At 35.7% G+C, this 279,819-nt stretch overlaps 15 protein-coding genes, 1 long non-coding RNA gene and 3 pseudogenes across 20 annotated transcripts; 15 read left to right on the top strand and 4 right to left on the bottom strand.

Annotated features, from left to right (window-relative positions):
* The first annotated feature begins 18,161 nt into the window (after positions 1-18,161).
* LOC132307570 (9-cis-epoxycarotenoid dioxygenase NCED1, chloroplastic) lies at positions 18,162-20,560 on the top strand. Its single transcript, XM_059805369.1, has one exon. The coding sequence runs from the start codon at positions 18,334-18,336 to the stop codon at positions 20,182-20,184; it is 1,851 nt and encodes a 616-aa protein (XP_059661352.1). The 5' UTR covers positions 18,162-18,333; the 3' UTR covers positions 20,185-20,560.
* A 15,249-nt stretch (positions 20,561-35,809) lies between these two features.
* Positions 35,810-36,766, bottom strand: LOC132309692 (uncharacterized). Its single transcript, XM_059807978.1, has 2 exons — positions 36,384-36,766; positions 35,810-36,260 (listed from the first exon to the last, which is right to left on the bottom strand). The coding sequence occupies exons 1-2, from the start codon at positions 36,764-36,766 to the stop codon at positions 35,810-35,812; spliced, it is 834 nt and encodes a 277-aa protein (XP_059663961.1).
* A 9,142-nt stretch (positions 36,767-45,908) lies between these two features.
* LOC132307569 (bystin) lies at positions 45,909-59,503 on the bottom strand. Its single transcript, XM_059805368.1, has 12 exons — positions 59,308-59,503; positions 59,029-59,229; positions 55,740-55,866; positions 55,211-55,262; positions 54,784-55,111; positions 54,485-54,564; positions 50,599-50,646; positions 49,855-50,001; positions 47,948-48,020; positions 47,780-47,855; positions 46,351-46,465; positions 45,909-46,190 (listed from the first exon to the last, which is right to left on the bottom strand). Exons 1-11 carry the CDS (start codon positions 59,419-59,421, stop codon positions 46,386-46,388), a joined length of 1,326 nt encoding a protein of 441 aa, XP_059661351.1. The 5' UTR covers positions 59,422-59,503; the 3' UTR covers positions 45,909-46,190; positions 46,351-46,385.
* Positions 59,504-61,716: 2,213 nt separating this feature from the next.
* Positions 61,717-158,298, bottom strand: LOC132307567 (glycolate oxidase 1). 3 transcript variants are annotated; one of them, XM_059805364.1, is made up of 12 exons: positions 67,723-67,870; positions 66,682-66,854; positions 66,429-66,553; positions 65,418-65,464; positions 64,221-64,298; positions 63,971-64,095; positions 63,750-63,816; positions 63,597-63,659; positions 63,045-63,114; positions 62,857-62,957; positions 62,628-62,732; positions 61,717-62,151 (listed from the first exon to the last, which is right to left on the bottom strand). In XM_059805364.1, the coding sequence occupies exons 2-12, from the start codon at positions 66,816-66,818 to the stop codon at positions 61,960-61,962; spliced, it is 1,110 nt and encodes a 369-aa protein (XP_059661347.1). In that variant the 5' UTR covers positions 66,819-66,854; positions 67,723-67,870; the 3' UTR covers positions 61,717-61,959. The 3 variants fall into 3 exon arrangements, with proteins under 3 accessions (XP_059661347.1, XP_059661348.1, XP_059661349.1); XM_059805365.1 differs by lacking the exon at positions 67,723-67,870 and adding an exon at positions 67,629-67,653; XM_059805366.1 differs by lacking the exons at positions 66,682-66,854; positions 67,723-67,870 and adding an exon at positions 158,293-158,298.
* On the top strand, positions 102,126-109,315 carry LOC132307566 (probable sugar phosphate/phosphate translocator At3g14410). Of its 3 annotated transcripts, none has more exons than XM_059805361.1 (9): positions 102,126-102,234; positions 102,313-102,440; positions 105,995-106,102; positions 106,193-106,227; positions 106,575-106,687; positions 107,237-107,498; positions 107,613-107,881; positions 108,685-108,844; positions 109,055-109,315. In XM_059805361.1, the coding sequence occupies exons 2-8, from the start codon at positions 102,339-102,341 to the stop codon at positions 108,807-108,809; spliced, it is 1,014 nt and encodes a 337-aa protein (XP_059661344.1). In that variant the 5' UTR covers positions 102,126-102,234; positions 102,313-102,338; the 3' UTR covers positions 108,810-108,844; positions 109,055-109,315. The 3 variants fall into 3 exon arrangements, with proteins under 3 accessions (XP_059661344.1, XP_059661345.1, XP_059661346.1); XM_059805363.1 differs by lacking the exon at positions 102,126-102,234 and adding an exon at positions 105,644-105,775 and having other exon boundaries at positions 102,298-102,440; XM_059805362.1 differs by lacking the exons at positions 102,126-102,234; positions 105,995-106,102 and having other exon boundaries at positions 102,249-102,440.
* On the top strand, positions 110,567-125,468 carry LOC132307565 (ubiquitin carboxyl-terminal hydrolase 25). The gene is made up of 9 exons (XM_059805359.1): positions 110,567-111,143; positions 111,250-111,742; positions 111,833-111,908; positions 112,010-112,102; positions 115,425-115,511; positions 115,606-116,522; positions 118,704-118,835; positions 124,690-124,825; positions 124,993-125,468. Exons 1-8 carry the CDS (start codon positions 110,972-110,974, stop codon positions 124,808-124,810), a joined length of 2,091 nt encoding a protein of 696 aa, XP_059661342.1. The 5' UTR covers positions 110,567-110,971; the 3' UTR covers positions 124,811-124,825; positions 124,993-125,468.
* Positions 137,555-138,866, top strand: LOC132307564 (xyloglucan endotransglucosylase protein 7-like). Its single transcript, XM_059805358.1, has 3 exons — positions 137,555-137,922; positions 138,076-138,269; positions 138,361-138,866. Exons 1-3 carry the CDS (start codon positions 137,641-137,643, stop codon positions 138,752-138,754), a joined length of 870 nt encoding a protein of 289 aa, XP_059661341.1. The 5' UTR covers positions 137,555-137,640; the 3' UTR covers positions 138,755-138,866.
* Positions 158,299-160,871: 2,573 nt separating the features above from the next.
* Positions 160,872-162,297, top strand: LOC132307568 (xyloglucan endotransglucosylase protein 7-like). The gene is made up of 3 exons (XM_059805367.1): positions 160,872-161,271; positions 161,421-161,614; positions 161,712-162,297. The coding sequence occupies exons 1-3, from the start codon at positions 160,963-160,965 to the stop codon at positions 162,103-162,105; spliced, it is 897 nt and encodes a 298-aa protein (XP_059661350.1). The 5' UTR covers positions 160,872-160,962; the 3' UTR covers positions 162,106-162,297.
* Positions 162,298-170,767: 8,470 nt separating this feature from the next.
* LOC132307561 (probable glutathione S-transferase parA) lies at positions 170,768-179,770 on the top strand (annotated as a pseudogene).
* Positions 179,771-187,281: 7,511 nt separating this feature from the next.
* Positions 187,282-188,253, top strand: LOC132307563 (probable glutathione S-transferase). Its single transcript, XM_059805357.1, has 2 exons — positions 187,282-187,657; positions 187,827-188,253. Exons 1-2 carry the CDS (start codon positions 187,343-187,345, stop codon positions 188,169-188,171), a joined length of 660 nt encoding a protein of 219 aa, XP_059661340.1. The 5' UTR covers positions 187,282-187,342; the 3' UTR covers positions 188,172-188,253.
* Positions 188,254-201,507: 13,254 nt separating this feature from the next.
* Positions 201,508-202,593, top strand: LOC132307559 (probable glutathione S-transferase parA). Its single transcript, XM_059805355.1, has 2 exons — positions 201,508-201,961; positions 202,074-202,593. The coding sequence occupies exons 1-2, from the start codon at positions 201,641-201,643 to the stop codon at positions 202,416-202,418; spliced, it is 666 nt and encodes a 221-aa protein (XP_059661338.1). The 5' UTR covers positions 201,508-201,640; the 3' UTR covers positions 202,419-202,593.
* Positions 202,594-211,245: 8,652 nt separating this feature from the next.
* On the bottom strand, positions 211,246-212,902 carry LOC132310341 (uncharacterized). The gene is made up of 2 exons (XR_009482592.1): positions 212,504-212,902; positions 211,246-211,548 (listed from the first exon to the last, which is right to left on the bottom strand). It is a non-coding gene; the product is annotated as an uncharacterized LOC132310341 (long non-coding RNA).
* Positions 212,903-215,635: 2,733 nt separating this feature from the next.
* LOC132307558 (xyloglucan endotransglucosylase protein 7-like) lies at positions 215,636-217,125 on the top strand. The gene is made up of 3 exons (XM_059805354.1): positions 215,636-215,999; positions 216,122-216,315; positions 216,410-217,125. Exons 1-3 carry the CDS (start codon positions 215,691-215,693, stop codon positions 216,801-216,803), a joined length of 897 nt encoding a protein of 298 aa, XP_059661337.1. The 5' UTR covers positions 215,636-215,690; the 3' UTR covers positions 216,804-217,125.
* Positions 217,126-218,519: 1,394 nt separating this feature from the next.
* On the top strand, positions 218,520-219,451 carry LOC132307560 (probable glutathione S-transferase parA). Its single transcript, XM_059805356.1, has 2 exons — positions 218,520-218,959; positions 219,071-219,451. Exons 1-2 carry the CDS (start codon positions 218,639-218,641, stop codon positions 219,413-219,415), a joined length of 666 nt encoding a protein of 221 aa, XP_059661339.1. The 5' UTR covers positions 218,520-218,638; the 3' UTR covers positions 219,416-219,451.
* A 5,665-nt stretch (positions 219,452-225,116) lies between these two features.
* Positions 225,117-226,573, top strand: LOC132307555 (xyloglucan endotransglucosylase protein 7-like). The gene is made up of 3 exons (XM_059805351.1): positions 225,117-225,482; positions 225,605-225,798; positions 225,898-226,573. Exons 1-3 carry the CDS (start codon positions 225,174-225,176, stop codon positions 226,301-226,303), a joined length of 909 nt encoding a protein of 302 aa, XP_059661334.1. The 5' UTR covers positions 225,117-225,173; the 3' UTR covers positions 226,304-226,573.
* A 1,461-nt stretch (positions 226,574-228,034) lies between these two features.
* LOC132307556 (probable glutathione S-transferase parA) lies at positions 228,035-228,811 on the top strand. The gene is made up of 2 exons (XM_059805352.1): positions 228,035-228,355; positions 228,467-228,811. Exons 1-2 carry the CDS (start codon positions 228,035-228,037, stop codon positions 228,809-228,811), a joined length of 666 nt encoding a protein of 221 aa, XP_059661335.1.
* A 15,875-nt stretch (positions 228,812-244,686) lies between these two features.
* On the top strand, positions 244,687-251,741 carry LOC132307557 (probable glutathione S-transferase). Its single transcript, XM_059805353.1, has 3 exons — positions 244,687-244,962; positions 251,192-251,233; positions 251,397-251,741. Exons 1-3 carry the CDS (start codon positions 244,687-244,689, stop codon positions 251,739-251,741), a joined length of 663 nt encoding a protein of 220 aa, XP_059661336.1.
* A 7,458-nt stretch (positions 251,742-259,199) lies between these two features.
* LOC132307554 (probable glutathione S-transferase) lies at positions 259,200-272,598 on the top strand (annotated as a pseudogene).
* Positions 272,599-273,929: 1,331 nt separating this feature from the next.
* On the top strand, positions 273,930-279,317 carry LOC132307553 (probable glutathione S-transferase parC; annotated as a pseudogene).
* Positions 279,318-279,819: the final 502 nt, after the last annotated feature.

Raw genomic sequence — 279,819 nt, 5'->3', positions numbered from 1 at the left:
TTGGAAATTAATTCCCGAAATCTGCCTGGCGGATGAGCTTTAGTAAAAATGTCAGCGGTCTGATCAGCGGAAGTTACAGAATGAAGACGTACAGTATCCCGAGCAACATGTTGACGCACAATATGGCAATCAATTTCAATATGTTTGGTGCGTTCATGGAAGACATCATTATGAGCAATGTAAATAGCACTCCGATTATCACAATAGAGAACTGTGCCAGTAGAGTGAGAAATACCCATATCTGTTAAGAGCCATCGAAGCCAAATAAGTTCTTGTCTGGAATCAGCAAGGGCAAGATATTCGCCCTCTGTACTGGACCTGGAGACAACAGATTGCTTTTTGCTACGCCAAGAAATGAGAGAGTTCCCAAGAAAGAAGCAATAGCCAGTAGTGGAACGTCAGTCAGTTGGATCACCTGCCCAATCAACATTAGAGTAGGCACGTAACTCAAGTGAAGAGTGAGAAGAAAAGTGAAGACCCTGAAACATAGTCCCTTTAATGTATCGAATGATGCGTAGTACAGCAGTATAGTGGGTAGATCGAGGTGCAGATAAGAACTGGCTGACAAGATGCATGGCATAAGCGATGTCAGGTCGAGTAACAGTAAAATATACCAAACTGCCAACCAACTGTCGATATAATGTAGCACTACTGAGGAGTGTACCATCTAGAGGAGTGAGCTTGACATTGGTTTCAATGGGAGTGGGAGCGGTCTTGCAATCTGTGAGTCTAGCACGAGCAATAATGTCAGAGCAATACTTGGCTTGGGAGAGATAATAACCATCTGAATTAGAGAGCATCTCCAAGCCTAGGAAATAACTGAGGCGCCCAAGATCCTTCATATCAAAGTGATGACTAAGGAAATTTTTTAGTGCAGAGATACCTGCAAGATCATTTCCAGTGATTATCATATCATCAACATAAAGTAAAAGAAGAGTAATTCCAGAGTTAGTCTTGAGGATAAAAAGACTAGAATCATATGAGCTTGAAGTAAAACCAAAATCTCCAATAGTGGAACTAAATTTTGCAAACCAAGCCCTTGGAGCTTGTTTAAGACCATATAGAGCGCGACGAAGTTTACAAACTTGGTGTGGAGAATGATCATATCCTGGAGGAGGTTTCATATATACTTCTTCAATAAGATCACCATTGAGAAAGGCATTTTTCACATCCATTTGAAACAATGTCCACTTGCGGGCTGCTGCAACAGCCAGTAGGCTACAAACTGAAGTAAGGCGAGCAACAGGGGCAAATGTTTCCTCATAGTCAATGCCATATTCTTGGTTGAAACCCTTTGTAACTAGACGACCTTTGTATCGTTCGACTGAACCATCAGAACGAGTTTTTATTTTGTAAACCCATTTACAGCCAACAACAGTTTTATCAGAAGGAAGAGCAACCATGTCCCATGTATAAGCTTGTGCGAGAGCCTGTAATTCTTCTGCCATAGCTTGCTGCCAAAGGGGGCTAAAACTAGCCTCACGGTATGATTGAGGCTCATGATGAGACATGATAGTGGAGAAACACTGAAAATCACGTAAATGACTAGGAGGTTTTCTCACCCGATCAGATTGTCGGGAAGGTTTAATAGTGGTGATGATATTTGATGGAAAAGAGCCAATGGTAGGATCATCAGAAAATATAGATTCATCAGGTAAGGCCATTTGTAGGAGCTCAGATAAAGCCATTGGATCTGGAGTAATGCTTGGGATCTCAGATGAAACAGATTCATCAGGTAAGGGCATTTGTGGGATCTCGGATGGTGATGGTGTGTCTGGAGTAGTGTTTGAATTCTCAGATGAAGATATTAAATTTGTGTCATCTGGGAAGAGTGCGACGGAAGAATCGGTAAAGAAGAAAGGAATAGAAGATAAAGATAGATGGAATTTAGCTAGAGAAAAGAATATTTTGTGTTCCCAAAAGATGACATGACGAGAAATACGAAGACCTTTGGAAATGGGATCCCAACATCTATATCCTTTGTGTTTAATTCCATAACCTAGAAAACAGCACAGTCGAGCACGAGGTTCTAATTTGGTACGTTCATGAGGCTGAAGTAAGACAAAACAAGCACATCCAAAAACCTTGAGAAGATTATAAGCCGGAATTATGCCATATAAACGTTCATAGGGAGATTGATTGCCAATAATAAGCATTGGAACACGGTTGATCGTGTAAACAGCAGTGAGAGCTGCTTCCCCCCAAAAATGCTCAGGACAAGAACTAGATATTAGGAGAGAACGGACAGTGTCTAAGATATGTCGATGCTTACGTTCAACCGGCCCATTTTGTTGAGCTGTGCCAGGACAAGAGGAATGAGAGATTGTGCCATGTTGTCGAAGAAATTTTAGAAAATTTGTTTCATTGTACTCCATAGCATTATCAGCGCAGAAGATTTTAATGGATCGTGAAAATTGGGTTTTGACCATATTTGCAAAATCATAATAAAGTAATTTTAGCTGCTTCATTATTAGGGTTTAGTTTTCTTTTAGGTTTTACGTTGAGCTGACTTGTAGTTGGTTTAGGATTTAATTTAGGGTTTCAAATAAAACCTATAAATACATAAGTATATGTCTGCCAAGGGTTTTGTTAATCCTTTTCACATAGCCGAGAAATACAGAGAGTTGTGAAATTTTGAGAAAACAGCTAGTGAAAACTTGAGAGCTTACAGAGAAGTTCAAGGAGGAAGGAACGGGGTTGCTTCTGGGTTAGCCAAGAGTAACAGAGTTATGGAACAAAGTTGGAAATTCAGAGATGACAGTTAGAGATTTAAAACCAAAGTCTCGAAGGCAAGTTTCTGTTCTTGCTCTTTCCCTTTAATTCGTGTTCTGTGCATGCCTAGCTAAACTCCAGGGATTTAAATACATGCTAAAACTGATTTAATCATGCATGCTTAACTGGATTAAAATAGAGGGTATATGTCAGTTTCTTATTTTGAATGGTTGTGGAAGTTTTGATGCATGATTGTTGTTTAAGATAAATCTTTGCATGTTAAAATACTTCAAATAATTTAGTATGGACGTATGGGACGTAGGTTGAAGCTTAGAGGCCTTAACAATGGAGTTCTGGGGCTTATAGGGGCTGAACGGATAAAGAAGACGGCTTCAGCATCAACTTAGCCGACTCAGTTGGGAACTGAGCCGACTAAGTTGGTAACTTAGCCGACTCAGTTGGAAACTGAGCCGACTAAGTTAGCAACTTAGCCGACTAAGTTAGGAACTTAGCCTGCTCAGTTGGCAATTGAGCCGACTAAGTTGGGCCGCGACCTGGAACTTAGTTTTAATTGCCCATAATTGTTTTGGAACCTATTTTAAGTAATCTAAATGGGTTAAATGGACTTTAGGTGGTTCTAAAATGCATAATACACTTCTTATGCTTAGGAAATTTGGAATACAGATATGTAAATAAATTTTTATAAATTATTTAAAGGATGAATCAGTATAAAAGCATACAACTTAGCATACTGATAATGGATGGAAAGAACCAAATTGCTTAGCTTAATTTTGGGGCAACATAATGGATTATAATAAGATTATAAATCTTATATTGGATGCATGATAGATCATTTTATGTTTAAGGTTTGAACTATGCATGCTCTGGATGTTAATTGTTGGAATATCAAATTCTCTAGTGCAATTACAGGAATTAATGCTGGGATTTATATTGTTGAAATTTTAAATACTTTCCTGCAATGATATGGATAATGGTTTGGATTATAAATTACTAGCTTATTATTATGCTTTGTAATTTACATGGATATGGAGGATTGTATGCACCGGTATGGGACGGTGACATACTAGGGACGGTTTAGCTCAAAACGCTTAAACCTACCCTAATGGATTAAATGATGGATTGAAAAATATTGAATCCATATTGTGATTGAGTCAGATCAACTGCGACTAAGTTGAATGGCTTCCTGGATTAATGGATGGTAGTTAAGTCATATCAACTGAATAAGTTGAGTGACGAACTAGTTTGTATATTGTATGTCATCTCAATAAGTATTTGAATAACATACACTGGTTTTGGACGGACTTTATATATATGTTTATGGTACCACGAGATGAACTTGAGTCTCAGACTCGTTGGTTAGGGTGAGTATATGCAGTGGATGCGTAGCTGGTTAAAGTAGGTTAAGGTGTACCCTGTTAGGTCTAGGTGCTCATGCCCACCTTTGGGTGCGTTTTCGCATGTTGCCTTCTATTCAGGTTGAGACCCCTACTGTAGTCCAGTGAATGTCCCTTAGTGTGGATATATATATGTATGGACTAGATAAATATTGTTGAGCTATCTAAGATGTATCTGCGTATCGGATTTTTGCTTGGATTGTAGTAGAATAGGACTTACATGTGGGACTAACCCACTCTTTATTTTTCAGGTGTCCGTCAGTTCCAGGGTTAGAGCTTGGACGTGCAGAGCAGATACAGATATTCATTCCTCCGACTACATAGGAATATTTTCTATGTTTAGCTTTAGATTCTATTTCAGATATTTTAGTTTCTATTGGGTTTTAATAAGGGGTCCACTGGATGGATTCCAGAGTTGTAAACTTATGGAGTTTTGGATTAACGGATTTAAATAATTATGTTTCGAGGATTTTTATTCTAGTTTCTTTCAGCTTATTATTTTTATTTCTTTAATTTAATTTGTATTCCGTATTCGTTAACATATTAATTGTTTGATATTCCCTCGGGTTTGGGCCTGGACCTGATCAACCCCTGTCTCGGATCCGAGGGGTATCACATATAGCCAGGTAAATCATGAGTAATCATCAATGAAGATAACAAAGTATTGGGATCCCCCCATTGTATTGTGAGGAGAAGGTCCCCATATATCAGAGTATACTAGATCAAAATGAGCATAGGAAATAGACGTGCTTTTATTGAAAGGTAAAGCAGGTTGTTTAGCAAGTTGATAAGGTAAACAAGTTACATCATCATTTTTAACTGAACCTAATTGACCAGTTGACGCTAAGAAGCGTAAACGCCCAATAGAAACATGACCTAATCGGGAATGCTAGAGGCTAAATGAAGAAGTAGATGTTGCTGAGGCAACAGTGGAAATTGTAGAGAGTCGATGAGAAGAAATGCAGAGATGGATGAGCTCAAATAAACGTCCCACTTTACGGCCTATCCCAAAGGTCTGCCCCATCTGTGGATCCTGTACATGACAACCGGAAGAAGAAAATATGACATTAAGTCCAAGTTCACATATCTGACCAACAGAGATAAGATTAATTATGAGTTTTGGTATATGAAAGGTATTTGAGAGTGAGACATTGGGGGTAGAAATTTGAGAGTGAGACATTGGGGGTAGAAATTTAACCAATGTGATTGACATGTAAGTGAGATCCATCAGCTGTATGAATTGTAGTTGTATTGGTGGCAGGATGATTGAAAGAAAACATTGTAGAATCAGAGGTCATGTGATTACAACAGCCAGAATAAAAAAAACCAAGAATTACCCGAGGGAACAGACAGAGCAGTGGAAGGAAGAATACCATTTTTAGAGAGAATTTGCTTAAGGAGAGCTTCGATATCATTGGTGGACATTGTTTGTGACTGTAGGAGCTGGAGGACAGGATCACTCAGCAGTGACAGCAGTGATGGATGAAGATGGATGACTGTGGCTGGATGAAGAACCTTTAAAAAAATTGGTGCGAGATTGCCAATTCTTAGGACAATCATTATGGTAGTGACCTGGGCTTTTCTTGTGACAAAACTTGTATATTCTGGTAGGACAGGTTAATAAAGCATGATCAGTTTTGTGACAGTAGTTACACTCCTTTGGAGAGGAGAAAGATGAAGTCGGTTTCTTTCTGGGATAATGAGTAGCAAGTACTGCATCTGGAGCCTGAGGTTGAAATGTACTTAGACGAGTTTCCTCTAAAAGAAGCTCGGTTATAGCATCTTCTAGGGTAGGCAAAGGATGTCGATGAAGAAGAGAGGCTCGGACTGGTTCAAATGAGGGTTGAAGAGCCATAAGAAACATGATGACACGTTGCTGATCTCGATATTTAGTAAACTTTGTAGTATCAAAAACACACGACCAAGTAGGTTCAGAAAGAGATAGTTGATCCCAAATAGCATGTATTTCAGAGACAAAGTTACCGATAGATTGACCAGGCTGTTGAGTTTTACTGTGAAGATTGGTCAGAAGTTGATATTGATGAGCGAGATCAGTAGTAGTGTAACGATTCTTCAAAAAATCCCAGATGGATTTTGCAGAATTAAATCGGCCAAATTCGATACTGATGGATGAGATACAAGTGTTGCGAAATCAAGTAATAATTTGATAATTTTTGCTATCCCATTCTTCAAGACGATCACCATATTTTTCTGTTATTTCTGTGTCGAGTTGCACTGATTCGATGACATCACCTGTAATAATCCGTCATAATTTCTTACCTCTAAGAAAACTGGACATAGCTTGAGATCAAAAGATATAATTTGAGCAGCCTGCCAAAATAGTCCCAATAGGATTGGAATTTTCGGATCTGTCCATGACTGATAGATATGTGAGAGGTGATTAGTGGGCCCAATCTTGTCACAATAGTAAGCCCCAAATGGTTTTTTTTTTTTAAATACTGCTACCCAAACAAATGTCCACAAATAAGATGCTAGCCAAATAAATGTCCACAAATAAGAGAGATAAGATTGGAGAGAGCACCACCGTCAGTTGGCAAATAAGGCAGCGGTGTGATGACAGCGAGTATGGAGATGAGAGCGACGTGATGGCAACTGGCTGTTGGTGGCGGCTGGTTCGACTGTGGATTTCCAGCGGCGGCAGAGAGCAGAGAAATCGTCGGTGATGATGTTGGTGCTGCGGCGAGGCTGACTGCTTAAACGCCTAAGAGGGAGCAGCAGTGTGAGGCGCGGCGGCTTGTTGCAGGGGGTGTGAGGACTGGATTTGTTGAGGAAGGAGGTGGCGCGTGGAACAGCGGCTGAAGCTTGCGAACGGCGAAACCGAACTGGAACAGTAGGCGATGTAAACTGAAAAAGATGGGATTTGATATAGATAATGGGTTTTGAACTTTTGATTCTTACAGATTTTGTAGTTTGCAGAGAGAGAGATGAAGGCTCTGACTCAAATCAGATGAGTCGTAATGGTGGAATAAAAAAAAAATTGAGATGGTGCAGATGAGGATCAGAGGCATGTGTCACGGGCTTAGAGTTTTAGCACCACCCTAGCTGCTCCCGTGCGGCACCAAGACGTTGCTTCCACTCTCGCAAGTACTTGGTCAGCCTAACTCCCGTGCACACCTTAGCCAACACACTCCCCTCGTGCGCTTACTAGTGTTGTAGTTACCCTCGCCCTCTCCTCACTTGGCTTGCACACTCACACACACTAAGGCACTTAAGTTGGCAAGGAAAGAACACTTCTATTACTTCAAAGAATGCTTTGTACAAGGCTAGCACTCAAGCTCTCTACAAGGCTCTCAAGACTCACTCTAGGACTTGTTGGTTACAAATGAAGTCCTACTCCTATTTATAGGCATCCCCATCCCTAATGGATGGCTAGGATGCATTCTAACCAACGGTGGAGATCGATTCTCTAGAATCTTCTCCTACCTTCTTCACACTTCCATACTTATTTACACATATCTAGAATCTTCCACACAACTCCAGACAACTCCAGAAGACTCTAGAAACTCCACTCGCCATGCAATTGCCATGCAGTGTCCTCCTCAGCGTCTGCGTGTAGCCTGCGTGGCATTACCTCCATAAGCGGGGCGTAACATTCTCCCCCACCCATTTCCGTGACGCCCTCGTCACGGTTCCTTCAGCTGACTCAGCCTCTCATAGGTCATCAGCACTTGCACATATGTCCTTGGCCCAAACGTGCTTGCGCCCTTTGGGAGATGTGAGGTCCTCACGAGCTCCATCGTGTTAACTGCCACCTCTGGACTCTCCTTCCTGCCCACGAGCGGCACTATGCATGCGCTCGCCTCCAAGTCTCATCAACGCACCAAGGCATGGTAGTGGCGCGGCATTGTTCCTGTCCATGAACTCCAGCCCCAGCACCATGTCGTGGTCGTCCATCTCCGCAACCTAGAAGTCGGCCTTGCCCTTCCATTCTTGCATGCATAGTTCCACCTCCTTGCACACTCTACCCACACGTGCCTCCTCGAAGTTGACGGCCTTGATCCAGCCCTCCGTCTTGCGCATCTCCAAGCCAAGTCGCTGCACCTCCTTCGGGGTAATGAAGTTGTGTGTGGCGCCAGCGTCCACCAACGCTTGCACGGCTTTGCCACCAACCTGCGCATCCACATAGCGCACCCCAGCTACCTTCTTTGCATTGCCCTTCTTCTTGGTGTCATGTGCCATGCTACTCAGCATTTGCATAGCCCCCATACACCTGTCTTCGCCGCTGCCCGCATCGTCCATCTTGCCCTTGCCCTTATCCTTCATAAGGGCACTCATGGTCTTCTTGTTGGGGCAGTGTCGCAATATGTGCGGCCCTTCGCACAAGTAGCACTTCGGCGGCTCCCTCTTGCCCTTGTCGCGGCGCTCCCCTTTACCACTAGCCTTGGACCTCTCTCCATGGTCCTTGCCCTTATCATGGCGTAGGCGTCTCTCCTCATCGCTGTGCTCATCACTGGACTTGGGCGAGCCCCTTTTCTTGGAGCACCGGTCTCCCCCACCTTTGCCATGGTCCCTCTTGGGAGACGTGGCCCTCTTGTCATCGCGCCTAAAGTCTTCAAGGTGCTCCGCTATAGTCATTGTGGATGCCAAGTCTCTAGGCTCCCTCCTCCTCAGCTCCGTGGCCACCCAAAACTGCAGCCCATCTATGAACAAGCACACGCGTTGCTGCTCCGGCATCTCTAGGATCTCTAGCAACAAGTTGGAGTACTCTTTCACATACTCCCTTATGTTGCCCTTCTGCTTCAGGCGCTTTAGGTTGATCATGGCGAGGTCATCAACGCACTCAGGGTAGAACTGCCTCTTGAGCTGCCTCTTAAACTCCTCCCATGTGTCAACCGCTCTTGCGCCTCTACCGGTGAAGCGCCGCCTCCACCATAGAGCGGCAGTGTCCGTGAGGTACATAGTGTTTGTCTGCACCTTCTCCTCATCATCCTCGATCTCCATACACTCGAAGTACCACTCCATGTGCCAAAAGAAGTTGTCAATCTGGCGCTTATTTCTTGCCCCATCATACAACTTGGGCTCCGGCGCCTTCTTCTTCCTTGTCTTCACCACGACCTCGCGCGCCTAGGAGAACTCCTTCTTGCACTCAACAATCTCCACGCGCAAGTCGTCTACCCGATCATGCAAGTCCCTTTCCTTCTCTCGCGCCTTGTTGGCGATGCCATCAATCAGCTCGTAAAGCTCCACCATCCTTCTCTCGAACTTGTTAAACTTGGTCTCCGTGTAGACCAAGTGTGTGGCAAGTTTCTCCTCCAAGCTCTGCTCCAAGACGTGGACTTAGTGGTCTCCTCCGCTAGCCATGTCTACTCCAACAAAGCTCACTTGACGAACATGCTCTGTACCAACTGTCACGGGCTTCGAGTTTTAGCACCACCCTAACTGCTCCCGTGCGGCACCAAGACGTTGCTTCCACTCTCGCAAGTACTTGGTCAGCCTAACTCCCGTGCACACCTTAGCCAACACACTCCCCTCGTGCGCTTACTAGTGTTGTAGTTGCCCTCGCCCTCTCCTCACTTGGCTTGCACATTCACACACACTAAGGCACTTAAGTTGGCAAGGAAAGAACACTTCTATTACTTCAAAGAATGCTTTGTACAAGGCTAGCACTCAAGCTCTCTACAAGGCTCTCAAGACTCACTCTAGGACTTGTTGGTTACAAATGAAGTCCTACTCCTATTTATAGGCATCCCCATCCCTAATGGATGGCTAGGATGCATTCTAACCAACGGTGGAGATCGATTCTCTAGAATCTTCTCCTACCTTCTTCACACTTCCATACTTATTTACACATATCTAGAATCTTCCACACAACTCCAGACAACTCCAGAAGACTCTAGAAACTCCACTCGCCATGCAATTGCCATGCAGCGTCCTCCTCAGCGTCTGCGTGTAGCCTGCGTGGCATAACCTCCATAAGTGGGGCGTGACACATGGCTCTGAAACCATGTTGAATATAAGAGAGTGACAGAGATATATGTTGATTATGTTCTGTATAATCAAGTGTAAATAAATTATGTCCAAGGAGAGGTATAAATAGGTGAGAGATCACCAACGGTTATACAATGATCATGGCAACAATCTATACAATGGCTATAATATAATTATGTTAACAGGATCAAATCCAAGAAAATATCAGAGAACTAAACAGAAGAGAAACACAGTTATATTCTTGAAATCCCCAGAGTAGTTTTGCCTAAGTCTTCAAACTGATCCCGGGTTAACACTGTAATAGGAATTTTATCCGCGAAAATCAAGGATCCAACATAATTTAGGGGCTGTAACAATATTTTTAAGAAGCCAGAAACCCAAGACCTCTCCAGTAACAATTTTCCCTACTTTTAATCAGTTTTTCTGTTTTTTTGGAAAAATAATAATAATAATAATAAACAATGGAACCAAATCGGACCGGACCGATCTTCACAGTTCGGTTTCATGTCTCAACGATTCCGGTTTCGATTTTAATTCCAATTTTTAAGAACCTTTAAGAACAATTTCGATTTCAATTCCGATTCCAATTCCAATTCCGTCAGGAACTAGACCATGTGCATCCCAAAGAGTATTACTCTTACTAATGTATAAGAGTTGACAATAAAAAAAATTTGATTGTTTTCTTTTATGTTTAAAAGATAAAATTTAAGGACTTTTGTCGGCATTTAAAAATAATAAAATTTTTCTTAAGGGTTTGTTTCAAGAATCACACTACCACGAAAAAATTTAACACATCTAAAAACACATTATGTGAAAATAAAAAAATTGATACAATGTTGGAAAGTCGAACGCATCCTACCATATTTATGTGTCTGACTTTTTAAACTTGTATAAATGTAGCTAGTACTTTTGACATTGTATCATTTTCTTTATTTTCACATAAATAAAGTTATTTTTTCTATTTAATAATTAATTATCACATCAGCGTAAAAAAACCAATTGTTAAGTTTATTGTCTTCCAACATCTAAGATTATTTGTGACAAAAGTTCTTTTTTTCTAACATTAATTTGACAAATAATTCATATACCCGGTAATTCCACTGTAGAGTCACTAACAGGATCATACCCTCGATTTGTTGACAAAATCTGAATTTTTTTGACCATTGTCTTTAGTTTTACTATAACAGAGAGATAAATTAATTTTGCAATGACTCCTTGAAATAAAACTCCCATTAATTTACATTTATGTTAATGCTAAGCTTGGGTGCTGGGCTTCTGTTTCAGGCTAGTGACTGAGAGAGAACGTGTTTGACAAACGAGGTTCTAGGCCTAGTCTAATGGACTTACTAAAGCCCAAATACATGACTGACAGTATCTTCGTATTAAAACTCAACATTGGGCTTAAAATAGCGTTAACTTATACTGGTTGAGCCTTTAGTATTAGTTGACAAAAAAGTTTCATGACTCTCGTTTGGTCTATTTTTTTGGGTTGGGCCTTGATGCTCGCTCTGTTTCCGTTCTTCGTGTTGGATTCGGCCATTAAATGGCCCATTCCCATCATAGATATACTTGCTTCACCTTCAGAGAGAGAGAGAGAGAGAGAGAGAGAGAGAGAGAGAGCACCATTAACCATATCCATCCATGAATATTTCATATTGAGAGAGATCGATGAACAACTTTCTCCAGGTTAACAACTTGAAGTTTTACTAACAACCGAAGTCGCATAGAGCGAGAGTCGGAGCAAGGGGAAAATGAAAGTTATAAAATCTAAGTCATACAGAGTGAAAATGAGAGAGAAAATGTACCGATAATCTGAGAGTAAAAGCGCACATAGAGGTGAGAATGACACCATATTAGGAAGTGTTCAATATTTCACCTCTCAAAAAAAAAAAAAATTTAAATTAAATAAATAAATAGTATTCATTATTTCTCATCCATGCTTGATAACTTGAGCTTTTTCCATTAACCGTGTAACAATAAATCATTGCTAATTATAACCTAAATGTTGATATAACGAAGAACCAATGTCCTCATAACAATAATAACTTAAATATTTACCACGAATCATGTAATGAACCTATTGATCTCCATTGTCAATGATTTCAATGTATCAGTTTCATAAATCGTTTTTGAATTTATTACTCATCTAAAATAGGCATCAGAATTAGATTGGATCGTTGAATGAATTTTTTTGACTGGTCACTAAAACTTAAATTATTTTTTTTGATTGGTCACCAAACCCCACCTGATGAATCATTGGCATGAATGTAACCAGAAAGTTCCTCCATGGTGGGTTGGTTGGTTCTTAGCAAATTCCCAAAACCCTAAAAATATCATGCACAAGGGAGTGTGACATTGACAGGGACACCACTCACAGACATGTTGTGATGGTATATGGTTGGTAGGGGCTTTTTACACATCACAAGTCACAATATTATTGGTATAATTTGTCACCCCAAAAACAAAGTGATAGTGTGGTCGGTTTATATGTTTCGCTTTTGACCCTTGATTAAGGCGGGTGTCGGTTTCTTGGCGTATGGTGTACCTACACGTGGCTTTTTAGTCTAAGCAAGTCTTCCTAAACGCGTTGATTGATCAACGGTCGCTTTTAGCTACTTTGCATACGTGGCAACATTTTTGAGGGCCGATTCTTTTGAGACGGTTTATAGCAGTTGAACCGTTAACGTAAAAAACAACACTTTGAAAATATCTGAATGTCTTTTGACTCTCTTCCACTCAATCAGTCACAATCTTCACGTTTTAGATCCGTAAACAAGGAGCCATTTTTGCATGCTTTGATTGGAGCCTTTTTTTCTTTTTATCTAAATAATGTAGAACACAGGATAATTATATCTTAATCACTTTTTTTGGTATACGTACAAACATGTTTATATATATATATATATATAGTCCGCAAAAGAGGTTAGTTAAGGTACCTTAATTAAGGATATATATAGATAAAGTCACCAACATTAAATTAATATTAGTAGACCATCTGCATCATAGACGATTTCTAACATCTTATACCCAATGGATTGCTAACACGTATTTAATGTGAACCAACCCTTTTGGAAGGGGACAACTACTTAATTATCCACACGCATTTCCTAATTGATACCAAAATTTATAATTGAAGGCTTAACATTAATTTATATATTATAATTAATATCGATTTTACTTGGAATGATCAAACTCATTAACCTATCGTTTTCATAAAACATGTAGTGTTTTAGGAACTAAAATAATTTAAAACAAAATTTTTTACTATTGTCTCAACACTGAGTACAAAATTTGCTTAAATTGTATGATATTGAATAAGAATATATTTTTAAATTGTAAAAAAAATTTCAACACGTAACAAAATAAAATAAAATAAAATACAATAAGAAGAAAAAGGAGAGAAAAAGTAGGTGTGAATGTAGATGGAGGTAGACTCATGCCTCATCTCATGTCAAATTTGAATGATTAATGAATGCTATGGGGTAGGGCACCATGGACGAGCTGCTGCCCTTGTCATTCTCTTTTTAAATCATAAATAATGGCATGTTCAAGTGTTTTGTCCCATTCAATTCCAAAAATAAGAAAAGTGCGTTTAATTAGTTTGTCTAGATTAAGGATGTGACCAATGTCACTCCACAATGAAGTACAGGTGTCACAAGCAGCTCCAACCAAGTGTCCTTTCCTGATTAAAGTGGCATCAGCGCGATATTTTCTACACCAATTATTAAAGTTTCCAATAATGTTGTGAAATTGATCTATAATTATTAAATTAGACCAAAGCTTTAGTGACAAATAAGCTCTTTGGGAAATTTTATAGTTTTTCATTTTCTTATCCCGGAAAATATTCATGCTTTATTTTTGTATTTTTATATTATGGAGGTCTCTCAGGGACTTGAGCTTCTCAGGTTAGATATTCAAATAATTAAAAAAAGCTTTTAATAAAAGACGACTTTAATAAAGAAACAAAGAAACAACAGGCTTTTTGAATTGCCTGTATAAGATTAAAAATGTATTTGGGTGGGTAAAATTTATCAAAATTATTATACGCACTCTATAATTATTTCAAAATGATCCCTACTAGTTAATAGTCACGTTCCTTTTATAGTATATTCGCATTCCACTATACTCAACTTTTAAATGAATAAGTTTTAGGATGATTTTATATTTATTTATTAAAAAATTGCATTTTGCATTTTTCAAATAGAGGAGTGTAAATGTAATCCTCCCTTCTTTAATCTTCAAAATAGCCAAGCAAGGCCACAGGGCTATGAGCAAGTGGCAACACTACTCGGTCAACTGAACAGTTGAAGCCCAACATGTGTGGGTTTAGAAAATGATGTGGGCCCCCAGACAAGAAACTGACATGAAGAAGACCCCTCATCTTGGCCCACCGGGCCCGACCAACTCTTAATTCACCATGAACAATTGAACATTTCTTCCCTTCATTCTCCTATCTGATCCCCATTCCCCAATAATGTGGAGAGTCACATGGCTGTGAAGATTTAAACCAAATATATATATATATCAATTTCACATGCACGCATGTATTACTGGACCAATTATTCTCTTTCTCTTCATACATACTGTTGTGAGGATATAAAAATAATATATATACACATGCATTACTTAGAAAATTTGTAATTGAATGTTGCATTTGGAGCACAATTACAGCGCCTTAAAATTGAAATCAGAAAAAAAAAATTAGTTAAAATTTTAAACTAAAAGTTCAATTATAAATTCATTACGTCCAAACATACCATTGTATTATGAATTCTGTACTTAATTTTGATTTTGTATTCATTCAACTGTTTTCAGATTCTTGTAACGAGGCCAGAGACCCCACTTTTTGTTCAAATATCCAATCACCTCATATTTGTTGATCTTATTTATGCCTCCATGTGCCTTGCTACATAATTTTTACAAATTAATGGGCCATGATAAAGCCATATCAACACACACACTCTCTCCTACACATGTATGTGTAATGTGTGTGTATCGATACATATATTCTGTCAATGTATCTATCCATCTATCCGTTTATCTCTTCCCTAGGAGCCTACCCTACTTTGTCATGAGATTGACCCTTTACAAACACTACTCTAAGAATGGGCACCCATTAATTGTTTTCTCGAATCTTCCATCTTTTCTATATATATATATATACACACACACACAACACTATTACAGTATTACTGTTACAAATTAATACAGTTAGATTTTCGGTTGCTGTGTCTTGCAGTTGGTAGTTTTTTCAGGTAAGTTGGTTGGCAAAGGGAATCTTTGATTTTTTGTTGGAAATATGCTTTCATGACCAAGGGAGACATCGAAATTCCATACCATCTACTCATCTAGCTTAAGCATGAACTGATTAAATCTTAATTAATAATATAAGTCTTTTTATTTGATATCGATTGCTTAAAAAGTGCATTTTACTAAAAACCTCAGCGTTTCCACCACCATCCTTAATTTATGATTTTACCATACACATGATAATGGACACTTAATTAATTAACACGGGATCTACTAGTGCGATAATTTGCATTAATCTTCTATTCATGTTGAGATTCATACTAAAAAAGGATACTAAATATGTTTTTAACACATTACAATATCGGAATTTTCATCTAAAAATGAAAAAAAAATTATATTACAAATTATAAAATTATCAATTAAACTATCAATAAATAATAAATATGTAAAACTAGCAGAAGTCTCTTTTTTGGCTCATTCTTGAATTAGCTCATATGTTCAGCTGCTTTATCATTATTCTTACTTATAGTGCAGCTTCCGAACGGAAAAGTCGAAGCTACTTTTCCATTCGATTCATTGAAGTTGCTCCTCTATTTAATATACTGAAGTGGCTTCAATGCGTCGAATGAAAAAGCGACTTCCAATACAAATGGTAGAACAGATTTCATAGTCCAATATTTCAACTTCCTTGCAAGTCTATAATAAAACTGAAATTTTGATCACTAAAAGATTACATAATAATACCTAGTAGAGATCAGGTCACCGAGTGCATCCTCATCATGAAGGGACACGTAGGCAGGTCAAGAATGTTCTATTTTTTAAAAAAAAGATGTGATCTGAGAGGTATATGTGCAAAAAGATCATATCTATAAGTTATAATTCTATTTTTTTATTAACGAACAAAAAAAATAATAATAATATTCCACCTTTATTTGTAGATTAGAGTCATCCATGACACTAGGGGGACTAAAACCCAATTCTAAAACATTTAACTAATAGTCTAATAGCATAAAAAAATATGAAAAGTGGATATGGTAGTTAGCATTTGATTTGCAGTTAAAGAAACTCATTAACAGTAAACAAGTGCTGCTGGTCCTTGCCGCGGAAAACAGAGAATCTCTACCTACCATTGATCGATATGAAATGAAATAATAACAATAATGATATTAAGAATAATAAAAGTGATTATTATTTTCTTGGAGAGAGAGAAAATCGTTTTTATATGTTTATAGTTTTATTAATATGTGTGTGTGTTTATATAAGAAATGATAATGATCACATAAACAGATGATTGATGCAGATAATTAGGGCAGTAACCATCACTTGCCCCCTATTATGGAGTAAGCGATTTATTTATGGATTTCTGCAATATATAGTTTCTTAACATGATCACATGCATATGCTAATCTACTACCAGCCAAAACAGCATACGTTCATTCCTTAATTCAATATATGTCGTCTTACTTTGCCCATTTTTGTTCGAACATTAATCTCTGGGTAGAAGTACAACTCACCATTCTAATTTAGTTTTTTTTTTTTTTTTTTTCCCTTCATTTCATTTTGACTGTTATTTTTGTTGAAGCCAAAGTTCACTGAATAACGATAAACATGTTAAATCCACAAAATATGGAAAAACAGAACTCTGCTACGTTATTAATCAATGTGACAATTTTGTTCTATGCAGTACACGTATATATACAAATCAATCAAAACATGTAAAACCCTAACAACATGAGCAATGTTTCAAGATTCAAATTTCTCTAAAATTTAGGAAAAATCAGAGTAATTTGAATCCATTTAAACTTCTAATAGAAATCTCAAAATAATCAAACTTGAAAAAATTCAATTCCAAGGTCCTAAACAATGGAATTCGGTTAAAGAACAACTTTACATAAGCAGCGAAGCTCTTGAGTTGTGCTGTTTTGAGTGTCTCCAATCCGATGGGAGTCTTTTCGAGCCAAACACAAACTTATCAAAACTAATCTGAAAAATCATGTCATTTTCTCAATTTGACCTTCTAACCGTCCAAACGAGTCCTATAAACTGCAGTTTTTCATTGTCAAAATGCTCAAAGAAGATATATATATTGATATATGTATATATTTCTTCATGTACTGGTACAAGTCCACGTTTATATTTAGGTCGCAAGCGTGTGGGGGCCTTTGGTGTGACTTAGATTTTAGGTTAAGCAAGGGGACTAAACTAATACCACGTGTAATGTGTCTAGAGGGGAGAAGGCGGGATAAAAAGACGTCTAAAATGAACCAATAAGGTAATGACAACAAACCCCCAAATCCCCAAAAGTTTGTGCGTAATGGCCCAATAACAACACCAGCATTTTCCTTTTTAATAAAATAAAATGTTAATGTCATATTCAACGAGCCAAACTTAAACGCACGTGTCTCTCCAAAAATAGTAACCTAGAATTTTTTTACAAAATCAACACAATTATATAGACGTGTAATACCAAACTCACCCAACTAAAACCTTTGTAATACAGTTTTCATGTAATGGGCCAATAACAATTAACAACACTAGCATTCTCCTTCTTCAATTTAAATAAATAGTATCAAGACCCAATAACATGTTAATGTCATCCAAAAATTGTTACATATATAAATAAAATAATATACTATATCAAATCAATACATATATTGTATTTTTATATTATATTGGTTAGGGAGGGGGGTGAGGTGGTTGTCGTGTCAAAGTTTGAAGCGGCTATGCCCCATTGGTGTTGTTCAATTCCCTTCGGTCCCCTTTCTATGCATCTAACACGTGGTATTCTCATACATGTCTGAGGTGGCATAGCCCACTTCTCACTCTATATAAACCTCGCCCTCACCTCACTCGTCACTCATTGCACACACTTTCTCTCTCTATCATTCACCACTTTCTCTCTCTAGACCCCCTTAGACCCCTTAACCCTTTGTTCGAAGAAACATACATAATTACTACGTACCCATTAAGAGAGAGTCTAGTCAACCAAAATAGAGACTGCAAAGACATGTCTTCTGCTACAAGTACAAATACATGGGTTAAGCCCAAATTCCTCTCTTCATCAAGAGAGTTGAAATTGGGGTCTAACAACCCAATCTCTATCTCTTTAAACAAACCTAATAAACCTCACACCATAAATTGCTCTCTCCAAACTCCTTCCCTCCACTTTCCCAAACAGTCTTCAAAATATCAAACACCTGGTACTAGTGTTGTCACTGACACTACAACTATATGCCCAAAAGATCAAAACTCGTCCTCTACTTCACCTTCATTTTCGGTAGAGAGAGCCATTGCTAAGTCCACTCCACAGTGGAATTTTCTACAGAAAGCTGCAGCCATGGCCCTGGATGCCGTGGAGAGCGCCATGGTAGCACGCGAGCGCCACCATCCTCTGCCAAAAACAGCCGATCCCGGAGTTCAAATTGCAGGTAATTTTGCTCCCGTCACTGAACAGCCCGTCCAGCACTCACTTCCGCTTACCGGAAAAATACCCGAAAGTGTTAAAGGCGTCTACGTCCGAAACGGGGCTAATCCGCTATTTGAACCGGTCGCCGGCCACCACTTCTTTGACGGCGATGGTATGGTCCACGCCGTCAAATTCGAAAACGGCTCGGCTAGCTACGCTTGCCGGTTCACCGAGACGCAGAGACTCGTCCAGGAACGAGCTCTAGGCCGCCCAATTTTCCCCAAAGCCATTGGAGAGCTCCACGGCCACTCCGGCATAGCTCGGCTTATGCTCTTCTATGCTAGGGGATTGTTCGGCCTCGTCGATCACCACCACGGCACCGGCGTTGCCAACGCGGGCCTAGTTTACTTCAACGGCCGCCTCCTCGCCATGTCGGAGGACGACTTACCGTACCAAGTCCGAGTCACCCCCTCCGGCGACCTCGAAACAGTGGGCAGATACAACTTCGATGATCAGCTCAATTCCACCATGATCGCTCACCCCAAGCTCGACCCAGTTTCCGGCGAGCTCTTCGCTCTCAGCTACGACGTCATCCAAAAGCCATACCTCAAGTACTTCAAGTTTTCCAAGTCCGGTGACAAGTCACCGGACATCGAAATACCCCTGGAACAGCCAACTATGACGCATGATTTCGCAATAACAGAGAAATTCGTAGTAATCCCAGATCAGCAGGTGGTGTTCAAGCTGCCGGAAATGGTCCGCGGTGGCTCTCCGGTGGTGTATGACAAGAACAAGATGTCCCGATTCGGAGTTCTTGACAAGAATGCTAGTGATGCTAGTGAAATCAAATGGATCGAATCGCCTGATTGCTTTTGCTTCCATCTCTGGAATGCTTGGGAGGAGCCAGAGACCGACGAGGTCGTCGTGATCGGGTCGTGTATGACTCCGCCGGACTCCATTTTCAACGAATGCGATGAGGGGTTGCAGAGCATTTTGTCCGAAATTAGACTCAATTTGAAGACCGGTAAGTCCACACGCCGACCAATTATAACCAATTCGGATGATCAAATTAACTTAGAAGCAGGAATGGTGAATCGGAACAAGCTTGGCAGGAAAACCCAGTTCGCTTACCTCGCCATTGCCGAGCCTTGGCCTAAAGTTTCTGGCTTTGCAAAAGTCGACCTCTTCACCGGAGAAGTAAAGAAGTACATTTACGGCGAACAGAGGCACGGTGGTGAGCCTCTGTTTCTTCCTACAGGCTCCAACTCGGAAGCTGAAGATGACGGATTTGTCATTGCTTTCGTGCACGACGAGAAGACATGGAAATCGGAGCTCCACATTCTAAACGCCATGACTATGCAGTTAGAAGCTTCGATTCAGCTTCCGTCTAGAGTTCCATATGGTTTTCATGGCACATTCATAACAGAGAGAGATTTAGCAAAACAGGCCTAATTCAATCGTCTTGTTAGTCGATTGTTTTCGGATAATTAAGTCGGAGATTTGCCAGTGGGATTGTTTCAGTTCGTCCCCGGAAGTCTCCTATATGCTTACAGTAGAACCCCATTTGTTGGGTATGTGATTTTCCTTCCTTTTTTTTTTTTTTTTTTTTTGGTTGATTGTCTGTGAGAGGTTTTGAAGGACCAAGCTTGTAGCTTTTGGGTGTAGGTTAGAATTGGAGCTCAGCTGGTTCTTGCTTATTCTTTCACTTATAGTGTGCATAAGAGAGGAGGTATATAGATACAGAAGAATAATGTAACGGGTACGTTACCATGTACAATATATGTTTTCATGTTAATAATCTCTGTATCACTCTGTTTCTTGTGAATAATTGTATATATTTACTATATTCTTCCATTTTTTTTTTGTACTCCAAAAATATTTTGTTGCAGATTGTAAGATAAAATATATCTTCAAAGCATATATATATATATTTGATTGACAGTCTAGCTAAAATTGTTACTTGAAAATGTCTAAGATACCCTGTCTCTAATACTAAGTTACACAATACTTTTAAAGTGGTGTTGCTTTTGTATTCCGTGTGGAAATCGGTGCTCTAAGAATAAATTTTTCTATATTTGAGAACTTATTTTTTTCAATTAATGAATTCAATAACGATTTCTTATTCATTAAATTGTGAAATTGTGAAAAACTACATGTGAAACTTATTATTGATAACAATAACCAAATGTACTTTATAGTAAATTAAATAAAAAGTTAGAAATATAAAAAATAAAATTGTTAAAAAACAATAACATATATTGCTCATTTTTTTTTTTTGTTATTAAGTCTAAAAATATTAGATGTGTGTACATTGTATAGATACATATATATGTGTGTGTGTGTGTGTGTGTGTGTATGTATATATTTACAAACAAAATATATAGATACTTTTAGTTGTACTTTTATTAATTAATTATTTTATAATTCTTTAAAATAATCATTTCATGTATGAAAATTTAAACAATCTCTTTTTAAGAATTTAGAATAAATATAGGAATTTTCAGGTCTCATTTCTTAAAAAATATATATATGATATAATTTTGTATTTTAATTGATATTAATATTATATATTGGTTAGTATAAAAGAAATAAGATTATTTACACTTAAAAAATGTTTTTTTTTTAATTTTATACACAAATAAATACAAGTGTACAAAGCGCTTTGGAGGTGCTCCCGTTCTGACAAAATTTTAGATTTTGTTGCTTTTGCGCTCCTAATCCATATTCGCTCTCGCTTTGTGTGACTTAAAGTAGAACCTTGTCCCAACTAGGGATGACAATTTGTCCCGCGAGGGCGGGTACCCGACCCACCCCACCCATTTATGTCTATTTTGGGGAACCGTTTAAGTTATTTGGACAGAGATGGAGTTTAGAAGTAAAAACCTACGCAAGTGCTAGACAAGAGCGGGGGAGGTCACCCCACCCAGTGGGCTTAGATTACTAAATTATCCTTATTTTTATTAGTATTTATAGTTAGCCCTAGAAACCCCCAAATCAAATTCACTCGCTAAATTATCCTTTTGCCATTATAGAATGTTTGTAAATTGATTTTCCTTTTTTATGATTTTTTTTTAATAGTTATATAATTATATTTGAGGGGCAAAAAAAAAAATTAAAAATAAGGAGAAGTTTTGGGAGTAAACGGAGCGGGGGCGGATGCCCACATGGTGAAAAAGTAAAACGAGACAGAGATGGGTGGGAAGGTACACCATTTAAGTAGTTTTAGGCGAGAATGGGGTGGGGACTTTTAAACGGTGACGTGGGCGAGGGAGGGCACACTAGCCCAAAACCACCCCGTTACCATCCCTAGTCAACCCAACCAGGCTTGCAAGATTTGGTAATTTTGTTAATTTTTATAATTTTTTAAAAATTAATTTCTATTTTTATGATTATTGAAAAATGTTAAATAACTCAAGAATAATGGACCATCAGATAAGTCAACATTTAATATATTTTTACTTTAAATTTAAGAATAATTAAAGGACTAGAGAAGAAATTAAACTGCATAGTGCAGAGGAGTCAGGGAAATGATATTTTTGATGACCTTAATACTCCAGCTTAAAACTGACCTAGGTAAAAATATGACGTATTTTTATAAAATTTCAACTTAAATAAACATTATTACTATTCATGTTTGTTTTCATGAAATACATCAATTTTCCTTTCTTTATCTAGTTTTTTTTTTTTTTTTTGGTAAAAGGGTTTTTTTTTTGGTAAAAAGGTAAGCTTTATAAAATAAAAGAATTATGTACAACATGTCTACTCAGTTTTTTATAACTCTTTTCCTTACCTTTTCAGTTTTCCACAAACGTATTATTTTCTTTTTCGTTTTCATAGTGTCTTTCATGGTACTCAAATGGAAGAATTTGATTGGTACAAAATCTAGAGCAAAAACTGCAATATTTTTCAATTTTTCAATGCATTGTAATTTTTCTTTAAATTCCTCTCTTTGTTTTTGTTTCTGGAGTCACGTAGATCATTAGTTTTGATCATTTATATTAATAAACAAATATCTATCTAATCTTAAGAATCAATGCGTTAGGGATTCAAATTCGATGTGATATATATATATATATATATATATATATATATATATATAATTTAATATACATGGTGATTGAAACTTTTATAGTCAACAAAGATACTAAAAAATAAACTACAACTTTTTAAATAATTAATTACCTTATATTTTAAAATAGATTCCATTATATATTTGACAAATAGATAACCACGAAAACTTGATAAAGTGATAGGTTTTTATTTATCGGCTAAATAGCACTACTTAGGGTAAAATCACAGAGATAACGACTACAAAAACACGGATTATAAGCCATAAGCTCTTCAAAATGGGTAGAAGCTAAGTCACATAAAGTGGGAGTGAGGGTGAGAGCGAATTCGAGAGCGGGAGCGTGAGAATTGCAAAATTAGGTTATAAATAGTAAAAATTTGAGCCAAAATATGCACAAAGTATAAAAATAAAAATTCGTTCGGAACATGAAAGCGATATTCATCGAAAAAAAATTGTGTAATTTAGGTAGAAGTACTTAGTATCAATCAACACACACCGGTTTGAGTTCCCTGCTAATGGGGTAAAGTGATGGTGTAACCTATAATTAGTAGCCTCACAATTGATGGGTTGGTCGGCCATTTCAATCACAGCCTCACAGGTGTTCCATCAATTGGCAACTCCCCTATTCAATTACTTGCAAGTTATTATGAGTGAGATATTTCTGATTTATGCTAAAAGAGTGATTTGACTCATTAACATTGCTCGTGTCAAGTTGAATAAGACATTTCTAACTTCTCCAAACTTTCACATCATATTTATCGAGATCTTTTGTTTAATCTTATTTGAAGAGAGAAAGAAGAACCCTCTAGCTAGCTAGCATTAGGGGTGCAATTTGGCGGGTCAACTCAAAGCTAGCTCAAGTCCAATTTGAATTTTTACGAATTTGGATATCTACTTTTCCGATTATGGTTGAATTTGACTTAAAAAATATCAATTCGAGCTTAATTAAATTTAAAATTGAAATAAGGTGTCGGTAATCCGAACTCAATTCGAATCAATTTTTAATATTAATTTGATATATATATATATATATATATATTAATTATATTATCATTCAAATTATGATCACTTTTTGTTTTAACGAACTTCGTTTGAATTTTAATTTATTGCATATTACTAGCCAACATTTCCTCACAAGAAAATGACCCTTTTTTATAATCTAACTTTTTTGGGGTGTAGTTTTTATTTTTATTTTTATCATAGTGGTAGAGAATGAAATACACCCTTCTATGGTATTAAAAAAAATATTAAATTAGAAATATTAAAAAAATAGAACATTGGATTTTAAATTAAAACAAGTATTTTGGACAGCAAAAAATGGAAAGGTATACATTTTTTGTAGGATAATTATTTTGCTAATTTTTTTAAAAATGTGTGCTTAAGAGTATTCTAATATGAAACGAGCTCAAGATCACATTAATTAAATATTTAATATGGAGATTGGCCATATGTACAACTCGAATTAACCTGACTTTCAAACCCTAAATTCGAGTTTAATAATTCAAGGATGAGTTGATTTCCAGTTGAATAGTTAAAATTTAAGGTCGAATTAGGGTTAAAACGTTTTATATTTCAAGTTGGATTTGAGTTGTACCTCTAACTTGCCTGAGTTACAATCCTATCTAGCAAGAGAATAGTTGAACTATGAGCTCTAAGGAAGCACGGATACGGAATGCAAAAATGATATGATACGACAAATTTTAAAATAAGATACAGGTACAACGAGATACGTCAAAAGATAATAATTATAAATACATTTTTTTAATACAAAAAAAAAATACATTTTTTAAATACAAAAAATACATTTTTTTAATCAATTTCATGTAATAGAATAAATTTAAATGTAATCATTAATATAACATAAGAGTTCATTTCACGGTACATAAAAACAAGCATATCTATATTTAGTTATCACTTACGAAATTTTGAACTTTTCTTAGCAATTTTATTAATGTAATTATTATTGAAAAAATTACATTTTAATATTCAAAACTTATTAAAAATATGTTATGAATTATCCGAAAAGTATTGAGTACATAGTCGAAATATTTGAGAAGTATCAGATACGTGTTAAAAATTTAAAAATATATTTTAAAATTATTGATATGCTTACGAAGTATCATACACATATTTGTAAATATAAAAAAATATTAACATCGGATACTTATTCAATACGTATACATTGCTCTAGTAAATCGTAAAAGTCTCCGTACTTTTTAGACTCTCAGTTAAACTCTAATTAAATTCAGAAGCACATAAAATAAAATTAAAAAAAATTAAAAAAAAAACTGATTTTAGTGGTGCCGGGACTATAGGCTGCCCTTAATTTGAGGAGGGAAAAGATTGTTACAGGGACGGCTATGGGAGAACTTGAAGGCACATACTGACAATACCACAAAAAGTCACCACTTGGATTTGTCTTAGGTTTTTCTTAAAAAATAGTAGTATTCTAATGTTTAACCATAGCTTGTCCACTTGTCCACTTGTCCCAACACCATTCGTAAATGCATAGCCATTTGACACCAGTATACACTTAACCAGTCAGTTTTCAAGCATGATAGACGGTTGGACACCAAGCATGATAGACGGTTGGACACCAAATGAAAATGAAATTTTGATTGATGATCAAAGTTGATATTTGGTTACCATTCAGAAATAAAAAAGTTGATATTTGGTTTAGTGCTCTACAAGCAAATTTCAGGTGAAAAAGAAAATATATATATGTTCCAAATTAATTAAAATTAAAGTGATCTCAAAAATTATTTTTATTTAAATTCGTTTGTAAAAAATTACTTTCAGTCAATCAAATAGTTTTTTAAACTAATTAAAAAAAAAAAATCAGATAATGTAAAACTGAAACAGGATGAAATTATTGTTATATTTCTTGGCTATTAAGAGCTTGTGCAATCACATCATGCCTAGACAGAATTTATCACATTGCACAAATGAGTTGAAGATGCAAGAATTCGTTTCTTCTTTCTCTCTCTAGAATTCTTACCCTTCAATAGAATCCAAAAAATTCTCCTCCCTTATCCACCTGTAATGGTCTATTTATAGACCATTACAATTATTATTGTTAACTGATTACATTGGGCCTATATTCAAAAGTTTTCTTCCTTCTGGGTCTGATCTTCCTCGGTGGATCCTCCAGGTTCGGCCCATTCCGAGGTGCTTTGGCATGGGCCATACTTCAATTGTTCGACCCGATCCCGTTCCAGCGAACTATATCCGGCCGATGCCACTTGCTGCATCCTCAACTGTCCCCATAATTACCCCTTATTGATTAGGGAGTAATTATTAGAAGCTGCTAATCATGACCTGACGGCTCGAGAAGATCGCGTGGGAGAATGGACGGTTAGATTTAGGGGTCGGCGTTTCGAGATTCAAAAAACTCATCGCTTTCCTGACTCCTCGGCCCTTGGGCTCACCTTGTCTTTATAAGCTTCATAGATGTTCCATCGATCCTCTTTACCGTCTCCATCTCACTTTCTGTTGTTTGAATTCTCTCCGGCGATCTCTTACAAAAGATCCTCCTTCCAGTGGCCTTGCAGTACTTTTTGCCGTTCTCACTCTCTGAGGTTAGTTTCATTTGCATTTTTCTTTTGGAAGACTTCTTTCTCCTCCTCGAAATCTTCATTTATTCTCACCATGACAGTAGATCTAGACATTCTTCGCATGAAACTTCACCTCCCTGACGATGTAGAAATTAGAAATTGCCCCCGAGAGGTGAAATTAGAACCGGTGCTGGCCTTCTTCCCGGCGAGGTCCTGTTTTCACTCCTCCATCTTAATCTCCTTAGGTTTCCTTTGCATCCCTTCTTTTGCTATGTTTTCAACAAGCTAAATCTTTCCCCTTTGCAAATAAACCCAAATTTCCTTAAGATTTTGTCTGTTATGCTACTCCTGATTCGTGACAGAGGTCTGGATCTGGACCTCGTAGATCTTTTCCTCTGTTACAAGGTTAGCAAGATTAGAACTGATGAACCATTTTACCACTTTTTCCCCATTGAGAAGAGGTCCATCTGCACGGATAAAATCAAATCCGAGAAGGGTTGGAGGAAAAATATAATTGGGGTTAGGGGAGCCTAGTTCTCTCCAGCTGCGGAGGATTTCCCTATCCCGAGCACTTTTGGAGAGTGCTCTGTCTCTTTTTATAAGAAATATAAAAATCATAAAAGTGACTGTCCTTGCGAGATTTGCATTCCTCATTTTTGTACTTTCTTGTTCCATTCCTTAGGCATTCCTTATGATGATTTGAGCTACGGTGTGTGCAAGGATAGGGATAACTACCTGAAGCAGTACGTTCTGACCAACGTTCCCTCCTGCTCGGACCTCCTCACCTCAGACAATCTCTTCGATATCTCAGTCCTCGGCAAAACAATGAGCCAACTCCAGATCCCTTCCTTCGGCAGGAAGAAAACTGCCCCAGGCCTGTTATCACCCCTGCATCAAATTCTTCACCAGCTTCAGCATCTTCCTCTGCTACCCTTTCTGATACCATTCCTTCCACCGATCCATCCGTGACGGCTGCTGACCCGGTCGCTAACACAGCGACCGTCAGTCCGAGCGTTACCCCTTCTGTCAGCAATCCTCCTGGTTCTACTAGTGCTTCCGCACGGGAAAAGGCAAGAGGAAAAAGGCACCAACCTGATAGTGCCCTCAGCGTCGACGATGTTCCTTTGTCTCAGAGGGTTAGGCCCTCTGGGCCTAATGTGATATCCCTAGCGAGACCTCCTCAGACTAGGCCCCCTACCCCTTCTGGGCATGCCTCCGCTTCAAGAACGGCGCCATGGAACCCTCGCTTCATTCGAACAGACGGATCGTCTGTTAAACCGACCAAGACCATGTTCAAGGATGGTCAGACCGCAATGGCTTACTACAGGAGCATGTGGACTCCCAAGGACATTGAGGTAGCCAAAGGTCTGTCTTAGATGGAAGTGTTCAGCCGATTTCCCTTATCCGCCATGGAGGTAACTTCTGTCCCTTAGTCAATAAGTCTTTACACAGTCTTTACACTTATTTTCTTCTAACCATCTGCTCGGCTTAACCAGTTGTCCTGTATATCTCTACAGACCCTGTACGGGATGATGGCTATGCAGAAACAAGTTGAGCTTGTGAATGCCAAGGTCCGTGCGCTTTCTGACAGCCTTAATGCAGCGAACAAGGAGAACGATGATTTGGCTGCTCAGAAGACCGGGTTAATGGTTCAGCTTGGTAAGATTAAAAAGGAGAGGGATTCGCTGAAGAAGGAGACTGACTGTGATACCCCCGGATTTCCGGATGCGGGTTGGCCAAGCCCACGCCCGATAACCCAAGGATATCAAATCAATTAGCAATTTAACGAACACAGAATACAATATAGGAAACAGGAATAAATAAAATTTTGCTGAAAAGAACTAAAATGAAAATCCTTTAATGGAAAAAAAAACCTCCGAATAAACTTTATATGCAAGAACTAGTTTGAATACACCAACTTCTCCTTTACTTCTAATACAACTCGGGAATCCATCTCGTGGACCCCTACTAAAAATATTCCAATACTGAACATGAACAACTGCAAAGACAACCAACGATCATAATGAGAAAAAAATACTCCTACGTCGTCGGTGGAGTGAATAACTGTATCTGCTCAGCACGATCAAGCTCTAAGCCTGGAACTGATGAACAGCTGTAAAAATAAGAGTGGGTCAGGCCCACATGCAAGTTCTATCATAACTGCAATCCAGACAGTGACCCGATACGCAGATACACCCTAGACATCTCAGCAATAGCTATCTAGTCCATACATATATAAATATCCACACTAAGGGACATTCACTGGACTATGTAGGGGTCTCAACCTGAATAGAAGGCAACATGCAAAAACGCACCCAAAGGTGGGCATGAGTACCTAGACCTAACAGGGTACACCTCAACCTATTATAGCCAGTTATGCATCCACTGCATATATGCACCCTAACCAACGAGTCTGAGACTCAAGCTCAATTCGTGGTACCATAAACATATATATAAAGTCCGTCCAAATCCAGGGTATGCAGTTCAACTATTTATTAAACTGACATACAATAAACCAACTAGTTAGTCACTCAACTTATTCAGTTGATATGACTTAACTACCATCCGTTAATCCAAGAAGTCATCCAACTTGGTTACAGCTAATCTGACTTAGTCACAATTAGGATTCGATATCTTTCAATCCATTCCATTAATCCATCAGGTTAGGTTTATGCGTTTTGAGCTAAACCGTCCCTAATATGTCACCATCCCATACCGGTACATACAATCCTCCATATCCATGTAAATTACAACATATATAACAGTTCAATAATTTACAGACCCAAAAACCACCATCCAAATAATTGCAGAAAAATATTTAAAGCTTCAGTAATTTAAATCCAAGTATTTAACCATATAGTTGCAGGAGACGATTTAATAAATCAACAACTAACATCCAGAGCATGCATAGACCAAATTTAATATGTCAGGGACTCCATCATGCATGTGAATAGGTTAAATAATCCTATTATTATCCAATAAATTGCTAAAACAATTTCAGAAGATTGTTTAATATTTCAGCAATTTAAATTCAAGCATTAACCATATAGTTGCAGGAAACGATTTAATAATTCAGCAACTAGCCTCCTAAGCATGCATAGATCAAAATTAATAATTAAATGACCTTATCATGCACTTGAATGCATTCTAAAATAAGTTTTATAAACACATTATATTCCATCAAATTGCTGAAATTTAATTCAACAATTAATTTATCTTCCATTTGTTAGCAACATAGGGAGTGTCTTAATTTTTACACTGTTTGTCCCGACAATTTAGAATTAAACCCTAATCAATTTAAGGTCCTAATAACACCCAAATTCAGCCTTCTAAACTCTCTGTGGAACCCCAGACCCAACAGATTTAAAACCCATGCTCCAATAGTAAGCACAGTACGTAGAAAATTAAGAAAAAATTAAAACAAATCGTAAAATAAAAAGGGAGCCTACTCCAAATTTTGGAGCAGGCTCTTTTTCAGCCTATAGCCGGCTCTAGGACTCCTTAGAGCAGGCTCTACTTGTTGTGGGAGCCGGCTCCCACTTCTATGGAGCCGGCTCTCACCTCCTTTGAGAGCCTTCAATCCCCGGTGCTTCATTTCAATCTGTTTGTTCAGTCTCTGGACCATCCCTACCACTCTGTTGATTTCTAAAACTCATCTTAAGAATCTTATAACACCCTAGTAACACTCCCATGATTCGTTTACAAAAGTTGAAATCAAATTAAAACTAAATTTGTTACCGAAACGAAACATGCTTTAGGAATAAAACTGAAACTATTTTGCAATATCAATTCCATTCCAATCCCCTCTGTTCCTCTTCACTACTGAACTTAGGAGTCTTATCTAATCCCAGTAGCATCCCAATCATTCGTTTACAGTTGTTGAAAGAAAATACAGTAACTAAAATTCCAATAGAATTTACATGCTTTAAGAAAACAAAACAAAACAGACTTGCACGAATTGTAACAGATTTAATTTCAACAACGAACAGCCATCAATATAGCATATATTAACCATGTAAATTCTAGTTCCTGATTTATTAAACCCTAGAGACTATCTAGGTGCACAGAACACAAGCCAAAGGGAAGGAGGAAGAAAAGAACTTGCCTTTCGGTTTCGGTTTGAAACCTTTCAACGTCGTCTTCTTCCTAGACTTTCCGACGATCGTGATCGCCGTCAAGGATTCCTCTGCTCCAGTTCTAACTCTCAAACAGCCCTCAAGCTTCCTCCTTAGTCTGGTTTACAATCTTTGGCTCAAACCCTACCTTCCTCCCCTTCAGTTTTTCCCTTAAACTCTCTGTTTCACTCTCTGTATTTTCACTATTCGTGAATAAGGTTTGTGCTTACAACCCTAAGCAGACCCTTATTATTTTATTTATAGGCTTAGGAAAAGATATTAACCCTAATTCTACTTTAATCGTAGAGACGGAAATCAACAATTCCTTACATCTCTAAAGCGGCTTAATTAAACAAGGCGGCTTTATTCAAACGTGACAGTAAAGAGACAAAACCCTAATAATTTAACCTATTTAATTAAATAAAATAAAAAAAACAATTAACCAATTAATTAAAACCACAATTAAATTACATAAAATAATTAACCAACAAAACAATTCAAAAACAACCTAAATGACAATTAAATTAATTAAAGACTAAACAATTAAATCAAATAAAGAACGAACAAATAATTTAATCAATTAAACCTAAACACATAAAACACTTAAAATAAATAGTAAAATCTCAATTATATCCTTTTTAATTTTAGGGGTATTACACTGACTCTCTTCAGGATGAGAGGAATGCATTGCAGCTCGAAAAGAGTGTCTGGCATACCGAACGGGAATCCCTTAAGGCTGAAAAGGAAGAACTGTTACGCCTTCTGAGTGATGAGCAATCCGCTCGGATGGCCTTTGAGAAAAGGGCCTTGGACGAGCGCAACACTTTACTCGATACCATCAGTAGGGTAAACGGTGGTATGCTAGCTCTGCATGCTCGTTTTTCTAGAGTTGGAGCCCTCAGATATGCTCAGGGGTTTCGAGAGGGTTATGCCGATCGTTTTCCGGATGAGGGTCAGACCGGTTCTACCCCTGATAATGTTGACAAAGAACTGGATATTGACCCTCCTGGTGTTTATGCCGATCCAGACTCCACCGCTGCTGAGGGCATATTTGATGAATGCCAAGAGATTGCCTCTTCTCGGATCACTCCTACTCCTTATGCTGCTCTGACTTTGGACATTCTTCCTCTGTCCACCGTGACTCCATCTGTTATTACTGCTGAAGATAACCCTCAGCAGAATGATTCTTCCCACGCTATAGAGGGTAGGACTCAACAGAACGATTCTGTCATTCACCTCGACTCTCCACCTCGTGAGGATGGTGATACCAACAATAATGAGGAGACAGTCCAGCACCATCAAGAGGCTGACGAGGCAAACGCCTCTTAGTTAGAACTCTTTTTTTTTTTTTTTAATGTACTGAATTTTGTATATTCGCCATCTTTACACCTCATCTTTTTTGTAACTCTTTGAACTTTATTAATGAGATGGCCGACTTCTGATCAAGCTCTTTATGTAAACTTTTTTTTTTTTTTTTTTGGCAAGTGTTTGGCGTTCGGCTCATAGTGCCAGCTGCCACTTACTTTGCTCAGGCGCCTGGCGCTCAGCTAGAATGCCACTTGCCATTTGGCCCTCTTTTTTTTTTTTTTGGCAAGTGTTTGGCGTTCGGCTCATAGCGCCAGCTGCCATTTACTTTGCTCAGGCGCCTGGCGCTCGGCTAGAATGCCACTTGCCACTTGGCCCTCTTTTTTTTTTTTGGCAAGTGTTTGGCGTTCGGCTCATAGTGCCAGCTGCCACTTACTTTGCTCAACCTTTTAAAGAGGAATATAATCTTTATAAATCTCAGAAACTTGTACATTCGACTGTGTTCAATTGAAAATGAACAAAATTAAGTATTGAATCTCAACTTTTTATTGATAATACCTCTTCAGAGAAGTAGCATTCCAAGGCTTGTTAACCAGCCTTCCGGCCATGGTTTCTAAGGTATATGCCCCCTTTCCTATAGCTTCTACAATTCTGTATGGGCCTTCCCATGGTGGCATCATCTTTTTGACTATCCCCACCTTCTTTTTCAGAACCAGATCACCTGGTCTAAAGTCTCTGTGCTTTACTTTCGAACAGTCGGCACTAAGTGCTCGACTGGTATAACTGCCTCGGTACCATACGCCATGGTGAATGGGCTGTCTCCGGTCGGTCGTCTTGGGGTCGTTCTGTAGGCCCATAGGACGTTCAGTAGTTCATCTAACCACCTTCCTTTCTTTTCTTCTAGCTTCTTCTTGATACAAGTAAAGATTGTTCTATTTGTAATTTCCGCCTGTCCATTGGCCTGTGGGTGACTCGCTGCCACCAGCTTTTGATTAATTCCATATTCCTCCAACAGCTCTCTTACTTGCTTACTGTCAAGGTTGGTCCCATTATCCATGACGATTGACCTCGGAACACCAAATCGGCAAATAATATTACTCCAAATGAATCGTCTTACATGAGTTTGAGTAACGCTCGGATATGGCTCTGCTTCCACCTACTTAGTAAAGTAATCTGTAGCCAGCAGCACATACTTGTTCTGAGCTCTGGCAGTTGGTAGAGGACCAACTACATCCATCCCCAACTGTGCGAAAGGCCATGGTGTGGCCATTACGTGCAAGTCTTCAGGTGGTTGGTGAATCAGTGGTCCGAACCTTTGGCACTTATCGCACCTTCTGGACAATTCTTCCGAGTCTCGCGACATGTTCGGCCAGAAGTACCCTTGCGCCATTGTTTTGTGCGCTAAAGATCTCCCCCCTGAGTGGTTTCCACATACACCTTCGTGAATAGCTTGTAGTATTTGCCGAGCCTCTGTGGGGGTAACACATTTTAAGTACGGTCCGGAAAAAGATCTTCTGTACAACTGGTTATGCACTACGGCGTACTTCGCAGCATTCACTTTGATTTTCCTAGCCTCATCTCTTTGCTCAGGCAGAGTACCATCTCGGATGTAAGTTATGATCGGATCAATCCAGCTTGGCTCATATGGAATAACATTCACTTGCCAAGCATCCGAGCCTAAAGGTTCTTCGAAAATGGATGGCTGGTTTAATATTCCCATTGGAATCACCCTTGCCAATGTTTCTCCAGAACCCGAGGCACTACATGCTAGCCGGTCGGCATCTTCGTTATACTCCCTTGGAATTTGAATGAATTTAATTTTTTTTAAAGTTTTTGGCCTCCCGCATAACAGCAGAACGATATGTTTCCATCGTTTCATCCTTGGTTTCATACTCACCCCTCACCTGCCGAACAATTAACTGTGAGTCACTAAAAACATTCAAATTCCTGACCTTAAGCTCCTTGGCAAGCTTAATTCCTGCCAGCAACGCTTCATACTTTGCCTCATTGTTCGTGACTCCGAATTCAAGCCGAAGCGCTTGGCTTAAGGCTGTACTTTCTGGCGTCTGCAGTTTGATCCCAATGCCTGCACCCATCTGATTTGAGGATCGATCAACGAAGAGTTTCCATTAATTAGCAACCACAAAGATCTTCCTCCACGTCCTCTGAATCACATTCTAGTAAAAAATCTGCCACCACTTGCCCTTTGACTGCTGTTCTAGGTTCGTATGTGATATCAAATGAGATTAACTCTATGGCCCACTTCGTCATTCTTCCTGAGAGATCTGGTTTGTGCAGGATTATTCTGATAGGGAAAGTGGTGAGAACGATGATAGGATGAGATTCAAAATAATGCTTGAGCTTTCTTTTCGCATGCACTAGCGAGAGTATCACCCTCTCTGCCTTTGAATAACGTCTTTCGGCCTCTGTAATTGTCTTGCTAACATAGAACACTGGATATTGCTTCCCTTCTGCGTAGCGGATCAGAACGCCACTTGTCGCGATGCTGGATACTCCGAGATATAAAATTAGCTTTTCGCCCGATTCTGGAGCTGACAGTACCGGAAGGTTCTGCATATACTTTTTCAGAGCAGTTAATGCCAAGCGCTGTTCATCCCCCCAAACCTGCCTGCCGTGGCTTCGTATTGTGTCAAAAAATGGTTTGCATCGATCTGACAATTTGGAAATGAACCGGCTCAGTGCAGCAATCCGTCCCGTAAGTGTTTGCACTTCTTTGACTGTCGTCGGCTCGGCATTCTTAGTCAGAGCATCGGCTTGGGCAGGGCTTGCCTCGATGCCTCTAAGATTAACCACGTGCCCTAGGAATTGGCCTGAACTTACACCGAATGAGCACTTGGTCGGATTGAGCTTCATTCCATATCGCCTCAACACATCAAACACGTCTCGCAGATGCTTCACATGATCAGCTTTCTTCTTACTTTTTACCACCATGTCATCAATGTAAGATTCACTGTCTTCCCTATTTGTTCCTTAAAAATTTTGCTAATAAGTCTTTGGTAAGTTTCCTCGGCGTTCTTCAGTCCGAATGGCATAACTTTGTAGCAATACGTCCCGCGTTCGGTAACGAAAAAAGTTTTTTCTTCATCAGCGGGGTCCATAGGGATCTGATTATAACCTGAATAAACATCTAAAAAGGTCAAGCGTTCATATCCAGTAGTTGCATCCACCATATGATCAATCTTTGGCAGCGGGAAGCTATCCTTCAGACAGGCTTTGTTTAAATTGGTGAAATTAATGCATACGTGCCATTTCCCATTTTTCTTCTGCACAACGACCACATTCGATAACCAGTCAGGGTAGTACACTTCTCTTACAAACCCCGCATCAAGCAACTTGTCAACTTCCTCGGTAATAATTCGGTTGCGCTCGGGGGTAAACCGTCGCTGCTTCTGCTTTACAAGTTTTACATTGGGGTTAACGTTCAACGAGTGACAAGATACAGAAGGATCGATCCCTGGCATGTCTAGGTGACTCCATGCAAACACATCTGCGTTTTGAGACAAAAAATCAACTAATTCCTGCTTTTCCTCCTCAACGAGTCGTTCCCCCACTCTGGTTGTCCGTTCCGGTCGGAACTGATCGATATGCACATCAAACAGGGGTTCCTCAGTCAAGCCTACTGGCTACTCCTCTCCACTCTGCTTGGAGGGAGGCTCCTGTAATTGCTATCTCGGACTTGCTGAACGAATGGGAGCTTTCCCCTTTCCGGCATGTTTCAGTGTTACAGAATAACATTCTTTAGCTGCAACCTGGTCTCCATGAATGTCAATCACTTTGGTTCCGTCTGGCCTCAGGCATCTCATTACCTGATGCAGAGTGGAATGAACACCTTGAACTCTGTGGATCCACCCTCTGCCCATCAAAAGATTGTAAGAGGGATGAATTTCAACAACCACAAAGGTTTCCATCAATACCCTCTCGGCAGCATGTACCGCTACCTCCACCGTACCGACGAACTCCACTCGCTTTCCATCAAACCCTAGTAGTGGATTCCTGGTGGATTTCAGCCAATCCTATTTGATCTCGAGCCGATCGAATGTATCCCTTGGCATGATGTTCGCACTACTTCCAGGGTCAATTAGAACTCTGCGCACCAAGCATTTGGCCACTGTCAAACTTACGACCAGCGGGTCCTCATGAGGGATCTGAACACGCAACAAGTCTGTTACGTCAAACTTTATCTGCGTTGATGCGCTCTGTTGGTGCAGAGTGTTTACACTGCCTATCCTTCTCTTCATCCGTGCCTGGTGAAGGCGTGTTCGAAGCAGTTCATCTGACTCCTCGGCAGGTTCTGGCCGACCGTGAATTGCATTGATTACTCGAACTGGTTGCGTGTTGTGAGAATTCGACTTCTGATTCTTCTTCACGTGCTCCATTGGTCGGTTCTGTTCCACCGCTGGTCCTTGAATATAACTTGCGAACTCCCCTCTGGCTATCAACACCTCTACCTGTCTCCTTAGGTTCCTGCATTCGTTAGTCTGGTGACCAAAATCAGAATGAAATGCATAGTGCTTAGACTGATCCCTCTGTTCGAAAGGTTGTCTGATTGGTAAAGGAGGTCGGAACTTATCTTTATTTTCTTGGTACAGTCTTGCTAGGGTAACTTTCAATGGAGTAACCAGCTCTTCCTCTCTGGGCCTCTTCTCAGATTTCCACGAGGAGCGTTGTGGCTGAACCTGTTTTTGCCTGATCTTTGCTTTGGTCTTTTCTTCCGTGGATATGACGGATGTCTTCCGAGCGTTTGCCCCCTTTTCTTCTTCCAAGCACACAAATCCATCGGCTCTTTCGTTAAGTTCATCCATAGTCTTCGGCGTGTTCACCACCAAGCTTGTGTGGAATGGGGTGCCACGGTTCATGGCCAGTATGAATGCTTGAACTGCCGTTGAAGGGTGGCATTCAATAACCATGCTCTTGGTAAGGTTAAACCTGGTTAGGAAAGCCTGGAGACGCTCATCGGCATGTTGCTTCATTGTGAATAAGCTCGAAATATCTTTCGCTGGACGCTTGTTTCCATAGTATTGGCTTATGAACCGATCACACAAGCTTCAGAAACTATCCACTGAACCCCTCGGCAGGTTCTTGAACCAATTCAGAGCTAGTCCGGCCAGACTCGTAGGAAAGCACTTGCACATCAAAGAGTCATTCTCAGTGTTTAGAGCCATTTTCAACTGGATGTGATACACGTGATTGATCGGATCGGTCGTTCCGTCGAACAGAATGAAAACGGGTACGAAAAATTTCCTCGGACTCGGAGCATTCAGAATCTCATCGGTGAACGGTGAATCAACTGTTCGAGCTGCTGAACAGAGTGCTTCATTTTCCCTCTAGAACCCTGCGGTTGCTCTCTGGTCTACTGATCTCCTCTCTGAGCTATGATAGTCGAACGTCGTCATGGAAGGCCGATAGGTCGGATCGAATGACCTGTCCTTAACAAAGTCTTTGCGCCATGGAGGCATAGCTTTGTGACGATTCAACTCTGTTGCTTCACCTCGGCTGAGCGTTTCTCGATGTGGATCAAAAGTCATTGCTTCGTTTCGCCTGATTTGCTCACACTGTGGATCCATGTAAGTTGATCCTTCATGATCATCAATACGACGAAGATTTGGCGACGAACCGTCTCGCCGGATTTCCTCGTGATGAGGATCTACTAGATTGTTTCCGACCTCCTCACCGTGATGTGCTGCATCGGTACGTGCACCTTCTTCTCCTACCGGGAGTGGTCGTGGAATTACTGGAGCTTCTTGACGCTGCATTTCAGTCCTTAGATCCGCATTTTCCCTCCGGAAAGCTTCGACCATGTTCATCAACTCATCAAGTTTCACTTGCTGGACGTTCTCAACCGTATTGGAGTTGTCACCCCCTATCATGATTCCGGATTGAAGCAAAGGCATGAATTACGAACTTCGAAACAGATCTAAGCGTCACCAATGCAAACTCCGTTAGATCTGGGCTTAACTTCACCGAATCGTGATCACTGTTTGCTAGATTTGAACTTTTCTAGCTTTGAACTCACCGGATCTGACTGCAATTGAGCAAATCACAATTGCGTCATTCCGAAGCAAATGCCTTAGAATCCACAATAAGCAAGAATTCTCTCTGAACAAACTACAATCTCACTGATCTGGATTCAACTTCCAGAAATCACACTGTGTACTCACAAACTTGATTGAACTAATATGGTACTGATCGGGCTCGAATTGATCTTCTTCTCCGTTTCCCACAGACGGCGCCAATTGAAGATGCAAGAATTCGTTTCTTCTTTCTCTCTCTAGAATTCTTACCCTTCAATAGAATCCAAAAAATTCTCCTCCCTTATCCACCTGTAATAGTCTATTTATAGACCATTACAATTATTATTGTTAACTGATTACATTGGGCCTATATTCAAAAGTTTTCTTCCTTCTGGGTCTGATCTTCCACGGTGGATCCTCCAGGTTCGGCCCATTCCGAGGTGCTTTGTCATGGGCCATACTTCAATTATTCGACCCGATCCCGTTCCAGCGAACTATATCCGGCCCATGCCACTTGCTGCATCCTCATGAGTCCACCGACCAATTGCACCCTTCCGTCTCTCTCTCTACCTATATTCATACACATTTCTTTCATTTTATCAATTTTTTTTTTTTTTTTGTTAGGTACTTTGTCAATTGTTAGAAAATCTCATACTGATTAGTGGCTACGAGGAATGAGGGATTGTTCACGACTTTATAATTTGGTGCTTAGGTTCTCTTCTTTCCAAATTCAATTAAAAAATGCTATTAGGAGTCTAAATAATTTAATAAATATTTGTTTTATTAGTCCATAACCATGCATTAGGACTATCAATAAGGTATTAATTTGTTCACCCAAAAAAAAAAAAAAGTATTAATTCTATATGTCAATTAATTAAAATTTAAAGTTTCGTTTGGTTGGAGGGTTGGAAAAATGGATGAAATGGAGAGGGGTACTAGGGATGGATGAGGCATCTTAGAAAAGGGAATGTGTCTGCTTTAATTTTTGTTTGGTTGAATGAAATGGATAGTGAAAAAGATGGATGGGGTATTGGGGTGACACATTTTTTTTTTTTTTTTTTTTTTTTTGGTTGGAATGAAAGAAAAATAGTTTTTTTTTATTCATTTTACCAATATACCTTCATTATATATATATATATATATCCATCACAATTTTTTTTTTTAAAGATTAAAAGTTAAAAATTATATATTTGTTGGTGGTTACTCCTTCTCTCTTTCCTCTCTTCCACCCAATTTTGAGCAAATATAAAAACATAAAGTAACGAGGGATGCTTCATCTCTCCTTACTTTTTCCGTCTCTTTCCTTCTCTCCAACTAAATACAAAAACGTTCGTCTATCCTCTCTTTTATTCATCCCTGATCAATCCTTCCCTCCAACCAAAGTACAAAGTACAAAGCACAAAAGATTAGGTAGAACATATCTCCAATTAGGACACTAAGGGGAAGAAAAAATTATATCGACTTCGTTTGTTTGAATGTAAAATATTTTTCAAAAAATATTTTTTTATTTTCGGATATTTGGTTGTCATAAAATATTTACGAAAAAAAATATTAAAATTTAACAAAAATAACTTATCCATCAATTTGCGGCAAATTATTTTACATGTTCCGCCTGGTGGACTCGACCTCAATCTTAATGTAAACCTTTGTCAAACACCGAAAAAATAAAAATAAAAAAATATTTTAACTAAAAAAATATAATTTTTCTAAAATATATTTTACTTCAAAATAAACATAGCCTAATATAATATAAAGAACATCAGCTTGCACTCCATGTTGTGTATAAGACGTGTATTTCTTACATTGATGGAGGAATTGTTTAATTCATCCCAATGAAGGAAAAGAAGCAACAACGTTAACCCCAGAGAGTCACTCTCCCTCTTTAAAAGTTAAAAGAGGTGTTAGGGTAGGTTTCTACGGAAATGAGTTTGACAGCCATATTCATGATAGTCCTGAACCAACTGCACAGCTACCTTCGAAATCAAATTTTGACAGCCATATTATTCAAATATTTTAACCAAACAAAAAATTATTTTCTTACCCACAAAAAAAATAATATATATATATATATTATTTTTCGAAGGTTTTGTACTTTTTGAAATAGTTCGTGTTTAACTTTTATTTAATTATTATTTTTTTTTAAATGTCTTTCAAAAAAAGATAATTTTACGATTTATACCTTCTTAAAAAACAGATAAATATTCTATTTTTAGAAAAGCTATAACTATTCTAGAAGTTGATTTTTCACGTTATAAATACAATAGGTGAAACCATGTTAAAAACAGATCCCTTCTCTGTCTAGTTCACCCTTTTACAAAGAATAAATATTTCACTACTCATTTTGTTTCTTACTCTTTTCATTCTTTGTTATTAGCATTTTTACCCAAACGAAAACCTAGCTTATATTGTGCATAATTATATATCAAGTTCGGAATAAATTAAACTCCACAAAAATTGCAAAACAACGTGTTGTGAAGTTATCAATATTCGTACAGAATGGTTTAAAGTACAAGAAAATTGGAGAATAAACGAAGAAAATAAAACCAACATTCAACGGAATGTTGATATTATCTTTATCTAAAACCCTGAAGCCTTATGATACTCGTAACTATTTGGTTGGCAGATGTTAGTCGTACAGTTTCGCAAATGTTTTTTATCATTCTAAGTGGAAGATCCTCGAATACAGTTAAGAATACAGTTAAGAATTGTTTAAACTGTGCGTTATACGAACGCATGGTTGATGTATTTATCATGATAGTACGGGTTGACGGCGGATTGAAACCAAAACCAAAAACTAACGATACCCGTGGCTATTTGGTACAGCGATATCGTACCGAATTATTTTAACTAAGAAAAAATTGCAAAACAATAGAAGAAAATGAAACCAAATGCAGATATTCACTTTGTGAAACCTTCAAGAAAATTTCTGAAAACCCTAAAACCTTCCCAAAAATTACAAGACAACTTTAAAAAAATTAAACCAATAACCAACTAAATGGCACGTTCGCTCCCTAAACTAACTTTTTGTGTGTAATGGATCAGCATACTGCAAACTTCAAACAAAACAATCTAATCCAACAACCAACCGAATCTTTGATATTATATTTCTATAAAACCCTAAAACGTTATGATACTCGTACCTATTTCGTTAGCAGATATTGGTTATTCCTGAGCGTTTGGTTTGCTTTAAACAAAATAACTAATCCAACAACTAATCGGATGTTTAATACTACATTTCATTAAAAACTAATCCTAAAATGCTATTATACTCGTACTTTTTGGTTTAATATCAACAGTACAATGGTTTAAATTAAAAACTATTGAACCAACGGCATATTATCGGTTTCTTTCTTTAAACCCTAAAACCCCATGATACTCGTCATTATTTGATTAGACACATTCATCATCATTTGGTTCGTAAGTGTTCGTGATTCCTGATTGAATATCTGAATATAAGCAATTTCTTACTTGTGATGGTTCCAATCACGACGTGTGATTCAGAGGTGTGGATATGATCTCTCTAAAGCCCTAAACCGTATGATAGTCGTGGCTATTTGCTCGACTAAATTTTACGTCATTCGTGACCATTTGGTTCGCAGGTGTTCGTCATTCTTGACTACATGCCTGAATTTGGGAACTTCTGAGGTCTGATTGTTCCGGCCATGACGTGAATTTCATAACTAAAAGAAGAAAAATAGAAACAGAGAAGACTACATGCATTACTTGTCTAAAACCTATGGAGCATGACAAATCAAAGGACGTATACATCACATATAAAGTATTATATTCTGTCATCTAATTCAAAGAACCACACTTCAAACATTTAGAACACATAACAACAACGCTCCGCCTACCATTTACAGCCTATACAATCAATAAGAGCATGTAAAGAAACAAGCAAATACACATGAAACAAGGTACACCACTAGCTTGAAGTGGAAAATGCTTCCAAAATTAGGTACTCGTGCATTACATGACATTCAATTTTCTATTTTTATACTGAATACTCCTCGTCTTCAGTGTGAATTCTAGGATTTAATTTCTCGTGGTTGTGCTAAGTTTGAAATTTACATACCCTTTTTTGCAATGTAATTAGAACCACACATCAGTATGCACACAGCTGCCAACTGCTAGTGCGCACACACACAGGCAAGCAGATGATTACATAGGAGAAAGAGAGAGGGAGAGAGGGAGAGAGACAGAGGATGATTAAAAATGGGAAGGTTTATAAATGTAACAAGCACAATAATTACAAGTTATCACACACTATGAACCAACAATTTCACACAAAAACCATGATATTGCTCTTTCTGCTTCTTGCAAAATTGTCTAAAAACAGGATCAAGTGAGAAAATTCAATATCATACTACGTCAAATTCAAAAAAAAAAAAACATCAAACTCTTTAATAGCTTACTGAGAAGTTTCTACAATTAGCATTAAATTTTATGTTGGACTCTTCATTGTTCTGTTCACTAAAATGTGCTGCAATTATTGGTATTTGGTCCTTATAATAAAGTACTTGGAGACTCATGGCACAAAAAATGCATCACCACAGAGAGAAAAAAAAATTCAAGCAACACACATAACATACAAATATATATATACACATATAATATATAAAAGGTCTAAAACATCGCCAGGATTTCAGCTAGAAAAAGTAAAGGCCAGAGTCCGAATCTGAGAACATGAAAAAAAAAAAAAAGAAATGGGGGACTGGACACATGAAGTATGCGCCTATGGTGAATATATATTTTATATACATATAGAATATAAGCAACTCTCAATTCCGAGAGATGTTTCAACCACACAATCAACCTGCCAACTCTTAGGTCTAGAACACTCCCAGATTTCAGCTGTAAAATATAGCAGAATGCCCTAAACAAACAAAGGGTTGACACCAGCTTGGCCTTTCAAGCTCTTGCAGGCCAAGACCAATTATCACATATGCAAAGATATGCTGACATATTCTAATACAAAACGATTATATATGTTGATTCAATACTGTCAGTTCTTTTTCTTTCATTACTTTGCAAACAAAGCAAGATGGTAGATTAAAGTTAGAATTAAAACATGTTCAACCTGTTTAAAACTTAATCAACGTATTCGAGGGGATTGAGTCAGTTGGCAATATAATGGGAACATGGACCAGAGAGGCAGAAGGAAACAGAAATAGCTTAATCAGATTGAAGTATTGAATGGGTTAAAGAATCAACTTTCTGAGAATGGCACCAAATAAAAGAAATTGGTTTTCTAGCTCTCAGACTCATACCCACAATTTCAGATTCTCTAAACGGCCCACAAGACGCCTTTAGTTTTGCAATCAAACTCTTTTAACTCGCAAAATTCTGAAAGAAAGGACACAATGAAATTGGACTGAACCTGCAAGGTTGAAATCAAGCTGCTTTCATATGAAACAACTTTAAAACCCTAATTTCTCGCAACTGCTGGAGAAAGAGAATAATTCAACAAACGTGTCAAGAGGAGAGAGAGAGGTCCCAATAGAGCAACAGTGACATAGATTGAACAAATTGGGAGGGACAGTTTAGGTCACTTTCACAAGAATTGCTATGCGTGTCACCCTCCTATTGATTAATTCAAATATTCCACACCCTACCAATATACAACTGACATCATTGCATGCCTCACCCACTTGACTGCCAACTTCCACAATCCAAATTGGACAAATTTGGACAAATAATTGAAAGAGAATGATGAACTCAAACATGTATATACTTCCATCCGCCGTTCTGGTTAGACATGTTTGTGTTAGTGTATGTGTGTATCTAAACGATCAATTAATCCTTTGATAAGCCTAATTAGGTTATATAATCCTTCAACGTGGCGTATCAATGACCATAAGTATGTGTCGTGTATATTGTAATGAGTGTCAAAAAGGAAGAACAATGAAAAGTATATGTTATAATGAAGATAGTGGGACTTTTACCCACAAAAAAATGGAAAAAGAAAAGCAATTCTAACTTTGCAACCTAACATAGCACATACCATATCTAGAAGTATCGTTGCCAACCTTGCAAAATCAGATCACATTGAATTGTAAGTGTATTTCCACATGGAGAGATTTGATATCCAAACAAGAATTTTCCGCCTGAGAGGAAGTGGAGTGATTATGGAAAGGAATGCTTGTTTTACCTACTTCTTTGGCATGGAAGGGGGTTTTACAATTTTCATTTTTTTATTAATATTTAAGAGTTGACATTCTTATAATATATCTCCATAATTTTATTATACATGCAAGAAAATTATACATATATATATATAGATATATACATGAGTGGGGATTACTGATCAGCTTGTACTGGTGTTCAAGATGGTGGTACAACAAATATTATTAATGGGCAGATGACAAACAAAACTATATAGAAGAAGAAAACTTGCACATGTGAAAATTAATGATCAACCAGACAATCAATTACTTTCTTTTCTTTTTCGGCAATCAAAAAAGAGTAGAGAGAAATAAAATTCAATAGACAAATTGGTTTCAGTGTGAAATACAAACTATGTATGAAGAAGCACTGTATATGAAACACTGCCAGTGTTAAATCTTTTGAGCATATATTATTTTATTTTTTTTCGATAATCATATTGTCCGGGGCTTTGCGCCCACTAATTTATGAGACCATGCAGGGCGGCTCCCCTTTGTGGACGTGACCCCTAAATAATTGTTTGCACTTAAAAGGAATGATCCTATTAGACAGTAGAGCATATTTTGTAGTAGAGCTCCCAAAAAAATTGTTATTAATGGTTATTAAGTGTTTTGACAATCAAAGTATTTTTTAGTCCGTTTGGTAATAATACTTTTTAAAGCATTTCTCTTACTAATTTTGCAAGAATGTTCTTTAATAGAATGTTACCATATTTGGTAATTACAACTTTATAAAAGAAGGGGTAAAATTATTTTTTAACAAAAATTAAAAGGATAAAATTTTATAAGAAAAAACAGTTACATAAAATATAGAACCACTAAAAACCTTCCCTCTTTTTTCTTTTTCTTTTTCTTTTTTTTTTATTATATATATATAACATTGGCAAGACACACAACTCACACACACTTTTTGCCGAAATCCCGGCTGAAACCATTCCAATCCCCTTTGAGAATGGGAATTAAGGTTACGCCATTAGGTCTACAAATTTTAATTTCATTCAAAATTTCTAGTGAACTAAAATTAGTAATTATTAAAAGTGTTTTTAAAGGTTACCAAACCTAAAACTAATCTTTTAAAATAAAAGTGCTTTTAAAAAGAGTTGTAAGTCGGGTATTGCATCTCTTATGGTACAAATTTCAAGTGTAGCAAGCATCTCTATAAAATACTTGAGCCCAATCTCCTTTTCCTTATGTGCCCGAGTTCGAATTTTATTGTTTGGTAAATTAAGGGAAAAGAAAAAGAAAAAGAAAAAGAAAAGGAGGACAATGTAAGAGTGGGCTAGTCCAGCACTACCATGTAAAAAACATTTAAAAATTAAGCTGGCACTCCACCCTCCTATTTTCAATAAAAACTCGCCAATCTTTAATTATAGGTTTTTCTGTATGCTCGTACTTGATATAGGAGATTTCCAATGTAGTATCAAATTGCAATACAAGAGTGTGTTGTTATGTTATCTTCCACTATGACTTTTTTTTTGCATAGGGGTTCCTGTCATTCTCTCTGACGAGCTACCTTCCACTCTCAGGTTTCTATTCCTTCTCCCCTCTATTTATTCCAGCCTTTGTTCCCCTGTTTAGCACTGGGTGAACACACAACTTCGTTTCAGGGAAAATACGAAAAGAATCTGTATACACAAAAACAATCATTTCAAAATGAGATGATCCGAAAAATTTATTTTAAGCCAAGACATAATCAACCAAAAAAGAAAATCAGCCCACCTATCCTGTCACCTTCCTTCCCCGCAATCCTTTCTCCTTAATAGAGGCGTCAAATCTCAGACCATAATTTTGTCCGGTTTGGAGGAAATAAAATTCTGAAGAAAATGGTGTTACTTTGATATGGCTCTCGTTTTCAAACTAAAAAATAAGTTGCTCCCATCAAGCTACTTGAGCCATGTTAGGAACTCAACTCCATGGCAAGTTTAGGGCACCCAATAAAATAGAATATCATTTGTCAAATATTGGATTATATAAAATAAAAAAGAATGTCATTTGTCAAAAATTGAAAGCTTCTCAGAAACACTATTCCATAACAAGAAATAAGAAGCCAACCAAATGCAATAAACCGGCAAGGTATAATCTATAACGATCAACTGTAGTAGAAACCAACATCTGACTCGAACCAGATCTGCTTGCTCACAATTCCTTCAACTAAAAGCATCCCCATAAGTGCATTTCTAAAGAGTGCAGGTTCCTTCCCCGGAAAACCATGGAAATACCTGTAAATGAAACTTAAACCTTTTAGTGATACATATACAGCACAAATAGCATCATGAAAGTAATACAGTGTCATGGCTGGAATTTTCTTTCTTTATTTTTTTATGTTTTTATTTTAATTAAGAGATAGATATAGAGCTACAATTGTAAAGAAAATTTTACCTGTAAGATCAAGAGTAACTGCTGTAAATGAACATTCAGTCCTCTTCCATCGGCACGTCCGGTATATCAAACCAATCTTCTTTACTAGTTTTATTAATCACATAAATAGGAGATGGTGATACAGCGTCAAGGAAACAAAAATATATGAAGTTTAAAGAAAATGATAATGCCTGAATTTTTTTACTACTTTTTTTTCCTGGTTAAAGACTGAATTCATAGAAATTAATTAACTATAAATATCCGAACTCCTAATAACTAAAGAAAAGCTTTGACTATATGATTTCATGCACAGATATATAAAACATCTGGAAAATAACTAACTGGTGATTCAAATATCAAACACGAACTTGTGGTACTGCGGTACATTGAAAATTTTTTAGGGAAAAATAATCAGGCTTAGTCAATCAAATGTACAAGGGATCTTGACTACCAAAAACAATTTTCTTGCATTCGTCAAAATATTGTGAGTTTATGATGACATGGACACCATGAAAAGACAAATTAGGCACCGCAGATTAAACCACAAGTAACCATAATTTTTTTGTGCACAACCCACGTGGTCTTAACACGAGAACGGTAAACACAACTCCTCCACAATAAAGGGGCATCTATCAAATCCACTGTCAATAATTAATAGGATTCAACAAACCACATTCAACCTTGCAACACTCTTCATCGCCGCCTTTTCTACCAGATTCTAGTCATGCTCTAAGACTAAGTCGTTTAGAACCGGATATGAAATAATATGACACCTTGCAAACTAAATACTATAGTTCCGTAAGCCACATATAAAAGGGTTTTAAATGTAAAAAAAGAAAAGAAAAAGGAAGCATTTATTGATGGAAAATTCTGAAAATTGAAAGCAAAATTGATTTCATCTGTCACAATGCAGAGAAATAAGACACATTGTGTATATAAATATATATATATATATATGCGCAATAGAGGACATACATGAAAGACTTGGATCAAAATAATAGTAGTAATCAGTTATCAAGTAATACATATCATGTTAGCTATATTATACAACACATGATGCCACTATTTAAATTAAGACAAGATAAATGATTTTCTCATGTATTTTAGATGTCAATTTCTCCATGACCAATCAGAACCTGACATAGTTAACTTTAAATAAATCTTACAAAACTAGGATGCACCATAAGTTGAAAAGTGGAACTTCAAACTTGGAAGTATGCCAACACAAAACACACTATAATATATTGCCACAACCTTTTTTGCAGATTTTTATTTTTCCTGTTTCTAATTTTATTTAGCAAATTTAAGTACAAGCTGAGTATAGGAATGGTACACATTTGACAATTATGTGTGTATATATATAACCCAAGAAAACAAGAAACATCAAAATTAGAAATATAGGACCAATATATCTATATATATATGAAATTTCCATAAAAGCGAAGGATATATATTGACATAAGATCGTCCTCCTTCTCACCACGATTGCGGCTACTATTTAGCTCCCTGCATATTTCAGGTGTAACCTGCATTTGAAGAGGGACAAATCGGTTGGGTATTGCCACAAAATATTGTCAAAAGGAATTAGCACAGTATGAGAAATGAGTCGATCCCATACTAATTTATGCCTTTGTGTATCAACTAGAGTGTTGAGGTTAATTTTATCCTCCTTCGTCAATTCGTTTTTGTACCTGAAGAAAAAGAAAATCAAATTATGTCCTATGAGGGAAAAAGCAACTATAAATTAATTTAATGCAGTGAATGATATTAAAAATGCCATTTCAACGCTAAGAATGTTCGAAAAACATGTAGACAGAAATAAGGAACTCAACGATGCAAATTCCACGGGATATGTATCAATCTATGCATATCCTTTTTCACTGAAAATTAGCCAGTATATTGCTTATCAGTTCTACCATGTACAGGACAAAAGTCAACATCATATAAATCTGTACACTCGTATATGTAGCTTTCCGACCATACTGTTTGTAATCAATTGATGACAATTTGATATCATACATGTTTTTTGGCGTGTCCAACACGTATCAAGGCGTGTCCGTGCTTCCTAGCTTGATTGTAAGGCCAACTTCATAACTAAATATTCATTAATGCCTGTTTTCTCTCTTCACCATTTTGCTTCATGGACTGCTTTCAATTGTCAGGCAGGATGAGTAACTCCTTGAGAAAACTAGTAAGAGGATGGGTTAACAGTGGATACCATAAACTTGCTGGTTTATGTAAACAAATGGTCTTTTGCCATGGTCGGAGATTAGGGTTGGAATCCCTGACAATTGCAAGTGAAAACCTAATAGTTCTCTGTGGCTTGGGTTTTAACCATTTTAGAAATCATGATCGCTTTCATATAGCTGGAGACCAAGCCTTTCTGTGTAGCACTATGATTGTCTTTGCAGAGTAGGTATGCTTATATTATTAGATGACCATGACATATGTTTTATTCTTCCACTCTAATACCAGAGAGAGAAGGTTCCACACGAGCCCCCAGTTGCGTGGCGCGGTGACAGGACAACAAGGAGTTTGAGACTACTGAGGCATGTAGTTGACCCTTCCATCGTTGGGGAATGAAAGCAAGGGCCTAAGGACAACAAATTATTGTGGCAAAGGAAACTGAGACCTTAAAAGGCATGAGTACCCCTTGAAGGACCCCAAATCACAAATCAAGACTGGTAGGCAGTGGACCCTTTCTCATTAGGGAAGGAATGTGGGGCCCTAAGCACAGCAGATTCCATGTACTCTTAGTGGCAAAGGAAATTGAAACCTTAAGAACATTGTGCATCCTTGAAGGACCCCAATATAAAAAATTGGGAGGCAAGTTCCCTTCGGACTCCTCTGACCACAAGTTGCATACTTGGTCAAGCGCCACTTAGCCTAGTGCTCATGAGTCATGACATGCAATGGAACCTCACACTGTGGGACTCCATCTTGCCAGGGGGCAAAACAGATCATAGGAGTGTTTGAATTTCCCTGGATCCTGACTTTGTACGGAGGACAAGGCAAGGCTATAGTATAGTCCGCATTCATACCTACAACTGCACAACTTGCCTGGAGTAGGAAAGTACAGTTTGTACTAATTTACCATCTATCCGATGGGAATTACATGCTCTTAACCCGTCAGAAAAGATTACATTTGAACACACCAGCACCCAAAAAATGACTATAACGACAACATGATATTAAAACAACAGATGGAAAGCTTTCTTCTGTCATTTTTCCAAAACTTTTCTTTTTCTGGAAAATAACATCATTTTGGAGCCAACACATAGTAGGGAAAAGACTTAGTTGAGTTCAAGAAAATTTGCGCATCATCTGTACAAATGACTTCTGTAAAATTTGTGCTTGTACGACAGGATGACACGGGAGAAAGCAATGATGAAACAAGGGCAGCCAGTCTCCTTATTAGTGGAAAGCCATTAAGTTCACTTCCATGATGAATCTTTCTAAGATACCAATGCTCCTCTACTCTCCATCGTGTAAGGTAAGTAGCCAAGAGAAAAAACAAATACTAACCTTTGCACAAATGCAAGAAGCGATTGATGCCAGATTACTGGCATTGTCCTTGAATCCTCGAGGAATTTCATAAAATGAGCAACCATTGCATCAAGTACACGATATGGCAAGGCATATTTCTTCTCAATCAAAAGCTTTATAAAAAAACTGCATCAAATTGCCAATGCAAAATTGTCAACAATTTTTCATGACATTCTGTAAAACAAGGAAGTGTGATAACAAAACCTTCCAAGAGCATAAAATGATTTCATAATACATATATATAAATGTATATGTATTCGAGTATAAATGTATTATGTGTATATCCATATACTATTTAATTTATTATTTTATTTCATATCGAATATACATATATATGTATATATATATATATACACATAAGGTACACAGCATGGATAAGAAAATGGGAACTCCTAACCCCAAATAAAATTTACTAAGCCAACCCCTTTTGTTTTATTATTAGTAATGGCAAAATAGCACAAGTGTATCTCCATATGTGTGAAGGGTTCTCCTAGCACAGATATCAGATATCAGGAAGAGAGATCAAGAGTCCTATAAGAGTATCACCATATTGCAACAATTAGAACATCCCCTTTGTAAAGCCAAACCACTTCAGTAGTTGATTAAGTGTTAATAAAATGGCATTTTAAGAACCAATTGATTAGTTAAACCCGCACAAAAAAAAACTTTTATCCATGAAAAAACAAAAAAAAAAAGCCACAAACATTGGGATACATTATGTACCTTGTTGTGCCACAATACTCCATCTCAGCAAGCTTCAATAATGCAACACTGGAAGTCCATTGAGAAGATCATGTTAGATTATCAATAAAACTTCAAGGTGAAGATGAAAAAATTAAATTAAGAAAAATAGAAGTCTCACTTCAAAGCAACATATATAAAACAAAGAAACAATAAAAAAATTTATAAAGAGCAGTTAAAAGTAAAACTCACAACTATGTAATGCTTTGCATTTTCTGTCTATTTTATTGTCCAGAGGAGCATGTGTTTGACAAAATTTGAAAGAAGACCACAATAATTGTTCTACATCCTAGGGACCTCCCTCATAATTCAGAAACTTCATAATCAAATTACTGCAACAAATAATTTTTGGGTAGAACTCATAATTAATACTCCTTTTGTCCCGAAATGTGTCCCTTCTCGGGACTCCTGACTTTTTACAAATTTCGAAATGACTCCTTTCGAAATTTGGAGATTTAGATTGCTAGCTTCAAAAAAATTCTTGAAATAGAAGGATAATTTTGGAAACTTAAAATGTTTGTATATTTACTTTAAAAGAGTCATAGAACACCACGTTAGCAAGTAGCAAAAGATGTAGAATGTAGGGGCTAGATGGCGTCCCACTCTCATACACACATATATTATCAGCTAGAGTTTTGTGAATTTATTTATATTCATCAAAATTGATAGATTTTAGTTCGCAAATATTAACAAGCTAACACAGTGGTTGACATAGTTAACTATTGCACCTTCACTAACTGCACATCACGTTCAAGCTATCATAGAACTAGGATGTGCATTGTGTGTGGATATGTTTTTGTATAGTTGTTATAGACCAACCAAATAAGACGGGAATCAATTCGGCAGCTCCCCAAATTTCACTATAATTGGAGTATTTTTCCTGTAATTTGGGGGAATTGCACCAACTTCTTGCTATTATTTTATAGCAGTCACTAGCTGGATTACATTATGTGTTTACATGTTAAACCCATCCAGAGCTTCAAATCCTAGTTAGCAAGGACACAGCTAACCACTGAACTTTTTTTAACAATAAACTAATGCATAACAAAAAACTCTTAAAACAAGTTTGAAAATGCAGCTCTAATGTGATAGACAGACAGAGAATGAGCTATAAAAACCACAGAATAATGTTGAGAAGTATGGAGTTTTCTAAATTCAAAATTATAAACTGTGACTAAATTGCCCCAAATCAGCATGACATAATTAAGTCTATGAATATGACCGATTCCAAAACAGTAGATCAAGCTTTACACGAGCTCTCATCAAAGACATTTGGGTATTACAACAAAGCTTTAAATGACACATTATTCATGATTTCCCCGACCCCTCAATATGTGAGAATGCCTAAAGGCGAAAAATCTAAGGCCCCACCGAGGTTTAAAAGTTTGTTGGTCAAAGAAATTCATGCCATTAATTGTGCTATAATATGACTGAACATTCTTACCCATATGTACAACATTTTATAGGGCAATTGCTAACCCCTCCTTTCCTTCAATTAATCATACAGATTAGTAAAGTAGAAATGTCCAGCCAAGAGAGAGCTTATGACTATATTGATCGTTTTCACCCTTTAGCGATTGAAATCTGACACACTAGGTACCATACAGAAGCCAGAAGTTATTACCATCCTACCAGTGTTCAACTTTAAAATGTATATACTTGGATCTAAGACAAAGTTAGCAATATAGTAAACCAGATCACATAACCTTGAAACACAATCACTTACCTTGGTATGCTTCAACTGAATTCTATATACACAAAACTATAATATACAAACACAAAGAAAATTATATGTTTATAAGCATCCATGACCTCATGCTTAAACAAATAATACAGAGAAATTGCATACAAGAACATATAGGTGTTCCCAAGGTGCCACTAGCAAAAGCTTATATCTGCCCTCCTTATTTTCCTCCGATATAATCTTTAACCCACACTTGGGTATGTGAGGTCAATAGGACTTCGATTCACAAATTCCATAAAAACTGGAGTTTGTAATTTTGAGTTCCAACTTTGTTTATATTTTAAAAGTTAGGTAAGTTGAGTTACCTCAGTCCAAGGGCAATTCAGAGAATTCAAGATTCAACAAGGGTAAAAAGGTAAATTCAACTGTCAATATTGTGCACTCACCAATTTAGGGTTCATATGCATTCATTCGCATTATTAAACAAATTAAGTTTTAAAATTGCATATTTTGATCCATAAAAACGTGTTTTGGAATACATGACACTGTTTTTGGAAAGTCAAATCTGGAAGTTCGATCAATTGAAGGATCAACCGATGCTCACTGACCTAGTGTTGATCGACTAACACTTGGCTTGATCATTCGAGAGTCGCAAAAAAATAGTTTTAAAATCTGATTTGAACCATCTTAAGCCCAAACTATTTCAGCCTTCGTGGACTATAAATAAGATCTTGTGCTTTCAGAAAACTTACGCAAGCCTATAGAAACCATAAAGAGCAAAAATTGAGTATCATATTTTAACGAGGCATATAGTGCTTCCTAGCAATTCAATTGCTAGACTTTTTCATTCATTCATAATCCATGTACATAGGTCAGCGTTCTTGAGTGTTAAAATGCACAGTCCCAGAGCTTCAAGGATTTCAACGCCGCATCAAGTTACACACAAACAGCCAACCTAAACGACTAGCCAAAGAAATTAAAAAAAAAAATGTTTGTAGAGACATGGATCACGCAAGGAGCGGATCTGCTGATGGAGCTGACTGTGTGCTTGAAGAATTTGTGAGTGAGTTTGGCAGATCAGTTCGTGTCAGGAGGTAAGTAGAGGTTTTCTAAAATTTGGAAAATAGGTAACCTAGTTATAAAATTTCTTTCTCGTTAGTGGATTTGATCTGCCTGGACTAAGCCTCATACTCTCATGGTTTTTCCTGTTGGAGTTTTGCACGTAAAAATCGTATATTCAAGTGTGGTTTCATGGTTTATTTATTTTTGCTCTCTATCCTTAACTAATTCATATTGTTGCGTTGTAAATATAATTGTTGGGTTAACCCCCCCCCCCCCCCCCCCCCCCCCCAACAAAAGCATCAAGTTGTTGTAATAAGCAAACTTCATTAAAGTGCACTAAAAGGAGAACGCGCACCCAAAAACAACTATATAATAAAAAACCTCTCTCTAAAACTCTCAAGTTGTCCAAAAATCCACCAACCCTACCACAGATATACACATTTGCCTGAAACCCAAAAAAATAAGGGAGCTCATAATGTGGTGCTTCAACACCCAAACGACCTTCTCTTTCTCTCAAACCACAGGCCCCAACCAAATCAACAAGAGCTTGCCCCCCACGCATCTCAAGCATGCCTCTCCACTGTACATCCCTTCCAAGACTCAGAGTTCCACAGTGTAACCCGGCATAACCCAATGAACTCCAAATACAGCACGAACATAGCCCCAGTGTCCTTAACAACAGGGAAATGCAAGAGAAGATGGTTCACAGAATCCTCATCCCTCTTACACATACAACACCAAACATGCTTTGACAATCATTCCATCCCATCAAGTTACAATCCTAGATTTCTCACCCTCCTATTTATTTCATAAGCTATTTACAGTTTACAGATTTACCATATTTCCTATTCCGCAATCTTTGATTATAAGTATTTTTCATTTCTAGAGGTACAGTGTTAACTGCCTCTTAAAGGATTTCTTGCTATCTAATATGTGAGCAAAACCTTCATTGATATCGTCTTCTCCACATAAGAGTCCACTTTGGGGTTTAGACAACGTGAATTTTTTTATTCAAAATGCTACCTTACCCTCCTCCTTCCTCAACTCCACACACTCTACCTATTATTTGAAAATCACACATAAAATCACAAAATAACACACACCAAAATACTGCCAACATACCTTGAATGAAGCGGAGGAATAGAAACCTTTTGAATAATGCTCCCTATAATAACAGCTTCCCGCAGATTGCAAGTCCCTGACTGTGCATTAAAAAAAGGTGATGACAATTATTAAATATTCATATGCTAGTTTTTTTTTTTTTTATAAAAAAAGTATATTTATAAATTATTTCAACAGTAACCTGAAAATAATGGAATCAAGAATAATATAAAAATTACAATGTAATCAAAGTAATATAATATTTCCGTTAATTTAGTGGATATAGTGGTTCATCTTTAACATCATGAAAGATTTTATACCTCACACAATGGAAACAATATTCCCTTGTTGAAGGCAGCCGGTTTGTACAGAGACTTTTTCAAAGATTGATACAAGGCAAAATGCAGTCTCTTATTTTTCAGAATATCTTCTCTGACCCGTGGGAGTAGAACAAGCTTGTAAAAGCGTTCGGCTTTCTTCACACCTAAATTGGAAGCAAAGATTCTTGTGGCTTGGTACATTGCATTAGGCGACCATTTCTCAGGTTCAGTCAAGTAAAGAACTTCCTCCCAAAGTTGCAGTGAAGGTATGTGTTTGAAAGCTTTCGGCATTTTGCCAGAAGTGTATCGGTTGAGAAGCCTACCAACTCTGCAAGTCAAATTTATTGCCAACTTTTAAGTCTTTATAATCCTAATCACATACATAATCCCAAAGTCTGCAATCATGAGCATGAGATAGCTAAGATACCCCTTGTATAGATCAATAACGGAGTCATCCAATTTAGGCAAGGGTCGCATTTCTATCAAAAACAGAATCAAGCCAAATTAATCAATAACAGAAAAAAATAAAAAAATAAAAATATAGTACCTCAGGCACACAACAAAAAAGTCAAGATCATGCTGAATTGCTAAGTCACGATTTAGAGAGAGAAAAAGGAAACTAGACCTCAAGAAAGATTTTTTTCTTCAAATTTCAACCATCTTGAGCCATGACAGATATTTAGTAGCGAAGTTTCGGTAAACTAATCTTCTATTTTTAGCCCAAGTTGATAAAAGTTCATATCAAATAACAGTAGTATTTAAAAATAAAAAATAAAACAAATGGAGTATAAATTCACAGTAGATTTTTTTTTTTTTTTTTCCCTAGTTAACTCACAGTAGATTCCTTTAAAAAAAAATTATACTCTAGCATACAGAGTAGCAGTCCAAGAGACATATTGATTCATACCAACAATTTAAACTGGCAAACTCTACAGAAGGGAAGAAGTAAACAAAACCTGAAGAAACTTGTGCATCTTTTTCTTTAATTTTGTCAACAATGAGGTCTGCCAATGTGCGCTGTTGACTAGCATCCTTTGACATGAAAGCCTCAAGTAACTTCTCCTCCTCCTCATTGCTCTCATCCTGTAATATTAGGAAAAGGATCAATAAGACTAGTTCTCATTGTTTAGGAAATACCAGGAGTGAGGAGCTTCAGATTTGAATGTTATAATTAATTTCGTGCAAATCAAAATACATAAAACAGAATCTTAAGTTTATTTTCCTCCTTTTTTCTCTGCTTTTCCAGAAATCAAAAGGTGAGTGAAGAGAAATATATGAAGCATCATTAATCCACTGGTTGGGCATTCTGTCTCAAGCTTGATCATATCAAGCAGAGACGAAGACAAATTGATCTCGTAACACTATGTGCACATAAGTTCAACAAAAGTCTCTGCAGAAGGCCTTTGCCAAGAGGCTGTGCTAATCTAAGGAGGCGGATCAATGATTTCAAAGCATTTGCATCCCAAAGTGGCTCCCCTTCTATTTCCTTCAATTTCAAGCTCTCTGCAAGAGCAGAAAATGCCCTTCTGCATCCAATATAATTTTTATAAAAAAAAAAATTGGGAATCAAACGCACCACGGAACCACCAAATTGGCTTTGAAAATACTTGGCTGGGGCAGATAAAGTGATTTGGGGACCAAGTAGGGATGGAAATTTTTCAGTTCATGGTGCCTGCATAGTTGCAAGGGAGAAATTGATCCACAGGAGGCTGCCAATTACTAATAGAGGAGATTGGAGTGGGCAAATAAATCTGACTGGGCATTGGAGACACCTCTAGAAGCTTCCAGTTAAAGGTAAATTAAAGGCTTCCTTTGGAAATGTTTCCACTTTCCACAGTTGCTTGCCAGTTCATAAATCAACTGGAAGTGAAGAAATTAGGGGTGGATGATGTTTGTAGTTGTGTGGACTTGGCTCATAACTAGGGATGGCAATGGGGCGGTTTTACCCTCCCCCGCCCCCGTTTAACTTTTTTACCCCCGTGGGCACCCGCCCCGCCCCATTTAGTTCCAGAATTTCTCCTAGTTTTTAATTTGTTTTCCTTAAATACAATTATATAACTATTCAAAAAATTCATAAAAAAATGGGCAATCAATAATTTAACATAAAATTCAAGGGTATAAATGTTCTTAGTTTGTAGGGCTCTGCTGCTCTCTAGAACGGCTGAGAAAGTGAATGAATGTGACCTAGGGTTTCTAGAGTTAACTATATATACTAATAAAATAAGAGTAATTTAGTAATTTACCTACCTAAACGGGGTGGGGTGACCCCCCCCAACTCTCGCCCCGAACCCGCGCGGGTTTTCATTAATGAAAATCATTCCTGCCTAAATAAGCTAAACCGTCTCCCAAAATTGCTGTAAACCCGTTCCCGCGGGGCAAATTGCCATCCCTAATCAGAGCATATTGGACATTTGCTTTTGAGGTGTCCTTTTGCAATTGGAGATTAAGCCCTTCGAGAGAGGAAATTCCAAATGATATAAACATACCATGGCTCTCTTGGTGAATTTCTCAGTGCTTGGTTGACGTTAATGGTGATTAGTTACATGGTATGGCAGCATCTACTTGTTGGCAACTGTGGACGGATAGAAATTATCCTTGGTGAAAATTAGATTTTAGCAACCAAAATTAAAAAGAAAAAAATAGATTTAAAATGACCTTAAACTAAGAAAAAGATAAATAGTAATCAAGCTTAGAAATTAATTGTCAATTAGTGAACATTTAGAATTTAATGTCCTAAATACCCTTTTTTTAAGAAGCCTATTAACTCAAGTTCGCATATAGCCTAACATTCATATATATATATGCATATATATATATATATAGACACACACACACACACACACATTGAACAACAATGATACACGTTGAATAACCTAATTTATCCAAGTTAATATTTCCTAAGACTTGTAGCCTAACATTTCCTAAACTTTGATTACAAGTACTTTGTTGCAAAAGGTAAATTAATTGATAAAGATCCAAGAAACAAATAAGATGGCTACCAAGCAATATGAATATTGAAAAATGTTTGAATCAAAACTATCTTTCTCGTATGTCTTCACTAGATTTCAAAGGAAAAAAGTAAATAAATTTATAAAGACTGATAAGTAAATGAACGGTATTACTGATATGTGTGTGTGTGTGTGTTTACATAAATACTGACAAAAACAAAAACAAAGATATATACACTGAGTTGGTACTGATATCAAATATCAATTTCATCCCATCACATTGTCTTCGCTGCCCATTCGTTGTTATTGCCCTTTCACTACCCTATTTCTTCCTATGGTTTTGATTTAAAAATTACTTTCATTAAATAAGTGTTTTTGACTAAATTACCCTCGATTGGTCACTAATTAGCAATTAACTTTTTAATTTTGGTGGCTATTTGTCTTTTTTTTAGTTTAAGGTCACTGTAAAGTAAAGTTTTAAATTTTGGTCAGTAAGATCTAATTTCCCCTTATCCTTATTTTAATAATAAAGGATGGTTGCTAGAAGGATTGTGGAGGTGGCTGTTGCAAACTTCAATGAATTTTATGAAGCTATTGTGGGTTGTGAGGATGAGTACAAAACTGTTTCTGGGTCTAGAGTTGCTGTGAATGGGTGGACTCTGCAGAGACTCAAGGTGAGTGTGAACGCTGGGTTTAATGAACAAAATGCTGAAAGTGAAGGAGGCATTGCTGAGGGAAATTCCAATAGTAAAATTGTTAAGGCTGGTATTTGTTATTTTAATAATATAAATGAGACTTTTTTCTAGCGGAGGCTCTTAAGCTAAGAAGTGCCATCAACATGGCTAGAGATTGGGGTTTAGCGCGGCTTGATATAAGGGATATTTTTCTATAACTTATGAAACTGAGTCACTCTTGTTCTATCGATGCTGCAATTTTTCAAGATACCAAGTCCTGATTGAATAGTTCAACTAGGATAATGTTCTGAGTGGTTCCTATATGCTCTAATGGAGTGGCAGATTCATTGAAAGAAACATGTATGCATTGCGTAGGAACTAGGAAGTTGTTTTGTTTTGGGATGAATTCCCCGGTGGTTGCTTGAGAAGGATCTATCTTATTATACTGATGTGGGTCTATCAATCCATTGCAATTTTGCTACAAAGCAAATTACGTAACACGGAATCTATTTTTTTTTTTTCCTTTTCACCACTTTCCCAGAAACCAAGCAGATATTGAAGAGAATTAAATGGAGCTAAAGGCGAAATTTCTTTTTTTAAGAAAAATGATAAATCAAAGTGACCTCATAACCACCGTATTGGCTTTGAGTCTCTGAAAATCCATCAAACTCATCCACATCCTCTTCTTCGTATGCGGCCAGAGCGGGCGGCTCCTCGTCGAACACCAGTTTGTTAGGGTTTTGCTCCTCCGCCTCCTCTTGGACCTCCTTTTGCTGAATCAAAGCTTCCTTCAATATCTTGGAACTCATACCAGTTGATATAAGCTGCAAAACACAGAGAGAAGGTAAGTAAAGAGAGAAGGTAAGTAGGGAAAGATGAGAGAGAAAGTAGATAGACGATACCTTCTCTTCTTTCTGGTGTTGCTTGGAAGGTTTGTTTCGTCTCTTGGAGACCGATGCGGATTCTTCGGCCATAAAAGGCTCTGGATTTTGTTGTCTGCTTCGTTTCTTCGCCATTGATAGTCTGCTGTTCTTGTGGTTTCAGTGCGGCACTTTGTCGAGGGAAAAAACTTTCTTCTCAGTTACCCTCTTCGACCCTGCTATTTTGCTAGTATTAGTACCAATAGTGAAAAGACTTAAATACCCTTCTAAATGTTTGTAATTTACAAAACAACACGATACCGTAATTAAAGATTTTAAGTTTAATTTTTATTACCTTAATTAAAGATTTTAAGGTTTTTTTATTATTATTATTATTTTTTTTTTTCCCTTCTCCACTTGCACCAATCCCGCTATTCGACTTCTTGTATGGAAAGTATTGGACAGGAAGAAGGGTGAGTGTTCTAACCCTACGAGGGCATTGTGAGTTGTGACTTGTGAGTGTGTGCTTTCATTGTACCTTTTTAAAATTAAAAAAATAAAAATAAAAATAAAAATAAAAAACTGTAATATTATGTTAAACATTACAATAAATAAACAGTTAAGAATTTTAAATTTTTTATTTTGCTCCTGTAATACTATTTTATTTTATTTTTTATTAATATATCCAAATGACTTTCCATTGAAATTATTAGCAAAAGGTTTGTAATTTTTCAAAGTGGTACAACCGTACAAGTAAGAGGGGATAGTCCAAATAGTTATAAAACATAATAAATCAGTATAAAAAATTTAATGTAATTTATCCAATTGACATAAACAGACACAGGCTACAAACAAAATTAGATAATGTACGCTTTCGAACAAGGGACACACAGAGCCTTTGATTTACCAATTGGATTTAGGATGAAATAATCAATTGTCCGAAATAAGTATAGAATGAGATTTAATGTTTTTAGTATCATTAACACGTGTTGTCTTTAATTATTCTCTTTTTTACAATAATTGAAAATTGAAAATTATTCCAAAACCAAATAATAAGGATTTGTTTGGTTTACAACTATGAAAATAGTATTTTATTTTCTTAGAACGAACAATAGAAAACTATACAAAAATTATGCTTGCTTCAATTTTTTGAAATTGTTTTTAAAAATCAGCTATAAAAAAACTTGTTTTTATAAAATTGTCTTTTATAGTTATCTAAAAACAGTTTTTTGTTTTCTGAATTCTCAAAAACTGCTTTTAGAGTTGCAAACCAATTGAAGTCCTAATATTTTTAGATTTCTAAATTTGCTGGTAGAGTTGAAGTTTGTAAACATGACTGGTGTTTAGATTGTCAAATATATCCCCTCCTAACATTTGGATTTGGTTGGTTCCTAGTTAGGCACACTATCGGTTGGGCTTCGATTCATGTATCATTTGTAACTTGTGGACGGGTATACGTGGGCGGGTGCGAAGCATTGACAAGCTACAAGTGTATAATCCTATATCGTCTGCATAATATGAAGTGCTTACATGCGTTAGTACTATTTTCAAATGGTATGAGATATTTGTTTAGTAAAGTTCAAGTACAAGCCTCAAATACTAGTCTTCATCACATATCCTAAAGAGGGGTTAGATATTCGGTGTCATCCGAGCCGAACGTGCACAACACGCGCCGACACGTGTACGGCTCGAATGAGCCCAGTGGCCGGACGCACCCAATGCCTTCTCCAAAAGAGGGGTGCACCATGCACATTAACCATCTACAGCCAGAAGGAACCAAGTCCTTCAGGAACATGGGAATTGAATATCAATGGAATAAATTGCTCTACATAACTGTTCTCTAAGTGTCAACTCATAATGGGTATTGGCAAAAGTGTTGATCCAACTTTCCATTCCCTCACTCTCTTGCAGTGGCTTAAAATCATGAGTTTTAACCCAGCGGACATCAAAGAAGAACTCTCTTAGTCAGCTAGGGCCCTCCTTATCAACGCCTTAGTAGATAAACCAGCAGGGCTAGAATTTCTACCTTTTTGTGGTAGTAATAGCCAACATCTCTCCTCTCAACTCTAAATCACAGGTAAACAAACAGAACATTACAAATGAGATCACAAACCTCATCAGGCACAATTTTAAGTGCTGGTTTGAGTTCCTGTCCTCGTGTTTACAATGTCTTAAAGAGCCCTAAGGCTACCTACTATTTGCAGTTAAAGATCGATTACATATCTATGTTCTTGGAGGAATTAGTTCATTGCTGGGAAGAGGGAAGGAATGAGCCTTCCTTCCCACAAGATCCAAAAACAGACTGGGAACTGACAGCATGCATGTATCGTCTAACAGTTGGTATCTCTTCTAGCAAAACTTCAAGACAAGCATTTAATCATCGACATTTCAAAACATTGCCATTGCAGATCCCTAATAGACGAAACATCATTTTAGGAAGATCTGGCGGACTAAATAAATGATAACATGTTTATAAAAAGAATATACATTGAAGAAGGCGGCAGTGGCCATTTATGAAAAATATATCCATCCATCACCATTTTAGAAGGTTAACGTTTTTAGAATATATGTAGACTCAATGAAACAGAACTGAGATACTTCAAAGGAAATGCAGGCTCTTGAACACACATAGTAACCATTTTAGCATTACTCTGCCATAACAAATGCAGTTGTTCCCATTTTAACCGCATTCTTTTACAACCTGGGTATTGGGCGATGGCGAGGAAGGTCCCACTCTGTCATAATGTGGTCGCGGGTTATTTCTTTGAGTGAAGTGCAACCACTTAATGCCATAGTTAGCTCAAACTCATCGCGCAGCATCTGGAGAACTTTTCTGACTCCAGCTTCTCCTTCAGCAGCCAGTGAGAACACCACAGGTCGTCCAATCTAAAATTGAGAAGATGATTAATTGAGAGTATACTTTTTACAATAGAAATTGAAATCACAATAAGTATGGAACAGAATCATAGTGTCATCCAAGTAGTTCAAAGCGATGGGAAGAATATATACAGCATGAATGACCAGCCTAATTCTAGACAAATATGATTTTCCCACAGAAATTAGCCTCTGGCTGTCGTAATTGAAATCAGTTATCTATTAAGAAGAAGAGAATTATGCGGTAGTACTTCAATTCACATTTTAAGGTATCCACATACTTCTCCTCACTGAACTGAAACTACTTAGGGAAAGCAATAAAGTTCTCAATTCAGTAAGTTTAACATGGTACAAAGTTTTAGTTGCACGACTGACTTAAAAAGATGAACTTAATAGGATACCAGCTAAATCATGTTTTCCTGATTGGCGTATGACAGCCACCACCCAAAGGAACGAGAAAATAAAGGGATCTTTGTTACTTTACTTACAAATATGCCAGAGGCTCCAATGGCCAATGCTTTGAAGACATCAGTTCCACGCCTCACCCCTCCATCCAAGAAGACAGGCACACGACCTTGTGCAGCTTTCACAACCTGAGATTAACTCAACAGAAACCATGATATCATAATAGTATAAGTTTTCACATAACTGCAAGTTCAATATAAATATCAGGTGAAAGAGATGCACTAAAAAACAGGTATGAACAAGTTTGGATACCTCTTCTAGAGCCATGATAGTGGCAGGAACATAATCCAGTTGCCGAGCACCATGATTGGATACGATAATACCAGCTGCTCCAGCTTGTATAGCTATCCTTGCTGCATTGTCAGCAGAGAAGAATCGATACTCTGATTCATGAGCAAAAATGACGGTGAGCAAATAACCTTAAGTTCTAGCGTTCTTACTGTCCTCAGCCGTGAGTACTCCTTTCACCAGGATAGGCAATTTGGTGATTGTCTGAAGCCACTTCACATCCTGTTCATATCCGGAGAGAGATTATTCAAATGCAGTCATTCCTATGCAATCTTTACATATCAAGTGATCATGTTTTTCCGTTGTTCTTGCTGAACCTCCTCCAACCAAAATCCATTTCTCTTGTCAAATTATCAAATATGCAGCAGATTTCAGCTGTTGAAACCCCCTTTTTTTTTTTTTCTTTTTTTTTTTCCAGTTCATAAATTTACTAAAATTCATATGCATTTTACTCCCTCGTATTTTTTGCGGAATTCCATTTCTCAGTTATTTATTTATTTATTTAAATACAAAAAATAAAATGAAAAGAAAAAAAAGCAAAAGGTTTCCGAGCTCTTTCTGAACTATCGGAAATGATGAAATTGATCCTTCTAAAGAGTCCAAGTATGAGTGTGTGTGTGTGTATGCAATAAGCCAACGGATTTCAGAAGTATGATCATAACCTTAAAGCAATGCCACTTTGACCACAAGCCCAACTAACATACCTTCCAGCTCAGAGAACGATCAATTTGACCAGCAACATATGAAGCGAGTCCAGAGTCACTGCTCTGCATTTCCCCGGAAAACAAATCAAGAATAACATGAGGAAAATCTCATCATTTATGATAACCAGTGAGATAGTTATATCTTTCACTCACTTCATCCATCTTGCCAAGGTCCAATCCCTCAAAGTTCTTCAATGTCAAGAACGGTGGCAGAGTAAATCTGTAACAGAAGCAATCAAAAGTGTTTTTGGACATTAAAGTAACCTTAAGTTTTGACTCCTTAAAGCTGAACTGACTAAGTTGAGCTAAATACTGCTCAACCTAGTAGTTTAAACCTGTCATTCCTGTAACAATGTTTCAACTGAAAAGCGCACCTGTTCTTGATGTCAGCTTCCCTACGACCCAGCCTTGGGGTATCAACTGTAAGGGCTATAGCCTTGAAGCCAGCCCTCTCAGCTCTTCTCACAAGCTGAGCAACTACCTTCCTGTCCTTGTACACCTGAGAATCAAAAGCAACGGACTTATCCCCCATACAGAGCATAAATAATTATATTTACACGTCAGGACCAGATAAATAACAAATATGATAAAGAAAATAAAGTGAAGACGTTATTTCAAGCTTACATAAAGCTGGAAAAAGCGAATTCCAGGTCCTGTTGAAGCAACCTCTTCAACACTAGAAGTGGCCCACGATGATAATGTCTGGAACAACGAAAAATGATGCATAAATGAAGTGGAACGTACGCTATTTAGATCCTAGAAGCCACGAAGCATGATAAACTCCCATAAATGTAGTTCTCATAGATTTAAATTCTGAATGAAGATCAGTACTTGTAATGGTTAGTCCATGTGAAAATTGGAAACAATTATAGATTCCTCGTGTGCAATATAAACAGATTAATTGTCATCTGACATACTGCTACCACCTAAGTATTGCAATAATATACATAGTAAATACCAAAAACCTTGGTTATAAATGTCAAATATAGCTCAAAAGGTTTTCAAAAATCATCTGTAACATCCACTGAGAGTTCTAAAATATCACCGGCTCCTCTTAAGGTTAGACCTCTCTATATGACTTCAGGTCGTCTCAGAACTAGAACACACACACATACAAATTAGTGTTACCTAGAGTGCTATTTGTGTGGTAAACACTACACAGAACTAGAGTTGGTACGCAGTATGCTGCATACCATAGGATGTGATCTGACAAGAGTGAGTTTATATGACCAATGGGTCAGTGGCCTAACGGTATTAGTCTCTTTCCCCCCAAATAGAGGTCAGGGTTCAAGTCTCAAAAAGAGACAAGTGTGTGTGAGTACCAATTAGGAAAAAAAAAAAAAAAAAAAGAGTGAGTTTATATGGTTTAAAGCTATTGTAAGGATATCATGCCACCTATTTTTCAAAAATGTTGGCCCTCCAGTGTATTATGGTCATTGCCCCTATATATGACAGAATTACATATCCTTAATAGTATTCAGTTCCTTATTCTTGATATTGCCTTCCAGTAGTGAAAAAAATAACAAAGGAAATATAAACAACATTTAGGTCAGAAAATTTACTGTTCCAGAATGAAAGTGTACCACATTTAGGATCATGTGCCCAGGAATGAAGCTTAGTGGGGGTATTAGTGCATTATGATAAAATTTCTTCATATAACTAAACCTTAAAGTATACGAGTCTCTCTGTCCAGGTGTTCAGATCATTGTCTCATTAAATCAGATAGCAAAAAGTTATGTGAGCAGGTGAAGTTCATGGTGTTTGAAATCTGTAGTGTTGCTTGAGGAATAATTGGAAAATTAAAAATGTGAGAATCCAAACCATAATTGTTCCAGCTGCTGATGCGGCTCTTGCTGTTGCATACTCTCCTGCATGAGAATGAAGCCATGTCATCAGATTGGAAACCGTGTTCTTTTATTGACCATATTTTCATAATGAAGCAGATTGGTATTACCACCTCAGTAAAATCCTTTTATAAGTAGACTACTAAATTTGGAATAAAGCCCCTGTATCAGTTTGACTAGATCAAAACTCAACTAAAGTTAGATCCTATTGCTCCATTTGCAGGAAAACAATATACTTTCTTTCCCTATATATTCTCAAAAACCAAATGGAGTATAACAAAAATCAATTAGATGGTCAATACACATATAAAGGAAGTGCTTGAGACCTAGGCAACATTCAGAAAATGGGGACTTATTAAAATATGCATTTCAGTTGTCATTTCAGGCTTTCAGCAACGCCTTCCCATAACTAGGGAGTGAGAGAGCATTGATCTTAGATTTATTGTTCATGAATTTAATAAAGGTGGCTACTTGAGAACAAGCTAAAGATAAATGGAGATAAAAATAATATCAGTAAGCATGGCTGGATTCCAAGTCAAATAAATTAAAGTATTGAACCAAATATAATTAACTGAAGCTCCCAGAAAGGTTAAGTTTATAGACTGAAGACCGAAAAAATTTACATTCAATTCCCTTCTGTAACTCACCATAAGTTCTCAATTGTCATCTACTTAAGACTCAACCAAGTCAAGACATAGGAATCATTTTCAAAGGATTAATAATAATTAGGTATTTCATCAACCTTTAGAATAAAGTCCCTGCTCTAGAACTCACTACAAGTTCTCAAATTAATGAAATTATGAATAAGATTGAACTTTCAAGTTGATATTCATAAACTTGATAAATTTAGGACTTCAAAAGCATGGATGAAATTGAGTGCATATTGACATAACAACATACTTATAAAATAAAAAAGCAAACTAAGTTTTCAAATTATAGTCTGCTTCAATAATAAAAATGAATACGCTCAAGGCACATAGCTGCTTACCTTCAGGATGAGCCATTTTCTGCATGGCTGTTGGGGCAATCATAATGGGCATTGATATCTTGAAGCCCAAGACAGTGGTGGTCATGTCTATCTTGCTTACATCAATAAGGATACGGGGTCGAAACCTGCATTTCATTGAAACGATTTTTTGAGAGGACAACAACTTGTACCAGAAAACAAAACCATTTATGAAAACATGGGAAAATCGTTAAGTCGTGATTGTGGCAATTGCTAATCAAGGTATGAAGCTCACAGTATTTTTGAGAAAGCAAATCTGTTCTCATGCAGAGTCCATTGGTCCTCAGCACCTGATGCATAATAATCAAACACCATCTTCGGCAACTTTTGCTTGGCAATGGCCTCATACTCGCTGACATTGGTTATCTCCATATTTGTGGTTATTTGCTTGTGTTCGTCTCAGAAAGTCTTAAGATATCATGAGAATTACAGAAATCAGAATACTATATACTCATTCCACAAGAAATTGACTAAAACTTTCTAGTTTAAATCCTTCTGTGAACCAAGATAAATAAATTATATATTGTAATAAGATCTTAAATTCTGTGGAGATTAATTAGATAAGAAGGCAGGTGAATTATTAACATATAGTAGAATAACTTGAAAACAACTGAAGGTTAGATACACATAATAACTACAAGATGAGAAAAGGAAAAATTCATCACCAAGAGAAGAAAGAAATAAATAGGAATTTAAGAAAAGAAAAAAGAACGATAAGATGCACATGAGATGTTGAGAAGTTTAAAAAAAAAAATGTTAACTGTTGTATCAGATTCTACAAGACTGGTATAAAAGTAATTCCATTCCAAATCCACAAAAACCTTAATGGTATGTTTGGTTGTATGGAATTGGTGCTTTGGAATTGGAGACAAAATAACCGAACATGGCATAAAAGAAAAGAACAAGCATATACACATATTCATACTAGGAAAGACATATATACATAACACTACCAAATCTTGAAGAACTATACTGCCAAGCAAAAAAAAAAAAGGCAACAGGATTAACTACATATCTGCAATGAAATAGTGTCAACACTTGTTAACACCTTGTGTGTTTTGTGCATATGTGTATTTGCACAATCAATGAAATTGAGTGTGAAAAGAAGTGGAAAAAAAACAAAAAAAAAAACTGAACAGCATTTCCAATAACATAAATAAGTTGAACCCATAAGAATCACACCTCCTGTATATTAAATTCAGCTTAATGAGATAAATAAACTGAACTGAAATTCAAATAACATAAACAGTATGAGAATGAAAGGAGAGAAATAGACCTTGGGTTCCAAGACTATGAAGGAGAGTGCATGCAGAGAGGAACCAGAGGAGGAGGAGTTGTAGATAAACTTGATGAGTGAAATAAATAATTGGCTGAAAAAAAGTCACATCTTATAGAAAGCGAGTGATGACGACAAGAGGTGGGATGAAGACAAGGACGGTTGGGGTCATGGAGAGAGACGCACCATTTTGAGGATGAGCATTTGGAGGTGAAAATTCGAAACCACATCCGATCAGGGGCAAGTGGGTGGCTCTCCTCCACATGCATCTTGTGTGTTTCAGACTATTCCTTCCTTATCATCCCCATCCTAATTTTCAAAATTATATTGTATATGTACAGTATATATGTATAATAATATTAATATACATACATATATATATGTATAGGCTTCCTCTAATGTCGCTATCTTTTTCTCTAGGTGTCTGTACCTCTCTTCTAAAAAATTCCAGTTTTTACGTCTGGATAATACGGTATAGACTACGAGAGTGGTGTTGAAGGGAGAGAGACTATTGAGTTTTTTAGAAATTGAGAACAGGCAAGAGCTGGCTAGTGAAACTGGGCAATTGACAGGGAGTCCTTAACCTAGGGTAGTGAATTTTAATCTTATTAAGCCAAATCGAAATGCTAACGACCTACTCGGCAACCAGGAGTATTTTTTATTTATTTATTACTATTATTATTTTGGCAATTGGGTAAAAAACAAAGGTTTATCAACAAATTTAGTTACCAACCAACGAACTGGGGCTCAACGGTATGTGTGAGTGATGTAAATTTTGTTACCAAATATATTTTTATTTTAGAATAAATCAAATTACTTTAAAATACGGTTTCTGTGTTCGGTAGTGTTTTATTAAAATTGACATGTTTAACTTAAATGAATTGTGTTTATTTTTTAAATGAGTCTAATAATATAAAATTTGTAATTAAATGTCACTTATCATCGTTACATTACGTGTTAATTCATTTATTAAACAAGTACGGTGTCATGTAATTCGTTTAATAATTAGACAGTGTAATTAGACAGTGTTCATAATACAAATAATGATAACATGAGAGCAAATGCACCATATCATAAGATCCACACGTGATAGAAAAATTATTGCCACACCTATTTAAACTATTGTTCCGAGAATGCAAATGAACTGAGTTCATGCTTAATAGCTCTGGCCAGACGGAACTTAGCAATGCTACTATGAGTTCAAAGTTTTCCAATTTTTAAATATTTTGTTACTTTAAATAAAGTATGGGTATAAATAATTATTGATATGATACATTTTATTAAAATTTAGGATTAATTTCACTCACACTCTCTCAGGTTTGGCCAAATATCACACTCAAGTATCTTTCTAAAATTATTATCACTCACGTTACAAACGTTTGTTCCGTCTTTCACTCACACCTCAACTGTTATGTTCTGAACTCTAACACTATGTAATATGATTTAAATACCTTTGACTTGGTCAAGGGTGCTCTCTAACCAAAAGAATTAAATAAAAAGACTATAATACCCCTAAATACACTACAAATTTACAATTAATATATATATACCCGGTCGCCTCTCCTCCCTCCCTCGGGGGAGAAATCATCTCTAGTGCCTATTCCCGCCAGTTTGGATGTGTGGCCCAAATTGGGCCATGTCAATTAAAAAAAACACAGTAATAGTATATATATATATATATTTCATGTATTTTCTGAAATACTTCGTAATTATCCGAATAAAGAATTTTACCAAATATCCTTATTTTATATTTCAAAAAGTCTAAAATTCCCTTATCATTTTTCTTTCCAAATTTTTTAGATCGTGAAAGTGGAAGTGGGGAAAGCAGGTGAAAAATCTGAACACGGAAGTGGGGAAGGCAGGAGAATCAGAAGGGAAAATGTGATACCCCTCAATTCTAGAGCCACGGGGTGATCAAGTCCGAGCACAAAATACAAGGGATATCAAACAATTAATATTTAAACAAGCATTTGAATACAAAAAGAATAATAAAGAATAAATAAATAATAAGCTGAAGGAAACTAAATAATAAATCTCTATTTTAAAATTCTCAAATAAATAATAATTAAAAATTCAATAATAAAATTCTCCAATCTTCGGATACTAGTAATTAATTAAACTACAACTCGGGAATCCATCATGTGGACCCCTAATAATATCCTAACTGAAATAACTGAACCGAAATAAAAATAATAAGTAACTAATGAAGACGAGTCCTACGTAGAGTCGGAAGAGTGAATGACTGTCTCTACTCGGCACGAACAATCTCTAAGACTGGAACTGACGAACACCTGAAAAATAATGGTGGGTTAGGCCCACAAACAAGTTCTAATCTACTACATCCCAAACAGAAACCCGATACACGTAGACATCCTAATTAATTCAACAATAACTAAATAGTCCATATGTAGATATATACACACTAAAGGAACCTCACTAGACTATAGAGTTGTCTCAACCTGAATAGTAGGCAACATGCAAAACGCACACATAGTGGGCATGAGTACCTAGACCTACCAGGGTACACAACTACGCTATATCTAGCTACACATCCCTGGCGATATACGCACCCTAACCATTGATCCTGAGACTCAAGCTCATATCATGGTGTATAATTATATATTTAAAATCCGTCCTATCCAACCATCAAAAATAAACTATCCAATTATTATTTTAATAATATGTCATCCAACTATTCCGTTGACCTGACACGAATAAGTAGGACTTAACACTATGGTTAATCCGTTCCCTTATTAAAAATAGGTAGGACTTAACTTTTAAGTTAATCCGTCCCTAACATGCCCCCTTCCCATAATGGTGCATTAATCCACATCATAACCAATGAAAAGTTTCAAATCCAAGGATAATGTCAATAATGTTTACATATAACAATCCAAATAAATATGATATAAATCATATACACATCCTTTGCATTTACTTGAGCAAAAATATAAATTCCAAATAGTATGCATTTAATTTACATCACAAGAAATTAGCATGCATCTCAACTAAATTGTACATATCCATATTCTGATTAAATTAATTTAAATCTAACAATTGATTAAAATAATTTACTCCAAGAATATTTAATTAATTTATCTCTTTTATAATTAATTAAATTCCATACTTAGCATGTAAACTTAAATCATGCATTCCAATTTTTAATAAATTTATTAAATAAATATTTAATACTAATCCATCAATCAAAAATAATAATATCAGTTTAATATCACAATATTAATTAGTCTAACTTTTAAAATATTTAGCGCATAATTAACATTTTTTTTTACATACCAAATTCCTTCCTAATAATTTGAAATAATAACAAATTACTTTAAGTTGACTTTTCATTATGGCTTACGTAGGAATTGAATTTCAATTGCAAACTCAATGTAACAAATTGAAGATTCCTAATGCTATTCTTCCTCGTTCGGCGTGCATGGAAAGAAAACAAAATCTCATTACCATTTAAATCACATTCTGGATTTTCTTTATTAAATCAATTATCAATAGTTTCCTCATTCGGCGCGCACAAATTTATAAAGAATGCCTTATGACTTTACCCACATATGCATAAACTGATTGATTCATGCTAACATAAATAACATAAATTAAGTTAAAATCAAGACCACCAACAGCGTAGGCAGAAGAAAACAAATAATTAAAATTCATTATTGAAATATGAACTGAAATTCCTAAATCAATTCATATAATTAGATTCCAATTAATTTATTAAAAAAAAAAAAACCTAGAATTAATCTAGCATGCATAGAGTATGAATCAAAGGAGAAGAGAAGAATTAGAACTTGCCTTTAGGGATTTGATAAAAACCCTAGCCTCCTTCTTCCTTTTTCTCTTCCTTCCTCTTCCTTCTTTCTCTCTCTAAAATATAGTACGTGATATATTTTCTAACTTCTTGCACAACTCTATAGTTATATATTTATAGGCAACTAAAATAACCATAATCATTTTCCCATTCCAAGACAAACTAAAATGAAATAAAAATAAAATAAAATAAAATTTAAATACTAAAAAGGTAACTAAATATATGTTACGTATAATCTATGTGTACCCCTTTTTATATATAATATATAAATATATATCAGATTATTATTAAAGGGACTTTCCTTACATATATATATATATATTTATTTATTTATTTATTAAATATACATATACATGGGTAATCATCCGTACCCATTAAACCCCTTATCCAAGTAGTCCATGGAGCCCAATTGATTGGTCAATTACTACTATCCATATCCAATTCCTTAAAAATATAAAAATAAAATAAAAATAAAAATAAAACAATTAAATCACATTCAATTCAATTTAAACAAATAATTAAATGAATTAAACAAGTAAACAATTAGCCAAGAAAACAACTAAATAATTAAATGCAATTAAACCTATTAAAATAATACCGAGACTATCCTTTTTAAATTAGGGGTATTACATTCTTCCCCCCTAATAAAAGGAACTCTGTCCTCGGAATTCGCCCTTACCTTCTTCCACTATATCTGGAAACTGTGAGCGAATAACATCCTCTTGTTCCCAAGTAGACTCAGCTTCATTATGGTGATTCCACTGGACACGTACTAACGATATGACTTTATTACGAAGAACATGATCTTGACGGTCAATAATGCGACACGGTGGCTCCACATATGTTGCATTCGGCTGTAACTCAATCTCTCCCACATCGATATGCTGATACCGATCTTCATCTCGCATAAATTTTCGCAACATGGAAACATGAAACACATTGTGCACTCGATCCAAATGATCTGGAAGTACCAACCGATAAGCTACAGCTCCAACGCGATCGGTAATCATAAATGGACCCACAAACTGTGGTGATAACTTCCCTTTCTTCCCAAAGCGCATTACACCTTTCATAGGAGACACTTTGAGTAGAACCTGATCCCCAACCTAAAACTTGGCATACAACTGGTGCTCACGAAGCGTCTGTAAAACTATTCGAAGATGTCTAGCATGATCGTCCTCTGACCTCGAGTAAATCAAAATGTCATCTATGAAGACAATGACAAATTGATCCAAGTAAGCCTTGAAGACTCTATTCATTAAATCCATGAAAACCGCTGGTGCATTAGTTAACCCGAACGGCATCACCCGAAACTCATAAGATCCATATCTAGTGAGAAACGCTGTCATTGGAACATCCTGCTCCCGAACCCGAAGTTGATGATATCCAGACCGCAGATCAATTTTAGAGAAATAAGTAGCTCCCTTCAACTGATCAAACAAGTCATCAATCCTGGGCAAAGGAAACTTGTTAGGAATAGTAATCTTGTTCAACTTCCTATAATCTATACACAAGCGGAGCGAACCATCATTCTTCTTCACAAATAAAACCAGTGCTCCCCAGGGTGAAGTACTCCTGCAAATGAAACCCTGGCTGAGTAGCTGCTGAATTTAATCCCTCAGCTCGCGCATCTCCACTGGTGCCATCCTATACGGTGGCCTAGCAATAGGCGTAGTGCCTGGAGCTAAGTCTATCACAAAGTCGATCTCGCGACTAGGCGGCAACCCTGAAATCTCCTGAAATACATCTGGGTAATCCTGTACAATTGGTATGTTATCCAATAATACAGTAGTCCCCTCCTCCGCTTCCTCCTTCACATGAAACAAATAGGTGCTAGTGACCCCCCTAGAACGCGGTATAGCGATGACGTACACGTCCTAACCAAGTATGGTGAAAACTACGGACCTATCATAACAATCAACTTGGGCATGGTAATGCGATATTTTATCCATCCCAAGTATCACATCATAAGTGTGCATGTCCAGGACCAAAAAATTGGCTAGAAATCTGAGTCTACCAATATCTAGTGTAATACCCCTAATTTCAAAAGGATAGTCCTGGTATTTAATTTCTCAATCTATGTTTTAATTGACTTATTTTTGAATTATTTGACGTACTTGACTTATTGGTATTATTTGAATTAATTCTTTGGGTTACTTGTTTTCTTTGATTTATTAAATTGTTGAATTCTCAGATTTTTTTTAGCTTACATTAAGTACTATATCTTTGTGACTGATTTTATTATCTGTTTAATTGTTAATATTGCTTAAATTGTTTATTTAATTTTTTTATGTTTTTTAATTGATTTATTTGTAATTGGTTTAATTATTTTAGAGGCAACTTAACTGTTTTTAATTATTAGGGTTTTTGTTAATTTCATCATGTTTTATTCTGAGCCGACCTGTGGGTGGTTTAGGATTAAGGTTAGGGTTTCAACTTAAGCCTATAAATACATATGTTTACGTCTGCTAAGGGTTTTTGTAAACCATATTCACCATAGTCACGTATACAGTGTTACAGAGGGTTGTGAGGGCAGAGAAACAGAGAGTGAGTAAGTTACAGAGAGGGCTTAGGAAGGCAGAGCAAGGAAAACTAAAACTCAGAGACGTGGATTCAGTGTTTCAACTTTGAAACTTAAGGCAAGTCTTGTTCTTCTCTATCTCTTTAATCTGTGTTCTTTGCGTGTTTAGGAAGACTCCAGGAATTAAAATAAGGCTTAATTATAACCTTTATGCATGTTTAATTAATGTTCCAATTCATGGAATAAACCTGTTCTTGGTTGTTTTAACAAGATAGAAAAAAAACTGAAACTTTGTAACTTTGCTCCATTAAGTAACAGTTTGTTTTCCGATTCAAGTTTTGATTAAATATCATTGTATATCCTTGTTTTATAATCAATCTGGAATGGGAATAGACCTTAAAAACATGTAATAAAATACCACAGAGGACCGGTACTCACAGAAATCAGAGAAGACGATGAAACGAATGAAGCTGCTAAGGGGAAAAGGGAGCAGGCTCCCAAAACTCCTTAGAGGTGGCTCCTAGAAGGTAGAGCCGGCTCTAGGATATGTGGAGCCGGCTCTGAAGAAAAGAAGAGCAGGCTCTTTTAATTTCTAGAGCCTGCTCTCTCTTAAAAGGTCCAAAAGCTGTGTTTTGGGGTTCGTTTGGCTGAAATTGAATTTTCTGGAACGGTTTTGAAGCTACTGAATGTTGTAAATATGCGTTTGAGACTTATAATAATGTTAAGAAGCAAGTTCACATTCAGTTATTGAGGATAAGAATTAAGTTAAGATCAAATAGAGGGCTCGTAGGTGAATGGTTAAATGTTTACATTACACTGCTTACTGTTTTGGCAATTGGTTTTATTGCATGATCTTAAATTATGAATCATATTGGTAGCTGTGTTAAGAGCATATGACTGTTAAATATATATGTTCTTAGCTCGAATTAACTGATGTTTACAAACTAACATACCAGCATCAGTTATGGTATTATATGGAGAAATAAATTGTATAATCTTGATTTGTCAATTTAAAGGTTTGGAACTGTGATTCTAAAATTGTTATTGGAGGCACAATTTAGTTGTACACATGTTAAACTGTAATTATGCAAATTTTGGAGTGTGGTTGATTAGTATCTGATACTGTTCTCACCAACTGTGTTATCTGGAGGAGCTAAATGTACAGTCTTCTCATTTATAACAAGAACTATAACGGGATATCTAAATGTTATATTGGATGCATATATTGGTTGCGTACGTGCTAAACTATATTTATGTTTATTCTGGGATGTGGTTAATAAGTAATTATACTGTGTTATTAGTTACGGGAACTGGAGGATGGTATGCGCCGGTATGGGACGGTGTCATACTAGGTACAGATTAGTTCAGACACTAAGCCCTACTTAAGGTATGGATTAATCATAAAGATTAAGTCCATCACCAACATATGTCATATCAATTGTGAATTGAATGATCCACTATGGTTTCAGGATGGATTTGTTGTACATATATCAGACCACTACACCGATGGATGGTATACTGTATTAGGAGGAGTACGAACTTTATATATATATTATATGATGCCGTGGTATGAGCTTGAGTCTCATGACCATGGTTAGGGCGCGTATATCGCCTAGGATGGATAACTGGACATAGGTGTTGTTCCCTGGTAGGTCTGGGTACTCATGGCCACCTTAGGGTACGTATTTGCATGTTGCCTTCTATTCAGGCTGAGACAAACCTACTGGACTAGCGAGCGTCTTATAGTGTGTACTATATACTTATATGGACTACTCTAGATATTGTTGAGTCTTCCTAGGATGTATCTGCGTATCGGATTACTGTTTGGATTGTAGTAGATCAGGACTTGCATGTGGGCCTGACCCACTTCTTTATTTTTCAGGTGTTCGTCAGTTCTAGGGTTAGAGCTTGGACGTGCAGAGCAGATACAGTTATTCATTTCTCCGATTATGTAGGAACTTTTTCTATGTTAGCTTTGGATGTTATTTTTATTATTTCAGTATCTTTTTGGAGAATTTCATTAAGGGGTCCAATGGATGGATTCCCGAGTTGTAAACTTATGTAGTTTTGGATTATTTTGGGTTTCAATATTTATATTTTAAGGATTTTCAGTTAGCACTCTTCCAGCTTATTATTTTTATTTCTTATTTTATCTTGTATTCTGTGTTCGGTTACATATTAATTGTTTGATATCCCTCGGGTTTGGGCCTGGGCCTGATCAACCCGTGTCTAGAATCGAGGGGTATCACATCTAGTGTCACAGGCCCATCACTCTCATGAAGAATGGTTGTATTGCCTAACGGTGTAGAAATTCCATGTGGTCTACTGCATACCCGAGTCATCATCCCAGACAAAGCAACAAATGACCTAGTTACAAATGAGTGTGTAGCCCCCGTATCAAATAAAACACGTCCAAGTAAACCATGAATATGAAACTCACCCTCAACAGCCTGAGGTGCCCGAACATCCTGTGGCATGGGGTTGTACACCCTGCCATAGTGCAACTGCTGCGGTGCCTGTCCTTGAGGCTGCGGTGGCGCTTGTAGAGCCGGATATGTCTGTCCCTGAATCCGTGGAACCTGTGGAGCTGGTAAAGGCACTGGTGCCCTCTGCCCCTGCTGCACATGTTGTCCCTGTCTCTGTCCCTGTCTTACTGTAGGACACTGCCATCAGCCCCAACATAGTAGAATGGAACCTCTCCGGAAGCTATCTCTGCGACCTTGTCGACACACTGCTGATCGGTGAGTTGTGCTTGTAAAACCTTGCGAATGATGGAAGGTGTAACCACCATGCAAGCCATAAAAGCATCCGATAACTCATCCACACTCTTTAAAGCATTCCACTCAGTAGTGAATAGAGCAGAAAGACTACCAACAGGTCGGCGACTGAGTGCATCCGCCACTACATTCGCTTTCCCTGGATGGTACTGTATAGAAAAATGATAGTCTTTTACAAACTCCAACCACCTGCGCTGTCTCATATTTAGCTCCTGCTGAGTGAACAAGTACTGCAGACTCTTGTGATCACTGAATAATCTGAAGGACTCACCCAACAGATAATGCCTCCAAATACGCAAGGCAAAGACCACTGCTGCCAACTCCAAATCATGTGTTGGATAATTAAGCTCATGAGGCTTAAGTTTCTGAGATCCATAAGAAATCAGTCGCTCCTCCTGCATCAATACACATCCAAGACCCTGCAATGAAGCATCCGTGTAAACAAGATACTCTATCCCGCTCTGCGGAGTAGCCAGAACCGGTGCAGAAGTCAGTTTCCTTTTCAACTCATCAAAAGCTTGCTGACAGTGTTCATCCCACACGAACTGTACACCCTTCTTGGTCAGATGAGTGAGTGGTCCTGCTATCTTGGAGAACCCCTGGATGAATCTCCTGTAATATCCTGCCAGACCGAGAAAACTCCGAATCTCAGTAGGTGATGTAGGCTGTCCCCACTTAACCACCGCTGAAACCTTGGCCGGATCCACTGCTATCCCCTTTTCTGACACCACGTGACCCAGAAATTTCACCTCCCGCTGCCAAAATTCACACTTCTCGAACTTGGCATATAACTGGTGCTCACGAAGCGTCTGCAAGATTATGCGAAGATGTCTAGCATGATCGTCCTCCAACCGAGAATAGATCAAGATGTCATCAATAAAGACAATAACAAACTGATCCAAATAAGCCCGGAAGACTCTATTCATTAAGTCCATGAATACTGCAGGTGCATTAGTCGTCCCAAACGGCATAACTTGAAACTCATAAGAACCATATCGCGTGAGAAATGCTGTCTTAGGAACATCCTGCTCCCTGACCCTAAGCTGATGATACCCAGAACGCAGATCAATCTTGGAGAAATATGTGGCTCCCCTTAACTGATCAAACAAGTTATCAATCCTGGGCAAAGGATACTTATTACGAATCGTAACCTTGTTCAACTACCTGTAATCTATACACAGACGAAGCGAACCATCATTCTTCTTTACAAACAGAACCGGTGCTCCCCAAGGTGATGTACTCCTACGAATAAAACCCTGGCTGAGTAACTGCTGAATCTGATCCCTCAGCTCTCTCATCTCTACCGGTGCCATCCTATAGGGTGCCCTAGCAATAGGCGCAGTGCCTGGAGCTAAGTCTATCACAAAATCGATCTCGCATCTCCTGAAATACATCCGGGAAATCCTGTACAATCGGTATGTTATCCAATGATACAGTAATCCCCTCCTCATTTTCCTCCTCCACATGGAACAAATAGGTGCTACCGCCCCCTTTAGAACGTCGCATTGCTACTACATACATATCCTGACCAGGTATGGTAAAAAATAATAGATCTATCAAAACAAACAACTTGGGCATGGTAGTGAGACAACCAATCCATCCCAAGTATCACATCATAAGTGTGCATGTCCAGGACCAATAGATTAGCTAGAAATCTGAGTCTGCCAATATCTAGTGTCACAGGCCCATCACTCTCATGTATAATAGCTGTATCACCCAATGGTGTAGAAATACCCTGAGGTCTAGTGCATACCCTCGTCCTCATCCCAGACAAAGCAACAAAAGTCCTAGCTACAAATGAGTGTGTAGCACCTGTATCAAATAAAACACGTCCATGCAAACCATGAATAAGAAACTTACCCTCAATAGTCTGAGGTGCCCCGAACATCCTGTGGCATGGGGTTATACACCCTGCCATAGTGCAACTGCTGTGGGGTCTGTCCCTGAGTCTGCGGCGGTGTCGGTAAAGCCAGATGTGTCTGTCCCTGAATCCGTGGAACCTGTGGAGCTGGTAGAGGCATTGGCGCCCTCTGTCCCTGCTGCACATACTGTCTCTGTCCCTGTCCTTGTCCTGCTTTAGGACACTGCCTGGTGGTATGACCATACTCTCCACAAGTGTAACAACTACCCTGGAAAGTACCAAATGGCCTCCTCTGTCGATTAGCCTGTGGCTGACCCTGTCCTGCCTGTGGTCCCCTATTCTGTTGCCTCTGAATAGGTGCCCCATTCCGGTGAGCATCTGAACCACCTTTGTGCTTCTTCCAAGGCTGTTGTCCTTGGAACTTGCCTTTGTCATTCTGCCGGTGACCATTGCCATTCCCCTTTTCAGCTGACTGATTAGTAGAGTCTTTATCTCCCCGCTTCTCACCACGAGCCTGTCTGATGTCCACAGTCAACTGATACTGTTGTAGAGTGGCGTCTACCACCTGAGCATAGGTAGTATAGGCTGGACTACCTGTAATAGCTCTCTTAATAGACCACATCAGTCCCTTGACAAAACTGTTGCGCTTCTTCTCCTCTGTATCCACCTCCTCCGGTGCAAAGAGAGACAAGCGTGTGAACTGCTGCTCATACTCCGCCACTGTCATGTTTTCCTGCTGCAGACTTAGAAACTCGGTCTTCATAGCTGCCCTGACTGCATAGGAAAAATATTTCTCATCAAAGCGAGCACTAAACTCATCATAAGACAATGTCATCCTCTCCTCTGAGGTAGTAACTGACTCCCACCACTGTAGTGCATCCCCAACTAGCTTGAAAATAGCAAACATCTGCTTCTAAACCTCCGTGCACTGAACCAAACGAAGATGACACTCAATGTCCTGTTTCCACTGGTGAGCTGCTCTCGCATCGGTTGAGCCTGAGAACACAGGTGGACTCCCCTTTGTGAAAGAGCTCCTAGCCTTTCCCCAAGAATCCGTCTGAACCACTGGTGCTGGTACAGGTGCCGGCTGTACCTGAGGCTGATTCCGAAGTGCAGCTGTTACCCCAGCCTCTATAGCCCGAGCAACGAGGTCATTGAGGTAAGGAGGAATCTCTGGATCTCTGACCTGGTCCAGAGTCTGTTGAACATTCTCCTGTTCCTCCTGAAACTGATCCATGTCATCTTGAAACCCAAGCCTTTGCTGCTCTTCTTCCATTTACTGACGCCGTAGGAGATATTGTTGCCTACGTGCCGTTCTCCTTTCCTTCCTAGTTCCTTGCATGTTCTGTCCATTTCTAGCGTTAACCATCTGTTAACACGAAAAGACAGACGTCAGTACCCTTTCTATACGAACCATAAGGAATACAATGAATCATAACTTAAGCTCTATTCAAGGGAAAACGCTACGTGGAAGACTTAATACGAAACATCCTAGAGACACTTGAACCTGGAGTGCTCTGATACCAACTGAGATACCCCTCGGATCCGAGACACGGGTTGATCAGGCCCAGGCCCAAACCCGAGGGAAAATCAAACAATTAATATTTTATAATGAACACGGAATACAAAATAAATTAAGAAATGAAATTAAAGCTGGAAGGAACTAAAAATAGAATCCGCAAAATATTATAATTATTAAAATCCATCAAACCCAAACTCCAAAACTCCATCAGTTTACAACTTGGGAATCCATCTCTAGTGGACCCCTATTAAACATCCAAACGGAAGATAGAACAACTGTAATAAACGTCCAGAAATAAAACTATAGAGAGAGCCCTACATCGTCGGAAGAGTGAATAGAGACCTCTGCTCAGCACGAACACGTCTAAGCCTGGAATTGTCGTGTACCTGAAAAATAGAAGTGGGTCAGGCCCACGCGCAAGTTCTATACTACTACAATCCAAACAGAGGCCTGATACGCATATACATCCTAAACAATTCAACAATAGCTAATAGTCCGTAAAAATATATATAGTCACACTAAAGGACTCTCATTGGACTACAGGCCGGTCTCAACCTGAATAGAGGTAACGTGCTAAAACACACACGAAGTGGGCATATGTACCTATACCTAAACAGGGTACACCTCCAACCATCGTAGCCAGCTACACATCCCGATGCATATACGCTCCCTAGCCATCGGTCCTGAGGCTCAAGCTCATACCGAGGCACCATAACAGTACATATATAAAATCCATCCAAAATCCCTGGTATTGCCGCTCAACAAGTAGTTGCCATGACAATACAAATCCACGGGACTTAACTTTTAGTTAATCCCATCCTTATTCCAAGTAGGTGGGTAATGGTATTGTTTTAAAAACCAAACCCATCCTTAGTATGCCACTGTCCCATACCGGTGCCTACTTCCAATCCTCCAGTAGTCAATAATACCAATAAATCAAGTATATATCAACTAAATTCCAACATCCAACATTCAATGTTAGCAGTGATAAAATAAGCATTGATAAACAGGGTCACAACAACAACATATACATGCCCAATTTAAGCTGTTCCCTTTAGTCTGATATAAAGACAGAATTAATTAAAACTTCCATTTAACACCTTACAAATGACATACAGATATGTAGGGTATGTATCACAAAATCCTAACCTCCACAGTTGATACTAACTGTGATAATGTAAGCATCAAAACAATATTCACAGTATGTATGTAGACATGCTCAAATTATAGTGTTCCACAAAACCGATCTAGTGTTAAACTCAAATCCTCCTAGTATTTAAGTTCCAACAGTTGCTATTACAGAAGTTAAGATAGTTATCATCTAAACCCATCCTTCTAATAATTTATACTAGCAGTGGTAAGGAAAAACGTGAACCACAGAACCACAATGCATCCACAAACATGCTTAGTCTAGGTTGAACAAGCATACAACACTATTGTAACTACCAGTTTCATAGCAAAACAGATAACATTTTAGTTTGGTTTAATATTCATTAATCCTGAAATCATTTAAGAGTGCTAAGAGTATGAAGCCTAAGGGAAAGAGTAAGGATAGAATCTTGCCTCAGAAACTTTTGTTCAAAGTTTCAACGTCGTCTTTTTAAAAAATCCCAGCGAGTTCCAAAACCCGGTTACTGTTCACGGGTACGAAACACTATTCCCGAACTCAAAATCTGATCTCCACCGTTCAGATTGTGCGACACTGAGTCATGAACCTATCCTCCAAATTTCAGCTCGATCGAACTACGGACGAAGCAGAATCGGATGTTTGATGAAATCTGGGCAGAATGGAAAAAAAAACCTGTGCGACCCCGTTACTGTTCACGAGTACGAATCACTGTTCCCGAGGTCAAACTCTGATCTCCACCGTTCAGATTGTCCGTCACTGAGTAGTGAACCTTTCTTCCAAAATTCAGCTCGATCGGACCACGGACGAAGCGGGATCGGAGCTTTGATCAAACCTTGGCAGAATGTGAAAAACTGCGTTTTTCCTTCTCCACTTCCACAAAACGTGTGCTTTGTTTTAAAAAAACCCTACACAGACGTCTACCTTATACTTATAGAGTTTTCCTAAACCCTAGGTTCATTTAAGTCCAACTCACAATCCTAACCGGCCCATCCAATTAACGTAGAAACCTACGACGGCTATAATATAAAATCCTAATTTATACTGTAATTAAAACCCTAGTTAGATGTATTTACCTAATTACCTTTTTCACCATTAAATACTTAACAAATAATCTAATTGAACAAAATAATAATTAGTAAACCCAATTAAACCAAATAAGACACACATAAAATAAGACACACATAGAATAATTAAACCAATTACACTTAAACCATTAATGCCAATTAAATAATTAAAACACTAACAAGTAATTCCAATCAAATAACTAAACCAATTACACTTAAACCATTAATGCCAATTAAATAATTAAAGCACTAACAAGTAATTCCAATCAAATAACTAAAAATAAATATCATTTAAATAAATTAAATCACCACAAAAGAAAACAATTAAACACCTAATAAAAAAATAATGACACATAATCAAATAAAATGCACTTAAATAATAAATTAAATACCATTAAATACCAGGAATATCCTTTTTAAAATTAAAGGTATTACAAATGGCTTCCTGAAGTAATGGATGGTAGTTAGGTCATATCAACTGAATAAGTTGAGTGACTAACTAGTTTGTATATTGTATGTCATCTCAATAAGTATTTGAATGACATACCCTGGTTTTGGACGGACTTTATATATATGTTTATGGTACCACGAGATGAGCTTGAGTCTCAGACTCGTTGGTTAGGGTGCGTATATGCAGTGGATGTGTAACTGGTTAAAGTAGGTTGAGGTGTACCCTGTTAGGTCTAGGTACTCATACCCACCTTTGGGTGCGTTTTCGCATGTTGCCTTTTATTCAGGTTGAGACCCCTACTGTAGTCTAGTGAATGTCCCTTAGTATGGATATATGTGATACCCCTCGGATCCGAGACACGGGTTGATCAGGCCCGGGCCCAAACCCGAGGGAATATCAAACAATTAAAGTATTTTAAAACGAACACAGATGACAAAGAGAACAATAAAGATAGAATAAAACTAAAAGAAACATTAATTATAAAATCCTCCATGGACAACTGAAAAATGAAACTCCAATCCTCCAAAACTTCAAGGTTACAACTTGGGAATCCACTGATGGACCCCTAACCAAAAGTTCAACTGAAACTGAAAACTGAAAATTGATAATGCTAGAAACATCGAGAGAAGTCCTACGTATTCAGATGAAAGTGAGACTGTCCTTGACAAGCACGATCAAGTTCTAAGGCTGGAACAGTCCTGTACCTGAAAAGAATAATAAAGGAGTGGGCCAGACCCACGAGCAAGTTCCAATCTAACTGCAATCCATACAGTGACCCGATACGCAGATACACCGTAGACACCTCACAATATCTATCTAGTCCATACGTATAAATATATATCCACACTAAGGGACATTCACTAGTCTATAATAGGGGTCTCAACCTGAATAGAAGGCAACATGCGAATACGCACCCAAAGGTGGGCATGAGTACCTAGACCTAACAGGGTACACCTCAACCTATTATAACCAGCTACGCATCCACTGCATATACGCACCCTAACCAACGAGTCTGAGACTCAAGCTCAACTCGTGGTACCATAACCATATATATAAAGTCCGTCCAAATCCAGGGTATGCAGTTCAACTATTTATTAAATTGTCATACAATAAACCAACTAGTTAGTCATTCAACTTATTCAGTTGATATGACTTAACTACCATCCGTTAATCCAGGAAGTCATCCAACTTGTTTACAGCTGATCTGACTTAGTCACAATTAGGATTCGATATCTTTCAATCCATTCCATTAATCCATTAGGTTAGGTTTATGCGTTTTGAGCTAAACCGTCCCCAGTATGTCACCGTCCCATACCGGTACATACCATCCTCCATATCCATGTAAATTACAACATATATAACAGTTCAATAATTTACAGACCAAAAACTACCATCCAAACAATTGCAGAAAACTATTTAAAACTTCAGCAATTTAAATCCAAGCATTTAACCATATAGTTGCAGGAGACGATTTAACAAATCAACAACTAACATCCAGAGCATGCATAGACCAAATTTAATATGTCAGGGACTCCATCATACATGTGAATAGGTTAAATAATCCTATTATTAACCAATAAATTGCTAAAACAATTCAGAAGATTGTTTAAATATTTCAGCAGTTTAAATCCAAGCATTAACCATATAGTTGCAGTAAACAAATTAATAATTCAGCAACTAGCCTCCTAAGCATGCATAGATCAAAATTAATAATTAAATGACCTTATCATGCACTTGAATGCATTCTAAAACAAGTTTTATAAACACATTATGTTCCATCAAATTGCTGAATTTTAATTCAACAATTAATTCAACTTCCATTTGTTAAGTGCCTTAATTTTTACACTGTTTGTCCCGACAACTTAGAATTAAACTTTACTCAATTTAGGGTCTTAATGACACTCAAAATTCATTCCTTGATCCCTCTGTAAAGTTCCAAATTCATTCAAACAGTCTCCATGCTCCAACAGTGAACATAGTATGTAAAAAACTAAAAAAAATCGTAAAAGAAATTAAAATAACAAGGGAGCCTGCTCCAGAATTTGGAGCAGGCTCTTTTCCAGCCTAGAGCCGGCTCTAGGACTTCCTAAAGCCGGCTCCACTTTGTTGTGGGAGCTGGCTCCCACTTTCATGGAGCCGGTTCTCACCTCCTCTGAGAGCCTTGTCTCCGTTGCTTCGTTTCAGTCCGTCCGTTCCTTCTTTGATCAAATCCAACCACTCTGTTGTTCTCTAAAACTAATCTTAGGACTCGTAATTTAGTCTAGAAGCATTCCCCAAGATTGTTTACAATAGTTTTACAAACAATTACAGAGTTTAATCAAGCCATTTAAACTAGCATAGTTGAAGAACAATACTGAAACTAAATTGCGACATCAGTTTTATCCCAACCCCTCTGTTCTTCCTCCAATTTTAAATTTGAAGTCTTAAATTACATCTAGTATCCAATCAGACCTCGGTTGATTTCAGTAAGATTCCAAATAAAAATTAAACCAGTAAGACGTTACGCCAAAACAGAGTCAAGAAAACATACGTGCTATAACTGTTTTGTAAATAAATTTCACAGATAAAACGATCAAGTAAAACATATATAAAACATGCATGGTTCAGTTTAAGGCCAATGAATCTCCTAGAGATGTCCAGGTGCACAGAACACAAGCCAAATGGAAAGAGAAAGAGAAGAATTTGCCTGTGATTTCAATTGTGAAATCCCTGTGTCGTCTCTAAGTTTTCCTGCAATTCTGAACGCCGCCAAGCTTCCTATAACTCTGTCTCTAATCCTTACTCAACCTCCTTGGTCCTCTCTGTACAAATCCTCTTAAGCCTCACTCTGATTTCCCACAACTGCTCTCTGTTTCTCTCTCTCTGTATCTCACGGTCTCTGTTGTTTTTACAGAAATTACGTTTAATTATTCTCAAACCCTAAACCACCGTGACACACATACTTATAGGCTTAGTGATTAAACCCTAATCCATGTAACCTTAAAGCCAGAGCCCATCTCGGCCCAGGTAAACAATTACATCAAAACAAGAAATAAAAATAATGAATCCAAATAATCATGCAAAAATACAATAAAAATAATAAATAAATGCCGAGACTATCCTTTGAAAATTAGGGGTATTACAATATATATATGTATGGACTAGATAGATATTGTTGAGCTATCTAGGATGTATCTGCGTATCAGATTATTGTTTGGATCGTAGTAGGATAGGACTTGCATGCGGGCCTAACCCATTCTTTATTTTTCAGGTGTTCGTCAGTTCCAGGGTTAGAGCCTGGACGTGGAGAGCAGATACAGATATTCATTCCTCCGACTACGTAGGAGTCTTTTTTATGTTTAGCTTTAGATTCTATTTCAGATATTGTAATTTCTATTGGGTTTTAATAAGGGGTCCACTGGATGGATTCCCGAGTTGTAAACTTATAGAGTTTTGGATTAACGAATTTAAATAATTATATTTTGAGGATTTTTATTCTAGTTTCTTTCAGCTTATTATTTTTATTTCTTATTACATTATTTGTATACCGTGTTCGTTTTAACATATTAATTGTTTGATATTCCCTCGGGTTTGGGCCTGGGCCTGATCAACCCGTGTCTCGGATCCGAAGGGTATCACAATTGGTATCAGAGTACTCCAGGTTCAAGTGTCTCTAGGATATTTCGTATTAAGACTTCCGCGTAGCGTTTTCTCTTGATTAGAGCTTAAGTTTAGGATTCGTTGTATTCCTTTACGGTCCTAGTAAATCGTACTGATGTCTGATTTTCTGTGTTAACAGCATGGTTAACGCAAGAACCAGACGGAACAATTACTGACGAAGGGAAGAGGCGCGTAGGCAGCAAGATCTCTTACGGCGTCAGCAAATGGAGGATGAGCAGCAAATGCCTAGGTTTCAAGATGATGATAGCCAGTTTCAGGAAGAGCAAGAGGAAGTTCCGCAGACTCCAGATCAGGGCAGGAATCCAGGGTATTTTCCTCAGTTAGTTTACATCATTGCTCAGGCTATAGTTGCAGGTGTAGCAACTGCATTTCAGAATCAGTCACACATGCAGCAGACACTCGAAGTAAAACCAGTGGTGCAGAATGCGGTTCAAGTTCATCCAATCAGTGTCCTGGGTTAGCTCAGCGACAACAGAATGGGGGACCACCAAGACGAGATCAGTCACAGGCTAATCAGCGGAGAAGGTCGTTCAGTACTTTTAAGGGTACTTGCTATGCTTGTGGAGAGTACGGCTACACTACTAGACAGTGCCCTAAACGAGGAGATGTCAGGCCATCCAAGTAGGAAGGTACCGGATCACAAGGAGGAAGACTAGTTTAAGAGTAATAATTATTGCTAGTAATAGGGGAGATTTTAATAATGTGGCACTGATGTGATCCCGTATATTGGTATTTTATTAAAGGATATTTTACAATTATTTTTCCTTTGGAGGTTTTTGATCCAAAGACGTTCTTAATAAAGTGAACTAACGGTTTTGGCTATTTTATTGTGTTTTGTGATGGCATTTTTGTAATTTATACACATATGGTTTTATTAAGCTGTATTAGAATGTGTATGTTGGGCTCATAAATGTCTATCACAGTGGAGTGATTGGTCTTACTCAGGTAAACAGATATTTGCTTGTGGTATATTATGTTGAGATAGGATGGTTACCAAGGAATTTGTGTGATAACTTTTGTAAATCAATATGGTAGGTTTGGTTTGGAATGAGGACGTCCCAGGATAGAATGCTAATCTAAAAATGGGACGATTGTTGAGCTTTTCATTTTACATTATGTGTTTTGCTCTACGGAGTATTCAGAAATAGGGGATTTTCATGGATTGGGTGGTGACACACGTATGCAATAGACCTCAGGCTGTTTTTACACCGTTAGGCAATACTGTCATTTTGTTTTCATGAGAGTGATGGGTCTGTGACACTAGATGTTGGTAGACTCAGATTTCTAGCCAATCTTCTAGTCCCGGACATGCACACTTATGACGTGATACTAGGGATGGATTGGTTATCACTGTCGTGCTCAAGTTATTTATTTTGGATGGTCTATTGTGTTTACCATACCTGGTCAGGACATGTACGTCGTCGCTATGCCGCGTTCTAGCGGTGACACTAGCGCCTATTTGTTTCATATGGAGGAGGAAACGGAGGAGGGGACTACTATATCATTGGATAACATACCAATTGTACAGGATTTCTATGATACCCCCGGATTTCCAAACACGGGTTGGCCAGGCCCATGCCCGATTACCCGAGGATATCAAACCAATTAGTAATAAACGAATACAGAATACAATTAAGGAAACAGGAATAAATAAAAATTTGCTGAAAAGAAACTAAGATGATAATCCAAATATTGAAACCTCAGAATAAAATTAAATTAATAAAGAATTATTCTGATACATCCAAATTCTCCATTTCTAATACAACTCGGGAATCCATTTAGTGGACCCCTAATAAAATCATCACTGAGAAATGAACCACCGGAAAAGAATCCAATGCTAAACCATACAGGAACCTCCTACGTCGTCGGAAGAATGAAAAGTCGTCTCTGCTCAGTATGAACAAGCTCTAAGACCTGGAACCATCCGTTACCTGAAAAATAATAGTGGGTCAGGCCCACGAACAAGTTCTAACCTAACTACAATCCAAACAGAGACCCGATACGCAGATACATCCTAGATGTCTCAACCATAGCAATCTAGTCCGTAATAGATAAATATATATCCACACTACAGGACTCTCACTAAACTATGCTAAGGGTCTCAACCTGAATAGAAGGCAACATGCAATACGCACCTGAGTGGGCATGACTACCTAAGCCTAACAGGGTATACCTCAACCAACATAGCTAGCTACGCATCCTACTGCATATACGCACCTTAACCGTCGACTATGAGACTCAAGCTCAAATCGCGGTACCATAACTTATATATATAAATTCCCATCCAAACCAATGTAGTGCCGCTCAACTGATTCATTGCCATGACACGACATAAAATTAGGATTTAAATGTTTTAATTAAATCCCTAATCTAATTATATATATAAGTTCTTTCCAAATACAATGTTATGCCGGTCAATAGTTCATTGCTCAAGACACAACATATAATCAGGATTTAAACGTTTTAGTTAAAACCCTATCCATCCTAATACAGAAATATAAACAACCATCTAGTATGTCGTTCAACTATATTAGTTGACAGGATATGAAACCATGTAGGATTTAACTATTTTAGTTAATCCATTCCGTATGTATGAATGGGTAGGAATTAGCGTTGTGATCTAATCCATCCCTCCGTATGACATCGTCCCATACCGGTGCATACATGCAAATGATCAGTTAATGATGCAACATTATAAGCAGTTCATCAAATAAAGTCCATAGTATCCATATGATTGATAAACACAAAATTTAAACAAGTCATCAACTAAAAATCCAGATTCCATCCATGTAATTAAACAAGACAAAGTTTACTAATTCGTCAAGTTAAAATCCAGAATCCGTCCATGTAATTAATGAGACAAAGTTTAATGTTTCATCAAGTTAAAATCCAGAATCCATCCATGTAATTAACGAGACAAAGTTTAATGTTTCATCAAGTTAAAATCCAGAATCCATCCACGTCATTGATACTTTAATTTATCTAACTTAAAGTTCAACTAACCCCTAATACAGTCCAGCAGTTGATAACATTATCAATAGTAAAGTATCAATTTATAAATTCGAGAATGATATAATTTAAACTAAAAAACCAACCACGCATATTACATTTAATTATATTTGCATACAATCATATCAATCCTTTAACTTGCTAGACTCACAACAAGCAGTTAAATATTCCCTATCCGGTTACAGTATGCGATTAAATAACTAACAATCCAGGGACTGATATATTACAAATCCGATACCTAACAGAGCATATTATACTAAATTACATTTAAAGTATAATCATACCAACCCGTAATACTTGCTTAAACAGCAACCTACAGTTAAATCCTTCATTTCCATGGGCAACATACAACTAAGCGATTTAAATTTCATGAAGTCAATTTAGCTTAATTGCATAGACTAACCATCTTGGGACTTACACATGTTATTTAAAATTATATAGAAGCCCAATTACAATTCCAGATTTGTCTCACAGCCCCTGAAAATTCGAAAAAACCTCAGAATTGCACCTACAGGTGCAATTTTTGCCTGGAGCCTAGGGCCGGCTCTCCTTGCCCTAGAGTCGGCTCTCTTCTTTGGAGAGCCGGCTCTCACTCCTTTAAGAGCCGTCTGCACTTCTACAACTTATACGGCCTTCTGCCTTGTCTCCGGCCGCTTCCACCTCTTTTGATCTTCTTCTATACTGAGCTTAGGAGTCCTAGAAACACCCAGTAGCTTTCTAGGGGTTTGGTTATACCAGTTGGACTCAATTACAGAGGTTAAAAGTACTACCGATTTAACTTGCTTAATGAACAACTTGAAACTTAGTTATACACAAACCATTACAGAACGTATTAAGCACCTTACAGATCATCAATAAAGCATGAAATAAACATGTAAAGTTCAGTTAATAATCAGTTTAACCCTAGAGACTATCTAGGTGCACAGAACACAGGCCAAAGGAAAAGAGGAAGGAAAGAACTTGCCTTTGCAGTTTGGGATTCATAAACTCTGTTGCCGTCTTTCTAGGTTTTTCCGGCAACCATGACCATCGTCTAGAACTCCTTTGCTCGGGTTCTGATCTAAGAACAACTCTCTACCCTCCTCCTTAGTCCAGTTCACTCCGTTGGCCAAAACCTTAATAGGAACCCCTCTGTTTCTTCCTCACAATATCTCTCTGTAACTCTCTGTTTTCTCTATATTACTGTACACGAGTAGGGTTCTAAAACCACCTTCTGAAGACTTATAATTATATATTTATAGACACATATAAACCCTAAGTCTACATGTAATTAGAGCTAAAAACCCAACTAAAACCCTAGCCGGCCAAATACGTGACCCATAAAAACTAAAAAACCCTAATTTAAATATTACAATTAGAAATACTAATATAATCCAATTTACTCCATGTCTTCCATTTAAAATAACTAATGCGAATAAAACAATCAAAACAAATAACTCCAATAAAGAAGAATAAAAATACAATAAATCAAATAATGAAATTAAATAAGAAAATCAACTAATTAAAACAAATAATCTAATTTAAACAAAATTATTAACACACATGTAATTCAATTCAACACAAATCATGAAATCATCCAATCACATAGTCACGTAAGCACCTAAAAACAATACAATAAATAATAAAATTTCAATTTTGTCCTTTTTAAATTTAGGGGTATTACAATTTTCCGGATGTATTTTAGGAGATTCCAGGGTTGCCACTTAGTCACGAGATTGATTTTGTGATAGACTTAGCTCCAGGCACTACGCCTATTGCTAGGGCACCTTATAGGATGCCACCGATGGAGATGCGCAAGCTGAGGGATCAGATTCAGTAGCTACTCAGCCAGGGTTTCATTCGCAGGAGTACTTCACCCTGGGGAGCACCAGTGTTATTTATAAAGATGAAGGATGGTTCGCTCCGTTTGTGTATAGATTACAGGGAGTTGAACAAGGTTACGATTCGTAACAAGTATCCTTTGCCCAGGATTGATGATTTGTTTAATCAGTTAAGAGGAGCCACATACTTCTCCAAGATTGATCTGTGTTCTGGGTATCATCAGCTGAGGGTTAGGGAGCAGGATGTTCCTAAGACAGCATTTCTCACGAGATATGGTTCTTATGAGTTTCGTGTTATACCGTTTGGGACGACTAACGCACCAGCAGTGTTCATGGACTTAATGAACAGAGTCTTCCGGGCTTATGAGTTTCATGGACTATATTGCCCGTTCTAATAGTGCACTTAATATCTCAAAAAGAGAAATCTCTATAAACATGTCCTTAATTAATGTAGGACTCATAAGTTAACACCTTTTAAACAACGATGCACGAATGAAAACTCTTAAAAGATCGTCCACTCAAATCCCTAAGCAAAGCCATACTAATAGGCAATTTCGAAAGCTTTATTTAATACTCTCAACCAATCCTGGCTAAAACTAGCATTTATGCCCCATATGGAAATAAAAATCTCATCACAACGTCAGTACTCCCATACTCCATGGCATGAAATGACCCTTTTATATCCACTTTAATATATGAAGTGGTTACATTAACTCCATGATTTTTTATTTATTTTCTTGTCCTCCTGAATAATCGAGAACTGAGAATTAAGCTCATCAGTCAAGACTACTTTCCATAAAATTATCACGAAGACCTATTAGTCATTCCTTATAAGCCATACCATGTCGGATTATACTAAGTAAAACAATTCCTTCAAAAGTCAACTATTTATTTCCAAGGTGACCCTTAGTTTCCTTGTGATCAATTACTGGTGTATCAGCATTCCACTATACCTCAACCAGATAACTTATCAACAGACAAACCATTTTGTATAATGTTGACGTTCGAGATTATCTGAAACTACATTCATCCTCCCTGAACAATACTGAGTGTGGAAGTAATAACTTCCCACAATTTAGTTATCTACTATATCTCGCACCAGTGTTTACTATATGAATGTAAACTATCCACAATTTAATTCCCAAAACCAATAATGATTAAAAGTATTTAAATCACACAACTAGGCTTTGACAAATCATCCATGTCATCACCAGTATTATTTTATTAATATGAATAAAATAATACACTAACCTGTAAGTATTAGACTATTCTAATTTAAGAACATCTAACCCTAATCTAATCTATACATGCAATAACCATAGATGATATACTTTAATCATCTAACACATAGCAATAATTACACTTTGGCAAATCAACCATGCCATTATAAATATATTTATTTATATACTGGCAATTCAACCATGCCTCCTTAAAGTATATTTATTTATACCTTTGGCAATTCAATCATGCCTCCTTTAAGTATATTTATTTATACATTTGGCAATTCAACAATGCCTCTACAAATACATATATTTATACTAATAACCTAGTAACTCATCCATGCTTCCTATGTATGCATTTTTATTCATACAAATCCCTAGGTAATATAATTACGCCTATGGTAACTCATCCATGTACAAATTGTAAGCTCAACAATAACCAATTTATACATAGATATCTCATGCAAATTATAAGCACATACCTAACTTAATAACCAGTTTATCCAGATATATTAAATAAGAATAATAATCTTAATTAACATACATATATATATACACGTATATTATGTAATATATACGTGTACAATCCTTCCCTAATAACCCCCGATTATTCAAATACCATATACATACATACATACATATATATGTATATATCCTTCCTTCCATACTAATCAAAACTAAAACAAAAATCCATGTGTACACATATATGTAAATATATATATATATTTATACACATATATACACATTCATCCATAATAATATAATAGATTATTATATTTACTCAACAAAAATGCTACTAATCCTCGTAGTAACACTCTATGGTTCTCAGAATACCAAGAATACCTCTTTTAGTGGTTATTCTCAACCCTAACAGGCTTAAAACCAATTCTAAAAATTCACCGGACCCTACAGGACCTTTCCGGGACTCCAAACACCCCCCACGCGCCCCCACGCGCAGCCAAACGCGTCTAAAGCTTTTGCACGCGCCTCCACAAGCAGCCACATAGCTTCACGCGCGTACACGCGCTCTCACGCGCTTCCCACGCGCTTGATTACTACTCTGGATGACGTCGCGTTCTCTGGTTAGTCGGTACTCCATGTTTTGTTGAGTTGCGCCACACCGGATCATTTATTTGTTGACTAAACCTTATCTATGGTCCATAGGCGTGCACGTACCATGTCTCCATGCGCCGCGATGCACTGGAACAATCCAGCATCCACCCACTTCATCCAACAGTCCAGATCTGCGGTGTACCCTTTCCCCATGCGCCGTACCACACTGAAACTTTCGCTGGTCATCAGGACCATCCCATGGTCCTAATTTGAGGCGCACCATAGTGTAGTGCACCTGGCCGCACCGAATCGAAACTGTTTTATTGCGCCGCAGCCTCCAATTCGTCGTACACAGTGTGTATATATTATATTTATACATATAAATAATTGTATATAATTCTAAAAATATCAGAAAAATATAAACCAAATCCAAAAAAAAATACATAAAAATTCCAAGAAATTCTAGAAAAATTCCAGAAATCATTATTAACCCTCTTGTCACATATCAAACCTATAACTTAATTTTTAAATATATGCAACACCTATATACATATTTAAAATCCGATAAACCCACAAATCAAAAATAATAATTTATATTTTTAATTATTTCGATCTAACATGACTTAATTAATGATTTTAATCTAAAACTCTAGCACCCAAGGTGATAAATTTATGGGTCCTAAGAGGAGAGTTAGAAAAGAACTTGCCTGAAAATTTCGAAACGAAATCGAAGCTGTAATCTTTGATTGTCTCATCCAATTCCGGCATCCTCTTTCTCAGATTCGGCCTACTCCTTGTCCGTTTTCTCTTCTTCTTCTCTCTCTGTCTCTCTTAATTTTTCTAATGTGTAAACTTTTTAACCCTAATCCTTATGTGTATATTTATACCCATTAAACCCTAAATCCTATTCCTAGTAGGACTACCAAAATAAAATAATAAACTAATACTATTTAAATAACATAATATATATAAACATATATTATATTAGTTATATATATATATATATATCTCCCATAATTAACCATCGGTTAATTAAATCATAAATCATATATATATATCCATAAACATATATCTTTCCGTAACACCTATTATTTAATTATTATTTTTATATATAATTAAATAAACAAAAATGATCATTTAAATAATCCAATAACCATGGGCCTTTATTAATTAACCCATCAAGGCTTCATCCAAGTCCAAGACCATGTCCTTTGGTCCAATCTCCCTTAAGCCCAGTCCAAATAATTTAAATAAATAAAATAATTAAATAAACACTTAGATTAAAACAACTAATTACATAACCCATATAAACAAACAAGAATATACAACTAAGTCACATCATAATTACACGCTAATAATTCAATCAATAATTAAGTACACACACCACAATCATCATAACAATAATTCACGAAATATAAATAAAACAATTAATCTAAGCATCCAATAAAACAAATCAATTAAAATTAAAATAAACACAATTAATTCAAATTAAATCATTTAAAACAAAATAAAAGTAATTAATTTCAATTAATAAATCCTTTAAAATATCGGGGTATTACATATGCTGATCGTCGTACTCGGGCATTGGAGTTTAGGGTTGGAGATCAGGTTCTACTCAAAGTGTCACCTATGAAAGGTGTCATGCGCTTTGGGAAGAAAGAGAAGTTGTCACCGCGGTTTGTCGGTCCATTCATGATTACGGATCGAGTTGGAGCTGTGGCTTATCGGTTGGCACTTCCGGATAACTTGGATCGTGTTCACAACGTGTTTCATGTTTTATGTTGCGAAATTTTTTACGAGATGAGGATCGGTATCAGCATATCGATGTTTGGGAGATTGAGTTGCAGTCGGATGCAACTTATTTGGAGCCACCATGTCGTATTGTCGACCGTCGGGATCAAATCCTTCGTAACAAGGTTATCCCTTTAGTTTGTGTGCAGTGGAGTCATCACAATGAGGCTAAATCCACTTGGGAACGGGAGGATGTCATTCGCTCGCAGTTTCCTGAAATATTGGAAGAAGGTAAGAGCGAATTTTGAGGACGGAATTCCTTTTGTTAGGGGGGAAGAATGTAATACCCCTAATTTTGAAAGGTTATTCGTGGTATTTAATTGATATTTAATTTATTATTTAATTGCATTTTATTTGATTATGTGTCATTTTATTGGATTATTTGATTATGTGTCATTTTATTGGATTATTTGTTTCATTTAATTATACTGTGGTGATTATTGAATTAGTTATATAATTTGACTGTATTATATTATTTGTGTAATTTGACTTATTTAAATTAAATTAATTGCTTAATAATGTGTAACTTGTATTAATTAACTATTTTAATTACTTTGATTATTTAATTGTTTCATTTAGTTAATTCTCTGTTCATTTATTTTCTTTATCGTAACTTAGGGTTGTAGGATGTAACGTGGCTGACTTGTAGTTGGAATTGGATTAGGGGTTAAGGTCTAAGCCTATAAATATGCATATTACGGTGGTTTAGGGTTTTAGAAAAAAATAAACAAAATTTTGTAAAATAGAGACCGTGAGATACGGAGGGAAACAGAGAGAGATAGGAGAGGAAGGCTAAGTTGGATCAAAGAGGAAGGAACGTGGTTTTGTGGAATAGCAGTGAGGAGTTAGATAGACAATTCAGAGAACGGTGGTTTAGAGTTTCAAACTGAAACTCAAAGGCAAGTCTCTATTCTATTCTTTCCTTTTAATCTGTGTTCTGTGCATGCCTAGCTAGACTCCAGGGGATTAATACATGCTAAAATTGATTAGTCATGCATGCTTAACCGGATTAAAACAGAGAGTATATGTTTTTAGTTTCAATTTCTTATTTTGAATGATTCTGAAATTCTTGATGCATAATTTATGTTTAAGTTTAAATCTTTGCATGTAAAAACATCTAAAATAACTTAGTATGGACGTATGGGGCTTAGGTTGAAGCTTAGAGGCCTTAACAATGGAGTTTTAGGGTTTACAGAGGCTGAGCAGACGGAGAACAGATGGAGAAGACGATGTCAGCACAAACTCAGCCGACTGAGTTGGCAGTTCAGCCGGCTCAGTTGGACCGCGACCTGAATCCTCGTTTTAATTGCCCATAATTGTTTTGGAACCTATTTTATGTAAGCTAAATGGGTTAAATGGACTTTGGATGGTTCTAAAATGCATAATACACTTCTTATGCTTAGGAAATTTGACAATACGGATATGTAAATAATTTTTATAAATTATTTAAAGAATGAATCAGTATAAAAACATACAACTTAGCATACTGATAATGGATGGAAAGAACCAAATTGCTTAGTTAAATTTTGGGTAACATAATGGATTATAATAAGATTATAAATCTTATATTGGATGCATGATAAATCATTTTATGTTTAAGGTTTAAACTGTGCATGCTCTGGATGTTAATTGTTGGAATATCAAATTCTCTAGTGCAATTTCATGAATTAATGCTGGGATTTATATTGCTGAAATTTTAAATACTTTTCTGCAATGATATGGATAATGGTTTGGATTGTAAATTACTAGCTTATTATTATGTTTTATAATTTACATGGATATGGAGGATTGTATGCACCGGTATGGGACGGTGACATACTAGGGATGGTTTAGCTCAAAACGTTTAAACCTACCCTAATGGATTAAATGATGGATTGAAAAATATTGAATCCAAATTGTGATTGAGTTAGATTAACTGCGACTAAGTTGAATGGCTTTCTGAAGTAATGGATGATAGTTAGGTCATATCAACTGAATAAGTTGAGTGACTAACTAGTTTGTATATTGTATGTCATCTTAATAAGTATTTGAATGACATACCCTGGTTTTGGACGGACTTTATATATATGTTTATGGTACCACGAAATGAGCTTAAGTCTCAGACTCGTTGGTTAAGGTGCGTATATGCAGTGGATGCGTAACTGGTTAAAGTAGGTTGAGGTGTACCCTGTTAGGTCTAGGTACTCATGCCCACCTTTGGGTGCGTTTTCGCATATTGCCTTTTATTCAGGTTGAGACCCCTACTGTAATCTAGTGAATGTCCCTTAGTGTGGATATATATATATGTATGGACTAGATAGATATTGTTGAGCTATCTAGGATGTATCTGCGTATCGGATTACTGTTTGGATCGTAGTAGGATAGAACTTGCATGTGGGCTTGACCCACTCTTTATTTTTCAGGTGTCTGTCAGTTCCAGGGTTAGAGCTTGGACGTGCAGAGCAGATACAGATATTCATTCCTCCGACTACGTAGGAAACTTTTCTATGTTTAGCTTTAGATTCTATTTCAAATATTGTAGTTTCTATTGGGTTTTAATAAGGGGTCCACTGGATGGATTCTCGAGTTGTAAACTTATGGAGTTTTGGATTAACGGATTTAAATAATTATGTTTTGAGGATTTTTATTCTAGTTTCTTTCAGCTTATTATTTTTATTTCTTATTACATTATTTTGTATTCCGTATTCGTTTTAACATATTAATTGTTTGATATTCCCTCGGATTTGGGCCTGGGCCTGATCAACCCGTGTCTCGGATCCGAGGGGTATCACAAAATCTGCCAAGGGGTCTGGTTCCCGAGGAAATCGAATCATAAGAATACGGTTAGAAACATAGATATGAAGTTTCCTATATCTACGTCTACTAAGTAGCTTGAACATATCACCTATATCTATTCAAATGGAGAAACATACTGAAACAAGTTCTTCTTCTACCCATTCATTGAGGTATGTAGCGATGCGAGACTAAAGAAAGAGGAAGAATCGAGGAATAACCCAATTTAAATAGAACGAGATATATATATATATATATATATATATATATATATATATATATATATATATACCCCAATTAATGGATATATTATTAACTCAATTTTAACAAATTAGATTCCAATAACGATGATTAAAAGGATGATGAAAAAATATAACCTAACCCATTCATCATCAACACATCAAAATCGTAAATTATAGGAAGGTTTGGAGGGAATTTGACCTTTGACTCCTTATTTTCCAGGAGATTAATCCTCGCTGTTTTGGTAAGTAACATTAATTTCATTCTACCTTCCAGTAGTTTTATTTGTTCTCAGATTGTTTCATGAATAAACAATAAATAAGTAAATAAAATTATGGCAAAGAAAGCTTGTTCCCTAGATTAGATAACCTTTTTAATTATCTTCTTTTATCTACAATATGTAGTGAAAGATCTCAAATGTTATACAATATTAGGAGTGGTGTATTAATTAGGGGTAGAACGACAAATTTAAGTAATCTGATATTTTAGAATAAATATGATTAAAAAATTAGGGGTAAAATTGTCTTTTTGTTTCTTTTTAACGGATTCTGTGACGGAAAAGTAAAAATGGACTTAAGTGATAGTAATTTTCGAAGGATGTTTGAGTGTGATATTTGGCTAAACCTGAGAGAGTGTCAGTGAAATTAACCCTAAAATTAATTGTTTTGACCTCCCTTGAAGTTTGAGTGTATGTTCAACAATCCCTTCTCTATCAAAACTTGTAAAAAAATTCATAAAATAACAAAGTTACACTTACACTCATTTTTTAAATTTATTTACAATATTTTTTTAGTAGGGTAATGGTATTGGAGAGGAGAGAGAAGTAACAAGAGAGATAAAATGGAATAATTGTTTTTTTTTTTTTTTAAATTTATAATATATTTTTATAATACAAAATATAATATATTTTTATAATACAAAATATATTATATATAAGGGTATAATTGATTTTTTATAATCTTAAGGGAGGTCAAAGTAATAAACTTCAAATGCTCCACCCATGTGAGATTTGCCTAAACCTCAAGAGAGGTAAGTGTAATTTACTATTTTTTTTTTTTTAACCAACGGGGATATTATTTTTTTGTATAGATTTTACTTGGAGCTGTAGTTCAAGCGAGTTGGAGCTACAATTCGGGTAAACTCAACGTATAAAATTTTAACCCTAATAATCTTAACTATTCAACCCAATTTCAATTCATCTTTGAATTTTTAAAATAGATTTTTTGAAAGTTTAAAGTGATCTTTAGTTAGTTTCATATTAAATTACTCATCTGCACAATTTTTTTAAAAAACTTAATGCAAATATCTAAACAAATTATACACAAATTCTTAAAAAATTATTAATTCAAAGTGTTAACATACAATAAATTAAGATTTAAATGCTAACAAAAATTAAGACTTAACAAATGAAGTTGAAGAGAAAAAGTTTATTAGTATAATTTAATATCATATCATATTTTAAAAATAATATATATATTTATATAAATAATATTAGAATTTGGATTCGAGTTGTGCTTAGGTGGGTGACACTTTGATCCAATCCAACTCTAATTAAGTTTGGATTGAGAATTTTCAACTCAAACACAATTTTTATTATAAAAATAATTGTTCAAGCTCGTGAAAAATTAGACATGTCTCAAGTTGATCTGCCCAAATTGCACTCTTTTAATGTATTAATTGCTTTTTGAGCTGTTGATTTAGGTGGAAGTTATGAATATCTCTGTCATTCTGTGTTTTACCGGTAGGATTACAGATATGAGAATGGTTAGCTACACTGGCAAAAAGATACGACTCTCATGTAAGCTAACATTCTATGTTTTACCAAGAATGTGGCGTGGGATTATAAAAATGTGAATGGTTAGCTGCATTGGTGCATATCAGTTGAGCCACACCACATGATCAAGTGAGTTGAGATGTAACAACTAATTTCTTTTAGGGTGCATTCGGTTGCATAGAATTAAAGTTTTAAAATTGAAATTGATAAAATTTGAAAAAAATAACTAAGAAATATACACCAAATTTTTTTCAAATTTTACAAATTTTAATTCAAAAACTTCAATTCTATGTAGCCGAACACACTCTTAATAGAATTGAACCTACCTACTCTTCAATAATCTATATAAGAAGATTTTAAATTAAGGGTGTACATTATTTTATTTATAGTGCGACGCCCATATTGTATTGCAATAATGTTTATAATTGTTCACATGATCTTATCACAATTTACATGATCGTATCACAATGTGAATGATTGTGACGGTACAGTCCTACATAGCACCATGTTGTTACAACATTGGATTCAGGCTAACCTAAATCAAAATAATCAATTGGATTAGGTCAACGATTTGCTGGTGGACGTTTGAACAGTACGAGGTTTGGATCCGCCCCCTACCCAGTATCCATCCATGTCCAACCCGGGAAGGAGATTGACAATCGGATTCGGAGGACACTGCTCACATAAGCAACCTACCAAATAAACGAATTGACTCGTTTATAGGCGCAAATCCCCTGTTGTGCAGTTTTCATGCTGTCTCCTGCAGTGAGCATCGAGTGGTCTTGGTTTGGCCACGTTTTATTCCACTCAATAGACACTAAGACTGTGTTTGACAATTACACCACTATTTATAAGTAATATCACAGAAGTCTAAAAGTAATATCACATGAGTCTAAAAAGTAACATCACCATTTGTAATTACACCATTATTTATAAGTAACATTTCACTACCATTTATAAGTAACATCACAGAAATCTAAAAGTAATATCACATGAGTCTAAAAAGTAACATCACCATTTGTAAGAGGGTAACATCACTACTTAAAAAGTAAAGGGTTGTTGACCGTCATATACCTCATAATCCCTTTCAAATTCATCTTTAAATTAACATGTGACTATTTTTTTGGATGTTCTATTTTTATGATAAAATTAAACTTAAAAAATATATAAATAATATGTAGAATTGAGTTTGATTTATGTGTGACTATTAGTTTTTCAGCACTATGTGAATACTTTTTTTTGATGGTAAAAGTGGTGAGTGTGACAATTAATATTAAATTTTACCAAAATTTTTCTTTTGATGGTGAAGGTGGTGTGTGTGATAATTAATATTAAATTTTGCTAAATAATTTTCAAAGATATGTTAAATAATTTAAAACTAAGTGCATGTTTTTTTTTTTAATATTTTGAAGAAAAAAAAAAAAAAAAAGATGTGTGGCTTTTCGTTATTTTTGGAAATAACGAGTATTTTGTTTGTTGTCTAAAGTTAATCAAATTGATTTTAATTTTGGTTTAAATTCTTTAAATTAACATGTTAAAGTGTTTTAAAAATACTTTAATTTCAAAAAACAACATAAATGATATGTTGAATTGACTTACGTTTGTATGTGACATTACTTAATCTGCATCATATGCATACCTTATTTTGAGGGTGAAGATACTCATAAATGGTAGTGAAATGTTACTTATAAATAATGGTGAAATGTTACTTATAAATGGTGGTGAATTGAATTACGTTTGTATGTAACATTATTTAATCTGTATTGTGTGAATACCTTATTTTGAGAATAAAAATACTGATATATGGTGGTAAAATGATGTAATTGTCGAACACAGCCCTAGTATATATGAAGTGGAATAAAATGTGGCCAAATCAAAATCACTTAACACTTACCGCAGGAGACATCATGGAAATCGCACACTCACCGCAGGAGACATCATGGAAATCGCACAGCAGATGATTTGTTTACGGGATTGCGCCAATTGTAGTGCGAATTGAAAGCAACGAGCCCCACTGCTCACGTAAGTATCTTTTGCCTTTTCTTTCAACGCTTCCACACTCCAAGGTCCCACCTTTTAACCCCCGAGGGCTCGATTCAGCGATTGAGTTGTAGTGTGTTCCGGCAATGGCGGATCGGATCAGAAAACTCGTCAGAGAAGATGTCTTAACCTACTCTTACATTCTCCTCTACATCGGCCTCTCCAGCGGTCAGATCTTCTTCAACAAGGTCCAATTCCTTTCCCCTCGCTCTATATATATGCCTGACATTTCCATCTAATACTTTCGTTTTTGATCGGTAAATTCGTATCACATTCTTTATTCTCTGATTGAATCGTGCTTAGTTGACAATGCAATTGAACTATTTTGCTTAGTTGAGAGCTTGAAGTTAGTTTTTCATTTGACTAGATGGGATTGAGGAATAATGGATGGTCTTTACACCTGTGTTCAGTATTTTGGAAACTGCATACACATATAATGGATGCCACTTAATTGCAGCGAATTATTACTGCTGATTAGAGTACTTTAGATTTGTGAAGAGGAAAGTGACATTCTTTATTACTGAACTGCATGACTCCTCATTCTCAATGTGGCTTGATCAGGCAATTTTGGAATTCTTGGATTAATGATGGTGACTAATTTTACCCGTCTTACGTTTAACACAACTGGTCCATGGATAGAAAATGGAGGAAGGTTGTTTTAGGTACTAGACAATACAAAAGCGTGTCTAATCTTTTTGAGCATAGATACTGAGAATATTTGAGTTTCCACATTGAGGGTAATACTAGGCAAAGAGATAGACAAAAGTTAACATTGGTAGAGTTAGTAAAGAAGGAAGTGATAGCATGTGCTTTGACAGAGCGGAATAGAAACATAGGGTTCATGTGGTCGACCCCAAGTAGTTGGGGAAAAAGCTTGTTGATGTTGTATACTGAAAATGTTTGAGTAAATACCAAAGCCTGTGGTTTAACAGAGTAGAATGACAGGATAGGATTTATATTTCTGTTTCCAAATAGTCGGGACACAGTTTTGCTGAGTTGAGTTGGGTTAATGGTGGTGACTTTGGGCTTTTTTGTTTTAGTTATCTGAAAACAACTTTTGAGGACTATAAAAAGAAAAAGAAAAAACAAATTTTAAAGAACTAAAAAATAGTATGATCTGAAATTAGTCTTATTTTCTTAACTCAATTTTCAAAGAACAAATTCAAAAAACTGACATTCAAAAAGATTTTCAAATTGTTTGTTTGTTTGTTGTTGTTGTTGTTGTTTTTTTTTTTTTTCCCCATTCTATGAAAATTGAAAACTATACTAAAAACTGAACCAAACAGGCCCTTTGATTTTAAATTAAGGGGAGATACATGGTTTAGAGTTCTGATGCTTGAGCCATCAAAAACTAGTTATGATGCATAGCATTTATTTTGTGTAGCTGATTATGATCCGCAGCATTGGTTTCTTGTAGAGATGATGTGTCTCTCTGTGTATCTTTTTCATATATATAACATGATAAACATGGTTCTTGGCAACAAATATAAGTATTAAGCAATCCATACATACAATTTGTGTGCATACATTCTTTCACATAAGTAATGGTCTTTTTGTCTAAAGGTGCCAAAGAGAGTGTAACATGCTGTGTATATTCATAATGCTCAAACTGGAACACAAGTAATCTTTAGACTCTGGTTAGTGAATTTAGTGAAGAGTTACTCAAAATAACTACTTCCATTATTCATGATTAATATTACAAAAATACAGGGAGATAAATGGTGTTGTAGTAAGTAAGATTGGAGTAGGGTGGACACAATGATGGCAAACTAGTTGTAAGAAAGAATTTATAAGACGGTCATCAGGTCACCTATATTGTATGGAGCTAAATGTTGAAAAAGAAACAAAAACAATGCATTCATGAAGTGGAAATGAGCATGCTACGATGGATGATAGGAATGATTAGAAGAGTAGATATAAGATTAATAATGAATGAGTGTGGAAAAATCGAGAAAAAGTGCCTATTAACTATAAAATTAGAGAAAGTAGACTTAAATGGTATGGTCATCTACACCGTAATCCAAAGATGTATTGTTTAGAAGAGGAAGAGTTGCTTGCCGTCTTGCCTAGAAGGTAAGTGAAAAATAGGCCGACCAAAACTTAAATGGGATGAAATAATATAAAATAATTTAAAAAACCTAAATATTAGAGGAGCTATGGTGCATAATAGGAGAGAATGTAAAACGATAAATCATGTGGCCGACACCCCATCGATATGAGGTAAAGGCAATAATGATGATGATTATGATGCAGAATTGTGTTTTTGACGGACTAAAAGTGCCACTGTGCCAGTAGATTTTGTGAATTGACTTTAGTAGTTTATGTCCATTACATTGTAGACCTTTACAACAGTTCAGGCAATGGACCTTCACAGGGTTGAGCTGTTATAATTGATTGTTGAGATAAATTTTGCATATGCTTTGTCACGTGGCCTTGGTTTTCATTTTCATAATAAATTTCCCTCCCGTAAATTATAGATCCTTATTTCCTGATAAAAAGAAAAGAAAAGATGGATCAACTGCTTCAAACTGTGTAGGTCCTTAATTGTTATGAAAAAATTGATGGGTTGTTCATATATATATATATATATTTCTTACACTTATGCTGAAGGTCACACAAAAAATATTCTTTAAGGGTAATTTTACTGATTTGAAGATGGTAGTTCAAAGAGACCAATATCAGAAAGTAACAAATTGAAAATATGCTGATGGTTAGTGGAGAATCTCAACTTAGCCTGTCAAAAGTTACTTTTGGGATGTCTTCCAGCATAAAGAAGAAGAAAAAGTTTGTGAGATGACATTTCATGAAACACATGCCTCATGCCTAAAGAGTTCCCCATGACAATAAGGTTCTCAACACCAAATCGAGTGGCTGTGTTATCAATTTTATTTTATTTTTTCCAAAATTTATTCTTATTTATATTGTTCAAGCTAACACTCCATCTAGTAAATATAAACAGGCCATTTCTAAAAAGAAAATAATCAAACATTAGAAATCAGCTTTAGTGGATGGTTGAAGTAGTCATTGACTTGGAATCTTTTCTGTCCTTTCTGTTTTTCCCACCCATAACCTTTTGGTAGCCATGTCAGTGGAATACTTGTCCATTATTTGTTTGGTGAGTGAAATTAAAATTTATCCAAAATAAAGTTTGTCAATGGTTTCACTGTTAGAAGGAATATTCTTACTTCAGCACTTTATTGCTTCTTTCAAAAATGTCAGTGGTTTTGCTGTTTGAAGAAATATTCTTACTTCATCACTTTATTGCTTGTTTCAAATGATCAAATTTTATAAGATGATCATTTCTAATATTGAGTTGGTCTGTGTACCTTAATGTTCCTTGTGTTTGGGTTTCTGTGTGAATGGTGTGAATGTTTCTCCTTATGTTTTACAGTTCTAAACATGGAAGTAGAAGGCGAAGTTTTATTCCTTAGGTTTGTGCCTTGTGCTTTCAGAGGTCTCACTCTTGACAGCATCTATAGCTTTATTGCCTAAAAAATATGGAGCAGAAGTTGTGTAATCCAAGGTTGTATGAATTCCCCATCTTATCTGTACTTGGGATGGATGTTGTTCTACATCAGCCTTAAGAGTATTATTGGCTTTAAGTTTAATCATCTTATCACTATTGTTTGTTCTCAATGCAGTTGTTTGATATATCTAAAACAAGATGCTTCAGTAACGGTTGTTTCACATGACTAACCAAAGTTTATTTATTTCCCATCTCCTCTAAAATTGTGAAATGCAGTGGGTTTTGTCATCAAAGCAAATAAACTTCCCATATCCTCTTGGATTGACTTTACTTCACATGGTCTTCTCTTCTGTGTTGTGTTTTATACTCACCAAAGTTTTCAAGGTATTAGTTTACTAAATTATGGTGGGCTTTGTTGTCCAAATATGTGGCTCACTTCTGCAATTTGTAACCTTAGTTTTTATTTCCTCACAGATTATGAAAGTTGAGGATGGGATGACTGCAGAAATGTATGTACTAGTTGCCTTCCAATTTGGTGTTTCAACTTGCCTGATTATTTCATGCCAATGTTTTAAATTCTGTCATGGTAACTTAATACAATGGGTTCCTTTGTTGCCTTAGAAACATGAAAGATTGAATAGTAGCTCAGTAAGAAAAATGAATTTTATATTAAGTGCCTTCTGTCTTAATCCCATATAGATAGAGGTATTGTTATTTCAAATATTAACACAATTTTCTTCTTGGTTTTCTTTTGGGAGGAGCGGAGTAGGGGATTCATAAATTTCTGACCTTTTCTTTTCCATGTGCTTTGAGTTGCTATCCATAAAGAAATGTAACTCCATTTTTGAACTTTCAGATATGCTTCATCAGTTGTTCCAATTGGTTTAACGTTCGCAATGACCCTTTGGTTGGGAAACACTGCTTACCTCTATATATCTGTTGCGTTTGCACAAATGTTGAAAGCGATAAGTAAGTATTTGTTATTCTTCTCATTAATCCCTATTATTAGCTTCATAACACACCCTTCATAGGAATGATCTGGCCTTTACATATGAAGAGAAGTAGATCTACAAAAATATATCCTTTTGAGGCTCCGTTTGTTTTGATGTAAAATAATTTTTTATTTTTTAGTGTTTGGTTGTCAAATATTTAAGTAAAATATTTTATTAAAACCTAACAAAAATAACTTACACATCAACTTTCGGCAAGTTATTTTACACGGCCAGCCTGATAGACTCGGCCTTGACCTTTGCCAAACACCGAAAAATAAAAATATATTTTTTGTTTTTTTAAGGAAGATATTTTACGTCAAAATTTCGAAACAAATGGAGCTTGAGCATATCCACATTCGAACTAATCTCAGAATGCTTATATGTTGTCCAGTGTCCACTCCGGAGGACTATCTTATTCTTTGGGTGTAAAGAGATCATGTTGTTTAACAACTTCTGATTTAAATATTATATCTTATCCTTAGAACAGCTAGTGATATAACTTCTGGTTTTTGACTGAGATATGCAGTGCCTGTAGCTGTTTTTATTCTTGGAGTAGCAGCTGGACTTGAATTGATGAGCTGCAGAATGCTTCTCATAATGTCAGTAATAAGTATCGGTGTCCTAGTGGCTTCGTATGGGGAAATAAATATTAGCTGGATTGGTGTGGTGTATCAAATGGGAGGTGTTGTTGGAGAAGCTTTGAGGCTTATATTTATGGAGATTCTGCTTAAAAGGAAGGGTCTTAAGCTAAACCCTATATCTATGATGTACTATGTTAGTCCATGCAGGCATGTATTGTAATTGGCCTCTAAAGCTTAAAAACCATCATTATTTCTTTATACCATTCTACTTTGCATACAAAATTTCTGTCCATGTGAGGAGAATTTTGGCTCACTTTGCAGTGCTCTTTGCCTGTTCATTCCGTGGATTTTTTTGGAGAAACCAAAGATGGATGCTGGCGGGAAATGGAACTTTCAACCTCTTGTTTTAACACTCAACTCGCTCTGTACATTCGCACTCAATCTATCAGTTTTCCTTGTGATCAGACATACAAGTGCTCTAACAATTCGTGTTGCTGGAGTCGTCAAGGATTGGGTGGTTGTCTTGCTATCAGCCCTTCTGTTTGCTGATACAAAGCTGACAGTTATAAATCTGTTTGGTTACGCCATTGGTAATATATCAATGAAAGTTATGGTTTAATTACTTCAATTATTTGAATAATAATCTGGCATATTTCCTTGTATTGTGTGTGCTCTTTACTATTCTCAATTTGTTCCTGTACGAGCCAAACTCGTTACTTTCATATTGAAACTGCACTTCAACACTACAAAAACTGCCTCTATATAGGCGGTTCTCCTTTGCATTACCATTATATTCTTAGGTGTTTCCACATTTATATTTTTGGTCTGGGCTGTGGACACAACTGGTTACTCTACTGCCAGCAGGCGCGGATCTATTGTGTGCCCGGTGGGGGCAATTGCCCCCACTGAATTTTTATTTTATTTTTTATTTTTAGTATTATACCCTAATATTTTTAGAATTTTGATATTTATATCTATAAAATTATACTAATACCCCTCCTGAAATTAGTAAAAAATTTCACATTGCCCCCCCTAACTTATGTTTCTGGATCTGTCCCTGACTGCCAGCCTGCCAGACTATGGAAAATATACCAGTTTTCCATTTTTTCTGTTGACAGACTTTATTATATGTGGCATATATTTCTTTCTTCAGCTTCTTTCTCAGTAAACTAATCTTTCTTCCTTTTTTCATTTTGGATGTTTATAAAACTCATCATCTGGATAATAATCCAATGGTACTTGAGCAGTTAATTTGGTGTGTTGATCTCTCCTAATTTCAGATTCAATTTACTATAATAATTTGTCTCTTTTTTTTTGTTTACTTTTGGCTGGATAGAAGATATGTGATTATACAAAAGCAATGAAACCTAAGTTAATTTTATCTTTTATGCAGCCATTGCAGGTGTAGCTGCATATAATAATCACAAGTTGAAAAAGGAAGCTTCTCGAGGCACCTCTGATGAGTCTCAACAAGCTGAATCTATACCTTTAGCTTCATCCTCAGCTTCTAATAAGTAGAAAAATGGAAACCGATGTCAGGAGTTACTCTTGAGGTATGTAAATATACCATATACTTTCAAAACAATAGTGAGGTTTGATTATTCCCTCTAAACGAAGGGATTATGCGAATTAGTGGCACTGTTATTTTTGTTTTTAAAGAAGTCATTACATATTCATTGAAAAAGAAGAAGCCATTACAAATGCAGTTACTTTCATTTAGACAATTTGTATGATCTGCTGTTTAAGTCTATCTATTTTTGCAGCTGCCTCTACATTGATGGATTTTGTGGCGATAGGGGCCAAAAACAACATATGCGGTTGTAAGTTATGTGTAGATTTTAGAATCTCATACATTTGTTTTAGCATGACAAGGTTGGACATTTGTTGAAATCCATTCGTTGTTGGGAACTTGGGGTACCCCTAAATTGAGGGTGTTTTTGTATGTTAAAGCAATTACTGGAATCAACTCATAGTTACAGTTCAATACACTTTTATATACAAGTTGGGAATTTTTGGCATTGGAAGTCCAAATACATTTGATGATCTTGATGAAGTTTTTGTTACAAAACATTAGATGACCTGTTCCTGCATACTGGATTAGATTCCTAGCCCATATAATCATAGGAACTGATCTGTTATCTTTCAGTGAGAGGCATGGAAGATTTGGACTAATGGGGTTCGTGAAGATGCTCGAGTTTTAGTGAGAGAGGCATGTAGAGGAAAAATGAGCGCTTTGTACATGATACATAGCATTTTAATTTTGTGCTAGCTTGCTGATCATTTGTTCACTGTACTTGCGCGCAATTCGCAAATTAACTAAATCTTGTTTGCAAATTACCGATGCCGTTGAATCGACTTGGAGATAATATCTTGCAGGTATTGTGTTGATTTTCTTTGAGTTTTTGAATCGTATTTGAAGTAAACGGCTGTTCATATCCACTAGTCCTATGTATGTGTATATATATAATATATATTTACATATATATAACCTATCCAAAGGTTGGTGTATTGGTTGACTGACCATTGACCAAAGATGAATAAAGGTCGAGGACCATGGATGATGATTAGATGTTGTCAAGTTGAAGCTCATTTAATGTAGTAGGAATTATTTGAATATTTAGTACAAAAGGTCCACTCAATGGTTGTGTTAATAATTTAATATGTAAGAGGGATAAACTATCAACTAAAAGGTGCGAGGCAATCTAAACTCGACAATTGGAGGCAGTGAATCAAGGCCAACGCAAAAAAAAAAAAAAAAAAAAAAAATTGTTTTTCTCCATGGGCAATGAGAAACACATATAATCCTAAAGGTGTCACAGTATATTCTGAAATGTTTGAAGAAAAATCATGAACACATATTGGACAGACTAATAATCAATAGTTCTACTTCGCCAAATAATTAGTTTTATGTAAATCATTGAATAATATGACTGAATATTTGTCAAAGGACAGAGTGCCATGTGCCATGTAAACTAATCACGTGAGGTGGTGAGAGCTGTATATATATATATATCTATATATATATTTTTTTCAAAGTGAGAGTTATATGACTTATGAGGCTTTGTAGGCGAAAATTGAACAGTACCATTTGGATCAGAATAGTATATAGTAATAAATAATAGGGTTATACTATAAAAAAAAAAAAAAAAAAGGGATTCCGAATGGTTTCAATTTGAAAGCCCACTTTGTAATAACCCAAGGCAAGGCCCAATAGTAACGTTATAATAAGTCTTAAAAGGCTGCCCATTTTGGTGACCTAAATAATAAGGTCACTATTGCCCTACGGCAGGGAAGAGAGACCGTGGGGGGAGAGCACCCTTGGAAATGAAAAGGGGGATTTAGGGGTCGGTGAAGGAGACTGATACGATGTCTGTCTCTGCCCCTTGTTTTTCCATTGTAATAATACTACAATCATAAATCCCAAATCCACGGTGTCATCAACGCCATATCCAATTCCCAAATCCCAGCTAGATAACATCCCCACCCGCCGACTTAAACAACTAAACCCTCATTTTCCTTCACCCACAGCAACATTCAGACAAACTATACATACATACATATATATATATATCTGTAGAGAGAGAAAATTTCTGTAGAGAGAGAAAGAGGAAGAGGATGCGATCCTCGTGGTGGTGGGGGTTGTCATCCAATGCGGCGGAATCAGCCCAGAAAGGTCGTTAATGGCCTTGCAAATGACTTGGCAGCCGAGTCTCCTCCACAAACGCAAGAATGGTCCTCCCTTAGGGTTGAAGAACCTCGGCAACACTTGCTATCTCAACAGCGTCCTTCAGTGCTTAACCTACACCCCTCCCCTCGCCAATTTCTGCCTCAAGAATCAACACTCCTCCTTCTGTAAACACTTTCTCTCTCTATATTCAATTTTCTACTAGAATCATACATATATGATTTTTGCAATTTCTATTGATAATTAGACTGATTTGATTGTTGTATTGTGCAGGCGATTCGGTAACCGAATCAGACCGAAAGCGAGATTGTCCTTTTTGTATATTAGAGAAGAGAATTGCACGCTCTTTAACCATTGATGTATCCTTAGACACACCTTCTAAGATCAATAGTTGTCTCAGAATTTTTGCCGAGCACTTCCGCTTTGGCCGGCAAGAGGACGCACACGAGTTTCTTCGGTATGTTATTGATGCTTGCCACAACACCTGTCTTCGCCTCAAGAAGTTGCAGCAGCAGCGCCGGAAGGTCGCCAATGGCAGCGGTGGTGGTGGTGAGGGTCTCAGTGGCAGTACGGTGGTCAAGGAGATCTTCGGTGGTGCTCTGCAGAGCCAGGTGAAGTGTCTTTCGTGTGGTTCGGAGTCGAATAAGGTCGATGAGATCATGGATATAAGCCTTGATGTTGTGCATAGCAGTTCTCTGAAAGAGTCTTTGCACAAGTTTTTCCAACCTGAGGTTTTGGATGGCAACAATAAATACAAGTGTGAAAAGTAAGTTATACAATTGATTTTTGAACTTTTTTTTTTTTTTTTTTTTTAACACAGAAATATTCCTTGAGTTGGAAACTTATGCTTGTTTAGTTGTAAGAAATTGGTGACAGCAAGGAAGCAAATGTCTATACTTCAAGCACCTAATGTCCTTGTAATCCAGCTAAAGGTTGGTTTTTGTTATTCTAATTTTACTGCTATCATTTTTTCATTGTTGTTTTGTTGTTATTGCTTTTGGCTGATGGCCTTCTGATTGTTTTGGTTGCATAGAGGTTTGATGGCATATATGGTGGAAAGATTGATAAGGCCATTGCATTTGAGGAAGTTTTGGTGCTTTCAAGCTACATTTGCAAAGCGAGCCAGGTGCGTAAAGCCGTTCATGCATGGGAATTTAGCTGTATAGCCTTGTAGGTTCACTTTTCAGTCTAGATCTCCTTTCCTTTGCATGGTTTATTTTATATTGAACACTGAAGTTGTATGACTAGATGTAGTTATAGTTTCATAAAGATGATGCCAAATGACAGCATATTTTATATATGCAAAGTAGAGTATGTGTAAATGCAGTGTAACTAGCAAATAAATTCAGCATATAGCATTAAGTCTTTGGGGTCTATAACTTCTATTTAAAAGCTGAATAAAAACTTCATCTCTCAGAGTTGTCTTTAATATAGGAAAGGAGGTTAAAGGCAACATCTCATAAATTACAATTGTCTTTTACATAGTAGTTGTCTTTATTGTTAACTGGTGCCGCATGTGCAAGAGAGATGAAGAGTCCATAGATCACCTTTTGCTGCATTGCCCAGTGGCCTGGGACAGTTGGAGCATGCTTTTGGGGTTGTTCTAGGTCCAGTGGGCTATGACTCGGTCCTCTAGAGGCATGATAGAGGTTTGGAGAGGTTTTACAATGGGCCTCCAAGCTGGTCGACTTTTTGTGGGTGGCACCCTTGTATGTAGGGTGATGCTTGTGGAGCAAACGGAATAGGAGATCTTTCAATGGCGAGGAGATTCCTATTGCGGTGCTGAGATTCTCTATTATTAGTTTTTTTTTTTTGGTTGGGTTCTTGGGAGAAATTGTAAATCCATGGGGGAGATAGTAGATTTTTTTGGACATATTCAGAGGTTAGGGGCCCCTTTTAGTTGTGTAGCTTTTGCAGGATGCGTTACCCGTTTGAAAGCTTTCTGATATAACCTTATTAAAAAGGAAAAAAGGTGCTTTGGAAGGGTTCTCGTGTTCCTGCTCCAGCTAAGCACCATAATGTTCCGTCAAAAAAATTTCAGGCTTCTCGTGTTCCAGCTCCAGCTAAGCACCATAATGGTCTTCAATTTTGTCAGCATAACAAGCTTTGGTGTATAAAGAACCGAGAGGCTTTTTCTTTTACAATAGCCGCTTCTTGCCTTCTAGTAGGAATGCCCCCTAAAATGATTATCTTGATCGTTTCTTTGCCAGTCAGGTGTAGAATGAATAAGAAAAATTCATCAATGATGGGTATTGCTGGCAGCTCGGGCATTTTTATTGCATCTCCCTGTTTCTTGTCCCAATTCTGATATATAATACCTTATTGCTGCATCTTCCTGTCTGAGCTTACATCCTTAGCCACATGCCTGTCGACATTTAATGATGCACGGTTGCAAGTTTTTTCTTAGTCTCACAAGACTCAAAAATAGTTCCAACAGTTCTTCATGGTAGTGGTAGTGCAATATCTAATCTCTTAGATATATATTTTTTAAATTCTAAGATCAGGAGTAATCCCTCTCTCTTATCTAGTGTCCAAGTGTAGGGTCCTCTAGTTATTGGCTCGCCTTTGGAGACATTTTAAGCATAGAGCATGGCATCTCAATTGCTTAAAGATGTATGTTCTTGCATAACCATTTAGTCACATTGAATTTTGAGGCTAAAGCGCCGAGAGCATCTGGATGCCTTATGCTGGACTTGGAGCATGCTCGGTGTTTAATTACTTGACTCCACCCAAAAATTTTGTTGCAATGGCCTGATAACAGGCAATATTAGGTTCTATCACATTGTACTATCCAATTGTTTGGTTCACCCCATTCACCACTACATTAGAGTCAACCCTGATGTGTAGAAGTCTGATCTTGTTCGGAAGACAGGCTAACAACCCAAAAATTAAGGCTTAATATTCTGCCTTTTTGTTAAACCATTTTCAATTCAAACCTATAGGACAGTTTATTTTTAATACCAGCCTCGACAGAAATTAATGGTATACCTGCAACTCATCCTTCTACAATGGAGTACCCCTTGGAGCTTTGTATTGACTATCCACGCTTATCTATTTGTGCATCTCGTCTTCTTCTCCTGGATATTCTTTGTCAACCTGCTCATATTCTCCGTTTGAGAACTATGCAAAAAGATCAGCTATAGCTTGATTCTGGCATTTGGTAGTATATGAGTTATCTAAAATTCTTCTAAGATAGCTCATAGCAGCCATTAAGCCATTTTTTGGTAGGCCTGGAGACCAAATAATGTATGAAAATGCATTTGGTGACTACTTTGGTGGAGTTACTGGAGTGTGATGGCAGATAATGGCGGAACTTTTGGACAATGATTTCCAAAGCAAGACCATGCTTCTTAAGGGGGTGGAATAACTTCAGTGCCCCAGACTACTCGATTGATATGGTAAATAGGTCGCACACATTGTTGACCTCACAAAATGCCTTAAGTTACTTCTCCTCCCGGGCGAAGGGTTCCTTGTGCTTTAGTAGCGGTACTAATGGCTGGTTATCTCCATTAGGGCTGGAATTTACCTTCATTAGTAAAACTTTTCTCCCATAAAACTTTTCAAATGCTTCTGTGACTTGGGTGGCTATATGTCTGTGAGAGCTTTGGTTTTATATTGGATTGATGTTGATGCCATGTACAAGATCCACAAATCCAAAAATTTTTCCTGAATGCACATTTAAATGAATTCATCTTTAGTGATATATATATATATATATTTCTGCACTGGTCAAAGAATGTCCTCATTTTTTGTGTTCCTTCTCTTAGTAGCCCTCGGAACCATGCTTTACGTTTTTACCTTTTGTATCTTCTCGTGGCACTTATGATGACTTAAGGCTTTACTTCAGCAGTTCCTTGGCAGTATCGTTTGCGTCTGTGTTTTATAGCAATTTATTTATTTATTTTTTTGCCAGAAGCCCCTTAATTATTTAAGTTCATTTCCATTGGTCTCACTCATCACCGACCTCTCGTAGGCCACACTGTCCTTATTTCCTCAGTGCAGGCCCCGTCAAGGAAGGAAGGAAAAAAAGGGGGTTGGGGGGTTCTGTGTAACATCTTTTTTTGTCACTACAAGTCGAGGTGCTACACGTGCAATTTTGATAATTAATCCTTGTCAACATGTGTTTTTTGTTTATGTCAATGTGTCATGGTTTTAACCAGCTTCCACAGGTAGCTAACTGTTATGATAATCATGAACATGATGGAGCCTCCTTTTTATTACTTTTCTGTATCTGCATCCATAGCTTTTATGCTTTCTCATTTAGTATGGAGCTGTCCTGTATTTGACCGAGTGAAACCTCTCATATGACTTTTAACTAAGTCTAATTTATATGGTTTGCTTGTGGAAATGCTTCATGGTTGCTGTGCTACTTTTTTCCTTTATAAATGAGTCACTGTGTACTTCTGGTTCTGTTGTTGAATACAATTGATTTTTTGGTCACACTGCAGGATCCACATCCAGAGTATAACCTTTTTGGGACAATTGTGCATTCAGGCTACTCACCGGATTCTGGACACTATTATGCATACATAAAGGTCTCTCTATATATACTACTTGGTAAAGTTGATTTAATTTTTGACAGCAGCTTCATTCATTATTTTCTGATTTGTGTTTTCTACATTTGTACAGGATGCGATGTCCCGTTGGTATTGCTGCAATGATTCTTGTGTTTCACTTTCAACCATACAGGATGTTTTGTCAGAGAAGGTTTATATCCTTTTCTTCTCTCGTACTAAACAGAGGCCAACAGCAACCAGCACAGTGTTGGCTTCCAATGGAGTGAAATACCAAGAACGCAATGGCTCTGATACAGCTAAAATCCAGAAGGCTGCCAATCCGAGTAAAGCAATGCATTTGAAGATAATTGCTGATAATTCTTCTGAAAATGATAGTTTTATCAAATCTAAGGTTGGTAAAGTGCCCTCTAATCAGCAGAAGAAGTTAAGTAGCTTGGGAAACTCTGGTACCATAAAATTTCCTGCAACTATAAATGTAAAAGTTAATAAAATTCAGCCCAACGAGAAGAATGGGGATGTTAAAGCTTCAATTTGTACAGAGGAGAAGATTGAGAAGAAAATGCCATCATTAATAAACGGTAATGGTGTGAGCAAAAATAAAACAGTTGATGCCGTTGATGGTGAGAGCAGCCAAGCATTTCCTCTGGCAAAGGAGAAAGCTTCAATTTGTACAGAGGAGAAGATGGAGAAGAAAATGCCATCATTAATAAATGGTAATGGTGTGAGCAAAAATAAAACAATTGATGCAGTTGATGGTGAGAGCAGCCAAGCATTTCCTCTGGCAAATGGGAATGGTAAAATCCAGAGTATCCGTTTTAATTCTGTGAGGGCAGATTTGTGCAACGGTAATCATGCAAGAAACAGTTTGACAACAGAAAAGGGTCCCAGTTACCATGATTTACAGAATGGTGGTGTTAAATGTCCTGCTGATATCTCAGGCTCCAAGAGAAAATTACAGGATGAGAACCCATGCATTTTGCTTGCCAATGATGCTCATTCTCAGGCAAAACTCGAAGAATTAAAAGAAGTGTATGTTCCTTCATATTTCTGGTGCTTCTAATTGAATTCTTAATATAACTTCTGCAGAGTGATATAATTGAGAACTGGTGAAGTTACACCTAGTCTGTATTTAGTTCATGTTTGTGTTGTGCATATGAAGCTGATACTTTTGTTCCCAATTGAGAGTCATTAAACATGACCTTCTTGGAGTGTTACATCGTTTTGTTTTTATAGATGTCATTGAAGCTCTCCATAGGATGATGTGGTTTTATTATCCCCTTAGGCTTTAAAGTTGAAGCTTTAATGTGCCTTCTTAATCAGCATGATACATAGACCTCTCATGACCACTTTTATTATTTTTTTCCCCCTCCTATACGTCCGAGCAAAGAAGAATATAATTGGCATTTTTTTTTGTAGAAACATGTTTTGCTTGCTTTGATATAAAAAGGGCTAGATAAGCCTTTCCGTATGCCGAGGTAAGACTGTGTACATCTCTGCCCAGACCCTGCAATGGCGGGAGCATCGTGCACTTGGCTAGCCCTTGCTTTGATATCATTTAGTAAAATTATCTTAAAATGTAATCCTGTTCGTTAAGGTTAACCTTGTTTTGTTGTTTAAAATTACTTGTAGTCGATGTTAAAAGAAAAAAAATCCTTAACCATATCTCTTTTAATATGTAATTCTTAACCTTGTTTCTCCTTCTTTGTGCCACTTCTATTTTTCCATGCTTTGATATCCTATAATCTTGGTTGTTAATGTTACCTTATTTTGTTGGTTAGTGATGATTTTCTAAAGGATGTCTAACTGGTTTATGCTAATATAATTAATTTACTTTAAATATATATGTGCATATTTATAGGTTTAATACTTATAGTTTAGTATGTATAAATATGCTGGATTACAGTCTAAAGAACATGCATGCTTGCCTCTATGCCTTAAGGACTAGTATGTATAAATATGCTGGATTACAGTCTAAAGAACATGCATGCTTGCCTCTTTGCCTTAAGCACTAAATCCTGCTCTCAAGAGGGTAATTATTTTTGTTTTTGCATTTGAAGACACTAATTGAACCACAGTTGTCAATGGCTTGCCTAGGCTTCCGAAAAAAGCCCCAGGCTTGGTCAAGGCTCGAAGCTTTTGAGCTTCCTACAGTCAAGTTCTCTTCAGTCAGTTCCTCATAAAACCCTAGTGCACTTCTTAGTAGGCTTTAGGCTAAAAAAACACATCTTTGCTTTGTAATAGTTCAAGCAGATCTTTTTCTTTTCTTTTTAGTAATAATCTTTAGCTGACAGGTTCTAAATCATTTCATACTACTAATCTTTACATACTAATAGTTAATTTTTGAAATTCACGTGCTTATGGTTGTCTACTTGCATTAAATATGTTGAATGCTTTTTTAGTAGATATGATAATATATTATGTTTAAAATGTAAATGATTTGTAGTATTTTTTTGTTTGCACAGCAGCACACTTGAAATAGTATTTGATTTAGTTGAAGTACATGCCGTTGAGAAGATATATGCTGACCGATTTAGTTCTCTTGGTTGATATACTAAAAAAAATATTTTTTAAATTTTTGATTAAGTTTGTGTTACATATTTTGAATTCAGATGTATGTTTGTTTAATGCATGTACTACTTGAAACGTTATATGTATATTTGATTTGGTAAGCCACTAAATTGGTATGTCAAAAAATACCCTCATTTTTGATCTTCACTTGTTTGTGTTGCATATTTTTATTTTTTTCTATGATAACTATATTTAGTATGCATTTCTATGTTACACGATTTAGCTTTACTTGGGCCTGCACATGATGTTGCCTGGCGCTTAGGCTCTGGGAGACCTGGTGTCTTTGTGCACCTTGAATGTTTATTAACTGCGGACTAAACAAAGGCTGAATATGTGAAATTGGCTTTCATTTAAGTTCACCAGATTGCTTGACTTGCAACCTTTGATGAATGATCCATAGTTTGCACCTCTGATTAAAATTCCATAGCAATGTCATTTGTATATCCAATGGTTATTTCTTCCTTATTATTCACTAAGATGTCCTTTTTCCTTTTATTTTATTTTATTTTCATGCTCAACAATATCATCCCAGCTTTTCTTTGGTGAATTTTTTACAAGTTAATCATTATTTATTCTGATATTTTTAAGGATTACCTACCTCCCATATAGGTTTTAATGTATTTCACTTTTGGTATGTTTCAGTCTCAGGACAGAAGCTTCTTTAGTTCTGCGGTCATGTGGTTGGTCAGATAAAGTTTCTCGTTACATGCATTCTAGAAAGAATGTTTATGCAGAAGAAGCAGGCAATGCAGCATCAGATGGCAATGAATCTAAGTAAGTCTTCTTGAGCTTTTACGATTTTGTTTAGTGTATTGTTATTTTGAATTTGTTGGTGATTAAAATTCAAATTCTATGTATCTCCCTGCAAAAAAGTTTTTGCATGTGTGTTTGCCTAAGATTCTGCTTGGTATTGAATTTTGATACGGATCTAGCAAATTAAATGAATTTTCTGTAATTAGGAAAGTGGCATTGACCTGCTGTAATTTTAAACAATAGTTTTGATTGAAATTGTTGAAATTCATAGAAATTGATTGAAACTTATCATAATCCATTGAAATTATGAATTTTTTTCTATGTTGTGTATATTATTATATTTTTCAAACCTTGAGTTTGAAGTTTGGCTATGAAGTATAAGGATATTGTATGATATAGTCTCATCAGAAAGGAAAAAAAGGGTAGAATCAGTTTGATGTGAATGATCAACATATGGGTTGCCTATGTGATGTAGGATAATTGAGAGAATGTGAGAGAGAAAGAAGAGAGAGAGAGAAGCATGAGGATGAAGAAGTCATTGTTATCTCAATATTCAATAATCAATCATAAATAGGAATCAAGGATAACCCTAATCAAATCCTACTACCATAAAACAGTCCCTAAAATACCAAGTTACTAAAACATCCCTAAAATCAAAACATACTAATATAATATTATTATTAAATGAAAATCAACCCTAATTATCTATCCTTGCTACTCTCCAATAGTAGAGGTGATGCAGATGCACTTCAAGCTTTCAGACCATGTCCGATTCTCCCATCAATCCCTCCTGGTTGAGAAGAACTCTCCTCCGGAGAGTAAATGCTTATGTACAGCTCCAAAAAATAGGAGTCAACATAATAAAGTTCTCCAGCTATGCTTCATATAAAATTTGAAGTTGCATAACCTTTCCATTGAACAGGGTAATACTGGATAGTGGATATCTCCAATACGAGAAGCATAACTCCGACAATAAAAAATATCCTCAATTTAATCCAAATAATGCGGCTAAAAATAGGGAAGAACTAATGCTGGTGCCAAGGAAAATATAACTCCATTTGTAGGAACACATCCCAGTAAAATAGGAAGCTCAAAGGTGCAGTTGGGGCACAACGGAAGTGAAACAAGAAGCACAATCACAGAATAAAACACAACACAAAGATATACGGGGTTTACCCTAACTCTGGGCTATGCCCACGGATGAAGAGTTATTCATTATATTGATGTAGAGATATTACTATAGTAGAGAATTACCAACACCGTAACATGTACACATACTCATGCTCCAGGGTATAGAGGAAGATACCCGAGCCTTATACCGTGTACCACTCCCCGAGACTCACTCTCGCCATCAGTGTTCACTTTACCGAACCCTTGACTCTCTACCCTTCAACCCTCATGAGGCTGCCCTCCACTCTAGGGCTACATGCCTCTATCTTCTCTTTTCTCTCCTCTTCTTCGACCTCTCTTTTCTTTCTCTCTTTTTTCTTCTCCTCCACAATTCCTAGATACTGGATTTTTTTTTTTCACAACAAAATTATTTTTGTGTCTCCTTTTCCTTTTTCATCTTGTTTCCATGAACTTTTTCTCTTCTATGGATTCCTACTTTTATTTTTAACTAAGCCCTAATTTTTTATTTTTATTTTTTGTTTTTCCAAACTCTCATCCTCTTTGTTTCTTTGTTTTTTTCCTCTTTTCTTTACCCTCTTTCTAGCATTCTTTCTTTTTCCCAGCAAAATACATTTTTTTTTTCGATAAAAAATAATATTACTCTTAATTTCTTAAAGTATAGCATCATATATATATATATATATTTATATAACTATATATATAAAATATATTTATTATTTGCCGTGCCCCTATCTGTTCGTGTCCTATTTTTTTTAGAATTTGCCATGTTGCCGTATCCGTGTCGTGTTGTATCTGTGTCCCGTATCCGTTTCCGTGCTTCTTAGCTCAATATTCCATAATCAATCATAAAAGGTGCCTTAAGAATGTTATCGACCCACATATAAATAGGCATCAAGGAGAACCTAATCAAATCCTGCTACCATAAAAAAACCCCCCCTAAAATACTAAGTTACTAAAACATCCTAAAATCAAAACATAGTAATATGGTAATAAAATTGAATGAAAATCAACCCTGATTATATATCTTTGCCACATCTCCAGTCGCAGAGGCGACACATGCATTTCAAGCTTTTAGGCCATGTCTGATTCTCCATTAATATTAGACTGATTTATTAATCTCATATAATTACTTTTTTGTAATATAATTTTTATGTACTTGGTAGGTAAGATTTTCAAAATTTTCAATTAAATAGTTAAGTTTGAGAATAAAAGGTTATTTATTTATTAATTATATTTAAATTTGATTCACATTCAATTCAACCTATATGTCAATTGGTAAATAATATAATTGAATTCTGAATGAACACTAAAACATTTTACATTCAGAATTCCGTATAAATAAAAGAATTTTTGTTCATGTTTATCCATCTCCTCGGCACATCATCAGAAAGATCAGTTCTTAATTCTCGCTGGGTTCCAGTTTCCACAGAATTTGTTTGGTTGGCCTCATTGATGTTTTCTTGTTTAATTTGATCAGAAATATTATTTCTTATCCCATCCTCTAAAGAGTAAAAATGGAGGGATCTACGTAATCAATTAAAGTGATTTTCTTCAATTATGTATCATTTTTCATCTCCCCCCCCCCCCCCCCCCATACTATCCTTTTTTTTTTTTTGGGTGACTGTATCTGTATTTGGTTGTTAAGAAGTTTGGTTAATGTCCTATAATGTTCAGTGTTTTCTCATTGCCTTTATTGTGATTCTGCATTGTTGTTTGTCTAGCTGATTTCATTTGCCTATGCCCTATAGTATACATGATCATTTTTATTGCTTTATTTATTTTTTCTTTGGGGGAGGGGGGAAGGTGTTTCTTAAATGTTATTTCTTTTGCTGTCTGTCATTTTCACATGCCAGCAACTTTATCCAAAAGCTTAATTTTTTTATTTATTTTTCAAACACTTCCATGTTCTGGCCAATTGAGACTGCTTTCATAATGAAACATCAAACCATAATGACTGATTTGTAACTTAAGGAGTGGCCACCACGAGGCATGTTTTGCAATTATCTTTTTGTCCCATACGTGTTGAAGAATTACTTATATATAAGGGTGATTGTGAGCAAAAATGGAATGATGAGAGGGGGTTGTGCTCTTTTGAGGTGAGACTTCCAAGCAGGTTGGGGCCTGGAAATTTAATTGGAAGGGGTGGGATGAAGTCTCCAAAGTGGCACCTTTTTGCATGGACATCCATCTTAGGGAAGATTTTGACTCAAGATAACCCAAGGAGAAGGAGATAGATTGTGGCTAACTGGTGCTTTATGTGCAAGAATGATGAGGAAAAGGTTGGTCACTTTCTTTTGCATTGCCTAGTGGCACTGGATTGTTGGAATTTGATGCTGGGTTTGTTCGGATTTCAGTGGGTGCCGAGGTCTTCCAGATGTATGATTGAGGCTTGGAAAGGTTGTACGGTGGGGGTTTCAAGTCCGTGATTTCTGGAGGGTTACACATTTATGTGTTTGGTGGTGGACTTGAGGGAAATAGGAGATCTTTCAAAGGAAAGGAAAATCCTATTGGGTCTTTGAAGTTCTCCATTATTAGCATTCCTTTTTGTTGGGTTATTGGGAGAAATTGTAAGTCTATAGAGGAGTTTGTTGATATTTTGGGTTCTTAGAGGGTTTAGAGTCCCTTTTTGGCCTTTTCTAGCTTTTGAGGGATGCGTTCCCCTTTTGAATGCTCTTTAATACGTTATTTACTTATCAAAACAAAAAAAAAAAAAAAAAATTCTTACGTAAGTTTTATAGCCTAGTCTATGTTTCACTATGAAGCCTTTCCCTTTATAGCCGGGTTATAAAAGTCACTTGAGTTGTTAGGTATTGAGTTTATCTACCCGTAGCAGCCCATGGCAGCTACATTGAACTGTTACAGGCCAAAATATATGTGCCATTCAGCTAATGCACAGGGTCATAAAAGTCAGTTGAGTAGTTAGGTTAATAGTATCTGCCCGAGACACAATCTATGCTGGTCATATTAATGTGCAAAGTTATTAGATTACTCAAAACTATATATATATTTTTCCCTTTTTAATATTATTTTCAGACTTCCTCTCTTGTCAGGGGCTTGAAAAATCAAAATTTTAAGAAGTATACATTATTTTTAAAGATAAGAAATCATTTTTGGCCTTTGAGCAGCTTGATAAAATGAAGATCCGAAGACTGTTTAAACTTTATTTGATAACTATATGCTCTTTTGCAATTCACGTGATTTTTTGCTTATCCAAAATGAATATAAAAATAATGTGTCTTTGTTTGTCTCTCTTTTTTTTATTTTTTTTTATTTTTTTAATTTTTTATTTGTTGTATTTATGTCTTAGATGTGGTTAAGTGTGTTGCAGAGATTTGAATTTTCACAAACTTCACTTGTCTTAAGTTCCGATTTTCCTCTCTCCTTTTTGCTTTGTGTTTTAAGGGGTTTTTTTTTTAAATTTTTTATTTATGTATTTATTTTATTTTATTTTATAGAATCTTGCTTTTTTGGGGTTATTTGAATTGTATTTGCTTTATATTGATGGACAAATATGTCCAAAACTGCCATTCTGTCCATTCAATATTGGCAAATGACCATCGTAGAATTTTGTTGCTTAATTGGTGGCTGCAGCGAAAGTTACCACCTTTATACTTTATAGTGAGTTTGTTAATCACTTCAGTAGTTGAAAAGAGTAGGGTTTCTTGATCATTGTTACTCCTGTTCCAAGTGTTCAACACACTTTCAACTGTTGGTTTTTTCAGCTGGGTTGCCTTATTACTTTATCGGCCAATATTATAGTTCCATGTCAACAATGCAGAACTGTTGTGGGCCAGAACCTTTTTGCCAGTCATATGAATAGGCATATTTCCTACTTCTTAAAAGACTTCCCCAACTCTACCACATTCGCACTCTTGTTTCCAATGGCTTGAAATTTTCATTTGTATTTATGCAGCAATGCCTAATATTTTTAAAGATATAATACTTCCTCCGTCCCAAAATAATGGGCACTTTGGGAAATGTGACTCACTACCACATTCGCACTCTTGTTTCCAATGGCTTGAAATTTTCATTTGTATTTATGCGGCAATGCCTAATATTTTTAAAGATATAATACTTCCATGTAATATCACTCCTGACTCTTAGCCTGTTTGTCACTATTTTTTACAAGGGGACGTTATTGCATGAAAAACAATTATTATAGTATACCCAGAAAATAATTACCCAAACCTGAAAACAATTATTATATTATAGTCTTCACCACACCCTTATCCTATATTTTAAGAATTTGACATATAGTGGTGTCAGTATCCCGTGTCCATTTCTAAGTCCATGCTTCATAAATACTGAACAAAATTTGAGAAATACAAGCTATATGTTCTAGATGTACTACCCAAACCTGAAAAGAGAGTTTCTTCTTTCCTCTTTTATTTGTTATTCCTTTTTATATCCTAAAAAGTAGGTTAGTGTTATGATAACCTTTGAAGGAAGGAATTCTTCTGGTTATGCTTAGTACCTGTTTTGGAACCACCATAGACCTGATTCTAAATGGTTCTTTAGACAAGACCCAGAAACAAAACCTAAAGCCTTTGGTTTTACCATGTCAGACCCAAAAACTGGCTAGTGTCAGGCACTGTGGATAATTTTTTTTTTTTGTCTTATCCTGAATGTTTCATATGCTTTTTATATAACCCTTCTATTTGTTTTTTCTTTAGTTTGATTTGATTCTTGTTTCTTTCATAAGTTGGAAACTCGTTTTCATCCTTTTACTATTTTCTTAATGCAGGAGGAGGTTGATTACAGATTCTAAGCAAAATTTCATCTCCCAAATTCCCGAGTCGTTAAAGGAGAACCTTATTGAACGTCTCAGATCATTTAGCCAAGAAAAACAATGTTCAGGTCCCTAAGCGCAACTAAGCATGGTATGTATGGGAGCAAGTGTAGTGCTATTTTCTAGTTTTTATATGTGGAACTTAATAAATTAAAACGTAGCATGTCATGTTACTATCAGGATTTGTTTTATCATTATCATAATTATTGCAAGTATTTATACCAATTTGTAGTATTTATGTTGGTAAATTTTCTGCAGTCTCATGACATTTGTTGCTGGCGCGGCTTCGTGTAATATCTGTAAGACTGGTAAATGTTTGGTGATGGTCATACCTTCTTGTGACAAAATTGGGAATATGTTATACTCTATATCTCTACGCAAATGCTGGGAAGGATGGGGATTGTAATCGCATCTGTTATCGCATCAATTTAAGCCTGTGCAAATGGCAATATTTTATACTTGTAGGTGCTCAAACAGTCACCAAATGGCGAAGTTTGGAGCTTGCCAAAAATTCTCACTTTGAGGCTGTGCAGTTGGTTTTGGCAGAGAACAAATCTAGAATTCTATTCATTTTGTATTATATCAGTTTTGACAATAACTTTAGTATAAAATCCTCATTTTATGGACGCCTTTCAATTTTTCCATCAAAATGTGGTCGGATGTTACTCTTGGATATATGTATGCTATCAGCAAGATTTTTCATAAAACATGACGTAGTCAACCCTTATCTTTCTCGTTCATTTTATTTACGGTTTTTCTATTTACATTTCATCAGTGATTACATGAAATAATAAATATTTTACACATTCATTGTACAGACAATGATAGTCCTGCCCATGTGGGCCAACTTGGTCCTGATAGGTGATGTGGCCCAACAAAAAATTGAAACGAGTCTTGAAAAAATCATAAAATATCTAAAAACTAAAAAAAAAACCTAATTAGACCCTCTTCAATCTATTCTTTTAAAATGTTTTTTAAAAATAGTTTTAACAACAAATTGATTTTTTTTTATTTTTTATTTTTTTTATTATTATAAAATTTTATCATCACAGTTTGTTTAGCTACAATGAATATATATATATATTTTCGCTTAAATTTTTATCTATTTCTAAACAGATGCAATGTTGTGAACAAGTCTCAAGTGTACAAAATTCCAGTAATAAATTTAAAGAACCAAGTGAATAAAAAAAGAATAAGAGATAAAGAATTTTAAGAAGATAAAGAAAAACAAAGAAGAAGAAAAAAAAAAAAATATTGAGAGAACCTTAATGAGTAAAAAATTTAGGTTTGATTGAAGACATGGAATGCAAAATTATTTGAAGAGAGAGAGATTAAAAAAAAAAAAAAAAAACTTGAGAAGAAGATTAAGCAGGAAAAGAAAGAAAGAATTAGAGAAATTTTTAGAAATTCCAAGAGTATATTTTGTAAATTTTTATAAATTATATGCATAAAAAAAAAAAAAATTAATGGGGCAAGCATGGCCTCTCGGCACGTTCTCTTCTTGCAATCAAGGACAGACCTAATAAATAAATACCAATTGCTCGTATTGAATCATTTATTTATTTATTATATTCTACTTCCTTTCAGAAAAATGAATAAATATTAGGGCGCCGGATGTACGGTGCATTGACTCATTCGATCTGTACATGTATAATACACATTCACGCGCGCACAACATGTTCGGTGAGCCCAATGCACCTAATATCTTTCCCATAAAAGTAATGACGCACTGCTTCACAAATGTGATATAGATAGTAAAAGCTTGACAAATGTGATATAGATAGTCCCATGATATTCTAAAATTCTATAGACTTGTATGGAGTTGTATTAACTTATGTAGTCATTATTTAAAATTGTATAAGAGTCTGGTAAATATTCTACATATTTTTTAAAACATTCTAGAACCTAATTAAATAGCGTACACTTGTTTACATCTTAATCATTCGTTACGAGGTTACTGGCCAAAAAATAAAATGGGAGCTCATGAAATAGACTTATAAAGACTTCTTTAAATTTAAGATTTCCTTCTCATTTTTTAATGAGGAAGGTTCTGTTTTCTGTCTTTTTGCTGGGGGTTTGTTCAGTGTGCTGTTGCTTTTGCTGATATGCTGCAGAGTGCTTGAACAAATGTGTAGATTTGGTTCATCACATTGGACTGTCTTGTTAGAGTTGTTTTTGCTCCAAATCAGACTTGATCATAGTGTTTTGCCGGGGTCTGTTTGTCAGTTGGGATCTGCTGTATCACATTGGGCTGTCTTACATGGTTCTTTTGCATCAGAGTTATGTTTTTCATGTTAAAGCAGGATGATTGTTTTTTGATTTCATTTGGTTTATGTTTTTTCAACTTTGTTTTTTGGATTTTGTTTAGATAATTGATTTACTCCATTGCTTGACTTGTATTCGAGGAGTTGGCTTCCTTTTGTAATTGAATTTTTATGGATTATATATAAAAACAAAAAACATCCCATTTAGGGGAAAAAAAAAAAACGACTTCTTTAAATTTTGGTCTGCTGTTTAATTTATCTTATAGGATTTATGGTGAATTTTGAGAGGTGAGTTGCGGATTGATTTTGATCATAAAAATTGCAGATTATTTCCTACATTGGTATTTGAGTATGTTACTTAAATGTGTATGTATCCCACACTAAATAGGTATTTCTTAAAGGCAAAAAGCATAAAACCGCCATCAACTATCAAAAATCAGCATTTTACCCCCCTGAACTACAAAATTGAGCAAGTCAGTGCCTCAACTATCAGAAATGAGCAGTTTGACCCCCTGACAGTCATTTCCGGCTTATTTCCGGCAACAGATGGAGCGCGTGAGTTTACTTTCAGATATAATTCCAAAACTGCCTTTGCAATATGACCATTGTAACCCTGTGCCTATATATATATATATATATATATATATATATATATATATATATACAGATGGGTAACAATTGTCAGAGGAGCCGATACTTAACGCCGGCAACCACAACTTCACAGCGCCGAAAATCAGAGACTGTTCCGGCGATGTACGAGCAGTGAGTTGCAGACTGGCGGGACAAGGTTTTGAACAGGGGAAAGTACTGTAGCCATGGGGACAAAACAAAATTGTGCAACATCTTCCTTGGGACAGATAATCGATTGATATCGAATTTCTTGAAAATTTGTTGTACAACTATGACAAAGAGGTCATTGGCGTCGTCGTCATCATCATCTCCACCATCATCGACGTCGCCGGAATTATGTCACCACAATTGAGCCTATCCTTTACTGCCTCAACATCATCTGTCTACCGTTGTCAAGCACTGGGAAGGAGCGGAGGCTGATTTGGGCCAAGAAACCATGCAAATTCCAATAACATCCCCAAACTGTACAAGAAATTCGTCGACGATATGAAGTCCGTGAAATTCATAAACGAAACAGAGTCTGATCACAGTGGCCACCAAAATCCTAACCCATGGTGTGTTGAACCATTTTGATCTCACCCCGAAAAACTTGGGGAAAAGACCTAAATCCGCAATACCTAGAATTTGACAAGCACTACTGCTCAACAGTCCCGGTAGCCTCATTGGAATCAACAGTCCAGTAGCCTCATCGGAACTCGTAACGACGTCGTCCTCTAGTACCTCTGTTCACTCCATCAATCACCCACATCACCAACTTCGAATCTGTCAACAACACCCGATGCGACGTCATCAACATTTTCTTCTCATCTCTAAGCACCGAAGACCTTTGGATTTTACACTTTGAAATTTTAGCAATATAAGATGTATATAGCATGAGGGTATTGATGGTATTTTCCAAATTTAGTTTTATTTGTCTTTTTTTAAATGTTAATTATAATGGGTAATTTGTAAATGTGTAATGGTGGTGACAGGAAAGGACTGCCAGGGGTCAAATTGTACATTTTTATTAGTTGTAGTACTGACTTGCTCGATTTTGTAGTTCAAGGGATAAAATACTAATTTTTTAATAGTTGAGGGGGGTTTTATGCTTTTTTGCCATTATTAAATCCACAGAAGTTATCAAGTTTTAACGAGTGAGATAAAGTTGATATGATATTAAATTTTTTATATAATTGTTGATTTATTTGATCTCGATATTAAGCGGAGAGGAATTGAACTTTGAAAATAATTTTGAAATATGGATTAATTAATAAATATTTTTGGTTTTACCGTGGATGAGCCAAAGCAGCATAATGAGCAGGGTTGTGGGGATGTGTTGTTTATAGGATAACTCATGATTTATTTTGTACTAACCATTGTTAAAGCGAGAGTTTGTAAACTCTGCAAAAAACCCCCTTGACTATCATTCACTTGTAATAAACTCCTCTTATGAATTTTTTGACAAAAAAACTCCCTTAACTATCTTGAAGGGGGTATTCTAACTGATGGCCGTTTAATAAATTTTTGAGACAATTTTTTGGACCAAATTACCCCTTAGCATCACAACACACGTACACACACCTTCCAATTGTGTGGTGTAGAAATGTTGGATAAAGAGGCGATCTTTGATTTTCTTCAACGGGCTGGACCGCAAGGCGGTCCTGGGCAAGCCGATCAAGGCGAGTTGTTTAGGACTTCCAATTTAGAAGGAACTCAAATTTGGGATCACAAGACAAATATGGTAAGTATGTATATGTGACCATAATTAAACACACTTATACTAACTTATAATATCAATTGAGGGCTAATTCCATAAAACTTTTACTACTTTCATATTTTAATCATAAACACCAACCTTTTTCAGAAAACCCCCTATACTTTAAAAAGTGATCAGTTTGCCACAAGATCCGTATCTAACCCGTTAACCGAACTATGAAATGTAATATTTGACCATGCTATTTAATATTAAATTAAAAAATATAATTATTATTTTTGAAGTCATAGAAATATCCCCGTGTCTTCTTCCTCCTCCCTCTGAAACTTTTACCCCCTCTCTCTAAACCAAAACCACCACTCTCTTCAATTCTTCATTTTTGCTGATATATATATATATATATATATATATATATAATTATATGGAGTAATTTGAGTAATGATATAATGGGTTAATTTGAGTAATTTGGTATAATTGTAATGGGTTAATTTGAGTAATTTAGTGTAATTGTAATATATATATATATATTCCATATCTGCAAATCAATCCATATTTATATATGGTGGTTTATTTTTGGTAAATGTTTCCTTTTGGTTCGTGAATCACATAAATTTTCTTGTGATTATTGGAGGGTCGTAAACAAAATTGATGGCTTTGGTCTAGGTTGCACAGAATCAGCAGTCCATGGGGAGTGATGATCGGCAATGTTGAGATTTCCGGAACCACAAGCGTTGATGATGGGAGTGGGAATTAGCTCACCGTGATAGGCCGCCGTGAAGAGCAGCGACCGACCTTGGGTTTGGTAATGACCCTCACCCTGGCTAGACACAACATTGTCTGCTTTTGGCTCACCCAGACCAGAGACTTCCCAGGGGGTCACCCATCTTGGTACTACTCCAAGTTAAGCACGCTTAACTACAGAGTTCTGATGGGTTCACGGCCATCATGGCTTTAAAACGCGTTGTGTCATAGAAGGGTGTTGAATCTACATATAACACTTGCCCCATCCACACCCAGACGATGTGGGATTGTGCACCTGTAGCTCGCCCAGTGTGGTAGCCTACTAGTGCCCCCTGCACACGCTCACACACACCCGCCCACAAGGTCGCCACAATTACCCCCCCTTTGGGGCCCAACGTCCTCGTTGGCCACACTTCTAGCTGAGTCAGACTCTGATACCATTTGAAACGACCCTCACCCTGGCCAGACACAATATTGTCCACTTTTGGCTCACCCAGACCAGAGACTTCCCAGGGGGTCACTCATTAGAACTCTGTAGTTAAGCGTGCTACTCCAAGTTAAGCACGCTTAACTACAGAGTTCTAATGAGTGACCCCCTGGGAAGTCTCTGGTCTGGGTGAGCCAAAAGCGGACAATATTGCGTCTGGCCAGGGTGAGGGTCGTTTCAGGTTTGGAGAAGGTTGGGTCGCAATATGGGGGTATTTTTGTAACTTCAAAAATAATAATTATATTTTTTAATTTAATATTAAATAGCAAGGTCATATTTGACATTTCATAGCCCGGTTAACTGGTCGGACAGGGTATTGGGGCAATGTAATCACTTTTTAAAGTGTTCGGGGTTTTCTGAAACAGGTTGGGGGTTTATGATCAAACTTTGAAAGTAGTAGGGGTATTATGGAATTAGCCCATCAATATATATATATATATATATATATATATATATATATATATATATATATATAATGTAATACAACAATTTGTTTGATAACATTAATTTGTTTCTGTCCCCTCTCATAAAAAAAAAAAAAAATTAAAAATATTCTATATTTAAACTTAGAAACTTGTTTATTTTATTATTATATTATTTTTGGGCTCATGTGCATGCATGGCAGGCTCCGTTAAGCCCAATTTAAACAACCAAAATTTTAATTTTTGTGTGCAATCAACTGTCACATTTTTCAAAATAACCTTGAAGATTTCGTAATATATGACAATGTTTGTTAATGGGATAAAATTATTTTCAGAGTTACAAGCCTTAAGAGAAATTTTAGAGCATCTAAAATACAAAATGCTATATTTTCATGTCAAATCTATATTTTGAGAGGAGCTACAATGTCAAAATGCTATACTTTTACAATGCTGCTCCAATGGTGCATTTTATCCAAAATGTTATTTTTTGACACAATAACCATTCCATATTTTGAGAGCCTATTGGAGTGCCTTATTTTCATTTTAGCAACTTTTGACAATCTCAAAATATGAGAGGTCTTTTGAGAGAGCCTATTGGAGTGCTTATTTGCATCCACTTGCTATATTTTAATTTTGAGAGGTCATTTGAGAGTTGCTATATTTGAGAATACATTTGAGAATCTTAAATTATGAGAGGTCTTTCGAGAGGCCATTGGAGTGCCTTATTTTCATCCACCTGCTATATTTTGAGTTTGAGAACCTATTTGAGAGGGCATTGGAGATGCTCTTACCAAGAGGAAAAAAAATGCAATTGAGGTATTGGATTTTATAATAAGGTTAGGTTATTGTTTTCCAAATGCTTGGATTGCATATAGAGTATTATTGACTATCCCAGTTGTATTTACTGAGAGAAGCTTTTGAAAGTTAAAGCTGATCAAATCTAATCTACGGTTGACGTATGTTGGAGAAACTTAATTAAAACACATTAATTGATAATTTTGCTGTTCAAAATGCAAGACAATCACATTTATTTTGATATGGAGTTGAATTTTGATTTTTGTGACTAAGTTGTGTTGAATATTTTTTTTAATTTTTTGATGTAAACTGAATCGCGCTCTTTATAAAGCACCAAGATTGGGTTTTGCATTTTCAACGTTAATATATTTTATGTTTATAGTCTCATTTTATTGAAAATTTTGCACTCTTATAAAATTTTGGCACGTGTGAAACCTTATGTATAAAAGGCCTTGCATTTAAAAGTCCGCCTAGAACCTCTCAAAATTTTGTGAGTCTTAGGGCCGGCACTGCTGGGCTGGAACACATTTTAAGTGAGATTTTGGAATTACTTTTGTTGCCCAATGATTGACTCTAGAGGGGGGGGGGGGGGTGAATAGAGTCAATGGCCAATTTTCGCAATTTATAGATTTACAATTTCTAATCAACCACTTAAGCAATTATGCAATATTTAAGTTATGAAAGTAAACAATTAATAGCACAATTGTAAAAGAGATAATGGAAGAGAAATTGCAAACAATGACTCGGCGATTTTAGCGAGGTTCGGAAACTCCTACTCCTCGGCTCAAGACCTCTCTTGAGACTTCCCAATCCACTATGGCTTCTCCTTACGGGTGGAGAACAAACCTTTACATGAAGCAAGCCCTTGCTTCTCTTTCTTGTTAGAAGAACACCCTTCTTCTAGGCTTCTTTTGGGTCACACCAACCCTTACAAGTTTGTAGAGAAGTTTGTAATTGAAGTACAAGATTGAATCTCTCTCAAGATAGATATACAAATGTAAGCTCACAAGACTAGAGTATATATGAATATCAATGAAGCTCAAACTCTATGAATGATATGATGAGAGAAGATGATATAAGTGAAGAATAAAAGCTCTTATGAACTCAATAGGATCTCTCAAGTATAGAATAGAGCAAAAGCTCTTCGACTCCTTAGTTGAATCTCTCAAGTATAGTATATAAATGAATGAGAAAGATGGAGAGAAAAAATGAAACCAAAAGCTCTTTTTGATGCTTAATGAGGTCTCTCAAGTGTTGGCTCCCTTGCATGCCCACAATGTCCTTACATTGTGTATTTATAGACCGTTGGAAGAATATAGCTGTTTGAGGGCATTATGGTAAGTTCCCATAAGGTCAGATGGTTAAAATAGCCGTTGGGAAGCTTCTGCCTATTCATCTAACAGGTTACAAGGCTTAAACTAATCGAGTAGATGAGATTCATATCATATCTAACCGGTTACTTGAATGCAAATGATTGAAGACATTATTCTGGCTTAGTTCAACTAAACGGTTACAAGCTTCTTCCTAACTGGTTACAACAGATGCATTTTGAAGTGACTCATTTTTGTCTCAGTACAACTACTCGATTACAAGAGAGTTCCTAACCGGTTACAACAATTACAATGTGAAAAATGATCTTTTCTGCTTTAGTGTAAGTAAACGGTTACAAAGACTTTCTTAACCGGTTACAAGATGGTTTTTATAAGATGTGTATTCTGCCCAAGTGAAGGTAAACGGTTACATAGGGTCTCATAACCGGTTACATCAGCTAGATGACCTTTTTAGTTTTAGATCAACCACACGAGTACATAGGGCTTCCTAACTAGTTACATAATTGGCCAAGAGAAGTGACATTCTGTTTAAGTGAAGATAACCGGTTACATAGTTTCTCCTAACCGGTTACATCATTAGCCAAGAAAAAAATTGTTGACAGTTTTTCAGACAGTTCAACTGGACAGTGTCATTTACTTTAAGTTTACAATGTAAATAAGGAAGTACCCCCCATTTGGATTCAATAAAAAATATAAGAAAATTGAAATCCAACTAAATCAAAATGTAGAAATTCAGTTTTAGTACAAATTTGGATTTCTTACAGTTTTGGTAAAAATGAATCCTTATGTAGACCAATGTAGAATGGATAAAAAAAATCCCATAAAATCAGTTTAGGCTATTTGAAGTATAAAGAGTTATTACCGGGAAAAATTATTTTGAAATAATCATTATTTCAAAAATCTATTTTTCACACTTAGCCATTTTTCATACTTAGTCAAAAAGACAGTTTTTCATCAGGCAGATATTAGGTCCTAAAGTCCGTTACCAAGTCATTTTAATGAAGGCTTTATAGATGAGCAAATATGTTCTAAGCCTTAGCATTTACTTTCTAGAGACCAAAGTGAATTATGTAATTGATGTGCATGGTCTTAACATTTCTAGCACAAGTGATGAGTTCTTTCAAAGCTTAAGCAAGCTTGAACTAACTCATTCTTAAGCAATGACTTCATGTGTTAATTATATTGAATGAAGTGCATAGTCTATTGCTAATGGACATAGGAACTTATGAATGATGTAATGACATGCATGGTCCTATAGAGATGAGCTTCAAATAGATTCATAAATACTTTGACATTTAATCCTAAACACTCACCATTCTATCTACCCCTTTCTTCAAGCTTTGTCGATGATCTTTAGGCTTTGAGGTACTTCTGCTTTCTTCCTTTCTTTGAGTTGCTTGCTTGCTCATTGTAGTCCAAGCTATCTTTAGATGGACTTTGCATTTGGTTCCTTACAACTTCAACTCGTCTTTGTATCCATTTCTTTCATTGATATGATCTTGAATAATGGAATACTTAGAATGATCTTTATAGCTTCATTGAGGTCATTCTTTGAATGTGAATAATCTATATAACACTCAATATAAACATTAGTCCTTAAACACCATTAATGGTTTGTTATCATCAAAACATCTAGATTGTCATTGGATGAAATCTTTAAGGTCAACAACTTCTCTACCATTGAAAAACACTTTCATTTTAAAAAATTGCGGTCGAATATGCTCGGTGAACAAATAAAGCGATTATAGGTGGTAGAAATTACGTCAAAAAAGAGCGTTTAAGTGAAGTTAGGAATTATACTTTTAAAAATTGCATTACATCTGTTTAGGTAACTAATTTTTTTTAGACAATTAATGTAATCCCTTTTTAATTTTTATAAATACAATTTTGTCCATTCTATAAACAAATATCAAACGAATATCCTAGTTTTTTTTGGAACTCTGCAACACCAAATGAATATCCTAATTTTTTTGGGATTGTATCCGCCTTCCGATCTCACCAGCGCCGCCTTCCAATCTGCATATTGCTTATTTTATTACTAGAAGATCCAAAATTTGATACAAATTAATAATCATTAAAATATGTTTAACGCATTTATTTTTTTAGTACTAAATAAAAATACTATATGATAAACAAAATATGTGATATTTAAATAATAATAATAATAATACAAGTTGATCTTCGTAAAATTCGGTAAAATTTTATAATATTTAATATTAGAAAATTAGTACACGTTTATTAGTGTAGGGGTAATATAGTAAAATTAATAATAAAAGCGACAAATGTAAAAGTACTTCAAGCATAAAAAGTGATTTATATAATGAGTCACCAAATGTATAAATACTTTTTACTGACACGAATTTTATAACAACTCTATTATTAATTGTTTTTTTTAATATTTTAACTGCAATCCCAAATGTACTCTAATAATTAAAAGCCTAGCCAAGACTCTTCCGGATCACGTGACAAACTTAGCGTGGGAGGTAGAGTTACCTAAAATTGTGGCATGGGCTAAGAGGTGCATGGAGAAGGAGAGTGTGCCTAAGACTAGCTCTTCCAGATATTTGGAATTCTCTCACTTCTAATCTCTCTTTCAGAATTTAGTTTCGTGTTTGTACTTTTGTTTGTTTGTTGAGAGGTGTGCTCTTTTTATTACATTTACAATAAACACAGTACTTTTCTGTTCTGTATTGTAGCATTGAGAAGAAAATACAAATGAGAGATTCACTTTTTTTCTTGCTTGAAACAATTCTCTATTATCAATTTGAGACATTCTTGGGATTCCCATATTTTCAATATATTCAGTTCCTCCACACTAAGTTTGTCTAAGATTTTCATTTTCTTTTTTTGGAATGACCGAACTCCAATAAATATCCAGACAGATTTTCTTTTTCCCAAGTAATTAAACCTCAGAAATTAAAAAGTATATTCTTGAGACTAGTCATTTGTCTTTCATATATATATATATATATATATATATATATATATATATTCTTGGCAATGAGAGTATTATGAAAATAAGTACTCCTGATGCATTAGACTGAGAATGGTAAATTAATAATGATAAATTAAAAAAAAATGATATTTTGAACGACTAATTTTTACCGACAAATAACCGACCCACTTATTGACATAGCATGTCCCCACAACTTTATGCTTTTCTTTGAATATATCAACAAATTTCATCAAATCAATAACTCATCCCAGCCAGCAGAATCAAAACCCAAGAACTCATCCCAGCCAGCAGATTCAAAACCCATTTCTGGATCCCAATTCTCTTCTATCCGTCGACTCAAAAATTTACCAGTTTTGACTTTAAAAGAATCTTGAATTTTGGGGGTCTTATGTATAGGTCAAACCCAAATTACTAATCTTCAATATGTTTAGCCTCTTCGAAACCCTAATTTTCTCTAGTTTTGTCAATTTTATGCAATTAACTAATCAGTGTTGAGATTCTATGGATATTTCAGCCCCGGTTTGTAAACAAAACGAACATGATTATGAATTATCGTATGACATTCATTGCAACAATCTGATTGGTTAGAGATGAAATTGGCATCACACCACGCAACCCTCTTCATGCGCTGCTCATAGCATTCTCGATCACTTTAACTCTTCACCATTGACGTCGGAACATCTGTGTGCCACTTATTCCGGTGACATATTTGTGAATTTCTTGAAGCCAGGTTCTTCGGTTGCAAAAGAGAGGAATGTACACTTCTCTTGTGATGGAGATAAAAAGAGTTGCCAAGTTATATACTCGTATATTTTGATTTCCAGGCGATGAGGAATCCATGCCTACAACCACCACCCGGCAACTCCGATTTCCGGCTGAAGGAATGACCAAGGCCGATGAGGGAAGATAAGGAGTGGGAGAAGGGATAAAAGATTGATGTCTCTGGAAACCCTTCCGCCAAGGAGTTTCTTGCACACATGCTATCTAGAAAGGCAATATGATTTAGAACATTATTTCACATTCCAAATGGCCCACTGATAGATAGCCACGTAAAAGTCGTATGTTGTCGGTTTTTTTAAAGTCGGGTTGTATAGCATCACTCTAAATTAAATAGTTTGATAGTGTAACCATATTTAATTCATGACGGTGTTGCTCTAGACTCGTCTAGTGGAGTTGTAGACGCGGCTGATGGATAAATGCTTTTCTCTCGTTTGATCAAAAACTTCACATACACTTGCCAACGACTCCACAAAAACGCGTCATATGAATAAATAAAGTTTGGGTTGGCATAGGATATGCACTTTTTACAGCTAAACAAACCACTTTTCTGAACCCACCCCCACCCCCACCACCCAATACCCATTTCTGTGTCCAGCTCAAATCCTCCGACACACAGCCCCACAACTTGGTATGGGTTAGAACCTTCCTCTGCCTTTCCCATTTCTTTCCTCCCTATAAATAAACCCACCCACACATCCAATTCTCATCATCATCCCACAAGCATTTCTTTCTTACCCAACACTACACTTCTCATTAACATTCACTTCAAACTGTCTTCATATACTAAAAACCAATTATCAAACACCAATGGCCTTTTCTTCTTCAACTTCAGTGGTATTATTGGTGATCATATCTGCTATGCTTAGCTCTTTCATTTTTGCATCTGCTGCAAACTTATACCAACACATTGATCTCAGTTGGGGCGATGGCCGCGCTAAGATACTCAACAACGGCGACCTACTTACCCTCTCCCTCGATAAGGCCTCTGGCTCTGGCTTCCAGTCCAAGAATGAATATCTATTCGGAAAAATTGATATGCAGCTCAAGCTTGTCCCTGGAAACTCTGCTGGCACTGTCACCGCCTACTACGTAAGTTTCCTTCAGAAATGAATATTTCTTATACGACACAATTGTTTACATGTCAAATGGTAAATGGCCCGGATCATTGATCCCGAGACCATGTAATAACTTCTCCTTATGAGTAATGTCTAATCCTCATGTTTGTGTGTGTCCCCATTGCAGTTGTCATCACAAGGCCCAACCCATGATGAGATAGACTTCGAGTTCTTGGGGAACTTGAGTGGTGACCCTTACATTCTTCACACCAATGTGTTCAGCCAAGGCAAGGGCAACAGAGAGCAGCAATTCTACCTTTGGTTTGACCCAACTGCCGATTTCCACACCTATTCCATCCTCTGGAACCCCCAACGGATTATGTAAGTACACTTGTTATATATACATACCTAAAACTTACTGAATCTATACATGTCATTTTTTTCTAACTCAAAATTTATCTCCATATTTCAGATTTTCAGTGGACGGCACACCCATTAGAGAGTTCAAGAACTCGGAGTCAATTGGTGTACCATACCCAAAGAACCAACCAATGAGGATATATTCGAGTCTGTGGAACGCGGACGATTGGGCCACGAGGGGTGGGTTGGTGAAGACTGACTGGACACAAGCACCCTTCACAGCTTCATACAGGAACTTCAATGCCAATGCTTGCACCTGGACTTCTGGTGCATCTTCTTGCACTTCGAATTCTCCGTCTAGCAGCAGTGCGTGGCTAACAGAAGAGTTGGATTCCACAAACCAGGGTAGGCTGAAATGGGTGCAAAAGAATTACATGATATACAATTACTGCGCGGACACAAAGCGATTTCCTCAAGGCCTTCCTCCAGAATGTGCAAGCACTTAATTAGAGAGACTGCATAATGCTTGGATTATTTATAGTTGTTTTTCCCACGGCTATAGCCTTCTTATTCTTTTTTAGGATATACAATGCGATTCTTTTATTCTTTGTAATCAAATATTGTTTTTTTTTTTTGGGTAATTAATAATCAAATATTGTTGTTGCTCAATAAAGGCAGTGTAGGTGCAAAATTTCTTTCTATTAAAATATATAAAAAAGAAAAATACAACTCACTCGGAACAAGCAAGAATAAAACTCAGAATAAGTATATAATGCTCGATGATGTTATTGGAGGTCTAAGCCTCTATTTATAAGGAATACAGGGGTGTAATTTTGGTAGGATTCGCATGGCTTGTCCTCCAATTCATTCCATATATGATTTTCTTTACAATTATAATCCTTTCCTTTTTACAATTCTTTCCATGCAGAGTTTTCCTTGTACAGAACTTGCTCTTTTTTGTGATTCCTTGGCCTAGCAGGACTGGACTTCCCTTAACCAAGATTGGGTTGAATGTGGGTTGACCCAGACGATTCAGCTAATGGGCTTGGAGTTCACCCTTGGTGTTATGGGCTATCGACGTCTGGGCTTAGAAGTTGGGCTAGGTGGCCGGGGTCTGCGATCCATGTGGGAGCCAAGGCCTTGTCTAGGCTTGCTCTGGACTGGGCTAATCTAATTTGGGCTTGGTACCAATTGGGCCCTTGTGGTATCTAGAATAATTTTGTAATGTGACGACGTGGACGATTCTTACTGGAAGGGGGATTTTTTCCCTCCACACTTTGCCCCTAATTCCCTTTTTAATTAGACCACAGCTCCTAATTAAATGGGAATTGAAGTTACACGGTTGCCTACTTTTGAAAAGACGATTCGAGGTGTGCCTGTTGCTATTCTGACAAAAAAGGCCTCTTCATAGTTCGTTTCTGACCCCGCGACGTTCACTTTGCTCTTTGCTTCAGCGCGATCTCAGGTTAGTCCCTCACTCATTTGTCTAATTTCTTTTGCATCATGAGCTTCTCATCCACTCACGATTGTATAGACCTGGTAGATTCGGATTCCACCCCTTCTTTTTCTCCCAATCTCATCAGGATTCCTCCCCCTAGGGTTTCTGACTTCGTTGAAACCACGAAAAATTCAGTTGTTCAGATGGATGTCTCCCCTTCACAAGCTAAAACATCCACTTCAGGGTCCAATTACGTGTTTACTAAAGGAGAGAGAGAAAGTTGATTTTGTCTGTTCACCGTATCAAGTTCTCTATCGAGTTTGTAGTAAAAGATTATGAAATTCCTGAAGAAGTTGACATTGTCGTATACCCAGAAGGGGCTGACTTTAGTTCCGGTGAAGGCGTAGGAGACAATGAATTGCTTCTATCAGTTGGGCATCTTAACGCTCTTCGTTTCCTTCTTCATCCTTTCTGTCATCTAGTTTTTAATAAGTTAGGGATTGCCCTTCTCCAAGTGAACCCTAAATTCCTTCGAGTGATTTCGGCTCTTCTAGTTCACCGAAGGCTGGAAAGTCTCGACTTGACTCTTGTTGATCTACTCATTACCTATACCATCGCCAGGTATGGGACTGAGCCTGGCCGCTTTTACCCCACTTCTCCTCTTCATCAGAAGATATGCACGGACCTCCCTTCCTCCGAGAAGAAGTGGAAGGAGAGGATGATAATCATGAAGGGAAACTGGTTTGTGGATAAATCAAATTCCCTTCCCATTCCTCGCAAATTTGGGAAGTTAGGTATAGAGTACCTTCCCTCATTTCATGAAAAATGCTCTGGTTGTTTCCCATGTCAAGTTTTATTATTTCGCCATACTTATGAATTTCTTGGTCTTCTTTCAGCATCATTTCCTTCCTCCGTAGCTAAGAAGAGGCTTGCTTTTCTCGAAGCACAAGTTTAGAGCGAGCCCCCTTCGGTCGATGAGCTACTCACCTCATCCAACTTTCAGGAAATTGCTGTTAGTGCTTCAGCTGCAGATCTCATGGATTTGGCGGTTCCCTCTTTCAATAGGTTTCCCCTGACTGAGGAGGAAAAGCTGAGAGCTGAAGCTTTGAAGAAGAAGGCTGCTGAGGAGTAACCTTTGTTGGTCATTAGATCAACCGAGCAGGAGCAGGAGGTGGATAAACCCCCTCTCAAAAAAATTAGATCTAATCCTTCCTCCAGCAGCAAGAGCAAGACCATCCCCAAAAGCAAAGGGAAGAAAGCTGGAGAGACTAACTCGGAGGAGGAAGTCCGGGCTTACGTTCAGGTTAAGTCTGGAGAACCTTGGAGACCTGTCTTCTCAAGGGCTGACAAGTCAGTTCTTCATTTCGGGGATTCCATAGTCTCTGACCCCTCTGCTGCCTTGGCAGTTGCTCGAGGGATGTGGCTTCCCAAGGAAGAGGAGATCATTAGGAATCTGGGGTTGGACTAGCTGCTACCATCTGCCCTAATTGATGTTGTAAAGGTTTATTCTTTCTCATCTACTTATTCAATTCTTCAGATTTCTCTTCACCACAAATCTACTAACATTGTTATTGTTGACCATGCAGAGTCTGTACCAGACTACCTGCATTACTGCTGGGAGGCAAATGCAAGGACGCTATTCCACCATCGTATGCTTATCCAGTGCAAAAGCTTTCAGGTTCGGCTTTAGCCATGGCTCTGGTGACAAATTGAAGGACCTAGAAGCCTTCGATGCTGACATGGAGGAGTTTTTTCCTGAGGGTCCCAAGGCCAAGGAAGCTGAGGTGCTCTTTGCTGAAATGGTGAAAACTCATCCAGAGGTTCCTCCAGCTTTAAGCTTACTAGCTCCTCCATCCTCTGACCTATCGACTCCTCTTCCCACTAGTCTAAATGTGATGGATGCCTTTGACTCTACTCCTTTTGATCCAAAAAGGAAGTAAAGTTGTGTAATTGCCCTCTTTTTTCTTTTTCCTTGTTTTGAAAAAACAAATGTAGAAACCATAATTTTTGCAATGCAATGACTACATTTATTCTGAAGTCTTCTTCATGTTTATGAATGCCTCTGGTTTTTATACAATTATATTGTGATAATATGCTCCTCGCTTCAACGAGGAAGGCTTATTGCCTAAAAGCTTTGGATCTTTTGTGGTCCAAAGCCAAAAATAGGACAGATGATAAGAAGGGAATCCCTTTGACTGTTTAGTTATTACTTAGGGAAGGCTTCTTCATCGAACATTCTAACCGTCAAGGGAACCCTTCTTGCCATTGATTTATAAAGAATAAATATATCAATACTTGTTTTCCTTGTATTATTTTGATGTGGGATGGAATTTTCCACGGGTTATGCATCATTAGCCAATTAAGTAAGGATCTGTGGGTGTGTCGCCATAGAGAACTTTTGCCCCCGCTTGGTCTTATACCTTGCTGGCGCAGCTTCGGACTTAAATCATTTGAAGTGGCACTTTTTGGCTCAACCTTGAACTTGAATCATCCGAGGTGAAATACTAGTTGGCCAAGAGCCTGAAAAGAGTTGTATTATGCTGGATTCCTAACGTCCGAAGCAATATGCTTCTCGGTTATGAGCTCGGGAGGAGCTGTACTGCACCGGAGTCCCGAGGTCCGAGTGTTGTGTTCTTTGGCAATCAACTTGAGAAGAATTATATTATGTCGGACACTTAGGGTCCGAGGAGTTATGTTCCTCAGCTATGAGCCAGAGAAGAACTATTATGAGCTGGACTCTTAGGGTTCGAAGTGAAGTGTTCCTCTGCTGTGAGCCGCAGATGAACTTTTTTGAGCTGGACTCTTGGGGTCCGAAGCGAAGTGCTCCTCGGCTGTGAGTCGGAGAAGAACCATCCTGAGCTGGACTCTTGGGGTGCGAAGCGAAGTGCTCCTCGGCTGTGAGCCAGAGAGGAACTTTTTTGAGCTGGACTTTTGGGGTTTGAAGCGAAGTGCTCCTTTGCTGTGAGCCGCAGAGGAACTTTTCTGAGCTGGACTCTTGGGGTCCGAAGCGAAGTGCTCCTCTGCTGTGAGCCGCAGAGGAACTTTTCTAAGCTGGACTCTTGGGGTCTGAAGCGAAGTGCTCCTCGCCTGTGAGCCGCAGAGGAATTTTTTTTAGCTAGACTCTTGGGGTCCGCCTCTGTTGTGAGCCACAGAGGAATTTTTCTGAGCTGGACTCTTGAGGTCCGAAGCGAAGTGCTCCTCGGCGGTGAGCTGGAGAGGAACTTTTCTGAGCTGGACTTTTAGGGTTTGAAGCGAAATGCTCCTTGGCTATGAGCCGGAGAGGAACTTTTCTGAGCTAGACTCTTGGGGTCAGAAGTGAAGTGTTCTCGGCTTTGAGCCGGATCTGGGAAAATCATCAAGTACGTCAGGCTGGCCGAAGATTCAAAAATGATATGAAGCTAAGAAAGAGAGTAACTGTGACTGGGAAGTCCCCCATACATTTTTTTTGGAAGACTTTCCTGGACTTACTTCGTGGCAATCAAATGTAGCTTGCCAACTCTATATTTACTATATACCCTTTGTATTCCTATTCGATATGGGACAAAGGATATATGAGCCGCAAAACTAGTTTGTTGGAAAGAACAAAAATTATTGCGAAGAATGCCCGTTGGTACTAGGGCTTTGAGCATAACTTGGGCTGGGCCGTTACTGTTACCAATGGGCCCTCTTTGCAATACACCCAAATACTTTAATATTTCCCTATATAAAGGTAGTATAGAAACAATTTTTTCCTGATGTGGGACCATAGTAGATGAGCAATCTGAGCCACACCTACTTGTGGTTTGTGTCCAAAAATAAAAAAAACTGTAAAACATCTTTGGGCTCATGATTTAGATAGAGTCTAAATGTTCATTAAAAAAGAACTTGTAATATCAATAATGGGGTACATACTTGTACTTTTGTGCTTTTTTTTATGAAAAAGAGACTTGTAAGTACCAGTAAAAAACCAAAATTAATTGTTTTGTTTGCTTTGTGTTTTTTGTTTACGTTGTGTTGATATCCTTTTTTTGTTATAATATCAACAGTAGGGTACAGTAGGGTGCATGGTACATGCTTTTGGTTGCATGTATTGCCCCTTATTACGAGAAAAGAAGTAAGACCCCACTCTACTAAAAGAGTGCATGGATGTGCATAACTCAAAAAACTTTTATTATATAGGCCTAGAAGCAGCCATACTTGGATAAAAAATAGACATACGCTATTTGTGAATAGAAAGTAAACAAACTATATCATCTAATGATAGTACCTTTTCAAGTGTATTGCATTCCATGGACATGCAATTGGACGCCCATTAGCTTCTGCCAATCGGTAAGCTCCTTTCCCTACTACTTCAGTGACTTTGTAAGGTCCAATCCAATTGGGTTGCAACATTTTTACATGGGCCGTTTCCTGTTTTAACACCCAATCTCCTTCCACAAAACGTCTGAACTTAACGCTTGTTGTAATTGTTGCTAGTACGAAGCGAACCTAATTGTCACGGCATCATTTTTTTTTTCCTAAGAGATCGAGGCTGTGTTCAAGCTGCTGATCATTGTTGCCTTTGAGTACCAAATGGGTCCGAAGATTCAGAACTACTGATTTCGTGGGTATGACAGCCTCTGACCCATAGGCCATGGCAAAAGGACTTTCTCCCGTTGGCCTGCGGGGGGTGGTTCGATATGGCCAAAGTACTTGAGGTAAATTCTCGTACCATTTGGATTTAAGCTTCTCCAACTTTTTCTTTAAGCAACTAAAGATGGTTCGATTAGTTATTTTTACCTATCTATTCCCCTGAGGATGGCTAACTGCAGCTAATTTTTGCCTAATCCCATGCTTGGCAAAAAACTTTTTTGTACTTCGGTTATCTAAATTTGGGCCATTGTCCATCATAATAACATTTGGTACCCTAAATCGGCAGATTATGTTGTTCCAGAGAAAACTCTTCACTTGTTCATGGGTCACACTTGAGTAGGCTTCGGTTTCTACCCATTTAGTGAAGTAATCGGTGGCTAGCAACACATATTCCTTTTTCTCCACCGTTTTGGGCAAAGGACTGACCATATCGATCCCCCACTGAGCGAATGGCCATGGATTCGTTATTGCGTGTAAATCTTTGGCGGGTTGATGCTTCATTGGACTATGTTGCTAGCACTTATCACACATTCTAACATACTCTTCAGCATTTCGAGCCAAGTAAGGCCAGAAATAACCTTGAGTCAGAACTTTATGTGCCAAAGATCTACCTCTGGAGTGATTGCCACAATCCCCATCATGAATCTGCTGCAAAATTGTGAGAGCCTCTGTGGGCTTAAACATTTCAGGTAAGGACCTGAGAATGATTTTCGGTATAATTGGTTATTGATGATAGCATATTTGGCTGCGGTGAGCCTGATTTTCCGCGCCTCGGTCTTTTAGTTCGGGAGAGTCCCCTCCTTAAGGTAAGCTTCCAATGGATCCATCCAGCATGGTTCACATGGGATATCTGGGATCACCATTATCTCCTGCTAAGGGCTTATACTCGGTTCGTCCAGGATGTCAATTGGGACAATCCGGCCCAGATCTTCATCTAAAGAAGATGTTGTTGTAGCCAACTGATTTGCTTCAGAATTCTCTTCATGAGGTATCTGATGGAATTCGATCTGGTCGAACCCTCATGAGGCACTCTCCACAGCTTCTCTGTAGGCTTTCATTCTATCTTCCTTGGGCTGGTACTGGCCTGTTACCTGATTCACAATAAGTTGAGAATCACTAAAAACTTTTAGACATTTCACCTGAAGCTGGTTTGCTAACCGGAGTCCTGTGAGCAGGGCCTCATATTCTGCCTCATTGTTAGTGGCAGGAAAAGTCAGCCGGATTAATTGTTGCAGCTTGGTGCCTTCAAGAGTTGTGATAATGACTCCTGCCCCAGCACTAGTCAAGCTTGAGGAACCATTCACCTGAAGCTCCCATTGTGGTTCGGAAGGGCCTGGCTCCTCAGGCTTATCTTCATATTCCAAGAGGAAATCAGCTAGTGCTTGTCCTTTGTGCGGCACCTTCGGTTTGTAGGATATGTCAAAGGAACTAAGCTCGATTTCCTATTTAGTTATTCTTTCAGATAAATCCAGTTTAGAAAGAATGACTCGCATGGGGTAATTGGTAAGAACTTTGATGTTGTGTGACTCAAAGTAGTGTCGAAGTTTTCTTTTTGCATATATCAATGCTAGTATGATCTTCTCGGCTTTGTTGTACCGTGTTTCTGCATCTGTCATTGTCTTTCTGGTGTAAAAGATGGGATACTGACTTTTACCCTCTTCTCTGATCAATACTGCATTCATGGCTATGCTGGAGAGCTAAGTACATGATAAGAGTCTCACCAGGCTTCGGAGCTGACAGAATTGGGGGTTTCGCCATGTAACATTTCAGTTGATTGAGAACAGCTTGCTATTGAGGTCCCCATATGTCTTTGTCTTTGAACCTTATTGCATCAAAGAATGGTTTGCACTTATCAGACAATCGAGAGATAAATCGACTGAGAGCTGCGATTCAACCGGCCAATACTTGTACTTCCCTGCGGTTCTTTGGTTCTTGATTTTGTATAAGGGCTTGAGCCCGAGCCGGACTCACCTCAATTCCTCTTTTGTTCACAATATGGCCGAGGAACTATTCTGAAGAAACTGCAAAGGAACACTTTGAAGGATTTAGCTTCATGCCATACTTTCTTAAAGTGTCAAAGACCTCTTGGAGGTGCCTAGGATGCTCTTCCTTCTTCACACTTTTAACCACCATATCGTCGATATAGGCCTTGACTGTCTTTCGCAACATCTCATCAAAGATCTTGTTAACGAGGCGCTGGTAAGTTGCTCCAGCATTCTTGAGCCCGAAGGGCATAACTCTGTAACAGTAGGTTCCCTTTTTTGTTATGAAAGCAGTTTTCTTTTCATCCTCCGGATTCATAGGAATTTGGTTGTAGCCGGAGTAAGCATCAAGAAACGTGAGCCTCTCAAAACCAGTAGTGACATCAACCATCTGATCAATCTTAGGTAATGGGAAGCTGTCTTTAGGGCAGGCTTTGTTGAGATTGGTAAAATCTATGTAAACCCTCCATTTGCCATTCTTCTTCTAAACTACCACCACGTTGGAGAGCCATTGTGGGTAGTACACTTCTCGGATGAAGCCTGCTTGAAGTAACTTGCTTACCTCTTCAGTTATAATTTAGTTGCGCTTTGGAGTGAACCTTCTGTGCTTCTGCTTGACTGGTCTGTACGCCAGATCCACTTTCAGGCTATGGCATGAGACTAAAGGATCGATCCCCACTATGTCTGAATGCTCCCAAGCAAATGCATCCGCATTTCGTCGAATGACATTAATTAATGCTTCTTTTTCTTCGGCTGTGGGGGAAGAACCCATGTAGGTGATTTTCTGAGGATCGCCGAGGATTACCTCAACAGCTTTCAGAGACTCCTTGGTAGGCTTTTCCGCTTTGGCCTCATCCTCTGCTCTCAGATACCTGGGCAGAGGATTCTGTAATTGCTATTTGGATTTGCTTCTCGGAGGTGTGATCGGTTAGGACTGTTTCGTTACCTTCTTTGCCTCATTCTGTGTTAACATGTAGCACTCTTTGGCAACTACTTGATCTCCCCTGAGGTCTATAACCTCTTTCTCGTCCGGAGACAAGCATCACATCACCTGGTGAAGGGTAGACGGAACCCCATTCATTCGTTGGATCCAACCTCTTCTTATAATAAGTTTATAGGAAGGGTGGATCTCTGTTAAGACAAAGTTTTCCTTCAGAGTCCTCTTTGCCGCGGTTATGGATAAGTTAATCACCCCAAAGGGATCTACTTTTGTACCATCAAACCCCATCAATGGGCTGGAGGTAGGCCGAATTGATGATGATGGGATCTCTAGCTGCTCAAAGACCACCTTTTTGATGATGTTGGCACTACTCCCTGGGTCAATCAAAACCCTCTTAATCATGCAATTCGCCACCAAGAGACTGATGACCAACGGATCCTTGTGGGGAAGTTGAACTCTAGATAGATCTCTATCGCCGAACTCGATGTTGATGCTTCCCAAAGCAATAGCGTTTACTGAGGATAGCCTCCTTAGCTTATGGGTTGTTCTCAGTCGGGATCTATAAACCTCTTCTAACTCCTGATCATCCTCCGATCTTCCATGTATTGCATGGATGAATTTCACTTAATTACCTTCGACTTTTCGAGGGTTGACCTCCTGAGGCTTCACGTACTCCTTTGTTGTAAGGTAGTTTGCTATTCACCTCTCAGTATCATGTTTTCCACCTACCGCCTAAGGGATCTGCAATCATTAGTCGTATGCTGATAATCTCTGTGGTAAGCGCAGTGCTTAGTCTTGTCTCTCTGTTCCAATGGTTGCCTTATTGGCTGAGGGGCTGTAAACTTCATTTTATTCTCCTGGAATAATGGAGCCAAGGTGGTGCGAAGAGGCGTGAACGTTTCCTCTGTCCTTTGCCTTTTTTTCGGGTATTTGAATGGCTGGTGCCGATGCGTGCTGGCTTCTTTGGCTTTTTGAGTTTGAAAACCTTTCCTGAGGTTTGTTCTCCATCGTGATGAGTGTGGCATGTTGAGCTTGGTGGGTCACATTCTCCTAACCCGGATGTAGATCTGTGTTATAGTATTGAGAGTCTGCATATCCGGAGGGGAATACTTAACTAAGAAAGTATGGAACTTGGTTCCCTAAATCATTGCAAGTTTGAATGTTTCTATTGCGGTAGCAGGATGGCAATCTGCTATCACCGAAGCCTCTATATTAAATCTAGACAAGAAGTCTTGTAATGTTTCGCCCTTCTTTTGCCTTATAGTGAAAAGGCTAGCAATACTCTTCTTTTGCTTCTTATTACCGCAATACTACGCCAGGAACATAGTGTATAGAGTTTCGTAGTCTGGAATAAATTTGTGTGGCCTATTCTTGAACCACTCCAGCGCAGCCCCCGTTAAACTGGTAGGGAAAACTTTGCACATCCATGGGTCATTGTGATCGTCCAGAGCCATCTATTTGCGCGTAGTGATCTAAGTACCGAGAAGGATTTCCCGTACCATCAAACTGGGTAAAAGCAGGCATAGTGAATTTTTTAGGTCTGTCAATAAGGTACACATCATCAGTGAATGGAGTCTTCACGAGAGAGTTCTTATGTTCCCTGGCCATCTCTGCAAGCGTTTGAACTCTCAGGAGTCTCTTCTCGTCGAAGGCCTCTTTTACTCCTGTACCATCTAGAACATCATTAGACCATACCGTGAGTTTACGGCTGGATTCGGCCTGTTCATCCTGTGTGCGACGAGGAAGATTGTCCGAAGCTACCGCCTCGGACCTAGCCTTCTGGTCTTGATGAACTTCGGTAGGCCGAACTTTATTGAGCCGAGCCCCCATTGACTTAAGGTTCGTTTTGGTTGGGAGGAGGCGCAGCCCCGTCAACTGGTGGTGGCCGAATTTCATTAGGTCGAACCCCATTAACCCGAGGCTCGTTTTTATTGGGAGGAGGCATAGCCCTATCAACTGGTGGTGGTTGAGGTGTCAACTGAGCCATAGCCATTTGAAGGGTGTCATTTTGCTGTTGAAGTAATGCAATCTGGGCTACGCTGGCTTCATTCGCCTGACGAAGCGCTTCGAATTGGTGCAAGAACTCTTCTCGCATCTTTTGCATCAACTCCATTTGTTGATCTGCCGTCGTTGATTCTCCGTTCGACATTCCAGTTCGTGTAAACAAAAATAATTTGAAACAAAAGTGGGAGTATCTTTCTATATGTTTCCCACAGACGGCGCCAAAGTGTAGGTGCAAAATTTCTCTCTATTAAAATAAATAAAAAAGAAAAATACAACTCACTCAGAACAAACAAGAATAAAACTCAGAATAAGTATATAATGCTCGATGATCTTATTGGAGGTCTAAGCCTCTATTTATAAGAAATACAGTGGTGGAATTTTGGTAGGATTCGTATGGCTTGTCCTCCAATTCATTCCATATATGATTTTCTTTACAATTATAATCTTTTCCTTTCTATAATTCTTTCTATGCAGAGTTTTCCTTGTATAGAACTTGCTCTTTTTTGTGATTCTTTGGCCTAGCAGGACTGGACTTTCCTTAACTAAGATTGGGTTGAATGTGGGCTGACCCAGACGATTCAGCTAATGGGCTTGGAGTTCACCCTTGGTGTTACGGGTTGTCGATGTCTGGGCTTAGAAGTTGGGCCAGGTGGCCGGGGTCTGCGATCCATGTGGGAGCCAAGGCCTTGTCTGGGCTTGCTCTAGACTGGGCTGATCTAATTTGGGCTTGGTACCGATTGGGCCCTTGTGGTATCTAGAATAATTTTGTAGTGTGACGACGTGGACGATTCTTACTGGAAGGGGGATTTTTTCCCTCCACAGGCAGGCATAATTGTCTCCATGTAATTTTATTCTATTTTTTTTTAGGAAAGGTATCTCCATGTAAAATGTTACATGGGTAATAGGGTAAATAATTTATTATCTAATTCAGAATGGGATTGATTCATTACAAGTACTGTATTTAATTGTAACTAGGATCGAATCATAATGAACTAATTAGACGTATATTAATTAGAGGTTCAAATGATCTTTCCATAATCTATTCATGTAACCCATGTAACCAATACAAGAAGGCATGGGTTCAAATAATCAAAAGGCTTTGTTGCCTTAGTGGTGCGTTCTTTTATTTTTTTAAGTGGAAGCTGAGTGTTGGAGTGTGAAGTTTCTTGCCAATAATCCAACAAAAAATTTCACATTTTTATTTTTGGTAAAATAATTGTCCTAATTCAAAATCTAGTTTATTGTTTTTTTTAATATTCATAATTTATCCACATTGCCTTTTTTTTTTTTCTTCTTTTTTCGCAAGCAAGATATCCACATTGCCTTGAAGTTATAAAAATATTTGAATTGTATATTTAAAAATTAATTCCCTACCACTATAATAAAAAATAGGGTGAACTACATTAAACTTCCCTTTTCTATTTGCGTTTTGCACTAAACCCCCCTTTTATATGCGACTAAGATTGATAATGGAGTAAATATATATGTGGGGTATATTAAAATATATATGGGGATATTTTTGTTTAAAAAATATATGAGAAAATTGAATGTCAAAATAACTCACATTCAGCTAACTTCCGTTAACATATTTAGAAAAAAATGACTTTCAAAAGTATATTTTGTAAAATTTTATAAAATATATTCATTAATGTAAAAAAAAAAAATTAATGGGGGCAAGCATGACCTGTAGCAATCCATGTATAGTATCAGGCCCCCTCCAAAAAAGGAATACATATTGGTGATGAGTGCTGAAAAGTGTGTATTTAAACCTCTTAAGCTTAAGCATTCTAGTACCTTTATCTATCTTACTTTACCGTTTTAGATTGATTTCGTATTATTTCCATTTTCAGGCACTCATCCCGAAAACAAGCTAACTCAGCCAAATAAAAGCTTAATTGAAGCAATTCTGGGATTAAACAAAAAAAAGGAGCAAAGTGGAGAAAGAAGGAAGCAAATGAAGCCAAAGTTGGGAAGCAGCAAAGTTCGATCGATCCAACTTCAAGGTTTGATCGATCGAACACTGATCGATCTCATCATTTCAAGATAGATCCAAACCTTGACCCAAAAGCAAAAAGTCCAAAGTTCGATTGATCCAACACCACCCTTCGATCGATCGAACACTTTTGTCCTTATTCAAACGATTGATCTCATCCACAGCTGTACCACCCACTAACCACTTTTTTCCTTTTCCCAAAAATATCTCCCAAAATATCTCGGATTTGTCTTTTCCCAAAAAACTCAACCAGTTGGATTGATCCAGCCTCAGTTTGATGGATCTCAGTTAATTCGATTGATCCAAGTCCAAGGTTCAATCGATCGAACTTCCTCTAGTGCGAAAAAGTTAAAAAGCCAGCTTGTTCAATCCGTCCTCTATCCAATCATTAGAGAATATTCTTTGCACGACCCTAGCTCATTTGGTGTGTCACTTGACCTACCTATAAAAAGAATATGATGCACTTTTTTGAGGGGGGAGATTTTAGCATTTGGTAGATACAATTTTAGAGGCTATTCTTAGTGTAGAAGAAAAGAGGAGAAGGCTAGAGACACCATTGGAGTTCTTCATCAACAAGGAACAGATTTCTTCCATGGAGTTAGCCCTTGAGGGTTGGAGCAACATCACCATGAGTGGCTAGACATCCTCCTGGGGCTAGAGTTAGCCCAAACATGCTTTCTATATCTTAATCTTGTGTATTATTAAGGGATTAGTGTTGTAATTAATATTTTGACACTTTGATATATATAGATCTTGATTGTTCAATGATTTATGTGGTTAAATGTTTTCAATTGATCATTTCATTCTAACCATATATCTATGTATGCTAGAATCGATGTTCATGTGCTTGTCTTTAGATTTTGTGTTATTGATGCATGTCTATGTGTATTGATGCTATAGATTTACTGATTGTCAAAACATAGTGCTTAATAGAATGCTCTTGTGATTTTCTTGATGGTTTATACTTATTCCTTGATGGATTGTGCCTCTCCCCCTAGTTTATTTTCATGCTAGTAGTGTAAATGTAGTGTAGTTATAGCGTAGTGTTAAATGAGAGGACAATCCATGCTTGTTGTTTGATGATCCAAGCTTTTGAATGCAAGTAGTATATGTCTCTAACCTTGTGTTGTATTTGGATTGTGAGCTTAATGAAAGGATTAATGACTTGTTTTGATCTATTGTGCCTTTCACATGTTGTTTAGACAATACATGCTTCATTGCTTAGATATATTGTGCCTTTCACATGATGTTTAGACAATACATGCTTAACTAGTCATCCTTGCTTGTTGAATCAACCAAACACACACACACACCAATATTGCAACACACCATTTGCCCTCATTAGTCACTTGTCAACGGTATAGAAATGCCTTGCTTGGTGGTGATTTCTAAACCCCAAGACTCTTCTCTCTCTTACTTACTCTTAGTTGCATTCTTTTGTTATTACTTAATTCAATTTAGTTGCTCTCTAATCAACCAATCAATTAATTGTTTGATCACTTGACCTACTAGCCCTAATAGCGATTCCACAACCTTGTCCGACCCTCACAATCCCTTGGGATGATCCCTACTCGCCTTAGCTATATTTATAGTGAAAGGTAGTAGTGGCTTCTATAAATGTAAAACTTTTGGCTCTCGCCTTAAATTTCACACTCTCAAACTTGACGGTAGTGCGGCAGAACCAGTCAATTGGTTCGTTGGGTGTACGGTTCACCGTGTACACAACACGTGTTCGCACATACACAATACGTATGAGTCAGTACACGTTGCGCCGGGCACACCAAACACCTTCCCTATAAAGGTGATTATAAAAGTGATGCCACACAAGCGTGACAACTGTGATATACATACTCCATGATATTTTAAAATCCTATAGATTTGTATAGAGGTGTATTAACTTGGGTAATTATTTAAAATTGTGGTGTCAAAAAAAAAAAAAAAAAAAAAAAAAAAAAAAACAATTTTAGAATTGTATAAGAGGGGTAAATATTCTAGATATTTTTTAGAATATTATAGAACCTAATTAAATAGCCTTACACTTGTATATATTTTGATCATTCATTATAAGGTCATTGACCCATAAATAGGATGGGATAATAGATTTATAAAGGGTTTTTTAAAATTTTATTCTACCATTAAATTTATGTTGTATGATTTATGGTGAATTTTGAGTGGTGAGTTGTGATTGATTTTGATTATGAAAATTATCGTATATTACCTACATTTTATTTGAGTATGTTTCTTAATTGCGTGTATGTTTCTTAATTGCATGGGTGTCAGACGTTAAATAGGTATTTTTAGAGTGAAATAAATCGATAAAGATTTAATTCACGATTAAGAGTGCAAGTCCAAAGAAAAAACAAGTTAGGCCAGCAGTCACACGACAATAAAGATAAAGTGGATGTGATCTTATTGTATTATGAAATATTAAGGGGAGACTTGAAATATGAATTAATTAATATGTAAATGTTTAGTTGGTTATATTTTACAGCTAACTTAGATGCTTAGTTCAATTTTTTATTTTGGAATGATTAATATTATTTCTTTACATTTAATAAATTATTAAAAAAGAGTCATTTTTTTTTTTTTTTTTTTCAAAGCTTTTGTTCAAGCCTCTCGCTGGGCCCTTTGAGCTCACATTTTTCATAAAAACTTTTCAGGTTTTAGTGTGGTTGAACCAAACATGGTCCAACGACAAGGGAGCATGATGAGCGTTGTTTTGGGGATGTGTTGTTTATAGGACAATTATTCATAATCTATTTTGTACTAAACATTGTTCAGCAGGAGTTTGGAAACTTGGACCATATAAGTATATAACTGTATACTGTATAGTATATAATACTATATATAATGTGCTGTAGAAATGTTGGATAGCGAGGAGATCCTTTGATTTTCTGGCTGAACCGGAAGGCATTTTACGAATTTCAAGCCTCGCCAAGACTCTTCCAGACCATGTGGCAACCTTAGCATGGGAGGTAGAGTTCCCTAAAATTGTGGCTTGGGCTTAAGAGGTGCATGGAGAAGGAGAGTGCGTCTAAGACTTTTCCAGACATTTGGAATTCTCTCACTTCTAATCCTTCTCTTTTGGAGTTTAGTTTCGTGTTTGTACTTTTTTTTTTTTGGTGTGTTCATTTTGTTACATTTACAATAAACAAGGACTTTATGTTCTGCATTGCGAGAAAAAAATACAAATGAGATATTTAATTTTTTTTCTTGCTTTAAACAATTTTCCATTATTAATTTGAGACATTCTTGGAATTCTTATATTTTAATTCAGTTCCTCCATACCAAGTTCGTTTAAGATTGTCATTCTCTTTGATTGGAACGACAAGTCTCAATGAACTCCAATAAATCTCCATAGTCCACATATATGTTTTTTTACCCAAGTAATTAAACCTTTAGAAATTAAAGTATATTCTTGAGACTTGTTATTTGTCTTTCACATATATATATATATAATCATAACCAATTTAACATTCTCAGTCTAATGCATCAGGAGTAGTTTTTTTTTTTTTCATAATAGTCTCATTGCCAAGAATATATATATACAATTTACAATTTACAATGGGTTTACAAAGAATTTTATTTGGAGTTTTTTTTTGATTGAATCATTGTTTTCGTGAATCATTTCCTAATATTCAAACTGCCTCCACTCATGGCCAACTTGTGTGTTTTTTCAATTGTGCATTTTATTTCATCCCAGATTATAATCACATCGAACATTTATGTCTTTATCCTTCTACTGTCCTAGTCTTTAGAGTGAGAATTGCCTTGGCAGAGAGAAGGGGATTATTAGGGCCGGCCCTGAGATTGACAAAATTTTGAAAGGTCCTAGGCGAACTTAAATGTGAGATCCTTTATATACAATTATTCACATGCATAAAAAAATTATAAGAGTGCCAAATTTTTATTACAATGAAAAAATATTCACATAAAATATATTAATATTGAAAACACAAAAAACAAAATACAGTCTATATAGTTTCTCTCAAATTTAAAACCTATCATCTCTCATAATAAAGTAAAAAATATATATTTTCTTAACAAATGTTTAGTTCACTCCTCACGGGATAGATGAGCTAAAGAGTTAGAATGATACACATTAATTTAAGAGAAGTGATAGGTCTTCCAACCTCAATTGCTGACTTATTCTCTGAATACAACTTGGTTGGGAATGAGTTGAAAAGAAAGAGATGTTTACGGGATTTTGTTTTAAGAGTTCCAACGTGATCTAACTACGTTGTATTCGGAGGATAAGTCGGCAATTGAAGTTGGAAGACCTATCATTCCTCTTAATTTGAACTCCAAAATGATTTTCAAGTTTTCAAATGGATCAAGTTTAGAACTTTCAACACATTTAAATTTCTAAAAAAAATGTAAAATTTTGCCCTAACAGAGTTCTTATCAACTTCAAACTTAGACCTAAGCATTTCCCCTTTATATCAAATCAATTATATAGGTAATACATAACTAATTTATGTTTATTCAAATTTCATCAAAAATATATTATCTACCCCAATAATAAAGGATTACATTCAATTTCAAACCCAATAATAAATGATTACATTCAATTTCAAAGTACTTACATACATATTAACACATAAAATTAGTAAATGACTATATTTAATTTTAGAATTAATTACTGAAATACACACTATTAAACACATAAAGTAATAAAGGGTCATATATAATTTTGAATTTAATCACCAAGTTTTTAAGGGCTCCAATTTTGAATGAGCTAATAAGAGGGTGAATTTGTTTAATTGAAGGACTCAAGTTCTTATTTTTTTTTGGGCCTATCACTCATGGGCATGGCCTAAGTTTTTTTTTTTTTTTTTGGGGGGGGGGGGGGGGGGGGGGGCGGGGGCGGCCCGGGGGATTATTGATGTTAGAGGTTGGTTCGATCCCACTGGTGACTTCCCGAGTGTGTGCACAAAATAATTCACAACACTTTGAGTTTGGAAATTAGTGTCAAGTGGGCATCATAGTTTAAATTTATAAACCGCTTAATACCTATACTATGTAGTATGAGTGAGAAGAGATCATCTCAAAGGATTGAGGGTCGTACTAGGTTGAGGAATCAAGATTAGGGTTAGATGGTCAAGTGATCAAAGTAGTGGTTGGTTGGTTGAATTACATTAGATGCAAATTAAATTAAAGTAAACAATAATACAATAAGGAGAATAAAAGAGAGAGAGAGATCTAGGGGTTTAGAGATCATCACTAAGTATAACTTTTCTACACCCTTAATGAATGATTAATTAGGGAAAAAACATGTATTGCAACGAAGTGTATGTGTGTGGTTGTTCCAACAAGCATGGATGACAAATTAAGCATATATTGTCTAAATAACATGGTGGATAGCACAACATATCAAATTAAGCCATTAATCCTTCCTTTAGGCTCACAATCTAAACACATCATCAGGTTAGAGATAAATGTTACTTGCTTTCATAAGTATGGAACATCAACAACAAGCATGGATTATCCTCCCAATTAACATCTAAATTACAACTATACTACAATTAAGCTAATGACATGAAATTAAACAAACTAAACTAAGGGAGAGATACAATCCATCAAGAAATGAGTATGAACCATCAAATAAACCACAAGAACATGCCATTAAGCACTATGTTTTGACAATCTCTAGATCTATAGCATTAATACACATAGATATGCATCAATAACACAAGAAATAGAGACAAACACATGACCATCTATTCTAGCATGCATAGACATATGGATAGAATGAAATGATCAATTGGAAGCATTAAACCATACAAATCATTGAATAAACAAGATCTATATATATAAAAGTGTCAAGACATATATCACAATACAAATCCCCTCAAAAATACATAAATCAAGAAGTAGAAAGCATGCTTAGGGCTAACTGTAGCCCCAAGAGGATGTCTAGCCACTCATTGATGATGTCCTCAAACCCTCAAGGGCAAGCTCCATGGAAGAAATCTGCTCCTTGGTTGATGAAGAGTCTCCAATGGTGTCTCTAGCCTCCTCCTCCCTTTTGCTTTCTCACTAAGTATTATCTTCTCTAAGTATGTGTATATGTGTAAAAGTGGCTCATATTCTTTATATAGGTAGGTCAAAAATCACCCCAAATGAGCTGGGCTCGTACACCATAATCCTCTAATGATTGGATATGAGACAACTTTTAATGAGCTGGAATTTGGAATTTTCTCGGGATTTGGGAAGTTCGATCGATTGAACCTGTGGTGAGATTGATCGAACAAGGCCTCAATCTATCGAATTGAAGCTGGATCGATTCTCAATGGCGGCGCCTTTTTGGATAAAAACAAATCTGAGATATTTTGAAGATATTTTTGGAAAAAGGACAAAAGTGGTTGGTAAGGTGGTACAGCTGGATAAGATCTGGCATGTGGATAAGGACAAGAAAGTTCGATTGATCAGAGAATGATATTGGATCGATCGAACTTTTGGGATCTCTGCAGATGAAATTATGGTCTGGTTCTGTCTTGAAGTGCTGAGATCGATGAAAGTTGGATCGATTGAACTTTTCTTGAGATCGATCGAAGTTGCTGAAATTCCACCATTTCCTTCCTTTTGCTCTACTTTGCTCATTTCTTTGATTCATCCCAGAATTGCTTCATTTTTGCTCTTATTTGGCTGAGTTAGCTTATTTTAGGGATAAGTACCTGAAAATAGAAATAACACGAAATCAATACAAAACGGAAAAATAAGATAGATAAAGGTTTTAGAATACCTAAGCTTAAGGGGTTTAAATGCGCACTTTTCAGCGTTTATCACCCACAATGAATTTGAATGGAAAATGTAATTTATACAAATGGGATGGGTGCACCTAACATCTTTAAATTTTTGGATCGAATAGTGAAACACCCGACCCTTTACAGTTAGTATCACAATTTATCCCATCCCACATCGGGAGTAAGCATTATAGTACCAATATATATATATATCTTACATGCAGACAAACTAGTGTTTTTTATTTTTGGTTTTGTAAAAATAAGATTCCACTTAGGCTCGTATGGCATGTGCTTTGTTTTTGGCATTTTATTTTTGGCTAAAACAGAAACAGTATTTTTGCTGTAGGAGTGTTTTGGAAAAAAATTGGAAGCACGTTTGGGAACGATGTTTTGCTATGGAAATGTCGGAAACAGAAACACGAACAGTAATGGTTTTGGACCATGAACAGTTGTCAAAACAAGAAAAAACAACTTTTTGGTGGTTTGGTTTTGGGCCATTGTTCACGAAGTGTTTTAGCACTGTGTAAAATAAAATAAGGTCACACCAAACATGCTTTTGTTACCATAATCGACACTATAGTAGCCCAAATATAAAAACAGCAGAAACAAAGCGCATGCCAAACGGGGCTTTAGTGTTAAGTTCATAGTGTTGGATGAAATGTGGTGTTTGTTAATGACATAATTTTATTAGATGCTTTTAAGGAAACCCAACAAAGTTAAAAATATAGAGCAAGGCATTAGAAGCAAAAGCTCTGGAAAAAAAAAAAAAATCAAAATATATTGAATGTACATTTGACAAGAGTAAAATAAGATGACAATATAAGTAACTTAATAAAATAAGATGACAATATAAGTTATTTAAAACAACTTTATGATCAATTTTTTTATTAAAAGATGGAGAGATAGATATATGATAATATGGTAACTTAGTAAGTAAGATTAAAGAAATACATCAAAGGCCAAAAAAAAAAAAAAAAAAAAACAACTAAGATTAAAGTATGATGAAATAAAAAATAAAAAAAATGATTTTTAGGAGTACATGTTTTTTTTTTTTTTTTTTACCCTTGCAAACAAGCAACAACAGCCTGATAAAAACCACAATCTTTGGCTGCTAGGACAAGAATATCAGTAGGGATATGAACCAGAGCAGTATCATGTGTAATGTGCTGACGTGAAAGCTGGGCAAGAGCATGGGCGACCCCATTACCATGTCTAAGCACATGGCTAAGTTGAGAAAAGGAGAATCGCCGAAGAGCCACCCGAACATCGAATGATACGGACTGGATTTCAACCGGACCACAATCACTGCCATTAACTGCCTGAACCATCAACAATGAATCGCTTTCAAACCAAACCTGAACATAGGATGAAGTTAAAGCCTATAGAACTGCTTTACGCAGACACATAGCTTCAGCCAAAGTAGCAGAAGAAACATGGAAGGGAGAAAAAACCACTGCCTGTAAAACAGTTCCCCTAGAATCCCTAAAAACAGCACCCCTACCTCCAACCTGGGCAACAGATGAAAAAGAAGTATCTACATTACATTTAACGATACCCTCTGTTGGAGGCACCCAAATGGACGGGGAAGGAGGGGGATGCAAAGCGGACAAAGACTTGACCGAAGCAAAATTCAAAGCAAGACCTGTGGAAGTAGAAGCGTCCTTAAACTCCCAAAAGGAAGAACAAGCCAACGAAACCACCTTAGATGGAGCAAAAAACATCCCATCAAAAACAAACTTATTCTGAGCTTTCCAAATACCCTAACAATAGAAGGCCACCATACCTAGAACATCCAGATCCTCATCTTTCGACATTGACAGTCTCTGTAAGTTCAGCCACCAATCTGCAAATGATAAAGGCGATTCCATCAAGAAATCAAACCGTAGAGGCAATAATTTCCAAATCTGCAGAGAATGAGGACGAAGGAAAAACATATGTTTTATAGATTCCTCCTCATTACCACACCTGGGGCACACCACATCAATAACCATTCCATGGACCTTAAGAAGTTGGTGAACTGGTAACGCAAGATTACAACATTTCCACAAAAATGTTGTAATTTTGGAGGAATTTTACATTTCCATATGCTACTCCAACTAAATTGTTGTCATGACACAAGAGAAGCATCAGCCTGGGAGTTGACCTCTGCTTGCGGCCTCAATCGATTAGCTAGATAATATGCTGACTTCACCGAAAACTTACCATTAGGCTTACCAGTCCACCCCAAGTTATCTTCCGGGGAAAAGAAACTGAAAGGACACTGAAGAATAGCGTCGACAATGGGAGGCGAAAATAAAGATCGAAACAAATCCACATTCCAACCAGTCTGCCGAGAATCGAATAACTCCACCGCTAGATTAGGGAGTACCCCACGAGGAGGTCGAATCAGCTTACCAAAATCACCGGGACCCAGCGATCATTCCAGATATTAAGAGTACATGATTGAAATACTTAAACAGTAACCTTTTATCAGTCAGAGTGACAGACAACACCGTCATACCAAATTAAATAGTTCCATATTATAAACATACTTAATTCATGACAGTGTTGCTCCAGACCCCCGTCTGGTGGAGTTGTAGCGGCTGATAGATAATGATTTATTTTATTTTTATTTATTTATTTATTTTTTTCTTCGTTTGGTAAAAAACTTCACATCTACTTTACTCCACAAGACCGCATCATATGAATAAATAAAGTTTGGGTTGGCATTTATTAGGCATAGAATATGCACTTTTTACAGCTAAACAAACCACTTTTCTGAACCCACCCATATCTGTGTCCAGCTCAAATCCTCCACACTCCCAACTCTCCACCACTCAGCCCCACAACTTGGTATGGGTTAGAACGTTCCTGTGCCTTTCCCTCACTCATCTTTTTCCCATTTCGTTCCTCCCTATAAATAAACCACCCACACATGCAGTTCTCATCATCATCCCACAAACATTTCTTTCTTACCAAACACTACACTTCTCATTAACATTCACTTCAAACTGTCTTCATATGCTAAAAACCAATTATCAAACGCCAATGGCCTTTTCTTCTTCAACTTCAGTGTTATTATTGGTGATCATATCTGCTATGCTTAGCTTTTTCATATTTGCATCTGCTGCAAACTTATACCAAGACATTGATCTCACTTGGGGCGATGGCCGTGCTAAGATACTCAACAACGGCGACCTTCTTACCCTCTCCCTCGACAAGGCCTCTGGCTCTGGCTTCCAGTCCAAGAATGAATATCTATTCGGAAAAATTGATATGCAGCTCAAGCTTGTCCCTGGAAACTCTGCTGGCACTGTCACCGCCTACTACGTAAGTTCCCTTCAGAAATGAATATTTCTTACACCACACAATTATTTACATGTCAAATGGTAAATGGCCCGGACAAATGGTCCGGAGACCCTGTAACAACTTCTTATGAGTAATGTCTAATCCTCATGTTTGTGTGTGTACCATTGCAGTTGTCATCACAAGGTCCAACCCATGATGAGATAGACTTCGAGTTCTTGGGGAACTTGAGTGGTGACCCTTACATTCTTCACACCAATGTGTTCAGCCAAGGCAAGGGCAACAGAGAGCAGCAATTCTACCTTTGGTTCGACCCAACTGCCGATTTCCACACCTATTCCATCCTCTGGAACCCCCAACGGATTATGTAAGTACACTTGTTATATATACATACTAAAAGCTTACTGAATTTATACATGTATGACTTTTTTTTTTCCAACTCCGATTTTATCTCCATAATTCAGATTTTCAGTGGACGGAACACCCATAAGAGAGTTCAAGAACTCGGAGTCAATTGGTGTTCCATACCCAAAGAACCAACCAATGAGGATATACTCCAGTCTGTGGAACGCGGACGATTGGGCCACGAGGGGTGGGCTGGTGAAGGCTGACTGGACTCAAGCACCCTTCACAGCTTCATACAGGAACTTCAATGCCAATGCTTGCACCTGGACTTCTGGTGCATCTTCTTGCACTTCGAATTCTCCGTCTAGCAACAGTGCATGGCTAACAGAAGAGTTGGACTCCACAAACCAGGGTAGGCTGAAATGGGTGCAAAAGAATTACATGATATATAATTACTGCGCGGACACAAAGCGATTTCCTCAAGGCCTTCCTCCAGAATGTGCAAACACTTAATTATATAGCCTTCTTATTCTTGTCTAGGGGATATACAATTGGATTTTTTTTTTTTTGTTTGGGAAAGGTATCTGCATGTAAAATGGTCTAGTGGTGTTTTCTTGATCTCTCAAAAAGGAAGTGAGTGTATGTACAAGTGTGAAGTTTATTGCCAATAATATATATATTATTTTTGGTTGTCCTAAGTCAAAATTTGTTAATTTAAAGGGATTTTAACATATAAATGGGGTTAGGGCCCCATATTTACACATTGGTGGAGTCAAAATCTTATATTTTCACAAAAATGAGTTTGACCTAAATGGTGACATGGCACATGAAGTTTTACTGTTTAAAATTTTTGTTGTCTAAAATGCCCTTCTCCCTATTCCAATACATTTACCTTATTACCCTTCTTATTTCCTCATCTAATTTAAGCCATTGGAGGCCTAATCATTCAGAATCCTTATTCGTGTGCCCTCTCTGGCTGTTTGGGACTTTCCGGGAAAACAGCCATTGACGGCGAGCTAGAGCACCGAAGTTCTCAATCTTCAATCTGGTGGACAACAGTAAGACGGAGGAAGGTCCAATCATGAAGAATGGAACTTGAAACAACACAATCCTTCAACAATCCCATTTTAAGGGTCGAAGAGATGGTAAATTTGGGTTTCTCTGTTCTGTTTTCTAGCATGTGTAATGAGATTAGGGAACACAAGATTTGTGCATGATTTTGTGTATTTGGTGTTTGTTTTTTGTTACAGATTCAATTTTTGTTGTTAAATGTGAATGAAAGTGGGTTGGTCTCTATTGATTATGGTTGATTTTTGGAGTTTTTGAGTGTTAGGGTTTTTGGTTGCATACCTTATGAATCCTGCCTCGTTTTTTATTTTTTATTTTTATTTGGTGCCATTAGTTTCATTTATTTTTCTCTCCATTTTTTACTTCTCTCTTCATATATTTGAGCACCAAAAGTACAACCATTATCATTTTCTCGACTGTGAATGCTACAGGATTGGCACATGTTTATAAAACTGGCATGTTCTTAAATGTATTTATCTATTTGGATGTGAAAAATTACATGTATATTGTACAAATTTTTTTTTTTTTTTTTTTTTTTTTTTACTTACTTATTTTCCAAAAAAAAAAAAAAAATTACATGTATATATGGAGTATCCTAGTATGGTTATCCCGAAGTCTTAATAGAATAAGATGAGGTTTCTGTAATGATTGAGTGGCTAACTATAGTTGTCTGGAAAATTACATCTCCTATATCTTCTTTCTTGGGAGCTACAACTTCCACAGTTGGTTCATGTATTGGGCGAATTGAATATTTATATCCTACAACAAGGAAACAAAAAACTCAATAGCCCTAATATAAAGCAAAATTCATGTTATTATTTCCCTTTTAGAATTAAAAGCTAATTTGAAAAATATTAATGGCATAATACCAAATATAATTATCAAAACCACAAAACAACATATCTAATACTAAATCACAAAAACCCATTTGGAATTAGAGTGAGTAATGTAGAGAAAATATAGAAATGAAAAAATATATATATATGACACAATTGTAACCTAAAATGAAAATTATAGGTGTAGTATATATGTGTGTGTATATATTACCTGTTTGGAAATTGGGATTATATGAAAGGGTTCTATGAAGAAGAGGGTGTGAAGAAGAGGCATGGTGTCTAGTTCTGAGATAGCGAGGGATAGAGAGAAGAATTGGGTTTACTTGTCTTCCACCTCTAAAATCAAACTTCCACTTCCATTTTGCAAATAGAGGACCCTTTAACATAAATGAAAGAGCCACCTTTCTAATTTTGAAAGGATGTTCTACAGTGACAGGCTGATTGTGTGCAGCAATGATTTTGAAAGGATGTTCTACAGTGACAGGCTGGTTTTCCAAAGGCCATTTGTTGGTAGGAATTAGTGATTTTATTATTATTATTTTTTGAAGTTATCTTTTATTTCTTAATATCAAATATATATATTTGGTACAAATCTGTGAATTCTTTCATAGTTGTATTAATTGGGCAAATTTTTATTTTTATTTTTATTTTTATTTATTTTTTTCGTGTTACATGATAGTGCTGTCTTTTTGTATTTGATGTCGTAATAGATTGCATTTTTCAAGAGCTCTAATGGAAATATTTAACCTCTTAAGTAAACTCAAAATTCTTATGTAATTGTTCAGAATGTTTTAAACAGTAGTAGTGCTAAGTTGGATAATAAGGTCACCTGCAAGGTGTTGGGCAAATTATAAATTCTTTTATAATTTTGATGATTCTTTTAAAAATTATTATTATTCAAAGTTTCGAATTATTTGTTTTTATATTACTTTTGTTTCTTATTATTATTATATAATGCCTTAATACCTTAATTTTTATTGCATATGATAGTTATAGAGACAAAGTGGTTCTTTTGTTCCAACTACACACAAAAACAGAGAGAAAGTATGTCCATCAAATACACAAACAAGAGGACTCTCATTAGGACCACACAAAGGAAAAGGGCCACAAATTAGTTTACCACAGAACAAGGAAATACATACCTGTATTTGCCCAATTGGGAGCTAGAGGAAGTGGGATAGGAGGATCTCAGAATCCAAAATGTACTTGAAACGATGTGGGATATGGGACATTTGTAATGTTGAACAGTATCATTTTTTTTTGCTGGTATTTTGCAATCTGTTGGTTGGTGCTAGCTATTTTTTAACTTTTAAAGAAGAATAGCTTTGCAACTTTTGATTGTGGATTAGGTTGGTATGCTTTTGCAACCATTGTATTGCTTATTATACTGGCATCTAGCTTAGATGGAATGAAATGAAGTTGCTCTTTTGCATTGGGTTTTCATGAATTAGTATTGTATGGCTTATTATACTAGGGTCTCATTGAATTTTCTTCGACTATTACATGAATGTACTATAAAAAAAATATATATATACATTCCAAACTTGAAGTAGTTGAATGAATGAAAATTGGCCTATTGTTTCTTTGGTTCCATGGTGTCGAACAAAAGAATAATTTAATCTCAATAGTTGTCAAAGAGATACCACACTCTCTCAAAGGCTAATTAAGTTGCACATTATATCCATAAACAGCTCCATTAGCGCCATGAATAATACAAAATATTCTCCAAACTAGCTAAGTGAGTGTTTAGAAAATATGGTACATGGATGTCAAAAGGTGGTACCTTCAGTTCAAAAACGTGGTACCTTTGGAAAAAAAAAAGTGGTACCTTCGTAATAGGGACTTCTTTTTGCAATTGAAAATGGAATTACACTTCACATCGCTAATTAAGTTACACATTACATCCATAAACAACTCCATTAGGGCCATAAATAACACAAAATATACTCCAAGCTAACTAAGTGAGTGTTTAGAAAACATGGTACCTAGACGCCAAAAAGTGGTACCTTTAGTTCAAAAACGTGGTACCTTTGGAAAAAAAAGTGGTTTCTTCGCAAAATGGACTTATTTTTGTAATTGAAAATGGTATTACACCCTACACCGCTAATTAAGTTGCATATTACATCCATAAACAGCTCTATTAGCGCCATAAATAACACAAAATATTCTCCAAGCTAGCTAAGCGAGTGTTTAAAAAATATGGTACCTGGATGCCAAAAAGTGGTACTTTCAGTTCAAAAATGTAGTACCTTTGGAAAAAAAAAGTGGCACCTTCGTAAAAGGGACTTATTTTTGCAATTGAAAATGGTATTACACCCCACACCGCTAATTAAATTGCATATTACATCCATAAACAGCTCCATTAGCGCCATGAATAACACAAAATATTCTCCAAGCTAGCTAAGCGAGTGTTTAAAAAACATGGTACCTGGATGCCAAAAAGTAGTACCTTCAGTTCAAAAATGTGGTACCTTTGGAAAAAAAAGTGGTACATTTGCAAAAGGGACTTATTTTTGCAATTGAAAATGGTATTACACCCCACACCGCTAATTAAGTTGCACATTACATCCATAAACAGCTCCATTAGCGTCATGAATAACACAAAATATTCTCCAAGCTAACTAAGCGAGTGTTTAGAAAACATAGTACCAGGATGCCAAAAAGTGGTACCTTCAGTTCAAAAACGTGGTACCTTTGGAAAAAAAAGTGGTACCTTCGAAAAAGGGACTTATTTTTGCAATCGAAATTGGTATTACACCCCACACCGCTAATTAAGTTGCACATTACATCCATAAGCAGCTTCATTAGCGCCATGAATAACACAAAATATTCTCCAAGCTAGCTAAGCGAGTGTTTAGAAAATATGGTACCTGGATGCTAAAAGGTGGTACCTTCAGTTTAAAAACGTGGTACCTTTGGAAAAAAAGTGGTACCTTTGCAAAATGGACTTATTTTTGCAATTGAAAATGGTATTACACCCTACACCGCTAATTAGGTTGCACATTATATCCACAAATAAATCCATTAGTGCCATCAAGAGTACAAACTATATTCCAATCTAGCTAACTTAAGGGAATGAATAGTACAAAATATACTCCAAGATCACTTGGAACATTGTTTCTTTGCTATTTTTTTAATTTTTTATTTTTAATTTTACAATATATCCTAAACACAATTATTCTTTACTTGATAGGTAAAAAAGCTGCTTTTAAGCCAGTTCTATAATTCTACTTTACTTGATATCTAGCTGATTGACAATGTTGAATAAATAACAAAAAACATTCTTAATAATGCATTTGTACATCTAAATGGAACATTACTAATCAGCTAAATATTAACAAAAGGTAAGGAAGATACAAGTATTTTTCATATATAGAAGCCCTTTTACTTTCTAATGGAACTAACAATCTATGTCTTGCGCCTGTGTTCAATAAATAAATGATGCATGTCCTTAATATGAAAAAAAATAATATTAATGCACACATCATATCATATCACCACATACAACATAAAACGTATTAATGAGAATAACAAAAATCCATTACTTTTCATTAAGCAAAAAAATTAAGTCTAGTACGATGTTTACAAAATATTTAAAGCCACCATGAATATTAAAAAAGTTCCCATCCATCCAATATGATAATATCAATAAGGAATAAAAACTAAACTACTAAATTTAAAAAGAAACAATCATCTTTTTCAAAATAAGAACATAACCATCAATTTTGAACATATATTAGATCCCCTCGTTTGTACAAAATCTTGATGGCAACAATCGATCCTTCAATCACATTCTGTAATAAAAAAAAAAAATTTAAGTTTATTACATTTAATGAAATCAGTACATGGCTCTATTAAAAATTTACTAACACACGATGCAAAAAAATAATATTTGAACAAATTTAAAACTTACTTGAACATGAAAAGTCATAGTGATGCTTCGAATAACCCTTGTAGCCTCCTTTGATTCCTATAGAAAAGTCCTTAGCTCTTAACCTGCTAATTTTTGGATTTCATCTACTATATATATATATATTGTGCAAATAGTTGAGAGAATAAAATGCATCAGTAATATATGTTACTTCCCTTGGGAGAGATGCTAAACATAGAAAATTCCAAAGTAGAATTGAAACAAAGGTACATTAGAAATTGATTTCATATCAACATCATTATATATATATATAAGTGTTACAAATTTATATTAAGCACTCACCTTAACTATGAAGATTTATGTCTTCAAAGAAAGAATAAATCCCCTTTAGAAGGTAAAATCACCCCAATCCTACCCAAAAACCTGCAAATAAATTAATTGCGTTTTATTTAATAATTAAATTCAACAAATTTCAATCTTAATGTTTCTTGATACTCTAAATTAAAGATTATATGCCAAAAATGCCCTAATGGCAATTAGAGATTTAGATTTTTAGAACATAAAAGGAAGAATTTAATGAGCCAATCCTTTGTATGCTAATTCATGAACAACACATTCAAGGTATACTGCCAGATTAGCAAACCAAATAGTACTACCGCCACAAACTGCTTAAAATGTTAAACCAATTCAAATATATACACATTTTCTAAAACGCAAAAATGAAAATCAATTAAACTAACCCATCATTAATGAAAATCAATACAACCCAGCCCACCATTATTAGTTATACACATCTGTATATTCATCTATTCATCTCTAAGATGCAAAATAGCTAGGTAGAGATAGAAGAGTACTAGGAACAATCACAGGGGGGAATACAAATTCAGCACATGGCATTATTACACTTGTGAAGAATGGAAGCCAAGATATATATATATATATATATATATATATATGTATATATATATATATAACCTCAATCTCTCAATCAAACGAGCTAAGAACATTGGCAGCAACATTGTCAATAATCTCAGCACTGTAGAATCTCAGGTGTTATAAATTTATTTATTTGATTGAAACTGAATTTAGGAGGAAATGGCTCATAATGGCCATTAGAATCCACATCTAATAAAAATGGACACACTTTACCTTTGTGCATTCCTACTAAGTGAAGACAAATCATTTGTATGTAAACAAAAATGTAAGTTTTGCAAGTTTTACTATATTTAGAAGTATTAACAGGCATGATTACTATCTTATTCTGTCACGTTTGCTAGACATCCCTTCATTTCTAATTTCTAATGATTATTTATAGTCTAAACTGAAACAGAAGAGGAAATTAGATATTAAGGACCAAATATATGTTAATGAATTTACATACAGGAGATGTAATTTTCCAGACACCTAAAGTTAGCCACTCAATCATTACAGAAGCCTCATCTTATTCTATTAAGACTTCGGGATAACCATACTAGGATACTCCATATATACATGTAATTTTTGTTTTTATTTTTTTCGAAAAATAAGTATGCAAAAAAAAAAAAAAAAAAAAAAAAAAGTCTGTAAAATATACATGTAATTTTTCACATCCAAATAGATAAATACATTTAAGAACATGCCAGTTTTATAAACATGTGCCAATCCTGTAGCATTCACAGTCAAGAAAGTGATAATGGTTGTACTTTTGGTGCTCAAATATATGAAGAGAGAAGTAAAAAATAGAGAGAAAAATAAATGAAACTAATGGCACCAAATAAAAATAAAAAATAAAAAACGAGGCAAGATTCATAAGGTATGCAACCAAAAACCCTAACACTCAAAAACTCCAAAAATCGACCATGATCAATAGAGACCAGCCCACTTTCATTCACATTTAACAACAAAAATTGAATCTGTAACAAGAAACAAACACCAAATACACAAAATCATGTACAAATCTTGTGTTCCCTAATCTCATTACACATGCCAGAAAACAGAACAGAGAAACCTAAATTTACCATCTCTTCGACCATTAAAATGGGATTGTTGAAGGACTGTGCTGTTTCAAGTTTCATTCTCCATGACTGGACCTTCCTCCGTCTTGCTGTTGTCCACCAGATTGAAGATTGAGAACTTCGGTGCTCTAGCTCGTCGTCAATGGTTGTTTTCTCGAAAAGCCCCAAACAGCTAGAGAGGGCGCACGAATAAGGATTCTGAATGATTAGGGCTCCAATGGCTTAAATTAGATGAGGAAATAAGAAGGGTAATAAGGTAAATGCATTTGAATAGGGAAAAGGGCATTTTAGACAACAAAAATTTTAAACAATAAAACTTCATGTGCCATATCACCATTTAGGTCAAACTCATTTTTGTGAAAATATAAAACTTTGACTCCGCCAATGTGTAAATATAGGACCCTAATCCCATTTATATGTAAAATTCCTAATTTATAAACTCCTTGTCATGAAATTTTAAAAATATGTAGATTGGTATATTTGAAAAGTCATTTCCTATCACAATAATAAAAAATATTACTGCAAGAATTACACTTATAAAATTTGATTATCAGAAAGAGAGATTTTAATTAACTTATCGGAAAAAAAAAAGTTGATTAGTAAAGTCTCTTTATAGTTTGGAGGATTGAACTACACGTTTCTAGTCCAGATAAAAAATAAATAAAAAACTATACATTTTGTGGGCCATCGACATGGAACCAAGAATGAAAGAAGTCAAAGCAAGTTCCAAGGTTTTACTCACATTCTGACATAACTGTCAAGAAATTGAAAAGACTTCTAGTTAGTTCTAGAATTTAGAAGAATAGTCTAGAATTTACAAGAACCTCAATGACATTTAGGACTTAACTCATTGAAGCAACAGGCCCAAGGTGCATAAAATCCAAATAGAAAGGCACTAGGCCTTAACTCATGGAAGCCCATAATTCCAAATCCAACAGGAAACTCAAATCCGGTGAAAAAATTCCCATGTTATACGTCCTGATAAATCATTTTCTTTTTAAAACAAACTTGATTTATCGTTGGCGGTAGTCTAAAACTATTACTCTGAACAGCAATACCTTTAGACTAAAAAAGAATGAATCCAATTTCTTTCAATTTCAAAGTCATCCTTTTTGTCCAACTCATTATTAGGACAAAATTTCTAACCTAATAACCAATACTTTAATCTTACATCAGATCTCATTCCTATAGGGCTGCTACGCACAAAATTTCTAGCATACTTGTGAGGCATGCCATGACGACCGTGAGTTGACAATTCTATAACAAATTTCCCCATCAAAAGTTTCTTATAAATACTTGCTCCAACTTCATTCATTTTCATATAACATAAGCAATCTCAAATACTACGTACAACCCATTTGCAACTACCCATTTCTTCTTCTTCAGTCTTTGTTTGAGTCATAACAATGGCTGACGAATTGATTCTCTTGGAGTTCTGGCCCAGCCCTTTTGCACAGAGGGTGAAAATTGCCTTGGCTGAGAAAGGCATAGACTATGAGTCCAAAGAAGAGAACTTGTTGATCAATGGGAAGAGTCCTCTACTCCTAAACATGAACCCTGTTAATAAGCAAATCCCAGTTTTGATCCATGATGGGAAATCTGTTGGGAAACGTGCAAGTTTTAAAAACTTTTCGAGAGATTTTGATTAATAGATCTTGATTCATCACATAGAGACAAGTTTTATGTAAAAATAAAAATATGATGTATCATTCAATTAATAGATTGAATACTTATATCAAAGGTCTGAGTAAACCTTTAAATCTTTCCTCTAAAGTGAATGTTCTCACTTATTGTAGATCCCTTAGCAAAATGCCTTCTCCTTAGATCTCCATCTTCTTGGTAATTGTTTTGCCTTTAGGAATCACTCATAAGCCTCCATGAATAACCTTGGATAACTAGGCTTGTGGGAGCCTCCATTAGATGAGAACATAAATCCTAATTTTCTAGAGAGAGAAAATATATTCCTTTTTCCTTCTACTAAAAATCACACCTAAAATATACATAGACCATGTATATTTATAGGCAACATAAAGGTAAAGAAAATGAAACAACTAATCATTCTCAATCTCTAATTTACATGTCTCAAATCTAATATGATTCTAATATCAAGTTGGGCTATGAGTGAGAATCCATTGGGCCTATTATTTTATTGGCTACAATGAATTAATAATTGGCCCGATCCATGGACCCAATTCAATTAATTCATAAATTAATTTCTACTCCACTAAAAGAAATTAATTGAACTCCAATTAAATAATAAATAATCTCTAAGTCAATATTACACTTTGACTCCTCTATGCATAATTAGTTATTGGATAAATAAAGCCATCAATCCGACTACTTAATTAATATATTTATTTTGGTACCTTTGATTATTTCTGACTCGATCACAATAAAACATTTGTTTGACAAAAATAATAATTTAAATAAATAAATATATAATAAATCATTTTGTTTAAAAACACACGAAGGCCTTCGAATTTACTTTGTGATCAACCATAATCAATACAAAATAAATACAAGTAGCAATGATGCAAATATTGAAAATATAATCCTCTAACTATTAATTACATAACTACCCAAAGTGTCGGTCTAAGGATTCCGAATAATCCGCCGAACAAATCAAAGTAATTATTAATTAATAAAAGAGTCTATAATTTTCTCATACTTAAGAGTCAAATGCCATGACGGTGATAGGGAGCAATTGCATACGACGGCTCTCGCAATATATCTCAACCTAACGCGGATCCAGTTCAAATCTTAATTAATTATGAGTCCATCCATAATTACCGACTATGAACCATTTATGATTACTATTTATATATCATGCATTGATTGCCATCACAAACATATATATAAATATCTCTTGTAATCAAATGGACACTATCAATTCTATAATGAATCGAAATATAATACATTGAATTCACCAATTGTATAAAACATAAATATTTCATAAACGTTAGGAACATATGTCACTTTAATCCAAATAGGAATTTGCTATGCCAGGGCATATAAATCCCAACAGCTCCTACTTGCCCTCATAGCCAATTCAAATTGCACCTAACTCCAATGTTATCCAGATGATGATCAAAATTATTGATCAATAACACCTTTGATAATGGATCAACAAAGTTGTGTTCCAATGCAATGTTCTAGCCACAAGTACATTTTCCTCATAGCCAATTCAAATTGCATCTAACTCCAATGTTATCCAGGTGTTGATCAAAATTATTGATCGACGACACCTTTGTTAATGGATCAACAAAGTTGTGTTCCAATGCAATGTTCTAGCCACAAGTATATTTTCTTGCCGGACAATATCATGTAGAACATGATACTTCCTATCAGTGTATTTTGTTCATCTATGGAACCTTGGGTCATTGGTTTGGACTACTTCTGCACTATTGTCGCAATATAGCTCGATAGGCAGGCTAGTATGCTCCACAACCTCTAAATCAGTGAGATCAAACCAATAGGCTTCTTTTGCCGCCTTTAAGGCTGCAATATATTCCACCTGCAGGTTTGAGTCAGCAGTTGAAATCTGCTTAACAATCTACCAACTGATTTCCCTTCCATTAAGTGAACATACACTAAGTCATGAACCTCATAGTATCTACTTCTGATTAAAATTCAGAACTAGCATACCTGACTAGGACCATATCATCACATCCATAAATGAGTATGATATCATTGATTCTTCTTAGGTACTTAATGATATTTTTCACAACAGACTAGTTGTCAAGTCCAGTATTGGACTGATCTTTACTGACTATCCCTACTATGTAGCGGATGTCCTGTTTAGTATAGACCATGGCATATACAAGACTCTCATATGCCGAAGCATATTGTTCCAGTCTCATTTGCTCAATCTTCTTTGATAGTCTTGAAAAACTACTTACTAGAGAGAGCAATCCATATCAATAAAGCAAGAACTCATTTTTTGAGTTATGCATACCAAACCTGGTCAAAACTTTATCAATGTAGGATTATTAAGATAAACCTATTTTCCTTTTAACCTGATCTTGCAAAAGCTTGATCCTAGGAATATAGCTTACATCTTGAAAATCCTTCATTTAAAAGTAATTGAACAGCTACCTTTTTATTGATGACAAAACTTCCACGTCATTATAAATGAGTAGGATGTCATCAATATATAGAATTAAGAAAAATAATGACATTCCCTTGTACACTCATGATTTATTCACTAAGAAATCTTCTGGTATCTTTTTGTAGATTAACTTGCCTTCCATAGGTATCACCCTACTAGAAAGTTCTACAAGATCCCAGAATTTATTAGAATACATAGATTCCAACTCTGATTTCATAGTAACTAGCCAAAACGATCTGTATCCATATCGGTTCACGCTTCCGTGTAGCTTACTGGGTCCAACTCATGTTTAACAGGGATGTCCATAATGGTCTCACCTAAAAACATGATTCTATCGGTTGGATGATAATCCTCCCACTACATTAATGTACCGATGCAGGAATCTGTGTACTAGATGATGCTGACGCATCAATAGAGAATTCATATATTATTCTCAATCTCTATAATAAGTGTGTTCACATGTGGTACATCTGGTACTCATACCATATTCTCTAACACTATGTTACTAGGTATGTGATTCATAATATGATTCTCCTGTAGATAAACAGTGAGTGTAAACAATCAACTTTTATCTTTGAGATCATAAAATAATCCATCCTAGTGACTTTAGAGTAGCTATCAAATCTAGCATGCCTATGATCTGCTTCCAACTTATTCGTCCATATCAAGCGCATATGTGCAAGACTACCCCATATGTGTATGTGATTCAAACTAATAGTTAGTAAAAAACACAGCTCAAACGGTATCCTTAAGACAGACTAAGATGGAATGCAGTTCATAATGTGCATCGATATCATTAACACTAAACTCTTAAATGAAAGAGATAATGTAGCATAATTGTTCACAGATCTAACCATGTTAAGTAGAATTCTGTTATTCCTATTTGACACCTCAATCCATTGAGCGTCAATTGCGGAAAACTGGTACACAACACCCTCATTGACTATATAGTCTTTGCACTATCCCAAGAAATACTCATATCCACAATCAGATCGAAGTATTTTGATAAGTTTACCTAATCTGTGCTCCATATCAGTCTTGACACTTTCAGAATATATCAAAAGTTTAAAACTCTTGTCGCATCAAATAAATTTATCCAAAACTTGAGTAATCTTGCTTGTATGTTCATAAGACCACACGTGTCTGTGTGTACCGACTCCAATTGTTTTTTATGTCTATTTCATTTGGCTGATTAAACCCTTAGGGTTTTCTATCCTTCAATATAAGATTCACAAGTTGGTTTAGGCTCATCTGACTCACTAGGTTATAAACCTTCTTTGACCAATCTTTGAATCTCATTTTGATTGATTACAACCCAATAATAGACACTAAAAATACAATGAGTCAGGAATAACAATTTTTCTCTTAACATTCAATCTAGAAGATGCAACATTAGTTTCTACATCCTGCAAATCTTAAGAGTTTGTGATTATAGTATATTAACCATCTTTCAATGCACCAGAAGCAATCGCAAATCTATTCAATTTTATTAAACCAATTTTACAAAATAACAACACAGTTTTTATAAACCACAAGTGAAACAAGAATAAGATAGCGTCTAACTTTTGTGCATAAAGATAGTTCTCTAATACTATTATCCTCATACTCTCAAATTTCAGATGTAAAACTCCCACTGACTTGGCTACAACCTTGACATCAGGTCAGGTACAAATATATTCCATATCATCGAGGCTTCTGGATTCCTGAAATCCTTGCAACGAATTGCAAAAATGTTTAGTAGCTCCAAAATCTATCCATCAGGAATTAATAGATATAACCACATAACATGGCTCAATGATTAAATATATATTTTTCTATGCCACGTCATTGCTTAGACAATTCGTCCTTTAGTGTCTTCGTTAGCAGCAAAAGAAACAATTTAATTTGCCCTCAACATACACTGCCTTATTCCCTTTAACCTTTTGGATACCCATGTTTTGTGCTAGCCTAGTCCTATTATCATCCTTCTTCTTTGCTTTATCCGTCCACTTGGGCCTAGAAGAAGATGGTATAGACTAGGTTAGATTGATAGGAACGCCCATACTCTTGATTATCCCTTCATCTGTTACCAATTCTATAAGAATATCAGTGAGTGTGAACTCAAACTGATTTCTTATTTAGTTCACTCTAACTGAGTCGAACGAGTTTGGTAACAATGCAATAATCATGTCAACTTGAAACTTATCACCCAAGTCAGCCCTATTGATCTCCAGCTAATTTTTAAATAATAAATAATCATTTTCAAAATACAATTTCATACTGGAATTCCTTAGGCTATCTTGATGATGTTCAAGTCTGACATAGTACGTAGGCATACGTCCTATCTAATATCACTAAAACATCTCATTAAGTATCTTAAAGTAAAGGAATTAGGTATAGGAGTATTAAATACATTTTGTACCCTTACGTTGTGAATAAAATATCTAAGTTCCTTTTCTAGTCATTATAAATGAGGTCCACATACATTGAATATGTTAGCAGGCAGATAACATGGATTAGACATAATAAATCTGAATATAAATGCATTCATACAATATGCAAGGTGAATTATTAATACTATCATGCATATTTAAAATTAAAATGAGTTTGTTAACCACATAATACAATAAATCTCAAATAGAATAAGAGATCATTATCATTATTGGTAAACAATCCCTTTTAATTAATGTGGGTTCCTCAACTCTGTAGCATAATAAATCAATCAATCAATATGTCAATAACTTATCCTGTTGGAGGAGTTCATTATTACTGTTGTTGAGATTCATTTGCTATTAGGCGAGCACTTCCATTAAAATAGTATGTGGGTCCCTTAACCACTGCATGAAAAATCGGATACCAATATGCCAATAACTTATTCGGTTGGCGAAGTTCATTATTGCTATTGGCGGGCAAATCCCATCATCTCAATATCTCTTAAGACAATGCCTTGTCTATCTATATGAAATGATTCCCGATTTATGTTTAGCCTTTTGAAAATCACCTAGTATAGACCACTCCGTTGGGGAGCTAACACTATTGATTTTAGATTGAGTGTATAACGTTATTAAAGCTCTAATGAAAAATAAAATATTAAATATCTTGTCATTATAATCTAGACTCTTTAAATCATGCGTAGGGCCTTATTTTTAAAGATCTAAATACAATGAACATTTAATATTATTATTTTCATGAGACAACCATTCTTGTAATATTAAGACTCTTCAAATCATGCGTGGGGCCTTATTTTTGAAGATCTAATCACAATGATTTTAATAACGAAGGCCATGGGGTAATGTATAAAAATCCTCGCTCCCACTCAATTTTTAATCATTCATAATTAGGGTTTTATTTATTTATTCATTTACATGATATAATGCGTGCAAAACGTCTTAATTTTAATCCAATTAAATTTAGAAAATATTTGGACTTTAAATGATTCACTAATATTTAATTTGAGGCACACTTTCAAAATAATTTACAAAAATAATTTTTCGTTTCTCAATAAGTGCTCTTAAATTAATTAGTAATCAAATCCAATTAATTTTCATAATTTAATTAATATAAATCAAGTCATTTAATTAAATATCATGGATCCAATGCATGAATAATAATAATAAACAATTAATTATTCCATGCATCAGTTAATAAATAAATAACAGACAGAAGCAATTTAAATGGCCAATGGATTTAGCTTTTAACATTTATATGCTCTAAGAAATGCGCGAGGGTCTATCATTAGCCGCGTCACATGGGATTATTTCCCATCAATCCCTCTTGATCTCCGGCCAAAACCTTGCCGCCGACAACTCTCTGGTCGCCGGAAAATCGCCGAAAAATTTCAGAAATTAAATTAGGTCTTAAAAAATTTCAGAAAAATTTCGAAAAATTTCTAAAAAATCCCAGAAAATTCCTGAAGCCTAATTTAACCCTCTTGGACCTTCTTGAAGCTTCATAGCATCCTTTGACGAAGATTACATGGCTTTAAAAATATTTACAATTTAAAATACAATGGAAAAAATTAAATTACATCATTGAACTTTCAAACGGCTAAATCAAAGCCTTAATTACATTCATCCAAAGATAAAATTACATTAATTTAACCTATAAGCTTCATCCATGGTCCAACCATACATCATCATTCATTCACAATTATTCATACATCATCATGTATCAATATATATCAACATATTAAATCATACATCAACATACATCAATAAAAATATATATGAATATAATTTTGGATTCATGAATGATGATTTTCATAAAATCATAATCTCTAGTAATGAATCAAACCATGCTCTGATACCACTATTAGGAAACGTGCAAATTTTAAAAACTTTTCGAGGGATTTTGATTCATAGATATTGATTCATCACATAGAGACAAGTTTTATGTAAAAATAAAAATATGATGTATCATTCAATTAATGGATTGAATACTTACATCAAAAGTCTGAGTAAACCTTTAAATCTTTCCTCTAAAGTGAATGTTCTCACTTATTGTACATCCTTTAGCAAGATGCCTTCTCCTTGGATCTCCATCTTCTTGGTAATTGTTTTGTCTTTAGGAATCACTCATAAGCCTCCATGAATGACCTTGGATAATTAGGCTTGTGGGAGCCTCCATTAAATGAGAACATAAACCCTAATTTTCTAGAGAGAGAAAATATATTCCTTTTTCCTTCTACTAAAAATCACACCTAAAATATACATAGACCATGTATACTTATAGGCAACATAAAGGTAAAGAAAAGGAAACAACTAATCCTTCTCAATCTCTAATTCACATGTCTTAAATCTAATATGATTCCAATATCAAGTTGGGCTATGAGTGAGAATCCATTGGGCCTATTATTTTATTGGCTACAATGAATTAATAATTGGCCCGGTCCATGGACCCAATTCAATTAATTCATAAATTAATTTCTACTCCACTAAAAGAAATTAATTGAACTCCAATTAAATAATAAATAACCTCTAAGTTAATATTACACTTTGACTCCTCTATGCATAATTAGTTATCGGATAAATAAAGCCATTAATCCGACTACTTAATTAATATATTTATTTTTGTACCTTTGATTATTTCTGACTCGATCACAATAAAACATTTGTTTGACAAAAATAATAATTTAAATAAATAAATATATAATAAATCATTTTGTCTAAAAACACACGAAGGCCTTCGAATTTACTTTGTGATCAACCATAATCAATACAAAATAAATACAAGTAGCAATGATGAAAATATTGAAAATATAACCCTCTAATTATTAATTACATAACTACCCAAAGTGTCGGTTTAAGGATCCCGAAAAATCCGCCGAACAAATCAAAGTAATTATTAATTAATAAAAGAGTTTATAATTTTCTCATACTTAAGAGTCAAATGCCATAACGGTGATAGGGAGCAATTGCATACGACGGCTCTCGCAATATATCTCAACCTAATGCGGATCCAGTTCAAATCTTAATTAATTATGAGTCCATCCATAATTACCGACTATGAACCATTTATGATTACTATTTATATATCATGCATTGATTGCCATCACAAACATATATATAAATATCTCTTGTAATCAAATGGACACTATCAATTCTATAATGAATCGAAATATAATATATTGAATTCACCAATTGTATAAAACATAAATATTTCATAAACGTCAGGAACATATGTCACTTTAATCCAAACAGGAATTTGCTATGCCAGGGCATATAAATCCCAACAAAACCAATATGCGAGTCCCTCAACATAGTTCAATACATTGATGAGCTCTGGAATGATAAATATCCTTTCTTGCCTTGAGATCCTTACAAGCGCCCCCAAGCAAGGTTCTGGGCTGACTACATTGACAAGAAGGTCAGTTCAACCATTAGCCACTATGAACATATATTGTTGTAGTATCTTGTAAACTTAATTAATCTTATCAGTGTCATAGCAAATTTAAGTGTTAGCAATCCTTTATATGCAGATATTTAGCACTGGAAGGAAGTTAGGTATGAGCAAAGGTGAAACCCAAGAAGAAGCAAAGAAGGAACTCTTAGAGTGCTACAAACTATTGGAAGCAGAGCTAGGGGAGAAGACTTATTTTGGGGGAGAGACCTTTGGTTTTGTGGACATTGCTCTCATACCCTTTTTTGATTGGTTTTACATCTACAAGAAACTTGGCAACCTTAACATGGAGGAAGAGTGCCCTCAAATTGTGGCATGGGGTAAGAGGTGCATGGAGAGGGAGAGCGTGTCCAACACTCTTCCAGACCCGTACAAGCTCTATGACTTCTTCCTGGAGCTCGCAAAGGTGCTTGGTGGTCAGTAAAATTCCAGAAGATCGAGAACTGCTCTATGAAGAAGACATAATAAGATATTGATATAAAGCTTTCATACAGTTAATTACCATTTGGAATTCTCTCTCTCACTTCTATTCTCTCTCTCTTTTTTCGAGTTTTGTTGAGGTTTGTGTTGTTTTTGTTACATTGACAATAAACAAAGGACTTCATGTTCTGAATTGCAGCAATAAGAAGAAAACACAAGTGAGACGTTCAGTACTTTTTCCTTGCTTAATTGAAACAAATTTTCACCATCAATTTGAGATATTGTTCTAATTTTATTTTTATTTATTTATTTATTTTTTTTTTTTTTTGCAGTCCAAGTCCTTAAACTCATCTTTCAATTCAGTATCTCCACGCCAAGCTTGTTCAGGATTTTGTTTTCTTCAAAATCCTATCAATTTCATTTTTTGATAATATGAAATAAATCTTTGTTATGAAATTTCATTTGGCTTCATATAGGTTCTTGTTATGACTGAGAATGTCAACTAATTATGATAACCACTCTTATACAAATTATAATGGCGGGTTTTTCAAAGAAATTAATATGCAATTTTCTCGAATCATTGTTTTTGTGGACCACTTCCTAATATTTATGCAGCCTCCACTCCAAACATGCATGGCCAACCACTACAGACTGCATTGTGTGTTTTTATCCGTGCATTTGATTTCTTCTCGAACTAAAACCACAAGGTACACAACGGACATTCACTACAACAAAATAGGGTTCTAGCTACGAAAAATTCCATAGTAAAATGAATATTCACTTCTCTAATTTTCTTCTTTGCGCATGACGAATGACATTGTTTTCTTAGATTACTGACTGTGAGGAAAGGATTGATCACTAGAACAAGGATGAGCATTCGGCCTATAGAAATACTGGTCTCCTTTTGAAGATGAACCAGATATATACTTCAGAAAATCGCAATTTTGATCCATAATGGCGGGTATTATACCCTTCGACGAATCTCACATAATATGTTAAGGGTTGAAGACTTATCATTGTTGCCTTCTGATCCTTACCCGGAGCAAGATTTTTAACCAAATTGTTTGGTCGCAAAACTTTTTACTTTGGACTGAAATTCATCTACACTCAGATTTTTAACAATGAGGACGTGAAAAAACACTCAGAATTTGTAAGGGCTTATGACTTAGTAATAGCAAAAATTTTATTTATTTTTTTAAGAAAAGAAAAGCACACTAAATTACCTTGAAGAGTGATACAAGCAAAGGTGATTCCCCTGAGAAAATCTAACAAATTAAGGTTGAGTACTAGCATTAGACTCATTGATTAAAGATTCAGTCAACAAATTAATAATAAAAGGACATCAAAACATAAAACGAAAAGAATTGAAAGGTAATAAAGGGATAACATTTAGTGAAAAATTATTACAAGAAAACAATGAGATTGGAAAGACAAAAAAAATAACTTGTGGTAAAAAATGGCATGTTATTTTAGGAACAAGGCGAAGGAAACTTATTCAGTTCCCTTTGTTTTTCCAGTCACAGAACTTCTTATCTCAACTTCACAGCATTGCCCCACCCTCCAATTCTCGTGAGAAAGTTGAATGGTTACCTAGTCCTACATTGGATTTCTCCTTGGCACATGCTATCAGCTACTTCACTCGACCTTCAATTATTTTCCCTTGGCACAGTCTTCTCTGGTTCAAGCATCATATTCCCAAGCATGGAATCATTACTTGGTTAGCAGTCAGGAAGAGATGTTACACTCTTGACTCCAAGCCAATGCTGAACAAGCACTACACAAATGCTTGTTTTTTGTGTAACTCAAACTATGAATCCTTGGACCATCTTTTCTTTAGCTGCAATTTCAGTACACACATTTGGAGGTTTATTCAGCAAGTTGCAGGTTTCACATTTCAGCCTCACTCATGGACTGACTTGATTGCTTGGTGCTCCATTCATTGGATTCCAAAGGAATTTCTTGTCCATAAATTGTTACTGTCTGCTGCAGTGTACTTCCTATGGATGGAAAGGAACTCAAGAGCCTTCAGGAACAAATCTTGCCCCCCTCAGCATGTTATCTCACAGATCCAATCAAGTGTGCGTGCAAGGTTAGCTTCTGTCACCTTAAGATGCAGCTCTGACCTCACTCAAGTCGTACCCTATAATGACTTGCAAAACCTTTACTTCAAGGGCTGCTTTGTTGCTGGAAGTCGCTTATGGATGACCCCCTAAGGGCTAATGGTTGGCGGATGGTTGAAGTTGAAGATGATTTCTTTTGAGTTGTTGCAGTTCTCTGTACCACTATCTACTTCATTTTAAGTTTAGTGTACTTCTTCCTTGTAGCTTGTCCCCGTTAAGTAGTTTTAACTGGTTGTCGGCTTATGCCTGTTGTATTTTCTTTTGGTGTTCTTTGGACACTTCATGTATATTCTTAAGCTTACCTTTTAACTAAAAAACAAAAAGGCCGAGGAAACTTTGGGAGTGAATAAAAATAAACGAACGAGTTTTAAACTGTGAAACAACAGTACTAAGAGAAATAAAAATATTTAAATGTGAAGTTAAAAGATGATAGATAAAACTAAACAAAATGCGTTAAATGACTTCTATGAAAAATTATGTACAAAAGAGGGTGAAATGACTATTTACAAATTAGCAAAACATAGAGAGTAGTTGACGGGAGATATGGACCAAGTTAGGTGTATCAAAGATATAAAATTATAAATCAAACAATATTAGTTAAAGAAAAAGATACATTAGAAACATAGAAAAACTACCTTAAACACTTATTAAATGAGAAATATGCTAGAGAAGAAATTGTAAATAACAAACTTCACATGGGACTGGTAAATGAAATTAATAATAAGGAATTAGATGACCCAATTATTGAACCTAATAACATACATACTTAGAGGATAAATAGGAATTGAATGGTTAACAAAATTTTATAAGATGAAAGAATGCTAAGTGAATGGAGAAAAAGTATAATTATACCAATTTATAAAAAGGGTTAAGTGCAAAAAACCCCCCTGATATATCGATTTTGTGCAAAACTAGTCCTTATTTTTTGAAAATATGCATGTAAGTCCACAAAATTCAAAAAAAGTATATAACTAATCCCTCTGACCACTTTTTACAAAAAGTAAAATTGAAAACCCCATTTTATCCTTTTGTTTTCCATTTTGCCCCTCACCATTTGTGCATAAAAGGCCCTCACCATTTGATGGATGAAGATTTCTATAACGATCCTATTTACGGTAATGAACTCATGATCAGATGACCAATCTTGCCACCACTGATGAACTTGATGTTGTTTACAGTTGGACTACTCCGATGATGCACATTTTGAATTTGAATATCGACGCAATTGGATTGCTCCGGTGCATTTTGAATTTGAATATCGATGATTCTTTACAGGCATTGAAGCATAAGTGTGGGGGTGGTGATATCATTCAAAGAAACCTACTTGCACACCATAGATTCTACACCCAATTAAATCACCACACATCAATATATATATATATAAATGTGTGTGGGTTTGTGTATATAGTGAAGGCCATAGAATTGGGATGTATAGATTATTACGAAGAGCATAAGTCAAAATTTAAGTGGACCAAGAAGGAGACCTCAAGTATCCCGTGTCTCACTAAACAACATAACCCTAGAAGTTAAAGTGAACCACTCCCCAAACAAAGATCAGAGCTTGTGAAAATTTGCTGACCTCCCTCGCAATGCAAAAAGATGCGTAAGTGACCATGTAGACGAGACAATCTTGTATGCAATGCAGAGCTTGTACACCCAAACACTACACATTGGATAAATACATCACAGATGGCACTGATATATAGTGAATTACAGTCTTATGTTTCATATTGTCCTTAAAGAGTCTAGTAATATATAATTGAACTGGTAGAATTGATATATGTCGAGTAATTTTCTTTGATTAGTGTTTTTTATATTTATTCATTCTGTAAAAATTAAATATAAACTTGTAGACCTAAATATCAGTGAGGTACTGAGGTATGTACAGAGAAGTTCTAGACTCTTCTTCAAAATACTAGATCTAGGTAGAAGTCTTCTCATTTCTTGACAGAAAAGAAACAGTGATGTCAGAAACTGTGCTATGTGGAACCTTGGAAGGTGTCTTGATGATAAAGTTGGGAATTAATGAAAGTCTCATTCTACTTTACCTTGACTTCTGGGTTCCATGTTGATGGCCCACAAAGCGTGTTGATTCCTCTGCCCATAATTTCCATGTTGATGGGCCACGAAACGTGTAGCTTCCTAAGCCCATAATCCTCCAAACTAAAGTTTTAATGCACATTATGGTAAGATTATTTGAATTTTTCTTTTAATTTAATTTTTTATAATACAACTAATTTATCCCTATTTAATCAATCATGCTTCAATTTTACGTACTGTCTAACTCCTCATCTGTCAGTAATAAATTATAATTGACGATATACTGTCAGCTTATTATACTTATCATATGTATATTCATTATTTATTTATTTTTTCTAATTCTTAAACCACTTGCTTCCAAAGTCTTTTTGGGTGTTTCTATATTTGTCGAAAAGACTGCATGGTGTCTAATAAAATTATGTCATCAGCAAACAACACATGCTGCGGAATATTTTTTTTTTTTTTTTTTTTTGAATATCTTTAGTTATTTCATTTAACATTATTGTAAGCAAGTGTGAACTTAACGTTGATCCATGGTGTAATCTTACTTATACAAAAAATAAAAATAAAAAGCATTAATTTCTTGACATGTAGTAAAAATTCTTATCAACGTCCGTTACTGTTTCAACTCAACATCTCACTATACATATTTTAAATATGATTTATAAAGTTTTTTTGGTACTCATTTTATTTGGAGCGATATTATGTCACTTGAAACTCTTCCATACACCAGACTATGAAAAACAAGTGTAAATCTTTTGTTTATTCCTATATTCTTCTATTAATTATCTTACTATATGGCTTCCACAATGGATCTACCTAACATAAATTCAAATTGATTTTTGGATATTGAAGTCTCTTTTCTTTTCTTAGTCTTTGTTGGCTTATACTTCCAATTGGGAAAAATGCAAGTGTGGTTTGACTGAAACTGTTATTCAAAATAAAATGGAATAGAAACATATGATTCATATATATAGCCGATCTCAAATAAGTGGAAAAAGGCCTGGTTATTGTAAATCATTAACTTAATTACTCTATAATTTTACACAATTTCTTAAATCTTCTTTATTTTTATAAGGGTTAAGTGTAAAAAATCCCCCTCTACTATTAATATAGTGCATTTCAGTCCATGTGTGGTAAAAAAAAAACCCTTATACTATTAATTCGGTGCAAATAAGTTCCTTGTGATATAAAATAACGATAATACCCTCACTTCAGTTGAATAAATTAATAAATATAAATATAAGCCATGCAAAATGACCCTTTTATCCCAAACACCACCTAAACCTAATTTCCCTCAACCCAAACACAGCCTTATGCCCATATGTCACTGTTCATCTTCTTCAACTCGCAAACGCCCAACTCATCACTATTCATGCCAAACAGGCAAGCCTTCTAATGTTGAGCCTTTAGTTCGTCTTTTGGGAACGGACTTGACTTTCAAGATTGGGCAAAACACTTTCTGCTATTGTCCTTTCCGCACACCCTCTCATCCTTATAGATAAAGATAAAGACAATCTGTGAAAAGGTTGGTGTCGTTACATATTGATTCGCCAATAATGACAATCTGTAGTTATTTCCAAACCCAATCCTACGACCTCGCCCACCGAAATCAATTCGTTCCTCCACAAACACACTGTAGATTGCTGCCGGAATCAATGGATGCCATTTCACCGGAATCCATAAAGCCCCATAGTTGCTTATGAGGACGATTTCTTCGCAAACGATTTCTTCGCTTCCGATTTCCGAACCCAATCCTACGACCTCTTCCTCCTTCAACGATTTCTTCGCTCCCGAAGAACTAAATTGCAGTTCTTTGGCTCGCTTTGCACAGCGACGGAGAGAGAGGAAAAGGAAGACAGAGATGGCCCCGGTGAGCATAACACTGGTGGTGACTTGGAGAGGCGTAGGGTCGTCGGAGGTGGCGAAAATGGATGGAGTGGATGGTGGGAGTTTGATGGGTCCGTCCTCTGTTGCAGCTGGGGTGGATTCGGGGACTTGGGCGAGCCATGGTTCGGAGGTGGGCTGAGAGAGTGTGGAGTGTAATGGGTCTGTGGAAAAAGTCGGGAGGAGAGAGCACATACTTATGATAAAACGGAAAAACAGAGCTCATAACATCTCCTATTCATAGATCTGCGCTCGCCTTTATACAGTTAGATACAAAATTATCTATTTTTGAAACAGGAATTAAAGTAGTTGATCTTTTAGCCCCTTATCGACGTGGAGGAAAAATTGGACTGTTCGGAAGAGCTGGAGTGGGTAAAACAGTACTCATTATAGAATTGATTAACAATATTGCCAAAGCTCATGGGGGTGTATCCGTATTTGGCGGAGTAGGTGAACGTACTTACACCTCAAACCACTCTCGATCTCTCTCTCTCTTCGTATTCTCTCCCCTTTCCTGCAGCCGCAATGAACATGGTTTTTCATCGCCGACTATGGCGCCGCTGGTGTAGGTGTGGGGACGGTGAGGGATGGTACTCTTGCAATCACTTGTTTACTTACCATTGACCATGATTGCTGGCGAGTGATATTTTTCTCTTATGATAATAAAAGATTACAAAATTTGTGTGATATGTTAAGATTTTCCATGCTACATAGATCCTAAAGTGTCACGTTCATTTTTAAATTTAAACCTGCTTTATCACGACAGAAAGTCTATAACACTCTTAAAAGTCTAAACTATTAGGGAAAATTATATATAAATGGAGTCAAAGTTTCATATTTACTTAGAGGCTGAGTCAAAGTTTCATATTTCTCTAAAATGGATTGCTGAGGTGGCACAAGGTTTTTTACTGTTTAGAAATTGTGGTGCCTAAAATACCCTTCCGCGAAAGTATTACTTTTTCTTCGAAGGTACTACTTTTTTGAACTGAAGGTACTACTTTTTGGTGTCCAGGTACCATGTTTTTTAAACACCTGCGAAGGTACTACTTTTTTGAACTGAAGGTACTACTTTTTTGTTATGGAAGGGCATTTTAGGCACCATAATTTTTTAAACAGTAAAAAATCATGTGCCACCTCAGCAATCCATTTTAGAGAAATATGGAACTTTGACTCAGTCTCTAAATAAATATGGAACTTAAACTCCATTTATATGTAATTTTTCCAAACTATTACTCGGAAACCAATCCATTAGACCCAAAACGGAAGATCCCAATTTCATTTAATTTCAGAGCCATCCTAATAACCTTTCTTTAACGTTATATTAAATTCATTCCTACGCACGCCATGACGACCCACAAAAAAAGTAGTAGGAAAATGATTTAACAATGAAACCCACTCAAAAGTATCTTATAAATACTTGCTCCAACTTCATTCTTTTTCATATAACACAAGCAATCTGAAACACTTGTACAACCCACTTCTTCTTCTTCTTCAATCTTCGAACTTTGTTTTTCTGACTCGTAATTAGAATGGCATCCCAATTGACTCTCTTGGAGTTCTGGGCTAGCCCTTTTTCACAGAGAGTGAAAATTGCCTTGGCTGAGAAAGGTATAGACTTCGAAACCAAAGAAGAGAACTTGATGAACAAGAGTCCTCTGCTTCTAAAGGTGAACCCTGTTAATAAGCAAATCCCAGTGTTGATCCATAATGGGAAACCAATATGCGAGTCCCTCATCATTGTTCAATACATTGATGAGGTCTGTAAGGATCAATCTCCATTGTTGCCTTGTGATCCTTACAAGCGCGCCCAAGCAAGGTTCTGGGCTGACTACATTGACAAGAAGGTTAGTTCAACTCTTCCATTTGTTGTTCATTTAATCACTTGGTAAATGGGATCCTATATATATGTGTATATGTTTTGTTTATACGTGTGTGTGTATATATAACATACGCGACACTATTAAGCTTATCAGTTTCTTAGAAAATTTAAGTCTTACAATCCTTTATATGCAGATATATAGCAATAGTAGGACTTTAGTTTTCACCAAAGGTGAAACCCAAGAAGCAGGAAAAAAGGATCTCATTGAGTGCTTCAAAGTGCTGGAAGCAGAGCTAGGAGATAAGACTTATTTTGGGGGAGAGACCTTTGGTATTGTGGACATTGCACTTGTACCCTTCTACAATTGGTTTCACCTCTACGAGACATGTGGCAACTTCAGCTTTGAGGAAGAGTGCCCTAAAATTGTGGCATGGGGTAAGAAGTGCATGGAGAAGGAGAGTGTGTCCAAGGCTCTCCCAGACCAGTACAAGGTCTTTGACTTCTTCATGGAGATGGCAAAGAAGTTTGGTGCTCAGTAAAATTCCAGAAGAGAACTTCCTTACCAAGACATAATAAGAAATAGATATATAACTTATCCCAAAGAGTTAATTACTATTCCAATTCTCTATCTTCCTTCTATCTTTTTCTTTTTTTGGCTTTAAATTTGTCATTGTACTTTTGTTTGTTGAGAGGTGTGTTCTTTTGTTACATTTACATTAAAGGAAGGACTTCATGTCCTGTATTGCAGCAATGAGAAGAAAATAAAAACGAGAAACACTTTTTTCTTGCTTGAAACAATTCTCCATTATCAATTAGAGATATATATTCTTGGGATTTCTTTCGGCACAAGTCCTTGAATCACCTTTCTATTCTATTCAGTTCCTCCACTGTCCACACTAGTCTAAGGTTTTGTTTTCTTCATTTGAAATGACAATTCTAAATAAACAATATATATCTACACATATTTTCCTTTTTGGTAGTTAATCGTTTAGATAATGTGGAATTAACCTTTGTTATAATATATCAAGTTTTTTATTTTTATTTTGACTTTAGTATGGTTTACAAGCTCCAAATATGTGCAAAATCGATGGCAATTCAAGTTCTCATTTGTTTTCATGTAGATTATTGGCAACGAGAGTACTATGACAGAAAGTACTAATGCATTATGACTTAATTAATGATGATTACCACTCTTATACAATTTAGGGCAAAATGCAAAAATTATCCCCAAGGTTCATCACATTTTGTACACCTAACACCCCTTAGTTTATATTGTGTATACAAGTCTTTCATGTATTCAAAGATGTTACAAACAAGGGCTCACTGTCATTAAGCCGTTAGAAAATGACCGTTACCCAGTCACGTGTACACATCACATATTTAACTTCTACAACAATCCAGCATGTTCAAGTTATATATAAATCATTTACCTAAAAAAAAAAAAAAAAAAAGTTATATATAAATCATATAATGTTGTACACGTGCATATCAAACATGTGTGGGATCCCAAATATCAGTCTAAAACTCCCATGATTAGCAAAAAAATATTTTAATGAAAAAAAAAGTTAATTAGCAAAGTCTCTTTATAATTTGGAGGATTGAACTACAGGTTTCTAATTAGGATAAAAAATAGTAAATAAAAAACCATACGTTCCAAGTGATATTGATCTGATTCTTATCCCAGCTGATATCTTAGAACTAACAGTAAAAGATAGTTAGTTGTGTTGTCTTAAGAAAAAAAAAAAAAAAAAAACATGGAACCAAAAATGAAAGAAGTCAAAGAAATTATCAAGGTTTTACCCTAGCACCCAAATTCTGACATCACTGTCAAAAAATTGAAAAGACTTCTAGCTAGTTATAGAATTCCAGAAGAAGAGTCTAGAATTTTAAAGAACTTACCTCAATGACATTTAGGACTGTCATGTCGCTCGAGTTAAATTGCCAGGAAGATGGGTTTGATGCTAACATATTAATTTGTACCGGATAACAAATTGGGAAAATTACATATAAATGGAGTCAAAGTTTCATATTTACTTAGAGACTGAGTCAAAGTTCCATATTTTTCTAAAATGGATTGCTGAGGTGGCACATGGTTTTTTACTGTTTAAAAAATTGTGGTGCCTAAAATGCCCTTCCCTAATAAAAAAATAGTACCTTCAGTTCAAAAAAGTAGTACCTTTAATTCAAAAAAGTAGTACTTTCGGAGAAAAAGTAGTACCTTCGCGAGTGTTTTTTAAACATGATACCTGGACGCCAAAAAGTAGTACCTTCAGTTCAAAAAAGTAGTACCTTCGAAGAAAAAGTAGTACCTTCGCGGAAGGGTATTTTAGGCATCACAATTTCTAAACAGTAAAAAACCATGTGCCACCTCAGCAATCCATTTTAGAGAAATATAGAACTTTGACTCAGCCTCTAAGTAAATATGGAACTTTAACTCCGTTTATGTGTAATTTTCCCTAACAAATTCATATAAAATAATTATAGACATCACGAATCACAAAAATAACATTTATGTTGCCTTTGGAAGTATGGAATTAGTGTTTTGAACTAAAAATTAGAAAAATTTTAATTCAAAATTTTAACTAAATTATATCTAATTATAAATCTAAATCTAAATCGCGAATTCTCCTGTGCTTTCAAATATAGCATTATAAATTTCAATTCTAGCATTTATATTTATGAATTATAAGATATAAGCACAAGACATAGTATGAAACTGTAAGACCCTAATTTACCATATTTTACTTTATTTCATATCATTAAAATGATCGAGCAAGACAAGGGCAGACTCGCTAGATTTTTTATTTTTATTTTGGGATAATTTAACTGACATCTTTTGAAAATAATTATCACTCACATTATAAACGTTTGCTCTGTTTTTCACTCACACCTCAAAAGTTAGTTCACGGGTGTGTCAGACCAATTTTTACATGTAAAAAGATATTCTTACCATTTGACTTTGGTTTGACTTAATAAATTGTTTCTTTAATGATTAAATTTACATGTTTATCCTCATTTGACTTTAGGTTGACTATTCAAATGACACGTTTACCATTCCTTTTCCATATACAAGAATGAATAAAATAGGTGATCAACATCATACAATTTGATATTGAGAGCTATTATGCGCTATACAAGTATTCGGTTCTATATTTTTTTAAAGAAATTAATGAAATTTTAAGTAAGAAATTTTTTTTTTTTTTTAAAGGAAATTAATGAAATTTAAAAAGACGAAGAGAAAAATAAGAAAAATTTTAAAAATTAAAATAGAAAAATAAAATAAAAAAAAGCACCCATTCATATATATAATGAAATTTTAAGTAAGAAAATTTTATTTTTATAAAGAAATTAATGAAATTTAAAAAGAGAAAAATAAAAAAAAATTTAAAAATTAAAAGAAGAAAAATCACCCATTCATATATATTTTTTTAAGGAAGTTAATGAAATTTTAAGTAAGAAATTTTTTTTAATTTTTTAAAGAAATTAATGAAATTTAAAAACGAGAAAGAGAAAAATAAGAAAAAATTTAGAGTGAAAACGATTCCATTAACTTCCATATTGGATTTTACTGTGTTCGCCGGCGATCAATTTACCAGTTACAGGCGATTTGTTCTGGGTCTTCATCATTGTTCGAGCTCAGAGCTCAGAGCTGAAAATTCAAAGTGGCAAAAGGTACCGGGATTTGAAAAAGCTCTCTCTCTCTCCCTCCCTCCCCCTCCATCCTTCTCTTCCTTCAATGCCTTGCTTTTCTCCTCTGTATCATTGAAGAGAAAAGTTCCCCGGATTTGATAGTTCTCTCTCTCTCATGGGTCGCCAACAAAGTGAAGCAGCCAGGAGTTGAAGCTCTGAACTCACAAGATGGAAATCTTCCTCAAATTCATACTCCTCATCTCCCTTTTCACACTTGTTTCATGTAATTCATGCAACACCGCAGATCATCACCTCCTCTCCAGAGCCTTCAGTTCAGTCTCAAACTTCAACTCCTCCTGGTTCAAACCCACCAATTCCAACTGCCCTCCAATCAGACAAATCAACCTCTCCTCCAGAAACCTCACTGGTATTCTCTCATGGTGATTCCTCAGAAACATGTCTCACCTTCAAACCATCGATCTCTCCAACAATTCTCTCAAAGGCTCTGTTCCAAGTTGGTTCTGGTCCAGTCCATCTCTCACCAAAGTCAATCTCTCCAAGAATCAATTCGGAGGGACCATTGGGTTCGAACCCACTTCAGATATGGCTTCATTTTCATCGATTCAAGTCCTCAATCTTTCTACAAACAGGCTCAGTAAGTTGGCTCATCTCTCTGGTTTTCGAAACCTCTCTGTTCTTGACCTCTCCCATAACAATCTCAAAATATTACCCTCTGGTTTTCCCAACATAACCAAACGTCAATAACTCATCCGCCATGAATAATTCCACAGCTTCATGTGAAGCGAGCGTCTCTTCTTCTGGCAATGAAATAGCTGTTGGGATTTATATGCCCTGGCATAGCAAATTCCTATCTGGATTGTATTGACATATGTTCCTGACATATCTGAAATATTTATGATTTATATAATTGGTGAATTCAATGTATTATGTTTCAATTCATTATGAAATTGATAGTGTCCTGTTAATTACAAGAAATATTTATATATATGTATGTGATGACAATCAATGCATGATATATAAATAGTAATTATAAATTGTTCATAGTCGGTAATTATGGATGGACTCATAATTAATTAAGACTTGAACTGGATCCGCGTTAGGTTGAAATATATTGCGAGAGCCGTCGTATGCAATTACTCCCTATTACCGTCATGGCATTTGACTCTTAAGCATGAGAAAAGTATAGACTCTTTTATTAATTAATAATTACTTTGATTTGTTCGGCGGATTCTTCGGGATCCTTAGACCGACACTTTGGGTAGTTATGTAATTAATAGTTAGAGGGTTATATTTTCAATATTTGCATCATTGCTACTTGTATTTATTTTGTATTGATTATGGTTGATTACAAAGTAAATTCGAAGGCCTTCGTGTGTTTTTAGACAAAATGATTTATTATATATTTATTTATTTAAATTATTATTTTTGTCAAACAAATGTTTTATTATGATCGAGCCAGAAATAATCAAAGGTACCAAAATAAATATATTAATTAAGTAGTCGGATTGATGGCTATATTTATCCGATAACTAATTATGCATAGAGGGGTCAAAGTGCAATATTGACTTAGAGGTTATTTATTATTTAATTGGAGTTCAATTAATTTCTTTTAGTGGAGTAGAAATTAATTTATGAATTAATTGAATTGGGTCCATGGACCGGGCCAATTATTAATTCATTGTAGCCAATAAAATAATAGGCCCAATGGATTCTCACTCATAGCCCAACTTGATATTGGAATCATATTAGATTTGAGACATATGAATTAGAGATGGAGAAGGATTTGTTGTTTCCTTTTCTTTATTTTTATATTGCCTATAAATATACATGGTCTATGTATATTTTAGGGGGTGATTTTTATGAGAAGGAAAAAGGAATAAATTTTCTCTCTCTAGAAAATTAGGGTTTATGTTCTCATCTAATGGAGGCTCCCACAAGCCTAATTTTCCAAGGTCATTCATGGAGGCATATGAGTGATTCCTAAAGGCAAAACAATTACCAAGAAGATGGAGATCCAAGGAGAATGCATCTAGCAAAAGGGATCTACAATAAGTGAGAACATTCACTTTAGAGGAGAGATCTGAGGTTTACTCAAACCTTGATGTAAGTATTCAATCTTTTAGTTGAATAATACATCATATTTTATTTTATTTTTTGCATAAAACTTGTCTCTATGTGATGAATCAAGATCTATGAATTTAAATCCCTCGAAAAGTTTTTAAAACTAGCACGTTTCCCAACAGTGGTATCAGAGCATGGTTTGATTCATTACTAGAGATCATGATTTTATGAAAATCATCATTCATGGATCCAAAATTATATTCATATATATTTTTATTGATGTATGTTGATGTATGATTTAATATGTTGATATATATTGATACATAATGATGTATGAATAATTGTGAATGAATGATGATGTATGGATGGGCCATGGATGAAGCTTATAGGTTAAATGAATGTAATTTTATCTTTGGATGAATGTAATTAAGGCTTTGATTTAGCCGTTTGAAAGTTCAATGATGTAATTTATTTTTCCATTGTATTTCAAGTTGTAAATATTTTTAAAGCCATGTAATATTCATCAAAGGATGCTATGAAGCTTCAAGAAGGTCCAAAAGGGTTAAATTATGCTTCAGTAATTTTCTGGAATTTTTTGGAATTTTTCTGGAATTTTTTGAGGCTTAATTTAATTTTCTGGCATTTTTTCGGATTTTTTGGAATTTTTTCGGCGTTTTTCCGGTGGCCGGAGTTTCGCCGGCGGCGAGAAAGGGCGTCGGAGGTGGCCCGGATCTGGTGTGGCGTCAAGATGGTGAGCCTGGCGCGTGTTCCACACGCGCCAGGAGAGTGCACATGCTGGCGCGTGCATTGCATGCGCCAGCCAAGGGAGCTTGAACTCCACGCGCGTGAAGGCGCGTGGAGGCGCGTCCCACGCGCCCCAGGCGCGTGGGAGCGCGTGAGTGTGCATTCCACGCGCCCCAAACGCGTGCCGGCGCGTGGGAGCGCGTGGGAGCACGTGCAGCTTGCCCTAGGCGCGTGCCAGCGCGTGTGAGGTCCTCCGGGCTCGTTTCAAGCGGCGTTTTGCTTCTCCTGACGCGTACAAGCTTCCTATGGGTGTTTACAGACAGTTGAAGGATGCCCGTACAGCAAGAATAGTTTTTAAATGTTAAAAGCTGAATCCATTGGCCATTTAATTTGCTTTATCTGTCATTTATTGTTGTATGTGATGCATGAAATAATTAATTGCTAATTATTATTGTTCATGCATTGGATCCATGATATTTATTTAAATGGCTTGATTTATATTAATTAAATTATGAAAATTAATTGGATTAGATTACTAATTAATTTGAGGGCACTTATTGGGAAACGAAAAATTATTTTTGTAAATTATTTTTAAAGTGTGCTTCAAATTAAATATTAGTGAATCGTTTAAAGTCCAAATATTTTCTAAATTTAATGGGATTAAAATCAAGACGTTTTGCATGCATTATATCATGTAAATTGAAAACCCTAATTATTAATGACTAAAAATTGAGTGGGAGCGGGGATTTTTATACATTACCCCATGGCCTTCGTTATTAAAACCATTGTAATTAGATCTTCAAAAATAAGGCCCCACGCATGATTTGAAGAGTCTTAATATTACAAGAATGGTTGTCTCATGAAAATAAAAATATTAAATGTTCATTATAATTAGATCTTTAAAAATAAGGCCCTACGCATGATTTAAAGAGTCTAGATTATAATGACAACATATTTAATGTTTTATTTTTCATTAGAGCATTAATAATGTTATACACTCAATCTAAAATCAATAGTGTTAGCTCCCCAACGGAGTGGTCTACACTAGGTGATTTTAGAAAGGCTAAACATAATCGGGAGTCATTTCATATAGATAGACAAGGCATTGTCTTAAGAGATATGGAGATGATGGGATTTGCCCGCCAATAGCAATAATGAACTTCGCCAACCGAATAAGTTATTGGTGTATTGGTTATCCGATTTTTCATGCAGTGATTAAGGGACCCACATACTATTTTAATGGAAGTGCTCACCTAATAGTAAATGAATCTCAACAATAGTAATAATGAACTCCTCCAACAGGATAAGTTATTGATATATTGATTGGTTGATTTATTATGCTACAGAGTTGAGGGACCCGCATTAATTAAAAGGGATTGTTCACCAATAATGATAATGATCTCTTGTTCGATTGAGATTTATTGTATTATGTGGTTAACAAGCTCATTTTAATTTTAAATATGCATGACATTATTAATAGTTCACCTTGCATATTGTATGAATGCATTTATATTCAGATTAATTATGTCTAATCCAGTTTATCTACTTGCTTACATATTCTATGATATTGGACCTTATTTATAATGACTGGAAAATGAACTTAGATATTTTATTCACAACGTAAGGGTACAAAATGTGTTTATTACTCCTATACCTATCTCTTTTACTTTGAGATACCAAATTTGACATTAATGCTTTTAATAAATTAGATAAGGCGAATGATATGACTTGGTGCAATATTCTAGAGTTTAGCTCGAATATACTCCAAAGCTAACATTTGTATTATTTTATTTTCTTCAAGCATCATATTAAATGTCAATGAGATATTTTGGTGAGATTAGATAGAGCATATGCCTAAGTACTGTGTCAAATTTAAATACCATCAAGATAGCCTGATGAACTCCAGTTTGAAATCAAATTTTGGAAAATGATTGTTTATTATTTAAAAATTAGCTGGAGATCAATAAGGCTGACTTGGGTGGTAAGTTTCAAGTTGACATGATTATTGTCTTGTTACCAAACTCATTCGACTCTGTTAGAGTGAACTAAATAAGGAATCAGTTTGAGTTCACACTCGCTGATATTCTTATAGAATTGGTAACAGAAGAAGGGATAATCAAAAGTATGGGCGTTCCTATCAATCTAACCTAGTCTATACCATCTTCTTCTAGGCCCAAGTGGACGGGCAAAGCAAAGAAGAAGGATGATAATAGGACTAGACTAGCACAAAACATGGGTATTCAAAAAGGTTAAAGAGAATAAGGCAGTGTAGGTTGAGGGCGAAGAAACCTGTTTCTTTTGTCGCTAACTAAAACACTAAAGGACGAACTGTTTAAGCAATGACGTGGCATAGGAAAATATATATTTAATCATTGAGCCATGTTATGTGGTTGCGTCTATTAATTCCTGATGGATAGATTCTGGAGCCACTAAACATGTTTGCAATTTATTGTAAGGATTTCAGGAATCCAGAAGCCTTGATGATATGGATATATATTTATCTTTTGACCTGATGCCAAGGTTGTAACTAAGTCAGTGGGAGTATTACATCTGAAATTAGAGAGTATGAGGATATTAGTATTAGAGAACTATCTTTATGCACAGAAGTGAAACGCAATCTCATTCTTATTTCACTTTTGGCTTATAAAAAAAAAACTAGATCGTTATTTTGTAAAACTGGTTTTATAAAATTGAATAGATATGTGATTGCTTCTGGTGTATTGAAAGATGGTTAATATACTATAATCACAAGCTCTTAAGATTTGCAGGATGTAGAAACTAATGTTGCATCTTCTAGATTGAATGTTAAGAGAAAATTTGTTATTCCTGACTCATTGTATTTTTGGTGTCTATTTTTGGGTTGTAATCAATCAAAATGAGATTTAAGATTGGTTAAAGAAGGTTTATTACCTAGTGAGGCAGAGGAGCCTAAACCAAACTTGTGAATCTTGTTTTGAAGGATAGATAACTCTAAGGGCTTAATCAGCCAAATGAAATAGACAAAAAGAACAATTGGAGTCGGTACACACGTACACGTGTAGTCTTATGAACATCCAATCAAGATTACTCACGTTTTGGATAAATTTACCTGTTGCGACACAAGTCTTATACTTTTGGTATATTCCGAGAGGGTCAAGACTGATGTGGAGCTCAGATTAGGTAAACTTATCAAGACACTTCGATCTGATCGAGTATTTGAGTATATCTTGGGATAGTGCAAAGACTATATGGTCAATGAGGGTGATGTGTACCAGTTTTCCGCAATTGACGCTAAATTAATTTAGGTGTCAAATAGGAATAACAGAATTCCACTTAACATGGTTAGATCTATGATCAGTAATGCCACATTATCTCTTTCATTTAAGAGTTTAGCGTTAATGACATCGATGCGCATTATGAACTGCATTCCATCTTAGTCTGTCTCAAGGATACCGTTGAGCTGTGTTTTTGACTAAATCTTAGTTTGAATCACATGCACATATGGGGTAGTCTTGCACATGTGCGCTTGATATGGACAAGTAAGTTGGAAACAGATCATATGCATGATAGATTTGATAGCTACTCTAAAATGTCACTAGGACTGATTATTTTATGATCTCAAAGATAAAAGTTGATTGTTTTCACTCACTGTTTATCTATAGGAGAATCATATTATGAATCACATACCTAGTAGCATAATGTTAGAGAATTTGGTATGAGTACCAGATGTACCACATGTGAACACACTTATTATAGAGATTGAGAATAATATATGAATTCCCTATTGATGCGTTAGCATCATCTACTACACAGATTCTTGCATCGGTACATTGATGTAGTGGGAGGATTATCATCCAATTCGACAGAATCATGTTTTTAGGTGAGACCATTATGGACATCCCTGTTAAACATGAGTTGGACCTAGTAAGCTACACGGAAGCGTGAACCGATGTGGATACAGATCGTTTTGGTGAGTTACTATGAAATCAGAGTTGGAATCTATGTATTCTAATAAATTCTGGGATCTTGTAGAACTTTCTAATAGGGTGATTCCTATGGAAGGCAAGTTAATCTACAAAAAGATACCAGAAGATTTCTTAGTGAATAAATCATGAGTGTACAAGGGAATGTCATTATTTTTCTTAATTCTATATATTGATGACATCCTACTCATTTATAATGACGTGGAAGTTTTGTCATCAATTAAAAGGTAGTTGTTCAATTACTTTTAAATGAAGGAATTTCAAGATTTAAGCTATATTCCTAGGATCAAGCTTTTGCAAGATCAGGTTAAAAGGAAAATAGGCTTATCTTAATAATCCTACATTGATAAAGTTTTGACCAGGTTTGGTATGCATAACTCAAAGAATGAGTTCTTGCTTTATTGATATGGATCGCTCTCTCTAGTAACTAGTTTTTCAAGACTAGCAGAGGAGATTGAGCAAATGAGACTGGAACAATATGTTTCGGCATATGAGAGTCTCATATATGCCATGGTCTATACCAAACAGGACATCCGCTACATAGTAGGGATAGTCAGTAGAGATCAGTCCAATACTGGACTTGATAACTGGTCTATTGTGAAAAATATCATTAAGTACCTAAGGAGAATCAATGATATCATACTCATTTATGGATGTGATGATATGGTCCTAGTCAGGTATGCTAGTTCTGAGTTTCAATCAGAAGTAGATACTATGAGGTTCATGACTTAGTGTATGTTCACTTAATGGAAGGGAAATCAGTTGGTAGATTGTCAAGCAGATTTCAACTGTTGACTCAAACCTGCAGGTGGAACATATTGCAGCCTTAAAGGTGGCAATATAAGCCTATTGGTTTGATCTCACTGATTTAGAGGTTGTGGAGCATACTAGCCTGCCTATCGAGCTATATTGTGACAATAGTGCAGAAGTAGTCCAAACCAATGACCCAAGGTTCCATAGAGGAACAAGATACACTGAGAGGAAGTATCATGTTCGACATGATATTGTCCGGCAAGAAAATGCACTTGTAGTTAAAACATTGCATTGGAACACAACTTTGTTGATCCATTATCAAAGGTGTCATTGATCAATAATTTTGATCATCATCTGGATAACATTGGAGTTAGGTGCAATTTGAATTGGCTATGAGGGCAAGTGGGAGCTGTTGGGATTTATATGCCCTGGCATAGCAAATTCCTATCTGGATTGTATTGACATATGTTCCTGACATATCTGAAATATTTATGATTTATATAATTGGTGAATTCAATGTATTATGTTTCAATTCACTATGAAATTGATAGTGTCCTGTTAATTACAAGAAATATTTATATATATGTATGTGATGACAATCAATGCATGATATATAAATAGTAATTATAAATTGTTCATAGTCGGTAATTATGGATGGACTCATAATTAATTAAGACTTGAACTGGATCCGCGTTAGGTTGAAATATATTGCGAGAGCCGTCGTATGCAATTACTCCCTATTACCGTCATGGCATTTGACTCTTAAGCATGAGAAAAGTATAGACTCTTTTATTAATTAATAATTACTTTGATTTGTTCGGCGGATTCTTCGGGATCCTTAGACCGACACTTTGGGTAGTTATGTAATTAATAGTTAGAGAGTTATATTTTCAATATTTGCATCATTGCTACTTGTATTTATTTTGTATTGATTATGGTTGATCACAAAGTAAATTCGAAGGCCTTCGTGTGTTTTTAGACAAAATGATTTATTATATATTTATTTATTTAAATTATTATTTTTGTCAAACAAATGTTTTATTGTGATCGAGCCAGAAATAATCAAAGGTACCAAAATAAATATATTAATTAAGTAGTCGGATTGATGGCTATATTTATCCGATAACTAATTATGCATAGAGGGGTCAAAGTGCAATATTGACTTAGAGGTTATTTATTATTTAATTGGAGTTCAATTAATTTCTTTTAGTGGAGTAGAAATTAATTTATGAATTAATTGAATTGGGTCCATGGACCGGGCCAATTATTAATTCATTGTAGCCAATAAAATAATAGGCCCAATGGATTCTCACTCATAGCCCAACTTGATATTGGAATCATATTAGATTTGAGACATATGAATTAGAGATGGAGAAGGATTTGTTGTTTCCTTTTCTTTATTTTTATATTGCCTATAAATATACATGGTCTATGTATATTTTAGGGGGTGATTTTTATGAGAAGGAAAAAGGAATAAATTTTCTCTCTCTAGAAAATTAGGGTTTATGTTCTCATCTAATGGAGGCTCCCACAAGCCTAATTTTCCAAGGTCATTCATGGAGGCATATGAGTGATTCCTAAAGGCAAAACAATTATCAAGAAGATGGAGATCCAAGGAGAATGCATCTAGCAAAAGGGATCTACAATAAGTGAGAACATTCACTTTAGAGGAGAGATCTGAGGTTTACTCAAACCTTGATGTAAGTATTCAATCTTTTAGTTGAATAATACATCATATTTTATTTTATTTTTTGCATAAAACTTGTCTCTATGTGATGAATCAAGATCTATGAATTTAAATCCTTCGAAAAGTTTTTAAAACTAGCACGTTTCCCAACAATAGCACCAGCAAAATCAACAACAAAGAATAAGCGAATTTTGGTCGCCGGCGGCTTGGACAGCCGGTACTTCGCCCGGCCGCCGGTGAGTGAAGGGGAAGAAGGGGAATTTTGGATCTGCGACTTGTAGTTAGAGAAAGAGAATGCTAACAATAATTTCTCTGTATAGAGATAGGGGAGAGAGAAATAGCGTGTGCAGGGTATAGAAGTTATTTTAATTATATAATATTTTCAAATAAATGTGATTAAAAAATTAAGAACAAGCATAGTTTTTTTTTTTTTTTTCAAATTTTTTACTTGTAATGGGAAAGTAAAAATAGTCCTAAATAATAATTATTTTTGAAAAGTGTTTTAAATTGATATTTGATTAAATTTTTGAATGATTAGTAAAATTATTTCATTTATTTTTTGTAATGTAAGTGGTAATTGTATGTACAAAGCCCAAGGATGGGCCCTAGGAAGAGAAGCACCAGGCAACAGGCCCAGGGTGCATAAAATCCAAATAAAAAGGCACTAGGCCTTAATTCATGGAAGCCCATAATTCAAAATCCAACACGGAACTCGAATCCGGTGAAAAAAATTCCCATGTTATACATCCTGATAAATCATTTTCTTTTTAAAACCAACTTGATTTATCATTGGTGGTAGTCTAAAAAAGAATGAATCCAATTTCTTTCAATTTCAAAGTCATCCTTTTGTCCAAGTCATTCTTTGGACAAAATTTCTAACATAATAACCATACTTAAATCTTACATTAGATCTCATTCCTATAGGGCTGCTATGCACAAAATTTGTAGCATAAAAACCATACTTCAATCTTACTTGTGAGGCATGCCATGACGACCGTGAGTGGACAATTCAATAACAAATTCCCCATCAAAAGTGTCTTATAAATACTTGCTCCAACTTCATTCATTTTCATATAACATAAGCAATCTCAAATACCACAACCCACGTCTTCTTCTCCTTCAATCTTCAATCTTTGTTTGAGTCATAACAATGGCTGATGAATTGATTCTCTTGGAGTTCTGGCCCAGCCCTTTTGCACAGAGGGTGAAAATTGCCTTGGCTGAGAAAGGCATAGACTATGAGTCCAAAGAAGAGAACTTGTTGATCAATGGGAAGAGTCCTCTGCTCCTAAACATGAACCCTATTAATAAGCAAATTCCAGTTTTGATCCATAATGGGAAACCGATATGCGAGTCCCTCGTCATAGTTCAATACATTGATGAGCTCTGGAATGATAAATCTCCTTTCTTGCCTTGCGATCCTTACAAGCGCGCCCAAGCAAGGTTCTGGGCTGACTACATTGACAAGAAGGTCAGTTCAACTATTAGCCACTATGAACATGTATTGTTGTAGTATCTTGTAAACTTAATTAATCTTATCAGTGTCATAGCAAATTTAAGTCTTAACAATCCTTTATATGCAGATATTTAGCAATGGAAGGAAGTTAGGTATGAGCAAGGGTGAAACCCAAGAAGAAGCAAAGAAGGAACTCTTAGAGTGCTACAAACTATTGGAAGCAGAGCTAGGAGAGAAGACTTATTTTGGGGGAGAGACCTTTGGTTTTGTGGACATTGCTCTCATACCCTTTTACGCTACGTTTTACATCTACAAGAAACTTGGCAACCTTAACATTGAGGAAGAGTGCCCTCAAATTGTGGCATGGGGTAAGAGGTGCATGGAGAGGGAGACTGTGTCCAAGACTCTTCCAGACCCGTACAAGCTCTATGACTTCTTCCTGGAGCTCGCAAAGATGCTTGGTGGTCTGTAAAATTCCAGAAGATCAAGAACTGCTTTATGAAGACATAATAAGAGAGAGATATAAAACTTATCTCATACAGTTAATTAATTACCATTTGTATTTCTCTCTCTCACTTCTATTCTCTCTCTCTTTTTTGGACTTTAGCTTTGTTGAGATTTGTGTTGTTTTTGTTACATTGACAATAAAGAAAGGACTTCATGTTCTGAATTGCAAATATAAGAAGAAAACACAAGTGAGATGTTCACTTTTTCCATGCTTAATTGAAACAAATTTTCACCATCAATTTGAGATTTATTTATTTATTTTTTATTTTTCAGTTCAAGTCCTTAAACTTATTTTTCAATTCAGTTTCTCCACACTAAGTTTGTTCAAGATGTTGTTTTCGTGGACCACTTTCTAATATTTATGTAGCCTCCACTCCAAACATGCATGGCCAACCTCTACAGACTCCATTTTGCGTTTTTATATTTGCATTTTATTTCTTCTCGAACTAAAGCCAAAAGGTAATTAATAATCAAATATTGCCGTTGCTCAATAAAGGCAGGCATAATTATCTCCATGTAAATTTTTTGTTTTTTTGGGAAAGGTATCTCCATGTAAAATGTTACTTGGGTAATAGGGGTATATAATTTATTGTCCAATTCAGAATGGGATTGATTCCTTACAAGCACTGTATTTAATTGCAACTAGGATCGAATCATGATGAACTAATTAGAAGTATATTAATAGAGGTTCAAATGATCTTTCCATAATCTATTCATGTAACCCACGTAACCAATACAAGAAGGTGAGGATTCAAACAATCGCGAGGCTTTGTAACCTAGTAGTAGTGCATTCTTTTATTTCGTAAAGTGGAAGTTGGGTGTTGGAGTGTGAAGTTTCTTGCCAATAATCTAACAAAAAAAATTTTGGTGGTCCCAAAATAATTGTCCTAATTCAAAATCTAGTTTATTAATATTCTTAATTTATTCTCATTGCCTTAAAGTTATAAAAATATGTGAATTTGTATTGTAATGACCCGAACCCGATGGTCCGAATCGCTAACCAGGTCTTCACCCGAATCCAAGATCGTCTTAGGGCACTATGGTCAATTCTAAGGTCGATACATAATATACGTGCCATCCCAAGACTTATATAAAAAAAGAGATCACAAATACAAAAGATGTCAAAACAGTCCACTAACCCATTCAAACTTATGAAGGAGTGTTGTCCGCCACTTCCTTCCCGTGACCTGAAAAATATAATAATATGGTAAGGTGAGCCAGCCGCTCAGTAGGAGGTGTCTAAGACACACCTCTTAATGACCCCGTGAATCCACACAAAGTATAGGGTAAAAGTAAACGGGATCATGTCAATCGGGGAAAAAACACAACAATGACAACAATATCATTAATAACTACAAAACAGGTCATCCAACCATATGTATACAATGCATGCCAATGCAATGCAATGACATGCCAATGTCGCTCCCCATTTTCGAAACATTTCTGTTTTACCATTCCAAACTGCTAATACAATCCGACCCATAGCACCCCTATGGCGTCGCGAGAGAAGGATTGACTAGCTATTCTCGATCACATGGCACCTCCATGGTGTCGTTCTAGCCTAGGTAGCTCAACCACACTAGGGTGTCTTCCTAGTTTCCTCTAGATCACATTAACGCCATGAACCACTAGGCACCTCGTAGGCGTCCAGGTTTTTCGCAAAACCTTTTCAAAACATTTTCCCTAAAGTAATTTCCATTTATTTTTCAAAACATTTTCCCCTTTTCTTTCCCAATGAAATGCATGAATCCATCATGTTTAATACAATTATGTCACTATATATAATTTCCATCAATTGAAATTAATCATAACATGCCCTCATATAGAAATCTAATTCATTGAACATAGTAAAAACATTTCATACTTTGAGAAACATAAAATTTTAGCAATTTATACACATAAAATGCAGCAATAAATTTTCAATATAGCATACTTCTTCATATCATTCCAAGAAACAAGTAATTTCAATCATTTAGTCATATAGAACACAATTAAACACAAAACCCTTGAAGACGTAGGCAAAATAATTAAGTTAAGCATGCTTATACTCAAATAAAAGGGGAGAAATTCACCAAAATCAAAGAGGTCATGGATTAGAACACCCCTACCTCACTAGATAAAGAAAATTCCAAAATCAGCCCAAAATTTGAAATCCCAAATGGTGGCCAAATGAAACTTTGCTTCTATCAAAACGAAGATCTCGACGTGCTCACCAACTTTGCCTTAAGTGGCAAAATGAAATTCCCAAAGATACACCCTTGATTTAAGCTTTTAGATTGAAGAAAAAGAAAAAGAAAAAGAGAAAGTGAAGAGTGACAGAGAGTGTTGCGAGAAAGAGAGAGGAACATGGTCTGGTGATGACCAAATGTGGTCATTTGTAATGACCAACTAAAGTGGTGGTCCCACAACCTTAATAAAATCAACTTTTTATTTATTTTACAACATATACATATTTATATATAAATTAAACTACAACCACACAATCTAACCTGTAACAATGCATGAAGTGCAATGGACCCGTAACACAACCCCCGTACTCAACAACCCCGGTTGCGGGTAGGGCTGCAAATGAACTGAGCTGTTTATGAATAGCTCGGACTCGGCTCATTAATCTCAGCTCGGATTCATTCGTTTAGTAAATGAGCCGAGCCCGAGCTCAATTTTCAGGCTCGTTTAGTAAACGAGCTGAGCTTGAGCAACTTTGAGCTCGGTTCATTATGCTCTTGAACAAGCTTGTTAAGTAAAAGGGCAATTTTGTAATATCATTCCACAGAGCCCATATTCAGTATTTAAGATGTTTGTAGCCTATACAAGTTTGGTCCAATTCTAACCATCCCATTAATAAGGCCTGAAAACTTGTAATTAAATAGCTCAGGCCCAAAGACTAGTAATTAAATAGCCCATCGATCATCTAAACAAGATTGAATCACATCCATAAATTTATAATCTATCCCAGCCATTGATTTGATAGAGTTAGAAAAAGATAAAAGAATAACCCTAGAAGCACAAGTCTAGCACGTCCTCTTCACTTCCAAAAGATCTTGCCAATGGTTTCCATCATGCCAACACAGAACTCATCTCTCTCTATTGGATCTCAAGGTCGACCGATTAGAATAGTGCACCAATATTGTAGATTAAGGATAAAACCTTAAAAGGTTTGATTTCATTTTAAATTTTGTTCAGTTTTTCTATTTTTCCTTTCTTGGAGTGCAATTTCTTTCTTGTTTGAGATGTATTTTTTCTTTTTTGGAGTGCGATTTCTTTCTTGTTGGAGATGGAAATAAAGATTTCATCAATTCAAGATTTTATTTCTTTCTGGTCGGAGATAGAAATTGGATTTCACGGAAGAGGTAATGGCGATTTCTTGAATCAGTGATTGTTTGGTATGTTACCGATCTCGAGCCGAGCTGAGCCCAAGCACCCCTCTGGAGTTAATGAGCTGAGCCCGAGCAACCCAAAGCTTGGCTCGGCTCGGCTCGATTCATTTGCAGCCTTAGTTGCTGGTCCCACCTAGGACATCCCGGTCCAAAAAATGAAAAATGTCGAAATGGCAACCAATACATTTCTAAGAGTACTGAACTCAAGGAAATGTCCCAACCAACACTCTGACACACCCGGCACATCCCACGGTGTCCGACACGTAAAATAAGATAAGACGAAAATACCCTCAAAAAATCAGGAAAATCTCAGAAAATGAAAAATGATAAAAATCGGAAACATTACATGTATATTTTAAAATTCATTCCCAACCACTATAATAAAAAATAGAGTGAACTATATTAAACTCCCTTTTTCTATTTAAGTTTTACACTAAACCCCTTTTTCATATACGACTAAGATTGATAATGGAGTAAATATATATGTGGGGTATATTAAAATAGATACAGGGGTATTTTTGTCTAAAAAACATATGAGAAAATTCAATATCAAAACACCTCCCATTCAACTAAACTTCCTTTATGTTCTGTTCGGTAGAGAAGAAAAAAATTGGATGGAAGGGAGAGAAAGAAAGGATGGATGATACATCCCTAGGGAAGAGATTATGTATTTCCTTCTTTTTGTTTGTTTGGATAGAAGAGAAGAGAATAAACTTAAAATTTCATATGTTCGTTAAGAGAGAAGGAAAGATAAAATTTTAATTGTTTTTACCATTATATTCAATAATATTTATAATATTGTAATTTATAGAGGATAATACTGTAATTTAAAACTTGTATAATTTAGGATAATGTTTAATTTACAACTTCTATAACAGTCCACTTGTCTTCCCTCATTTCTTTTGCCCATTTTTGGGCGGATGAAAATTTGTAAAGGAGGAAGGACGTATCATCCTTCTTATTTTAATTTATTTCCTTGTATCATTCTTATCAAACAAAGGAAATTTGTTCATTCCTTCCTATTTTCTCTCCACCCCTCTTTCTTTCTTCCTACCGAACACAACATTAATATATTTAGAAAAGAAAGATTTTCAAAAGTATATTTTGTAAAATAAATCCATTAATGTAAAAAATAAAAATAAAAATTCATGGGGGTAAGCATGACCAGCAGCAACCCATGCATAATATCAGGTCATCTCCGAAAAAGGAATACATAATGGTGCATCGGGTGTACGGTGCATCGAGTACACAACACTCGTTCGCACGTGTCCAATACATATAGCTCAAATGAGCCAGTACACGTTGGAGAGAAATTATTAGATGGTCCTGGTCTATTTGACACTTGGTGAACTAATTCAATAAAAACCCTTTGATCATGAAACTTTGTAATTTATTAATACACTCTTGTGGGGCCATTTTTTCAGTCCGAGAGTCTGTATTAACTGGTCCATCAAATGTTAATGGTCTAGAACCATCTAATAATTTCTTGTTGCGCCGGACACACCAAACACCTTCTGTAACGACCCTAAACTGATACCCTAATTAAAAAAAAGTTTGGCATGACCTCCCCTTAAAAGGGGACTACAACCACCTGCTCAAATAAAAAAAAAAAAAAAAAAAATCACAATAGCCTTTCCTGGCCTTTCAAAACACCTCCAACCTGTCCCAACACATAATACAATTAATATACTCCAACATCCCATCCATCCGTTCATTATAACTCAATATGGCTCATCTCATGGTGGAACATCTACATATTGTTTAATCTAAATTATTATAATTACAGTCTCAAAATATAGTTACAATAACAAGAGTTCACAAATCTCTATACGAAATATAACAAATTAAGATTTTACAAAAATATGGGACTTAATACAAAAATAGCAAAAAGAAGTCTTCTAATATAAATTAGGCCTGTGATGGAAAGTCATCCGCCACTTCTTTCCCGTTTCCTGATAAAAAAATATTAAATAATAGGGTGAGCATAAAGCTCAGTAGGTAGCACTTAAGACACGCATCTTGTATTCTTGTGAATCCATACAAAGAATAGATCAATAGGAATGGGGATCATACAATGTCGGGATAATACAACATTTCAACTAAACTCAATTGCAAACAATGCCATGGAATGCAAATGCATGCCGATGTCGCTCCCCATTTTCACATTTGAAAATCATCACTTTCAAACTGTTAATACAACCTGCCCTTTGGTGACCCCGCAGCGGCATGAAAGGAAAATTGGCTAGTGTTCTTGACCCTTGGAACCCCCGCGACGTCATTATGGGGCCCAGCTAGCTCAACCACACTAGGGCAACTCCCTAGTCCCCTCTAGGCTATATTAACACTCCGGCCTTTTGGTACTCCCGCGGCGACCTGGTTTTCATAAAACCATTTCGTAAAAACTCTTTTCCCAAAATTTCCCTTTTGTTTCAAGCAAATTCTTCTATTTCATGCAAACCCAATGGTATGTACATGTATATATCTCCCATGCTTTCAATATTGTGGCATTTAAAATTTTACACCACACAATTAAGTATACATCATATTTAACATCTCCAAATGAATTATCAACACATTAAACACAACAAGACAACACAGAATTTTACACCACAAAATTAAGCATACATCATGTTCAACATCTCCAAATGAATTATCAACACATTAAACACAACAAGACAACCTCTAAGCATGCTTTTCAACTCATATTCATAATCATGAATTTTCTTAAATATCATTTATATAATTATTGAAACAATTAACTTCCAAATTAAACATGCTTGTCACAACAAGAGAGATATAATTCACAATGGAGCAAGAAAAACATGGATTAAGAGCCTCTACCTCTAAATTGAACAAAACCCTTGAAAGGGGTCTCTAAACTCGAATGCACAAATGAGCACCAAAACTGAAATTGTTGGTACAACCGCGTAGAGCTCGTCGTGGGCTTCGTTTTTCTTCAAATGACACTTAAAAACACTAAGAGATGATGGAGAAATCAAGAATGGAAGCTTGTAAAAAAAGAAAAGAAAAAGGAAACCAGAGAATGAGAGAGAGAAGCAGCGAGAGAGAGATAAGCAGCGTAAAAATGGGTCTGTAATGACCCCATGACTTAATAAACAGGTGGGTCCCACAGGTAAATATAACATATATATATAAAGTCAAAAACATTACACTTTCCACATAAATGTGATGCCACACAAGCGTGACAACTGTGATGTACATACTCCCATGATATTTTAAAATCCTATAGATTTGTATAGAGGTGCATTAACTTGTGTAATTATTTAGAATTGTATAAGAGAGGTAAATATTCTAGATATTTTTCATAATATTCTAGAACCTAATTAGATAGCCACTTGTATATATTTTGATCATTCATTATAACGTCATTGGCACATAAATAGGATGGGACCTCATGAAATAAACTTATAAAGTTCTTTTTTTTTTTTTTTTTTTTTTTTTCACTATTAAATTTATGTTGCATGATTTATGGTGAATTTTGAGAGGCGAATTGGGATTGATTTTGATTATTTTGAGTATGTTTCTTAATTGTATAGGTGTGAGACGTTAAATATCTATTTTTAGAGTAAAATAAATCATTGAAGTTTTAATTCAGGATTGAAAGTGCAAGTCTAAAGACGAAACAAAAGTTAGACAAGCAGTCAGTGGCACTAAAGATAAAGTGGATGTGATATTATTGTATTATGAAATATTAAGGGGAGATTTGAAATATGAATTAATTAATATATAAATGTTTAGTTAATTATATTTTGCATCTAACTTGCATGTTTAGTTGAATTTTTTATTTTGGAATGATTAATATTATTTTACAGTTAATAAATTATTAAAAGTGAGTCCTTCTGTAATTTTTTTTTTCAAAGCTTTTGTTCAAGCCTCACTGGGCCTTTGAGCTCACATTTTTCATAAAAACTTTTTAGGTTTTAGCGTGGATGAACCAAACGTGGTACAACGACGAGGGAGCATGATAAGCATGGTTTATAGGATAATTATTCATAGTCTATTTTGTACTAAACATTGTTCAGCTGGAGTTTGGAAACTTTTACCATATAAGTATACAACTGTATATCATGTGTTGTAGAAATGTTGGACAACGAGGAGATCTTGCTGGACCAGAAGGCATTTTACAAATTTCAAGCCTCGCCAAGACTCTTCCAGACCATGTGGCAACCTTAGCATGGGAGGTAGATCGAGTTCCCTAAAATTGTGGCTTGGGCTAAGAGGTGCATGGAGAAGGAGAGTGCGTCTAAGACTCTTCCAGACATTTGGAATTCGCTCACTTCTAATCTCTCTCTTTTGGAGTTTAGTTTCGTGTTTGTACTTTTTTTTAGGTGTGTTCGTTTTGTTACATTTACAATAAATACAGGACTTTATGTTCTGTACTGCGAGAAGAAAATACAAATGAGATATTCACTTTTTTCTTGCTTTAAACAATTTTCCATTATCAATTTGAAACATTCTTGTAATTCCCATATTTTAATTTAGTTCCTCCATAATAAATTCGTCTAAGATTTTCATTCTCTTTGTTTGGAATAACTAGTCTCGATGAACTCCAAAAATCTTTATACATATATATTTTTTTACCCAAGTAATTAAACATTTAGAAATTAAAGTATATTCTTGAGACTTGTCATTTGTCTTTCATATATGTATATTTTTTCAAAGGTATATATATATATATATATATATATATATATATATATATATATATATATTCTTGGCAGTGAGACTATTATGAAAAAAAAGTACTCCTGGATCATTAGACTGAGAATGTTAAATTGATGATGATTACCACTCTTATATAATTTACAATGGGTTTGCAAAAAATTTAATTTGGAGTTTTTTTTGATTGAATTATTGTTTTCGTGAATCATTTCCTACTATTCATACAGCCTCCACTCCAAAATTGGCCAACTTGTGTGTTTATTCATCCGTGCATTTTACTTCATTTCAGATTATAACCATATCGAACATTTATTTCTTTATTTCTCTGTTGTCCTAGTCTTTATAGTGAGAATTGCCTTGTTAGAGAAAAGGGGATTATTGATGTTAGAGGTTGGTTCCATCCCATATCGAACCAGAATGGAAAATGTAACGTATATAAATGGGTTGGGTGCACCTAATATCTTTATATTTTTGGATCAAATCGTGAAACACTAGACTCTTTATAATTAGTATCACAATTTGTCCCATCCCACATCGAGAGTAAGCATTATATGTAATGACCTTAAACTGATACGAATTAAAAAAAAAAAAAAAAAAAAAAAAATTGGCATTACCTCTGCTAAAAACGGTCCTACGCCAACTTGCTTAAATGCATAAAAATGCAATGGCCTCTCTTGCACCTTTAAAATTTATCTAACCTGTTCCAGCACACAATGCAAATAATATAAAACATTCCCAAAACAACATCTACAACCTCCTCAAAATAGTCCATTACCATCAACCCATTCATCCAGAATAAAGGAGTACTTGTCTTATACATAGTTCCATACTCACATACTAGAATTTTACTCCAATTACATCTACTTACAGTTCATGAATATAATTACAATAACAAGAGTCCATAAGTCTCCATACAGAATACAATATACTAAGTTTTACAAAAATAGTGAGACTTGGATACAAAAATAGCAAAATGATCTTCTAATCCAAATTAGGTATGTAGTGGAACGCCATCCGCCACTTCTTTCCCCTGTCCTGAAAAATGTTATAATAATAGGGTGAGCATAAAACTCAGTAGGTGGTGCCTAAGACACACCTCTTGTGACTATGTAAATCCAAACAATGAATAGAAATAGGAAGCAGGGTCAACTATGTCGGGAAAGAATACAACATTACTTTTCAAGTTCAAAAACAAACAATGCTGTTTATGAATGCAATGCCATGTATGTCACTCCCCATTTCCAAAATCTAAATCCATCACTTTTCAAACTGTTAATATAACGCTTCCATTGGTGACTCCGCAACGACACGAGAGAAGGATTGACTACTGTTCCTGACCCTTGGTACCCCCGTGGCATCGTTTGGGGCGCAGATAGCTCAATCACGTTAGGGTGTTTCCCTAATTCCCTTTAGGTTATATTAACACCACAGCCCTTTGGTGACTCTGTGGTGACCGGGTTTTCATAAAAATCACTTTAATCAAAACTTAGTCCCAAAATCACTTTTTCCTTTCAAAACAATTTTCTCATTTTCATGCCCAATGCTATGCATGAATGTCTCATATATCTCAATATTGTACAAATAGAGAAATTCATGCTTATCAAGTTATTATTCAATAATATACATGCTTTACCACATAAAAATTTCTAAAATTATATTTCATGTTTTCTAATCACCAAATTAGCACTAACGACACAAAGGGTTTGCATTAATCAACAATTAACATGCTTCGTAAGAAATTTATTTATTTATTTATTTTATAATTCATGTTTTAGCATCACATAAACATAATAATTTAATACCATAGGCATGAAAATTCATCAATTAAGCATGCTTTCATTATCATATATCACATGAAACATAACCACACCGTTTCACATAGCAAGTAAATAAATTTACATGAAATTTCACAATTTAAGCACACTAAAACATAAATGTTTTTGAAATTAACTCACAAAAGCCTAAAAATATATGGATTAGAGACCCATACCACTTAATTGAAGCAAAGTCCCAAAATTTCCAAATTAATGACCTAGATTCCGAATTCCCTAGAGGGCACCAAACAAGAAATTACTCCGATCAACTTGTAAATCTCGCCGTGAGCTTCAATTTGCCGTAAACGGCACTCAAAAATATCAAGAATTAAAGGAGAAATCCAGATTCAAAGTTTTGGTGGAAAAAAAAAAAAAAGAAAAAGAAAAAGAAAGCTTGAGAGGAAGAGAGATATACCAGCGGGAGAAGAGAGAATTATGAGACCAAACATGGTCTCTTTGGCCTTAATTCCATTAATGGTGGGTCCTACTTCTTTTTATTTTATTTTTTCTTTTTCTTTTATTTTCATTTACACCACATATACATATATACACATTGAATAATTTTCATCACCTTATATAACACATAAAATAAAATAAATATAATGCAAATGGACCCAATTAAAATTTCTATGCACGACAATTCCGGTAACGGGTCCCACACGGGACCGTTCGGCCCGAAAAACGAAAAAATACGAAAATGACTATCCTTACATTTCAAAAAGCCTTGGACTCAATGAAATGCCCAAAACAACTTTCAGACACAACCAGCACACTCCACAGCGTCAGGTACGAAAAACGACAAAAGACGAAAATGACCTTGTTGCGACAAAATTTTTGAAAAATTGAAAAATGGCAAAAATTTGGAAACATCACAATATAATACCAATATATATATATATATATATATATATATATATATATATTACAGACCGACAAACTAATTTTTGGTTTTGTAAAAATAAGATTACACATAAGTTCATAGTAATGACATAATTTTATTAGATACTTCTAGGGAATCCCAACAAAGTTAAAAATATAGAGCAAGTTGCATTAGAAGCAAAGGGTTAGGAAAAAAAAATAATAAAAAAAAAACAAAATATATATTGAAGTTATATTTGACAAGAGTAAAATAAGATGACAATATAACTAACTTAGTAAAATAAGATGACTATATAAGTTATTTAAAACAACAACTTTTATTCTTTATAATCATTTTTTTTGTAGAGATGCAAAAAATTCCCTGGACTATTGCCAAATTGTAACTAACCCTGAACTACAAAAAAAAGTCCTTGAAGTATGAATTTGTTGCACATTTCAGTCCATTCCGGCGACTGATTTAACCGGAAAATTAAAAAGTCTCATTTACCCTTGGACCAAAAGTTGACCGTTCTCTATCTCTCTTTCCCCTCTCAAAACTCAAATTGCAGATATCAAAGAGGAGAGCTTGATTTGGGGAAGCCAACAGTGACCATTGTTGGACATGGGATGGGGTTTGCCATCATACTACAATATACTTAATGGGAATATATATATAAACAATATATATGTATACATTTTAGGAAGGAGCCAGCGAGAGGAAAGGCTGATTTGGGGGAAAGCTTGGCTGGATTGAATCGGCGGCCGGCGAACAAGGGAGGGCTCGACTGTGACGAGTTTGGCTGTGGAGAAATTGGCTGGTGGAGACGATGGCAGAGAGCTCGGATGGCGGAGCTCTGACCGGCGAGGTTGGTGGAGATGGACAGCGGGCAAGAATCGGCCGGCTGTGGGGAGCTTGGTTGTTGGCTCGGTCGTGGAGAGTTGGGGCGGTGAGCAGCATGCTGTGATGGTGAATTCGTGGCGGCTAGCTCGGCTTTGATGGTGTCGGCTGTGATGGAGGTGGCGGCAAGCTCGGAACGGGGAAGGCGTCGTTTGAGGTGAAGCTCGGCGGTGAGCTCGCGGCGGTGCTCAGAACACGGACAACGGTGTGCTAGGGAGGTGGAGACGGCTGATTCTAGTGATGGGCTGACCATGATTGGGTTTGATGGCGGCCGGCGGCGAAGCCTCTGCAAAAGCGAGAAACAACGAGAATTACTTCAGAGCATCTAAAGAAAGGAACTTGCCCAAATTGCCATCATTTTTCCAAACCCATTTCATCAATTTCACCAATTTCGTCAATTTCTATGCCTCATTTCGCCTTCCCCTGCTTCGCAGCACTACCACCACCGTAAGCGTGGTCCAAAATCATCGCCTGGTCTAACTCTAAGCAAGACCCAGATTGATTCTGCACTTGATTATCTTGTTGATTGGGTCTATCAGTCATGTGGGTCAGTCTCACTTTCAAGTCTCGACCACCCAAAGTTCAAAGCTTTCCTTAACCAGGTTGGTTTGCCGGCAATGTCGCGAAGAGAGCTCACCGGAGCTAGATTAGACGCCAAATTTGAGGAAGCCAAAGCAGAATCAGAAGCCAGAATTCGCCATGTTCTTTCAAATTGCCTCCGATGGTTGGAAATCAAAGAATTGTGGATATATATATATATATATATGCGTGTATGCATGAAGGGCATTATTGTCCGAAAAAATCAGTTTACTGTCGTGTGAATTTCACGCGCTCATTTTTGGAAGCAGGACTGATCTGTAACAAATTTGTATACTTCAGGAGGTTTTCTACAATTTTGATAGTTTACGGGAGTTAGTTGCAAGTTTTTCAGTAGTCCTGAAGAATTTTTTACATTTAACCCTTGTTTTTCATTAAAAGATGGAGAGATAGGTGATAATATGATAACTTAGTAATTAAAATTGAAGTATGATGAACTACACGAAAATAATTTTTAAGAGTATAAAGTTAAAGTATTTAAAATGTAATCTTTTATCGCTCAAACTCGTTGTATCAAATTAAATAATTCTATAATATAAACAAACTTAATTCATGACAGTGTTGCTACAGACCCGTCTAGTAGAGTTGTAGACGCGGCTGATGAATAATGTTATTTATTTATTTATTTTTGTTTTTGTCCTTTGGTCAAAAACATCACATCTACTTACCACAACTCCACAGAACCGTGTCATATGAATAAATAAAGTTTGGGTTGGCATTTACTTGGCATAGAATATGCACTTTTTACAGCTAAACAGACCACTTTTCTGAACCCACCCCCAACCAATACCCATATCTGTGTCCAGCTCAAATCCTCCACCGCGCAGCACCACAACTTGGTATGGGTTAGAACCTGCCTCTGCCTTTCCCTCTCTCTTCATCTTTTCCCATTTCGTTCCTCCCTATAAATAAACCCACCCACACATCCAATTCTCATCATCATCCCACAACCATTTCTTTCTTACCAAACACTACACTTCTCATTAACATTCACATCAAACGGTCTTCATATGCTAAAAACCAATTACCAAACACCAATGGCCTTTTCTTCTTCAACTTCAGTGTTATTATTGGTGCTCATATCTGCTATGCTGAGCTCTTTCATTTTTCCATCTGCTGCTAACTTATACCAACACATTGATCTCACTTGGGGCGATGGCCGTGCTAAGATACTCAACAACGGCGACCTTCTTACCCTCTCCCTCGATAAGGCCTCTGGCTCTGGCTTCCAGTCTAAGAATGAATATCTATTCGGAAAGATTGATATGCAGCTCAAGCTTGTCCCTGGAAACTCTGCTGGCACTGTCACCGCCTACTACGTAAGTTCCCTTCACACGACACAATTGTTTACATGTCAAATGGTAAATGGTCCCGAGACCATGTAATAACTTCTCCTTATGAGTAATGTCTAATCCTCATGTTTGTGTGTGTCCCATTGCAGTTGTCATCACAAGGCCCAACCCATGATGAGATAGACTTCGAGTTCTTGGGGAACTTGAGTGGCGACCCTTACATTCTTCACACCAATGTGTTCAGCCAAGGCAAGGGCAACAGAGAGCAGCAATTCTACCTTTGGTTCGACCCAACTGCCGATTTCCACACCTATTCCATCCTCTGGAACCCCCAACGGATTATGTAAGTATACTTGTTATATATACGTACTAAAAGCTTACTGAATTTATACATGTATGACTTTTTTTCTAGCTCAAATTTTCTCTCCATATTTCAGATTTTCAGTGGACGGTACACCCATTAGAGAGTTCAAGAACTCGGAGTCAATTGGTGTACCATACCCGAAGAACCAACCAATGAGGATATACTCGAGTCTGTGGAACGCGGACGACTGGGCCACAAGGGGTGGGCTGGTGAAGACTGACTGGACTCAAGCACCCTTCACAGCTTCATACAGGAACTTCAATGCCCATGCTTGCACCTGGACTTCTGGTGCATCTTCTTGCACTTCGAATTCTCCGTCTAGCAGCAGTGCATGGCTAACAGAAGAGTTGGACTCCACAAGCCAGGGTAGGCTGAAATGGGTGCAAAAGAATTACATGATATACAATTACTGCGCGGACACAAATCGATTTCCTCAAGGCCTTCCTCCAGAATGTGCAAGCACTTAATTAAGGAGACTGCATATATTGTTTTTCCCATGGCTATATAGCCTTCTTATTCTTGTTTATAGGATATACAATTCGATTCTTTTATTCTTTGTAATCAAATATTGTTTTTGCTCAATAAAGGCAGGCATAATTATCTCTTCGTATAAAATGTTTTTTTTTTTTTTTTTTTTTTTTTGGGGGGAAAGGTATCTCTCCATGTAAAATGTTACATGAGTAACAGGGGTATACAATTTATTGTCCAATTCAGAATGGGATTGATTCATTACAAGTATGGTATTTAATTGTAACTAGGATTGAAGCATACTGAACTAATTAGAGGTATATTAATAGCGGTTCATATAAGTGAGGGGATTTAAATAATTAAAAGGCATTCTAGGCTAGTGGTGTTTTCTTTATCTCTTAAAAAGGAAGTGTGTGTTTGTTCAAATGTGAAGTTTATTACCAATAATATATATTATTTTTTGTCGTCCAAATTTAAACTCCTTGTCATGAAGTTTTAAAAACATGTATATTGGTATATTTGAAAAGTCATTTCCTATCACAATAATAAAAAAATTTACTGTAAGAATTACAGTCTTATAAAATCAGATTATCAAAAAGAGAGATTTTAATTAACCTATCGGAAAAAAAAAAAAAAAGAAGTTAATTAGTAAAGTCTTTTTATAGTTTGGAGGATTGAACTACACATTTCTCATCCGAATAAAATATAAATAAAAAAACCATACGTTTTGTGAGCCATCAACATGGAATCAAGAATGAAAGAAGTCAAAGTAAGTTCCAAGGTTTTACCCAAATTCTGACATCACTGTCAAAAAATTGAAAAGACTTCTAGCTAGTTCTAGAATTTAGATGAAGAGTCTAGAATTTAAAAGAACGAACCTCAATGACTTTTAGGACTTTCGTGTTGCTTGGGTTGGATGCAAACGTATTAATTTGTACCAAATAACAAATTCATATAAAAATAATTATAGACTATCGTTAATCACAAAAACAATATTTATGTTGCCTTCGACAATATGGAATTAGTGTTTTGAACTTAAAATTGAAAGAATTTTAATTTAAAATTTTATTCAATTTTAAATCTAAATCAGGATTCTCTGATGCTTCCAAATATAGCATTTCTATTTATGAATTATAAGATTTAAGCACAAGACAAGTATTAAACTGTAAGACCCTAATTTACTATATCTTGCTATTAATGTGATCAAGCAAGGCAAGGCAGAATCGCTAGATTTTTTATTTTTATTTTTTAAAATGTAAGTGGTAATTGTATGTAGTATGTACAAAGCCCGAGGATGGGCCCTAGGAAGAGGAGCACCAGGCAACAGGCCCAAGGTGGATGAAGTCCAAGTGCAAAGGCACTAGGCCTTAACTCATGGAAGCCCCTAATTCCAAATCCAACTTCCGGTGAAAAAACTCATCCTGATAAATCATTTTCTTTTTAAAACTAACTTGATTTATCATTGGTGGTAGTCTTAAAAAAGAATGAATCCAATTTATTTGAATTTCAAAGTCATCTTTTTTGTCCAACTCATTTTTAGGACAAAATTTCTAACATAATAACCATACTTTAATCTTAGAGATCTCATTCCTATAGGGCTGCTATCCACAAAATTTGTAGCATAAAAACCATACTTCAATCTTACTTGTGAGGCATGCCATGACGACCGTGAGTGGACAATTCTATAACAAATTTCCCATCAAAAGTGTCTTATAAATACTTGCTCCAACTTCATTCATTTTCATATAACATAAGCAATCTCAAATACCACAACCCATTTGCAAACAACCCACTTCTTCTTCTTCAATCTTCAATCTTTGTTTGAGTCATAAAAATGGCTGACGAATTGATTCTGTTGGAGTTCTGGCCCAGCCCTTTTGCACAGAGGGTGAAAATTGCCTTGGCTGAGAAAGGCATAGACTATGAGTCCAAAGAAGAGAACTTGTTGATCAATGGGAAGAGTCCTCTACTTCTAAAGATGAACCCTGTTAATAAGCAAATCCCAGTTTTGATCCATAATGGGAAACCGATATGCGAGTCCCTCAACATAGTTCAATACATTGATGAGCTCTGGAATGATCAATCTCCTTTCTTGCCTCGCGATCCTTACAAGCGCGCCCAAGCAAGGTTCTGGGCTGACTACATTGACAAGAAGGTCAGTTCAACTATTAGCCACTATGAACATGTATTGTTGTAGTATCTTGTAAACTTGATTAATCTTATCAGTGTCATAGCAAATTTAAGTCTAAAAATCCTTTATTTGCAGATATTTAGCACTGGAAGGAAGTTAGGTATGAGCAAAGGTGAAACCCAAGAAGAAGCAAAGAAGGAACTCTTAGAGTGTTACAAACTATTGGAAGCAGAGCTAGGAGAGAAGACTTATTTTGGGGGAGAGACCTTTGGTTTTGTGGACATTGCTCTCATACCCTTTTACGCTTGGACTTACATCTACAAGAAACTTGGCAACCTTAACATGGAGGAAGAGTGCCCTCAAATTGTGGCATGGGGTAAGAGGTGCATGGAGAGGGAGACTGTGTCCAACACTCTTCCAGACCCGTACAAGCTCTATGACTTCTTCCTGGAGCTCGCAAAGAAGCTTGGTGGTCAGTAAAATTCCGGAAGATCAAGAACTGCTTTATGAAGACATAATAAGAGATAGATATAAAACTTATCTCATACAGTTAATTACCATTTGTATTTCTCTCTCTCACTTCTATTCTCTCTCTCTTTTTTGGACTTTAGTTTTGTTGAGATTTGTGTTGTTTTTGTTACATTGACAATAAAGAATGGACTTCATATGTTCTGAATTGCAAAAATAAGAAGAAAACACAAGTGAGATGTTCACTTTTTCCATGCTTAATTGAAACAAATTTTCACCATCAATTTGAGATTTTTTTTTTCAGTTCAAGTCCTTAAACTTATCTTTCAATTCAGTATCTCCACACTAAGTTTGTTCAAGATTTTGTTTTCGTGGATCACTTTCTAATATTTATGTAACCTCCACTCCAAACATGCATGGCCAACCTATACAGACTGCATTTTGCGTTTTCATATGTGCATTTTATTTCTTCTCGAACTAAAATGACAAGGTAATTAATAGTCAAATATTGATGTTGCTCGATAAAGTCAGGCATAATTATCTCCATGTAAATTTTTTTTTTTTTTTTGGGAAAGGTATCTCCATGTAAAATGTTACATGGGTAATAGGGGTATATAATTTATTGTCCAATTCAGAATGGGATTGATTCATTACAAGTATTTAATTGCAACTAGGATCGAATCATAATGAACTAATTAGAGGTATATTAATAGAGGTTCAAATGATCTTTCCATAATCTACTCATGTAACCCAGGTAACCAATACAAGAAGGTGAGGGTTTAAATAATCCCGAGGCTTTGTAACCTAGTAGTGCATTCTTTTTTTTGGTAAAGTGGAAGTTGAGTGTTGGAGTGTGAAGTTTCTCGCCAATAATCTAACAAAAAAAAAATTTTGGCGGTCTCAAAATACTTCTCCTAATTCAAAATCTAATTTATTATTTTTTTAATATTCTTAATTTAACCTCATTGCCTTAAAGTTATAAAAATATGTGAATTTGTATATTTAAAAATTCATTCCCAACCACTATAATAAAAAATAGGGTGAATTATATTAAACTCTCATTTTCTATTTGCGTTTTGCACTAAACTCCTTTTTCATATCCGACTAAGATTGATAATGGAGTAAATACATATTGGTGTGTCGGGTGTACGGTACACCGGGTATACAACACACATTCGCACGTGTACAATACGTATAACTCAAATGAGCCAGTACACGTTTGTATAGAGGCGTATTAACTTGTGTAATTATTTAAAATTGTATAAGAGAGGTAAATATTCTAGATATTTTTTAGAATATTCTAGAACGTAATTAAATAGCCATACACTTGTGGTATATATTTTGATCATTCATTATGAGGTAATTGGCCCATAAATAGGATGGGAGCTCATGAAATAGACTTATAAAGGTTTTTTTAATAAAAAAAAAAAAATTTGTTCCACTATTAAATTTATGTTGTATGATTTATGGTGAGTTTTGAGTGGTGAATTGGGATTGATTTTGATTATGAAAATTGTGTATATTACCTATATTGATATTTAAGTATGTTTCTTAATTGTATAGGTGTCAGACGTTAAATAGGTATTTTTAGAGTGAAATAAATCGCTGAAGTTTTAATTCAGAGAGTGCAAGTCTAAAGACGAAACAAAAATTAGGCAAAGCAGTCACAGGCACTAAAGATAAAGTGGATGTGATATTGTTGTATTATGAAATATCAAGGGGAGACTTGAAATATGAATTAATTAATGAAAAATGATAAGTCTTCCGACATTAATTGTCGACTATTTTTACGAATACAACGTGGTTGGATTCTATTAGAACTCTTTAAAAAATTCTTGTAAACATCTCTTTCTCTTCGACTCATTTCCAACCATTATATTCGGAGGAGTAATCAGCAATTGAAGTCGGAAAATATATCACTTCTCTTAATTAATATATAAATGTTTAGTTGGTTATATTTTGGAGAACATGTTTAGTTGAATTTTTTATTTTGGAATGATTAATATTATTTTACATTTAATAAATTATTAAAAAGAGTCCTTTTTATGTTTTGTTTCAAAGCTTTTGTTCAAGCCTCACTAGGCCCATTGAGCTCACATTTTTTATAAAAACTTGTTAGGTTTTAGCGTGGATGAACCAAACGTGGTACAACGACAAGGGAGCATGATGAGCATGGTTGTGGGGATGTGTTGTTTATAGGATAATTATTCATATTCTATTTTGTACTAAACATTGTTCAGCTGGAGTTTGGAAACATGTACCATATAAGTATACAACTGTATATCATGTGTTGTAGAAATGTTGACAGCGAGGAGATCTTTGATTTTCTGGGTGGAATTAGAAACAAAAATAAATAGAAACATAGTTTCAATAAAGGGAACTCAAGGACTATATTCTTCTCCAATTTGAGTTTTGCTCACATCTCCTATGAATTTAAGAACATATTCGAAGAAATTCTGACCACCAGTCGGAATGGTTTGTGGGTTTCGAACAGATGTGGTGGCTGAACCTAATAAGATAGTCATTACAACCCATAAAGTAATATGTAATTGACTGGAAAGCATTTTACGAATTTCAAGCCTTGCCAAGACTCTTCCGGATCGACCATGTGGCAACCTTAGCGTGGGAGGTAGATCGAGTTCCCTAAAATTGTGGCTTGGGCTTAGAGGTGCATGGAGAAGGAGAGTGCGTCTAAGACTCTTCCGGAATTCTCTCATTTCTAATCTCTCTCTTTTGGAGTTTAGTTTCGTGTTTGTACTTTTTTTTAGTTGTGTTCTTTTTGTTACGTTTACAATAAACACAGGACTTTATGTTTTGTATTACGAGAAGAAAATACAAATGAGATATTCACTTTTTTCTTGCTTTAAACAATTCTCCATTATCAAAATGAGACATTCTTGGAATTCCCATATTTCAATTTAGTTGCTCCATATTAAGTTTGTCTAAGATTTTCATTCTCATTGTTTGTGTTAGACAATATGCTATGAGTTCAGTTTGGAATGACAAATCTCAATGAACTCCAATAAATCTCCATACATATATATTTTTTTACCTATGTAGTTAAACCTTTAGAGATCGATTAAATTATACTCTTAACACTTGTCATTTGTCTTTCATATATATATATTTTTTGAAAGGTATATATATATATTATTGGCAATGAGACTATTATGAAAAAAAAGTACTCCTGATGCATTAGACTGAGAATGTTAAATTGATGATTATTACCGCTCTTATATAATTTACAATGGGTTTACGGACAATTTAATTTGGACTTTTTTGATTGAATCATTGTTTTCGTGAATCATTTCCTACTATTCATACAGCCTCGACTCCAAAAATGGCCGACTTGTGTGTTTTTTCATTTGTGCATTTTATTTCATTCTAGATTATAACTACATCGAACATTTATATCTTTATTTCTCTGCTGTCCTAGTCTTTAGAGTGACATCAAATCTGAATGGAAAATGTAATGTATACAAATGGATTGGGTGCATCTAACATCCTTAAATTTTTGGATTGAATCATGAAACACCATACCTTTTATAGTTAGTATCACAATTTGTCCCATTCCACATCGGAAGTAGGCATTATAGTACCAATTTATATATATATAAACAAAAATATTACAGGCAGACAAACTAGTTTTTGGTTTTGTAAAAATAAGATTACACATAAGTTCATAGTAATGACATAATTTTATTAGATACTTCAAAGGAATCCAAACAAAGTTAAAAATATAAGGCAAAATATATTGAATGTACATTTGACAAGACTAAAATAAGATAACAAGATAAATAATTTAGTAAAATAAGATGACAGTATAAGTTATTTAAAACAATAACTCTTATTCTTTTTGATTAATTTTTTTATTAAGGCTTCGTTTGGATGGGAAGATTTGGGGGGATTTGGAAAGAAAAGAAAAGAAAAGAAAAGATAAGGAGTGTTGTGTTTGGATGGGATGATTTGAAGGGGAAAGAAATGATTTGGAAGGATTTGGAGGGATAGCTATCCCTCCAAATCCCTCATTTGGAATCCCTCTAAAATTGACAAGATTTGGAGGGATTTGGAGAGAAAGAGAGCCAATTCCTAAAGTATCCCTCCCACAAAGTCGCCGGAAGTTGCAGAGATCGTCGGAAAAGTCGCCGGAAGTTGCAGAGATTGTCGGCGCTTGCAGTGGCGAGTTCTTCTTGGCCGTAAAACGACTTGAGAAGAGAGAAACCGAGATAGAGAACGAGACCCGCGATGGAAAAGAGGCTTGGCCGATGAGGCCAAGAGCTCGCTGGAGTTGCTGTAGGCGCGGCGGCCTGAGATTGCACTAGAAAATACAGAGAAAGAGAGAGGGTGTGGCTCGCAATGGTGATAGGGCTGAACAGAGGGGAGAGATGAGATGGGGGCTAGGGTTTTTGAGGGGGCTTCGGGTGACCACCAAAACCAAAACCCATTTCCAGAATTCACTAAAAAATAACAAAATTTGAGAAATTTAAGACACCCATGTCATCAAATTAAACAATCAATGAGCCAGAAGAAGGGGAAAAAAATACCTGTCAGTGAAGAGTATCCCAGCACAAAAGCATCCAAAACAAAGAAAAAGAGTCAATTTTTGAGATAAACAGTCCTTGAAGTTGAATCTACTCCTCTGCTCTTCCAAGACATTGTTTACTTCTTTTGTTTAACCAAATTAATAACTAAACTACAACGAAACTCATTCCTATCTTGAGTCAACTTTGGCCAGAAAGTCAGAAACAGGTCCAATTTAATGCCAAATCGAGCTACACAGAAAGCTGTAGCTCGACGAAGATGAGATTAAAATAGAGAAACAATTCCTATTGTGTGGATTTATCTTACTTTGTTTATGACTCTCTCTCTCTCTCTCTAAATATATATACACATATATAGTAGTGTATGATTTTATCTCACCCAACTCTTGTTTTTTTTTTTTTTTTTTTCTAAGGGTAAGATGGTAATTTCATTATTATCAATTCATTTTTCCTCTCTCCTTGTGTTATTCAAACAACAATATTGTCAATTCATTTATTTTCTCTCCTATCAATCCAAACATAAATATAAATTAAAGCTATCATTTCATTTTATTTCTTTTCTTTTTTCTTATAATTATTATTATTTTTTTTTCTCTCTTGTGTATTTAAACGAAACCTAAAAGATGGAGAGATAGGTGATAATATGGTAACTTAATACGTAAAATTGAAGTACTACACGAAAATAATTTATAAGAGTACAAGGTTAAAGAATTTAAGACGTAACCGTCTTATCAAATTAAATAATTCTAATAGTATAAACATAATTAATTCATGAGAGTGTTGCTACGGACACGTCTGGTGGAGTTGTAGACGCGGCTGATAGATGACGTTATTTTTTATTTATTTACTTTTTTGTTGTTTGGTCAAAAACTTCACATCTACTTACCAACAACTCCACAAAACCGCGTCATATGAATAAATAAAGTTTGAGTTGGCATTTATTTGGCATAGAATATGCACTTTTTACAGCTAAACAGACCACTTTTCTGAACCCACCCCCAACGAATACCCATATCTGTGTCCAGCTCAAATCCTCCACCGCGCAGCCCCACAACTTGGTATGGGTTAGAACCTTCCTCTGCCTTTCCCTCTCTCTTCATCTTTTCCCATTTCGTTCCTCCCTATAAATAAACCCACCCACACATCCAATTCTCATCATCATCCCACAACCATTTCTTTCTTACCAAACACTACACTTCTCATTAACATTCACATCAAACTGTCTTCATATGCTAAAAACCAATTACCAAACACCAATGGCCTTTTCTTCTTCAACTTCAGTGTTATTCTTGGTGCTCATATCTGCTATGCTTAGCTCTTTCATTTTTCCATCTGCTGCTAACTTATACCAACACATTGATCTCACTTGGGGCGATGGCCGTGCTAAGATACTCAACAACGGCGACCTTCTTACCCTCTCCCTCGATAAGGCCTCTGGCTCTGGCTTCAAGTCCAAGAATGAATATCTATTCGGAAAGATTGATATGCAGCTCAAGCTTGTCCCTGAAAACTCTGCTGGCACTGTCACCGCCTACTATGTAAGTTCCCTTCACACGACACAATTGTTTACATGTCAAATGGTAAATGGTCCCGAGACCATGTAATAACTTCTCCTTATGAGTAATGTCTAATCCTCATGTTTGTGTGTGTCCCATTGCAGTTGTCATCACAAGGGCCAACCCATGATGAGATAGACTTTGAGTTCTTGGGGAACTTGAGTGGTGACCCTTACATTCTTCACACCAATGTTTTCAGCCAAGGCAAGGGCAACAGAGAGCAGCAATTCTACCTTTGGTTCGACCCAACTGCGGATTTCCACACCTATTCCATCCTCTGGAACCCCCAACGGATTATGTAAATACATTTGTTATATATACATACTAAAAGCTTACTGAATTTATACATGTATGACTTTTTTTTTTTTTTAACTCCGATTTTATCTCCATAATTCAGATTTTCAGTGGACGGCACACCCATAAGAGAGTTCAAGAACTCGGAGTCAATTGGTGTTCCATACCCAAAGAACCAACCAATGAGAATATACTCCAGTCTGTGGAACGCGGACGATTGGGCCACGAGGGGTGGGCTGGTGAAGACTGACTGGACTCAAGCACCCTTCACAGCTTCGTACAGGAACTTCAATGCCAACGCTTGCACTTGGACTTCTGGTGCATCTTCTTGCACTTCGAATTCTCCGTCTTCAACGGCCTCAAGCAGTAGTGGATGGCTAACAGAAGAGTTGGACTCCACAAACCAAGGTAGGCTGAAATGGGTGCAAAAGAATTACATGATATACAATTACTGCACCGACACAAAGCGATTTCCTCAAGGTCTTCCTCCGGAATGTGCAAGCACTTAATTGAAGAGACTGCATAAATTGTTTTTCCCACGGTTATATAGCCTTCTAATTCTTCTTTAGGATATACAATTCGATTCTTTTATTCTTTGTAATCAAATATTGTTATTGCTCAATAAGGGCAGTCATAATTATCTCCATGTAAAATGTTTTTTTTTTTTTGAAAAGGTATCTCCATGTAAAATGTTACATGAGTAATAGGGGTATATAAGAATGGGATGGATTCATTACAAGTTGTAACTAGGATTGAACACAATGAACTAATTAGAGGTATATTGATAGAGGGTTCAAAAGATTTTTTCCTAATCTATTTATTTTTTTGACGGTCCCAAAATAATTATCCTAATTCAAAATCTAATTTACTACTACTTTATATTATTAATTTACCTTTCTTAAGTTATAAAAACATGTGAATTAATATATTTAGAAATTCATTCCCAATCACTATAATTAAAAAAATATTAAGAATTACTCTTTTAGAAAATTAAATTATCAAAAAAGAGATATTTTAATTAAAAAAAAATTTAATTAGTAAAGTATCTTTATAATTTGAAGGATTGAACTACACGTTTGATAAAAAATAGTAAATAAAAAACTATACGTTTAGTGAGCCATTAACATGGAACCAAGAATGAAAGAAGTCAAAGTAAGTTTCAAGGTTTTACTCTATAGCACCCAAATTCTGACATCACTGTCAAGAAATTGAAAAGACTTCTAGCTAGTTCTAGAATTTAGAAGAAGAGTCTAGAATTTAAAAGAACGTACCTCAGTGACATTTAGGACTTTCATGTTGCTTGAGTTACTTTGCCAGACAGATGGGTTGGATGCAAACATATTAATTTGTACCAAATAATAAATTCAAATAAAATTGTTATAGACATCAATAATCACAAAAATAATATTTACGTTGCCTATGAAAGTATGTTATTAGTGTTTTGAACTTAATATTAGAAGAATTTTAATTCAAAATTTTAACTAAATTATATCTAATTCTAAATCTAAATCACGAATTCTCCTGTGCTTCCAAACAGAGCATTATAAATTTCAATTCTAGCATTTCTATTTATGAATTATAAGATTTAAGCTCAGGACATAGTATGAATTATATCTTACTTTATTTCATGTCATTAATATGATAAAACAAAAAACAAGATAAGGGCAGACTCGCTAGATTTTTTATTTTTTTAAAAGGTAAGTGGTTTGTACCAAGCCCAAGGATGGGCCCTAGGAAGAGAAGCACCTGGCAACAGGCCCAATGTGCATAAATTCCAAAAACAAAGGCACTAGGCCTTAACTCATGGAAGCCCATAATTCAAAATCCTACAAGAAACTCAAATCCTGATAAATCGTTTTCTTTTTAAAACTATTACTTAGAACAGCAATCCCTTTAGACTAAAAAAAGGAATGAATCCAATTTCAAAGTCATCCTTTTGTCCAAGTCATTCTTAGGACAAAATTTCTAACATAATAACCATACTTTAATCTTACATTAGATCTCATTCCTATAGGGCTGCTATGCACAAAATTTGTAGCATGAAAACCATACTTCAATCTTACTTGTGAGGCAAGCCATGACGACCGTGAGTGGACAATTCAATAACAAATTCCCAATCAAAAGTGTCTTATAAATACTTGCTCCAACTTCATTCATTTTCATATAACATAAGCAATCTCAAATACCACAACCCACTTCTTCTTCTCCTTCAATCTTCAATCTTTGTTTGAGTCATAAAAATGGCTGACGAAGTGATTCTCTTGGACTTATGGCCCAGCCCTTTTGCACAGAGGGTGAAAATTGCCTTGGCTGAGAAAGGCATAGACTATGAGTCCAAAGAAGAGAACTTGTTGATCAATGGGAAGAGTCCTCTACTCCTAAACATGAACCCTATTAATAAGCGAATTCCAGTTTTGATCCATAATGAGAAACCGATATGCGAGTCCCTCATCATAGTTCAATACATTGATGAGCTCTGGAATGATAAATCTCCTTTCTTGCCTTGCGATCCTTACAAGCGCGCCCAAGCAAGGTTCTGGGCTGACTACATTGACAAGAAGGTCAGTTCAACTATTAGCCACTATGAACATGTATTGTTGTAGTATCTTGTAAACTTAATTAATCTTATCAGTGTCATAGCAAATTTAAGTCTAACAATCCTTTATATGCAGATATTTAGCACTGGAAGGAAGTTAGGTATGAGCAAAGGTGAAACCCAAGAAGAAGCAAAGAAGGAACTCTTAGAGTGCTACAAACTATTGGAAGCAGAGCTAGGAGAGAAGACTTATTTTGGGGGAGAGACCTTTGGTTTTGTGGACATTGCTCTCATACCCTTTTACGCTACGTTTTACATCTACAAGAAAATTGGCAACCTTAACATGGAGGAAGAGTGCCCTCAAACTGTGGCATGGGGTAAGAGGTGCATGGAGAGGGAGAGTGTGTCCAAGACTCTTCCAGACCCGTACAAGCTCTATGACTTCTACCTGGAGCTCGCAAAGAAGCTTGGTGGTCAGTAAAATTCCGGAAGATCAAGAACTGCTTAATGAAGACATAATAAGAGATAGATATAAAACTTAAGAGATAGATATAAAACTTATCTCATACAGTTAATTACCATTTGTATTTCTCTCTCTCACTTCTATTCTCTCTCTTTTTTGGACTTACGTTTTGTTGAGATTTGTGTTGTTTTTGTTACATTGACAATAAAGAAAGGACTTCATGTTCTGAATTGCAGAAATAAGAAGAAAACACAAGTGAGATGTTCACTTTTTCAATGCTTAATTGAAACAAATTTTCACCAGCAATTTGAGATATTGTTTTTTTTTTTTTTCAGTTCAAGTCCTTAAACTTATCTTTCAATTCATCTCCACACTAAGTTTGTTCAAGATTTTGTCTTCGTGGACCTCTTTCTAATATTTATGTAGCCTCCGCTCCAAACATGCATGGCCAACCTCTACAGACTGCATTTTGTGTTTTCATCTATATATTTTATTTCTTCTCGAACTAAAACCACAAGGTAACCTTTACAGACTGCATTCTGTGTAAAAATAAGATTAAAAGGATGGTAGAAGGATGGTAGCTAAAACTAAACAAAATGCGTTTTAATGACTTGTATGAAAAATTATGTACAAAAGAGGGTGAAACGACTATTTACAAATCAGCAAAACATAGACAGAAGTTGACCGAAGATATGGACCAAGGTAGGTGTATCAAAGAAATAAAATTATAAATCAAATAATATTAGTTAAAGAAAAAGACGCGTTAGAAACATAGAAAAATTACCTTCAACACTTATTAAATGAGAAATATGCTAGAGAAGAAATTGTAAATAACAAACCTTACAAAGGAATGGTAAATGAAACTAATAATAAGGAATTAGATGACACAATTAAAAAAATGAGTAACTATAAAGTTATTGGACCTAATAACATATATACTTATAGAGACGAGTGGGATTTTTAGGATAAATAGGAATTGAATGGTTAACAAAGTCAATTAACAAAATTTTAAAAGATGAAAGAATGCTAAGTGAATGGAGAAAAAGTATCATAGTACCAATTTATAAAAATAAAGAAGATTTAAGAAATTGTGGAAATTATAGAGTAATTAAGTTAATGATTTACAACAATTAAGTCTTTTCCTAGTTATTTGAGATCGGTTATACGATTCTCATGTTTCCATTCCGCTCGGTTATATGATTCTCATGTTTCCATTCCGCTCTATTTTGAGATATAATTTCAGTTAAACCACATGCTCTCATATCTTTCCCAATTGAAAGTATAATCGAACAAAGATGAAGAAAAGAAACTTCAATATCCAATAATCAATTTGAATCCATGTGAGGTAGATTCACTGTGGAAGCCATATAATAAGATAATGAATAGAAGAATGTAGGAATAAACAAAAGATTTACACTTGGTTTTCATACGCTTAGAAATAGTGCATGGTAGAGTTTCAAGTGACATATAATCTCACTCCAAATAAAACGGAGTATCAAAAAACTTTATAAATCATATTTAAAATATGTATAAGGAGGCGTTGATCAGAGTTGGAAAAGAGTAACGCATGTTGTCCAGAATTCGTACTACATATCAAGAAATTAATGATTTTTTTTTTTTTTTTTAAATTAAATAAGATTACACCATGGATCAACGTTAAGTTCACACTTATTTACAATAATGTTAGATGAAATAACTAAAGATATTCAAAAAAAATATTCCACAGCATGTGTTGTTTGCTAATGACACAATTTTATCACACGCTAGGAAGTCTTTCCGACAAAGATAGAAACACTGAAAAAGACTTTAGAAGGAAGAGGTCTAAGAATTAGAAAAATATATAAATAGTGAATGTCTCTATATATATATATATTTTTTCGCAATAATGAATGTCCATATGATAAGTATAATAAGCTGACAGTATAAATATTCCAATTCAATACCAAAAAGTAACTCAAAATACCACTCTTGTCATTTATCGTCAATTATTACTGACAGACGAGGAGATAGACAGCAAGAGAAATTGAAGCATGATTGACTAAATAGAGGTAAATTAGTTGTACTTTACGTTGTTAGAATGTTTATATATATATATATATATATAGAGAGAGAGAGAGAGAGAGAGAGGGAGGTTGAATTATTATGTAATTTCATATAGTTGGTAAGGCTCTTATGTTATTAAGTGAGTCGTGTATCCTTTATATAAGTCTACATAGGCTTATTAGGGTTATGTGAAATATATACAAGAAAGAAGTCTGCACTCTCTCTCTCTCTCTCATGATTTTAAACATGGTATAGTGTTATAAGAATTCATGGGTATGAGAGTTTGTAATTGTGTTGTTTTTGTATAAGATCGGAATCGCGATTGTAGTGTTGGTGTCTCTGCCTCGTTTGTCGTCGCCGGCAGATCCTCGTTTACCGTCGTCAGATCTGAAGCTCGTTCGTCGTTGTCTCTGCCTCATTCGTCGTCGCCGGCAGCTCCTCTTTGGTTGTCATCAAGCTCGCCGACATCTACCATCTTGATTTGCAGAGGTGAGGTTCATTGATTCGCGTTTTTTGGCCGGAAGTTGCAAAGGTCGCTGCTTATTGATTCGACCGTCGCTTGTGACTGGGTTTCCGTCGCTTCAGTTGCATTGTTCACCAGCGTTTGTGAAGGTGTGAAGAAGAAGACCCGCATATGGCTACATGGTTATGCTATTCCAACCCTAGTTTACTAAACCTGGGATAGCTATTCCAACCCTGGTTTACTAAAACTGGGATAGCAGAGATCCGACTCGTTTAAAGTGATCCGACCCGTTTGCCCAAATCCGAGCCGTTTGCCAAGATTCGGCCCGTTTACTAGGTCCGGCAAAATATATATATATATATATATATATATATATATATATATATATATATATATATATATATATATATTCTGTTTTGCTGGGTTCAACATGACGTCCAGTTCAGATTTGCTTTCTTCCACATCTAGTTTAATTCTCCCATGACTTCCGTTAAACTCAATGGGAAGAATTACATATTGTGGGTTAAATCTGTTGCAATTTTTCTCAAAGGCAAAGGTCTTGGTACTCATCTGACTAAAGATAAACTCAAGGAAACTGATGCTTCTTTTGATGCATGGGAAAAGGAAGATACTCAGATCATCTCTGTGATGTTAACCAGTATTGAACCCCAAATCAGTTCAACTTTACTTTATTTGGATACTGGCAAGGAGATATGGGATAGATTGAAGCAATTGTATTTTGGGACAGGTAATATCACTCGTGTTTATGAGCTCTGTAAGCAGTACTTCAATCTTGAACAAGGTAATCACAGTATATAGAAGAGTACTATTCCAAAGTTATGGGAGTCTATGAGCAGCTGAATATGTATCAACCCATTACTGCTGATGTTCGAAGTATGCAACAACAACGCGATGACTTTAATGTTGTCTATTTTCTTACTGGTTTGTCGTCATCATATGAGTCTATTCGTGCACAGATTATGGGCAGTCCCACACTTTCATCTCTTGTTGATGTGTTTTCTCGACTTCAGCACGCTACACTTGCAAGTGATACCTCAAATTTGAATAATGGGCAAAGTGGTGAGCGTTCAGTATTGGTAGTTTCAAAAGGTGAACATAATGTTTACCGTGGAGGTCATGGAGGACGCTCCACACGTGGTGGTCGTGATTCACGGGAAAGACGTGGCCGTGGCCGTGGTAGGGAATCACGAAAATGTACTCATTATAGCATTTCTAATCATACTGTGAATTTTTGTTGGGACCTTCATAGTAAACCATCTAGTTATGCAAATCAAGTTTACTCCTCTCGAATGATGTTGCATCTGGATCTCATCACGTAACTGAATCAGATATGGTCACTGTTCGACATGATGAGTATACTCAGTTTTTGTCTTTTAAGCAAGCATCTAATTCATCTTCTACGGCTACCTTTGCCAAGTCAGGTACTGCACACACATGTATATTGTCTTCCACTCGCAGTCCTTGGATCATAGACACTGGAGCATCCGATCATATGACTGGATGTTCTTCTCTTCTTTCTGACTTTAATTATGTACCTCATTCTCAAAGTGTTACTCTTGCTAATGGTTCATCCACTAAGGTTTCAGGTTTGGGGACAACTCAACTTAGTGATTCGTTGTCTCTCTCGTCTGTTTTATATGTTCCTCAGTTTTCCTTTAATTTAATGTCTATCAGTAAGCTTGCTAAATCTCTCCAGTGCTCTGTTACATTTTATCCTACTTCTTGTGTGTTTCAGGATCTCAAGACGAAGAAGAAGATTGGTACGGGACATGAAGCTGGTGGCTTATATTACTTTGATTTGGAACCTTATCTTGTGGTTCTTCAGTCTTCTCTGTCTCCATTCCATTGGCACTGTCGTCTTGGTCACCCGTCACTTCAAGTTTTGCAGCGTCAAGTTCCTAGTCTTAGTCATTTGAAATTCTTGTCATGTGAAGTTTATCAGGTTAGTAAGCACTATCGCGTGTCTTTCAAGTCTAAGGTTAATAATCGCGTCTTTAGTCCTTTTCATTTGGCTCAGTTAGATCTATAGGGTCCAATAAAGCATTCTTCAATTAATAAATTTCATTATTTTGTGACATTTGTGGATGATTTTTCTCGTCTGACTTGGTTGTTTCTAATGAAAGATCGTTCTGAGTTATATTTAATTTTTTAAAAATTTTGAAAAGAAATTAAAACTCAGTTTGGATGCCCAATTCATATTCTATGTTCTGATAATGCTAAGGAATATTTTTCAACCTCCTTTGATACATATCTTAGTGATAAAGGAATTATTCATCAACATTCATGTGTTTATACTCCTTAACAAAATGGAGTTGCAGAACGTAAGAATCGACACCTCTTAGAAGTAACCCGTGCTCTTTTGTTTCATATGCGTATGCCTAAGCGTTTTTGGGGTGATGCTATTCTTACTGCTTGTCATCTTATTAACTGTATGCCGTCCTCTGTATTAGATGGCAAATCTTCACATTCTATTTTATTTCCTGATTCTCCCTTGTTTTCTCTTACTCTTAGAGTTTTGGATGTGTATATTGTCCACAATCTTGGTCCTGGTTTTGATAAACTAAACCCACGTGCCACAAAGTGTGTATTTCTTGGATACTCTCGTTCTCATAAAGGTTATCGCTACTATAGTCCTATTTTTCAACGGTACTTTATTAGCGCGGATGTAACTTTTTGTGAGCCATCCCATATTTTCCAAATATTGATTCACTTCTTGATATCACTCCTTAGTCGCCTCTTCCTGTGGTTCCTCTTCCCCCACTTTCTCTTCAACCTAGATCTCTTTCGTCTGCCCCGTTACAGGTGTACACTCGAAGACCAAAGCCGTTTGTTGTCATGCCTCCTCCGTCGTCTTCAGAGTCTTTGGATCCAACACCATCCACTGTGTCTGATTCCTTGTCTATTGCACTTCGTAAAGGTACTCACTCGTGTGTCACTAATCATCCCATTACTCGTTATGTCTCTTATAATTCCTTATCGCCATCCTTCTCATGTTTTTCATTTCAGTTGTCTACAACATTTGTTCCTAAGACTGTGCAGACTGCTTTGTCTGATTCGGGCTGGAGGAAAGCAATGCAAGATGCAATGGATATTTTGCATCAGAATGGCATGTGGAATCTTGTTCCATTACCTCCAGGTGCCAAACCTGTTGGTTGTCGGTGGGTACATACTATGAAGTATCTTTTAGATTGATCCATTGAGCGTTTAAAAACATGTTTTGTTGCCAAAGGTTATACCCAGACTTATGGTTTTGACTATGATGAGACGTTTGCCCCCGTTGCTAAGATTTCTTCTATTCGTGTTTTGATTTCTCTTGCTGCGAATAAACATTGGCCTCTATTTCAGTTTGACGTTAAAAATGCCTTTTTGCATGGTGACTTAGCAGAAAAGGTTTATATAGAGCAACCACCTGGGTTTGTTGCTTAGGGGGAGTATCTTCACACTGTTCGTCACCTTGAAAAAGCCCTGTATGGATTGAAACAATTTCCACAGGCTTGGTTTGGAAAATTCTCTAAGGCAACATTAAAATTTGGTCTTAACAGATGTCAGACCGACCATTCAGTATTTCACCAGCGCATTAAAGTTGGCTTCATATTTCTTGTGGTGTATGTAGATGATATTGTGATCACAGGTAATGATTCTGTAGGCATTACAAAGTTGAAGTTGTTTCTGCAATATCGATTCCACACTAAAGACTTGGGTAAACTTAGGTATTTTTTGAGTATTGAAGTTGCTAGATCCAAGAAGGGTATAAGTTTATCTCAACGAAAATATGTGTTGGACTAATTAGAAGAAACAGGTATGTTGGGTAGTCGTCCGATTGATGCTCCTATGGATTTAAATACAAAACTTGTGTCTGATGAGGGTGATCTATTTAACGACCCAGGCAGATTTCATCGCCTTGTTAGGAAATTAATTTATCTCACTATCATTCGACCTGATATTTCATATGCAGTTAGTATTATAAGTCAGTTTATAGGAACCCCTAGAGTGCTACATTGGATTACTGTTTTTTGGATTATCCGATATCTCAAGCAAGCTCCAGGTTTTGGGTTACTATATAAATCAAATGATCATCTCAGGGTCATGGTTGTCAAAAGCGCGCCTGGGCACGCACCAGGGCACGCGCCTAAGCGCAAGGCGCCTATAGGCACAGCAATTGCTCCTCACAATAGCCCAGGCACAGCGACTTCCACTAGGCGCTCGACTGGGCTGCGCCTTGAAGCTAGCGCGCCTCATGTATTATACGGCAACCACCCAATATATTTTATATATTTTATGTATTTGACTGTTTGCTAACTTTCCTTTTATAGTTTATATTATTATATATTAGTAATTTAGTATATACGTGCAGCTTTGGAAACTAAAAAAGTTTTGGAAACTTAAAAGCAAAAAATGGTAATTTTGTTATCTTGTGAGGCAACCCATCAAATTAATAAAAATCAATTAAGCAAAAGCTGCTGCAAAAGAAACGTGAGGGAGTGGGAAAGGCAAAAGTGGGAAAGAGAAGAGAAAGAAAGAGAAGAATCTGTTGCCTCCTTCCGACGAAGCCACTACCAGGTCAGTAATTTCATTTCAATTTTTTTTTTTTCCTCCTCTTTTCTTCTCCTCCTCTCTCTCATCTGTTTTGTTTTTTTTTTCTTTTTTCTGGGTCTCTGTTTTTGTTCTTTCTTTTTCTTCGTGTAAGGGCTCTGTTTAGGGGCTCTAATTTTTTCCCCCCTCATCCACTAGTCTCGGATTACTCATTTCTTTGTCTTCTCTCTAGCCAAACTGGCCTTCAATTTTTTTTTTTTTCCTTCATCTACTCCAGTACTCCTCTCTTCTCTTCTCCTCATCCTCCTCCTCTTTTCTTCTTTTATCTTCTCCTCTCACATTCTCTCTCTCATTTGGTTTATTTTACTTTTTAACATTTTTTTCTGGGTCTCAGTTTTTCTTCATGTAGGGGCTCTGTAATTTTTTTTTCCCCTCATTTTTGAGTCTTCTTTCTGGCATTCATCTACTCCTCTGTTTTTTCTTTCTTTCTTCATTTTCTTCATCTACTTTATCTCTTTATTATTATTATTTTTTCAATCTTTGTCTCTCATTTTTTTCTAATCTCTATCTCTCATTTTTTTCTCCCTTCTTGGCTTTTTCTTTTGAATGATTTGCTGAAATTTGCTGCATGCTGTTTGCTGGAATTTGCTCGATTATTTAAAATTTGAATGTTTGTTTCTGAATGCTGTTTGCTGAATTGCTTGAATGCTTGTTTGCTGAATTTAACTTGGTCTATTGACTCCATTCTATTTCTCATTGTAAATAGATAGGAAAAAATGTCAAAGAATCCAGGTTGAAATTATTGTCGCCTGCAAAACCCACAAGATAGGAATGCAACAACGTGTAATTTTTGTGAAAAAGTTATGAAATGAGGTATTTATAGGGCTAAACAACACATTATAGGGGAATATAGAAACGTACAAGCATGTAAAAAGTGCCCTGAACACATGAAAGAAGAGATTAGAGAATATATGAGTAAGAAGAAAGAAGAAAAGGAATACACAAATTTGTTGCCTGATTTTGATGACATGGATGATCAAGATGAGGATAATGTAACAATTATTGATGTTAAAGGTAAAAGAGGGCAAGTAGAGCTGGAAGCAATAATATTGAATCAAAAAAGCAAAAGCAGAAAGGTCCTACTGATTTGTACTTCACCACTTCTCTAGAAGTAGTTGTACAAAATAGAAAAAATGACAAGGGTAAGCAAACAACAATTGATAATGCTTGCAAGAAAGAACTTAGAAACCGAGCATGTCAACAGTTTGCAAGATGGATGTATGATGCTAGGATATCATTTAATGCCCTTAATTATGATAGTTTTACACCAGTTGTTGAAGCTATTGGCCAACATCGTCCAGGAATGAAACCTCGTTCTTATCATGAGGTAAAAGTTCCCCTCCTTAAGAAAGAACTAGAGTATATAGACAATTTAATGCGGGATCATAGAGAGGAATGGGCAAAATACGGATGCACAATTATGGTAGATAGATGGGAGGATAAAAGACACAAGTGTTTGATTAATTTTCTGGTGAATTATCTTAAAGGGACAATGTTCATTCAATTTGTTGATGCTTCCTCTTATTCAAAGACCGGTGAAAAAATGTTTGACTTGCTTAATAAGTTCGTGCAGCAAATTAGAGCATCAAATGTGATTCAAGTAGTCACTGATACTGCCTTTTCTAATGTTGTGACAGGTATAAATATTTTCAATATGTACTTGATGTGAAAATTTTAGGTTTATTATTTCTAACCTTCTATTAATCCATATTTTATTTCTTTACAATAGGGAGAATGTTGGAAGGAAGGCACCGACATTTGTATTGGTCACCTTGTGCTGCACATTGTGTGGACCTGATGTTGGAGGACATTACTAAGATCCCAAATATAATGAGGACCATAAAGAGAGCTATAATGTTAAATGGTTATATTTATAACCGTTCGGGTCTGTTAAACATGACAAGGCGTTATACTAGACATAAAGAGTTGCTTAGACCTGCAACGACTCGATTTGCCATTTCATTTATCACGTTATCAAGTATCCATCATCAAAAAGGATTGCTTAAGGAAGATGTTCACTTCATAAGAATGGACCTCTAGTAAATGGGCAAAAGAGATACAAGGGAAAAATGTAGCAGAGATTGTGTTGATGCCTACATTTTAGACAAGCATTGTGTACTCTCTCAAAGTAGCAAGCCCTCTTATTCGTGTACTTAAGTTGGTTGAGGGTGAGAGAAAGCCTCCAATGGGATATATTTACGAGGCTATGGAAAGGGCTAAAGAAGCGATAGCTAAAGCTTTTGGTGGGAATGAGGAGAAGTATAAGGACATCTTTAAGATCATTGATATTAGGTGGAATATCTAACTCCATCGCTCTTTGCATGCAGCTGGGCATTTCTTGAACCCAGAATATTTTTATAGCAATCCAAATATTGAGCAAGATAAAGAGGTGATGGGTGGTTTACATCAATGCATAAAAAGATTGGTTCCAACCACTGAAGTGCAAGATAAAATTTCTTTGGAGTTGAGTAGATATATGAAAGCTGATGGTCTATTTGGCTCATCAATTGCTATTAGACAAAGAAAGTCAAGGGCACCAGGTAAACAACTCAATTAATCATTTTTTAGTATATTTGAATTTTAATTTTTTACTAATAATATGTAAATAACAGCTGATTGGTGGTCCGCATATGGTTTTACAACCCCTAATTTGCAAAAATTTGCTATTAAAGTGCTTAACCTCACATGTAGCGCATCTGGGTGTGAACGAAATTGGAGTGTATTTGAACATGTAAGTTTGTAGTATTAGTAATTCAATGATAAAAAAAATTAGATTATAAATAGTTATACACTTATACTTATTAATTATTTGAATTAATGCAGCTTTATAACAAAAAGAGGAACCGGCTAACTCAATGTCGATTGAATGATTTGGTTTTCATTAAGTATAATAAAGCACTAAAACGACGATATGACATGCGTGATAAGATCGATCCCATCATTTTAAATTATATAGATGATAGCAATGAGTGGTTGGTTGGAATAATGGATGAAGATGTAGATGCCAAAGATGAGTTGGTGTTTGAAGACAACTCTTTGACATGGGGTGCAGTTGCTTGAGCTACCGGGGCTGGAGAGTCTAGCCATAGTTTAAGATCAAGATCAGCTCCAAGGGCAACAAAGAGGACAACACCTTCATACTCGTCTTCACTATGAATCGTAGATGATGATGAGGCAAACTCTGAAGAGATAGAAGAAGAAGAAGATGCTGAGAGTTACAAGTCTTTTGATGGGGATGATGATGAGACTATGTTATTTGGTGAAAATGATGATATTTAGGTCCCTTAAGATTATTTGGTAACTTTGGTTTTAGGAGTCCTTGTCAAAACTCAAAACTAAAACTAATATTTTGTTACATGGCTTGGTAGGCTACTAAGTATTGACTATGATACTTTATAGATTTGGTAGGCTACTAAGTATCTTTTGATGAATCTGCTTTGGAATCAAATGATAGTTTTTACTTAAGACGTCAAGTATAAATTTATAATATATGGTTAACTGGCTTATGTTTTGCTTCTTTTGAATCTTTCTTATGAATAAATAGCTTTATTAGTTTAATTGTTCTATTTTACTAGTTGCTTTATTGGTTTAATTGTGATATATTTAGACTAATTTAATATTTTTATTATTAGATGTTCATTATTTAATTGTGTTATTTTTGCTAATAATTATTATTTTAAAATTTTACTTGTGCGCCTCACATCACTTAGGCTCGCGCATCGCCGTGCACTTCTCGCCTAGGCTCCAAGAGACCTCTAGCGCCTCAGTGCGCCTTGGACTTTTAATAACAATGCTCAGGGTGGAAGGTTTTACAGATGCCGATTGGGCTGGTTCTCCTTCAAATAGGAGATCTACTACAAGTTTCTGCACATTTGTAGGAGGAAATATTGTTACATGGCAAAGTAAAAAGTAAACGGTAGTAGCTCGATCTAGTGCTGAAGCTGAGTACAGGGCAATGGCCCATACCACTAGTGAGTTGACATGGATACAACATTTTCTAAAAGAACTTGGGTTGACAGTTGAAGCTCCTACTCCATTGTTCTGTGATAATTAAGCAACAGTTCACATTACATCAAATCATGTGTTTCATGAGAGGACTAAACATATTGAAATTGATTGTCACTTCATTGATATGTTTACCAAAACATTGGATCATAACCGGTTAAGAACTATATGTTCCAAGTTGAGATTATTTGATTTATATTCTCCAACTTGAAAGGGAATGTTAGAATATATATATATATATATATATATATATATATATTGGGTCATTACGTAATTACATATAATTAGTAGGATCCTTGTGTTATTAAGTCATTCTTGTATCCTTTATATAAGCCTACATTTACATAAAATTGGTTGAGCCCTGTGTTATTGAGTCTTGTATCTTTTATATAAGCCTATGTAAACTTATTAAGGTCATGTGAAATATATACAAGCTCTCTCTCTCTCTATATATATTTTAAACATATGTAACAAACGAATAAATAAAAATAATAAAAAATTAAAAATTAAAAGGATTGTGGGCAGAGGAAGCTACACGTTTCATGGCAGAGGATACACGTTTTGTGGGCAATCAACATGGGACCCAGAAGGAAAGAAGTCAAGGTAATTTAGAATGTTGGAATGAGACTTTCATACACCAATTAATTCCCAGCTTTATCGTCAAGACACCTTCCAAGGTTTTACATTGCACACAGTTTCTGACATCACTGTTTCTTTTCTGTCAAGAAATGAGAAGACTTCTACTTAGTTCTAGAATTTAGAAGAACAGTCTAGAACTTATCTGTACATACCTCACTGAGATTTAGGTCTACAAGTTTATATTTACTTTTTACCAAATGACAATTTCAGATGAATAAATATAAAAAACACTAATCAAAGACAATGACTCGACATATATCAATTCTACCAGTTCAATTATCTATTAAGGCTGTTAAGTTTCAAGTACAAGAGGATAATATGAAACTGTAACATCATAATTCACTATATTTATTTTAGGTGAATTACATTAAATTTCCTTTTTTTTTTATTTGTGTTTTTCACTAAATCTTCTTTTTCTATTTTTTTTTGTCAAAAAACTCACCTCAACTGTTAGAAGGAGGTGATTTAACTAACTTCCGTTAACTAATTATTGGATGGGGGTGCTTGAATTCTCAAATATATATATATATATAGCAAATAACTTTCAAGAAAAAAAACCTAAATTTATATTGGCAAAAAAAAAATTAGGCATTATTTCTGGTAGTGTCCCTTTAATAAATTTATATAAAATGAAAATTAATAAAAACCAAATAAATGAATGCACAATATAATTCTCAAATATATATATATAGCAAATAATTTCAAGAAAAAAAACCTAAATTTTTTTCCTAAATAAAAAAATATAAACAAAACTTACATTTATATTGGTCTGATGGCTAGATGAAAATGAAAATATATTTAAATAATATTTAATGATACATATTATACATACTATTATATTATGATAGAAATTATATATAATATTATAATAAAAGGTAAATAAAAGAAGTTGAACAAGAAGAGTACATGTTGTTGCAATGGTTTTTTTTTTCAATATAAATCTAAGTTCTTTTTTTTTTTTTTTTTTTCTTAAAATTTATTTGCTATATATAAATATATTTGAGAACTATATTGTGCATTCATTTATTTGATTTTTATTAATTTTCATTTTATATAGATTTATTAAAGGGACACTATCAGAAATATTGCCTATTTTTTTTTTCTTGAAATTTATTTGATATATATATATATATATATATTTGAGAATTAAATCACCCCCCTTTAATAGTTAGTTAACGGAAGTTAGTTAAATCATCCCCTTCTAATAGTTGATGGGGAGTTTCTTGACAAAGAAAATAGAAAATGAGGATTTAGTAAAAAACACAGATAAAAAAAGAGAGTTTAATGTAGTTCACCCTTTATTTTAATTCATACAAAATTCAAGTCGTATATTAAGATTTTCCATGCTATATAGGTCCTAAAATGTCAATTTCAATTTTAAATTTAAACCTGCTTTCTCATGACAGAAAGTCTATAATACTCTTAAAGTCACCTATTACTTGGAAACCAACCCATTAGACCCAAAACGAAAGATTCCAATTTCATTTAATTTCAGAGCCATCCTAATAACCTTTCTTTAATGTTATATTAAATTCATTCCTACGTGGAAAATGTTGATTCAACTAATATAATTTTGGGGGAGAGACCTTTAGAAAAAGATGCATTAGAAACATAGAAAAATTACCTTCAACACTTATTAAATGAGAAATATGCTAGAGAAGAAATTGTAAATAACAAACCTTACATAGGTATGGTAAATGAAATTAATAATAAGGACTTAGATGACACAATTAAGAAAAGGAGTAGAGTAACTATAAAGTTATTGGACCTAATAACATATATACTGATAGAAGCGTGGGGAATTTTTAGGATAAATAGGAATTGAATGGTTAACAAAGTCGATTAATAAAATTTAAAAAATGAAAGAATGCTAAGTGAATGGAGAAAAAGTATCATAGTACCAATTTACAAAAATAAAGAAGATTTAAGAAATTGTGGAAATTATAGAGTAATTAAGTTAAACATTTACAACAACCACATGTTTACTTTAGTTGAGATCGGTTATATGAATCTCATGTTTCCATTCCGCTCTATTTTGGACCATAATCTCAGTCAAATCACATACTCTCATATCTTTCTCAATTGAAAGTATAATCGAACAAATATTAAGAAAATAAACTTCAATATCCAATAATCAATTTGAATCTATGTCAGGTGGATTCACTGTGGAAGCCATATAATAAGATAATTAATAGAAGAATGTAGGAATAAACAAATAATTTACACTTGGTTTTCATACGCTTAGAAATGGTGTATGGTAGAGTTTCCAGTGACATAATCTCGCTCCAAATAAAACGAGTATCAAAAAATCTTATAAATATATCATATTTAAGACATGCACAGCGAGACGTTGACCAGAGTTGGAAAAGAGTAATGCACGTTAAAAGAATTTGTACATGTGAAGAAATTAATGATATATATATTTGTAAAAATAAGAATAAACCAGGGATCAAGGTAAAGTTCCCACTTACTTACAATAATGTTATACGTAGTATAAAATAACTAAAGATATTCAAGAAAATATTTCACAGCATGTGTTGTTTGGTGATAACTTAATTTTATTAGAGAGTAGGGAGTATTTTCGACAAAGATAGAAACACCCAAAAAGACTTTAGAAGCACGAGGTCTAAGAATTAGAAAAAAAATAATAATAATGATGATGAATGTACATATGATAAGTATAATAAGCTGACAATATAAATATTCCAGTTCAATACCAAAATGTTACCTCACAATCACCACTTTTGTCATTTATAGTCAATTATTACCGACAGATGAGGAGATGGACCGTAAGTAAAATTGAAGCATGATTGACTAAATAGAGGTAAATTAGTTTTATTTTATGTGACAAACAAATAAAAAGATAATTATTATTTTTTTATGTGACAAACGAATAATAATAATAATAATAATAATAATAATAATAATAATAATAATAATAATAATAATAAGGTAGTGACCTAGCGGTATTAGGCTTTTACTTTTTAAAGAGAGGTCAATAGTTCAAACCTCTGTAGAGACATGGGTGTGACTATGTATGAGTATCAATTATAAAAAAAGAATAAAAAAATGATTAAAAGAAAATTTTAAATAATCTTACCATAATTAATGTGTATTAAAATTTTAGTCAGTAAAGTCTCTTTAGTGTTGGTATGGGCAGAGGAAGCTACACGTTTCATGGCCCATCAACATGGGACCCAGAAGGAAAGAAGTCCACCTTCCAAGGTTTTACATACACCAATTAAGTCCCCAACTTTATCATCAAGACACCTTCCAAGGTTTTACACAGCGCACTGTTTTCTAACGTCACTGTTTCTTTTCGGTCAAGAAATGAGAAGACTTCTACCTAGTTCTAGAATTTAGAAGAAGAGTCTAGAACTTATCTGTATATTCCTCTCACTGAGATTTAGGTCTACAATTTTATATTTAATTTTTACCAAATGACAATTTCAGATGAATAAATATAAAAAACACTAATCAAAGAAAATTACTCGACATATATCAATTCTACCAATTCAATAATCTATTAAGATTGTTAAGATTCAAGTACAAGACTCTTTTAAGGATAATATGAAACTGTAAGACCATAATTCACTTTATTTATTTTAATTCATACAAAATTTTATTTATTTTAATTCATACAAAATTTATGTCATATGTTAAGATTTTCCATGCTATATAGATCCTAAAACGTCACTTTCATTTTTAAATTTAAACCCGCTTTATCATGACAGAAAGTCTATAATACTCTTAAAAGTCTAACCTATTACTTGGAAACCAACCCATTAGACCCAAAACGAAAGATTCCAATTTCATTTAATTTCACAGCCATCCTAATAACCTTTCTTTAATGTTGATGTATATTAAATTCATTCCTACAGAGCTGGCTGTGGAAAATGTCGATTCAACTAATATAATATTTGTGACCTATGTATGAGGCACGCCATGACGACCCACAAAATAGTAGCAGGAAAATGATTTAACAATGAAACCCAATCATCAAAAGTATCTTATAAATTCTTGCTCCAACTTCATTCTTTTTCATATAACACAACCAATCTCAAACACTAGTACAACCCACTTCTTCTTCTTCAATCTACCAACTTTGTTTTTCTGAGTCATAATTAGAATGGCAGGAAAATTGATCCTCTTGGACTTCTGGGTTAGCCCTTTTGCACAAAGGGTGAAAATTGCCTTGGCTGAAAAAGGCATAGGCTTTGAGACCAAAGAAGAGAACTTGATGAACAAGAGTCCTCTGCTTCTAAAGATGAACCCTGTTAAAAAGCAAATCCTGGCTTTGATCCATAATGGGAAGCCGTTATGCGAATCCCTCATCATTGTTCAATACATTGATGAGGTCTGGAATGATCAATCTCCTTTGTTTCCTTGTGATCCTTACAAGCGCGTGTAAACTATAATTATTCGTGTTAAACTATTCATCACAAATAAACATAAATCCCATTCACTTAGAACTTCATGATTTTCACATATCTATAATGCATAAATAAATAGTTAGATATAAATACCTCGATTCATGATGTCAAACCTTGTTGAGATTAAATCCAACTTCTAGATCCTTTAACCACGAACTAATCTGCAACTCTGATCAACAGGCAAAGGTGGAAACTGGTTTCTCTCTCTTGGCCTTTTGTACACATAAAACTTTTACGTGTTGTATCATTAATTGTACATAATTGATGGAGTATATGCACTTTTATAAAGGCAGAGAGAGGACCAGTTTTCCTTCTAGTAACATATTTCTACTTTCCATCAAAGTAAAGAATAAGAAAGGAAAACACTTCTCCAATAAGTAATTACCAAAAAGGTAATTTTAAGTTGGCCAAAAATAAATAATATTAATTGATATCTATTTACTTATCCACCAAGTAATATGTCACATGTCCAAATCATGTGGGCCACAATTAAATAAATAATCTTACATTCTCCCACTTGGCACATATGATAATTTCTATAGTAGTTTAATAAAATAGTCATTAATGTGCACCATAAATCAGATTAACTTATTAAATTTGTTATCATAAATACCATGGTAAATAAATTACCAATGCGAGTCATGGCGGTTATATATCCTTAAATGACACAGTCCCTTCCATGTACCACAACACTAGTAATCTATTCAACATAGTCTATAAATGAGAAGTATCAATAATGATCTAACAATAATGTCTTTTCCAAGACTATTCCTATTACTACTTATTAAAGCAATACGTACATGTACATTAATTAATAGGAAATATCATAAACACATTTAATCAGCGCAAAATGTCAAATATATATAAGCAATTCACAATAAAAAAATAATCATAATTGACTACATTTAAGACCCATTCTTTCAACATGTTCCATAAATGTCTTGGATGGTAGTCCATTCATTAATGGATTGCAATCATAAGTTATGTGCTTATAATTTCAATAGACATTCGTTGTTTCTAAATATCTTCTTTAATGATAAAGTATTTCAACTTTAGAATACCTATCATTTTTCATACAAGAAGATCAACAATTGAAGCATAAATTTTCAACAATCTGAAAACGGTACCCATAACTCCAAGTCCTGAAATAAATTCTGCAATCATAAATTATAGCCTCAAAGCATGTTACAAGTTAAAATTTCATAATAGACAAAATTACTTTGTACTTTTTCATAATATTGTTCCTCCAACCAAATCTTCTAGAACTTTTTTAATATATGCTTTATGAGACAATTCTAAAAACAAATCAATGTGATCTATAATGAAATATTTCTATTCCTATCACATAGGATGCTTCATCCATATATTTCATTTCAAAGTTCTTAGAGATAACTTTTAGTTTCATATAATAAACTAAGATCACTACTAACAAATAAAATATCATCAATATATAGAATCAGAAATATAAACTTACTCCCACTAACCTTCTAGTATATACACTGATCAACAGTGTTTTTCTTAAAACCAAAAGAAATAATGGTATCATTAAACTTAATATACCATTGTTAGGAAGCTTGTTTAAATCCATATATTGACATCTTAAGTTTACGGACCATGAATTCTTTACCCTCTAATATGAAGTCTTCAAGTTGTTCCATATGGACTTCCTTTTATAAACTCCTATTCATAAAAATTATATTCACATCCATTTGATGTAACTCTAAATCATAATAAGCTACTAATGCCATGGTATTTTAAAAGATTTCTTCTTAAATACTAGAGAGAAGATTTCTTTATAATCTCTTCATTCATGACACTAATCCATTTAGTAAAATCATTACTATTAATGGCTTGTGAATATGTAACCGGATCCGTATATATCTTACTATATATCAAAATCAGATTCTTGCAGATATATCACATAGTCATCCGGAATAGCAGATCTCATTTCTTTTTGAGATAGTCTTAATGTTATTCCTTATGATTCTTCTACAATCTATTCATTGGTGACAATCTCATTATAGAGTTGTTGATCATTTAATTGTTCTTCGTTGTTATACGGTTCAACAACTGAAGGAACAATTATTTCCTTATAAGTTATGGGTAAAGATATTTGTACCCTAACTTCTGAAATGATCAAATTCTTATTTTTATCACTTCCACTGATTTCACCATTCTTAATGAATCTGACATTACCGGTTTCAATAATTATCGTACTATGTTTCGGATAGTAAAACTTGTACCCTTTAGATTACTTAATATCCACAACATTATAGGTAACGAGGAATTACTTAACATACTCCTAACCAATTCCATAAGAGTACGATTACGCCTTACAGGTACACGCTTCTGCTGTAACATGTATAGCAAAGTGTATTGAACACAAATGGCATACATTTCAAGGAGTTTAACAAACGGTTAGAGTATTAACCTGTTTTATCATATTTTACATAATATTCACCACCTCTATATGACCTTATGATTTTCACTTTCTATCTAGTTGTTTTTCAACCTCATTTATGTATACTTCAAGAGTACTCATTGCTTGAGATTTTTCATACAACAAATAGATATATCCATATCGTGAAAAATTAACTATAAAGGCGATAAAATACTTTTCTCCTCCAAAAGATGGAACATCAGAAGGTTTACAAATAATTTCAAGAAGCTATGTACTTATTGTGGCTCATTTCTTTGTACGTTTAGTTTATCTACCCTTAATACAATCTACACACACATCAAAAACAGTAAAGTTTAGATTCAGAAGAATCATATCCTTTACTAATTTTCCTAACCTTTCACTAGATATTGACCCAGTCTTTTATGCCAAAGATAAATTTTCTATTAATTGAGTTACGTTTAATTCTAACATTATGATACAAGATCAAAATGATTTTAATAAATAAACCATCAAATTTGAATTTACAGAAATCATCAACAATAATGCCATAACTCACAAATTATAATTTCTTAAATAAATATCATTACCAAATTTAAATGAAAAACCATTAACATAAAGTTTTTGAAATAAAATCAAATTATGGGAAATTGAATAAACATAAAAATTTTAAAATAATTTAAATAAAATCCATTGTCTAACATTAAACATAGTGTCACAATGGTTTTAACAAAACTTTTTCCCAATTATCATAAATAAGAAATTCTTATTTGAATTTGTGGTTTAGGTTATAAAAAATTATTGCATCTATTAGAAACATAAATATTAGTACTTAAGTCAACCTATCATGTATTAAAAAGAATTTCAATAAGTAATTCGCAATATATAAAAGCCAAAAGCGTACTTTTCTTTTTCGAATCATTCTTTATATAGTAATCTTTCTAAAAGTGTTCAATACATTAATGACACTTTTTCATTATTACATTACTTTCTTTTAGTTGATTGACCTAAATCTTTTAATTTTGGGTGTTGCTCACTTAATGCCTTTTCTGACTTATTCCCAAATTTCTTTCTAACTTCTCGAGTCATCAGATGAACATAATGATTACCTGCTGCTTAAGCTTTGTCTCCTCCTAAATTAACATAATGGTCAATTCTTTTACTTTCCACTTGTCTTAATAGTGTTAATTCGAAATGACCGATACCAAGTAGACAAAAATTGAGATAAATTGAATAAGAAAATTCTTATCCACAATCATCTATAAGGTTCTCAATTTGGTAGCAACATTAGTCATCTTAAGAACATACCCATACATGGTAAGAGTACCAACAAAAATGCATAGTAGTGATATCAATTAATAATTTTCGTTTTAGATATTTATTTATAATACGAAAACATTCTTCTTGTCAAAATATTCCTTAGCACTATAACTATGGAAAACAATTATTCGCATAACTATAATGCTTAATCTGTTCAATATCTCCCAAGCTTTATGGAAAAAAATTTCTCACTCACTGTCTTTATCAGTAATAACAGTAGGTTTCTCAATTTAAAATGCTAAATCAAGATTTAACACATCTAAATTTTGAATTCAACTTACTCATTTCATTATGAGAAGTTAGTCATATTGAGAATCAGAACAGATGTAACATGCGTATTAAGGGATGTAATAAAACAAACATAATAAGATAAAATCTTAACAACAATAATGCTTTGAGTTAATAACACGTATGTATAATTTAAAAATATAAATACAATGTATAACTATAGTACCCCTTTGGGTGGCAACTATAAAATACTAATAATGATGCTTACATGTATTTATATTTATACCTTTATTGGTAATGCATTATTTAATTAAACAAATAAGTTACCTTTGGATATCCTATATTTACCTAATTAAAAAAAAATACATACGACCCTTTAATTTTTATTTAATCACTTGAAAATCAATTCCCTTTGAGGAATTATTTCTCATAATTAAATAAAATCAATATTCATGAATATCACAAAAAATTATAAGCATCATAATTCATGAAATATTGCAATTATATTTACTTCTAAAATTAATATTCATCAATTATTATGGTTAGACCACTTTGGTAGCTACTAACATTTACATAATATGAATATTAAATTAGATAGTAACTAATTTATGATTAATTATGTCTATTACAAAAATTAATATTCATCAATCATTATGATTGGGCCACTTTAGTAGCTACCAATCTTCACATAATATGAATATTAAATTAGACAGTAATTAATTCATCATTAAGTTATATTTACTACTAAAATTAATATTCATCGACCATTATAGTTAGGCCACTTTGGTAGCTACTAACCCACACATAATATGAATATTAAATTAACTAGTAATGAATTAATTATTAATTTACCCATTTAACATTATACACACATACTCATAATTGTCGATTAAAGTTTAAGCAACTTCGATCTCAAAAACTTAATAGTCCAAAATTTCATAGAAAATATCTTTTTATTTTATATATATAATAAAATATATTATTTTATTTTCGGACTTAAAGATCATAATTGAATTAATTTAAAATTGATTCTATAATATGTATGTATGTTTGGGCACGAAACAACAAGTTATTTGCATGCCTAATTTATTAGATTAAATTTCTAAACTCACAAATTATTCTAGAAATTCAAATTCCTAAAATAAATAAATCAATACATATATTTTATATATTCAATAACTTTAATTTTAATTTATTTTAAATTAAAATCAGAATCTTCAAATCATTGGACGAATACTTATAACAATAATTTAAACCTCTTTAATAAAATAAATAAATACACAAACTTTATGTATTTATTAATTTTTAAATAATAATAATAATGAGTCTTTGTAATCCTTTCACAACTGACTGTTTCTATAAAACAATAGCAAGACAAATGCTATTATTATTATTATTATTATTATTTTAATTCAATGTTCTTTATTAGTCATGCACGAAAATTAGTAACCTAAAGCATTGAAGTTGTTTGTCTTACACACATTATGCATACGTTTGTACTATTACACATATGTAAACTATGTATCAGTAATCAACTTTCATAATTCAATTTTGGTTTAGAAATTGAGGTACCTAAACACAAAAACCACATGAACTGATCTAAACATACGATTCTAAAAGAATGGATTATACAATCATTTAATTTTAAATTTATACATATTATTTATGCAACTTTAATGAAAAATAATGAGTTTCTAAACCGTTAGCTCTAATACCACATGTAAACTATAATTATTCGTGTTAAACTATTCATCACAAATAAACATAAATCCCATTCACTTAGAACTTCATGATTTTCACATATCTATAATGCATAAATAAATAGTTAGATATAAATACCTCGATTCATGATGTCAAACCTTATTGAGATTAAATCCAACTTCTAGATCCTTTAACCACGAACTAATCTGCAACTTTGATCAACAGGTAAAGGTGAAAACTGGTTTCTCTCTCTTGGCTTTTTGTACACATAAAACTTTTACGTGTTGTATCATTAATTGTACATAATTGATGGAGTATATGCACTTTTATAAAGGCAGAGAGAGGACCAGTTTTCCTTATAGTAACATAATTCTACTTTCCATCAAAGTAAGGAATAAGAAAGGAAAACACTTCTCCAATAAGTAATTACCAAAAAGGTAATTTTAAGTTGACCAAAAATAAATAATATTAATTGATATCTATTTACTTATCCACCAAGTAATATGTCACATGTCCAAATCATGTGGGCCACAATTAAATAAATAATCTTACAGCGCGCCCAAGCAAGGTTCTGGGCTGACTACATTGACAAGAAGGTCAGTTCAACTCTTCCATTTGTTCTTCATGTAATCACTTAGTAAATAGGATGCTATATATGTGTATATGTCATGTTTATATGTGTGTATATATAATATAAGCAACACTATTAAACTTATCGGTTTCATAGAAAATTTAAGTCTTACAGTCCTTTATATGCAGATATATAGCACTGGAAGGACTTTAGTTTTCATCAAAGGTGAAACCCAAGAAGCAGGAAAAAAGGATCTCATTGAGTGCTTCAAAGTGCTGGAAGCAGAGCTAGGAGAGAAGACTTATTTTGGGGGAGAGACCTTTGGTATTGTGGACATTGCACTTATACCCTTCTACAATTTTTTTCACCTCTATAAGACATGTGGCAACTTCAGCTTTGAGGAAGAGTGCCCTAAAATTGTGGCATGGGGTAAGAAGTGCTTAGAGAAGGAGAGTGTGTCCAAGGCTCTCCCAGACCAGTACAAGGTCTTTGACTTCTTCATGGAGATGGCAAAGAAGATTGGTGCTCAGTAAAATTCCAGAAGAGAACTTCTTTACCAAGACATAATAAGAAATAGATATATATAACTTATCCCAAAGAGTTAATTACTATTCCAATTCTCTATCTTCCTTCTAATCTTTTTCTTTTTTTGGATTTAAATTTGTCTTTGTACTTTTTGTTTGTTGAGAGGTGTGTTCTTTTTGTTACATTTACATTAAAGAAAGGACTTTATGCCCTGTATTGCAGCACTGAGAAGAAAATACAAATGAGATACACTTTTTTTCTTGATTGAAACAATTTTCCATTTTCAATTAGAGATATATATTTTTGGGATTTCTTTCGGCGCGAGTCCTAGAACCACCTTTCCATTCAGTTCCTCCACACTAGTCTAAGGTTTTGTTTTCTTCATTTGGAATGACAAGTCTAAATAAACAACATATATCTAGACATATTTTCTTTTTTGGTAGTTAATCGTTTAGATAATGTGGAATTAACCTTTGTTATAATATTTCAAGTTTTATTTTTTATTTTGACTTTAGCATGGTTTACAAACTTCAAATACGTGCAAATCTATGATAATTGAAGTTCTCATTTGTCTTCATGTAGATTATTGGCAACGATAGTGTTATGACAGAAAGTACCGATGCATTATGACTTAATTAATGATGATTACCACTCTTATACAATTTAGGGCAAAATGCAAAAATTATCCCCAAGGTTCACATTTTGTACACCTAACACCCCTTAGTTTCTATTGTGTATACAAGTCCTTCCTGTTTTCAAAGATGTTACAAACAAACAAGGGCTTACTGTCATTGAGCCGTTAGGAAATGACCGTTACACAATCATGTGTACACATCACATATTTAACATCTACAACAATCCAGAATTGTATATATACACACAAACAATATATATTCCTTCAATTTCTAACAAATTTTAGATAAAAAAAAAAAAATGTGATCTGATAAATATTAGCCCCCAAAAAATCTCTCCAACATTCAACTCCAAGTTCAAAACACCAAAAAAACCATTTTTATTTTTATTTTTATTTATCTGGCAGTATACATACTCTGCCTCGTCTTTTGTTTCAACCCTCAGTTCTTAAATCAATCCACAAAATGGTTGTGAAGACAATGAAGTGGCGGACATGGCCACGATTCTCGTCCATGAAATTTGATCAAACCATACAAATTGCTGAGGAACATAATGTAGCAAAATTCAAGAAAACTGAATAAAAATATAAAATAAAAGGAAGTCAGTTATATTAGGCGAAAAGATGAAACCTTTCAGGTCTCTTGGGATTCTGTTGATTTTTTTGTGGCTCAAATATGATGTCAGCATCTACATCACCTCTTGCATCACCCATGTCAATCAGCAACTTGGCAGCCAAGGAGTGTGATAACCAAGTTTCCATGCTTAGTCACCAAGTAACCTAAGTTCTTGATCAGCAAGCTGTGTAGAAGTTTATTTCTTGTGTGCTTGGGCAGCAAGTTGTTTGATGGCTATAAATTGCCTTTATCTCCATCATTCTAATCATTTGGTGTAATTGGGTTTCGAGTGTGAGCCACTTTGCCTTGTATCTATTTTATTTCTATAGTGAAATATTGTTCTGTTTTCTCCCCGTGGATGTAGGCATAGTCGAATCACGTAAATTCTTGTCTCATTTGTGTGTGTGCCTATTTAATTTCTTGTCATTAATTTTCTCTTTTGTTCTCATAAACTCCTATTCGATCTTTTTTTTCATAACAAACTGGTATCAGAGCTCGGTTCGTGTATTGTGTACAGATACTGTTCATACATACGGTACTGTTCATAGATACTTTTCGGGTAATGTTCACAAATACGGTACTTTTCACCGAGGAATTTTTGGGGGAGTTTTGTGAGATATCGACCAGATATGAAATTAAGAATTTTAATGGCAAGATTAGTTTCAGTCTTTGGCGCATTAAGTTGCAGGCCCTGCTGACTCAGCAAGGTCTAAAGAAGGTGCTGTTCGGAAAGGACAAGTTGCTAACAACTATGTCCGATGAAGACAAGGATAAGTTCGATGAAAAGGAGCGCAGTGCGATTATTTTGAATTTAGCTGATGAGGTGCTACGTGAAGTTATTGACAAAGACACGGCGGCAAAGTTGTGGCCGAAATTGGAGAGTCTGTATATAACGAAGTCTCTCACCAATAGATTTTACCTGAAACAAAGACTCTACACCCTTAAGTATGCCTCTTAAGGAGCATATTGATAATTTCAATTCTATTATTATGAATTTGAAAAATACTGATATTAAAATTGATGACGAGGATCAAACCCTTATTTTGTTATGCTCTTTGCCTCCTTCTTATGAGCATTTTGTTACAACATTGCTCTATGGAAAAGACACTATTAGTATGGAGGATGTTAAATCCTCATTGAACTCTCAGGAGTTGAGGAAAAAGGTGTCTGAGAATATTGGAGATGAACAGGCCGAGGGTTTATTTGTAAGAGGCAAAGGTGGGACAAAGGGTTCTGCTAGTAAGGGCAAATTTAGATCTCACAAAAATATGGAATGTTACACTATCACGAGATATGGCACATCATCAAGCACTGTCCCAAACTAAAGGCAAAGAATGTGAATGGTAAAGAAAAGGTTCAAGAAACAGCTTCTGTGGCAATTGCTACAACGAGTGATTCAGAAAGTGACGATTATGTTCTCATGACAACCTCGTGTTTAGGTATGTCATTTAATGACAATTGGATTCTTAATTCTGGTTGTTCAGTTCATATGTGTCCAAGTAGGGATTCTTTCTCTTCTTATAAAGAGGTGAAAGGTGGTTTGATTTTGACGGCGGATAGGAAAGCTTTCAAAATTTTGGGAATTGGAACAGTCAAGATCAAGATGCACAATGGGTTGGTGAGAACATTATCAGATGTGCGACATGTACCGGATCTGAAGATGAATCTTATTTCAGTAGGTGTGCTAGACTCCAAAGGTTACAAGGTTGTAACAGAAGGTGGAGTAATGATAGTCGTGATGGATTCTCTTGTGGTGCTACAAGGCACCAAGGTGAAAAATTTGTATCTTCTTCAAGGGAATACAGTAACAGGTGGAGCTTTTACAGGGTCTTCTACAGCTAGTAGAAATCTACGTTCAGGTCTTGGCAAAAGAAGAGTTCGAAAGAGGAGTTACGATCCTAGTTCTCAAAAGGGTTGTGAGGGGACTACACAACATGGTGGGAGAATGAAATCCGTTTTTCAGATGGCAACCGAAATTGCAGCAGTCTTTACAGGGAGGCAGACCCATAAGGATAGGTGTGATATTGACTTGCAATAATCTTGGTGGCAATGAGATAGTCCATTCGAGTGCCATTAAGATGCGTGGGAGGCAAGTAGTTGGTCACAACAGAGATGCGAAGAAAAGTCAAGGACGTCCTATTCTCTACAAGGGTGAGAAGATGACTTTTCGTTACCAGCCGGTGGTTTGTGGGCGGTTGGAGAAGGTTGCTGAAGGAGATGTTAAACTTGGAATTTCTGAGATTGCTTTTGGAAAGCATTTAGAGTTTGACACAAATACTGGAGGTATATTTGTGGCTGCACAAGACATACATGAGTTGAAGAAATGAGAGCCCGAGGGTTAAGTTTGAGGATGACTCAAGCTTAACTAAGATTCTTAATTAATTTATTTTGTGGAGAAGACAGGTTGTTTGGCAGAGATATAGTGGCTCATTTGAATTTTTCGCCAAGGTGGAAATTTGTTGATTTTTTTGTGGCTCAAATCTGATGTCAGCATCTACATCACCTCTTGTATCACCTATGTTAATCAGCAACTTGGCAGCCAAGGAGTGTGATAACCAAGTTTCCATGCGTGGTCACCAAGTAGCCTAAGTTCTTGATCAGCAAGCTGTGTAGAAGTTTGTTTCTTGTGTGCGTGGGCGGCAAGTTGTTTGATGGCTATAAATTGCCTTTATCTCCATCATTCCAATCATCCAAGATCATCAAAGTGTGTTTAAAATATCAGTTAAAGAGTGAGAGATTTTTGGTGTAATTGAGTTTCGGGTGTGAGCCACTTTGCTTTGTATCTCTTTTATTTCTATAGTGAAATATTGTTCTGTCTTTTCCCAATGGATGTAGGCATAGCCGAATCACGTAAATTCTTGTCTCATTTGTGTGTGTGCCTATTTAATTTCTTGTCATTAATTTTCTCTTTTGTTCTTATAAACTCCTATTCGATCATTTTTTTCATAACACAATCAGATCGAGTGCCTGTGATGACCACCCACTATCGCCGCCGCTTTCGCAACCAAATCTGTTGGATTGAAAACGTGAGAGAGGATTTCGTAAGGGGCCCAAGTTCTGTTTGGATATATGGAAGACAAAACAAATGAAGGAAATGATGCCCCCGTTGCTTGAGTTGGTAAGGTAACAACTAAGAATGTTGATGTCCCACGTTCGAATTCTTCCATCGGTGTGAGGTGTCGACAATATCCCCTGTGCCAAAAAAAAAAAAAAGAAAAGAAAAGAAAATGATAGGAAAATATATCAATAATCTTTATCTAAATAGTATTTATATTTTTGTTTGAATAAGATAGTGAAAATTAAAAATAAAATAAACTAAATTGTTATTATATTTTTTTCAATTAAATGAGACATGAGTGGAATATCAAATACCCTTTTAATTATCCATCTTGCCCCTCCCAATTTTTTTTGTCTCTTGTTTTAAACAACCCAAATCCACACCATTCTTTCCTTCCAAATCCCTCAATCCAAAAGCCTTAGGGTAAGCCAAATGAAGTTGGACCTGTCTTCTTTTTGGCATTACATAATCTCTATTTGTTTTTTTTTTTTTTTTAAATCAGTTGTAAGAATATTTATAAATAATTTGATGTATTTTCTAAACAAGAGGGAAAAAAAAAAAAAATTGAAGAAAAATTACTTTTCAATTCAACCTAACATATTGGTGAGGATTTATTATTGATTTAAAACCAAATTAAATTTTTTTTTGAAAAATTACACAGACACGATTCTCGATCTGGTTATATTACATATTACTCACACAAATTTATAGATATATTTCAATTATACCGGTTCTATTTATTAATTATAGATAATATGAAACTATAAGACCCTAGTTCACTATTGTTTTTTTAATTCTAATTCATGCCATTAGAATTTCCATGCCATAGATTCTAAAAAATCATTATTATTTTTTTAGACACTTTTAAGGAAACTATGCGTTGTTTGCTGATGACATAATGTTATTAGACATTTTTTAAGGAAGTCTTTTCAACAAGGGTAAATTACACTTAGATCCCCTGAGTTTAGGTCATTTCTCATCTAGATAAAGATTTTGATTTTAATTTTCACTTATATTTTGGAAGAGTAATTTTGTATTTCACTTACATCCCAAATGTATGTCAAAATACTTTTAGGTATGAAATAACAATGATACCCTTCGACCTCCTTATTTACTATTTTTGTGACCAAACTACCCCAAACACAACCCCAGGGTTTGTTCATGCGTGCGAATCACAACCCGTTTTCCACCACAGCCAAAAACATGCAAACAAAGCTAAGCAATTGAGGAAAACCCAAATTGGGAGTACCATAGCCCTAGTTTCTTCTTCACTCTGAACCACAATGCTGAAGAAGTAAAAATAATCATTGAAGTCAGCATCCTCCCCTGCTTCACTGAAGGGTGGTAAATTAATCAATTGTTGACCACAAAAATAACCAATTGATCAATTGGACAGAAGAGACCTAACCATGAGGTTTTGTGAAATCTCTGATACAGAATCCAATTGACAACCAGAGATGACTTTAATCATTGGAGCATTGTGTAGAGAGAAAGAAAGATAGGAACATGCTGCTGAGAGAGGAGATTATAAGCGAGGGTTTTAAACTCAAAGAATTGTTTTCACATTTTGAGAAATTGTAACCCAAAAACTCAAAGAACTTCATTTTGCAGTTCTCTAAAAAGCTTCACTCTTTTTTTTTCTTTCTTTTTCCTAATTGCTACTCACATGTTGTCGGCGACTGCAGAATCTGGCTTCAGCATGCGACGGCTATGGAAAGAAATGTTCAACTTCCAATCAGTGAACCTTCCGACCGGCTTCCGCGACGCAATCGAAAGGATCAGAACGAACGTCGGTTACTTCTGACGGGTAAGAATGTGTCTTCATCGTCATGATGGCCGCCTGACTTTTCCTCTACTTCCTCCGCGACGAGCCGTTCGATTGACGACCGGGTTGTACTGATCGTGCTCTCGGTTCTGACGATTTATCTTCTCTTTCGATTGGAGTGGTGGATATGGTGGTCAACACTGAGACTTTTTGGGGACGAAGAAGCCATCGGAACTGGTGGATTTTGACCAAAATTGGTGTCCCATCTTCTTCTTACTATTAGTTTATTGAATTGTGTTCACTAAATTCAAGTAAGTTTCTTTTATTGTTTTGTACTATTATTAGAATTGCTTGTTTACATGTTATATATTTGATTTGTGATTTGTTTGGGAGATACGAAAATTGAAGACACAAACCAACCAAGCAAGCCATACAAATGGATGGAATGGACACACAGAATAGTAGGCAATAGTTAACAGTGCTTATATATATATATATATATATATATGGGCTTTTTTTGTCTTTTAAGATTATAGATATTTTGTATTAAAAAATTGAAGATAAAATAGTCAATTCGCATGAATTAGAAGTCAAAAAGTAAATTGGGGTGTAAGTGAAAGTTAAAATAAAAATCTTTATCTAGTTGAAAAATGACCTAACCTTAAAGGGCCTGAGTGTAATTTATCCTTCCAACAAAGATTGATATATGGAAAAAAAAACTTTGAGAAGCAAGACGTCTAAAAATTGGAAAAAAACAAAGGAATGTGCATTTAAAGTTTTTTTTCCATATATGAATATTCCAATTCAGTACCAAGAGTTACTCAAAATCACCAGTGGAACCCAATTAATTCTCCAACTTTAACATCAAGACACCTTCCAAGGTTTTACTTTCTGACCTCACTGTTTCTTTTCTGCCAAGGAATGAGGAGACTTCTACCTAGTTCTAGAATTTAGAAGAACAGTCCAGAATTTCTCTGAACGTACCTCACTGAGATTTAGGTCTACAATTTTATATTTAATTTTTACCCATTGACAATTTCAGATGAATAAATATAGAAAACACCAATCAAAGAAACTTACTCCACATATTTCAATTCTACCAGTTCTATTTATCTATTAAGATTCAAGTACGAAACTCTTAAAGATAATATGAAACTGTAAAGGCCATAATTCACTATATTTTATTTCAACGCATGCAAAAATTTATGTCACTAGTTAAGAATTTCAATGTATTAGATCCTAAAATGTCACTTTCATCTTTAAATTTAAACCTAATTTATCATGACAAAAAGTCAATTGGTCTGAAAGCAACCCATTATACTCAAAATTTCAATCATAATAACCATTATTTAATGCTATATCAAATTCATTCCAATAGGGCTGCTGTGGAAAATGAGCATTATGACCCGTGAGGGTGAGGCAAGCCATGACGACCCACAAAAAGTAGTTGGAAAATTATTTAACAATTTTGAAACCCATTCATCTTATAAAATACTAGCTCCAACTTCATTCTTTTTCATATAGCGCAAGCAATCTCAAACACTAGTACAACACTTCTTCAATCTTCGATCTTTGGTTTTCTTAGTCATAATTAGAATGGCAGGAGAATTGATCCTCTTGGACTTCTGGCCTAGCCTTTTTGCACAAAGGGTGAAAATTGCCTTGGCTGAAAAATGCATAGGCTATGAGTGCAAAGAAGAGAACTTGATGAATGGGAAGAGTCCTCTGCTTCTCAAGATGAACCCTGTTAAAAAGCAAATCCCTGTTTTGATCCATAACGGGAAACCGATATGCGAGTCCCTCATCATTGTTCAATACATTGATGAGGTCTGGAAGGATCAATCTCCATTGTTGCCTTGTGATCCTTACAAGCGCGCCCAAGAAAAGTTCTGGGCAGACTACGTTGACAAGAAGGTCAGTTCAACTCTTCCATTTGTTCTTCATTTAATCGCCTTGTAAATGGGATGCTATATATGTGTGTATGTTATGTTTATATGTTTGTATATATTATATAAGCCACACTATTAAACTTGTTTCATAGAAAATTTTAGTCTTACAATCCTTTATATGCAGATATATAGCAATGGAAGGACTTTAGTTTCCAGTAAAGGTGAAGCCCAAGAAGCAGGGAAAAAGGAGCTGATAGAGTGCTTCAAAGTGTTGGAAGCAGAGCTTGGAGAGAAGACTTATTTTGGGGGAGAGACCTTTGGTTTTGTGGATATTGCACTTATACCCTTTTACAGTTGGTTTCACCTCTACGAGACATGTGGCAACTTTAGTTTTGAGGAAGAGTGCCCTAAAATTGTTGCCTGGGGTAAGAAGTGCTTGGAGAAGGAGAGTGTGTCCAAGGCTCTCCCAGACCAGTACAAGGTCTTTGACTTCGTCACGGAGATGACGAAGAAGTTTGGTTCTCAGTAAATATTCCAAAAGAGAACTTCTCTACCAAGATATAATAAGAAATATAGATATATAACTTATCCCAGACAGTTAATTACTATTTCAATTCTCTCTCTTCCTTTTAATCTTTTTCGTTTTTTTTTGGATTTAAGTTTCTGTCTTTGTACTTTTTGTTTGTGGAGGGGTGTTCTTTTTGTTACGTTTACGTTAAAGAAACTAATTCACGTCCTGTTTTGCAGCAATGAGAAGAAAAATACAAATGACATATTCACTTTTTTTTTTTTCTTGTTTGAAACAATTCGCCATTATCAATTAGAGATATATATTCTTGGAATTTCTTTCAGCGCAAGTCCTTGAACCACCTTTCTATTTAGTTCCTCCCCAGTCCACACTAGTCTAAGGTTTTGTTTTCTTCATTTGGAATGACTCTAAATAAACAATATATATCTAGACATATTTCCTTGTTTGGTAATTAATCCTTTAGATAATGCCGAATTAACCTTTGTTATGAAATTTCAAGGATTTAAGTTGGAAGTGTGTGTGTGTATATATATATATATATATATGATTGTTGAAACGCATTATTACATTTATAAATTTGTGTGTATTTTCAATCCTAAATCGTACAACCATTCTCAACAGGTGTTGTTCTTATACTCCGAGCGCTTTTCCACTTTCGCTTTCATTCCTACTATTTGTGACTTAATTTTGTTGTTTTCGCACTCTTACTCTCAAATTCGTTTAAATTTGTCAGATGAACCTATTTCTTCTAGAGCAAACAAGGATAAACTGGTAAACTGTTACTTATACTCTGCAATGGTCTTGTCCCCCTACTGTAAATCAAGGAACCCCTCTTCTAGGCTTCTGATCCCCAAGACCTAAATACTAATTTTAAAAATTCCGAGCATAATAGGATTTATAGAGATCTTCTCAAGGTTGTTTGTAAAAGTAAGAGAGATAAAGGCATGATATTGGGGGATTTGCAATTGTTCGGGACCTTAACAAATCAAATCGGGGTTTGCAATTGTTCGGGACCTTAACAAATCAAATCGGGGTCATTCAAGGTGTTTTGAACCACACCAGGATGCCTAGCACTCGAGCCCAGTGAAATAGAACTTGTGTGCTGTTGAGGTTCTCATCCATCATCCTTTGCCTAAGATATCTCTCTATCTCCATATAGTAGGGCTGGGCAAAAAATTCGCGAATCCGTAGATCCGATCCGATTCGTACGGATCGGATTGGATTGCTAAACCCACGGATCGGTGGTGGATTCAAAAAATGTGAATCCATAGTTCACATATTGGATTACGGATTACCTTGTCAAAAATCCGATCCGATGATCCGATCCGTGAATAATCCGTGTATATATATATATATATATATATATATATATATATATATATAATTATTTATTTATTATTTATATATTACTTTGGGAGTTGACCAGTGGACCACAGACAGATTTGTAGAGCAAAGAGAAATCAGAAAAATAATTTATTAAGCACACATGCTATTAGTCTAGTGTAACGGGTGGACGCTTGTCCATTTACCCAAAAGCTCAAACTATTGGGTAGCTGCATACCCATCAATTTATACCCAATCACTTTCCCATCCGATTCCGATGTGGAACAAATGACCCAAATTACATTCTCTCCCACCCAAACCGCAATGCCTTCATTGCGACTCGGGCCACCCTGCCTACCCGATGTGTTCACCCGGACGCTTTCCAAGCTGGGCGCTTGGCGTGACATCGAATTAAGGACTGGGTCTGGCTCTGATAGCAACTGTAACGGGTGGGCGCTTGCCCATTTACCCAAAAACTCAAACTATTGGGTAACTGTAAACCCACTCATTTATACCCAATCACTTTCCCATCCAATTCCGATATGGAACAAATGACCCTTCTTATACCTAGTTATTAGCTTCATCTTTTCAATGTTAGAACACTTGGGGTAGTTGGATCTGCAATAAGCATCTGGAGACCACAGTGTTGCTTGGAATTGAACAAGTCCTCTCTCGAGAGGGAGATCACAGCGAACCAAGGTCGCATGGCAAGTGAAGAGTTAGTCAAATCGGTTTGAATTTCTTTCGGATTTAGGGTTTGGTTGTGTAAAATAATAATAACAACTAAGAAAAAAAATTAAAGAAATATAGTGTGAAGCTAATAACTTTCTACTTTATATTATTTTCTGATTTGTGTAAATTACAATACAAAAGAATTGAATAAATAGGGGAGGAAAAATAAACCATTATGGAAATAAAATGAATAAGGAAAAGTTGAATATATACAACTATGAAATAAAATTAAAAAGGGAAAGTTGAATATATTCTGATCCTGAATATATTATGATCCATGAAATCTTAACACTCCCCTTTAAGTTGTAACATGAATATCATGAATGTCCAACTTGCCACATAGATGTCGGTATTGATCCTTCCCAAGAGCTTTAGTGAAAATGTCAGCTATTTGGTTAACAGAAATGATATGAGAAGTTTGGATCAATCTAGCTTGAATCTTTTCACGAATAAGGTGGCAATCCAACTCGATATGCTTAGTACGCTCATGGAAAACTGGATTGGCGGCTATATGAAGAGCTGCTTTGTTATCACAATATAATCGCATAGGATGTTTGTGAAGAATGCCCGGATCTTTGAGAAGCCTTTGTAACCAAATTAATTCACATGTAACGGATGCCATTGCTCTATATTCTGCTTCAGCAGAGGATCTAGAAACTGTGGACTGTTTCTTGCTTTTCCAATTAATAGGATTGTTACCAAGAAGAACACAATAACCAGTGACGGAACGACGAGTGGTTGCATAAGTACCCCAATCAGAATCACAGTAGGCTTCAAGTTGAAGGCATTGATCTGAAAACAATATTATACCCTTGCCAGGAGCAGATTTCACATAAGCCAAAACCCGATATGCGGTGTCAAAATGGGGTTGGCAAGGACTTACTGAGAATTTGAACCGAGTAGACTATATCTGGCCTAGTGATGGTGAGATAGATAAGGTGACCTACTAGACGTCTATATTGGCTGGGATCCTTCAATAAATCACCATCATCAGGTGTAAGTTTTAGATTTTGTACCATAGGAAAATCAACAAGCTTTGCACCAAGGACACTAGCATCATGCAAGATTTCCAGAGCATACTTTTGTTGAGACAAAAAAAATCCCTTTGGCCGAGCGAGCAACTTCAATGCCCAAAAAATATTTTTATAAGCCAAGATCCTTAATATAAAACCGATTATGTTGGAATTCTTTGAGAGATTTAATGGCTTGATCGTCATTGCCTGTGACTATTATGTCATCAACATATACTAGAACAACAGTAATTGAGGAACTTTTTGTTGATGTAAACAAAGAGTAATCACAGTGGGATTGTGTGAACCCAGCAAGGCGAAGAGCGGAAGAAAATTTTTTAAACCAATTTCGACTTGCTTGCTTGAGACCATATATGGATTTTTGAAGTCAACATATTAGATGTTCCCCCTTGTGATGGAAACCAGGAGGAGGATTCATGTATACTTCTTCATGGAGATCACCATGTAAAAAAGCATTGTTAACATCAAGCTGATGCAAAGGCCAATGCTTCATTGCTACAACTACCAGAACACACCGCACCGTAACTAATTTGGCAATAGGAGCAAATGTTTCGTGATACTCAAGGCCTTCAATCTGTGTATATCCTTTGGCAACGAGACGAGCCTTATAACGCTCAATTGAACCATCAGAACGATGCTTAATCTTGTATACCCACTTACAGTCAATAGGAATTTTACCATGAGGCAAATGAGTGAGTGTCCAAGTATTGTTCCATTCAAGAGCATTAATTTCTGCAGCCATAGCTTGACGCCACTGTGGATGCTGAGAAGCCTGAGCATAGGTTGTGGGTTCAACCTCAGCAGAAATAGTAGCAGTGTAAGCAAAATGAGTAGATGATAATGAATCATAAGAAATAAATTTTTGAAGGGGATATTGCAATTGTGCATAATCTAAACTAAAAGATGCAGAATGAAATGGTAATAAGTGAGGAGATGTGGTTAGAGAGCAATGATAGTCTTGGAGATAAGCCGGAGGACGGCGAGGACGAGAGGACTTATGAGTTGGTACTAGAGTAGAGACATGCGGTACTGGAGTAAATGTGTCAGAAGGTGGTGTTGGATTTTCAGGATTAATGGTTTGTGGAGGGTTGACACTTATGTCACTAGCAGGGCAAGGTAAAACAATAGGTGGTGGAGTATGAGCAGGAGTGGTACTCTGAAAAGGAAACACAGTCTCATGAAAGGTAACATCACGACTAATAAATATTTTATTAGTCAGTAGGTCATAAATTCGATATCCTCGTTGAGCAAAGGGATAACCAATGAATATACCTTTAATAGCACGAGGAGAAAATTTATTTTTATGAGGTGACATATTTTGAGTGTAGCATAAATAACCAAAAACAGGCAAATGATCATAAGATGGTTGAGAGTTTAATAGTAACTCATGGGGAGATTTTCCTAATAGCAAAGAGGAAGGCATGCGGTTAATAAGGTAAGCAGCGGTAAGGATACATTCCCCCCAAATTTTGATAGGGAGGTTATGATATCCCTCGGATTCGAGACACGGGTTGATCAGGCCCAGGCCCAAACCCCGAGGGATATCAAACAATTAATATGTAATTGAACACAGAGTACAAGATGAAATCAAAAATAATAAAAGTAAGCTGAAAGAATGCTAATTGAAAATCCTTAAAATAATAGAATTATTGAAAACTGATAAATCTCAAAACTCCATAAGTTTACAACTCGGAAATCCATCCATTGGACCCCTTATTAAATTCTCCAAAAGATACTGAAAAACAATAAATATAAAATCCAAAACTAACATAGGGAAGATTCTTACATAATCGGAGGAGTGAATAGCAGTATCTGCTTTGCACGTCCAAACTCTAACCCTGGAACTGACGAGCACCTGAAAAATAAAGAAGTGGGTCTGGCCCACATGCAAGTCCTGATCTACTACAATCCAAACAGTAATCCGATATGCAGATACATCCTAGGAAGACTCAACAATATCTAGAATAGTCCATATATGTATATAGTACACACTATAGGACTCTCACTAGTCCAAAAAGGATTGTCTCAGCCTGAATAGAGATACCATGCAAATCGCACATACGGTGGTCATGTGTATCTAGACCTACCAGGGAACAACACCTCTGTCCAGCTATCCATCCTAGGCGATATACGCACCCTAACCATGGTCATGAGACTCAAGCTCATACCACGGCACCATATAATATATATAAAAAGTCCATACTCCTCCTAATACAAAATACCATCCATCTGTGTAGTGGTCTGATATATGTATAACCAACCCATCCTGAAACCAAAGTAGGTCATTCAATTCTCAATTGGTATAACACAAGTAGGTGATGGACTTAAACTATATAATTAATCCATACCTTAATCCATGTTGAATAGGACTTAGTATTTAATCTAGTCCATATCTAGTATGTCACCGTCCTATACCGGTACATACCATCCTCCAGTTAATATGGTTGATAATACAGTATTAAATAGTCGTCAACCAATCCCAGAGCAAGCACAAATACAGTTTAACATATATATAACCAATTTATGCATCCAATATAAGAATTTAAATCCCAATTACAGTCCATTAATGTGGCAAAGTAAAACTATACACTTAACTCCTCCGAACAGTATCATAATAGATACAATTGATAACAGATTTAATCATCAGTTAATCCCCACTAAGCATGCATATTATTAAACAACAGTATGCTTATAGCACAGTTACAAAACATTATTTATAATTCCAAGACATGCAGAGAAACCAACTTACTAAAATTATGAGCAATTACCAACTTATGTTTAACCTTACTCCATACAGGTTTACTTTGAAACCTAGGCTAATTCCATCCAAATTCCTGGATATAAACTTGCTTCTCAATTCATATATAAGTCTTAAGCAGTGTATTACATCATTCAGTAGCCTTGAAACAATTTCAGAAACTCAGTCTTAGCCAAACAGTTCATTCAAACTCAGTATGCGCAAAAACAAAAGAGAGAAAGCTCTGAAACTTGGAGAGCCTTCTCCATTAAAGGGGAGCCGGTTCCCCACCCTTGGGAGCCGGCTCTAGGCTATTGAGAGCCGGCTCTCAACCCTAGAGAGCCGGCTCTAGCTTTGTGGGAGGCGGCTCCCTTCTTTTGGGAGCCGTCTCTCACACCCTTAAGAGCCGTTTCCCTTGTACTGCTTTTCTTCTCTGACCCCAGTGGTTTCCAGACACTGAATACAGTTTTAATACATGTATTAAGGTTCCATCCTCATCCCAGATTGATCACAAGGCAGAATTATACAACTTAGAATTGAATTAAACATCAACTTTTAAAACAACGATAACAAGATTCAATACTGAACTGTTAAAACAATTGAAACCGGATTTATTCAATGCTTCAATATTCTGATTAAACATGTTTAAAAGATGTAATTACAACTTAGTTTAATCCCTGGAGTCTTCCTAAGCATGCACAGAACACAAATTAAAGGGATAGAGAATAATAGAGACTTGCCTTAAGTTTCAAAGTTGAAACATTGAATCCACGTCTCTGAGTTTTAGTTTTCCTTACTCTGCCTTCCTAAGCCCTCTCTGTAAATTACTCACTTTCTATTTATCTGCCCTCACAACCCTCTGTATCACTGTATACGTGACTATGGTGAATAGGGTTTACAAAAACCCTTAGCAGACGTAAACATATGTATTTATACGCTTAAGTTGAAACCCTAACCTTAATCCTAAACCACCTACAGGTCGGCTCAGAATAAAACACGATAAAATTAACAAAAAACCCTAATAATTTAAAACAGTTAAATTGCCTCTAAAATAATTAAACCAATTACAAATAAATCAATTTAAAAAAAATCAACAAAATTAAATAAAACAATTTAAGCAATATTAACAATTAAACAGGTAATAAAATCAGTCACAAAAATGCAGCACTTAATGTAAGCTAAATAAATCTAGGAATTCAACAATTTAATAAATCAAAGAAAACAAGTAAACCAAAGAATTAATTCAAATAATACAAATAAGTCAAGTACGTCAAATAATTCAAAAACAAGTCAATTAAAACATAAATTGAAAAATTAAATACCAGGACTATCCTTTTGAAATTAGGGGTATTACAGAGGTGAGCTTGGAAGCGAAGGGCACGGGCAACCTCTAGAAGATGTCTATGTTTTCGTTCAGCCACACCATTTTGCTGAGGGGTCCCAACACAAGTGAGATGGTGAATAATCCCATGTTCATTAAAAAATGGATGCATGGAAAGAAATTCAAGACCATTATCACTTCTGATTTTCTTTATACGTCGGTGAAATTGAGTTTGAATCATGGCATGAAATTTTTTTAACAAAGATTGAGTCTCAAATTTATGTTTCATAAGAAAAAGCCATGTGCAACGAGAATAATCATCAACAATGGTTAAAAAATAATGAGCACCAGATAATGAAGGAGCGGAGAAATCACCCCAAATATCAACATGAATCAATTCAAATGGTTCACCACAACGATTATTTTTATTGGGAAAAGGTAAACGAGTGTGCTTAGAAATAGAACAAACATGACAATGTAAATTAGAACAATTAGAGATGCCACTAATATGCTTGGACAAGAAACTGAGATGAGAGGCAGAAGGATGCCCTAATCTCCAATGCCATAAATCAAATTGGTGTTGTTGGGAAGCAAGAATGATAGGGATGAAGTGGGATGGTAATAGTAGAGACCACCATATTCTTTACCCAATCCAATCGTCTGTTTCGTGGAAAGGTCTGAAAAATGCAAAAATTGGGAAAAAAGGTGACAAAACAATTTTAAGGATTTAGTAATTTTGCTAACAGACAAAAGGTTAAAGGTAAATTCTGGAACACAAAGAACACTTTTGAGATTGATATTTTTTTATAAACATGCATTCCCTGTATGTGAGATGTGTGAAAAATTGCCATTAAGAAGACGGACAGGTTTATTATTAGAGGCTGGCATCACTTGAGAAAGAAGATCAATGGAAGAAGAAATATGATTAGAAGCACCACTATCAATAATCTAAGGAAAACATCTTGATTGAGAATGATGACATGGGTTACCTGTGAAATTGACAGTGGGTTGAGTGTTATTGAGAAGTGACAACAACTGCTGATATTGTTCTGATGTGAATTGAGGAATCTGAACCACTAGTGCTGTAGTAGCGTTAATGCTTGTAAAGACGGCATTAGTTTGCTTTTGTGGATAACCATGTAGTTTGAAACATTTTTCCTTTGTATGCCCAAGCTTTTGGCAGTGATCACACTTGGGTCGAGCTTTCCCTTTGCCGTTAGGACGATCTTTATCTTGATTGAAATCACTCTTGGCAACGGCCAACGCAGCGGAGTCAGGCTGAGAGGGTGCAATAACATGGAGCTCCCTCTGTTTCTCTTCTTGAAGAAGCAAAGAATATGTCTTACTTAGAGTTGGTAAGGAATCCATTGCCAAAATCTGACTGCGGAGGGCAACATAAGATTCATTGAGGCCCATCAGGAATTAGTAGACATGCTCTTGTTGTTGATAGTCCATGATAGCCTTGGAGGAACCGCAAGTACAATTTGGGATTGTATTATATGAATCCAGTTCATCCCAAAGAGCTTTGAGCTTGGTGAAGTAAGCTATGACAGAAGCTTGTCCTTGAAGGTAAGTACATATAGAACGCTTGATTTGGAAAACTCTAGTGGGATTTCCTTGAGAAAATCGTCCATGAAGGTCATCCCAAACTTCTTTAGCGGTGTCAGCGTAGATCACACTGTTTGCAATATCAGGAGAAATTGGATTTAGCAACCAAGAAAGCACCATATCATTACATCTTACCCATTCAGCAAAGTTTGGTTATGATTCGGTAGGCTTGGTGACAGTGCCATGAACAAATCCTAACTTGTTCTTGGCCGAAAAGGCTATCCTCATTGCGCGGCGCCAAGTTGAATAATTGTTGCCGGTGAGTTGTTGAGAAACTAGGATGACGCCAGGACTGTCGGACGGATGGAGATAAAAAGGTGAACTGGTATTTGGTCCACTTGAACCAGAGGCGCAAGTCACAGTTAAAGATACGATTGTCGTTGTAGTGTGAGAAAAGAAGGTTCACAGAGATTATGCGAAACTAGAAACAACACACAATGAAAGAAAATCACAGATGCACTAGATCAATGCTCTGATACCATGTAAAATAATAATAACAACTAAGCAAAAAAAATAAAGAAATATAGCGTGAAGCTAATAACTTTCTGCCTTATATTATTTTCTGATCTGTGTAAATTACAATACAGAAAAATTGAATAAATAGGGGAGGAAAAGTAAACCATTATGGAAATAAAATGAATAAGGAAAAGTTGAATATATACAACTATGAAATAAAATTAAAAAGGGAAAGTTGAATATATTCTGATCCGGAATATTATAATCCACGAAATCTTAACAAGTTGCGACCGAAGAAATCAGAGACTACCAACAGCTGATTGTTCTTGTTCTCGTTGATGATGAATCGATGAGATCGAGAATGATTTGAGGAAGAAAATCAACATGATGGAAAGGTCTCGGTCTCATTTGTTGTTGTTGTTGTTGATGATGATGATGATGATGATGATGATGATGATGATGATGATGAGAGAGAGTCGAAGAAGAAAGAATGACCCTAAGAGGAGATCGGAGAAGAAGAAAATCAGTGGATTGGACGCATGCGAAAAGTAACCACATGAACCCTAGGAGGAGATCGGAGAAGAAAATGGAGATGAAGATGAGATTCGCGGATTGGATCCGATCTGATTCGTGGGATAACGGATTGGTGGCAGATTCAAAATCTCCCGATTTGTTGCGAGTGGATTGAATTAAGATTTATGCTTAATCCGATTCGAACCGATCCGTGGTCATCCCTACCATAGAGTATGTGATTGCTACATTTAACTTTTTATTGGCCAGTCTGTTGGCCTTACATTCGGTTTGTACTTCTGATTGTTACCACTTTTTAGTCACTCAGATATTTTTCATTCTATATATTTGATGACAGTTATCAGGTACATAGCTGTTTTGCCCATTTGAGAGGATTTATCCTTCTCTTACCTCACTGTTATATCCAGGGACTTCTCTCTTTCCGTTACTTCACTTGAGTGCACGAATCAACCCATCGCTTACTCACTTTTGACTGTGCTATGGTTTACAAACTCATATATGTACAATCACACGCAAATCTATGATAATGCAAGTTCTCATTTGTCTCCATAAAGATTATTGGCAACGAGACATTATGACAGAGAGTACTCCTGATGCATTAGGACTTTCATAGAATTTAGGAAAAAATGCAAAAATTATCCCCATGGTTCATATTTTGTACACCTAACACCCCTATCGATTCTATTGTGTATACAAAGTCTTTACTGTTTAATTTTAAAAAAAAAAAAAAAAACAAAACAAAAAACAAAAAAAGTCTTTACTGTTTTCAAAGATGTTACAAACAACGGCTTACTGTCATTGAGCCGTTCGGAAATAACCGTTACAGAGTCATGTGCACAAAACACATATTTAACATCCACAGCAATCCAGCATATTCAAGTTATTTATAAAGTATATAATTGTGTGAATACACAAACAATATATCTTCCTTCAATTTCTAAAAAAAAATTCAGATAAAAAATATGTGATCTGATAAACATTAGCCCCCTAAAAATCTCTCTCCAAACACCAACGATTGTCATTCAACTCCATATTCCAAACACCAAATAATCCTCCTCCTTTTTCTCTGGCAGTATACATACTCTGCCTCATATTTTGTTTCAACCCTCACTCCTCAAATCAATCTACAAAATGGTTGTGAAGATGATGAAGTGGCGGGCCACGATCCTCGTCCAAGAAATTTGATAAAACCATACAAATTGCTGAGGAACATAATGTAGCAAAATTCAACAAAACTGAATAAAAATATAAAATAAAAAGAGTCAACTTATTAGAAGAAAAAATTAAACCTTTTAGCTCTCTTGGGATCAATCAGATCGAGTGCCTGTGATAACCACCCACTATCTTTTCCTTCCCCGCCGGCTTCGCAACCAAATCTCTCCGACTCGTCGCCATTTGCAGTGGGGAGGTCAGCGGTGTACTATAAAATGCTCATTCAACTTAGGGAGGAGTGTTATGAGTTATAATTTATGACCTGTGAAGTAATCCATGACGACTCATAAAAAGTAAACAATGAAACCCCCCATCAAAAGTGTCTTAATAAATACTTGCTCCAACTCCATCCATTTTCATATAACAGAAATAGCAATATCAAACACTTCAACCCATTTACAACCCCCACTTTTTGTTCTTCAATCTTTCTGTTCTTTGGGTCATAATTAGAATGGCAGGCGAATTTATTCTCTTGGAGTACTGGGCTAGCCCTTTCGTACAGAGGGTGAAAATTGCCTTGGCTGAGAAAGGCATAGACTATGAGTCCAAAGAAGAGAACTTGTTGGTCAATGGGAAGAGTCCTCTACTTCTAAAGATGAGCCCTGTTAATAAGCAAATCCCAGTTTTGATCCATAATGGGAAACCAATATGCGAATCCCTCGTCATCATTCAATACATTGATGAGCTCTGTAACGATCAATCTCCTCTGTTGCCTTGTGATCCTTACAAGCGCGCCCAGGCAAGGTTCTGGGCAGACTACATTGACAAGAAGGTCAGTTCAACTCTTCCACTGGGATGTATATGTGTATGTGTGTGTATATAATATTTGCAACAGTATGTATTAGCCACTATTAACATGTATTGTTGTAGTATCCTGTAAACTTAATTAAGATTATAATCAGTGTCAGTCCTTTTATATGCAGATATTTAGCAATGGAAAGACTTTAGTTTTCACTAAAGGTGAAACTCAAGCAGCAGCAAAAAAGGAGTTGATAGAGTGCTACAAAGTGTTGGAAGCAGAGCTTGGAGAGAAGACTTATTTTGGGGGAGAGACCTTTGGCATTGTGGACATGACACTTGTACCCTTCTACAATTGGATTCACCTCTATGAGACAAGTGGCAAATTTAGGTTTGAGGAAGAGTGCCCTAAAATTGTGGCATGGGGTAGAAGGTGCATGGAGAAGGAGAGTGTGTCCAAGTCTATTCCAGACCAGTACAAGCTCTTTGACTTCTTCAAGGGGATGTCAAAAACGCTTGGAATTCCAGAAGAAAACTTTATGAAGACATAATAAGAAATAGATGTAGAAAATATCTCATAATAATTACTGTTTGGAATTCTCTCTCTTCTAATTTATTTTATTTTATTTTTTATTTTTATTTTTTTAACGTTGACAATAAAAAGAGCACTTCATGTTCTGTATTGCAGCAATGAGAAGAATTACAAATCAAATATTCACTTTTTTTTCATCATTAATTTGAGATATTCCTGGGATTTCTTTCAGTTCATGTTTCAATTCAGTTTTTTCCCACCAAGTTTGTGTAAGATTTTGTTTTTCTTCGTTTGGAATGACAAGTCTCAGTGAAGTTATATACTTCAAAATATATATAAAATAAAGAGTAAAATTATTAGGAGAAACTTGGGATCAATCAGATCGAGTGCCTGTGATCGCACCAATTTTCTCCTACTCGTCGCCATTTGCGGTGGAGGAACAGTCAAGGCTTTCGAATAAGTTGGCGTCGACGAGCAAGCTCCTTCAAGTGGGCTGCTTAGAGCCACCGACAGAAGGAATCGACAGGGAGGTTAGCGGTGTCATTGTCAGATGAGAGACAAAAAAAAAAACGCAGAAAATAGGTGAGGAGTCAGCACGTGAGTCCTTTCGTAAGTGGTCTGTTTCACTAGAAAATATCCAATCGAGACAAAATCAAATGTTGTTTGGCCTGTTCTCTGGAAAGCATCATCAAAAAGACTATTCTACTACTCCGAAATTAATCGATATATTTCAACTCTACCATTTCTTTTTATTAATTAAAGATAATATGAAACTATAAGACCCTAATTCACTATTTTTTTTTTTTTTTATATTATAATTCATGCAATTAAAATTTCCATGCCATAGATTCTAAAAAATCGTTATTATTTTTGATTTAAACTTGCTTTATCATGACAGAAAGTCTATTCTACTACTCCGAAAGCAACTTTACAGTGTAAACCATTACCCTGAAAGCAACAAATTATTTGATATTAAAAATAAAAAATAAAAATAAAAAAACTAAAGATTACAATCTCCTTTTGTTAATATATAAAATATATTATTCAAAAAATATTTTTTGCATAAAACTTTTGTAGATAAAATATTTTTAAAATTTTTTATTATTTTGGTGTTTGGCAAAGGTTCTGAATTTTATTTTTTAATTATTTTTATTAAGTTTTAATAAAATATTATACTTATATATTGAACAACCAAACACTAAAAAAATAAAAAGAAAAAATATTTTACATCTAAACTGACAGAACCAAGAAATATATATATATATAATTTAATTCAAAAATTTAAGCAAATCTTAATAAAATAAAAACTGTACAAAGAATGGCCTTCGGTCAAAACAGCCCATCCAGACATGGGTTAACAGTGGGCAAGCCAGCAAAAACAGTGAAAACTTAACCATTCTCCAATTAATGTTAATATAAAATGCCAATTCAACTTAGAGAGGCGCAGACCTGTGAGGCAAGCCATGACGAACCACGAGAAGTCAAAAATGAACTCTTTATCCAAAGGGTCTTATAAAAATACTTGCTGCAACTCCAATTTTTTTTTTTCATATAACAAAATTAGCATTTAGCAATCTCACTACAGCCCATTTACAACAACCCACTTTTTGTTCTTCAATCTTTGAATTTTTTTTTTTTGGGTAATAATTAGAATGGAAGACGAATTGATTCTCTTGGAGTTCTGGGTTTGCCCTTTTGCACAGAGGGTGAAAATTGCCTTGGCTGAGAAAGGAATAGATTATGAGTTCGAAGAAGAGAACTTGATGAATAAGAGTCCTCTGTTTCTAAAGATGAATCCTGTTAAGAAGTAACTCGGGTAAAGTGCAAAAAACACCCCTCAAGTATGCTTATAGTGCATATCACACCCCTCCCGTGCAAAAAACACCCTTCAAGTTTCAATTTAGTGCAATCAAGTCCCTCTTGCAAATTTAAAATCAAATTTGACTAAAGTACCCTTAGTCAATAATTTTATAAAATTTTAAAAAATACAAAGTTTTATAAAAAGACCAAAAAAGACAATAAACAGCCCTTGCCTCTCTAGTTTCAATCTCTCTCTCTATAGAATTTTGGACGATCTGGTTGATTGCAGTTGGTGAAGAATGACAACTGACCGAACAAATTCGGCCGAATTTCAGACTGGAGGGGGCCGAGGAGTAACGGTTCTGTCGATCGAATGCTTGAAAGGGAGCTCGACAGCCGACGAGTGGACAGGCGATATGTTGCAAACCGGCGACATAGTGGAGGAGCTGAAGATCGGAAGCCACGAGTGCGTTCGGTCGCCGTTCAAGAACGGAAGGGTCGGAGTCCAGAAGACTCTGCACAAATCGTTCAAGAACAAGGAGACGTCGATTCAGGTCCGAGTCCTACGTGGACTCGACGAGTTTGCCGAGTTGCAGGCGTGTATTGTGCCCAATGAGTCCGGTGGGAAGAGACAGTATATGTTGTGTGCCATTTTTGCCTGCGTTGTGAATTTGGCCGTGAAAAAGAAGTTCGGTGGATGGAAAAGAACCCATCGGCGACTATGGATTCGGGGATGGGCGGGCGGCCAACGAGATCTCATGGTGGTTATGAGCAAGGGGCGGTGGAATCGGCTGGACTGAACTCAGCCATGATGAAGACGACGGCTCGCGACGTGATGGCAACGATGATTAATATTAATGGCGATGATGGATGTGCACGGCTAGGAAGGTGATATTGTGAAATAGGGTTTGAATTGGGTTCATGGGATCAACGTATCGCAGAGAACCCATATCAATTACTTCGTCGCTGACGACGGTGGCAAAACAGTGGAAGAAAACCCCATCTTAGCAGACCCAAAATCAGAGATTGCAATTGAGCATTTCTTTGGATACTTTGATGCCCACAAACGAACTCCGATACCCGTTATCGTCGTCGCCGCCACTGGTGCTTTCTCTCCACCTTCCTCTATGACCTCATCCTCTATAACCACATGTGATGATGATGAAGATGAAGAGTGATTGGTGGGTGCAAAAGACAGTGGTGGGAGGAACTGGCAGCAGAGAGTAGAGAGAGAAGAAGGGGTATTTTGGGAAGATTAAAAGGGCAAAATGGGTATTACAGCAATAATTTAGGGGTGTTTATTGCACAGAGGGGTAATTTTGCACAATTTCAAAAGATTAGGGGTGTTTATTGTACACCTTTTTAATGAGGGGGTAAAAATGTTACAAAAAGTATACTTCAGGGGTGTTTTCTGCACTTCCCCCGAAGTAACTCCCAGTTTTGATCCATAATGGGAAACCGATATGCGAGTCCCTCAACATTTTTCAATACATTGATGAGGTCTGGAATCATAAATCTCCATTGTTGCCTAGTGATCCATACAAGCGTGCCCAAGCAAAGTTCTGGGCTGACTACATTGACAAGAAGGTAAGTTCAACTGTTCAACTCTTCCATTTATTCTTCATTTATATTGTTGTAGTATATTGCAAACTTAATTAAGCTTATCAGTGTCTTACAAATTTACTATTCTTTATATGTAGATATATAACAATGGAAAGAATTTAGTTTTCACTAAAGGCGAAACCTAAGAAGAAGGAAAAAAGGAGCTCATAGAGTGCTTCAAAGTGTTGGAAGCAGAGCTAAGAGAGAGGACTTATTTTGGGGTAGTGTAATACCCCTCGATTCTAGAGTCACGAGTGATCAAGTCCGAGTACAGATCCGAGGGATACCAAACAATTAATACATAAACGAACACAGATTACAAAATAGATTTACGAAATAAATATTAAAGCTGGAAATAATACTAAATTTAAAATCCTCCAAATGATAAAGATTAATAAAAATCCAAATCTCTAAAATAGATACAACTCGGGAATCCATCTAGCGGACCCCTAAAATCCAAACTGAAATAATCAGCTGAAGACAAAATCCTAATCTAGAATATAAAATAAAATCCTACATTATCGGAGGAGTGAGTATCTGCTCTGCACGTCCAAGCTCTAGCATTGGAACTGACAACACCTGAAAAATAAAGGAGTGGGTCAGGCCCACATGCAAGTCATATTCTACTACAATCCAATCAGAAACCCGATACGCAGATACATCCTAGATAACTCAACAATATCTAGAGTAATCCATATATATATAATTACACACTATAGGACGCTCACTAGTCCAAGTGGTACGTCTCAGCCTGAGTAGAGATACCATGCAAATCGCACATACTGTGGTCATGTGTATCTAGACCTACCAGGGAACAGAAACCACCGTCCAGTTATCCATCCTAGGCGATATACGTACCCTAACCATGGTCCTGAGACTCAAGCTCATACCATGACACCATAACATAAATATATAAAGTCCGTTCAAGGTGTGTCATTCAAAAGGTTTATTGACCTGACACCAACTTATAAGTAGGACTTAACATTTTGCAGTTAATCCATCTTATTTCAAAATAGGTAGGACTTAGTGTTTGAACTAATCCATCCCCAATATGCCACCGTCCCATACCGGTGCATATACATACATATAAGTAGGACTTAACATTTTGCAGTTAATCCATCTTACTTCAAAATAGGTAGGACTTAGTGTTTGAACTAATCCATCCCTAATATGCCACCGTCCCATACCGGTGCATATACATACCTCCACATAATATAATTGATTAAACAGTATTAAGCAATTCATCAATTATACTCCACACTATGCATCAATATAAATTAATACATATATATCAGTATTAGGCATTAAATATAGGGCCTAAAAATAACATTCCAATAATGTAAACTGCTAAAATAATTTAAGCATTTACATTCTCCAACTTGTCCATAAATTGATGCAGTTAAATAGCAAACATATATCAATTTTTAATCCAAACAAAGCATAGGTAATTTCAGGTAAATCACTATACTTATAACTCCATCTAAATATGATTCACAACTTTAAATCATAAATAAAAATAATCTCCAATTTACAGTAATAAATTTCTTAACCATAACAGTGCACAACCTATAGGTTTTTCCCCAAGTTCACCCCACTCCATTCCTTAATCAAATTATGAATTGATGTTTTCCTATTGTTTTTATAGGTTTACAACATTCCTACACATGATTTAAAATAGTTTAAACCAAGTAGAAATACCCTGCACCGACCAAACAGACCCTAAAAATACATAACTGTGTGTTTCAGAGGAAAAGAAGGCTCAGAAAAATTTAGAGCCTTCTCCAAAATATGGGAGCCGGCTCCCCACCCTTGGGAGCCGGCTCTAAGGCCTTGGGAGCCGGCTCCCTACATGTGGGAGCCGGCTCTTGCATTGTGGGAGGCGGCTCCCCCCTTTGGGAGCCGTCTCTCTCACCCCTAAGAGCCGTCTCCCCGTCTCTACTTCGTTTTCCTCGACTCCGGCGTGTTCCACGACCTCTGTATTTGTTTTAATACTTGCTCTAAGGTTTAATTAGTGTCCTACAATAGCTATAAAGCATTGACATGCATCAAAGACATCAATTAAACAAAGCTTAAACTTAAATGAAGCATGCATCAATTAACCGAACTGAAAGAACTTGTAATACAGTTTAATTCCAACAAAGCTATTTCAGTTTACCCAGGCCTCTGTAAATCTTTTACTACGTGTTCTATTATTCAATCAATGTCCCATACCAATTTTTAAGACGTCAATATACATCAAGGTTCTCAATAAAACATACTTTAAACACAACAATGAACCAGTTAACAGAGATTACAGAAATTCGCATATCAATTTAATTCAATGGAACTAAAAATATTTCAAACATGCAACAAAGACTTGTTTTAGCATCCATTAAAGCCCTGGAGTCTACCTAGGCATGCACAGAACACGAGTTAAAGGGAAAGAGCTAAAACAAGACTTGCCTCCGATATCAGTTCAGAAACCTTTAAACCTCCGTCTCTAGCAACTCCGGCGACCTTAGTTGTTTTTACTGACCTTCATTGCTCCTAATTCAATCCACGAGCATGCATCAACACCTCCTCCTTGGTTCAGCCCTTGACTCTAAGCTAACCCTAACCTTTCTTTCTCTGTTCTATCTCTGTTCTCACAACTCTCTGTAGGACTCTGTTACGTGAATAGGGTTAACCAAAACCCTTGGCAGACCTATACTTATATATTTATAGGTTTTAATTGAAACCATAATTTAAATCCTACACCAACCCTAAGTCGGCTATGTTCAAACATAAAAACCCTAGAATCCATCCACTATCCAAGTCGGTTAGCGTTTTTAAATTTATATGTGCATGTACAAGAGAAATACAATTTAATAGTTAATGCAAGAAAATAACTTTAGACAATCAATTAAAGAAAAACAAATACACAATTAATTGAATTAAAATAAAATAAATCAAATAAGCAAATAAATGAAATTTAAACACCCAACTAACACATTTAAATCAAATAATTTAACAATTAATGCAAATACACACTTAATCAATTTAAAAATGCAAAATAAACAGTTAATTAAATACCAAACCTATCCTTTTGAATTTAGGGGTATTACAGGTAGAGACCTTTGGCATTGTGGATATTACGCTTATACCCTTTTACAGTTGGTTTCACCTCTACGAGACTTGTGGCAACTTTAGCTTTGAGGACGAGTGCCCTAAAATTGCTGCATGGGGTAAGAGGTGCGTGGAGAAGGAGAGTGTGTCCAAGTCTATTCCCGACCAATACAAGCTCTTTGACTTCTTCAAGGATATGGCAAAGAAGTATGGAATTCCAGAAGAGAACTTTAAAAAACATAATAAGAAATAGATATGATACTTTTATTAAATTCTATTTGGAATTCTCTCTCTTCTAATATTTTCTTTTTTCTTTTTCGGATTTAAGTTCAGGTGTTTGTGCTTTTTCTTTTTTGAGAGGAGTGCTATTTTTTTTTTTTTTTTTTTTTTTTTACATTGACAATAAAAAAGGACTTCATGCTCTTTTTGCAGCAATGATAAAAAAAAATACAAATGAAATATTTACTTTTTTTCATCATTAATTTAAAGCATTATTGGGATTTCTTTCGGTAGAAACCTTTTTCTAATTCAATTTTTTCATACTAAGTTGTTAGGATCCTACACAAACTATTAGCAAATAGAATAGATAAAAGCACATACAAATAAAACGAGATTTACGTGATTCAACAAATTATCACCCGCGAAAAACAAACATCTTTACTTCAACACTTTGATTATACACTCTCTTCTCGCAAAGTCAATTCACTTTTTCCCTCTACAATTCTCTCTCTCTCTCTCTCTACTTTTCTTTCCACAACCTCACATGTATTTATAGAGTCTTCAAACCCTAAAATAGCTACCTAATATTCCAATACTTCCTCCCCAAACCTTCATCCTTGGTCCAAAGTTTTTAGGCTTCCTAAAAAGAATAGGAAATAGTCTTATGCACAA

The sequence above is a fragment of the Cornus florida genome, unplaced genomic scaffold (assembly GCF_030987335.1).
Source record: "Cornus florida cultivar Cherokee Brave unplaced genomic scaffold, ASM3098733v1 CherokeeBrave_3.0.0_Hap2_Chr05, whole genome shotgun sequence".
NCBI lineage: Eukaryota > Viridiplantae > Streptophyta > Magnoliopsida > Cornales > Cornaceae > Cornus > Cornus florida.
The sequence above is the reverse complement of the archived record's forward strand: the minus strand, read 5'-3'. Positions and strand labels throughout refer to the sequence as shown.

Bases quoted from the DNA above. Each gene is read 5' to 3' on its own strand.
- LOC132307555 (XM_059805351.1), top strand. From the start codon at position 225,174: ATGCTAAAAACCAATTACCAAACACCAATGGCCTTTTCTTCTTCAACT. The intron at 225,483-225,604 runs GTAAGTTCCCTT...GTCCCATTGCAG, and splicing joins GCACTGTCACCGCCTACTAT to TTGTCATCACAAGGGCCAAC. The intron at 225,799-225,897 runs GTAAATACATTT...TCCATAATTCAG, and splicing joins TGGAACCCCCAACGGATTAT to ATTTTCAGTGGACGGCACAC.
- LOC132307566 (XM_059805361.1), top strand. From the start codon at position 102,339: ATGGCGGATCGGATCAGAAAACTCGTCAGAGAAGATGTCTTAACCTAC. The intron at 102,441-105,994 runs GTCCAATTCCTT...TGTGAAATGCAG, and splicing joins GTCAGATCTTCTTCAACAAG to TGGGTTTTGTCATCAAAGCA. The intron at 107,499-107,612 runs GCATGTATTGTA...CTCACTTTGCAG, and splicing joins TACTATGTTAGTCCATGCAG to TGCTCTTTGCCTGTTCATTC.
- LOC132307570 (XM_059805369.1), top strand. From the start codon at position 18,334: ATGTCTTCTGCTACAAGTACAAATACATGGGTTAAGCCCAAATTCCTC.
- LOC132307569 (XM_059805368.1), bottom strand. From the start codon at position 59,421: ATGGCGAAGAAACGAAGCAGACAACAAAATCCAGAGCCTTTTATGGCC. The intron at 55,112-55,210 runs GTATCTTAGCTA...TTTGACTTGCAG, and splicing joins GTTATTGATCTATACAAGGG to AGTTGGTAGGCTTCTCAACC. The intron at 50,002-50,598 runs GTACATAATGTA...AATTTGATGCAG, and splicing joins GAGTATTGTGGCACAACAAG to TTTTTTTATAAAGCTTTTGA.
- LOC132307563 (XM_059805357.1), top strand. From the start codon at position 187,343: ATGGCATCCCAATTGACTCTCTTGGAGTTCTGGGCTAGCCCTTTTTCA. The intron at 187,658-187,826 runs GTTAGTTCAACT...CTTTATATGCAG, and splicing joins CTGACTACATTGACAAGAAG to ATATATAGCAATAGTAGGAC.
- LOC132307557 (XM_059805353.1), top strand. From the start codon at position 244,687: ATGGCAGGAAAATTGATCCTCTTGGACTTCTGGGTTAGCCCTTTTGCA. The intron at 244,963-251,191 runs GTGTAAACTATA...ATAATCTTACAG, and splicing joins CTTGTGATCCTTACAAGCGC to CGCGCCCAAGCAAGGTTCTG. The intron at 251,234-251,396 runs GTCAGTTCAACT...CTTTATATGCAG, and splicing joins CTGACTACATTGACAAGAAG to ATATATAGCACTGGAAGGAC.
- LOC132307558 (XM_059805354.1), top strand. From the start codon at position 215,691: ATGCTAAAAACCAATTACCAAACACCAATGGCCTTTTCTTCTTCAACT. The intron at 216,000-216,121 runs GTAAGTTCCCTT...GTCCCATTGCAG, and splicing joins GCACTGTCACCGCCTACTAC to TTGTCATCACAAGGCCCAAC. The intron at 216,316-216,409 runs GTAAGTATACTT...TCCATATTTCAG, and splicing joins TGGAACCCCCAACGGATTAT to ATTTTCAGTGGACGGTACAC.
- LOC132307568 (XM_059805367.1), top strand. From the start codon at position 160,963: ATGCTAAAAACCAATTATCAAACGCCAATGGCCTTTTCTTCTTCAACT. The intron at 161,272-161,420 runs GTAAGTTCCCTT...GTACCATTGCAG, and splicing joins GCACTGTCACCGCCTACTAC to TTGTCATCACAAGGTCCAAC. The intron at 161,615-161,711 runs GTAAGTACACTT...TCCATAATTCAG, and splicing joins TGGAACCCCCAACGGATTAT to ATTTTCAGTGGACGGAACAC.
- LOC132307559 (XM_059805355.1), top strand. From the start codon at position 201,641: ATGGCTGATGAATTGATTCTCTTGGAGTTCTGGCCCAGCCCTTTTGCA. The intron at 201,962-202,073 runs GTCAGTTCAACT...CTTTATATGCAG, and splicing joins CTGACTACATTGACAAGAAG to ATATTTAGCAATGGAAGGAA.
- LOC132307567 (XM_059805364.1), bottom strand. From the start codon at position 66,818: ATGGAGATAACCAATGTCAGCGAGTATGAGGCCATTGCCAAGCAAAAG. The intron at 66,554-66,681 runs GTGAGCTTCATA...AATGAAATGCAG, and splicing joins TTTGCTTTCTCAAAAATACT to GTTTCGACCCCGTATCCTTA. The intron at 63,115-63,596 runs GTATGTTAGTTG...GGATATGAACAG, and splicing joins ATCGTTCTCTGAGCTGGAAG to GATGTGAAGTGGCTTCAGAC.
- LOC132309692 (XM_059807978.1), bottom strand. From the start codon at position 36,766: ATGAAGCAACATGCCGATGAGCGTCTCCAGGCTTTCCTAACCAGGTTT. The intron at 36,261-36,383 runs GTACCAAGAAAA...TAACGAATGCAG, and splicing joins AAAGTTACCCTAGCAAGACT to GAACCTAAGGAGACAGGTAG.
- LOC132307556 (XM_059805352.1), top strand. From the start codon at position 228,035: ATGGCTGACGAAGTGATTCTCTTGGACTTATGGCCCAGCCCTTTTGCA. The intron at 228,356-228,466 runs GTCAGTTCAACT...CTTTATATGCAG, and splicing joins CTGACTACATTGACAAGAAG to ATATTTAGCACTGGAAGGAA.
- LOC132307560 (XM_059805356.1), top strand. From the start codon at position 218,639: ATGGCTGACGAATTGATTCTGTTGGAGTTCTGGCCCAGCCCTTTTGCA. The intron at 218,960-219,070 runs GTCAGTTCAACT...CTTTATTTGCAG, and splicing joins CTGACTACATTGACAAGAAG to ATATTTAGCACTGGAAGGAA.
- LOC132307564 (XM_059805358.1), top strand. From the start codon at position 137,641: ATGGCCTTTTCTTCTTCAACTTCAGTGGTATTATTGGTGATCATATCT. The intron at 137,923-138,075 runs GTAAGTTTCCTT...TCCCCATTGCAG, and splicing joins GCACTGTCACCGCCTACTAC to TTGTCATCACAAGGCCCAAC. The intron at 138,270-138,360 runs GTAAGTACACTT...TCCATATTTCAG, and splicing joins TGGAACCCCCAACGGATTAT to ATTTTCAGTGGACGGCACAC.
- LOC132307565 (XM_059805359.1), top strand. From the start codon at position 110,972: ATGGCCTTGCAAATGACTTGGCAGCCGAGTCTCCTCCACAAACGCAAG. The intron at 111,743-111,832 runs GTAAGTTATACA...ATGCTTGTTTAG, and splicing joins AATAAATACAAGTGTGAAAA to TTGTAAGAAATTGGTGACAG. The intron at 115,512-115,605 runs GTCTCTCTATAT...ACATTTGTACAG, and splicing joins ACTATTATGCATACATAAAG to GATGCGATGTCCCGTTGGTA.